General features: G+C 40.1%; 1 protein-coding gene across 2 annotated transcripts; it reads right to left on the bottom strand.

Moving 5' to 3' along the window:
- Positions 1-75,697: 75,697 nt before the first annotated feature.
- Positions 75,698-186,277, bottom strand: PAPSS1 (3'-phosphoadenosine 5'-phosphosulfate synthase 1). Of its 2 annotated transcripts, none has more exons than XM_065907159.1 (12): positions 186,123-186,277; positions 173,024-173,138; positions 167,578-167,813; positions 160,956-161,094; positions 153,058-153,176; positions 134,684-134,797; positions 132,029-132,140; positions 128,012-128,217; positions 126,306-126,441; positions 114,271-114,539; positions 94,810-95,039; positions 75,698-76,430 (listed from the first exon to the last, which is right to left on the bottom strand). In XM_065907159.1, the coding sequence occupies exons 1-12, from the start codon at positions 186,180-186,182 to the stop codon at positions 76,292-76,294; spliced, it is 1,875 nt and encodes a 624-aa protein (XP_065763231.1). In that variant the 5' UTR covers positions 186,183-186,277; the 3' UTR covers positions 75,698-76,291. The 2 variants fall into 2 exon arrangements, with proteins under 2 accessions (XP_065763231.1, XP_065763232.1); XM_065907160.1 differs by lacking the exon at positions 186,123-186,277 and adding an exon at positions 185,677-185,699.
- Positions 186,278-207,015: the final 20,738 nt, after the last annotated feature.

Genomic DNA, 207,015 nt, shown 5'->3' with positions numbered 1-207,015 from the left:
TCCCAAATACTAAGAGTGATGCAAGTGGGGCAATTTGTTTTCTGAAAGACTGCTGTCCACTTCCATGGAATTGGAATAGAAACATTTTTGTTCATTTAAAATAAGTAGTCTTGTGAATGATTTTTGGAAATGTTGAGACCAAGAAATGAAATAACCATAATCTAATTGTTTTGCTTTTACTACTTTGAATAATTACAGTTTAAAGGTCTCAATTGCTTTATTTAGTTAGGAGGAAAATATAATCGTAAGATTATGTTGTAAAATCAAAAACTGCTAAAGGCAGTTCTTATGTTTACTATGTACCAGGCATAACATTTTTTTTAGTTTTAAGATAGTTAATTATAATGTTCAAAAAATTAGTATAGTCAAAACTACTAATTGTTCCCTTCCTACATATTTCTCCTGAAGTAGAACTTGATACTTCATTGGCACTTTAACAACTTGAAATGGCACAACCAGTTTGAGAAACACCTAGAAGATCAGTTTTCATTTACCTGGTTGAGAAAGTATTTCACAGAGTACTACTTATTGAAAGAAAAAATCTTACGTTTTAGATACAAAAGACATTTTTCAGGATTTCAGGATTTCTTTAAACATTCCTCAAATGTCTAATAGTATACAGGCATCATTCAAAGGCAGAAAATTGTCTTAGTCTTCTGTTTCCACAAAAGACTTTGGGAAATTTTCCAGAAATAAAATAATTGCTTATAATCTACCTTGATGCTAATATCTGAAGGCTCTGCTTTTGAATTTTCCAGAATCTCAGAAGTATTCAAATTCATGATTTGTCTGTTTCCTGGCCAGTGGCCTTTGAAGTGGTTCTGGGATCCTTGATATTATTTGAAATGTCTGGCTGTCAGTAAATAGTTGCTATTTCTTTGATGTCAGTGAAGCTGCTCTCTTTCCTGTGACCTTTACTTATGGTACCTCTCTCACTGAGGTCACATATGCATGTACATGTCTGTGGACCCCAGTCCATACATACAGTCCTTGTTAGATGCTTTCATTGCTTAATCTTAATGAGAAAGAAAGCATATCCATGATATTGACTCTCAGCTGAATCTACATTTCTATTTTCTCTAAGGGTCAAGCTGTTTTATTTACTACATACTACATACAAAAGCTTGAATAGCATTCTCTCTTTAATGATGAGCAATGAAAATACACATGCCATCCATATGAAAAGCACATGATTCCTGCATCTCTGTGCTATTATTATTAAATACTTCAGAGATTAACAAAGATGATGCTGTGCATAGTGTTTTCTTCTGAGCAATCAGAGCCATGAACTTGAGATATGGCCAGACAAAGGGCTAGCCTGAGGGGAAGATTAGGAGAAAAGAAAGAAGAGAGCTGGGAGAATCTGCCTGGCACCTTCTCAAAAAAGAGAAGCAGTCATTTTCGCATAACAAACTTAGGCCAAAGGGGGAAAACTGATTGCTGGCAGAGTAAAAAAGATGTGGAACAGGAAGTAAAGCAAGAGCATTTTCCATTTTCTCTCCCTTTTCCAACTAGGCTTAAAAGGTAGAGGGGGAATATTCTTCTGAATCAGAAAACCAGAACTTCATCCGGAATTAACTGTGTGATCCTGGCCAAGTCAACTTCCCTGGGATTGAGCCTCCTTATACATAAAATGAAATAATAATTAGACAGTTATTAGATAATTCCAGGGATGGTTTGAAATTCTGAAAATCAAAAGCATATTCAAGGAGAGTTGGAGAAGGCTACTCAAGCACTGGACTTTCCAGGTGGCACTAGCGGTAAAGACCTCTCCTGCCAATGCAAGAGACATAAGAAATGCGGGTTTGATCCCTGGGTCAGGAAGATCCCCTAGAGGAGGGCACAGCAACCCACTCCAGTATTCTTCCTGGAGAATTCTGCAGACAAAGGAGCCTGGCAGGCCACAGTTCATAGAGCCGCAAAGAGTCAGATACTACTGAAGCGACTTCACACACACATGCACACATTCAAGGATTATTCAAGGTGACCGGGTTGAGTCACAAGTATAAGTCACTAGTCGCACACTTTTATCAGATATGAACACTTTTTAAGGAAACACTGTACAACCCTAACATAATCCAGTTGGCTGTCTGCACTCACAGACATGAAACCCACCAGCATGGAGGGCTGACTATACTATGCTATTTTACATAAGCAATTTGAGCATTCATGGATTTTGGTATATGTATGGGGTCTTGGAATAATTCTCTGCAACACTAAGGAATGACAGTAGTTTATTTACTTCACTTCTCTTAGGAATTGAGAAATGGGATGGGAAGGAAAGAGAAATAAAAGGAAGCAAAAGAACTAGCTCAGGATAGAAATAATTTGTTGCAAGAAAGAGAGGCAGAGAAACAGAGAGAGAAGGACAGAGAGACGCCAGCTAGACAACAGAGAGAAAAGGAAGGACAGCCAGTAAGAAGGAAGGCTTAGAGGCATATAAGTGTGGATTATCATGGTATATGCAGGTAGCAATAAGTTGTTTTGTTCTGATAAATCTAACACTTAAGGAGCTAGTGAGGAATACGTTCTCTGCTAAGGAAGATGGACTTGATTGGATTGCCAATGGGACTTATTTAGCAAAGTGCATGGCTTCTGAAGCCAGACTACTCAGACCTAATCCTGGCTCTGTCACTTGCTGAACTGGTCATTTGGAGGAGATACTTTTAACCATTATGTGTCTTAGTTTCCTCATCTGTAGAGAGGGGATAATGATAGCATCCATTTCATAGGGTTGTGGTGAAAATGTGTGAGTTACTGTACATGAAGTATTCAGAATAATGCTGGCACAAAGAAATCATTCAATAAATATTGGTTGTAACTATTAGAGGGGCTTCCCAGGTAGCGCTAGTAGTAAAGAACCTGCCTGCCAATCCAGGAGACCTAAGAGATGCGAGTTCGGTCCTGGGAAGATACCCTGGAGGAGAGCATGCCAACCCACTCCAGTATTCTTGCCTGGAGAATCCCATGGACAGAGAAGCCTGGCAGGCTACGGTCCATAGGGTCACAAAGAGTCAGACATGACTGAAGTGACAGCAGGCACGCACACACTACTGCCATCAGATTTTCAATTTAGCAAGGTAGTTCTATGGGACATTTCTTAAAGTTCTTTGCATAACTAATATGGAGGGATTGAGATGAAAATAGGTAATTTTGAGAATACTGACTAAGTTTGTGAATTTTCTATGGAGAATATATATTTTTTTCTCACCCTCAATGAATAAAACAAAGTCACCATGACCTGGTAAGAAAGAATAAGTATGTTTGGGGTTGAAAATATACAATGGATTGGGCTCCAAAACCACTGCAGATGGTGACTATAGCCATAAAATTAAAAGACGCTTGCTCCTTGGAAGAAAAGCTATAACAAACCAAGACTGCATATTAAAATACAGAGACATGACTTTACCAACAAAGGTCCATATAGTCAAAGCTATGGTTTTTCCAGTAGTCATGTATGGATGTGAGAGTTGGACCATAAAGAAAGCTGAGGCTCCAAAGAATTAACGCTTTTGAACTGTGGTGTTGGAGAAGACTCTTAAGAGTCTCTTGGACAGCAAGGAGATCCAACCAATCCATCCTAAAGGAAATCAGTCCTGAATATTCATTGGAAGGACTGATGCTGAAGCTGAAGCTTCAATACTTTGGCCACCTGATGCAAAGAACTGACTCAACGGAAAAGACCCTGATGCTGGGAAAGATTGAAGGCAGGAGGCGAACGGGATGACAGAGGATGAGATGGTTGGATGGCATCACTGACTCAATGGACATGAGTTTGAGCAAGCTGCAGGAGATGGTGATGGATAGGGAAGCCTGGCGGGCTGCAGTCCATGGGGTCGCAAAGAATTGGACACGACTGAGTGACTGAACTGAAAAATTATTTTACATCAACAAGACCTAGCCAGAGAAATGCTTTTTCTTATCATCCATCATTAAAGTTATCTCCCTATATGATTATCTTCTGATTCCTGTGGGTTCTGGAATAAATAGGCCAATGAAAAATGCCCAGCTTCAGAACAAATAACCCAATAAGAGACTAGTCCTGGACTCTTAGAATGGATCTAAACTGAGGGAGTCACCTGTAAGAACTGGGCCCTAGGAAGAGAAAAGGAACTCTGTGAAGGATACACTAGTAACCTGTTGGGGTGATGGTCCAGTGTGTTAGTCGCTCAGCTGTGCCTGACTTTTTGTGACCCCATGGACAATAGCCCACTGGGCTCCTCTGTCCACGGAATTCTCCAGGCAAGAATACTGGAAAGGACTGCCATTCCCTTCTCCATCAGATCTTCCCAACCCAGGGATCAAACCCCAGTTTCCTGCATTGCAGCCAGATTCTCAAAACCATTCCTCTTGTTTCCCCTGGTCAAGATATATGGGAACCTACCCAGGGAAGCCTTAGACTGGAAGGAAACTTTAAGCCCATCCTATCTATAAACAAGTCTGTAGGGAAGAAAGCACATACCCAAAAAGACTCCTAGCCTGAAATCACAAATGGAAGAATGGGGATGACTGAAGGAAGTGATGATTAATATCAATTCAATGTTTTCCCACGTATGTGTTTCTGAACCCAACAGATACATCTCTTTTTCATCTTCAAATGCCTGGAGTAAAGAGCACTAAACTTGGTCAAATCAGGCATGTGGGCCAAGGAAGATTGAAATCAGCTCTCAATTATTCATGTTACCCCCAAATAACTCTGATGGTACTAAGGCTAACCAATCTGGCAGAAGTTCTACTGAAGTCTGTTATGATTCATAACTGTATCCTCTAGTAATCATTTTTATTGACATGAAATACATTTCATTTTAAAACTGAAGAGAATGATCCATAATGTTGTGGATTCACTGGAGTCCAACTTTAGGTATTTAAACAATCAAAATGGACTTCAGTGGGAGTCATCAGCATGAACGATGACTAATAATGATGTCAAAGAAATCAAGAAAAAAAGTCAGAAAAGGGGGAGCAGTAATCAAATTATCAAATACTATGGGAGTCAAGTATTAATACATCGAGATTTAGAGACCTCCGTGGGATTTGGCAAGGCGAGAGCTGTTTCAGTGGAAAGGTGGAGGCAAGAATCAGATGGAACAGTTTAAAGCGTGGAAGGAGAAGAGGGGGGGTGGAGCCATGAAAAGTGCCAGAGGCTGAGGGCTCCTGTAACTTTCACAGGCAACAAGGTCATTCTTATCCAGCACATCTAAATCAGTACACTGCTCACGTCCTCTGCAACTACTGTTCTTCACTTACCCCTTATAAATCATCCCCTAGTTATTTTGGAAATCCATATGGTGCTAATGAATCTTACTCTATGTTGTATTACAAAAGTGGCTCCCACGGCCCTGGAATGACCCAATCAAGGCATTTCCAGTCCCCCGACAGTAACCGGTACCTGGGTAAGAGATGAGAACTACACTGGTCTGAACTCAGGAAAAATAAGAATTTTGCTAGGAATTCTAAGACATGGATGCCGGTCCTGCCACTGGTCACCACTCTGCAAGTCATATTATTCCTCTGTACCCATGGAGTGACGTGATATAGTGGCCTGACAGGCGTCCTCTCCTGCTCTGGAAAAATGCACAGTGAGGATATGAAGTCTCGAAGTGAGGTCACCTTGTTGTGACCATGAAGTAAAAGGATGAAGACAAAGCCAGTATGTGAAGAAAGCGAAGTGGCATGAGAACAAATCAGGAAATTGCAGAGAAACACAGCAAGGACCTGGACCAAGCTTCCCTGCAGCCTGTCCCACCTCTGGACTTTTTCAGTAGCTCAATTCAGTCGCTCAGTCTTGTCCGACTGTTTCCGACCCCATGGACTGCAGCACGCCAGGCTTCCCTGTCCATCACCAACTCCCGGAGCCTACTCAAACTCATGTCCATTGCATTGGTGATGCCAAAAAATCCATTTTATTCATTAACCTAGTTAGAGTTGTTTTCTTGTGTGCAAATCATCCTTATGACCCTTGTTTGTGCTTACTACAAACACTTCTCTACAAAGGCTGAGTTTTTGTTTTTTAAATAAATAAATAAATAAGGAAGCAAAACCATCTACATCTCCCAGAAGAAGAAAGTCAAAATTTAATGAGTAGGACCTCTCAGGAATTTACTGATGCCTGGGCCAAGAAGGAAGATAAGGCAAGGCTCTGAAGCCCAAATCTGACTTTACAACCAGAAGGGCCAGCAGGCACTGTGACCACTTCCTCCCTTCACATACTCAGTCCCCATGGAGATGCCCCACTGTGAGCATCCACGAACTCGTTCTCCATGTTGCCATCCGAGTAAGCTCTATCACGTGCCTCACGTAATGTATTTCCTAGCTTAGGAGAAACAAACTTTCTGCTTTCTCCTATATTTCTTTTACTTCTGTGTACTCTCTTACCCAGTCTAAGAAAGTGGAAAATCTAGGTTAATTCTGAAAACAGGCTTTTCGTCCAGTTTCTCTCCATTATGCTACCATACACAGAGCAGGGTCTTTTCCGCTGGACAAAACTCACTGAATGTCTCAGTTTGAAGAATTAAAAAGGAAGGAAAATATACGTTAAGCCCAAAGAATTTCAGAAAAAAAGGCAAGACTCAAACCCAACAAGTAAAACTCTATGCCACGTTCTGGAGGGCATTAGTGTAATCCTCTCTGCTCAACTCCTGCCTTTAATCATACTTTGTCTAATGTGAGTGCCTCCTCTCATGTGAAAGTTGTTAAGTACACACAAGGTAAAACCAGCCCATATTTTCTCCATCCTAATGCTTCCCAATAGTCCAATTTGCAGACACACAAGGCCATGTTCAACATGAAGTGCATATAATGGTTCCCTCCCCACTGAGAGGACAAAATTACTTCAAAGAATTGCTACTCCGAGGAGGAGGAAAAAATCAGAGAAGAGGGAAAACTTCAGCTTGATTTCTGGCTATATGGTCCTTTATATACACCACAGTCCACTCCAAAACACACACACACACCCCAACTAAATACTGAACATTAAGAAATCTTAATCTGGACCCAAGAAAAATAACACTTTAAAGATACAGGTGATAGAAGAAAATAGGGGAAATAATGTGTCATGCATGTATTAATATCCAGAAGAGATTCTACTACTGAATCTGTTCTGTCATTATGAGCTGAAGAAATTATATTCTATGGTCTTCAGAAATGCTGTTACCAGCTGCACTGCTAAGTAGTCTACTGGCAGGAGGGTAGGTCTCAGGAGGATGACCGAAAAAGAGAGAGAGAAAAATGTTCAAATTGCCGTTGTTGAAAAGACACAAAAATGATTAACTTGCTTGCACTTACTTCAGCATCACTTTCTAGATTTCAGATAACCCTTGGAGTATTAGAACTTCTGTTTTTGTCATACTACACAGATTGTTTTCATCATATATTTGGCTATTTGAGCACCAAAGTCCATTTTACAAAAGGTGCTCTCCTAAAGAAATCTCAAATACCATACAAATCAAGTCTGTTTCATTTAGCATGTGATGCTAGACCTCTTAATACTCCGATTTCTATAAAATAAATTGATTCAATATTAGCAATGAAATGTAGAAAATATATTTTATGTTTTAAAAATCATTGTCAAGGAGCATATAGTCTTGCCCAGTGGGATATCAATTTTCAACTCCAACTCAAAATGAAAGGATTTTTTTCTCTCTGGAAAGACTGGAATGTAAAATACATGTTCAATTACTCAACGTGGAGAACACTGGAAACAATCTGGAAATCAGAGAGCTCAGGTAAATGATTCCCTCAGTTTAAAAAAAAAATTTATACATACACACACACATATACACATATACTGAGAACTTAAACTATGTGCGCACCAGAGCTTCAGTACAAAAAGAAAAATAGCCATTAGTTTGGATAATTTTCTCTTATTATCCAGGACAATATATTTGATTTGTCTGATTTACGAATACACCCCTGAGTTAAGACCAAACTCTTTAAAAGCTTTTAAAATATTATCTATTCTCTATTTGTGATAACATGGGGAACTCACTAACCTTTATAATACTAAGAGCCACAAAAAATTATACATACTTTAGAAAAATAAACCAATGGAGAGCTGACTAAGTTGTTCAAAAGAACTCTTCATTATCCATTAAATTTAACATAAGCTGCTGGTTGATGACTTTCTTTTTCTCACAACAATTACATATAACCTATTCATCTAAGGAAATTATGATATGATATGACTCAAACATGAAATTCTACTGATTTGTATCAAAGACATTTTCTATTCCTTGACATCCAGGAAAACCCATTTGAAAATCTTTTTTAATAACTAATAATCTCTAAAATATTAAGTAACTTGCTATTCATGGTGTTGATGGAAAGAAACCAGTTTTATTACATCCATGAGGTGTGACTGGGCATCTCCACACTCATGAAGAGGCAGTTCAATCATCTGACGTTCAGTTTAATAGCCAATCACTGAATGCATTTCATTCTACTTGGAAACCCAGGAAGTCAGAATTTTCTAAGTTACATTTCTTATGTACAATTTTTGGCTATTAGCTGACAATCCTAAAAATCAGTATTTGCCTGTTTGAGCTTGCAATGACAACTGAGTCTCTGCAGGAGAACTCGAGTGCATCCCTAAAAAGATAAAAGCTAAGGTTGGTACTTTGTGAAAACTATCAGCCAACAAATTATGCTGCTATATGTTGTCTTAGTTGGCCTTGCTTGTTTTAGACTAGCTGAAAGATTTCCAGTTCTGTAGAAAAATAATTAACTGTTCCTTTTATAATAGCTTGAAATCAGGGAGCATGATACATCCAGTCTTTTTTCCTCCAGGTTGTTTTGGCTTTTTTTTTTCTTTTTTGCCACAACATGCAATTTGCAGAAACCTAGTTTCCTGCCCAGGGGTTGAACCTGAACTCCCAGCAGTGAAACCACGGAGTCCTAACCACTGGACTGCCAGGGAATTCCCATCAGTGTTTTATAGCTTTCAGAGTATAGGTCTTTTACCTCCTTGTAGCCAAATAACATCATGTTACTGACATAAAAACACATACACAGATCAATGGAACAGAACAGACTGCCCAGAAAGACACCCTCACACTTATGGTCAAATATCCTACAACAAAAGAGGCGTGAATACAAAAGCAAACACATATAATCTCTTCAGTAAGTGATGCTTGGAAAAGCGGACAGCTACATGTAAAAGAATGAAATTAGAACATTTTCTTACACCATATACAAAAATAAATTCGAAGTGGACTAAAGAACTCAATGTAAGACCAGAAATCATAAAACTCCAAGAATAAAACATACGCAGAATATTCTTTGACATAAATCATAGCAGTATTTTTTCTGAATCTGTCTCCTAAGACAAAGGAAACAGAGACAAAAATAAGCAAATGGGACATAATTACATTTAAAAGTTTTTGCACAAAGGAAATAATCAACAAAAGGAAAAGACAATCTGCTAAATGAAAATGTTTGCAAATAAGACTAATAAGAGGCTAACACCCAAAATACTCATAACAACAAATACTCAAAACATAAACAACTCATACAACTCAATATAAAATAAATAATCCAATTTTTAAAATGAGCAGAAGACCTAAATAGGCATTTTTTTCAAAAAAGATACACAGATGACGAACAGCCCAAGAAAAGATGCTCAACATTATTTAACCAGAGAAATGAATGCAAATCAAACCACAATGAAATGTCAAATGGCTATCATCAAGAAGATCACAAGTAACAAATGTTGGTGAGGATGTAGAGAAAGGAGAACCCTAGTACCTAGCAGGAATTGAGGGGGATATAAATTGGTGCTGCCACTATGGAAAACAGTATGCAGAGTCCTCAAAAAACTACAACCAGAACTACCATATGATCCAGCAATCCCACTCCTGGATATGGACCTGAAGAAAACAAAAGCACTAAATTTGAAAAAATACATGTTCCTCAATGTTCAATGAAGCATTATTTACAACAGTGAACATATAGCAACAACTCAACAAATGAATGGATAAAGAAGGTGTAATACACACATACACAGGAGTATTACTCAGCCATAGAAACATGAAATCTTGCCATCTGCAACAATATGAGTAGATCGGTAGGGTATTATGCTTAGCGAAGTAAGTCAGACAGAGGAAGACAAATACCATATATTTTCACTTAGATAGGGAGTCTAAAAAAAAAAGCGAATGAATATAATAAAATAGAAACAAACTTACTGATACAGAAAACTGTTGGTTAGCAGTGGGGAGAGGGAAGCAGGGAAATGTAAGATGTAGGAAATTATGAGGCACAAACTACTACATGTAAAATAAGCTATAAGAATATATTGTACAACATAAGAAATACAGCCAGTATTTTATAATAACTTTAAATGAAGCATAATGTATAAAAATATTAAATCACTATATTGTAAATCTGAAACTAATACTGTTAAGCAATTATATTTCAATTAAATAGATAAGAAAATGCAGTATATACATAAATGGAATATTAGCTGACTCGTAAGTGACAACATGATGGGACTTTTGATAAATGAAACAAGCCAAGCACAAAAGGACAGGTTGCACTCATACATGACACTTGAATCAAACTCATAGAATCAAGGTAAAATTGTGGCTGCCAGGGACTGGGGGAAAGTGGGGAGTGAGCAGCTGTTGTTTAATGGGTATAGAGCGTCATCCACGCAAGTTGAAAACGCTCTAGCAATCTGTCACACAACAATGTGCATACAGTCAATACTACTATACTACACACGTGAAAACAGCTGATGGTAAATTTTTTCTGTTCTGTGGTTTTTTCCACATTTTTAAAAAAATGCCACCTTCTGACCCTTTGAAGAAAGTTCCCAAGTGTTCTCTCTCCGTCTCTCTTTCACTTGTTAAAGATAGTTTGGTTGCCTTTTTTTTTTTTTAGCTGCTCAGTAGTGTCCAACTCTTTTTTACCCCACAGACTGTAGCCCACCAGGCTCCTCTGTCCACGGAATTCTCCAGGCAAGAATACTGGAGTGGGTAGCCCTTCCCTTCTCCAGCGGATCTTCCCCGCCCAGGAATGAAACCTGGTCTCCCGCACTGCGGGGCACATTATCATCTGAACCACCAGGGAAGCCCCATACCACACACTTAAAAATTGTTAAAATGGTAAATTTATGTCGTGTGGGTTTTGCCACATTTTAAAAATGCTAGCTAGCTACTGACCCACTGAGGAAAATTCCCAAGTTTTTTTCCATTTCTCTCTCCCACTCTCTTTCAGGTGTTAAAGGGAGTTTTGCTCTCACATTCCTGAATTTTATTATCAACCAAGAATGCACTGTAGAAAAATAGATTTGGATTAAATTGGTTAAAGCCATACTTCAAACAATAAAATTATAAGATTCTGTTTTCTTTCAATGATACCTATTCCAAAAACAGCAAACTTAGGGTTAAAAGTAAAGGGCCTTGAAGAAAGAGGCTCCTAGTAAGTCTTTAATGAACTAAGTGGAAGAGAGAGTTTTGCCAGTTTATATAAATTACAGGCTTAGCCCAAGCACCTTAATCCTAATCTAGACCAGCAGTTCTAAAACTTCACCTAAATATCAGAATCACCTGGGAGCTTTAAAACTTGCTCCTGAAGCCATGACTTGGACCAATTAAATTAGAATCTCTAACATTTAAACCCAGGTATCCAGTGTTTTTGGTTTGTTTTTTTTTTAAAGCTCCCCAGTGGGCAGTCAAAGCTGAGAACATTGACATAGGCTCATGTGATGTACAAACCATGAAAAATGAGAAAATTTATTCAACTGAAGTAATTCATCAATTTTATATATCAAACAATAACTATTCATCTTCAGGTTGATCTTGCACTGAGTTAGGTACCAGTCAAAAGTTCCAAAAGTTTAATATGGAATAAATGTGCTGTAAAGATTTCCAAGTGTAAAGAGCAAGCAAGCAAATGTTTCATTTTTCTGTGCACAAAATGAAATAACTCCCTTCATAGGCTATGCCTTAGTTGAAAATAAATACAGTTGATCATGATAAAGATACAGAATTTGTAAAGGACATCCAGTCTTTTTGCCTTTCTCTAAACCAATTCAAATACTACCTTCCTACCTGACTCTGCCCCAGCCCCCTTTGCTAAGTTGACCATCTCAAGGAAACAGACAGAATTTGGAATTTTGTTATCAATCTGTATCTAATTCACAATAACATGTTACCTAAACTGCATTTTAAGCTCTTGTTTGTAATTGTCGTTAAGGCTCTCTACCCACAGACTTGCAAATGGAACCTAGGTTTGGTGTCAAGATTAATAGAGCATTGTGTTAGTGGGACTCGGTTTCTGCCTCCAGCAAAGCCTCAAGTCAGATCTTTTTAGGGGGGTTGGGGAAATGCCTGGAAGAGGGCGAGCTGAAGTGATGGTCTGAGTTCCCCAGAGTTAAGGGAGGGTGTGTGTTCGCAGTTCGATGCTCCCCAATGGTCCTCTATCACTGAGGACAAGGAACATGGAATATCCTGAGCCTCGCTTTTAATCTACCCAAGATACTCCCCTTTGGCAATCATACCACTCTAAGATACACCAGGGACAAATACTGAGAGCTACTGAACATGGGAAAGGTACAGAAGAAGTCTCAACTCAGGCAGTGAAGGAGAGAGGCAGGGCCTCAGGGACCCTCCAGGCTGGTGAATTAGGTGGCTTCCTGGGTGGATTATTTACCATGGACTAAGCGCTTTATGCTGCAGGAGACACGGTTTCTATCCCTGGGTCAGGAAGATCCCGTAGAGAAGGGAATGGCAACCCACTCCCGTATTCTTGCCTGGAGAATCCCATGGACAGAGGAGCCTGGCAGGGTTCTTGTTGAACCAGCTTAGCACACATGCATGCAAGCGCTTTACATACATATCAGGTTCAATCCTCCCCACAGTGCTGGGCTGCAAATATTATTTTCACTTTGAAGGTGAGAAGCTTGACCCTAAGAAAGGTTACGTGACTCCTCCAACGTATCTCAATCAGTAAGTGTTCGTGGGGCTTTGTGGACATTCAAAAATTTAGAAGTAATATTAAACCTAACTTCCAAGTTTTATCACAAGTATCTATATAATGGCCAAGACTAATCTTCAAAAAATTCAGTATGCAACCATTGTTTCACCTGATTTCTTTCACTCGCTTCAGTTTTAAAATATAAGATTTAAAATGCAGTGCCCTCATTTCCATTTTATAATGTAAAATATTAAAAGAAAAGCAACAGAAATTCATCATTCTGCCAATGGTAGGGGAAATTCTTGAATTTGTGATTATGTCCAAAATAAAAACTATTTTTTGCTCTGGCATATTCCATTGCTCTCTGATCTCCTAAACTCAATGGGATTCTCTTTTAAGGCAAAGCTCATTCTTTTCAGATCCGCATGCTATGTCACTTCAGTCATGTCTTGACTCTTTGCGACCCCATGGACTGTAGACTACCAGGCTCCTCTGTCCATGGGAATCTCCAGGCAAGAATACTGGCACAGGTTGCCCTGCCCTCCTTCAGGGGGTCTTCCTGACCCAGGGATCGAACCCACATCTCTTACGCCTCCTGCAATGGCAGGCGGGTTCTTGACACTAGCACCACCTGGGAAGCACCAGTAGTCGCATACTACATTCTAAATATAAACCCAGAAACACACTTGGATATCCCAAGTGGATGGAGTCCCAGAAAGTGATAATATGATTTAATTTGAACAGTAATATATCAAGTGTGCATCAGATTTTTATCCTTATATTTTAGGAATTTGTTTACCAGGTATATGCTATAAAATATACATTGCTATATGCCTTTTGAGAAAAGAAACACATTGAGAAGTATGATCTGTCTGAAATAGTTTAGAAAAAATATGTGTATATATGACATTTCTGACAAGGAGGTTTTTAACAGCTGTGTACTAACACAGATGTTTCCATGCAGAGGATTTTTAAATATAGCCCCCAAAACAGACCATTAGACTTTCAGCTGTTTTTGTGAACAAGTAATGTGTGAAACAGACATATTCTTTCCATTCTATTATAAAATCTCTCCACAGCCTTGATCCTCATCCTGTTGTAGATACCCAGCCCTGGGGTAATAAACAGGGATCACATGGGGTCTGGATTACGTGGGGTCAGAGACGGGTTGAAGATGAGGGATGGAGTGGCATTAGGCATGGTCTGGCAGACAACCTCTAGGTGACCAGAAGTTACATGTTTACTACACTTACTCATCTCAGAGTGGGCCAGACATCATTCTTAGCAAAGTGCTTGCTTATTCTCTGAGTATTCATTTATATCTTAAACATCTGCTAAATTGACAGTGGGCATACTCTCTTACGGGCTTCCTAGGTGGTCCTAGTGGTTAAAAAAAAAAAAAGCTGCCTATAAATGCAGGAGGCATAAAGGAAGTAGGTTCGATCCCTGGGTCAGGAAGATCCCCTGCAGGAAGGCATGGCAACCCACTCCAGCATTCTTGCCTGGAGAATTCCTGTGGATAGAGGATCCTCGTGGGCTACAGTCTATAGGGTCGCAAAGAGCCAGACACAACTGAAGCAACTTAGCATACGCTTACATTCATGAATACACAGACAGGTCTGTGTAAACATGCTACTTCATCTATGTTACATTTAAACATTTAGAGAACTCAGTTGTGGATACCTTTTCGAGTTTGGGTGTTTCCTAGTCACACAAACTCGATTCAATTGGAGATGTATATACACTGCACACTGGAAGAAAGGAGGATATTTGAACTATGATATTTTCCTGCACAGAAAATGTTTCATCTATTTTCTAGCAGTTCCCTCAAATCTTAGTACTTTTTTCTATTTACCAAAGTAATGCATAAAGAATTTCCAGGATTAAATAAAAGTAAAAATGAGGACGGCATCAGAGATGACAGGGAGTATCTGTGGTATATATTACATTGAAACAAGTCATCTAACCTTCTTAAGAGAGAAAGGTTACTACCACCATGTCAGAGTCCATGAGTCCAAAGGATGATCTGAAATCCTTTATTCTGGAGAAGATGCATCATGTCTGATTTGGAGAAATGCCTACACATGGTCAGACCTAAATCCTCTACTTCAAAATAGTGAAGACATTCTTCCTCTCTTGTATCCCCTTTTGCATTTTTTATTCAATTGCTTTATTGATGTCTCTAATGGAGAGGAATCAATAAATTATGACCTTGCTCCAAGAAATGTTCTGATGACTGACTTCAGTTATGTTACTACAAAGAAATATATACATACAAGTAGTCTACTATGTTACAAAAGGAACTACTTATCAAATTAGGACTACTTTGTTCAGTGGTATATATTAAGAAGATAGTCCTAACTCAACTAATCGCCTAAGTGAAAACACTGCTAGTGCATGAGGGATTCCTACAGAAAAATTTATCTTTGAGCTACTATACAATCCAATAAGTATATCCATTGTTTGGAATGGAAAAAATTTCTTCTGAATGAAGGATTTAGTGTCTTACCTTTAGGGAGTTCTTTGTGTATCAACTAGTTTTTGATTTCTTCTTGGGCTTCATGCCCCAGGGAGTGTATGTATGCATTTGTGTTTTACTCAAAGCATTAGTATCTGTTATGTCTGATTCTTTGCGACGCCATGGACTGCAGCCTACCAGGCTGCTCTGTCCATGAAGTTCTCCAGGCAAGAATACTAGAGTGAGTACTCCCTTCTCCGGGGAGTCTTACCCACCCAGGGATTGAACCTGGGTGTCCTGCATTACAGGCAGATTCTTCACTGTCTGAGCCATCAGGGAAGCACATACATAATTTATCCAAACATACCACTGAGGATTCACATATGTATGAATATGCATCACATCATTTCAAAGTAAAGTTGCTACATTAAAGTACATACAAGAGAGATAGGAGATGAAATCTCAATACTTTGGCTACCTGATGTGAAGAACTGACTCCTTGGAAAATACCCTGATGCTGGGAAAGGTTGAAGGCAGGAGGAGAAGGGGATGGCAGAGGATGAGACGGTTGGATGGCATCACCAACTCGAAGGACATGAGTTTGAGCAAGCTCCAGGAGTTGATGATGGATAAGAAAGCCTGGTGTGCTGCAGTCATGTCCATGGAGTCTCAAAGAGTTGGACATGACTGAGTGACTGAACTGAACTGAAACCTTAAGAGACAATGTACAAGGTCATAAAATCAAGACTGAGATCACAAATCCCATATACCAGGCCTAAAGAACTCACTATAGAACTAACAAAATGAAAATCAGAAAATTGAGAAAATGGTGAATCTGCATAAAATACAAAGCACTGTCACTTCACACAGAGCTTCTTAACACATAAATGTATTACTTTATATTACTGAGCTCTTCTGAAATGCCAGTCACTGTTCTGGTCATTAGGGATAGAGTGATGCATAAGATAAACCAAGTCCCTGCTCTAAAGAGGTTAACAGGCAAGCAGCACAGACAGATGAAATGGGTAAACAAATAACTATGTAATTTCAGATAATGGTAATTTCTTTAAAGAAAAATAAAGCAGAGTGAGAGAATTCAGACTGACCCTGGGGTAGGAGAGAGAGTAATGCTATCTGAGCAGAGATCTCAACGAAATTAGTTAACCATGCAGATGTATGAGGGGAGAGCATATGAGGAGGGGAGGAAAGCAAATGCAGATGCTTTAAGGCAGGAAAAGCACGATGCGTTCAAGAAACATCAATGCCAGTGTGGCTGGAAGAGAGTGAGAGGAAGAGAGAAAAGTAAAGAGATCAGAGAATCAGGCAGAAACTGGATGGTATCCTCTTGGAAAGAAGAGGAGAAGGAAGCATCAGGAAAGTAGAAGAGTGTGCCAGCATGGGAGCCAAGAGAAAAAACAGTTTCCAGTAGGAGGAACCAACACACTGTGTCAAATGATGGTGCGAGACTTAGTGAAATGAAGCATGGGATTTAGCAAATGGATTTGTTTCAGTGAAAAACAAAGCCTTTCCAAGAGTTTTTCCAGCAGAGAAATGGAGTACTGACTGCAGAAGAACAATCCCCTCATTCATGAGGTAGAGATAATAATATTCAGCTCACGGGGATGCTGTAAGGAATAAACCAGTTTAAAAAATGTATAGAAAGTACCTGGCATAAAGACAATGTGCTCAATAAATGGTAGCAATGATTTTTTTATTGCCGTATCTACTAATGCTGTGTTAATGTCTGCTCTACAGCAGAGTGATTCAGTTTATTTATAAATTCTTATATACACACATTATTTTATATATTCTTTGCCATTATGGCTTATCACAGAATATAGAATACAATTTCATGTGTTCTACAGTAGGGCCTTATGGTTTATCCATTCAACATATAACAGTTCACATCTGCTAACCCCAAATTCACATCCCATCCTCTCCTATCCGCCTTCCTCTTCACAGTCACAACTCTGTTCTCTATATCTGTGAGTCTGTTTGTTTCATAAAAGTTCCTTTGTATCATATTTTAGAGTCCTTATACAAGTAATATTATATGATATTTGTCTTTCTCGGACTTGCTTCACTTAGTATGAATAATCTTTAAGTCCCTCCGTATTGCTACAAATGGCATTATTTTATTTGTTTTTCAGCTCAGTCGTTTTCCATAGCGTATATGTACTACATCTTTTTGGTTCATTCATCTGTCAATGGACGTTTAGACTGCTTCCATGTCTTACCGACTGTGAACAGTGCTACTAAAGGGTGACTGTATCTTTTTGAATTAGAGATTTCTCCAGATACATGCCCAGGAGTGGGACGACTGAATCATATGGCATCTCTATTTTTAGTTTAAGGAACCTCTGTACTGTTCTCTATAGTGACTGTACCAATTTACATTCCCACAAATAGCATAGGAGGGTTCCCCTTTCTCCAGCACCCTCCCCAGCATCTATTATTTGTAGCATTTATTACTTATTATTTTTAACTATGGACATTCTGACCAGTATGAAACGGTACCTCATTGTAGTTTTGATTTGCATTTCTGTAATAATTAACAATGCTGAACCTCTTTTCATGTCCCTGTTAACCATCTGTATGTCTTCTTTGGAGAAATATCTATTTAGGTCTTCTTCCAATTTTTCAGTTGCATTCTTTGCTTTTTGTTGTTGTTGAACTGTATGAGCTGTTGGCATACTTTTGAAAGTAACCCCTTGTCATTCACATCATCTGCAAATATTTTCTCCTCAGTCTGTAGGTTTTTTCTTTTTGTTTATAGTTTCCTTTGCTGTGCAAAAGCTTATAAGTTTGATTAGGTCCCATCTGTTTATTTTCTATTGCCATGGGAGACTGATTTAAGAAAACATTGGAATGACTTATGTCAGAAAATGTTTTGCCTATGTTCTCTTCTAGGAAGTGGCTTAAAGACAAATTTGAGACATGCCACCATAAAATTTCTAGAAAAGAACATAAGCATCAGATTTTAATAATAATTAGGTATGTGTTTTGATTTATATTACCACAAATTGTCTGCTCTTTATCAATATTCTCTCATTACACAGAAGCACAATGATATAAGGTATTCAATCCTTAGGAACTGGTTTCCCCAAGCTGACAGATCATAAGAAAGCTATTATCTCTTGGGTAACAGCTAATTATTCCTTCAAAGAGGCAGGAAAAACAAATATGCACATTAACCTTTCTACTAGAATGAAAATCTGGGAAATGACTATATAGGCTATTTATCCTTTTAAAGACTTGAAAGGCTCCCAAATGGTAGTTTTCACACTAGTTCTCAGATGGAGGAGGTCCTCAATGGTGTCTTAATGGCCACATGGAGGGCAGGATGGGAGAGATGATGATTGGTGATTGTGGGGATCACTCTGCTTGGATCAGAGCAGTTCCACTTTTGTCTGTGCTTACCCTGGACTCTACATTAGATTTCATTTGAAGAAACACTCTTAGCTGAAAGGAAATTTGAAATTCTTGCCCTAAATGAACAGTAAGAGTCTACAGTGATGCTCTCACTACTCACTGAAATCTTTTCACTATAACTCTACAAGCCACCAAATTTGATTTAAATAATCACTAAAATCAGACAGAAAATTCAAGTATAAGCAATGCATAACTCAAGTTAGAAATAAGGCTTAAAATTAAATGAGCAGCCCTGAATGTTGATATCTCCAGTTGTTTATCCACGACATACCATATCACTGAAGACACGGGTACCCACTTGCTTCGTTTGATTTCATGTACTTTATCCCATACCGTAAAAGGATTTTCTCCTCTTCAATAGCCCCCAGTGTAGTGATGAGTTGGAAAATTAACTCCAAATTTCCTCTTTTCAAATGCTCATAACTCATCTGACTCTTGAGCAAGAAATGCTCACACACTTTCTCAGGGTGAGGGCCATGTGATTCCCATTGTCTTAATGGAAATCGCACTTAGACCCGACAGAAGGGCTTTAGCCATTTAGGTATTCCCATTTCCACAGCCAAGGCTGTTGCTTTTCATTTCCTCTGGGTTTTATTTTCTTCCATTAAAACTGTTATAAGATAATTATGATGCATATCCATGAACAAGACACTGCATAAGTGTCCTTTTCCTCCTTCCACTGTCTCTCTCCATAGCACTATAGTTTCTTCAAATAATCTTCTCCTTGGTACAAGAGAAGTGTACTAGTAAATTCATGTATTATAGGCATAGTCTTACTAATCGTAGAGGCTCATGAACTCATGTGATTTGTTACATCCAGAATATTTTAAGTGTGAAAGCCCTTTTAACTTCAAAATTTCTCATGAGCTTTTACTTAAGAGTAAGTGTACTTTTGGTTTCTGAATAGAGAGAAGACGTAATGACAAGAAGACACTATGAATTATAGAGTCCTATTAATTAAACTATAGTTTTTTAATTATAAGAGTCGTTTCATGTATGTTAATCACAGCATACTCTAAAAACAGAACATTCATGTGTGAAATACATGATACGTTTAATTTACAGACAGGCTTAACACAGCCATGGATTTTTAAAGCCTTTGTATTAATACTAATTCTGGGCCTTGCAGAAATCCTTTCCCTACATGTTGCAAATTCCTAGTAGAAGAGAAAAGACATGGTCTCCAGAATCAGAAAAACCTTCATAAACTTATCCTATTTGATTCCTAGCTTCCTTATCAAGTTTAGAGTCAAGGCTATGTATTTTAAAATATATGTGGTACTTGATATGCAATAGTAATAATGGCTAATATTTACTACATGTTTACTGTGGACTGTAAGTTGGGCTTACACAGCTTGTATATCTGTACATCTTAAGACATAAGCTTGTAATAAACAACAACCCCATGAAGTATATTGTGGTGGTCAACAGAATCCACATCAGAGTCCAAGCACTTGGGTTCAAACCTAGGCTCTGGGCTCTAAGATCTACTAGCAACATGACCAAAGACAAATTATTTAATTTCTGAAGTATTTTCTTCCTCATCTATAAAAAGCAATAACAGTAATCCTTATTTTATAGTAATAATATTTGACAAGTGCTTCAATGTCTGGAACAGAGTATTAGATTTTATTATCATTTTACAGGTGAGGCAATTGATTTTGATAAATTAACTTGCCCAAGGTCACACAGATGCACAACTGGGGCTCTAATCGGATTTCTTTCTCTAAGGCACATTTTATAGGTGTTGGCTTCTTTCAAACAGATACTTGCTCCTCTTCCCACTGCTCCTATTTAGGTTCATCCTTCCTGGGTAACGTAAGGAAAAGGCAACTCAATTGAAGCAGTAGACAGCTGTAATCACTTCAATCACACACTAATTTACACAGACAACCAGGAGAATGAACTATTTTCCCACATGAAGCCCCTTTCAGGGAACGATGAAGGGCAAATGAGACAACTTCTTAGACTTGCAAACCCTTGATTTATCGTATCGGTTGCAACTCAGCAGCAGGTGAGATAAGCAGCAAGTAGAGTATCCAGAAGCACTTGGGCACACAGGGTCATCAGTCCTTGAACACACAGCCAGGTCTACCCTCTAAGATTCCTCATCTTCCTCTGCTACAACAAATATGTGACTTGCTTCTGCTAAGTTTTTCTCAAGATGGAGCTAACCTAATCAGGTATTCACATCTTTCCTAAATGTTGTTGATTTACCTAAGACTTGCCTCTTTATAACATGATTAACATGAAGAAAATGCCCTCCTACCAAGTCAAGGCAGAGTAAGTCATACAGGCACACTTAAGTCCTTGCAGGTGTCTGTACCCACCTTGATTGAGCCCTGAGTATCCATACACCCCATCCCCAGGGTACAAATATCCAGCAACAGAGCAGAATCCTTCCTGCATCTCATTGTCCAGATTTATCTTAATGCTAAAGATATTTCCACTCAATCCTCAGCCCAATATCATTTATTTTTATTAATTCAACATGAACTAAATTAAGAACTCAACTCCCAATGTCTTTTATAAGATCTTCTATCATATCCCAGTGACTTATAATCCTTAAACTGGACTTCTATTTTAATGCATCCCAGTTATACCAACTAGTCTTAATAATCTCTCCTCTCCAACACAATGGTATTCACTTTTCATCAGTACTTAAATGGGAGTTTCTATTTGAACTTGACATCAGAAGTTATCATGAAAAATTACAAGGCATTGATTATAGCAGGCTCAAAGGAACTCCAAGAAGTGCTCATTGTCAGTGAACTTTTATACATCTATATTATGCAAGGAATAAACTTTGATCCTATGACCTCAAATCTCTCTGCAAACCCGTTTCACTCATGTGAAAGTCTCTTAGTTGTGTCTCTTTGCAAACCCATGGACTATACAGTCCATGGAATTCTCCAGGCCAGAATACTGGAGTGGGTAGCCTTTCCCTTCTCCAGGGGATCTTTCCAACTCAGGGATCAAACCCAAGTCTCATTGCAGGCAGATTCTCTACCAGCTGAGCCACAAGGGAAGACCCTCTGCAAACCCCTAGATGTTATTTTAAATTTGAGACATTCCCTCTCCAAGTCACTCAAAGATTCAAATTTGGCCTCAAGCTTACACATATTCCCAGAGAGTCCACATTCTTAGCAATAATTTAATAGACCATGCTTTCTGATCAGTACCACAAGCCTTCCACGATGTTTGTATTAGAAAAAACTGTCACTTAAATACTAGCAAAGTGAATTGGCATGTCCTCAGCAAATAACACATGAACAATGAACTGAAAGTGAGGTCTCCATTACCACTGGGGTTGTCAGTATAGTCTTTTGACAAATTATAATTAAGGACTACCCTGGTAGCTCAGTGGTAAAGAAACTACCTGCCCATGCAGGAGACATGGGTTTGATCCCTCATCTGAGACGATCCCACATGCCGTGGAGCAACTAGGCTCATGTGTCACATGAGCCTGTGCTCTGGAGCCTGGGAATGGCAGCTAACTGAGCCCACGCGCCACAACTACTGAAGCCCGCACGCCTAGAGCCTGTCCCCTGAAACAGAAGCCACTGCAGTGAGAAACACGCACGGCAACTAAAGAGTAGCCCCAGCTCTCAAACTAGAGAAAAGCCTGCACACCAATGAAGAGCCAAAAATTTTTTTTAATTTAATTATAATTAAAATTTCCATTAGAAACACCCAAAGCCTTCTGTGCCAAAGTGAAAAGGACAAAACTGGTACAAAGAGAATTTCCAAGTTTTTGAAAGGTCTCATTATGAAACAATAGGATGTAAAAAAAAAAAAAATTTTTTTTTAATGTGGCATTACCCCCTTGAAACAAGTTGAAAGGCAGAAAAAGTGAAAATGGGACGCCTATAACCAGGGTGCTCAGTCAGTCAGTTCCTTACCAAAATAGTCCTAGAATCACAACTCTGTTGCATTCCTCTCGCCTTTCACGTCTGAAGAGTTCTCCTTTGATTAACTCCCTTGCAGTGTGGGACTCCACAGTATTCTGAAGGCGAGCTTGGAACTCAAGACTACTGATGATGGGGCAGTTTCCCACAGGCAGACCTTCAGGAAGAGGTGGACAGACTAGCCCAATTTTGGGCTTTATTCTCCAGGAGCCTCAGGATCTAACAATCCCAAAAGATGAGCTAAAAGGCAACAGAAGAATCTGGAAGACACTCAGTCAAAGCTATTTTCTTCTCCCAACATAAACTCAAAACAGGTGTATCACTTATTTTTTGACTCTGATAAACTTTGAACTTTCTGCTTCTATACACTGACTAAATTTCACCACTAACTCAACAAAATGGTTGACAAGTCCATCACTGTTGATTGAGTGTGTAATAATCATAGAGGAGTTTAAAACCTGGAGCCCAAAAGAAGCCTTATAGGTGTCTGTAGGGAAGCTGAGGGAAAGAATTGTTTGTAATCTTGTAAGGAATCAGGTCTCCAGGCAGCTCCTTTTGTAAACACACACTCAGCTGAACAACTGGCCTGCCAGTCTCATGGATACCCTTTCTCAGATGATAAGGAAACAAGAGTATGAGGAGTGAGAATTTATTTCAGGAGCTATGCCACGCACCGCTCAGTTAAAATAGAAGCATGAACCTGGGCCTAAAGGAGGGATGAGTAAAAGGGCTTCCTGACAAGTTCCTTTCTAACAAAAGCTTGTTTCTCTAAGTACTGAGCAATCTGCACCATTACCCAACCCACACACATTTTCTCAAGTCATCAGCTAGCCTATTTTACCAAATAATAATCAGTATCATATTTTGAGCACCAGGCTAAATTCCAAATTGTATCTCATGTATATCACTCCCCAGAAGGTAAATATTTTCCCCTTATTTTCATAAATGAGGGACACGGAAACCGACTTTTAGAGACCGTCTGTAAATCGCCCCAGTTTGCACAAATTGCAAAGGTGAGATCTGCACCAGGCGCATGCTGGCTCCAAAGTCACCTCTAAGCACAGTTAGGTGTAATATAAAGAACAAATATCCAGCCAAACCTTACAACATTGTGCCTCGCTTTTATAATTTCTCATCATCTTAACATTTCATCATCGGGGGCGGGGAGGTATTAGCCAGAAAACAGCATTATTTTAAAACGTTCAAAATTGACACCACCACAAATTAGCACCCAGAAACCATGACTTATGGATCCTAATTTGACACAAAAGCTTATTGCTCATGACTTCTTGATCAAAGAAGCTGCAAGGATGTTTCTGATTTTTAGGAAGAGATATCATTTCAAGTGGCTGAGTTTCAGACGCAGCAGAAACGTTATCTGTATTTTGGGGCTGCGTACTATGCAAGCCTGCACTGCAAGCCCTGTAACTCACCCAGCTTCAATACTGAAGAAAGAGCCTGGGGTCCGTGACAGAGACATCAATAGCTTAACGGATAAGAGGACCTTAAGGTCTGAAGCAAGGTCCCCGGGGCAGCACCGCCCCAGCCACTGCGCTCCGACCTCCCGCACGGAGATGGCGGAGGGCGAGCAGGACAAAGCCGCCTGCGCCACTCCTGGGGGAAAGGGGGCGGTTACTAATTAAAGGGAAATTGACAGCAGGTTGGCTCATCAGTTGCCAGGGCAACCAGCAGAGGGGGCACACCCCTCACCACCCTCTTGATAAGCTATCATAGAGGAGACGTGTGTGTGCGTGCTCAGTCATGGCCTACTCTGCGACCCCGTGGACTGTAACCCGCCACACTCTTCTGTCCATGGAATTTTCCAGCAAGGGTACTGGAGTGGGCTACCGTTTCCCCACCCAGGGATCGAACTCCCGTCTCTTGCACTGGCAAGCAGATTCTTTACCACTGCATCACCTGGGAAACCCATAATGGAGATGTTCTGATTTAAAGCTAGAACAATGATCAGCTGGGGCCTGGAATAAGTATGTAGGACATGTAGGGCATAGGTGAAGCAGGCATTGGTTGAATAAGGGATGTTCAGAGCCATCTTGATGGCCTGATCATACATATATCCTAGAAGCAAGGAGGAAAGGGAGGCAGGAAAGAAAGCAGGGAGGAAGAAAGGGAGGGAGGTATCTAAATCACCTGGAGAACTTATTCAACAGACTTCTCTGCTTTGTCCGCATTACCGATTCAGTACCTCAGCTATAGGACCAAAGAATGTGCATTTCTAGAAAGTTTCAAGATGTTGCTGGTCTCGAGACTGCCCATTCAGCTGCTGTAGAACAATTGAGGCAGAAGTTCTTAACAGAAGCTGCTCAAATAGTAGCTAAATAGATTTTGAAATAGTAATTTGAAAAATACTATCTCATCTCAAAACACTTCACGCTTCACCAGGAGTTAAAGGGAGATGGGAGACGACTCATTTAGTCAAGAATGGAAAAGAATTAAAATTCAGAAGCTTGGATTTCTCTGGGCAAGGAGTGTGTTTTTGGTTGTGCTGTGTTTACTCTTGGAAAAATGTGGCATCCCGCTTTTATTCTCAAAGGGCTTGAAATGCTAATTAAAAATGTTCTTTGAAATCAAATAGCTCTTTAAAGGCTGTATTTTGATGATTTGATTGTAAACGAATGAAAAGCATATGGATTAAGTCACACATGGTTTTAAAGAACTACAGGCAAAAGGGTCTAATGAGACACATTGAAAGTTTACCAAATTGAAGTGTTTGAAAGAAAAAGTCACTGGATAGAGGAAAACAAGCTGATTTTACTCGAATTGGGATGCTAACATAACTACGTGTGTGTGTATGTATGTATATATATATGTGTGTGTAATTTATGTTAAGAATGTGAACATCCCCTTTAGGTATCTGTATTTATCATTTCTGCCAAGGGTCTAATATATTCCCTTATTGTATTGAAGCTAACCACTCAAATACATAATTATAAAAAATAAATTTGATTCTGAAATAGGAGTTTCAGACGAATAATTAATAAGATAGATAATATTTGCCTTCTGACTAAGGCTGAGCGTCAGCACCTAAGACGGTTTTTGTATTGTCATTAGTGAATGATCTACATGTATAAAACACAAGTGGTAAAGAATATATTTTAAAAAAATAAAAATAAATTTAAAAATTTTTAAAAAGAATATATTTAGACTTAACTAAGGTTTGCTTTCTTGAATTTTTTTTACTTCCCAAAGCACATTTCAGAACAATGCTTTCCTGTGTTTGTTGCAGAGAGAGGGGAAAAGGCACAGTAGAAGAGATTCAAAGGAGGATCTACTTTGGCTTTGTGTTTCAAAAACAATAAATTTAGAATGAAGAGAAGAAAAAAAATGGTTTGAGGGTTGGAGTTTGGGAAGATGTGGGTTTCTACAGCTGTGGGGAAGGAAATGGGAGATAATACGAATACGAATAGTGAGGAGAGTGGCCAGGCGAAGAGGCTGAAGCCAGAAGGTCCCGAGACAGAAATGCAGGACCTACTTTGAAAGCAGAGTCAGCAGGCGGGCTGCACGAGAGAGACTCCTAGACGTGACCTCTGCTGCGTAACCACGGCAGCGCTCCTTCCTGTATAGCAGTTGGAGCCCTCTTGTTGGTGTTCTCACATGATTGATATATTCCTTCTGTTTGTTTCTCATGGTTGGTCCTTTCAGAAATTTGTCTTTGTAATTAAAATTATGATGTTATTAAAGTTTTCACACAAAGTTTTCAGAGAACCAGATTTCAGGTTTAATGATCATCTCTGTTGGTTTTTCTTTGTTCGCTTGCTTACTTTTTATGTCTTTATTATTGCTTTTCCTCTATCATTTTTGTGCTTCTTCTGTATTCTTTTGCTAGCTTCGTGAGTTAAACGCTAAATATGTTTATGTTAATTTTTAAAAGAAATACATGTTAGGCTATAAATCTTCTGATGCTGCTATAGCTGCATCTCACAATTTTCACTCTCATGTGTTTCAAAATTCCAGTTTGTTTCCTGTTTGATCCTGAGTTTACTTAGAATTATGTTTCTAGCTTCCAAAGGTACAACAATACCTTTTTTAAAATCTCCTTATTGACTTATAGTCTATGGTGTTTTGGACAGGGACCATGGAATCAATTAGCTGGGGAATTATCAATGTTCCATGTTGTTCTTGGGTGGAAAAAAATTGTGTGTTCTCTAATCTCTGAGCTTAATCATATCTAAATCAACTTGTTAAGCATGTCATTAAAATTTTCTATATAGTTATTAAGTTTTGCCTTGCTGCTCTATTATTTATGACACTCCTCATACACTTTCTGTTGTTGTTGTTATTCAGTCACCAAGTCATGTCCAACTCTTCATGACCCCATGAACTATAGCACACCAGGCTTCCCTATCCATCATCATATGTAAGCAATTTATTAGTTTCTGCCTTGTCTGTTTATATTTTTTTTGAAAACACAAGAAGATACATATATTTTTTTATTTCCCCTTTCTCTTACACAATTGATTATGTATAATTTTTGTACTTTGCTTTTTTAATTTAGCAATATATCCTAAAAAGCACTATGAGTTCAAAGGTTTGCTCTTTATCTTTTCTTACCACTGTATGTACTCTATTGTATAAATATACCATAATTTAGTCATGCAGTTTCTAACATATGGACAAGTTACAATTAACATTTTAAAGCATAATTCTGTATGTATATATTTTCAATTTGGGGAGGTATATCTTTAGGATAAATTCCTAGAAGTGGGTTCCTAAATCAAAGAGGAAATGCATATGTAGTTTTGTTATATATTGCCAAATTCTTCTGCATAGAGGATGCCCAATTTTTGCATTCCCGTCTGCAATAAATCAGAGTGATTGTTTCCTCACAGCCTGGCTAACCAAAAGTGATGTTAAGCTTTTAAACTTTTGTCAACCAGGTAGGTGAGAAATGTTATCTCAGCATACTTTTGATCTGCATTTCTCTTATTATGAATAAAACTGAACGTATTTTCATATGTTTAAGAGCCATTTATGTCATTTTTGTGAATGTCAGTTCATGTCTCTTGATTATTTTTCAATTGAATGTTTTGCCTTTTCCTCAAATAGTATTTTTAAATATATTAGAGGTTCAACACTTTATCTGTAATACATATTGCAGATTTTTTTTTCATGATTTGTTATTTATCTTTTGATTTGTTAATGTTTTTCCCCTGGAAAGGGTCTTTTATAATTTTATAAAATTTATCAGTCTTTTATTCCATCAAGATTTTAAGTCATACTTAGAAAACCCTTTCCTATACATGAAGCCCCCAGTGGCACTAGTGATAAAGAATCTGCCTACTGATGCAGGAAACATAAGAGACACAGACAGGTTCTATCCCTGGGTTGGGAAGATACCCTGAAGGAGTGCATGGCAGCCCGCTCTAGTATTCTTGCCTGGAAATCTCATGGACAGAGGAGCTTGGCAGGCTACAGTCCATGAAGTCACAAAGAGTCAGACATGACTGAGCATACACACACACACACATGGGTTATAGACAAACTCACCGATGTTTTCTTCTAGCTTCATCTTTTGTTTAGATCTATGATCCATTGATGTTTATTCTTTTGTATGGTATGAAGAATAGATCTACCATTTTTTCCCAATGACGATCCAGTTGCCTCAATACCATTTCTTTATCAGTTCATCCCTGCCGCAGCAATTTTTAATACCCTTTATTCTATGATAAATTTCTGTAGGTACTTGGGTCTATTTTGAACTTCCTATTCTATTTCACTGATCTGAATTTTTATGCACCAGTACTTCAGTATTTTATTGATGATTACCTTAATTATTGTTGATTATCTTAACTTTTTTATAGAGAGCCCTTATAGTCCCTCCCCTGTCAATCCATAGCAGTTTCTTTTCATTGTTTATTGGCTATGATTATGTTTCTTTTTTCATATATATTTTAGTATCAACTTGATTACCTCCAGGTAAAAGGCTTGGTGGTATGTTTGTTGGGAATCACCAATGTATAAATTAACTTAAGGAGAATGATCCTGAGATATCTTATCCAAGGCTAAGAATGTTCCGTTTATATTATTTAGGGGTACTCTCTAATTTTCACATAAGTTTTGCACATTTCTTAAGTCAATCCTAAGCATTTTTGTCTTTGGCAGGGAGAGGATAAATGGGTCCTCTCTTCCATTATAATTCCTAAATAATGCTATCTGTGTATATGAAAGCTATTGCTTTTTAGCTTGTTAATTTTATATCTTGCTACCTTGTTAAATTCTTTCAATGCTCAAGTTAGTTTTATCCTTGATTCTGTTAAGTTTCTTAAGTGAAATTTATTGTTTGTGGCTGCTGCTATGAACTAAGCCCCAGATCTTAGTTTGACATTTTAACCCTCAATATCAGACATTTTTTGATGGAAATTTTTTTTTAAATCTATGCTACAACTATGTACTTCATGCTCCTCTGTCTCATTTTGCATACCTACAGACTAGCAATAGCAGTGGGAACTCCTTTGGCAGCTCTTCATGAACTAATATATCTGTTTATATGTAATTTGAAGTTCGTGATATTCCCTGTCTTCTAGAAATACCATAGGCATGGGTCATTTATGTCTACTTTATGTTCCATTTTTGTTATGAGGGTTTGCAAAGAGGTCTGGGTTTGGGTGGTCATCACTATCCTAGTGTCAGTCACTTAGTCATGTCTGACTCTTTGTGACCCCATGGACTATAACCTACCAGGCTCCTTGGTCCATGGGATTCTCCAGGCAAGAATACTGGAGCAAGTTTACATTTCCTTCTCCAGGGGATCTTCCCAATCCAGGGATCGAACTATCCTAGAGCCAACCAAAACTCCCTTATCTCTTTAAACATTTATTCCCTCTTATTTCTCTTCTCTTCTTTCAGAACCCATATTATACATGTATTGGACTCTCTCATTCTACCATCCATGTCTCTTAATTTTCCATTTGTGTTTGCATAATTTTTACATAATTTTTAAATTTTATTTTCTGTCTCTCTGTTTCTGCTGTATACTATTCTCATATATATCTTCTAATTAATTAATTCTAACTTCAACTATATTTAACTCTCCCATGTATATTTCTTTCCCAAATTATTCTTTCATGACTTCTGGATCTCTAAGATAATAATAGTATGTACTTAATATTTCAGAGGTATATACTTAAGAGTATTATGAGTTTTAAGACATATAGATCAGTGGAATACAAGAGAGAGCCCAGAAATAAACCCACACACCTACAGTCAATTAATCTTCAACAAAAGAGGCAAAAATATACAATGGAGAAGAAACAATTACTTCAGAAATTGGTACTGGGAAAGCAGAACAGATGCATATAAGTCAATGAAGCTAGAACACTCTCTCACACCATACACAAAAATAAATGCTAAATAGCGTAAAACTGAAATATAAGATGTGACACCATTAAATCCTAGAAGAGAATATAGGGAAAATATTCTCAGACATAAATTTCAATAATATTTTCTGGGCTCCTCTGGTGGTCTAGTGATAAAGAATCTGCCTGCCAATGAAGGGGACATAGATTTGATCCCTGATCCAGGAAGATCCCACATGCCTCAGAGCAACTAAGCCCATGTGTCAAAAATACTGAGCCTGTGGTCTAGAACCTGGAAGTCGCAACCACTGAGCCCATGTGCTTCAACTGTTGAAGCCCGTGTACCTAGAGCCCATGCTCTGCAACAAGAAAGCCACAGTAATGAGAAGCCTGCCTATCCCAACTAGAACGTAGCCTCCACTAGCTGCAACTGGAGAAAAAGCCTACACAACAATGAAGACCCAGCACAGTTGAAAATAAATAAATAGTTTTTTAAATAACAATAATATTTTCTTAGTTAGTTCTCCCAAGGCAAAAGAAATAAAAACAAAAATAAAATGGGACCTCATCAAACAAAATGTTTTACACAGCAAAGAAAATAATAAATAAAACAAAAAGACAGCCTATACAGTGGGAGAAATTATTGTAAATGATGTGAATAACATGGGATTGATTTCCAAAATATACAGGTAGCTCGTGCAACTCAAGGGTTTTCCTTGTGGCTCAGATGGTAAAGAATCCGCCTGCAATGTGGGAGACCTGGTTCATCCTCTGGATTGGGAAGATCCCCTGGAGGAGGGCATGGCAACCCACTCCAGTATTCTTGCCTGAAGAATCCCCATGGACAGGGGAGCCTGGTGGGCTACAGTTCATGGGGTTGCAAAGAGCCGGACACGACTGAGTGACTAAACACAGCATGCAACTCAAACAAACAAACAAATAACCCAATCAAAAAATGAGCAGAAGAGCTAAATAGACATTTTTCTAAAGAACACAAGCAGATGGCAATAGGCACATGAAAAATGTTCAACATCACAGATTATTAGAGAAATGCAAGCCAAAACTACAATGACTCAGAATACTATAAGATATTGATGAAATAAAAAATGACACAACACATGGAGAAATACAGCATGTTCTTGGATTGGTAACATCAATATTAGAAGAATCAATCAAAGCAATCTACAGATTAAATGCAATCTCTATCAAATTACCAAGGCATTTTTCACAGAATTAGAACAAAAAATTTTATGATTTGTATGGAAATACAAAAGACCCTGAAGAGCTAAAGCATCTTGAGAAAGAAGAAAAAAACTGGAGGAATCAGGCTCCCTGACTTCATATTACACTACAAAGCTACAATAATTAAGAGAGTATGCTACTGGCACAAAAAGAGAAGTATAGCTCAATGGACAGGATAAAAAATCCAGAGGCAAAACTATGCACCTATGGTGACTCAGTCTATGACAAAGGAAGTGACGTGAAGTGAAGTCGCTCAGTCGTGTCCGATTCTTTGTGACCCCATGAACCGTAGCCTACAAGGCTCCTCTGTCCATGGAGTTTCCCAGGCCAGAGTACTGGAGTGGGTTGCCATTTCCTTCTCCAGGGGATCTTCCAGGCCCAGGATCAAACCCAGGTCTCCCTCACTGCAGGCAGATGCTTTACCATCTGCGCCACCAGTGAAGCCCATGACAAAGAAGGAAAGACTATAACGTGGAGAAAAGGCAGTCTCTTCAATAAGTCGTGCTGGGAAAGCCAGACAGTTACATGTAAAATAATTAAATTTGAATACTACCTAACACCATGGCTTCCCTAGTAGCTGAGACTGTAAAGAATCTGTCTCCAATGAGGGAGACCTGGGGTATGATCCCAGGGTTGGGAAAATCCCCTGGAGGAGGTCACAGCACCCACTCCAGTACTCTTGCCTGGAGAATCCCCATGGATAGAGAAGCCTGGAGGGCTACAGTCCATGGAATAGTAAAGAGTTGGTCACAACTAAGCGACTAACACAGCACACACACACCTAATACCATACACAAAAATAAACTCAAAATGAATTAAACACCTAAATGCAAGACGACACCATTAAACTCTTAGAGGAAAACATAGGCAGAAGACTCTCTGACATAAATTGCAACGTCTTTTTTGACCTACCACCTAGAGTAACAAAAATAAAAACAAAAATAAATGAGGCCTCCTTATTGCCAAATTCAGACTTAAACTGAAGAAAGTAGGGAAAACCACTAGACCATTCAGGTATGACCTAAATCAAATCCCTTATGACTATATAGTGGAAGTGAGAAATAGATTTAAGGGACTAGATCTGATAGAGTGCCTGATGAACTATGGACGGAGATTCATGACACTGTACAGGAGACAGGAATCAAGACCATCCCCATGGAAAAGAAATGCAAAAAGGCAAAGTGGTTGTCTGAGGAGGCCTTACAAATAGCTGTGAAAAGAAGAGAAGCGAAAAGCAAAGGAGAAAAGGAAAGATATTCCCATTTGAATGCAGAGTTCCAAAGAATAGCAAGGAGAAATAAGAAAGCCTTCCTCAGCGATCAATGCAAAGAAATAGAGGAAAGCAACAGAATGAGAATTTTCTAAAGAAAATTAGAGATACCAAGGGAACATTTCATGCAAAGATGGGTTCAATAAAGGACAGAAATGGTATGGACTTAAAGGAAGCAGAAGATATTAAGAAGAGGTGGCAAGAATACACAGAAGAACTGTATAAAAAAGATCTTCACGATCCAGATAATCACGATGGTGTGAGCACTCACCTAGAGCCAGACATCCTGGAAAGTGAGGTCTAGTGGGCCTTAGAAAGCAACTCTATGAACAAAGCTAGTGGCGGTGAAGGAATTCCAACTGAGCTATTTCAAATCCTAAAAGATGATACTGTGAAAGTGCTGCACGCAATATGCCAGCAAATTTGGAAAACTCAGCAGTGGCCACAGGACTGGAAAAGTCAGTTTTCATTCCAATCACAAAGAAAGGCAATCCCAAAGAATGCTCATACTACCACACAATTGCACTCATCTCACACGCTAGTAAAGTAATGCTCAAAATTCTCCAAGCCAGGCTTCAGCAATACATGAACCGTGAACTTACAGATGTTCAAGCTGGTTTTAGAAAAGGCAGAGGAACCAGAGATCAAATTGCCAACATTTGCTGGATCATCGAAAAAGCAAGAGAGTTCCAGAAAAAAATGTGTGTTTCTGCTTTATTGACTATGCCAAAGTCTTTGACTGTGTGGATCACAATAAATTGTGGAAAATTCTGAAAGAGATGGGAATACCAGACCATCTGACCTGCCTCTTGAGAAACCTGTATGCAGGTCAGGAAGCAACAGTTAGAACTGGACATGGAACAACAGACTGGTTCCAAATAGGAAAAGGAGTATGTCAGGGTTGTATATTGTCACCCTGCTTATTTAACTTATATGCAGAGTACATCATGAGAAACGCTGGGCTAGATGAAGCACAAGCTGGAATCAAGATTGCCGGGAGAAATATCAATAACCTCAGGTATGCAGATGACACCACCCTTATGGCAGAAAGTGAAGAGGAACTAAAGAGTCTCTTGATGAAAGTGAAAGAGGAGAGTGAAAAAATTGGCTTAAAACTCAACATTCAGAAAACTAAAATCATGGCATCTGGTCCCATCACTTCATGAGAAATAAATGGGGAAACAGTGGAAACAGTGTCAGACTTTACTTTCTTGGGTTCCAAAATCACTGCAGATGGTGATTGCAGCCATGAAATTAAAAGATGCTTACTCCTTGGAAGGAAAGTTATGATCAACCTAGATAGCATATTAAAAAGCAGAGACATTACTTTGCCAACAAAAGTCCATCTAGTCAAGGCTATGGTTTTTCCAGTAGTCATGTATGGATGTGAGAGTTGGACTGTGAAGAAAGCTGAGCACCGATGCTTTTGAACTGTGGTGTTGAAGACTCTTGAGAGTCCCTTGAACCGCAAAGAGATCCAACCAGTCCTTCCTAAGGCAGATCAATCCTGGGTGCTCTCTGGAAGGACTGATGTGGAAGCTGAAACTCCAATACTTTGGCCACCTGATGCAAAGAGTTGACTCACTGGAAAAGACTCTGATGCTGGGAGGGATTGGGGGCAGGAGGAGAAGGGGACAACAGAGGATGAGATGACTGGATGGCATCACCAACTCGATGGACATGAGTTTGAGTAAACTCTGGGAGTTGGTGATGGACAGGGAGGCCTGGCGTGCTGTGATTCATGGGGTCAAAAATAGTTGGACACAACAGTGTGACTGAACTGAATTGAACTGACTGAATTAAACTATAAAGTTTTTGCACAGAAAAGGAAACCATAAGTAAGACAAAAAGACAACTCTCAGAATGGGAGAAAATATTTGCAAAAGAAGCAACTGATAAGGGCTTAATCTCCAAAATGTATCAATAGCTCATTCAGCTCAATATTAAAAAAAAATCAAAAATGGGCAGAAGACCTAAATAGACATTTTGCCAAAGAAGACATACAGATGGCCAACAAACCCATAAAAAGATGCTCCACACCACTAATTATCAAAGAAATGCAAATCAATCAAAACTACAATGAGGTGTCACCTCACAATGGTCAGAATGGCCATTGTCAAAAATCCACAAACAGTAAATGCTGGAGAGGGTGTGGAGAAAAGGGAACCCTCTTACACTGTTGGTGGGCATGTAAGTTGATATAGCCACTATAGATAACAGTATGGAGTTTCCTTTAAAAACTAAAAATAGAGCTACCACATGACCCTGCAACTCCTCGGCAAATATCCAGAGAAAAACATGATCTAAAAGGATATATGCACCACAGTCTTAACTGCAGCACTGTTTACAATAGCCAAGACATATAAGCAATCTAAATGTCCACCAAGGGAAGAATGGAGAAAGAAGCTGTGGTACGTATATACAATATAGTGTTAATTAGCCATAAAAAAGAATGAAGTTGTGCAATTTGCAGAGACATGGATAGACCTAGAGACTGTCATATGGAGTGAAGTTAAGTCAGAAAGAAAAAAATAAATATTGTATAATATTACTTATATGTGGAATATAAAAAATGGTACCTATGAACTTATCTACAAGGCAGAAATAGAGACACAAATGTAGAGAACAGATGTATGGATACCAAGGAATGAAGATGGGGTGGGATGAATTGGGAGAACAGAATTGGCATATATACACTACTTTGTATAAAAATGGATAACTAATGAGAACCTATTGTACAGCACAGGAAAGTCTGCTCAAGCTCTGTGGTGATCTAAATGGGAAGGAAACCCCCCAAAAAAGGGAATATATGTATACATATAGCTGATTCATTTTTCTGTACAGCAGAAACTAACACAATATTGTAAAACAACTATATGCCAATAAAAATTAATTTAAAAAGTACAGTGAAGTATCACTTTATACCAGTCAGAATGGCCATCATCAAAAATTCTATAAATAGTGCTTGAGAGGGTGTAGAGAAAAGGGAATCCTCCTCCACTATGAGTGAGAATGTAAATTGGTACAGCCTCTATGGAAAAAAATCAGGAGGTTCCTTAAAAAACTAAAACTAGAGTAATGACATGATCCAGTGATCCCATTCCTAGGCATATATCCTGAAAAGAAAAAGGCTAATTTGAAAACGTACAAGCACTCCAACATTTACAACAGCACTATTTACAATTCCCAATCTCAAAAATGGCAGATGATCTCTGTTCATTTCCAAGGCTAACCATTCAATATCACAGTAATCCAAGTCTATGCCCCGACCAGTAATGCTGAAGCTGCTGAAGTTGAACAGTTCTATGAAGACTTACAAGACCTTCTAGAACTAACACCCAAAAAAGATGTCCTTTTCATAATAGGGGACTGGAATGCAAAAGTAGGAAGTCAAGAAACACCTTGAGTAACAGGCACATTTGGCCTTGGAGTACAGAATGAAGCAGGGCAAAGGCTAATAGAGTTTTGCCAAGAGAACACACGGGTCATAGCAAACATTTCCAACAACACAAGAGAAGACTCTACACATGGACATCACCAGATGGTCAATACCAACATCAGACTGATTGTATTATTTGCAGCCAAAGATGGAGAAGCTCTATACAGTCAGCAAAAACAAGACCAGGAGCTGACTGTGGCTCAGATCATGAACTCCTTATTGCCAAATTCAGGTTTAAATTGAAGAAAGTAGGGAAAACCACTAGACCATTCAGTTATGACCTAAATCAAATCCCTAACGATTGTACAATGGAAGTGACAAATAGATTTAAGGGACTAGATCTGATAGACAGAGTGCCTGAAGAACTATGGACAAAGGTTTGTGACATTGTACAGGAGGCAGTGATCAAGACCATGCCTAAGAAAAAGAAATGCAAAAAGGAAAATGGTTGTCTGAGGAGGCCTTGCAAATGGCTGAGAAAAGAAGAGAAGCTAAAGGCAAAGGAGAAGAGGAAAGATATACCCATTTGAATGCAGAGTTCCAAAGAATAGCAAGGAGAGATAAGAAAGCCTTCCTCAGTGATCAATGCATAGAAATAGAGGAAAACAACAGAATGGGAAAGACTAGAGGTCTCTTCAAGAAAATTAGAGATACCAAGGGAACACTTCATGCAAAGATGGGCTCAATAAAGGACAGAAATGGTAGGGACCTAACAGAAGCAGAAGATATTAAGAAGCGAATACACAGAAGAGCAATACACAGAAGAACTATACAGAAAAGATCTTCACGACGCAGATAATCACGATGTTGTGATCACTCACCTAGAGCCAGACATCCTGGAATGGGAAGTCAAGTGGGTCTTAGGAAGCATCACGGCCAACAAAGCTAATGGAGGTGATGGAATTCCAGTTGAGCTATTTCAAATCCTAAAAGATGATGCTGTGAACATGCTGCACTTGATATGCCAGCAATTTTGGAAAACTCAGCAGTGGCCACAGGACTGGAAAAGGTCAGTTTTCATTCCAGTCCCAAAGAAAGGCAATGCCAAAGAATGCTCAAACAACTGCATAATTGCACTCATCTCACATGCTAGTAAAATAATACTCAAAATTCTCCAAGCCAGGCTTTAACAATACCTGAACCGTGAACTTCGAGATGTTCAAGCTGGTTTTAGAAAAGGCAGAGGAACCAGACATCAAATTGTTAACATCCTCTGGATCACTGAGAAAGCAAGAGAGTTCCAGCAAAACATCTACTTCTGCTTTATTGACTATGCCAAAGCCTTTGACTGTGTGGATCACAATAAACGGTGGAAAATTCTTAAAGAGATGGAAATACCAGACCACCTGACCTGCCTCTTGAGAAATCTGTATGCAGGTCAGGAAGCAATGGTTAGAACTAGACATGAAACAACAGACTGGTTCCAAATAGGAAAAGAAGTATGTCAGGGCTGTATATTGTCACCCTGCTTATTTAACTTATATGCAGAGTACATCATGAGAAACGCTGGGCTGGATGAAGCCCAAGCTAGAATCAAGATTGCTGGGAGAAATATCAATAACCTCAGATATGCAGATGACACCACCCTTATGGCAGAAAGCAAAGAAGAACTAAAGAACCTCTTGATGAAAGTGAAAGAGGAGAGTGAAAAAGTTGGCTTAAAGCTCAACATTCAGAAAACTAAGATCATGGTATCCGGTCCCATCACTTCATGGCAAATAGATGGGGAAACAGTGCTAGACTTTATTTTGGGGGTTCCAAAATCACTGCAGATGGTGATTGCAGCCATGAAATTAAAAGACACCTACTCCTTGGAAGAAAATGTATGTCCAACCTAGATAGCATGTTAAAAAGCAGAGACATTACTTTGCCAACAGAAGTCCATCTATTCAAGGCTATGGTTTTTCCCATAGTCATGTATGGATATGAGAGTTGGACTGTGAAGAAAGTTAGCACCAAAGAATTGATGCTTTTGAGCTGTGGTATTGGAGAAGACTCTTGAGAGTCCCTTGGACTGCAAGGAGATCCAACCAGTCCATCCTAAAGGAAATCGGTTCTGAATATTCATTGGAGGGATTGATGTTGAAGCTGATACTCCAACACTTTGGCCAGCTGATGCAAAGAACTGACTCACTTGAAAAGACCCTGATGCGGGGAGGGATTGGGGGCAGAAGGAGAAGGGGACAACAGAGGTTGAGATGGCTGGATGGCATCACCAACTCAATGGACATGAGTTTGAGTAAACTCCGGGAGTGGTGATGGACAGGGAGGCCTGGCGTGCTGCAGTTCATGGGGTCACAAAGAGTCAGACACAACTGAGCAACTGAACTGAACTGAACTGAACTGATTTACAATAGCCAAGATATGCAAGCAATCTGAAAGTACATCAACAGACAAATGAATAAAGATGAATAAAGGAATATAATGGAGTATTACTCAGCCATAAAATGAAATAGCACCATTTGCAGCAACATACATGGACTGAGCAATTTTTATACTGAGTCTGACAGAGAAAAACAAATATTATATGATACCGCATATCACTCCTATGTGGAATCTAAAAAACTAATACAAATGAAATTATTTACAAAACAGAAACAACCCACAGATGTGGAAAACAAACCTATGGTTACCAAAGGGAAAAGGGGAGGGGGAATGATAAATTAGAAGTATGAGATTAGCACATATATACCACTATATATAAAACAGACAAACAAGAATTCACTGTATAGTATATGGAACTGAATTCAACATTCTTTTAACCTATAATGAAAAAGAATCTGAAGCAATACTCCTCAAATTAACACAATATGGTAAGTCAATTGTAGTTTAATAAATTAAATAATTTTGAGGTATTAAGAGTTTTAAAAGTTAAAAGGTTTCAAATATTTCCCGCTATCTAGTAAGTACTCATAAATGTTGGCTATTGTTATTATATATTGAAGATACTCAACTCTAGCTCTCATTCTAATAGAGCCTTCAATATAGCCTTCTCTTCCACTGCAAACATCAAAATCCTAGGCACCAGCCATTGAGACCTGTATCTACTTTCCATAAATCCATCATCCAGTTTGATTTCACCTTCCACATACCCCTCTTTCTGGAACCTCTTTGGGTTCTGGCTTGGTGTGCGTCCAAAAATTCCTTTGTTGAATTTTATATAACAGTAATAATAAAATCTGAAACATTTATAGCACTTTTTATAGCCTCACTTCAAAAGTCAAGATAAGTGTTCTTTCCATCCACATCTGATAAGAAGTCCCTCCAGCAACATCCCGAACCTAGGTTGAAAACTGCCCAGTGGAATTTATATCTGTGCAAATTCTGAGAATTTTGGAAACAGTTTTAGCAATATCCTAGAACAGTCTAAGTTTCAAAGAAAAAGGTGAAACTGTTGACAGCTAGGTGTATGGAAGGACTAGGGGAACACTCACACACCCGTGTGTGTGTGTAGAATCAGCATAAGTAGTTTGACTTTAATTGCTTTAGACTACAACTATACAAAAAGCAAAGAGTCAGACACAACTGAGTGACTGAACTGAACTGAACTGATACAAAACGAACTATATTAAGAAGGAAAGGCTTGACACTCAAATTCCCTTTAGGGAATTTATTATTTCTAAAACCTGAGTCAAATCCTCCAAACCAAATAATTTTTTTTTAAATTGTCAGCAAATAAGAGATAAGGAAAAATGAGAAGGAAGGAAAAGAAGAGACACCAGCTTGAACATACTTGAGCGTACAGATTAGTGAAAATTTTATCATGTTTTTGTTTGTCAACAATATTTGCTGTAAAAACTCTTTTTTAAGCTTAGTGGGTCAAAGTCAGCAAGGTTTCCTTCTAAAAAAAAGGACCCTGCTGTGAATAAAACAGAGGAGGAAAAGAGGAGTTGGAGGGACTGGGGGCAGAGCCTAGGCAAAGGATGAAGGAGAAGATGGAGCTGGAGGAAGGGCTCTGGAAGAAACACTTTAGTCTACTAATCCGGTGGTTGCAAAGGGAAATACACAAAAATATGAAAACTACCAAAAACTACACTTGGATTTTTTTTGTGGAACCTGGTGAAAGGATGGGGTTTTGCATCAAAGTGTGTTTGAAGCTGGAAAGGATCCCATGCAGACAGGGGGCTAATTCCTACATCTGGGTTATGGTAGGAATTGGGTCTCTTAAAAGGTTATAGTAGGAACTGTGTCCCAACATCATAAAAATTTTAATGTATATAGTGGGAGGAAATATGTTTACTGTAAGAAAAGATGGAAAATCTAGAGAAACGATCTTACAGAATGTTTTTGTTGTTGAACCAGGGTGTCTCTTCATAACTACCCTGGTGGCTTCAGTTAGAGACACTGCCTCTGAAATACTTCTGATAAGTATCAGAGGTATTAGTCCCCAGGACCACCATCAGTAGGAATAGAATTAATACTTGCTAATCAGCCCAGCACTGTATTGCCTTAAGCAGTTCAGGTTGCCAAATATAGATGAGATGCAGAAATCACACATCCCTTCTATTCCTGTGTGTTCTTGCCTAGCAGTCTGTAGTTCTCCTGGCTATAAACTGTTCCCTCCTAGCAACAACATACAATGATTTCACTGGTTCTTCTTATTCATTAATACCAGCTGCTTAGCAATGCCTGAAGGTATCTGAAGAAATATGTGTAGATGTTTTTACCATATGGTTTTTTAAAAGCTGATGAAGCCCTTTCATATAAATCTGGGGCTGGCCAGGCACATCGTGCACATAGCAAAGTCCAACAAAGTGAAATGAGGATCAAACCTTCCTACAAAAGAATTCATTTCTCTGTCACTTTTGACTAATGACCTTCTTTGTACCTGGTTAACTAAGATGATCTAAAAATATCTCAGGCAGTGTCACCACTGTGAATTTATTAAACTATATTTCAAAGATTACTCCTTATTACAAGCATTGAACTCAAAGACAGGGACCATGATAACCCTTTTGATAAAAATGAAATCTCTTCTACAGAGTTGTTTCAGGTTGATAGTTACTTGCATTATAATTTCTTATTGAAGAGTCATGCTCAACAATAGGTTTTTATCTGAGATGTTTCTTTGATGTGGAATTTAGTCAACTTTTCAGTAATTATTACTCTGGTTCTGGTACTGTATTATGTTCTGAGGATAGGATGGTGAATAAGTTAGACATGATCTCTACCTGCAAGAGCTTCTAGGAGAAAACAAAAGCAGAATCAATGGTGTGAGTGTACTAAGTGTGATGAAGAAAAGGGAGTGTGTAACAGATGGGTCTAATCTAGTCCATGGAGCCAGAGAAGATGATATCCTGGAGAAAGTGATATTTCAACTAAGACTTACCAGGGACAGAAGTGTTGGAGTTAGTTAGAAGGGTAGGGAGAAGAGTGTTACTCGAAGAAGAACTGTGTACAGGGGGAAAAAGCCCTGAGTAGCAAAGAGGATTTGAGTTTAAGTCACTTGCAAGTCTTTGGTGTGGCTGGAGCTGAGTGAGTGTGTGTGATTGCTGATCACCTAGATTGCTGATAACTCAGACACGTAGACCCAGGTCATCATGTAGTGTCATGTGAACATTATTGATTAATGCTGAATGGCAAGATGAAATTACTAACAGCAGTCCTGGAATACAGTCAACTTTTAAGGAGAGACGCAATGTTCACCTGAACATAATATTCTTGGACAAGACAGGTGGAAGCTGGCTGACAACAGGATATCCATGCACATGTTTTCAAGTTGATATTAAACTGAAGACACATTTTTGAATGCATAATGAATCACAAATCAAATGAGCAAACATATTTATAGAGCAGCATGAGAAATCCAAAGATAGACCAAGTTTATCCAGAGAAGCAAAGTGTTTGTTACTTTGAGATTATTAATCTTTTTAAAGAAAAGATGCTGAATGTAGCAAAAAGAAAAAAGATTTAATAAATAGACAACCTTAGCCACTGAAGCTGCAATAACAAAGCAAAAAATTAAAACAATCATTACATAGGTGCAGATTAAAAACAGTACTTACATGCATGAAGTGTGAAAAGGACTTTTCGCCAGAATTTGGTGTTCACAGTCATTTTAGAACCATAGAAACTACCTAAGCTGATGGTGTTTGCTCCTCTCATGAAATTGAGTCCTGAGTTAAAATAAAATCACTAAGTTTCAAGACTTCCCAGGTGGTCCAGGGGCTAAGACTCCACACTTCCAATGCAGGAGACCCAGGTTTGATCCCTGGTCAGAACTAGATCCCACATGCCACAACTAAGAAAATCCCCCATGCTACAAGACCTTGCATGCCACATCTAAGACCTGGCACAGATAGATTAGATAATAGATAGATAGATAGATAAAATCACAAAGTTTCTCCTCTTATCTGAGATCCCCAGTTCAGTTTAGACATCATCAAAAGCACACATTCTTTGTTCTTGTCATTTCTTGACCTCAAAATAGACTATTGAAGCTATATTATTGGTCAGGTAGAGAAGGAAAATAGATGCATCTGTCTTCACATTTACTGCTGTTTGAGCTTGGGAGAATTTGCCACTTTACAAAATAGCTATGAAGAACTAAAAACAGCCATAATTTTTTACCTCCTTCCCATCCAGAGGTGGGATCTAGGATAACATCTCTTAAAAGTTGGCAGACTCTGGGATTGCTCTGACCAATAGATCATGGAAAAGGTAATTGTGGGCCAGTTTCCATGCTGGAAGAACATGGCAGCACCTACTTCTTATCTCTTCAAACACTACTCTGGGGGACGCCGGGCCGTGTGTAATGAGTTCAATGTCCTGAGACCACCTTACTCAGGAAGACCCACGCTTGTCACTTGGAGCAGTTCCATGGAGAGAAAGATGCCTGAGCAGACTCCAGCCATTCCAAACCATTCCAGGCACCCAGGCATAGAGTGGGGAGCTATATCAGACATTAGTCCAGTTGGACCTTCAAATGACTCCAGCCTCATCGACATCCGACTGAACCCACATGAGGAACCCTGAGTGAGAACTGTCCCACTGACTAGTCAACCCATTGAATCATGATAGGTTATAACCAATGGTTACTATAAAGCTTCAAGTTTGGGGTGGTTTGTTATAGGAACAGCATTTTGAGAAAATCTCAGTGTAATTTTCAAGAACTAAGTTATATGGACATGTGTTTTAAGAGTAGGCCCTAACCACAGGAATAATTTTTACTTGAATAAATTAAACTTTATGAATATTTAAAATTCAGTTTCTCAATCACACTAGGAACATTTCCAATGTTCAACAGCCACAAGTGATCAATGGTTACCATACTGAAGCATAGAGAAGATTATAGAATATGTCTATTTTCACAGAAATTTAATCAGATAGCAGTACATGCTAAGTCACTTCAGTCGTGTTCAACTCTTTGTGACCCAATGGACAAAACCCACCAGGCTCCTCTGTCCATGAGATTCTCCAGGCAAGAATATTGGAGTGAGTTTCCATGCCCTCCTCCAGGGATCTTCCCAACCAGGTATCAAACCCGCATCTCTTACATCTCTTGCTTTGCAGGTGGGTTCTTTACCACTAGCGCCACCTGGGAAGCCCCAGATAGCACTATTACAGAACAGCACAGAGCTCTATCCATGCTTCCGCACAGAAGGAAAAAAGCTAAGAAGAAATATTTTGACAATGCATTCTATTTACACTTAAAACTAATTCAAATCATAGTTCTAAGACCTGTATCTAACTGAACTGAGGAAAGAAATGAAAAGATAACTTCAAATATAAAACAAAGTTGGTGAAACGTGTCCAGGTTTCATTTTTATAAACATGAGTCTTTAAAAAAAAAAAAAGCAGTTTTGTTAATCACAATTCTCCCGCAGTAACTGGTCTCATTTTGTCCCTGAATATGGGTAGATTCTTAGAGGAAAAAAGATCATCTCAAGCTTAGCCTTGCAAAGCTGAGGCAAGCATGCAGCCATAATTGAATAGGACATTATGCAGAATTCATAAAGGCTTGTGCCTGACAGAGAATCATTAAGATAAATCAACTGGAAAAGAACAAGGATCCGGTACCTTGGCATGGATCCATTAAAAAATGTTGTTTTTCATTATAAGATTCCCTTTGTTCCTTGTGGAAAATTCTGAATCTACACGGATGTATGTGTCTACATGGGAGAGCCTCAGAGAGAGAATAGACAGTTTAGGCATGTAAAGAAGTTATGCAAATATGCACACAGGGGTATGTCTTCAGAAAGAGGATACGTAAGATGTCATATTTTTAAATGCGTTTGGGGCCACTGAATGTTATTTTAGGTAAAGATCAAGCTACACAATTTCAAAAGTGATGACTTTCTAACAACATTTAAGATAAGAATAAAGTTTAAATCAAGTATAAGGTGAAGATTCAAGACACATGAGAATGTAGATTTCAGGGTATTTCATTTTCTCTCGTGTGGACCAAAAAGGAATTCCTAACTGTGCTCCCCTTCATTTTTTTTTCCTCAAGAATGCTGTTAATCCCCATATACCAATAAGCCTCAACCACCAAAGACCTCTGTGAGGGTCACATACTTATTTTTGGATGAGGGCAGAGGGTGAACTTATAGCTACATTTAAATAATGTCTGCAGAACATTTCCAAGTTTGGCAATGCAACTATCAGAACTGAAACCAAACAGATATCTTTTTCACTATAAACACCTTAAAAGGCTATAATCCTTCATAGTTTCTCATGAGAGATAATTTTTAATTTCCTAAATAACATATTTGTTACATGGAACAGAGGTAAAAGACACAACAGAGGCCTGAATTCCCATCCCAAGGGCCTCAGAAGCAAACAATTGTATTCCCTGACGATTCAGCAGGGAAAGAATCCACCTGCAAGGCAGGAGACACTTGTTTGATCCCTGGGTCAGGAAGATCCCCTGGAGGAGGAAACAGCAATCCATTCCAGTATTCTTGCCTGGATAATCCCATGGACAGAGGAGCGTGGCAGGCTATGTAGTCCATGAGGCCGCAAAGAGTCAGAAATGACTAAGCATGCATGCATCAGTGATAATGCATCACGATTATCAGCTAAGCTTACATATTTAAATGCCAAGGGAATCAAATCTCTAAGAATCTTTTTAGCTATTGTTACCATGTGGAAGAAAGTCCTGCAGTGACAAAGGCATGCCAGATATCAGCGAATCCCCTCCAATTTTTTTAAGAAATGAGCTGAGTGAAATGATCTTAGGTCTAGGCTATAAAGGCCTTTTTATGGTTCTAGCTGAACATATAAATGCCATACCCATAACACTCAAATCTTTCCTTTTTGCTTTTTTTTTTCTTGCCTACATTGAAATTAGAAGAGGTATATATGATAACCAAAGGAATCGCTCTGCAACTTAAAAAAAAATTTTTTTTTAATAGCTTTGAGCTTAAACCAGGCATGGAAAATTTCAACCCAAAATATTAAATTTGAAGAAAGTTACTAGCAGATGAGGACTAAAGTTATAATGGAAACCACATTGCAATTGCAGACACTATTACATATGAGTCATTATAAAAATGCTGCTTTATACATATAGTAAGCTACGTATAGATATATACAGTATGCTACAAATTTATTGAAATCAGATCTAAGCATTAACTTGAAAATGTCCACTAACATTTGCAAAGCATTTTAACCTCCCTAAAAGAAAGATACAAAAGAAAGGTCCTTTCCCGCAGAGGGCATTCAATGCAAATTTGTGGCATTGAATTAAATTGGACTTCATTATTTTAGATTTTGTGATAACCTCAGCAGTGCTAGAATTAAGATTAACTTTTCTAACTACAATACAAAGAAAAGATCTGATTTCCTTAAGTAATGCCAGCAAGATGACAGAGATGAAAGTGAGCACATTTAATTTGAAACCAATTTTATAAACTGAATAATTTGTTTGTGTACAAATACATGTTGCTGATAACAAATAACTCTAAATTACCAAAACAGAGTAACATTCATAGAATTAGCCCGCAATTGTGTGTGCTTTGAAACTTAAATCTTCTTCCCCCATCTTCAATAAGGGAGTAGGGCACAGAAGGGAGGGAGAATGGGTTAGACTGAAGTTAAGACTGGTCATCAAAAGGTTTCTCATCTAGTTGGTGTAACCCACTCTAAATAAGAAAGAGCCATTTACGTCTAATATAGACACTCTGTTAAAATAAGCAAACAAGGAAGGAGTCATAATGCTCCATAGCATATAAGTGACATGAGCACAGGGATTTTTATCCATTTATTCACTGCTATGTCCTCAGTAACTATAGTTTCTAGCACATAACTGGTGCTTAGTAAATATTCAATAAATATTTACTAAATTCTTCCAAGGATAAATAAATAACACAAGTTTTATCATTTCACAAGGGACAGGGTTGAAATTACCCTGAGGAATTTCCTTTCCAATATGTGTGTGGAAGGGTTAGTCATGATCTTAGAGACATGTTTGGCCCTTGGTAACTAGTGAGGGAGCAGCAACAACTCCAGTTGCTGGGGAAGCTGTACTGGAATCAGAACCCACATTCGAGGTAGGACCTTCCTTAATATTTGTAGGACCTAGAATGACAGTGCTCCTTGGAAGAAAAGTTATGACAAGCCTAGAAAGGGTACTAAAAAGCAGAGACATTACTTTGCTGACAAAGGTCCGTCAAGTCAAAGCTATGGTTTTTCCAATAGTTATGTATGGATGTGAGAGTTTGGTCATAAAAATGGCTGAACAATTGATGCTTTCGAACAGCAATACTGGAGAAGACTCTTGAGGGTCTTGGACTCTTACGACTCTCCTTGGACTGCAAGGAGATCAAACCAGTCAAACCTAAAGGAAATCAACCTTGAATATTCACTGGAAGGACAGATGCTGAAACTGAAGCTCCAATACTTTGGCCACCTGATGCAAAGAGCCAGCTCATTGAAAAAGACCTTGATGCTGGGAAAGATTGAGAGCAGGAGGAGAAAGGGGAGGCAGAGGATGAAATGGTTGGATAGCATCATTAACTCAATGGACATGAGTTTGAGAAACTCAGAGATGGTGAAGGACAGGGAAGCCTGGCAAGCTGCAGTCCATGGGTTGCAAAGAGTAGGACACGACTTAGCAACAGAACAACCAGAAAAATAGCACTGGCAAAGCCCTCCAATCAAAGACCACCAAGAAGGCCTCTATAGTGTGTTGGGATTATTGATTATAACGTTCATTATAGGAAATACAGTCTTTCTTATTAAGAAGGTATGAGAAGGGACTTACAGGATTTGGGCTGGTTAAGTAATTTTGAGTACTGTTTAGAGAAGTAGGATATTGCCTAGGATTGGGTGCTGTCAGGAAACAGATGTAATTTTGTGTTTGGGGATTTTAGTAATTCTTATCTGGAAAATAAGAAGAGAGTTAAAATTAAGTTGTATCCATACATAAAGAAGTAGTAGTCTCTCATAAAAACTAGGAGAGAGGGAGGCTTGGAAATGTTTTGGTTTGGAAATGCTCTTGTACTCAGAACATGATTCTCAAGTGGTCCTGTTTTCATCTTGCTCCATCATGATCACAGACTGACCTTGTCTGATGATGGTGTTCTGTGAAATCGCCCATATATTACATCTAGCCTTACATACATAAAATGAGATTGATAGCGATTACACTGTTGAAAAGTTATCTTAAGCAACCATGTGCAAACTGTTGGAAATATCCTGCTAATTTATAAGCATCTCTAGATCCACAAACTGAAGTATAAGGAGGGAAAATGGATTCTCAGCACTGTTGGGAAACCCACACTTCATCATGCAAGAAGTTTTGCATGTATGCTGTCTGAATGGCTAATTTTGAGGAGGAAGAGTTTGATGAATTTATTACTCTTTTCTTTTGCCTAAGTGTTTTGGCCATTCAAATCCTTCCTGCAAGCTAAAGTACTTTGTATCTCTGAACATGATAGTAGCACCACCCACGTAGCATGTAATCCTATCTCTCTTGTTCAGAGGACAGAGAGCAAGAGATGCAGAGCTTTTCACTGGCCCTAGGTCATGCTGTAATAATAGTGAGCTCCAAATTTAAGGGACAGAGATGCAGTGGTTCTTTAATAATCTACTTTGTGTGTGTGTCTATATTTGCAATAAACAGTCTTTCAAAGCAGGGGGCTTAGTCCAGGGCCTCCTTTACTCGTGTCTCCTGTTTCTTCCTCTTCTCTTTCAAATCGGCCAATGTGAACCAAAGGAAAGTATCCGTGAGCGCCTACCCAAAATCAAAGACACAGGAGTTTGCAAAACCTTGTGAAGACTGGAAGAAGTTTCCCAGAGGAAAGAAAATGTATCAGATGTGAGGGCTGAAGCCACATGTGATTTCACGTGGCTCTAGGGTGCCTGCGGCCTGTGATGGCTTGAAGCAGAATCTCAGGGATTGAGCCTAGACCGTGGTGGTGAGAATCCTAGCCATTAGACCGCTAGGGTCACTGCCAACTGACAAGGCCCCGGCTCATCTGCTTCGGAGAAAGGAATTTCAGCAAAGAGACGGAAAGTAGTGAAACAAGTGAAGTGTGTATTAGAAGGAAACGAGTATGGGCAGATAGACACACAGGCGAGCCCAGAGAAAGAGTTGTACCTCTTCCGAGTAGTTTAAGTCACTTACACTGGGGGCAGTTCTTCCATGTTTCCTCTGACCAACCATCTTGCTTTGCCTCGCTCTGAGTAGATATTTGCTCTGACTCAGGGTCCTCCTCCAATACTTTGTCCACCTGACACAAACAGCCGACTCATTGGGAAAGACCCCGATGCTGGGAAAGACTGAAGGCAGAAGGACGAGATGGTTGGATAGCTTCACTGATTCAATAGACATGAACTTGGGTGAACTCCGGGTGATAGTGACGGACAGGGAGGCCTGGTGTGCTGCAGCCCGTGGGGTCACAAAGAGTCAGACACTGAAAAACCACAACAAAACAAGGGCCCTCCTCTGTGTGGCTCACACATCTTTTAGCCAAGGAGGACTGCAGGGCACGTGTCTCTGGCCAGTTGACAGAACATATTATGGTCTGGTGCCCCTCCCTTCTTTGATCCCTGAGGAAATTTCTGCTCACGTGTAGTTTGGGAGGTTTCCTTGACCTCAAGAATAAAGAAATATGTGGTCTCTAATCTTTTATCTGAGCATGACTCAGCTTCTCCTTGCTCCTGCCATTATCTTTATTTTGGAGTATCTGGCCACAAGGAGAAGGTTCCAGCCCAGGGCTCATCTATCTCCTGCCTCACAAGTTTGTAGAAAGAGGAACAGGGATGAGAAAGTGAGAGAGCAAGAGAGAGAGAAGGAGAGAAAGAAAGAGGTCACAAAGTCAGTCTTCTTTTGAATGCCTAAATCTATACAGTCTTGTGTAGCACAGGGGCCGTCAATGAGGTACAGGCTTGGTTCTCTCTTCACTGAACTTCTATTTTTGAGGTACAGTTGATCCCTTAGTAAAAAAAAATAATTTCTTAGTATCTTCCTTATTGCCCATAGGATGTTTGATATGGGGAAAACTAGCAAGTCAGAAGGTACAGGGGGAGAAAAGGTTAATGAGCCCATTCAAGGGAGGCTCTGATGAGGATTAAGGACCACTGTTGTAGATGAAGGGCATTGCTCCCCCGCTGTGTACAACCAGGCAGAGTGTTTACTAGTCTAGCAGCAGCAAAGGGACCGCAGACACAGACTCAATTTCCTGAGTTCCGTTCCCATCACCATCTACTGGGAGGGAGCTTCATATGTGACAGAAACAAGAGCTGGGAATTCTTCCTAACTAATCTTGAAGGTGGGCTTCCCTTGTGGCTCAGCTGGTAAAGAATCTGCCTGCAACTCGGGAGACCTGGGTTTGATCCCTGGGTTGGGGAGATCCCCTGAAGAAGGGAAAAGCTACCCACTCCAGTATTCTGGCCTAGAGAATTCCATGGACTGTATAGTCCATGGGGTTACAAAGAGTTCGACACAGCTGAGCTGAGCGATTTTCACTTTCACTTTCAATCTTGAAGGCAAAAAAAAATCATGTCTTGTATAATTCTATAATGCCAACTTTTCATAATTCAGAACTCCCCCACCATTCCACTCCTTGCAAATATACATTTTACTACAGCAGTCCCATTCCTGGGGAACATAATTTTGACTCGAAGAGCCAGGCTTTCACTTGGAGGCAGCTACATCTACTGCAGATAAAATGAGATTCAAGATCTATCATACATCGTTGGTCTCTACTCCCGCTGTGTGTTAGTCGCTCAGTCGTGTCTGACTCTCTGCAACCCATGGACTATAGCCTGCCAGGTTCCTCTGTCCATGAAATCCTCCAGGCAAGAATACTGGAATGCATTGCCATTTCCTTCTCTAGGGGATCTTCCCGACCCAGGCATCGGACCCGGGTCTCCTGAATTGCAGGCAGATGCTTTATCATCTGAGCTACTAGGGAAGCCCTCCACTAGATCTTCTAGACCCCCTAGATCTTCTTTTATTAATTTTTGAAAAATATAGGAGATGGAATCTATGCAATAGGCCTTGTCATCAGCTGCTGAAGTTACAAAGATATTATGACACTCTTCAGCCCCAGTGAGTTCAGCAGAGTTTATAAAGAAATGTGAATTTCTTCTGTTTTAAAAGTATCCATTCTTAAAAACTACAGAGTCATTCAGATCTCTGACCTTATGGAAAATATTATTGTCTGCTGTAATCCGAAGAAAAATTTTCCTTAAGTGGAAGGAGATCTATTGTAACTCATCTTAGTGTTAATTTAATGGTTTATGAACTTGTGGAATTTATTTTTGCTTAATGTTATTTTGTACTCAAACTGATGAGTATTTGTTGATATTAGCTGGCAGATTTATGTCACAGACATGTAGATGCTAACCTCAAATAACTCCCATATTTGAGCCCTTAGTTTTGTATGGGTCTATATATTAGTCAAGGAAGGCACGGCAACCCACTCCAGTGTTCTTGCCTAGAGAATCCAATGGACCGAGGAGCCTGGTGGGCTACAGCCCTTGGGGGTCACAAAGAGTCAGACACAACTGACGTGACTTAACACACACACACGTATTAGTCAGAAAAACAGAACCAATAGGATGTATATATAAAGAGATTTATTATAAGTAACTGGCTCATGCAACTATGGAAACTGACAAGTTTAAATCTGTAGTGTGGGCTGGCAAGCTAGAGACCTACTAGAGCCAATGATGCAGGTAAGGTCCAAAGGCAGGCTATGGAGAATTCACTCTTGCTTGGGGAGACTTGTCTCTTTGTTCTATTCAGGGCTTTGACTGACTGGATGAAGCCCATCTACATTATGGAGAACATTCTGCTTACTCCAAATTCACTGATTTCAGTGTTGATCTCATCAAAAGCACACTCCAAGTTGACACACAGAATGAATTATCACAGTCCATTTTGGGATAAGTTTTAGAGATTTTAAAATTTTTACTGTGTCCAATCTCCCAAAGCATAAGAAATAAAAGCAAAAATAAACAAATGGGGCCTAATCAAACTTATAAGTTTTTGCATAGCAAAGGAAATCATCAGCAAAACAAAAAGACAGCCTATGGACTGGGAGAAAATATTCGCAAATGAAGTGACTGATAAGGGCTTAATTTCCAAATTATACAAACAGCTCATACAGCTCAACAACAAAAAAATAAACAACTCATTAAAAAATGGGCAGAACACCTAAATAGACATTTTTCCAAAGAAGACATACTGATGGCCAACAGGCAAGTGAAAACACACTCAGCATCACTCATTATTAGAGAATGTAAATCAACACTACAATAAGATATCACCTCACTCTGATCAGAATAGCCATCATCAAACTGTCTACAAATAATAATTACTGGAAAGGGTGTGGCAAGAAAAGAACTCTCTTACACTGCTTGTGGGAATGTCAATTGGTGCAGCCACTATGAAAAACAGTCTGGATATTCCTTGTACCATGTTGCACTTGGTCTCTCTGTTGTGTCTGACTCTTTGTGACCCCATGGACTGTAGCCCACCAGACCCCTCTGTCCATGAGGACTCTCCAGGCAAGAATACTGGAGTGAGTTGCCATGCCCTCTTCCAAGGGATCTTCCCAACCCAGGGATCACATCCAGGTCTCCCGCATTGCAGGTGGATTCTTTACCAGCTGAGCTACCAGAGAAACCCAGAGATTCCTTAAGAAACTAAAAAAAGAGTTACCATATGATCCATCATATATCCAGAACAGATGAAAACTCTAATTCAAAAAGATACATGCACCCTGATGTTGATAACAGCATTATTTACAAGAGCCAAGACATGGATACAACCTGAAGGTCCATCAACAGATGAATGTATAAAAATGATGTGAGACAGATATAGATGCGTACAGTGTAGTGAAATATTACTCAGCCATAAAAAAGAATGAAATCATGCCATTTGCAGCAACATGGACCTAGAGATTACCATAGTAACTAAGTCAGACAGAAAAAGACAAATATATGATATCACTTATATGTAGAATCTAAAAAAGTACAAAAATAATACAAATCATCTTTTATAAAGCATAAACAGACTCAAAGACATAGAAAACAAACTATGTGTACCAAAGGGGAAGGGGTGGAGAGAATAATAAATTAGAACTATGGGATTAACAATATACACTACTATAAATAAAATAAACAACAAGGATTTACTATATAACACTGGGAACTATATTCAATATCTTATGATAATCTAATGGAATTCTTCTAAAAAATAAGTGTATGTATATATATACATGAATTACTTTGTGAATCAACTATACTTTAATAAAAAAAAACTATAAAATGTCACTATGTCATTTAATCCTTATCACAACCCTCTGAAGTAAGCATACTATCCATTTAATAGATGAAGAAAATGAATCTTAAAGGTTTAGTAACTTGTTGAAGTTCACACAGGTAAGTGGAGGAAACTGGGATTTGAAACCAGATCTGTTTGGCTTCAAAAACCATGTTTTTCTAATCTACCCACATTGGGAAATGTTGATGTTTGCTCCACTAGCATCAGTTGAATAGAAGTTTGCTCCTGAAAACTTGTGAGAAATGTCAGTGGCAGTAGCTGGTCCCATCCTTCCTCCTTATAATTATGTGCTCAACTTTTCCCACATACCCACATATCTAAAAGTAGCAAAATCTCAAGATGCACTATTTCTTTTTTTTTATCGTTATCTGTCTTTTATTCTTTTTTTATTTTATTTTATTTTATTAGTTGGAGGCTAATTACTTCACAACATTTCAGTGGGTTTTGTCATACATTGACATGAATCAGCCATAGAGTTACACGTATTCCCCATCCCGATCCCCCCTCCCACCTCCCTCTCCACCCAACTCCTCTGGGTCCTCCCAGTGTACCAGGCCCGAGCACTTGTCTCATGCATTTCACCTGGGCTAGTGAGCTGTTTCACCATAGATAATAGACATGTTGTTCTTTCGAAACATCCCACCCTCACCTTCTCCCACAGAGTTCAAAAGTCTGTTCTGTACTTCTGTGTCTCTTTTTCTGTTTTGCATATAGGGTTATCGTTACCATCTTTCTAAATTCCATATATATGTGTTAGTATACTGTAATGTTCTTTATCTTTCTGGCTTACTTCACTCTGTATAATGGGCTCCAGTTTCATCCATCTCATTAGAACTGATTCAAATGAATTCTTTTTAACGGCTGAGTAATATTCCATGGTGTATATGTACCACAGCTTCCTTATCCATTCATCTGCTGATGGGCATCTAGGTTGCTTCCATGTCCTGGCTATTATAAACAGTGCTGCGATGAACATTGGGGTGCACGTGTCTCTTTCAGATCTGGATTCCTCAGTGTGTATGCCCAGGAGTGGGGTTGCTGGGTCACATGGCAGTTCTATTTCCAGTTTTTTAAGAAATCTCCACACTGTTTTCCACAGTGGCTGTACTAGTTTGCATTCCCACCAACAGTGTAAGAGGGTTCCCTTTTCTCCACACCCTCTCCAGCATTTATTGCTTGTAGACTTTTGGATAGCAGCCATCCTGACTGGCGTGTAATGGTACCTCATTGTGGTTTGGATTTGCATTTCTCTAATAATGAGTGATGTTGAGCATCTTTTCATGTGTTTGTTAGCCATCAAGATGCGCTATTTCTATCCTGTGGATAGGATAGAGGACTCAGGAGATTAGGGAGAAGAGAAATAGAAAATAAACTAACTCTTATTACGAAACTCAACCTGTTTGTCAGCCATAGAAAATGGCTGTCCCTACAGAATACTCAACGATTGTAAACATTTGGATATCAGAACCACATCCATTAATGACTGTGCAATTAAAATAGCCTTGTACAGTCACACCCCAAAGAACATCTCCCTGGCTAATGTTTTATGGCAGAACATCTTATGATTTTCAGTACCCAAACTTTATGGAACATATCTATCTTTCAGCACAACTTATTTTGGCTGAAGTTTACATAGAAAGGATCTATATTTATATTCTGAAAAGTTGTTGTATTAATAGGATTCTCCCAAGAAGCAGAATTAATAGGATATGTAATAGGGAAGAACAAATCTGACTCCATGTTGGATCTGTTTCTTTTACTTTAAACTTTGTGCTCAGTTGCCTATTCTCCGCACCTTTTGTAAAAGAATGTTGCCTATAGCCTGAAATACACAGGATAGCCCATTCTCAAGGCTCTGAACTTTAAAAGTATAACACTCTTCCATTCAGATAGGAATAAATTTTTTAAAAGTTGAAGAACAGAGAACATTTGTTACAGGAAAATCATGACCTAACCTACTCAAGAACAAAGGATTCTGACACCAAGAAGTTTGCAACAAGCAACCACACACCACCACCACCACCACCACCCCCACTTTAATTATAAAACATATCCCCAGGTGGCTCAGTGGTAAAGAATCTGACTGCAATGCAGGAGACACAGGCTAGATCCCTGGGTCAGGAAGATCCCCTAGAGGAGGAAACGGCAACCTACTCCAGTATTGTTGCCTGGAAAATCCCATGGACAGAGAAGCCTGGCAGGCTACCATCCATGGGACCACAAAGAGTCAAACACAGCTAAGTACCCGAGCACACACATAGTCTAAATTCTACCTGGGGTAGGATCATTCTGTAAGACACTAGTCTGCCATCTTCTCAGTTGGCTGACTTTCCTTACCCCAATAACTCATCTCCCAACTTATTGGCCTATTGTGTGGCAAGCTGATCAAGCCTGGACTCAGTAGCAGATATATACAGATATATATAAGAGGAGATTTATTAGCAGAATTAGCTCACGTGATTATGAAAACCAGGAAGTCCCATGATCTGCTGTCTGCAAACTGGAGACCCAGAAAGTCTGGTGGTACTCAGTCTGAATATGAAGGTCTGATAACCAGGAAAGATAGTGGCATAAGTCCAAGTCCAAACACTTGAGAATCAGGGAACTGATGGCATAAACCCTAGTTCAAGTCCAAAGTCCAGAGTTTTCTTGCCTGGGAAATCCCATGAACAGATGCACCTGGTGGGCTACAGTCCATGGGGTCTCATATTGCTCAGAAATGACTGAGCAACAAACAACAGCCTCAGGTACAAAGACCAGAGAATCAGCAATGCTGATGGCAGAGGGCAGGAAAGGATGAATGTTTCAGCTCAAACAGAGCAAATTCACCTTTCCTCTGCCTTTCTGTTCAGCTGAGGTTGTCAGATTAGATGATGCCTACTTGCATTGGTGCAGTGATCATCTTTATTCAGTCTACCAATTCAAATGTTAATCTCTTCCAGAAACACATTCACAGACACGCCCAGAAATCGTGTTTAGTCCAGTGAAGCTGACAGATAAAATTAACCATCATACTCATTACAACATATTAAACAAAATGGCATGACGTATAGGAAAATTCTACAATTTCAAATGCAGTTGCTAAAATGTCACTCTATGCAGACTTTTTTAAAAGCTGAGGAGTGCTAACAGAGAGGAAATGCAATGTGTTACAGCATGCAAAACACTATTTATAGCCACTATTTTTACTATGTAGGGATCAGGAAGCAATATTGTAAGCATTTTATAATTATTACTAATGTATTTCAGTTACATGCATAATAACTGTTTTGGTTGTATGTAAGGAAATTGGTGGTGAGGGAGTTGGTATATCATACTTATATTTAAAGTAATGGAGAATGAGCTGAAAGCCAGCATTTGTTGCACGGAACATCTGAGTTTCAGAAGTGAATTTCTGATATTAAGAAGGCCATGTGTGGGGACTTCCCTGGTGGCCCAGTGGCTAAGACTCCATACTCCCATTGCAGGGGGCCTGGGTTCGATCCCCCATCAGGAAACTAGATCCCACTTGCCTCAACTAAGAGTTCACAGGCCGCGGCTAAAGATTTCACATTTTGTAACTAAAGATTCCCACATGCCATACCAAAGACTGAAGATCCTGAGTGCTGCAACTAAGGCCTGGCACAGCCAAATACAATAAATAAATATTTTTTTTTAAAAAGAATGTTATGTGTAATTTTATTTCAGTAACTTAGGTGGCAGTAAGGCACTGATCACTCTTATCTTAAAAGAAAAAGTATCCATTTCGTTTCTTACACCTTAGACATCAGGAAGCTTTCATTGCTCCCCCATCTTGGGACTTAATTCCACAGAAATCATGAGCATCCATGGAGTAACAAAGTAAGAAAATTGCTCAGTTCCCCCTCCAGGTCAGCAATCACTGCAGTGGCAAGAAAGCTTTTTGGTGGCAGGAAGGTCTTTGTGATGTTGCCAAACTTCTGGCGAAGTTTGTGGGGGTTGTAACAAATACTGTTTGTACAGATACCAGCTGCTGGGATTCAGTAGCCTAGAACAACTTCCACATATTACTGAGTGATCACTCTGTACTAGGATTGTGCGGGTTGTTTAAATACAGGTAATAAGCAGAAAGCCCTGACTCGTCTTCCCGTGGATCAGATCTGGACACACGAAGTAGGACATTCATTAAGACAACTTTACAGAAGTGGATGAAGTGCCCAGTGCAGAGTCCAGGAGACCTTTGTATGTTCCCCTCTGTGAATAAAGAAGTTCACTTCTGTGAACTCTGAGCATGGAAAAGTACTCAAAGTTGCTGGGACTTTGTTTAAGGACACTCCTAATTTAGACCTCGATGCTATCAAAGGTTCAAAAAGATCCTTTCTCATAGATAAAAGAGAATGATGGGGGAGGTGCTGCAATTTCCTAAAATCCATCATATCTCCATTCGCAAGCATTTGAGCTAAAGATAGTGTCTATTTTTAAATAGATCAGTACATAAAGATGAATCTATTTAAGACTTGTAGAGGATAAAGAAGGCTTCTGCTTCAAAATCTCTGCACTTTATAAAAGTGAAAGTTTTGCGTTTCTTTTTAAATCAAGTATATACAATTTAGTGGATTTTATTAAAAATCCTATCTTTTATCTCTGTTTTTGGAGAGGAAAGATTACAGCTATTAGTCGAAGTTTGTAACAATGCAAAGTAAGCCTCTGCTTGTTCTATCAACATTGTTATCTAGATATAGAAACATTCACCACACTTTAAAAGGAAGCTGACAATTGGAACATATACATTACCATATATAAAATATATAGCCAGAGAGAGTTTGTTGTATGATGCAGGGAACCCAAAGCCAGTGCTCTGTGACAACCTAGAGGGGTGGGATGGAGAGGAAGGTGGGAAGGAGGTTCAAGAGGGAAGAGACATATGTATACCTACGGCCAATTCATGTTGCTATATGGTAGAAACCATCACAGTATTGTAATTATCCTCTAATTAAAACTAAAAATAAATATATATATATATTTAATTTTTTTAAGAGAAAAGAGGGGAGCTGACAATCTATTTTCTGAAAGAAATTTTTTTTTTCTGTCCATGGGAACAAAGGAGTTTTCATATGTAAGCAAACACGCACACATACCTGTATGACTTGCATTTTCAAGCTAAGGAGCAATGATTTAGAACACAAATTATCTTCCATATGTTATATATTAATTATTTCTCTTATCGAACATTCCACATGTAAATACTGAAACACACACAAACATGTTTGCTTTCTTCTTCCAAAACTATTCAGATTTGTGATGTCTAACTAAGGTAGATGTTCCAATGCTTGTTTCTTTCCTTTCTGTATAAAGAAATATAAGAATGTAAAATCCTTTCAGATGCTGTAATGTGATGAGGGCAGATCACAGCTCATAATTATTACCTAGATTGGGAGACTTTATGGCAGAGAAAATGAACAATTTATCAGTTGTATCTAACAATAAGACTGACTCTCACAAACATTAAACTCCAGACAAAGAATGCAAACTGCATGACAGCATATATTCAAGTTTTAAAAGCAGGCAAAACCAAGCTTTGATATTTAGAGATGTATGCTTCAATGATAAAACTATAAATAAAAGCAAAGAAACAACTTCCCCAAAAGACTGTGTTTTCCTTGGTGGAGAAAGTAAGAAATAATGACTGAGAAGAGTGTGAAGGGTATTTCTGGACAATATAAGTAAACCAGTATTTGCTTTGCAATAAATAGATGAGAAATAAACTGTTTATGGGAATATGCACTTTTCCATAAATACATTTTATTGCATAACATAAAGTTAGAAAAATATGTAATTTGTGAGTCAATTATAGTTCAAGATACTTTTAAGACAAGACAAGTACTTTCTGGCCCTCGAATTCCACCTTTGGAAATCTACTTTATAGACCTAACCTCTTTAAAATGTCTTTTACATGATATTCACTGAAAAAAATTATTACTATTTTGGAAAGTAATATAACTTAAAATCCAACAAAAAGGAAAATGGCTTAAATTGTATTTATAAATGATCTGATCTAATTATAAATGTAGTATACTATATTTAAAAAAAAATTCTATCCATGGAAATAAGACTTGAAAGACATGGTAAAATGATAAAAGCAAGTTCGGATAGTAGGTTATAGCTGATTTCTTCTTTGTGTTTGGAGAGACCTTTTACACAACCGTGACTTAATAAGACATATTCATTTTTAACTATACAACATTTTGGAGGTTCAAATGTCATACTTCTTCAAAGCCTCTTAGGAATCTTATAAAGAAGGATTAGCATTCCTTGGTCAGCTAAAGAAATACACACACAGAGCTTAAGTAACTTGGCCTAAGTCACACAATCAGGAAGCAGGAGTGCCAGAATTTGAACCCATTCTTCTTAATTCAAAATTCTGAAATTAAATTATACTATACATATATGTAGGGTTACACAAACACAGTTAGTTACAAATAAGAAAAATAGCAACTGCTTCTCTTACAAAATACTTCTCTAAATCTTCTGTAAAAAATATAGCAGCAATACCCAATAGTGAGATTCAGATTTACCAGGTAGATATGTTAACCAGTGAGTCTCAGCATTTTGGGGGAAGATGTTGATGCCTTTGAGAATCTGCTGAAAGCCAGAAAAAAGCATATACACACATATGTGCAGGGTTTTTTTTTTTTCTATTTATTTAATAAAATCCATGAAGTCTATCCATATACCCCTGGTTTTATATTGCCTGCATGAACAGGAACTCTAGACAGCAGCAGGCTAGTATTATAAAGTATCTATAAACAGCTGGATAAGGGACATTCCTGGAAGTCCAGTGTCTAAGACTCCATGCTCCCAATGCAGGTTCAATCCCTGGGAACTAGATCCCACGTGCCACAACTAAGACCCAGTGCATCAAAATAAATACATTTTTGAAAATTAAAATAATAATAATTTTTCAGCAAATGTTATTTGTAAAAATAAATAAATATATTCTTTAAAATAAATAAAATTTTAAATTTTTATTTAAAAAAATAAACACAGCATAACTATGCAGAAAGAAGTGTTTAGGACAAACATTTTTCTTCCTCAAGCATCACCAAAATCCCACAGCAAAGGACAACGACAGTAGAACCAGCACCACTGGTTATCCACTGTGAAGTTTTCAAAACAGACCTTATCCTTCCCTTCCCACACCCAGAAAGGTGAAATGATTGGCCAGTGATAAATCCGTGCTGCCCCTGTATACTGAATACAAGAGAAACTGAAGGTTTTCTTTGCAGTTACTTCTTCCCAGTACCTAGTCCTGGACGCAGATGGATGAAAATGGAAATAGAGTAATACAGAGCTGATAAGACAGCTCCAGGCATGAGACCAACCTCTCTTGCTCAGATCTTCCCTGGCAAGTGGATCTGAGATACTTAGAGAACAGAAGAGACCCTCAGGGCCCTGACCTGCTTTATGCTGCACCTGCCAGGAAGCTCCCAGCACATCACACTGGGCCAGGTCATCATTCATTCAAACGTGTTTGGCCATATTCTCTCATCCCACCTCCATACCGCCAGACATACTCACTGGATTATGACTATAAGTCTATTTATGTTGCCCCTCACCCCGTCATTCTTTCCTCTTTCGACTCCACAAGACTAAAAAACTGAATTCAAACTTGGTTATAAATCTCACACGTTACAGAACAAGCTGATTACCATCTGCTACAGCACAGAGTCAGAGGGCCAGGTTGTAATCCTTAACCTGATGTTTGTTCCCTCTGCACCATGGTCTATGTCCTTCTCGCCTGCTCAAGTGCCACATCAGATGGAGATGCAGGTCTGACTAAAAAATACAGGACAATGACAATAAAATTCGAATGAAATTTATGAAACCCTTACTATGTGCCAGGAAATTTGAGTTAGCTGCTTTCAAATATTTTAACCTTACCAAACCCCAAATCTCTGTGAGATCCTTGTTTTACAGGCAAGAAAACGCTGAGAGGGTCAGAGACATAAAATAACTTTCCCCGTATCACACTTGCCCTTGACCCTTATCAGAGAAATAGAACATGTGGCTCAGTGTGTGTTAGTCTGTCAGTCGGGTCAGACTCTGTGACCCCATGGACTGTAGCCTACCAGGCTCCTCTGTCCTTGGAATTTTCCAGGCAAGAATGCTGCCATTGGTTGCTGTATCCTCCTCCAGGGGATCTTCCCAACGCAGGGATTGAATGCAAGTCCCTTGCCTTACACGCAGATTCTTTACTATCTGAACCACCAGGGAAGCCATGTCTCTCACAGAGTCGTATTGAAACAGGGCTTCCCAGGTGGCGCTAGTGGTAAAGAACCTGCCTGCCAATTCAGGAGACATAAGAGAGACAAGTTCGATTCCTGGGTTGGGAAGATCCCCTGGAGAAGGGCATAGCAACCCACTCCAGTATTCTTGCCTAGAGAATCCACGGACAGAGGAGCCTGGCAGGCTACAGCCCATGGGGTCAAAAAGAGTCGGTTGTGACTGAAGCGACTTAACATACACACACACACACACACACACACACACACACACACACAGGTGGCTCAGTGGTGGCAAATCTCCCTGCCAAGCAGGAGAGGCAGGTTTGATCCTTGCCTCAGAAGATCACCTGGACAAGGAAATGAAAACCTACTCTAGTACTCTTGCCTGGAAAATCCCATGGACAGAGGAGCCTGGCAGGCTACAGTCCATGAGGTCACAGAAGAGTTGGACACAACTTAGCAACTAGACAACAACAACTCCATATTGAAATAAGCTTTCTAACCATAACCAAGCATGACACACAGTCAAGAACATCGTTTGTGAGCTCAAACTCAGGATCCATGAACACAGCTTTGCTAAGGGAGCCCTCCCAGACCCATTCTCCATCTGCCTTGGGAATGTAAGCATTATGACAATTGCTCACATGACAATCTTAGCTAAGTTTTCTATGCTTCTGTTTTTTATAGAGTGGGGAAGGTGATATCAGACTGTTTCCTACTTCTTACGCTTACATCAAGTGCAAAAATAAGTCATGTGGATGAGGCTAATTAAACAAACAATTTCCATTTGGATGTCTTGCTTGACTCAGGCACAGCCGAAACTGTTTTGGTGTATGAATTCTGAGCTGTCACAATGAGGAAAGGAATAGCAATCATGGTTGCATGATATGTAAGGAAAGGGTTTCAAGCTCATAAAACATAAACGCTTAGTACAAAATATCTCACTTTCATTTTCTAATTGTCCTCATTCAAGTGTTACGTTACCATGTTTTCTCATCTGAATCTTCAGAGTATAGCTTAAATCTTTTGGGGAAAAAAAAATCAAGAAAAAATTTTAATTGTGACAGAGACTAGCTAAATGCTCAATAATTCCTTTAATGCTTCCTGAGAATTCAAGAAGATTACATTTCTCAGAGTTCCACAAAGTTGGCTTGCAGTCACGTGACCAATCCTGATCAATGGAATGAAGAGATCACGAGATAAAGGCCATTTTCAAGGTCTGGTCCTGAAGCCCTTGCAGGATTGTATCTGCTCACTGTTCTTCCACGGTGATCAAGGAAGCCGTAGATTGAAAGTAACCATGTCAGAAAATGGAATGATCTATATCTACCTAAAGACTGTGATAGGCATGAGAAAAAAAACTGTATTTGTATTAAGCTATTGAGATCTAGATATTATTTTATAGCAGTCAGCTTTGCTTATCCTGATTACACAGTAAGAAAATTTATATTATGGTATCTTTTAAGATTGGAAACAAAAGTAGAAAAAAAAGTTTTGAAATCCTAGCAAATAATACAAATTTATAAGTCATTAAGCCCAAGGGTATGTTTCTCTTTCTGGGCAGAATTGCCAACACTGGTGCCCAAATATCTGAGTCTTTATTTTTAATTCTTTTGGGTGTATAACTAAAAGCTGAATGCTGGATCTTATGGCAGTATACGTTTAACTTTTTTGAGAAACCAACATACTATTTTCTGTAGCTGTTGCACCACTTTGCACTCCCAAAAGCAATGCACTAAGCTTGTGATTTTTCTGCATCCTCACCAACACTTACTGTTTTTTATTTTTATGATAGCCAACTTAAAGTATGTGATTTTATTTTTACACATGTGTCCACTGTAATTAGTCCTAGTTATGAAAGATAAAAACAGAAAATTAAAATTGAAAAAGATAATATAATCTATATTTTTAAATAAATTTAAATTTTTATTAATGGTCCTCAGAACATTGTTTTATATGAAAAATTTAACACCAACTTTAATGATTTTCATGAGCAGAAAGCGATTAAATATACCTGTCACAGGCAGAGCCCACTAACAACTCCCAGGAGGAAAAAAAAAAATTCTGGATAATAAATTAAAGTCTAAACCTTTTTTTCCTCTGGCTTGGTCTAGTTTCACTTGCTCTCGGGGTGCCGCTCACCGGGAACTCCAGACCAGAGTCCCTCTGATAACAGGGGAGCCCCACTCTTCAGCTCTGTGGTGGTCCTGCAGAAATGCCATGAACCCCACTGACTTAAGATGACGGCCCCAGGCGTGGGCAGAGCTGCTGCAGCTGGTAGTCAGGAGCCTGAGCACAGGCTGGTAAGCATGTGGCAGACCTGAACCCGCCAGAACTCGGCCCCTGCCCCTTGCCGAGATGCCTGGGAGGCAGCCCTTCCCATGGCCTGTAGAGTTGTGAAGATTAGAGGAGTTCAAGTATGTCAAACCCTTCACCCAATGCCTCGTACGTTGGAACCCACAGTAAATCTTACCTATTAGCATTATTTCCTCAGGACTCTTTCTCCTACATCCTGAAATTCTGACTAGGAAAAGACATCTGCAGTTTTCCAAGAAACAATCTAGAAATTCAATGGTGAATTGGTAGCATCACAGGTGTTCTTAGTATACAGAAGGCGTGTCCTGTAATGGGACGGTCCTGCTGGAGCTGTTAGGGAGAGGCCGCCAGGAGGAGGGAGAAGAAAGACCCCCAGAGGCTTTCCTGAGACACAGACCTTAAAAGCAGGCACATCTGGTATGTGGAGCGGTCACAACAGAAATAAATTTGAGCTCCAATTGTCACAAGCTCACCCACTAGTGAACCAAAGACATTAAAGCCTTTGTGGTCACCAGAGACCAGGTCAGAGTTCTGAGCGCCAGGACCTATTTGGGAAGATGGCAAAGGTGCCCTCCCTTCCCCATCGCTTCTCTTAACACCTATGGAGGGCCCCTCCTCACCATCCCTCTGAAAAAATATGACCTCTTTCAGTGAATCCTCTGCAGTTCTCCTCTCCGCTCAGCACGCCATGGCCAGTTATTTACCTGAAACTCTGCTTGCTTCAAGTCACACTCCTGGCTGAGCCTGCCGGGGCCAATGTAAATGCTTCCTTCTTACTCCAGTCAACTTCACCCCTCCTCACGCGTGAACTTCTGCTCTTTAATAACATCAGCGGGCTTCCCTGGTGGTTCAGTGGCTAAAAAAAAAAAAAAAAAATCTGCCTGCCAGTGCAGGAGACACAGGTTCCATCCCCGCTCCCGGAGGAGCCCGCATGCTGCGCCTGTGGGTCATCACACCCGAGCCTCTGCTCGAGAGCCCAGGAGCCACAACTACTGAAGCTCATGCCTTCGAGCCCGAGCTCCAGAGCAAGAGAAGCCACTGCAATGAGCAGCCCACGCATGCAGCTGGATGGCAAACCCCACTTTCCGCAGCTAGAGAAAAGCCCAGGCAGCAACGAAGACCCAGCACAGACAAAATAAAATGAACAAAAGGACATCAGTAATCCTCCAAGTGCTGGAGGGAGGGCAGAACAATGCTCTCCCGAACACTCTGGAGAGTCACAGGTCTCCTGTCTCAGGGCCCAGTCACAGGTCTTGGAGGCATCGAAACTCCCCCAGGCTCTCACACCTCACAACTCATTTCAGTGCATCCTAGCCAGAATAAAACAAGACATTTTAATTTGCATTAACAAGAAATCTAATAATGGGGATGAAATGTACAGTGTGGGAGTATAGTCAGTAATTATGTAATATCTTTGTATGGTAGCAGATGGAAACTAGACTTGTGTTGATCATCTTGAAATGTATAGAAATATCAAATCAGTATGTTGTGTAGCAGAAACTAATACAGTGTTGTAGGGCATTTACACTTAAAAAAAAATTCATAGAAAAAGAGATCAGACTTGTGGTTACCAGAGGCAGGGATTAGGGAAGAGTGGGAATGGATGAATGTGGTCAAGAAGTGCAAACATCCAGTTATAAAATAAGTACTAAGGATATCATATACAACCTGATAAATATAATTAACACCACTGTAAGTTATAGATGAAAGCTGTTAAGAGTAAATTCTGAGTTCTCAGCACAAGAAAAAACCACCTTTTTCTACTTCTTTTATATCTATATGAGATGATGCTGTTCACTAAACATACTATGGGAATCATTTCATGATGAAAGTCAAATCATTATGCTGTATACCTTAAATTTATACAGTTCTGATTGTCAATTATATCTCAATAAAACTCCAAAGAAAAAAATTGTAAAGAAAAAGAAAACACTAAAGCCTTTAGGAAGCAGTTTTAAAAAATCTAGTGTAGCTGGAAATTTTCCCATTTTTGTAGTTTTCCACTGGTTATATTTTATTCCTATTCTTTTGTGAAGAAGATTTTCTCTAACACTTTTTTCAATTGATTTCATTTTTAAGTAAGTTCCAGGAACTGGAAGCCCTGGTTATCATAAAAAGTCACTTGCTTGGACAGAGTCTGAGAGTCTCCTATAATTGCGTCCCATAATCAAGTCCTTTCATAACCCTGTCCTGTGGTGACTTCAGGATTGGAGGAGGGTGGGAACCTTTCACAAGGGATTGCTGGCCACCAAAGCAGCAGTGAGATGTCTCTCAAGGGAAGGGGATGCTCAGACTGTAGGAGGTGTGGGAGAACTGCCTTGTGTTCCTCAGAGCATTAAGAAAACTTAAAAAAAAAAAAAAAAAAAAAAAACTCAAAACTGTAAATATTGAAGAGCTTGACTAGAGGACTTTGATGCTAAGCATCTTTCTGAGACTGAAGTGTTCTTTTTCCTCATATTAAAAAACCTCTCTAGTGTAGCAGGATCGCCATGAAGAAAGAGAGGTGGAAATAGAATGTGAGGACGGCTTGACTCTAAAGAGAAAAATGTCTGTATTGAGTTTCCAGAAGTGTTAGTCGCTCAGTCATGTCTGACTCTTTGTGACTCCATGGACTGTAGCCCACCAGGCTTCTCTGTCCGTGGAATTTTCCAGGCAAGAATACTGGAGTGGGCTACCTTTCTCTTCTCCAGGGGATCTTTCTGAACCAGGGATCGAACCCAGGTATCCGGCATCGCAGGCACATTCTTTACGGTCTGAGACACCAGGGAAGCCCCAAGTTCCTGAAACCTCAGCTGAAAGGACAACAGGAAGCTTTACACCTTGCAGGTTATATCAGCTTATTTCCCTAGTTTGGAGGGTCTTCTAAGGCAGGGCTGACTTTGGAGAAATCTAGTGATGTCGAGAGGTACTTCACATCCCTGTTAACTTTTCCTTTTGAAAAGTTAAAACCCCATTGAATTGATGATAAGGCTTTCAAGGAGCCTGGGCTATCTAGAGGGTGTTCATCATTTGCTGGATGCATTCTTGAACCAAGCAAACTGCAAAAGGTAATCTAGGATCAAGAAAAAAAAAAAGAAACACATTAAAAATGTCCTGTTGTTAGTTGTAGTCTTGCTCTGTTCCTTAAAAAGATTACGTCGGCTGTTAGTGTTTCAGGAATCCTTGAGAATTATTTATGGGAGAGCAGATAAGTTTCAACCATTTAGCAAAGGAGGAAGAACTTACCAAAGCCCGAGTTCAGGTGAGGACCATCCTTGATCCACGTCTGTCTCTAGCTGCAAATTCTCAGCATATTTCTCAAAATGTTCAAGGGATCAGGGCTTTCCTAAGTGGTTCTTGACAATAACTTCTCCATAAACCTCACTTTCCATAGCTGATAATCAAGTCCAAAGCTTATCAAAGTCTTTAATTGGAATATAGATACAAATCAAAACATAACTTTTAAACAAACATACAAACTCTGTTCAAATACAACAGAAATTGCTAAATACCATGTACCATATCTCATTACAGAGCTTGCCGAGGAAGCATTCTGAGGTCTGCCTACCACGCAGAAAAAAAAGAAATATCATGTGTCACCTCTTTTCTAAGAAAAGCAAAAGAAAGTGAAAGTCACTCAGTCATATCTGACTCTTTGTGACCTCCATGGACTCTACAGTCCATGGAATTCTCCAGGCCAGAATACTGGAGTGGGTAGCCTTTCCCTTCTCCAGGGGATCTTCCCAACCCAAGGATCAACCTGAACAAAATCCCTCTTATGTCTCCTTGGCCCAAATTGGTCCCATGGCCAATGATAGCTACAAGAGAGTACAGGAAACACAGTGTCTCCCTCGAAAGGGGAGGAAGCAGACATATGTTGAATACCTACTATATGGAAAGATCTGGAAAAGTACTTTCATATTTTTAAAAATCTCACTTACTATAATACCCCAAAGTCCCTTGCTTTTACCCTATCACCTGTGCTCTTTTTCAGCGTTTAGCATGGTGGACGATGTCATCACCCCAGTTCCTTTTCTAAAAAGACGGCCTTTTAAATTCGTATATTTTAATCACTTAAAATTGAGTTTCCAAGTTTGTCTCTAAGCTGTACTACATTTTCTTTTCTTGATTGAGGTCCTTTATTCTCTTTCATTTATTTCTGGCAGTAAAAGAAAAACTTTTATGCAAATTTTGAGCACAATACTTTTAATCCATTAGAGATATGAATAAAAGTAACCATACACCTTCCCTGTGTTCCAAAGATTTAAAAATATAAAAAACTCAAGTCCCTCAAAGCATCTATTATGTGGTATATGGTGACTGTCCTTAGGGATTGAGATATTAAATTTTTTCTTTTGTTCTCATTTTTTTAAAGGAAGCTAAATGCAAAGAAAAATGTTAACACAATGCACAGGATACGAGTTTAAAAATGGAAGTCAGGAAATGCAAAGGTGAACGTTCTCAGAGGAATCTTAGCTTATATGCCCTGAACACATACATGATGATCTGTCAGCATTACGTATTTGGTGTTTCTGCTGATAAACCTGATGTTCTGTCACCAGTCATTTTGAACCTGTAATTGCTTAGACAATGACTGAATGCATAAAAGTGAAAGAACTACTATTGAAACCACTGCTTAATAAAATTTATATTTGTTTTTATTTTTTGCCTTGTATATACTTTTAAAACATAGTTATTTGGATTCATACATTATTTTTGGCTTTTTTATTTATTGTTGATTTTTTAAAAAAACCTTTTTATGTGCCAATGGTAAAGAGCCCGCCTGTCAAAAATGCAGGAGACATAAGAGATGCGGGTTTGATCCCCAGGTCTGGAAGATTCCCTGGAGGAGGGTATGGCAACCCACTTCAGTCTTCTTGCCTAAAGAATCCCCATGGACAGAGGAGCCTGGTGGGCTACAGTCCATAGGGTTGCAAAGAGTCAGACTTGACAAGCAAATTAGCATGCATATAGCCAATTAAAAATGTGACAGTTTCAGATGGATAGCAAATGGACTCAGCCATACATACACATGTATCCATCCTCCCCCAAACTCCCCTCCCACCCAGACTGCCAGATAACATTGAGCAGAGTTCCCTGTGCTACAAAATAGGACCCTGTTGGTTAAGGACTCACACATTGTATGTGAAATGCTGCTGCATCAACATAATGCTAAAAACTGTCCTATTCAGTAAACAATTCAATTGATATAGCTCCAAATCGAGTCAGACAGCATGCCTGACACTTAATCAAATTATTTGGACATGTTACTGTCATTAAGCTCCCAATCTCACTTCCACGATAGGAGGCAGTTGAGCACGTACCACTCTGACTTCACAAGGTTACATCTGCTGAGGATCTGAGCCTCTCCCCCGTTGCCATCTCATTCCCATCCAACGTGAAGAAGGGAATAGAAGGGTGAGATATACAGACTAAATATCATGTATATTTCTCCCTTCCCTCAGCCTGTCCTCTCCTGTTAGTAGGAACTTAGCCATGGGAATGCCATGCTATAGGAGTAATTATCAGCCTGGAGCAGGGGTCGGCAATTTCTTCCTGTAAAGGGCCAGATGATAAGCATTTTCAGCTTTTCAGGCTATAGGGTCTCTGTCTCAACTACTCAGCTCTGTTGCTGCTGCTAAATCACTTCAGTCGTGTCCGACTCTGTGCGACCTCATAGACGGCAAACCACCAGGCTCCCCCGTCCCTGGGATTCTCCAGGTAAGATCACTGGAGTAGGTTGCCATTTCCTTCTCCAATGCATGAAAGTGAAGTCGCTCAGTCGTGTCTGACTCTTAGCCACCCCATGCACTGCAGGCTCCTCCATCTATGGGATTTGCCAGGCAAGAGTACTGGAGTGGGTTGCCATTGCCTCCTCCATCAGCTCTGCTACTAGGGCACAAAAGCAATCACAGAGAATACTTAAATGTGTGTAGCTATGCTCCAATATAACTGTTTACAAAAAAGACAGCAAGCCAGGTCATAGTTTGCCAACTCCTGTGCTTATCTATTTATCAAGGATATATTCTATTTTTTAGCTCTGTAACTGAACAGTCTTTTATATATATATATATATGTGTGTGTGTGTGTGTGTGTATACATTGTTGTCTAGTTCTGTTTTCTATCTTGCTACTATTTTAATTGATTCTATCATTTATTCTTCTAATCATAAAGCTTCTAGGTCCTACTCCACTTTGCTTTTTTTTTACCTTTACCATAACTCAAATTTCCCCAGCCCTGTCCTCAGGTGAGTACAACTGAGTTAGGATACATGAGCTGTAAGGCCTGTCTTAATCAGTTATTGCTGTATAACAAAGCACCCCAAAACTCAGCAGCTTAAAGCAACTCCCCACACTTTTCCTGAGTCTTTGAGTCAGTAGGTAAGTTGTCTCCTCTTACCTCTTACAATTATCTTGCCTTTTTGGTATTTGTTATTCCTAATGAACTGATAAAATTTTATCTAATTCCTCTCCCTAAAAAATTCATTGAGGTTTTAATTGCCTTAAAATCATAAATTCTGGAAGACGGACATTTTTATATTTTTTCACCTAGGACCATGGTAAACGGTTCCACTTTTTTAGATCTTGCTTTTATGACTTTTCATAAAATTGCAGTTTTACTCAAGTAGTCCCTGTTTCTTTTCTTCTTAATTTTGTTCCTAAATATTTTACAGGTTGTTTGACTGTCATTATTGGGACATGGTTGGTTCACAAACTCAAGAATTTCCCAGGTGAAATGTGAAAACAGCTCCTGAACATAGAGGGTGGGGAAAGAGGAGTGAGGCCGCCGCTCCCAATTACTAGGCGCCAGTCCTATTAAGCAACAGGACTTAACTTGGGAGACTTGCCTCCAATGCTCTGCAATGAGCACAGCTCCACACCTTCCCATTAGAACCTTGTCAGCATCCTTGACAGGGTACTGTTCAGTACTGCCCAGATGGTCTCAAGAACACGTTCCCTCTCAAGGCTGCATCCTTGAAATGGCTCTGGCTGCAGGAATGGTAAGGCGAATGTACATTCCAAGGATGAATAGAGATGAAGCATCTCTGATTTTCCGCATCCAGCTCACAGGTCACCTGGCAGTCATGTCCTCTTGATGACCTCTCCATCAGACATTTTCATTTGTAGTCAATTATTGTTAATACAGAGAATTTTATTTTTTCACATTTATGTGGTTTTGGTTTTTGCACATTTATGTTATACTCGACCTCTTTATCAAAGTTAACTTTTAATGTCAATTTCTCTAACAAAACTTTACTATACTGTTAATTTTTAATTCTTTGAAAAAATTTTCTTCACCTTTCTTAACATGTAAAAGTCTTAGCACAGTGTCTGGCAAATAAGAGTAAGCACTTAGCAAATGTTAGCAACTATTATGATTTTCATTGTTTACTCAAGATATACTTAAATTTTGCTATTTATTCATTATCCTACTCTTAGCTATGAGATCTTTTGACTATACAAATAGGAAAAAAAATTCCTGGGAATTTATCTGGGAAATGGTATACAATCTCATACTTCATATTCCTAATACCTTTATTCCTGTTATATCTACAGAAGATGTAAAAAAATTCTCTAGTATATGAAATACCACTTATAGTTCAATTCTAAAAGTTAAATATATTTAAGATTTTATGCTTTATCAGACATATCAATAAACTGAACTTTTAAATGAAAATGTTAACACTTGTAAAATGCAGCTTTAATGTTAAGTAATGACCGAGTTAATTAAAGTAGATCTTCTATATTGAGAATAAACTGATCTTTATTAATTAATTAACTGACCTTTCTAATCTTGATCTTTCTCTGGATGATGCTTTCCCAATGTACTATCAGTTTTTCATAGGATTGGTCTATGCTTACTTTAAGCAAATGTATGTATTTTCCTGATTTTTCTCTGTGCAAAAATGTACTTGTTTTCTTAATCTAGGAAACAGGAGAAGCTGAACACAGAGGAAAAGTGATGGGAAAGTGTGGCTAAAACAGGGATACTGTTTTGACTGTCTTTAGATTTGTATCTAACATAGTGTATTTAGTCACTTTGCTCAGTGGTCTAGCGAATGGCATTACAAAGCAAAGATTACAAGGTCTAGTCTCATAAATATTGGTATCACTGTGTTGCTTGGCCAACAAACACCATTAAATAATAACAAAGAGCAGTGCTTGTACAGTCTTTTTTAAAATTTCCTTCCCATCGAGGTCGCCACCGAGCACCCAGTAGAGTTCCCTGCGCTAGGCAGCAGGTTCTCACTTGTTATCCATTTTATAAACAGTAGCGTGTATATGTCAGCACCAGTCTCCTAATTCACCCCACCCTCCTCTTCCCTCCTTGGCAACTCTAAGTTTGTTCTCTACATCTGTGACTGCGCTTCCGCTTTGAAAAAGAGTTCACCTCTACCGTTTTTCTAGATTTCACATATAAGTAGTATTACATGATATTTTTCTCTGACTTACTTTACTCTGACATTCTCTATCCATCCATGTCTCTGCAAATGGCACTACTTCACTCCTTATGGCTGAGTAATATTCCATTTTATATGTGTATCACATCTTCTTTATCCATTCCTCTATCAATGGACATTTAGGTTGCTTCCATATCCTGGCTATTGTAAATAGTGCTGCGGTAGACATCGGGGTGCATACCTTTCGAATTATGGTTTTCTCTAGATAAATGCCCAGCAGTGGGATTGCTGGGTCATACATCCTGTGTGCTTAGTCACTCAGTCGTGTCCGACTCTTTGCGACCCCATGGACTGTAGCCCACCAGGCTCCTCTGTCCATGGTATTCTCCAGGCAAGAATACTGGAGTGGGTTGTCATGCCCTCCTCCAGGGGATCTTCCCAACCCAGGGATCAAACTCAGGTCTTTCACATTGCAGGTAGATTCTTTACCATCTGAGCCACCAGGGAAGCCAGCTGGTAGCTCTATTTTTTTAGCTTTTTAAGGAACTTCCCCACTGTTCTCCATACAGCTTGAATTCTTAACCACAAAACTACAGTTCCTTTTAAACTTGTGTCTCTGCTTAAGTCTGCACATCTCCTAAATAACTTTAACTTGCCTTTCACTCAAAACTCTCTTAATGGCTGCGTAGCCCAAGTGTGTTGCCCACTGGAATTGCCCACAACTTATCAAAAGTCAAATTTGCTACAACTGCAAACCTAAGTAGAATATACAGATGTGCCTCTACATCACACAAAATAGCACTAGCCACATACTGAGGTTCAAAGTCATTCGGGGCAGACTCTGGGCAGTCAAGGGGTGAAGAAGTCACAGGTCAGACAGAACTCTCTCTCCTTCATTTGGCTTTTTCCTTGAGGATCCAAACTGTGAAGCAAGGCTCCAGTTTACTTTTTAACAGATACTTTCCCTTGGGCAATAGAGGAGGTTATATGCTCAGACAGAAAACTTAAAGAGGACAAGTTAGAGCTCTTGGAAACAAAGCAGAGAGCAAGTCGGTGTTCAATTCATTTCAGGGGACACGTTTTCTTTTATAAATTGACGCATAGTAGATTTACAATATTTCAGTTCAGTTCAGTTGCTCCGTCTTGTCCAACTCTTTGTGACCCCATGGGCGGCAGCATGCCAGGCCTCCCTGTCCATCGCCAACTCCCAGAGTTTACTCAGACTCGTGTCCATTGAGTCGGTGATGCCATCCAACCATCTCATCCTCTGTCGTCTCCTTCTCCTCCTGCCCTCAATCTTTCCCAGCATCAGGGTCTTTTCAAATGAGTCAGTTCTGTGCATCAGGTGGCCAAAGTATTGGAGTTTCAACTTCAACATCAGTCCTTCCAATGAACACCCAGGACTGATCTCCTTTAGGATGGACTGGTTGGATCTCCTTGCAGTCCAAGGGACTCTCTCAAGAGTCTTCTCCAACACCACAGTTCAAAAGCATCAATTCTTCGGCACTCAGCTTTCTTTATAGTCCAACTCTCACAGTGATTCAGGTGTAGAGCAAACTGATTTATACACATGTATATGTCTATATGGGTTTTTCCCAGATTCTTTTCTGTCATAGGTTATAAGACATTGAATACAGTTCCCTATAGTAATGTGTATCTGTTAATCCCCGATCCCCAATTTATTCCCTCCCCCCGCCCCCCCACCACCTTCCCTTTTCAGGTAGCCATGATTTTTTAACAGAGGCAGGTCATTACAGATGTTCAGTGCTGGTGCGGGTCTGGGAGATAAAGGTCCATGATGAGCTTTTCCCTGTTTCCAATTTCAGCTCCTCGAATCCAGGCCTTAAACTCCAGTGCCATTTTCCTAAGAATCTGATAAAATGGGAAATTAGGAAAAAAATGTTCCAATCTCAACACACCCCTACTCAATTATAGTCCTCAAGTACTTACCTTTAGGAAGCCCAGTTTTTACCTCAGACCAGAAAGACTGACTGAGTTAGGTGGGCAGAATGTGTTTGGCACAACTTACACATAGTTATATCCAGGACAAGACTGTGTGGAGGAGGAAATGGAATCCACAGAAATACAATGACGCTTACAGACCCTCTAAGTAATATAGTCCACACATAAAAGAAGCCCAGTGGGCAAATACTTCCTTACTTCATGAGCCAACTCAGCCCTGGATACATATGTGCTAATAAAAATATACCATATGTGGAAAGCATGACTTCTGAATTTTTCCTGATAAAAGCATTCAAATGCTAACTTCCAAGAGATGCACATAATTGTTTTCCTCTTGGATGGAAATGAAATGCAAATCCATGGTCTTGATTATCAGAGTGGAATAGAGAATTGACAGATTTAAAACATTATACTTCTGCCAAGATGACTGCACTTTCTTTTACTTCCTTCAAGGAAAAAAAAAATAATTATTTTTCCATTCACTTTTCCAGCTGATGGATAGATAAAAATGGCATTGAGATTTCCAAGACCACTTGGCAGGAGAGGCTTGGTGTAAGGGCTGAAGCTTTTAAAGACTGGTTTGGGCTCATTTTTATGAACTGGAAAGGAAAAAATAAAATTTCTACATATATCATAACTGTAGATTAAAGACACACATACCGACCTGTGGACTTGTAGAAATCACTGGGTACTTTTATTTTCTTCTCCATCTTTCCAGAACACACAGGTGGCTGGCCAATTCCAAGAACACTGGGTCCTAGAATCACGTTTTCATCATGTGCCTCTCTGGGGGGATGAGGGCAAATTCCACAATGGGACGAACTCAGAAATGACATGTTCTATATGATAGAACATGACTAACTTGGGAACAACAATAGAACACAAAGCTGCTTTTTCAACCACATTTTACCTTAATGCCATTGGTTTCTGTTCTTCATGTTCTCATCTTGACTTTACAAGTATACTTTTGTAATTTTAAAAGGGTAAGTGTTCTGAGTGCCAAGAACTAAAATTCCTTCCTCTGTATTTACACTTTTAAAATATGTTAACAGTAGGGTTTCCCTGGCAGTCCAGGGGTGAGGTATCCTCCTGCCAATGCCAGGGACATGGGTTTGATCCCACATGCTGCAGAGAAACGAAGCCCGAGTGCCTAGAGAACTTCAAGCCTCAGCCACTGAGCCCTCGAGCTGTAACTACTGAAGCTCATACATTCTAGAGCCTGTGCTCCACAAGAGAGGCCACCACAATGAGAAACTTGAGCACTGCAACTCCAAGGAGCCCTCGCTCACTGCAACTAGAGAAGGCCCATGCACAGCAATGAAAACCCAGCACAGTCAGAAATAAAATAAAGCAATAAATCTTTAAAAAAAAAAAATGTTAACAGTAAAAATCAGCTTCAAATTAGCACTATCAAGATTTTAATGTGAAAGGCACATTTTTTTCCACTTGCCACCTGTTATGACCAGGGCTCTTGGTAAACAGAAACTCCAGATAATTTAAGCAACAAAGGAATATGTAGGAAAACTGCTGGGTATCTTACAGAACTGATGGAAAAGGCAAGAGAAAAAGGCTTAGAAAATGATCAGAAATGAGAAGTTAGAGGCAGAGGACTCAGCCAAAGTCATTCCACTGGAATATTTGAGATAGGATAATACTGCCCAGGAGATCCCAATACCATGGGTGCCATCACCACTGCATGAATCTTGACTCCATCACTGCCACCATGAAATCATGACTCGAGTATTCAGGATATTCTACAAAAGCAAACTTGACATGTTGTCCCCCACTCCAGATAAACTGACTGGCAAACCCTAACATCCATCCATCATGTCTCTACTACTAGTACCACCATCTGAGGTATTTAAGAATATTAGAGAGAGATTTGGGAAAAGGGACTGAGGTTTTGGATGGATTGAGAATGCATCATTATTTTCCCACTTAAAAACTCACTATGAAACAGTACTTGGAACTGATTATTCAATTCTACTAATTATTAGATTCCTTTCTCCACCAGAAACTTTTTCACATGAAGGGTAAGTATGTGTAAACATAACAATATTTTTTAAAAATCACATAAATAAGAAGCCAAAAAGTTTAATTTTATTGAATCAAGAAAGTTCATTCAGAGTTTACATAGATATTAATATACTTTAGATTATAACAGTTAAGAGATCAATAGCTGAGGGGAAAGAAGAAAGCAGTTTATATTTTCACTGTCGGAAAAAAAAAATCTAATTTCTACAGATGTCTTGTAAAATTCCCAAAACAAGACCTAGCCAAGTTTATTGTTTAGTGGATCTGTTTTTCTTTTTTCAAGACATGAAAAGTGAGATTCAATGTGTATACTATTGGTTACAACTGATATACGAGCTTGAAAAAATGATAAGACAGAAGCATAAATATAATACCAAAAGACACGGTTTTAAAACTGGACTGTAGGAATATAACTACAATAAGTTGGAAAAGATACATTAAAACCAGGAGTGTGTTACACTAGTTCAGAACAGAACTCATAAGGCAGACCAAACGATGCTGCTAATACTTAAGGAAAGGGGTCTGTTTGGGGGATGCATGTCTGCACAGATACCACCACAAAGAAATGCCAACAGTAACTACGTGGTCCCCTCCTGTTATTCGGCGTGCGTCAAAGGTGAACTGGCTGGGTGGACAGCTTAAGCCTTCTCCAGAGATTTGTAGTACTCCGTCAGCACACCCCAGGCCTTGGGAGCCATGAAACCTTCAGGAGGTCTCTGGCCTTCTCGGGCAAGTTTGCGCATTCGTGTTCCTGAAATAAATTCAAAGTCTTCATGGCTGAAAGGGAGAGAAGAAAGAAAATTATTTCACATTTTAAAAAACTTTGCAAATAGTGAAATTTAAAAAAAAGTTTGTATCTTCTGTTCATGGTAGAGAAGCTTAACGAAAAGATCTAGATGAAATGTAATACTTATAAATGTCAACCTGATTTCAGGTTTGTCACAGAGCAAGAAACATCAGAGTATCAAAAATCACAAAATAAAACGATGATTGCTTGGATTGCCCCTTTATTGTTGGTTTAGTCGCTAAGTCACGTCCAATGCGTGTGATCCCATGGACTGTACTCTGCCAGGCTCCACTGTCCTTGGGATTTCCCAGGCAAGAATACTGGAGTGGGCTGCCATCTCCTTCTCCAAGGGATGTTCCCGACCCAGGACTTGAACCTGGGCTCCTGCATTGCAGGCAGATTCTTTACCGACTGAGCTACGAGGGAAGCCCTTTTATAACCACACACATTTCCTTCCCTCCTCCCCAATTCTTGGCAACTAAAAATTTAGAAATAGGGATTTTTTTTTTTTAAAAACATCTAATTTAACTAGCACCTGTTGAAAAATTTTTAGACAATCTGAATCTGAAAGGCTAAATGCATTTTGGAACAGTAAGAGAAAAATTGGAACTTGAAAAATAATAAGTAAGTAGCAATGATTATTATTCCATTGGTAAGGTATTACACAAAGGCAGTGTTAGTTCTTTTCAGCTTCATACCTTCAGAACACACAAAAACCCTTAGACCATTGAGTACAGAGCACCTATGGCTAAGACACACAGTGTCTACTGGTAATTTCAACCTTTTCCCTCAAACAAGGGGACTGACTAGGCAGCAGATAAGAACCCAGAGAGAGTTCTAGGTCATTCAACTCACCAGATCACAACCCCTGTTTACTCCTCATCAGTGGCTGTACGTTTGTTCCTTCCCCACTTTGCTATCTGCAGAGTTAACTTGGAAATCAAATGAAATAATAAACTGTCAAGTGGTCCTTGCTTCTACAGGTATGCCAGGTATGTTTTAACTAATAATTAGATTTCTAGGGATCTATCTGAAAAATTGATGCTTTTGAAGTGTGGTGTTGGAGAAGACTCTTGAGAGTCCCTTGGACTAAAAGGAGATCCAACCCAGTCCATCCTAAAGGAGATCAATCCTGGGTGTTCATTGGAAGGACTGATGATGAAGGTGAAACTCCAGTACTTTGGCCACCTGATGCAAAGAGTTGACTCACTGGAAAAGACCCTGATGCTGGGAGGGATTGGGGTCAGGAGAAGAAGGGGACAACAGAAGATGAGATGGCTGGATGGCATCACCGACTCGATGGGCATGAGTTTGAGTAAACTCCAGGAATTGGTGATGGACAGGGAGGCCTGGCGTGCTGTGATTCATGGGGTCGCAAAGAGTCGGACACGACTGAGCGACTTAACTGAACTGAACTGATGTAAAGCAAATAACTGGAGAGGCCTGCAAACATTATGCATAAAGATAGTTATTTAAAGTTGTTTTATGTAAAAATGTTGTAAATGATGACAGTTGAAGGTTTAAGTAAACTACGTACATCCTTGAGTACAGTTACACAGTCGTTATAGAGTATACTGAAGAACAGTAAAAAATGTAAGTGATGACTCATGAAAAAAGTAAAATTTCTGTTAAGGCCACAGAAGGGCTAAGGAAGATGACCACGACAGAGGGAAATCGATTGGATAAATGAATCAAAATTTAAACTGTCTTTAATCAACAGTTTCAGTGGTATCACTGACTCAATGGACATGAGTTTGAGCAAACTCCAGAAGATAGTGAAGGACAGGGAAGCCTGGCGTGCTGCAACCCATAGGGTAGCAAAGATTTGGACACAACTGAGCAACTGAGCAACCAAGTGGATGATGCAGGAAAGAGATGAAGTGGTAAAGCAGCAGAGATACAGAGTGGAGAAAAGATTTTTTTTTTTAAAGGAAAGGGGAGGTCTTACCATGTATGTAGGCAGAAGAAAATAAGTGGCAAGAATGAGAAAAGGGAGGAGAATGAAAGCCAGGAGAGAGAAACAGCTACAAAATGAAAGCTGGAGAAGATAAAGTCTGGGATGAACAAAGAGAAAGAAGTTCTGATAGTGAAGAATGAAGAAAAGAAATAAGTGATGATCTATAGTTAGCAAGAGATGAGGTGGTTAATGCAAGATGGTCTCAACCTTCTCAGTAAAGATGTAAGATCATCTTCTGAGAGGAACCCAGAACCTGTGTGGTAGGAACTGATCATAAGATCCATCAATGCAATTAAGTGACTTTATCTCCAAGCCGGAGAGGTTATCCCTCCAGGCAGAACTTAGCAAAGCAGCACCTGGAAAGGAAGTCAAGGGCCTGCAAGGGTCCAGATCTCTCCAATTGTGTTCAAAAACACTCATTCCAACCCAATGTACAACTGATTAGTTTGACTAACAATCATTTGACAAAAGGTGATTGAACGTTTCTGTTCCTCAGGAGGTTCACTTAACAATTCCTTCCATAAACCTCATTAAGGAAAATTATGACCCTAGATCTTTCTGGCCACGTCAATTTAAACTTTTGATTTCAAAAAAGGAAACCCCCTGTCTGTGTAGAAAGTGCCTGTTCCTGATGGGCAATGAGAAAGAAAATGAGGGAGCAGCTTACAGAATGACTCTGTTCTGACTTTGTGATTAAAGGAAAAAGCCAGACCAATTAAAGTCCTTTCTTTCCTCAGAATGCCAAAGAGTCTGAAATCCAGAAGTCAGCTTGCATTCCTTCTGAAATTGCACTTTAAAACCACAGTCCCTGGGTACCTCTTTTCCTGACCCTATTTCACACTCCATCTGTCCCGCATGCCACAAGCATTTCTTCATCACATGAAATGGGAGTTTCTGCTTCCACAAGCTGGAGGTTCCACTCCACCCTGGCTCCGGAAAACACATTTATTTCCCTCTGCCTCATACTTGTACTTCTATCCATCACATGAGGATTGTATTTTTTTTTTATCAGAAGTCAGATGCAAGGACTTGACACAAGAGTCACTATCTGTAATCTAATCACAGTTTTCACAATCACAGCTTTGAATGGATAGCTTTCCACAGGAAAAAATAAACCAAGTAAAAACTGAGCTCTTCCGGGAATGACTTAAAAACTAGCTATGAACCCTACCTGTGAGTAATCGGGCATCTACCAGAAGCAGGTCAGGCTACTAAACAAAGGACCTAAGGCTTTCACTGGGCTTCCCTCATAGCTCAGCTGGTAAAGAATCTGCCTGCAATGCAGGAGACCTGGGTTCGATCCCTGGGTTTGGGAAGAGCCCCTGGAGGAGGGCAAGGCAATCCACTCCAGTATTCCTATCTGGAGAATCCCCTATGGACAGAGGAGCCTGGTGGGCTGCAGTCCCTGGGGTCACAAAGAGTCAGACACGATGGGGCAAGTAAGTATAGCACAGGCTTTCACTGCAAAGCAATTCCAGTTAGCCCATCTGACTGCACTGGGTAACCGACATCCATGCACCTGAAAAAAGAAATGCAGGTCTGGTTTTTTTCCCGTTTCAAAACCACTTGGTCACAGATTCTTACAATCCACAGCTGAAAGAATGCCTCCTCTAAAACACACACACACACACACACACACTCTCTCTCTCTCTCTCTCTCCCCCCAAAAAACAATAAAACACATAACCTAAAAAACAACCGAAGGGGAAGAGGTCTTAGGACTCAGGGATGGAAAAGGCACAGCAGCCATCAGACTGTGGGAGTCTGGGGCACAGCATCTTGTCCCATGTACGACCACTCACTAGATATGGCCAGCATCTTGACCGACTCCGAAGTACAACTCGTGGCCATGCGCTGAAGATTTTAAATCTTTACAACCATCTGCTGTCTCTCACATATGTGACCAGCAGAGCCACCAGCACAAGTTGTTCAGATAGACAAGAGGCTGGGGTCGGGGTGGGGGTGGGGGGGGCCTTCACATTTATCTTTCAAAAGTTCAATTCAATTGGCTTTTTTAAAAAAATGCTAATTAGATGATAAGCAATCAGAGACACAAAGAGAAACTTCTCTGACAGAACTGAAGATGAGGGTAGTAACTTATAAGTGAGTTTAATTAACTCTTTGGGAGCTAATTAACTTTCATCTAACCCGAAAGAAACTCATACATAATACAGTGTACCTCAAAACACTAAGAATTCTCCTCAAATACAAATAATTTATTCAAAATCAGATAATTAGCTGTTTATGGCTTTCTTTCCAGGAATCAAAAAGCATTGGTTGGCATCATATGTGACAAATTTAATAATTTTTTATTTCCAAACCAAAGACCAATCAAAACACATGAAAAATTTAATTATCTCAAACTAATTTACCAAAATCTTAATTCATCATGTTTTCCTCCCCTCAAAACTCTTTAAAAAAAAGCTAGAGCACAGCTCCTATCAGATATTCAGTCAAATAAGAAGTTTCCAGGGAATGCCTACTTGTCTTTCTTCCAGTCTCCACGTTGCAAGCCGCCCACACCACCATCTCAGTAACTGTCGCCTGCACCAGAGCACACCTCCACACTGACCTCCCTCCCACCCTTCTCTCTTCTATACTGCAAGGTCATGTCTGTACTTTCAAGGGCCAAGCAGCAGTCCCAAACGTGTCTGTGTTTAATAAACACTGCAAGTATAGTTACTCTGTAATTCACGTCTGATAATTCTGGTATGGAGTCTTTGCAAACCTGCTTGTGCTGAAGGCAGTTTCCTTTTTTTTTTTCTTTTGTTGGTGCTGTTTCCTTGTATGTTTTATCATTTTTGACTTAAACTGTCTATTAAGCCTGTATACTTATTTGTGGGACTAAGCTGAGGTTGAAGACAAGGAAGTAACAATCCAGTGAGAGTATACATTCGCTTCTGCTGAATATTTAAGAGGAATGCCCAGTTAAGAACCACCAAAAACTGATTTCACGGCTTGAGAGTTTTTGGGTTGCTGATTTTTTCTAACATAATCCAGGCAATATGAGGGCTTCCCTGGTGGTTCAGTGGTAAAGAACCCACCTGCCAATTGAGGAGACAGGGCTTTGATACCTGACCCCCTGGAGAAGGAAATGGCAACCCACTCCAGTATTCTTGCCTGGGAAATCCCAGGGAGAGGGGAACCTGGTGGGCCACAGTCCATGTTACAAAACAGTCAGACAAGACTAAGTGCCTAAACAACAGCAACAACAAGGCAATCTGAGTTTGGCCCATTTGAGCAGGTCTGAGCTTCTGAGCCTAAAGCTCAGGGCTCCGCTCAGACTCTCAGGGAAGAGGAATGAGTGGGGTTCACTTCTGGTTCTCTCTAAACACCTAAGGTGGGAGGGAGCACCAGCTTCAGGGGAGTGTCTCCTGTATGACTCCCCACCCTGGTCAGGATCATGGAAATCAACACTCAAGTCAGCTAGGTTCATCAGGGCAAAAGCAACTTCAACAATTAAGTTAACAGAAGTTCTAACTTTCACTTAATAGTTTACAGTTCTTATCATCTTATCAGTGCCATAATACTTCTCTGAAAACATTTTCCTTTATCCAGAATTTTTAGTTAATTTCTTAGGAGAATCAGTCAGTATAATCCAATTTACCTAATTACCAAAAACTTGACCTTCCCAGTATCTAATGTACACTGTAACAACACTATCTTTTAAAAATCTATTCCAGTTTGTACCTTTCAGAGAACTGCTTTATCTAGTCCCCATCTCATCCTGCTCCTTTCACTCCCTTTTCCTATCCACCCTGCCCTTCTTCCCAAGCCCTCTGGGTCTTCTCAGCACCTTTGCAAGTGCTTATCTCTTTGTCCAGAATGCTATTCAGTTTAGTTCAGTTCAGCCACTCAGTTGTGTCCGACTCTTTGCGACCACATGAACTGCATCACGCCAGGCCTCCCTGTCCATCACCAACTCCGGGAGTCCACCCAAACTCATGTCCATTGAGTCGGTGATGCCAACCAACCATCTCATCTTCTGTTGTCCCCTTCTCCTCCTGCCCCCAATCCCTCCCAGCATCAGGGTCTTTTCCAATGAGTCAACTCTTCACATCAGGTGGCCAAAGTATTGGAGTTTCAGCTTCAGCATCAGTCCTTCCAATGAACACTCAGGACTGATGTCCTTTAGGATGGACTGGGTTGGATCTCCTTGCAGTTCAAGGGACTCTCAAGAGTCTTCTCCAACACCACAGTTCAAAAGCATCAATTCTTCGGCACTCAGCTTTCTTTATGGTCCAACTCTCACATCCATACTGACCACTGGAAAAACCACAGCCTTGACTAGGTGGACCTTTGTTGGCAAAGTAATGTCTCTGGTTTTTAATATGCTGTCTAGATTGGTCATAACTTTCCTTCCAAGGAGTAAGAATCTTTTAATTTCATGGCTGCAGTCACTATCTGCAGTAATTTTGGAGCCCCCAAAAATAAAGTCAGCCACTGTTTCCACTGTTTCCCCATCTATTTGCCATGAAGTGATGGGACCGGATGCCATGATCTTAGTTTTCTGAATGTTGAGCTTTAAGCCAACTTTTTCACTCTCTTCTTTCACTTTCATCAAGAGGCTCTTTAGTTCTTCTTCACTTTCTGCCATAAGGGTGGTGTCATCTGCATATCTGAGGTTATTGATATTTCTCCCGACAATCTTGATTCCAGCTTGTGCTTCCTCCAGCCCAGCATTTCTCATGATATACTCTGCATATAAGTTAAATAAGCAGGGTGACAATATACAGCCTTGACGAACTTCTTTTCCTATTTGGAACCAGTCTGTTGTTCCATGTCCAGTTCTAACTGTTGCTTCCTGACCTGCATACAGGTTTCTCAAGAGGCAGGTCAGGTGGTCTGGTGTTCCCATCTCTTGAAGAATTTTCCACAGTTTATTGTGATCCACATAGTCAAAGGCTTTGGCATAGTCTACTACCTCCATCTTTATCAAGGGTATGAATGCCTAGTCATCTTTTGGAACTCAGCCTAAATGTCACCTACTCCAGGAACCCATCCCTGATAACCTAGACTTAGTCAGATAAGTGTTAGCTGAGCTTGCCACAAGTCTTCTGCAAAGCACATGCGACCCTTAGTTAACTGTGTCATTAATGGTTTATTGTCTGTCTTCTCCAGAATGGAAGTCCTATATCTATTAAGGCAACAAATCAAGCTTGTTTCCAACCACAGTGCCCACACTTAGCAAGGGTATATATGTAGTAAAGATCAATACGTAGTTAATAAATAAAAAGAATAGCAAATTTGGAAAGTTTATCCTAATTTCAATGTAAATGTTGACTTTAAAACAAAATACAGCATATATAAAATATATAATTTGACTTTCAAAAATATATATAGTACTGTCATTAATTATGATTCAAAGGTATAGTAATATTTTAAATGAGACCTTATCTGTTAATGATTATGCAATAACCCCCTATGTAATAAATATATTTATTATCTAATAATTATTATCTATGCAATAAAAAAAACCTTTTGCCATAAAGTATGTGAAAAATCTGCAAGCACAGGACAAGATTCATTGGCAAATTCATGCAATTACTGTCAGACTTCCACAAGTTTTCACAAGAAACATCAAAATCAATAAAAACATTTCATGAATTAACGACAGACAGTTCTCCAGTACTTTAACAGAAATCTTTATGTGTGGCAAAGACTACATAGCAAGAAAGAAAACAGAATTCACACAAGAAATATTTTAGGGGTCAAGATGACAAGATGTAAAGAGTGAGGTGAAAGAATAAAGGACTTCAAGATTATACATAATGAGAAGAACAAGCAACTAAGGAATTTAGGATTTGGAGATATATGAAGGGAAAGGTAAAGCTGCTTCTGGACATTTTAAATAACGTCATGAAATCTAAGCAGAAACGCCCATTAGTGTGTAGATAGGATTCTAAGATGGCCTTCATGACCTTCACCCCATGAAGGTGTCACTACCGTGATATGTCCTTATATGGCAAAAGGAATTTTGCAGAAGCAATTGAAGTTACTAATCAATTGACCTAAAACAGTGAAACTATGTGAGTAGGCCTAACTAATTAATTAGAGGCCTAATCACTCAAGCCCTCTAAAAGCAAAGACTGTTCTCAGATGACACAGTACTCAGAGATTTGAGCCTCAGGGATTTGACCTGAGGGAGGGCCTAACACTGAGATCAAGAGGCCCACAAGGAAAAACCCCAATGTGGCTCTGAGCTGCAGAGAACGATCCCCCTATTAACCAGTAAGAAGATGGGGACCCTCAGTCCTGTAACCGTAAGGAACTGAATTTTTCCAACAAGGGCATCTTGGAAGTTGATTCTTTCCAGAGCCTTCAGATAAGAGCCTTGGCGGGCCAGAGAGTCTGGCTTAGCCACTCCAGGCTTCTGACCTAAGGAACTGTGAGGTTATAAATGGGTAATGTTTTAAGCCACTAAATTTGTGTTAATTTGTTACAGGGCAATAGAAAGTAAACATAATTAGCAACTTGGAAACACTGAGGAATAGCTTTGAGTGTCACCACACAGAAACCACTAGAGCAGGTGAGCTCTCCTGTGAAAAGTATATAAAAGAGTGAAGAATACATGAGAAAAACCTTGAAGGATGTCTATAAGTAAAGTGCTTTAAAAAAAAAAAAAAAAGACAGTAAGTAGTAGTAGTACATGATTTAAGGTATACTTCAGAATTAAAATCCCTGGAGAAGGAAATGGCAATCCACTCCAATACTCTTGCCTGGAAGATCCCATGGACGGAGAAACCTGGTAGGCTACAATCCATGGGGTCGCAAAGAGTCGGACATGACTGAGCAACTTCACTTTATTCAGAATTAAAAATATGAAAGAAATACTCTACTGATAACATGGAAATAACCAAAAGCAAACATTTATGTCTACCTGTTCCCTCATTGATCCATTTCCACCAGGCACTCTGACTCACGTGCACTCTCTTTTTGGTGAGCTGCTATTTCAAAAATATGAACCAAAAATTTGCATTAACCTATCCAAATACAAAGAATTATTGCTAAAGGGGAAAAAAATTGCAAATAGCTGAATTATCTCTAAAAGTTTGTAATAGCTGAAAGAATGGGCTTTAATCTTAAACTAAATTTCCTTGAGTCATTATTACAGCTAATATGAACCTACTTAACTTCCTAAGTATAAACAGATGATTTTTATCATAATTCTTATCAATAATATCTCACCTGTAATCTTCATGGTTTTTTAATCCCTAAGCCTTGTCTTACACTGGTATTTAGTCAAATCAAAGCTATAAAATCATTAATTACATAAAAGCTGGCATTGAATAATATCCATTAATCAAACATAAGACAACCTCATATGTGCATAATTAATAACTGTGTTTTCTCACTACATCAAAGACTATCGCCTTTCCACAAAATTTTAATCACTTTCCAACATATTCCCATCAACTTAATTACACTTGAACAGGAATATAAAAAATTAGAAAACTAAGGCAGTTTTAAAGCGTCCCAAGTTACAATTTATTAAGATTCAGTAACTCAAAAAAAATTCGAAGAAAGTGAGCCAGTCATGCAACTAATATAGAATTCATCACTGGAAAATTTTATGAGAACTGATGTAATTATTTAGCTTTTGAATGATTAAAAGAGAGACTTAAAGCAATCTTACACAGACTTAACAAAACATGAAAGTTATCAAGGGCTTCCCAGCACATCATTCAACTACATACAGATGGACTCTACGGTCCTGTGTGTGATTAAATCAACTGATCATGCAAGGAAACCACAGTAACAAAACACATCCGCACAAGAAGTGTAAAAGCTCAACTCTAGTTTTGCTTCCTTAACTCATCAAAATGCAAACTCATCTAAGTTTTAAGTAGTTGGCCACGTGCAGAACAATTCTACTTCTCACCTCTAACTCTGTAAGTGACTAACTGTTACTTTCAGAACGAGGTTTCACTCATAACATTTGTACATGAACCACACAAATAAACTGCATGCTGGGTGAGAAGCGAAGGGTTGCCCCGCCCAGCATTCCACCCCTAGCACTATACATTCTATTGATTTGTAGGAAACCAAGCCTACCCTCAGTGGGGGTTCTCAATGTCAGGAGGAGCTTTCAAAAGAATTGCCAATAGGTAATCCTCTCCAGATTAAGAAAATTAAAATCTCTGATGGTGACCCTACATGTTTTGAACCACAAAAAGACATATTTGAAGCTTTTTTGTTTTCCTTAATATTTAATTTATATTTTTCACTTCAATCACCTATATACTAACATAGTTCAAAGTTTACTCTAATTGCTTTTTCTTTAAAAAAATTTTCTTTAACCTTCTAAGGCATCTCTTTGGTAGAAAAAGACCCTTTAAAACTCATCACATTGCTTTTATAGCTGCACTTTTTTTCAGACAGTGAAATTGTAGTATGTGTGTATGCATGTATACAAATATATATACATATGCATACATATACATATATAAATACACACAGAGACACATACATCTATTTTTAAGCCAAAACAAAACACGCCATGATTTAGAACAATTTCCAGTTACTGGCAAACCCTAATTTTGTACAAGGGTAAAAATGGTACATTTCTGATTTATTGCAAATTCTTCTCATGGTGAGGTTCTGCAGTATACTATAACCTGGGCCACAACTCAGATCTTCAGAAAATAATGGCCTAGCAGGGCACCCAAAGCCCATGCTCTGGAACAACCCAAAGGGCTAGGGTGGGGAAGGGTGTGGGAGGGGAGGTTAAGGATGAGGGAGACACATGTATACCTGTGGCTGATTCATGTTGATATATGGCAAAAAAATATATCAACATATTGTCATTTTCCTGCAATTAAAATACATAAATAAGTTGTTTAAAAAAAGAAAATAATGGTCTAGAGTGGGTCTTGCCTTGAATCCCACACCAAGGCCGTTGAGCACAGTCACAAATGCTTTCACATTTCCCCAAATCAGTTACACAATAAGCCTTTTCTGTTCGTTGACTCGTGGGGTTTTCCTGTGATTTTCTAGAGTCCATTACTCAGAAAAGTCGGCTATCATCTAAGATTGTGCATTTTCTCCAGAATTATTTGTCATTAAATGAGAAGCCAACAAATCCCTCAAGTCCCACTGTTATCAATAGTATTTATTTTTGCAGGTAACTTATTTTATTAAATGACATCAGAATTTATGTCCCTTTCAGAAACAAAAGAATTTTTTTTTTAATTTCTTTTTCCTTCTTGTCTGAACCATTACAAAACAGGCCACATTAAATGAGGGTACGTGGTTAGGATCAGCATTATTCCTGAACACAGAGTGAACTGTACAGTATCATGGAAAAAAGGATGAGTTCTTTCATATGAGAAGTTATAAGACTTAAGTTTCAGTCAGCACCCATTAGTAGAGATGAACTGAGAAAACAAAAATTAAAAAATAGAGCTGGCCCTCCATATCCTTGGTTTCTACATCCAAGGATTCAAACAACCTCTGACTGAAAATATTCAGGGACTGAGAAGAGAATTCCATAAAGTCCCCAAAATGTAACTTGTAAAACCAAGAGTGGGTTTTCTGAAAGGGTAAACAAAATCAATAAACCTCTGGCCAAGCTCATCAAGAGGAAAGGAGAAAGGATCCAAATAAACAAAATATAAAATGAAAGAAGATAGATAACAACTGACACTGCAAAAACAAAAATTTATCATGAGCAGGCAACAATATATGTAATTTCCGTAGCATTTATATCATATTTACATAGCATTTATATTGTATTAGGTATTAAAAATAATCTAGAGGTAATTTAAAGTACACAGGAGGATGTGTGTAAGCCATATACAAATACTACATCATTTTATATAAGAGACTTGAGCATCTGCAGACTTTGGTATCTGTGCAGGGGTCCTGGAACCAATCCTCACTGAAACTAAGAGGCAACCACTTGCTCAACCTGAAGTGTAATTTATACTAAAAAAGCAAGAGTACTAAATAAGCAGGTACAATTTGCATGAAGTAAGTATTAATCAACAAAACATGAAGCTCCTACTAACGGAAAATAGCTAGGAGCTACAGATTCTGGAAAGAACTACAGATTTTGAGCTAGAAGGAAATCAGCTCATCCACTGCCACCATTCTGGAGATAAAGAAACAAGGCCAGAGATGACACAGGAATCTCAAGTCACTCAGGCATGGGGCTAGCACTCCTAACTTCTGCTCCTAGAGCCTCACATGGCCACTCTAAACCTACAGGGAGTACTGCCTACAGGCTTCCCTCATTTACTGCACTTCACTTTGCTATATCCTTCACAAGTTGAAGGTGTGTGGTAACCATGCCTTGAGAAAGTCTGTTGGCACCATTTTTCCAACATTTTGCTCATTTTGTGTTTGTGCGTCACATTTTGATAATCCTCACAATTGTTCATACTTTTTCATTATATATACATTACATATATGATAACAATATACACACTTCTAGTACTTACTAGGTTCCAGGTAACACTGCTTGCAAATGACATATATGAACTGATTTGGTCCTCAACCACTCTATGAAGATACATACATAGCATGATCACTATTCCCCATTCTGAAGCTGAGGAAAGTAGGGCAGAAAGAGGAAAGTGATTTATCTGAGGTCACATAGCTACAGGGGTGGTGGGGCAAGAATGTGATTCCATTCCCTTGGGCTTCAAGGTCTGTGCTCTTTTGCTATTCTGACTCTAGCATAACAAAACAGAGACATTTCTAGGGGAAACTGTTCTAGATCCAATTCTGAACAGAAAGAAACTGATCAGTAAAGGGAAAGTATCAAAAATCGTGGAAGAAAAAAAACATCATTCTGGCAGAATGAAGAGAGGGAGGACAGAAAAGAGACTTGAATTTGCGTGTGTAGGATCAACACTAGTAACAGAATTAAAATCAAGGAAAAGAGATTATAAGAGAGTAATCCCTAGACACATTCAATAGTTTTGTTTTCTGAGCTTAAAGAATCCAATCCTACAATAATAATAATTAAAAAAAATATTTAATCTATCACTGTTATCACTCCCCCAAAATCAGAGACTCAACCTAGCAAACTAAATCATCTCTTTGTAGACATGATAAAAATGGGAGCTGGAAACTAATATAATTTTGAGGATTTGTATTTAATTGAATAATACTATGTTTAATGGAAGCTGAATTGTATATCATAAGGTTACTAGTGAGTTTTGTCCTCTATGAAGTCTAGTTTAATAATTCTATTATAAAGACTTGAATAATAACCTTGAAGGTCATGTTATCTAAAAATTTAATTAGCATATAGCAAGTATTACAGAATCAGCAATTAAAAGACCTGAAAAGTCTTTAGATCAAATTAAACAAGATGTTAAAATAAAAATAAACTTAAAATTTTCTAATTGGGATCTAAATAAACAATAAGAAAAATAGAGGGCTAGAGAAACAGTGTTTAGTTGAGAAGAAGACTTAATTAATGCAATCTTTGCTGAATTTATTCAGTTTCTCTATTGATAAAACTAATGGTTTGTCTAAAGGATATCTAAGGTCTATTCCATCTCAAAATTCTATGAAATATTTAATGTTTATTATTTTTCTTAAAGTCCTGTATTTTGCAATCAGTTCTACCTTTTTGGATTACTTATTTCTTAAAATCGGAGAAGGAAATGGCAACCCACTCCAGTATTCTTGCCTGGAGAATCCCATGGACAGAGGAGCCTGGGGGGCTACAGTTCATGGGGTCGCCAAGAGTCAGACACGACTAAGCGACTAACACACACCACACACACACACACACACACACACACACATTTTCATTATTATTATATTTGGTGATCTGTGATCTTGGAGGTTACTACTGTAACTGTTTTAGAGCCCCAGAACCATGCCCATATAATGATGGTGAACTTAATAAATGTATGTGTTCTGACTGCTCCACTAAACTAGCCGTTCCCCCATCTCTCTCCCTCTTTGCAGGCCTCCCTATTCCCTGAGACACAACAATATTGAAACCAGGTCAATTAATAACCTATAATGCCTCTAAGTTTTCAAGTCAAAAGTGCACATGTCTCTCACTTTAAATCAAAAGCTAGAAATGATTATGCTTTATTAGCGAGGAAGGCATGTTGAAAACTGAGATGGGCTAGGCCTCCTGTGCCAAGCAGCCAAGTTGTAAATGCAAAGAAAAAGTTATTGAAGTAAATTAAAAGTGTTACTTCATTGAACACATGAATGACAAGCAAGCCCAACAAGCCTTATTGCTCATATGGAGAAAGTATTAGTGGTCTGGATAGATGATCAAACCAGCTACAATAATCCTTTCAGCCAAAGCCTAATTCAGAGCAAGGCCCCAACTCTCTTCAATTCTGTGAAGACTAAGAGAGGTGAGGAGGTTTAAAAAGAAAAGTCTGAAGCATACAGAGGTGGGTTTAAGGGTTTCATAAGGTTTAAGGAAAGAAGTCATCTCCATAACATAAAAGTTCAAGGTGAAGCAGCAAGTGCTGATATAGAAGCTGCAGCAAGTTATCCAGAAGATCCAGCTAAGATCATTAATGAAGCTGGCTACACTAAACAATGGGCTTCCCTGGTGGCTTAGATGGCAAAGAATCTGTCTGCAATGCAGGAGGCCTGGGTTCAATCCCTGGAGAGCCCCTGAAGAAGGGAATGGCAAACACACTCCAGTATTCTTGCCTGTAGAAATCCATGGACAGAGGAGCCTGGTGTGCGACAGTCCACGGAGTCACAGAGTCAGACGCAACTGAGCAACTAACACTTTCACACTAAACAACAGGTTTTCCATGGAGATGAAACAGCCTTCTCTTGGAAGATGATGCCATTCATAGCTAGAGAGGAGAATTCAATGCCTAGCTTCAAAGGACAGGCTGACTCTTGTTAGAGGTTACTGCAGCTGATGACTTTAAATTGAAGTCAATGTTCACTGACCATTCCAAACATCCTAGTGTCTTTAAGAACGATGCTAAAACTACTCTGCCTGCGCTGTATAAATGGAACAACAAAGTCTGAAAGATGGCACATCTGTTTACAACATGGTTTTATAGAGTATCTTAAGCCTATTGTTAAGAACTTCTGCTCAAGAAGAAAAGATTCTTTACAGAATATTGGCACTGCTCAATGACAATGCACTTCGTCACCCAAGAGCTCTGATGGAGGTGTGCAATGAATTTAATGTTATTTTCATGCCTGCTAATGTTGTGGATAAAGGACTAATTTCCACTTTCAAGTCTTCTTATTTAAGAAATATATTTTATAAAGTTATAGTTGCCACAGATAGCAATTCCTCTGATGAATCTGGGCAAAGTCAATTGAAAACCTTCTAAAAAAGATTCACTATTCCAGATGCCATTAAGAATATCTGTGATTCCTGGGGAGAGGTCAAAATGCCAGCATTCACAGGAGTTTGGAAGCTAATTCCAAACACAGAAGAACTAGACAAAAAAGATCTTCATGACCCAGATAATCACAATGGTGTGATCACTCACCTAGAGCCAGACATCCTGGAATGTGAAATCAAGTGGGTCTTAGGAAGCATCACTACGAACAAAGCTGGTGGAGGTGACGGAATTCCAGTTGAGCTATTTCAAATCCTGAAAGATGATGCTGTGAAAGTGTTGCACTCAACATGCCAACAAATTTGGAAAACTCAGCAGTGGCCACAGGACTGGAAAAGTCAGTTTTCATTCCAATCCCAAAGAAAGGCAATTCCAAAGAATGCTCAAACTATTGCACAATTGCACTCATCTCACACGCTAGCAAAGTAATGCTTAAAATTCTCCAAGCCAGGCTTCAGCAATATGTGAACCGTGAACTTCCCATATGTTCAGCTGGTTTTAGAAAAGGCAGAGGAACCAGAGACCAAATTGCCAACATCAGCTGGATCATCGAAAAGGCAAGAGAGTTCCAAAAAAACATCTATTTCTGCTTTATTGACTATGCCAAAGCCTTTGACTGTGTGGATCACAATAAACTGTGGAAAATTCTTCAAGAGATGGGAATACCAGACCACCTGACCTGCCTCTTGAGAAACCTGTATGCAGGTCAGGAAGCAACAGCTAGAACTGGACATGGAACAACAGACTGGTTCCAAATAGAAAAAGGAGTACCTCAAGGCTGTATATTGTCACCATGCTTATTTAACTTATATGCAGAGTACATCATGAGAAACGTTGGGCTGGAGGAAGCACAAGCTGGAATAAAGATTGCCGGGAGAAATATCAATAACCTCGGATATGCAGATGACACCACCCTTATGGCAGAAAGTGAAGAGGAACTAAAGAGCCTCTTGATGAAAGTGAAAGAAGAGAGTGAAAAAGTTGGCTTAAAGCTCAACATTCAGAAAACTATGATCATGGCATCTGGTCCAATCACTTCGTGGCAATTAGATGCAGAAACAGTGGAAACAGTGACTGACTTTATTTTTTGGGCTCCAAAATCACTGCAGATGGCGATTGCAGCCATGAAATTAAAAGATGCTTACTCCTTGGAAGGAAAGTTATGACCAATCTAGACAGCATATTAAAAAACAGAGACATTACTTTGCCAACAAAGGTTCACCTAGTCAAGGCTATGGTTTTTCCAGTAGTCATGTACAGATGTGAGAGTTGGACTATAAAGAAAGCTGAGCACCGAAGAATTGATGCTTTTGAACTGTGGTGTTGGAGAAGACTCTTGAGAGTCCCTTGGACTGCAAGAAGATCCAACCAGTCTATCCTAAAGGAGATCAGTCCTGGGTGTTCATTGGAAGGACTGATGCTGAAGCTGAAACTCCAATACTTTGGCCACCTGATGCGAAGAGCTGACTCACTGGAAAAGACCCTGATGCTGGGAGGGATTGGTGGCAGGAGGAGAAGGGGACAACAGAGCATGAGATGGTTGGATGGCATCACCAACTCGATGGACATGAGTTTGGGTAGACTCCGGGAGTTGGTGATGGACAGGGAGGCCTGGCATGCTGCACTCGTGGGGTCGCAAAGACTCGGACACGACTGAGCAACTGAACTGAACTGAATTCCAAACCTCATGGGTGACCTGAGGGGTTCGAGGCTTCAGTGGAGGAAAGAACTGCAGATGTGGTAGAAATAGCAAGAGAACTAGAATTAGAAGTGGTGTATGAAGATTTGACTGAATTGCTTCAATCTCACGATAAAACTTAAATGGCTAAACACTTGCTTCTAATAAGCAAAGAAAGTGGTTACTTGAGATGGAATCTACTCCTGGTAAGATGCTGTACAGAGTTTTAAATGACAACAAAGAATTTATAATATTATATAAACTTTAGCTGATAAAACAGCAGCAGGGTTTGCAAGGACTGAGTCCAATTTTGAAAGAAGCTCTATTAAACAGCACTGTGTATTACAGAGAGCTCATTAGTGAAAGAGTTAATGGATGTGGCAAACTTCACTGTTGTCTTATTTTAAGATACTACCACAGCCCAACCTTCAGCAACCACCACCCTAATCAGTCAGCAGCCAGACCCTCCACCAGCAAAAACATCACAACTCACTGAAGGCTCAGAGAATGGTTAACATTTTTATCAATAAAGTTTTTTAAATTAAGGTGTGTAAATTGCTTTTTAGAAATACTGTTACTTCGTGCTTAACATACTATAGTATATATAAACATAACTTTTATCTGTACTAGGAAACAAAAAAATTTTATGTGACTTGCTTTATTGGGATTACTCACTTTAATTTCAGTGGTTTGGAACTGAACCCACACTATCTTGAGGTATGTCTGTATGGATATTATCTATACATAGCAACTAATAAAATTTTGCCAGTCAAAAGATAGATATATACATGTTCAATATTATCAGTAATTTGCACAAAAAAGTTGTTCATTTTTGCTCCTTCTAAGATCTTTGAAGAATGAAGTTGCACTCTTCGTGGTCAGCATACCCAGTGAGCTGCCAATTCACTGTATCTGTGACATTACAAGAATATTTGAACTTTGTATGCCTCATCTTACTGCTAATCTACAAGATGGGGATAACTGCACCTACTTCACAGGATTAGTATAGGGCATTAATTACAAGTATTAACTTAATACCTATACTGCAATGAGGACAGTGCCTGTCACACGATGACTGCACAAATATTAGTCAAACTCTCTTATTACATAGGTCCCTTGTGCTTACTAGCAAAATCATCGCTGAGTCCTTGGACTACTTGTATAAGGCAGACAGAAATGTCATCACTGCCTTAAACACTTCCCAACAAAATTCCTAAGATCATGACCCATGAAACCAGATTCAATTTTTGTTTCTACTTCTAACTTCTAAAGTATTGAGAAATTAGTTTCTTTGGTTTGCCCGTCTCTGAAATTGGTACAACGAAGCCTGCCACTGGTAAGCTGTTGTAAAGATGAGGCAATGCATTGAAACCCTAGGAGCAGCTCAGAACACACGGTGTTTCACAGCCTTATGCACAGAAATGTAAAGCTTACTGCTCAGAGTCATAGTAGTCCATCCGCTTCTGTTTCTTGTTGTAAGCGGCAACTCGAAAGGGCACGATCTCCAAGGTGATCAGGCCCGGGGCCATGGTCAGCACTTTGGCGCCATGAGTCGGCTCATAGAGATCCTTCCCTGTTTCTGGGTGGGGCATGCCAGCAGGGTCTCGTCCAACAATGTAGAAGTTGGCTCCGGCAACCATCCGTGCTCTGCAATGCCACTGGACCTAGAATAGAAATGGTCACATTAGATAACCGTGATTTCATGACCAGCGCTTAGAAGTAGGAAGAGGATAATAAATGCATGCACTTCTTATATAATCAATATTTATCAGTAGGAAATGTCAACAAATTAAAATCATCATCTTGGGAAGCCAGGAAAAAAAAAAAAAAATGGCAACCCCTCCCCTTCCAAAAAAATCTACAAGTATATATGTATATGGAGCTGGGAAGCATAAAACAAGGAGTTGGCTGTGACTTAACAGCCAGATGCTTTCAAAGGTAGCTCTGTAGGCTATACCGTCACACTGACTTACTGTTTAGAAACAAAAATTACTTGGTCTAACACCTAGAACTATAGCAATCTAGAAGTTAGAGTAACTGGAAGAGAGCATCATTCTCATTAAATCAAGAAGGAAGCGAATCCTCAAAGGTTAAGTGACTCGGACAACAGTCTGTAGGACAAACCCAGGTCCACACATTTGGTCTGAGTTCCCTCTCAGTGTATGGCTCCATTATTTAGTGATTTATAAAACCATCTCAGTTCCATGTGAATAGCCATATAAATGATGACCACTTCATATCATTTCATCTCTCTTGATAGCATCTCTTCTAACAAGTACTTTATATCAACATAGTTCATAAAGTGCAAGAATGTGAAGGCAAGCCCATAGCCTGTATTTGAACAGGTTACCCTGAGGATTTTCAACTTTTCTAGTTGTTTCTACTGATATTGACCTCTATATTTCTAAACAGTATGTGCATACAGTTGTAACTTGACTGTTAATTTTAGATATTATATGCTGTCATCCCTCAGTATGTGTGGATGCTCAAGTCCCAGAGTCACCCCACTGTATTCAAGGTTCTGCATCCATGGAGTCAACCAAGCACAAATCATGTAGTACTGTACATATTTACTGGATAAAAACCTGCATATAAGTGGACCTGCACAGTTCAAATTTGTCATGTTCAAAATTATAATAGAGGCATTATTTCCACATTATTATTTCCTACTAAAAAAGAAGATATTTGGCTCTTACTCCACTATCTTCATTCCCTATCCCATTTATTCAATAAACACTGTGGTATCAATACTTTGGTGAAATAACCACTTATGCGTAAAATGGGGATTACAATTGTATTTACTGGATAGAATTTCTAGTAAAATTAACATGTGAAAAAACTGAGGACTTAGAATAGTACCTGGCACAGAGTAAGTACACAATAAATGTTGGCTGTTATCATCTTCATTTTACTCCTCTCCTTGTACAACTGTTTTTCCTAGAGTTAATAATTGCCTTGTTTTCTGCTTGCTTAGGTTTCCATATATTTGTGTTTCTAGATACCTTGTACTATCTTTCTTCCTAAACACACAGTTTAATACAATTCTCAGTCTCCCTACAACTGAGTTTTGACCAAAGAAATGACAGCCAAAGTGATGTGTGCCACTTGCAGACGTGGCTCATTAAAAAGCCTCCTGAGCTCGAGCCTAGTTTGCTTTCCTCATGAACCAGCTAAAGAGGAAGGACCCCAAGGCCCTATAACAACCTCTTTTTCCACTACAGTATTACTTCTGCTTGCAGTGAGCTGCAGTAGTTTTGTTTGCACCAGATGGCAAAGCACGAAGCTAGAAGACCTCTGTTCTCCACATACACCACCTCTTCCTCCATCCACCCCAGATTCAGCTCTTCATGAAATATCTGCTCATCTCCCTCTGCCCCTCCACAGCAGACACACAGAAGAATTCCACTTGTTCAGACTCAATTTGTATCAAGGGGTCAGTCAGAATCAAATCATCAATTAAGTACTCTGCAACTCCACTTAAACGTAAAATCTTTTCTGCCTCATGAAAAATAGCTACTGCTTACAGAGTTAAATTAAAAGGGCAATCTAAGTTTTCTGAACTTAGGTGAACTTACTTTGCTCATTATATATTTATGTCTGGATGCTTAAATCATTCAAGTGCCAACTGGTCAATAAATCAGGAATATATTTCAAAAGGATGATGGTGATGTGGACCAGTTTTAACTCTGCCTTGTAAAACTGTCAAAAATTTAATTGCTTCTCTGACTTCATTAGAAGTTATATGAGTAAATTAAACATAAACACAACAAACATGGAGTCAGCTTTCTCCTGCAGGTGACCTAAACGGTTTCAATGTATATTTTAATGAATGGTTTCCTTATGAGAAAACTTTATGATTTTTAACAGCCATGAGTAAGCAAATCAAATGTCAGTCTTCCAAGAAAGCCTAGTGTGAGTCAACTTATAACCTACTGAACAGGTAGTATGTTTTAACGAAGAGAATGCAAGTCAGCCATGGCTACTGGTATCTGGTTAAGAACACAAGCTTTCAAATCAGGCTATCTTAGATTTGAATCCTAGCTTTGCCCCTCACTGATGGAAGGATCTTAAGTGATTTCCTTATACAAGCCTCAGTTTCCTAATTTATAAAAATGAGAATGATAACACTTAATGCATAAGATTGTTGGAAGTTTTGGAAGTACTCAGGATACTACCTGGTCTTCAATAAAGAAAAGTTGTTATTACTGCCACTATTACTATTACTCTGTTGCCGGGGTCCAGCCTCGGCAAGATCCAGGGGTACCCTCAGGATGAACGGCGTCGGGGAGAGAAAGAGAGAGACAGAGAGAGAGAGAGAGTGACCAGATTGGGGGTGCAGCAGAGTCTGGCAAATCTTTATTTTTTACCGTAGCTTTTATATTCTAAGTTAGGACATTTTTAAGGGGAAGATAGTTTAATATTACATCAGCTTATCCTTCATGAAACCAGGGTGTTTTCTGCATACTTCTTTGTGAGAGTCTTGTACATTATCTTCTGGCCATGGGGCCTATTGACATTTTATGACCTAGGTAAATGCAAAGCTGTTTTCCGTAATCTATTCTTTAATGAACACAAAGGTCAGTCCTTTTGCAGAAGTTATCAGTTAAATTTATCTAAAAGGTTTACCACACAAAGACTCTGCAGTTCCGGTGAGGCAGTCCCTGTTTAGCATTCCTGGTTAAAATGAACAATTCTGAACTCTTATTTTTCTAAATCTTTAACTCTAACCACTTTTAGAATAATTTTTTTGTGTTCTCTAATAGGGGTTCCTCACCCCGGAAGGGCTCTGTGCCTATTAGGGCCTTTTGTGTGATCAGGTTTTTTATGCTGTTTATGATTAAGGTGTTGTGAGCAGCCATGTGCATTAGTATGCATTTGCCAAGCAGGCTAGAATGTCAGCAAAGGGGTCTAAATTGAAACACCCCTTTCATTCTGGATAATTTTATAGGATCCCACCCTCCGGGGGATATATTGATTAAAGTTTTAAGTTGATTCTGTTTGGAGAGAGATTGGGGAAGGCCTTCTACCTGTGTCACAGAAATTAGGGAGTAGTCTAATATAGCAAGCATCAGAAAGACAGAGATCATCTTTAAGGTTAGCGCCGGGGCAGCTTTTTGAAATCCCCGAAGTTCTGATCTGCCTTGCTTGTCAGGTCTTCTCCTCACAACCTTGTCACCGGTGGGATCTCGTGTGCCGGCTCCCGGCACTCTGTGAAGTATTTCCTGACAATCACAGCTGAATTAATTGCTTCCTGACCAGAATTCCTAAAGAAAATCCCTTTCCTCTCTGAAGAAAATGACACGCTGCCCAGAAAATGGTTGTTAAAACCCAGAAAGAGCTGTCTGTCTATCCGGCAGACTGAGGTCAAGATGTATTCCTTACCTTTTTATGCCACTGGCTAGCATGATTCCCAGGAAACTGTATACTGAAGGAAGACTACAATATATGCCTAAAAGTTTACTATGAACCCCTATAAGAATCTGTAAATGGCCAACTTAACAACAAATGAATTATTTTCTGCTTTACTTTCATCTGTGTAGCAAAGACCAAATAGCTTTGTCATTTTTTTCTGATTATAAGAGTAATTTAATTCACATGTGGCAAACACTGCTCGTTGCCTCCACAACAACTGACTTCTCTTTGTCCTGATCTCCCTATTCCTTGATGACAGAAACCTTCCCCTAAAGGACGAAAAGGCTACGTCCTTGCTTTCCGAGCAATGCAGCATGGGTGCCTGAGCAAATAACAATCTCTTGGGAAGTTGTCTAGAGGATTCCTGAAAAACTTTTCTTCCTCATTAATAAAACTTTCAACTGCCACTTACCTGAAATGTCTTCACTTCATCTTTAAATTTGCTTGTCTATAGAATTCTAGATTAATAGACATGTTTCTACTTTTTTTTCTCTCTTAAAAATGCTACTCCATTGCTTCTAGCTCATAATGCTCTTGAGAAGCCAGCCATCACTCTTATTACTCCCCTATTGTTCCCTCTTCCTCTCCCCATCTCTCTGCTTTTAAGTTTCCTCTCTATCATAAGTTTTCAGCAGGTTGGCTACTCTGTGCCTAACTGTGGTTTTCTTTGGATTTATTTATCCTTTCTTATATTTATTGGGCTGCTTGAATTTGTAGGCTGATGTTTTCCATCAATGGCAGAAAACTTTCAACCCTTTTTCTGCCAAAACTTTTTGTGCCACATTCTCTCTCTCTTCTTTCAGAACTTCGCTTATACACGTTAGATAGCTTGAGGTTGTCCACAAGCTACTGAGGCTTTGCTTCTTTTCTCCCATTTATTTTCCTTTTTCAAAAAATTCCTACTGACCTTTTAAACTCACTGACCTTTCTCTTCTGCCAACTCCAGTCAGCTTTTAAGTTTATCCACTAAATGTTTCTCTTTCAGATACTACACTTTTTTAGCCCTTGGTTTTCCACTTGATTTTTTTTCAGCTTCCACTTCTCTGAGAGTCCTCACCCATAAGACAATATTTTTGTTTAAGAAACTTCAATGTTCTTATTGGCTAATTCCAACATCAGTATCATCTAAAGGCACGCTTCTAGTGAAAGTTTTTATTCTGGATTATAAATCACAGTTCCTTGCTTATTTCCAATAATTTGTTGCTGTATGCTGGACTTGTGAATGATTGGTTTTAAGGAGCCTGAATAATGCTGTTTTCCTTTAGAATGTTAAGAGCCTGATTCCAGCAGGCAGGTAATTTACTGGCACCTCTTCTTATCTTTTTGAGGCTCAATTTTAAGCTCTCTTGGGCAGGTTCAATCCAGTTTTTTGGACCAATTACCAACCTACTGCCTTTCAACTCCAAATTCACCCTTAGTATTTGCTGAGAAAATGGATTGAAAACTAAGCATTTCTCCTTCACAGCGAGCACAATGTTAAATTAGCAGAGGACATTAGAGGGACACTGTAGAAGGAAGGATGTGTAGTGGTACCTGAATATGGGGCTATTTGGTGGCACAGGGGTCCGGCAGCAAACCCAAAGCGCACACTCCTTCAACAACCTCAAAGCCCTAGCCTGAGTCCAGTGATCACCTCGCTACAGTCCTCCTAATGCAAACTCCAGTGCACTCCAAGCCTCCCACCAGCAGCTCCCTGAGGCCTTCTGCTTACTCATGTATCCCGCTGTGCTCAACTGGGCCACAGAGGGTTGCTTCCTGCATTAATTGCAACACGGGTATCCCATACTGTGCACCAATCTGGCAGCAAGCCAGCTCCCAATGAATGCCCTGACACCCACTGAGCTCACCAGTCTTTAGCCTCAGCTAGCCTGTGAACCAGAGAGAGGGTAGTTTCCTGTTATCGGGCATCTGTGAACCAGTGTGGTCCAGAGAGTCCACTCAACTTCACCATCCAGTGGGATGAAACCATACCTTTTCCAATGAGATCTGAAGCCCAGTCTTGGGGAGAGGATCCCTTTTCCAATTCTACCCTTCCTTTGGTAATCTCCCTCAGCCCTAGGGTACCCTTTAGAGTTCACTCTGCATTTTTTAGTTACTTCTCTACTAAAGTTTAATAATTCTTTAAACTTCCCCTGTCTAATTCTGTGTGATTTCCCACTTCCTGGCTGTAAACAAATTGATATCATGCTTTCTGTACAATGTGGCCTATTTTCTAAAAGCATGTGTTTCTGGTGTCTCAGTTGCATACCTAAGATGTTAACAAGATTTCTCTACTTTAGCTATGCTGGAATGTCATCTTTCAACAGTGAATAACCTCTAGTACCTTCAATCCACACTCAAACTGTAGCCACTCTATACCAGGCCTCAGAGTCTTGCCCTGCACAAATGCAGTCCAAGAAACCCTGGGGAACACCCTCACATCTTCTGTTGCCCTGAAACTGAAAGCGTTAGTCACTCAGTTATGTCCGACCCTTTGTGACCCCATGGACTGTAGCCCACCAGGCTCCTCTGTCCACGGAATTCTCCAGGCAAAAATACTGGAGTGGGTTGCCATTCCCTTTCCAGGGGATCTTCCTGACCCAGGGACTGAACGCAGGTCTCCCGTATTGCAGGCAGATTCTTTACTAACTGAGCCCCAGGGAAGCCCTGCCTTGGTTCTGTGCTGCAAGTCTTGTTGCTTCAGCAGCCCCGAAACCCAATCTCTGCCTTCTTAGCTCAACAGGTGTATTTATGTAATGGAATACTACTCAGCCACAAGAAAGAATGAAATCCTGACATTTACAACATGAATGTATCCAGAGATTATCATACTACCTGAAGTAAATCAGAGAAAGACATTTATAAGATATCACCCATATGTGGAATCTTAAAATATTGGTACAAATGAACTTACTTAGAAAACAGAAAGAGACTCACAGACATAGAAAACAAAGTTATGGTTGCCAGAGAGGACGGGGAGAGGGGAATAAACTAGGACTATGGGATTAACAGATACACATGGCTGTATATAAAATAAACAAGGATTTACGGTAGAGCAGTACAGCATATTCTGTATTGTTACTATATTCATTATCTGGTAATAACCTATAACGGAAGAGAATCTGAAGCTGTACACCTGAAACTAACACAATATTGTAAATCAAATAAAATCTAAAGGATGGGAGAACAACAACAACTCACCATCGGCAACTGTCACTGAAAAAAATCAGCATTTGTTTCAGAATTTCCTCCCCAAGTACATTTTTGCAGCTAATGTTTTTTGGCTCTACATAACTTACTTCCACAATGTAAGCAATACAAGTAAGAATTAAGTTTTGCTACCCAATAGTGCTAAAAGGGAAGTATTCACAATTCAAATTATAATCAGTTCTCAAATAAGACTGATCTATGCAAATCCTGTAATGGTTCTCCCTGCCATCCATCACAGATTAACATATTGTGCAACTAACAAACCAAAAATCAGTGACATATAGGAACCTAAATTACTTATCTCCATACACAGAATATTTACAATGTAAACACTTTAGAATTAGAATAGTTCTTGAATCATCACAATATGATGTTTAATCCACGCCCCTTTTTATAAACATAAAAGTCATTTGCTCCCTGACTCCATTAGAAAATAGTTATCTATCATCTACCAAAATCAGATTGACTATATTCTTTGCAGTCAAAGATGGAAAAACTTTATAGAGTCAGCAAAAACAAGACCGGGAGCTGGCTGTGGCTCAGATCATGAACTCCTTATTGCCATTCAGACTTAAATTGAAGAAAGGAGGGAAAACCACTCGACCAAGCAGGTATGACCTAAATCAAATCCTTTATGATTATACAGTGGAGGAGAGAATAGATTTAAGGGACTAGATCTGATAGACAGAGTGCCTGATGAACTATGGAGGGAGGTTCGTGACATTGTATAGGAGACAGGAATCAAGACCATCCCCAAGAAAAAGAAATGCAAAAAAGCAAAATGGCTGTCTAAGGAGGCCTTACAAGTGGCTGTGAAAAGAAGAGAAGTGAAAAACAAAGGGGAAAAGGAAAGATATACTCATTTGAATGCAGAGTTCCAAAGAATAACAAGGAGAGATAAGAAAGCCTTCATCAGTGATCAGTGCAAAGAAATAGAGGAAAGCAACAGAATGGGAAAGACTAGAGATCTCTTCAAGAAAATTAGAGATACCAAGGGAATATTTCATACAAAGATGGGCACAATAAAGAACAGAAATGGTATGGACCTAACAGAAGCAGAAGATATTAAGAAGAGGCGGCAGGAATACACAGAAGAACTAGACAAAAAGATCTTCATGACCCAGATAATCACGATGGTGTGATCACTCACCTAGAGCCAGAAATCCTGGAATGTGAAGTCAAGTGGGTCTTAGGAAGCATCACTATGAACAAAGCTAGTGGAGTGATGGAATTCCAGTTGAGCTATTACAAATCCTAAAAGATGATGCTGTGAAAGTGTTGCACTCAACATGCCAGCAAATTTGGAAAACTCAGCAGAAGCCACAGGACTGGAAAAGTCAGTTTTCATTCCAATCCCAAAGAAAGGCAATGCCAAAGAATGCTCAAACTACCACACATTTACAGCCATCCATACGCTAGTAAAGTAATGCTCAAAATTCTCCAAGCCAGGCTTCAACAATACATGAATCATGGACTTCCAGATGTTCAAGCTGGTTTTAGAAAAGCCAGAGGAACCAGAGATCAAATTGCCAATATCCTCTGGATCATTGAGAAAGCAAGAGAGTTCCAGCAAAACATCTACTTCTGCTTTATTGACTATGCCAAAGCCTTTGACTACGTGGATCACAATAAACTGTGGGAAATTCTTCCAAGAGATGGGAACACCAGACCACCTGACCTGCCTCTTGAGAAATCTGTATGCAGGTCAGGAAGCAACAGTTAAAACTGGACATGGAACAACAGACTGGTTCCAAATAGTGAAAGGAGTACATCAAGGCTGTAAATTGTCATCCTGCTTATTTAACTTATATGCAGAGTACATCATGAGAAATGCTGGGCTGGAAGAAGCACAAGCTGGGATCAAGATTGTCGGGAGAAATATCAATAACCTCAGATATGCAGATGACACCACCCTTATGGCAGAAAGTGAAGAAGAACTAAAGAGCCTCTTGATGAAAGTAAAAGAGGAGAGTGAAAAAGTTGGCTTAAAGCTCATCATTCAGAAAACTAAGATCATGGCATCTGGACCCATCAGTTCATGGCAATTAGATGCAGAAACAGTGGAAACAGTGACAGACTTTATTTTTTGGGCTCCAAAATCACTGCAGATGGTGATGGCAGCCATGAAATTAAAAGACGCTTACTCCTTGGAAGGAAAGTTATGACCAACCTAGACTGCATATTAAAAAGCAGAGACATTACTTTGCCAACAAAGGTCCGTCTAGTCAAGGCTATGGTTTTTCCAGTGGTCATGTATGGATGTGAGAGTTGGGACTATAAAGAAAGCTGAGCACCGAAGAATTGATGTTTTTGAACTGTGGTGTTGGAGAAGACTCTTGAGAGTCTCTACAAGGAGATCCAACCAGTCCATCCTAAAGGAGATCAGTCCTGGGTGTTCATTGGAAGGACTGATGCTGAAGCTGAAACTCTTTAATACTTTGGCCACCTGATGCGAAGAGCTAACTCAGTTGAAAAGATCCTGATGCTGGGAGGATTGGGGGCAGGAGGAGAAGGGGATGACAGAGGATGACATGGCTGGATGGCTCCACCAACTCAATGGACGAGTTTGAGTAAACTCCAGGAGATGGTGATGGACAGGGAGGCCTGGCGTGCTGTGGTCCATAGGGTTACAAAGAGTTGGACACGACTGAGTGACTGAACTGTACTATACTGTATCTATCTCTCTTAAACCAACCAAAAATTTTGGTAAACTTAATATTCAGTGGCGTCTGAGAGAAAAATAACTTATTTTTCAAATTTAAAATTACATCATAAAATTACAAAACTGGACTATACCACATGACATATAACACCACTAGTACTATATCATCTTCTTCCTACCCCACAGTGGAGTAATTCCACTGTCCTAGAAATCTGGCAGATTAAGCATATAATATTTTCAATTTTGTTTAATTAAAAATACTGAAGATAACAAATAGAACAGTTATTTAAGTCCATACTTAAATCACCTATTTCCTTATAGATTTCACATCAAAATTTTCTTTAACTGTAATGAAGTCTCTTAAAGTAACCACATCAAAAAGCCAAATTCATATATTCAACTGATTTGTGAAAGAACTTCAGACAGAGAAGCTGGTTTTGTAATACAAATTTTCTCTTCCCAAATTGCCAAAAATGTACTTGTCTTAATGCTACAAAAATTCTTTAAAGTCAAACCAATTAACTATTTTTGTCGGGTAAAAACATCCGTATTTTTATTCATCTCTTGAATTTCATGTTAAAATACCTCCACATCTTGGTTATACATTATCACAACACTTTAGTATTAATCTATTTTCTTGAAATTCCCAGATCTTAATGGTTTGCCTCTTGATTTCTCAATGGCAAGAACAATTTTAAACTCTTCAAGCTGGCTGGGAAAACCTAGAGAGGCAAATGAAAGACAAGGTTTATCCTTCCCATCATGTAGATCCTGGGTACTTATCATTTCCAGTCTCTGCACAACTACACATTCTAAGCACTTCTACCAATTCCCATAGCTCTGCACAGACATGGAACAATATTCAGTCATCGTGAAAGTCATATTTTTGATTTGTAATGCAAAAATTATGAGATCTACTTACACATTCCATTCTCCAACTTGTAGAAGAGAATTAGACATACCGTATAATTACTCCTATCACACAATTTTAAGAGTTGAAAAGGAATGTTTAGATTGTGGAATCCAAACCCTTCATTCTGAACATCAAGAATCAAGGCCTGATACACAAAATACAGACTTGCCCAAAGATTTCCTTTATCTTCAAGGATAAACCTCAGTTCTCTCAGGGTTCAAAATAACATAAATCAAATATAAAAGAAGGATTTGTTCAGAACCATCAGCAACAAACTATTTTTGTAAATTACTTTGCCCTGGTTGAGCCCAGGCCACTGGCAGGTGTGAAGAGGGTCATGGGAGAGAGAGAGAATCCACAGTCCTCCTCCCCCTTCATCCTCCCAAGCCCAGGGACCCCAAAATTTGTTTTTGGTAAACACCAAAAGTCTTTGACTCTTTTCTGTCTCTCCACCCCCTCACTGATTATTATTTTAAGGGACCACAGGAAGGCAACATGATGGTATGTCATTGGAAAACATCTCATGAGTTCCTTCACAGGGGAGAGTGAAGAAAAAAACAGGCACTAGTTATTAAGTTCTTCCTAATATGAAAACAAAGTGTTTTATGAATATTTCATTTAATGTTCAGAGTAAATCAATAAGATAGTCAATGTTTCTGTTTTACCAATAAGAAAACTTTCAATAACACATTCAAAGTTGCAAAATGAACAACTAAGAGAAGGAGTATTTGAAATTGGGTCTCTCCAATGCCAAAGTCCATGCATACCTATTCACATGCAGCTACTTACACTGTGTCATGCCCTCCAAGATAGGACTCAGAGCAGGAGAGAAAATACAAGCTAGTACTACATTTAGGGAAGAAACAGTATAGATTACAACTGCAGGAAAAAGTGAAAGGCCAAACTAAAAGATGATATTTGATCTTGATGTTGCCAGAGTAAGAAACAGACAAAAACAGATTCTGAGCTGGAAGTCTAAGGAAAAGTCAGGAGGAAAACAGGGTATATTCCTCCTTCCCTGTGAAAAGCATCTAATACACCTATAAAATCTAATGTCTCTGAATTAAATTAGCGATTTCACTTTTCAAGATACATATAAGCTAAAAGCACATAAAACAGACGCCGCTGCTCAGTCAGTCAGTCGTGTCTGACTCAGCGATCTCATGGACTGGAGCCCGCCAGGCTCCCCTGTCCATGGGATTTTCCAGGCAAGAATACTGGAGTGGGTTGCCATTTCCTTTTCCAGGGATGGAACCCATGACTCCTGCACTGGCAGGTGGATTCCTTACCACTGTGCCACCAGGGAAGCCCAAAATTATTTTTTAAATAAATCAACAGACTCTAAATGTTTTTGTGATAAAGATCCACAAGTGCCTACCCAAAAATCTGAAGTTCATTTTTTTCCAGCTTTAACAAGATGTAATTGACATACAACATCATGTAAGTTTTTTTTTTTTTTTTTTTAAATATTATTTTATTAGTTGGAGGCCAATCACTTTACAACATTTCAGTGGGTTTTGTCATACATTGACATGAATCAGCCATATAGTTACACGTATTCCCCATCCCGATTCCCCCTCCCACCTCCCTCCCCACCCGACTAAGTTTAAAGTATTCAACATGATGATGTAATACATGTACATACTACCAAATGGATGTATTAAGTAATCTTAGGGTAACCATCTGAAATCCAAAAACCATTTTTTTAAACTAACATTAGCAAAACCTGATCAAAACTGACACAGTTTATCTGTAGACTTTGCTGATCCCAATTAATGTGAAAAAACATTCACTTTGTTAAGAAATACTAATGTGTTTTATGCCCCAGGCCCATAAGCAGGATTAAGTAATACATGACCCCAAGTACTTCAGATAAGAGATTGTGAATTAGTGTTGCACTCTTCCAGAAACATTAATAAAATAAATGACCAGAAGACAAAATGATCAAAGAGCTCAAAGAGAGTCAAAGGTTATAAATAAAACGTGGGGGTTTATGGCTCCTATAATTAGGCTCAGATCCTAAGAGCTGTCCCTTTAGTTGTTAAAGGCTTGGAAGTGTTTATGGGGAGGAACAGGGTTTAAACCCTAATAGACATCCTATTTACTGCTCCAGATAGCGGTGTAAAGCATGGACTAATTAAACAAACATACTGCATCATGTGGCAGTATGTTCCTACTGTCCCTGATTAAGAGCATTTGCTAAGTTAAATACAATCAGTTGCTACTAAGGAGTCATTTACTAACTGCACCGATAACTTTCATGGCAGCTTATAGTGCTATATTTTCTCCAGAATTCAACCGGTAATTTTCATTCAAATGCCTTAAAGACCAGGAGAAAACTTGCTATACATATCTACATTTCAAGATATATCTTACTTTCGGCACGTTCATGTAACACGTCTTAAAAAGCATTACTTGTCCTTTATATAAATGGATTACAGCATTTAGTGAGATGGGACAACTTTTTAGCACTAGAGAAGTGGCTCTCCCACCACATGCTGCCCTGCCCCCACCTACCCAACTCCTAAAATGGAATTTAGGAATCAAGCCATCAACTCTTTTACAGACTGGAAAATCAGGGACCTCCTGTTGATAACCAGATAGGCTAACAGCTGCTCATCATTCTGAGAAGCATGTGTGCTGGAGAAACAAATCTGGTACCAATGCCTTCTAAAGGACCTACAGAAAATGATTAAAGGAAGAATCATTGTTTTTATTTTATTATTATTAGTTGGCAAATGAGCATTACTGGCAGACTTTGTCCTGATGTCACTGGGAAAGCTACAAAAAGGAGTGTTGTGTGTTTTTTTTTTTAAACTATAAAAAAATTCTTCATTTGAGGCTGTGAATAAGCCAAATAAGTCAAGCACACAAGTGAGGCATTTGAGAAAAAGAAATGGATAGTTTTCAAAAGCCACTCAATATAACGGTTTAAATCCTGCCAGGTCATAAAAACTATTAAAATATTTAATAGTTTAAAATATGGAGGTGTTTATCAGAATTCCTTAAGTTTGTTCTGTAAAAGTTCAGAAGTTAAAAATTGCCTTTGCTTGGGTACCAGATGAGGGGCTCTCTGACAAGAGCCACAGCTCTTAGCATGTAATTGACACTCCAGAGATTTACAGGCAGAAATTGCTCTAATATGCCTTTGTTCCCTTCTAGGAAACCTGGGAGCTCTGTGTACACACAGGGCATCTTTAACCTCTTTCCCCTCCTACCGACCGCTACGGCCCCTCACAGGGTTCCAGGCAGCAAGGAGCCTGATGAAAAGACACAAGTTTTGGAGCCAGAAAACCTCAAGTTTCAGGTCCAGTTGCGCATCTTGCTGGTTTTAAGATATGCCCAAGATTCCCTCCTTGACCTAACTTTCATCAGGTTCCTCCAAGTTCTCTATGCCCCGACCTTCAGAATCCATCTTGTAGGGCTTGTACTACCAATTGTGGCAAAAATCTTGCTGAATCACTCTGCAGCCCCTCCATCCTCCATACATGATCAAATTCTTCATCCCTACCACCTCCAAATGATATGTAAACAGGCTGTCCTGCCGTTAGCAAGGATCCCGCTAGGTCAATTTAACCAGAACCATCCCACGCCCTTTGTTTCTGATGTTTCCTCCTAGTAATTTTCCAGCCACTGACCACCACTCTGCTCCTTGGCTATAAACCCCCACTTGACCACGATGTATTCAACTGAGCCCATTAGGTCTCTTTTCCCCATGTTGTAATAGTTCCTGAGTAAAAATCTGTTTCTACTGCTTTAATTACTATCCAGCTTCAGTTTTCTTGTACAGACCACAGTTACATTACTTGGTCTCTCTGAGCTTCAGTAACCTCAGCTATAAAATGGAAGTAACAGCTATCTCCCTGAGCTGTTGTGGGGATGAGGTTATACAACATGCACAAAGAATCTGTTTATATGATAGACACATATACAGACATTCAAGAAGTGGTTATTTTTCATTTGCCTTCATATTCTTTATTTGAGCTTTATATTATACTATCAACCAGCAAACGATATTCCAAATCAGAGGATCCATGCTCTGACGTGGAGTCTGCTAGAAAAGTTGGGCATCCCAGGCTCTCTGCCATAATCAAAACTCTACAACTTGATACAGATGGATGAGCAGCCTTGAGATGTATGCAGCTCCCCTGATGCAGGGACAGAATCCCAGGGATGTTAAGAACTTGCAGCAACAGTTTGTTACTGTTTTTTAAGGCAGTTGATATTAATTACCATGTATTGTCACAAGCTAGGCAATGTGTTACTGATTTATATTTATTCTATTTACTTCTCACAACAACAGTTAAAAAAAAATAGGCAGATGTGACTACGACCATGAGGCAGGACGAGATGGCTGGATGGCACCACCAACCCAACGGACACGAGTTTGATCAAACTCCAGGTGACAGTGAAGGACAGGGAAGCCTGGACGGCTGCAGTGCATGGAACTGCGAAGAGTCTGACACGACGCAGCGACTGAACAGCAATGAGGCAGGTATCAGAAGAACACAGAGTAAGGGAATTTCCTGGTGGCCCAGTGGTTAGGACTCCAAGGGGCACAGGTTTGATCACTGGTTGGGAACTAAGATCCAACATGTTACACGATGTGTCCAAAAAAAAAAAAAAGAGTTAAGAACACAGATTAAACAAGGGCTTCGCAAGCAGCACTAGTGGTAAAAAACCCGCCTGTCAATGCAGGAGACAAGAGAGAGGTGGGTTTGAGCCCTGGGTCAGGAAGATCCCCTGGAGGGGGGCATGGCAGCCCACTCCAGTATTCTTGCCTGGAGAATCCCACGGACAGAGGAGCCTGGACAGCTCCAGTCCATGGGTCAAAGAGTCGGACACAACTGAAGCGAATGAGCACGCACACACAGATTAAACAAAGATGATCACAACACACAACTCTGGTTTGTGACAAATGAAAGGTAAGTTTGAAAGGCTCTGTACCAAAGATTCTACCTCTCATAAATGTCAGCCAAGGCCATCCTAATTCACTGTTTGGGAACTCCTACAGGATATTTTAAGAATTTATTTCCAGTCTGTTTTCTAAAAATCTGTGGCCACATATTTTAATTTTACCTGATAAGATAAAAGAAAAACATTCTGTGGCAGTTAGAGCCCACGGCTCTGGAATGATCTGGAACAAGCATGTTAACCCCTCCACCTCAGTTTCCTCATCTCTGAACTGAGAATAATAATAATCTACCTGCTCTTAGTGTCGCTCTAAGGATGAAGTTAGCTGATACATGTAAAGCACTTGGAACATTTGCCTGCTGGAAGAGCTCAATAAAAATAGGCTATTCTTATATTCTCAATCATGGTATATACATACAATTCATTTACTTCTCCATTTCCTCTTCAGTGAAACTGGTTCAATGAAAACATTTTAGAGGTTGGTTAAGAAATAATAAAAGTATATACAGGACACTTGGTTACATACAGCCAGAGGACCAAAAGGGCGCAAATGAAAAAAGTAACCAAGTTTAGCTGAAGAAATACACTGTGGATGAGAATGTATCAATAAAATGGTACAACCACATTAGAAAATTGGTTGGCAATATCTACTAAAGCTGAACAAAAGCTCACCCCTAGAATATCTAGAATTCTAGGTATTCAACCAACAGAAATGCCCATGAAAAATCATGCACTAAAATCTTCACGCCAGTGCTATTCTTCATAGCAAACAACTGGAAACTGGAACGCCCATCAACAGTACTGGGTGCAGTCACAGGATAGGACATTCCACGATACAGAGAGTGACCAAGTACAACTAACTACACAACACAGTAAGGCGAGTCTCACCAACGTACGCAAAGGGAAAAGAAGCCAAATGCCAGAGTGTGCACGGTATGATCTCAGCTATAAAAGCACGAGGAAAGGCTGGACTCGGTGCCGAGATGCGATGCCCAGGTGCCCCAGGGGAAGCAGGGTTGCCTCCCCATTTTGAGGAGTGCTGCCAGCACACAGCCCGCAGGCCGTCAGCCCTCTTTAGAAACTGCCCCCACAGAAAGCAGCAGCAGCGGCCAAAGGCAGGCCCCCTCCCTGGGCAGCCAAGCGCTGGTCAACACAGAGGTTTAAGTGACTGTTTTTTGTGCAACTGAAAGCCTCTTTGAAGGGCCTTTCCAGAAGCCCACAAAGGATCAGCTCAGGCTTCCACTAAGACCGAACTGCACCTCAGCTTCTCCTCCAGTCCAACTCTGCTCGCTGCCTTTCTCCTTCTTCCACAAGTGCTGCTTCCAAGAGCTCTCCCTAACACACCTCCTGAATGCTCATCTCAGAGCCTGCTTCCCAGAGTTTCCAATGAGCTCATCACATCTACACTGTGAGAAGTGAGGACGGTGATGACTACTACGGGGAGGACGGGATGGATAGGAGAGGGCAGGATGCAGATCTGCAAGGGTGCTGTAACAGTCTCTTCACCTGTCTGGGTGCTAGTCACACGACCGTTCAAATGGGAAAAATTCATTTAATTGTATACCTGGGAAATGTGCACTTTCTCCAATGTATATTACAGTTCAATATGAAGTTAAAAGCAAATAAGACAAGTAAGAAAATAAGGAGAATGAGACAACCTTAAAGAATATTTAGTCCCACCTCCCTGTGCATGCCTTAAATGACCCTTTTCTAAGCACTTAAAACATAGCTCAGAGAAGTCGGACCTAAGATTAGGTGGCAAACCAGGCCAAGAATGGTCCAAGAGCCTACACTGTTTTAACCAGACCATGCTCTTGGGTGTAGCAACAGGAGTCAAATCTGAGGCTGGGGGAGGGCTTGCTGCAGCCAGCTCACCTCGTCAGCTTTGCCTTGGAAAAAGGAAGACTCTGAGGAAAGCCAAAATGCAGGCACCCAAGGGCACCTTTAGGCACCTTGATCTCTGAATTTTCCTCAAGAGACACACCCGGCTCTGAAACGACAGGCCTTAAAAAACCCTTTGAACGCAGACACGACAGCATGTTTCACCCTGTGTGGTGTTCGCTATTTTTCCATCCCCTCGCTGCCTTTTCAAAAGCAGTTTTTAGTTTATTTAGGTAATAAAATGTCACACCTTCCCTTTTAGACAGGAATTGGAAACACAAATGGGACAAAATATGTCCTCGTAGGCCAAGATAAATTCTTTCGTTTTCCTCACCGGCTCTTGGATGATGTTACTGATAAACTCAGCCCTGACCCCTAAATTCATCTGCATCATTCCCACATTGAAAGCCGCTCAGCTGGTTAATTCTGGAGAACTTCATTCCAAATGATTCCCTTAAAATGATGATGATGAAGACAGCACCAAAAAAGAAGTTGAGAAACTACTGGGACAAAACTGTGACTTTATTTCCAAAATAACTCAGGAGGGAGGGGAGGTGCATGTATCTGTGACTGATACATGTTGCTGTTTGGCAGAAACCAACACAGTATTGTAAGGCAATTATCCTCCAGTTGAAAATAAACTATAAAAATAAATAATATCTTAAAAAAATGGATGCAAAAAACATAAATAAAATATTAACAAATAGAGGGAAAAAAAGATGTAAGAACTTAAGACACGGTGGTCTCTGGGAAAATAAAATGGCTTTCAGCACCCAATTCTTATGAATATTTCATACCAACAAAGAGAGAAGATTATGAGGAATTCTACCTCATGTCTTCTAATATGTTATTCAGGCTGATCCAAGAGAAGAATCAAATACCCTGTAAACTTTTAGCCTGCTGTTACTGTAATTTTCTGTCAGTATTTCTTAGATAAAGAATATACAACCCCACAACTAAGCTCCAATAAAAATTTGTTAGGTTTGATCCCAAGGAACAGCCAAACATCTTTTATTTCCTTTAAAAAACATTTTTTAAGGAAACTATCACAGAGTATCTACAACTAAACTGTTCTTTTCCTTCTAAAAGGGTTTGCCTCCCAAATATATCTAGTAAGTAAATTCATCTCCCTTCAAGGTGGGAACAAAAAAGAGTGCAATAATAATGTGCATTCCATTATTTATCTTAAACTCTCAACAAGAAGCTGGCTAGGAATTTTTCACACAGTTTTTCAGGACATTCACTGATTTATCCATTTATTCAAAAATTTTTTTTGAAAGCCATCTCTACCTTGAAGCAAAAACCTAAGTCTTCTCCCCTATATATATATATGGTTATAAAAAGATCTCAAAACTTTCCTTTTGACTGCTAAGTAGAACTCTAGAACTCTACTCCACCCAAAATCAAGAAGCAATTTTATTTCCTGACTCTATTAGTCCTTCAATAGAAAACAGATGAAGAATGTTTTCTTTAAAGATACCATCTTTTTCTTCCCACTCAAATACCAGAAGCAAAAATCAGACCGATTCTGTCCCCTGGGAAGAGTGACTTAGAACTTTGTCAAAGGAATAAGATGCATGCTGTCAGACCTGTGTAACGAGGGCCAGACAAGAGCCTGTGTCACACAGGCTCAAGGCTGCCCAGCCCTCTGTCTGCAAGAAACTTTCCCTCCTTCACAACTGGGACCACAAACCACAATAAGAGCAAGAGAACCCCTCCCTGCCTTCCCAGTCCTAACAAGACTGCCTCCTGGGGGCCACCTCTAGAGCGCATCCCCAACAGAGCAGGTGAGTACTCCAGCCTCATGCTCAGAACAGATCTATGATCAGGGGAAACATCCTAAGATAAGTCTGCTGTGGCTACCTGCTGCATTAGTAAGAGTGGTTTCAACACTGCTGCAGAGCAAATCTTAACAGCTATCTACCTCAGTTGGTCCAGCATACATCATGGGAGACGGGAAGATGGCCACCACCGTGGTCTCAGGATTCAGGACTCCTTCCTCCAGCACTGCAGCGTGCTGCTTCATCCGCCACATCAGAGGGACATCGTCATCCTTTGTCCAGCCACCAAGGGGGTGAAGGAGCAGGACGGGGCGCCGGTAGCCTCTCTCCAGAAGCTGCCTGTGGGTGTCCTGCATTAACAGAGCGTGGCCATTGTGCACTGGGTTGCGGAGTTGAAAGGCAAAGACAGCATCTGGAAGAGAATTTCAGCGTTAAGAGCAGCACATTTCTAATGCTGCCTCCCAAAAGATAAGCAATTCTTCTTGAAGCCTGATGCTCAGGACTAAGCAAATCTGCATGCACAGAATCAGAAACTGGGGGAAAGCATGTATTGCTCTGACCACTTAACTTCAAGGCAAGCTGGTACAGTAATTATTACTTTACAAATCTTACAAGCCTGAGGCTGTGTCACATAATAGTATTGGACTTACAACAATTACTTCCTGCATTCACGGGCAATCTGAGGATGAAAATCAAGGCTGTCTGGCTCGAACCCATCTCAATTCAATAGCCTGCAATGCATATAAATTCTCGGTCTATGCCTTAATAACCCATCAGGTCAATCCCGTCATCAGATCTAAGATAGTCCTTTATTAAAGAAAGACAGAGAAATGTAGGGGTTAGAAAATTTACTTACTATCTAAATAAGCTAATTTATACTGATTACTCTAATTGACTGGAATGCTATCCAGTTGTTTTGTGATGCCAGGTCTAGATTTTGGATTACAGTTTGTGTGCTAAGTCGCTCAGTCATGTCTGACTCTTTGTGACCCCGTAAACTGTAGCCCGCCAGGCTCCTCTGTCCATGGGATTCTCCAGGTCAGAATACCGGAGTGGGTTGCTATGCCCTCCTCCAGGGGATCTTCCCAACCCAGGGACCGAACCCAGGTCTCCCGCAATGCAGGTGGATTCTTTATCATCTGAGCCATGCAACAACAATATCCCTTACAAGGACCATTGCTATTACTCAAATTTTGAAAAGTGCTGAATAAATTAAAGTGGTTAACTACGTATCTTCTGCTTACAACCCTGTCTTCACTCCTACATGGGGCTCTTGCTATCAGGAGACCTTTCTCAGAAGGCATGGCTCCTTGGGGTCATAGAGTAATTTTACAGAACACAGTAACAACCCAGTAAGAGGAGCTCTGTATTTGTTGCCCTCATAATATCTGATAAATCATCATGCAATGTCAATCTAATCTAGACTCAAAAAAGAATATCTTCCCCTTCCCTAAAATTTTAAGCTGAATTGTATAATATCCCCAGTCTATTCTCAATTCTAACCCTCTTCTATCACAGCAACAAAAGGCACAGGAAGAAAACGATGGCACCTATTTGACCAGGAGATTTTTGGGGACACATTCTGTGACATTCCAAGATTGAGAGCATCATCACTATGCTACGAAGTCCTCAAGTTACCTTTTATAAATGAACAAGGTGGGTTTACACCAAAGAAATAGCAGGACATAAGGTACAAAAAAGAAGTCTTGATAAAATATGTGAGAATCTAAAGTTAATGGGCTTCCCTGGTGACTCAGACGGTAAAGCATCTGCCTGCAATGCTGGAGACCTGGGTTTGATTCCTGGGTCAGGAAGATCCCCTGGAGAAGGAAATGGCAACCCACTCCAGTACTCTTGCCTGGAGAATCCCATGGACAGAGGAGCATGATAGGCTACTGTCCATGGGATCACAAAGAGTCGGACACGACTGAACGACTTTACTTACTTACTTATCTAAGATTATCCTGTTTTAAAGAAATAGGAGCAGAGGTGGTATCACAGTTTTTCTGTCCTTCTGAAAACACTCCAAATTATAGATATCAAAAGATTTCAAAACATCCCTTTTAGCCATTATATCGAACTCCCCTTGCCCAAGACCAAGAATGAATCTTACCTCCTAATTATCATACTCCAGTCTTTCCAAAAAACAACAAAGAATGTCTCCTGACACACGCACTACCACTGTTCCATTTAACCTGCACTCTGATTCTGGCCTCGATCTCATCAGTAAGTTTAGTTCTCTCCCCTCTCTCCCCTTCCCTTTACCCATTCTTTGTAAACAGCCTTGAAGAACAACAGAGACACTTACTAAGCACTCAGGAATCCTACTCCTGGGCTGATGCGTTACTGCACTGATGGGGAGGCCGGGGGCAAGTAGCTGAGGCTTGGACCACGGAGGGGAAAGAGGCGAAGAGCAGTCTGGGCCAGCACAGGCCTGCAGCGCCCGGGCCAAGGAGGTGCCTGCCTGAGTGGGGTCGGGGGGCCAGGGCTGCGGAGCCGGCTCGTCTGACTGGGAGACTGCATACACACATGGGAGGACAGCAAGTGAGTCAATTCATTGACGATATGGGCGCCAGTATTCTGACTGCAGGAGCGGAAAGGCCAAAATACCCAAAAGAAGAAAGGCTAGGAAAGACCACGTGGTATTGGATTAGGGTTGAAAATATCAGGATGACCTGCCTCATGGTTTTCAGCTGTATGGATAGATGTATTCAGGGATATATATGAATTTGTGTGAGTATACATGCTTACCTTCTGGTTCTGACCACTGAAAGGTCCTACAAGCAGTGACCACCCAGTGGCAAAGAGCAAAACTAAAGCCCAAATTTTGCAACCTAAATACTACCCCCTATTTAAATAAACCAGGGTTCCTTGGCAGAAACGGCCAATTCTGGTGCAGGCATGGAAAGTATAACATGAGACGGATCGTCTTTTGTACCATAAAGAAGGAAGTGCTCAGAAAAAGATGAGGACACGTCAAAGGATACAGCAACCAGGACGTGTCAAGGGACACAGCCCCAGAAGCCAACGAAGGACAAGCTAAACAGCAAAGTAAATCATAACTAATGGTTTGAAAACCACTGAGCAAAAGAGAAGCCTATGAATCCAGACAGAATAAAATAAATGAAAAAACCAGTGAAGAAGTGGAAACTCTAACTCACAGTATAGAAAGTCAACTAATAAAAGTAACCAGAATGACAGAATTACAAAAATCACCGTATTTGCAGCGTGCTAAAACTAACAGATAAAAATTTGATAACAACGGGATATTCACTGAGTCTCAAAATCTCTCCTCCAAAACACTTGTTAGTATGTACAAAATAACTTGTTAACTTTACAGTAAGGAAAAACCTGATAAAGATAACCTTTAACGTGAAAAGTTAACTTTTAAAAAAGTTGAACTCATCTGTAAGAGGACAAATCAAAATCGTGAGCCACAAAATATGATGTGCCAATGATTCAGCCTTGCTTCCTATGGGATTCCTGAGAAAAGGTGTAACCAGAACCTAATCATGAGAAAACAGCAGATAGACCAAAACTGAGAGACAGTCGAGAAAGTAAAGAGTAGGTACTCTTCAGAGATACCGAGTCTGTGAAAGACATGACAAAGAGTAAGTGACTGCCCTGAATGAGGCAGACTAAAGACACGACTGGCATCCTGAAGTGGGAATGAAAGGTGGCAAAGAGAAGATTTCCGCGGTCATCGTCGGTTCTGTGATAAAGAACCAACCGAACGATGGCGTGATGTGAGGGCAGGACACAGATTAGACTGTCTCACATCAGTGTATTTTTCTGTGTTTGATGAGCACAGAGGTTAGGCAGGAGACTGTCCTTACTTTCAGCAAATACACGTGGAAATAACTAAGGAGTAATGGGGCATTGTGTCTGCAACTTTCAAAGAAAGTGAGAATGAAAAGGCAAATAAACATAATGTCAATTATGGGATCTGGATACAATATATAGGAGCTCTTGGTACTATTATAATTTTTCTGTAGATTTTAAAAATTATTTCAAAACAAAAGGTTAAAAGAACCAAGTAAAAAATTATGATGGGAAACATATGAACTGACTACAGTGTGTGAATTTTACTTACATCCTAATTCAAACTATAAAAACAAGAAACGTGACTACTATGAAATTATTAGAAATATGATCACTGACTAGATATTTGATAGTATTGTGTGTGTGCTCAGTCACTCAGTTGTGTCCGATTCTGTGTGACCCCACAGGCTTTAGCCCACCAGGTTCTTCTGTCCATGGGATTTTCCAGGCAAGAATACTGGAGGGGGTTGCCATGCCCTCCTCCAGGGGATCCAACCGACCCAGGGATCAAACCTGAGTCTCGTGCACCTCCTGCATTGCAGGCAGATTCTTTACTGCTGAGCCATTAGGGAAGCCTATTTGATAGTATTAATAAACTATTATTATTTAGGTGCAATAGTGATATCATGGCTCTATTTTTAAAGTCCTAATTCTTAAATACTTTCTGAAATATTTAGATGGAAATGACATGAGGTCCGAGATGTGCTTCAGAATAACATGCAGGAATGCAGTGGGGTAGGCAGCAGAACAAGTGAAACAAGATTAGTCAAGAGTTGGTACAACTGAATTTGGGCTGGAGGTAAATGGGGACTCATTCTTACTGTTACAAAAGTAAAGGAAAATGTTACTTTAAAGTGTTAAAGTGTTTACTTTAAAGTAAAGGCGAGGGTGGGATGATCTGAGAGAACATCATCGAAACATGTATGTTATCAAGTGTGAAACAGATCACTAGTCCAGGCTGGATGCATGAGACAAGTGCTCGGGGCTGGTGCACTGGGAAGACCCAGACGGATGGGATGGGGAGGGAGGTGGGAGGGGGGTTCAGGATGGGGAACACATGTAAATCCATGGCTGATTCATGTCAATGTATGGCAAAAACCATTACAATACTGTAAAGTAATTAGCCTCCAACTAATAAAAATAATTGGGAAAAAAATAAAATAAACTGTTAAAGTGTTACTTCAGATTCTTACCATCTGAGCCACCAAGGAAGCCTAATGTATCTACTTACAAATATAAGTAGCATATATTTGAAATTTTCTCTAAAAATTTTTAAGAGTAAAGGTACACACAGAAGCAGCATTGTTTTGGGATAGGATATTTAGTTTCAAATCACAAGTCTACTAGTTTTTAACCATGGACTGTGGTCTTTAAGGTCTTAATTTCACTTCTGACATCTTCCTGGTGGGGTGATACTAAAGTTACTGTTATGAAGATAATATACAGTACCCAGCACGGTGAGATGCACACTGCAGTCACTTAATAAATCTAAGTTCCATAAGACAATTCATTCTTTAAAAAGCAAACAGAAAAGCACCACATCTAAAAGTTCCTGGCAGGAAAACTGAACCCACTGTTCTACTGGTGGCTCCAGGTCTACTCCAGGACGAACACTCCAGTGAGTGTTAAAGACGAGGGTGCATTAGCTCTGTGCTGGGACACGCAGCCTTCGATGTCCTTAATGAGGAACAGGTGCCTAACCGTGAACAGGACCCCTGGGTAATACATCTCAGGTGTGTGATGACCACATTCCTAGACTTCAGGCAGGGCAAATCTCATTCTGTAAGAGCGCCATTTAGCAAGATTATTTATACGACAGGATGTGCAAAAGGAAACATAAAAAATAAATTCTGTCTCAAATACACATATTTCACAGGTTCTAATAATTCACCTACCTAGGCTTCCTTTCCAAAAAGAATTAATCTAGCTCCACATGGACATTTAACAGATAAAGTTAAGATGAATGACTTCTTAAAAGTTTACATTAGCAGCATATAAAGGATTTTACTGCCAAAATTTCTTCCAGGTAGAATTATTTCCTTATTATCAGGTCCATTCAGAAATGCAGTGATCATTTGCTCTGCCCATTTTTTCCTTCCCAGTATTACCAGGCTTTTCCTAAACTTCCAGCCTTTTCAATCCCTTATAACTATTTATCAATGAATTACCCAAATGGCTTTAACTGTCTGTAGCTGCAGACTGCATTTTCATCCCTACCATCTGGTTTCTCCACTAGAGAACTTACATGGATCAACAATGTAACAGGAGTAACTGATCCATTGGAAGCTTACACTCCCAAGGTATTGTCCCAACTAACATAACCCAACATGCATCACTATTAAATTTTCCTCCATCAATTTTCCATCAAGGATGGAAAAAGAATAATGGGCTACTATGGACCTCAACCCACTGATACTTATAGCAACTTTCAATAATTTTTCACATTCTCATCCCCATTTCCTAAAGGACAATGCATTCCCTATTGTCACACCATAACTGGTATAAAATATTTACCTTTTCACTTATAACTCCTTATGGCTTAGTTTAAGACTGAATGCTTTACCAAAGATCAGAGTTTCAACTGTGTTTGAAAATGGGACATTACCTACAAAATGACTGAAACTTACTATTAACACTTAATGATTTCCATTTCTTTCTAGCCCTCTGTCCTCATTCCTGGGATGCCTGTGCGTGCATGTGTTAGTTGCTGAGTCACGTCCAACTCTCTGTGACCCCATGGACTGTAGCCTGCCAGGCTCCTCTGTTCATGGTATTCTCCAGGCAAGAATACTATGATTTCCATCTCTTTCTAGTCCTCTGTCTTCATTTCTGGGAAAGGACCAGTAATTCTATTATTTTGACTTATAGAAAGTACACTGTGAAGCTGCCGAGGAAAAGCAAACTTTTTCCTTCAAGAGCTGGAGTGAATATTTTATGCTTTTCAGGCTATAGGGTTTCTGCTGCAACTACTCACCCCTGCACAAATAGTGCAGAAACAGTCACAGACGATGCATAAACGAGTGAGTGTGGATATTTCCCAATAAAACTTTATTTACAAGAACCAGCAATAGGCCAGATCTGGCCTGCAGGCTGTAATTTACTGCCCTCTCAAAGACAAATGAAATTTGGGTGATAGAAGTAAAAGCACTGTAGCCAAGCCACCTGGTGAGATCAAAAGTGTGGAAGCAGGAAGGCAGATGTGTCCGAGGACATGAATCATCCATTTTGTCAAAGATGGATACGAAGCCTAGCATGTGATATCATGTAGCATTCTGGAACACAGGTTAGGAAGGATACTGCATTCCAAACAGAGGTTGTGCATTTATCAGCCATATCTCACAGAGAACTGGCCTAGTAGACTGTGCAGGACTGATGTGGGTAAGAGTCAGGGGGTGGAGTGGGAGACAGCAAAACCAGAAGGCTGCTGCAGAGAAACATGTGCCCCACATTTTCCATATAAAATAAACCATCCTCCAGCCTTCCATTGTCTCTGCTCACTCAATCTATTCCTCTCCCAGCATACAGTCAGGCTCCTGTGACTGATCACAGCCTACACACTGTGAGTGGGGGTCACATACCCTAACACAGGTGCTACCCTCGAAACATGGGAGACCTGGGTTCAATCCCTGGGTCAGAAAGATCCCCTAGAAAAGGGAATGGTTACCCACTCCAGTATTCGTGCCTGGAGAATTTCATGAACAGAGGAGCCTGGCAGGCTACAGTCCATGGGGTCACAGAGTCAGACACAAATGACTAACACATACATACAAATGAAATACTGAAGAAAATTTGGAGAGGAAAAAACCAACTGAAACGCATGATCTTAATATAATTGGTTTTGGTTTTTTGCAGAGTCTCCTAGTTTTTCTCCTTATGCATACATTTTTACACAGATGTGATCAAATGCGTATGACATTTTATACTCTGCTTGGCCCATTTTAGTCTAATCACCTGTTTCTGACATCTTGTAGTCCTCTCAGAACCATAAGGTTCACTGCTGGGTCCTATGACATTCTTTCTTTACAGGCTCATTCAGGAAACTTACCCCTCTGCCTGGATTCAATTACCATGTGCATACAGATGGCTTCTGTTAGCTGCATCTCTAAGTCCTGACCTTCCAACTCATCAGTTACAGAGACTTATTACTCAAAACGTTTCAATAGATATTGCTCATTACTGCTCCCACCCCCTCAGTTCCTCCACCTTCACTATAACCCGAATATTTCAAACCAAAAGAGGGCCCAGCTCCCCGGGCTTCTATATTTCATGCCTAAGTAAGGAAGAATCCCACAGTACAGCTTCTCTCCCTCTCCTCTGCATTCAATACCATCCAGGAGCCAACACATCATGTTAAGTATAGTCTGATCCCTTCCCTGCAGCAGGTGGAAGGGGAAGAAGACAGTGGGGAAGGTTCTTCTGAGGATGCATGGACATGTGATGGGGAAGGATGGCACCAGGAGTGCTTTCTGGTGGTGGAAGGAGAGCGGACCCCGACCCCCTGGATACAGGCAGGACCCAGGCTGCCTGACTGAGCATCACGGCCCTGGAACATAACGCGGCATGCTGAAAACACCTGAGCTGGGCCCCTGTGCTGCAGTTTCTCAGCAAAGGGCCCAGGGATGGCAGCAGGTTCGCAGCAGAGCTGCTGTGAGCAACGAATGGACTGGTCAGCAGGGGAGTGCTCCAAACTCTTTCCCCCAGATTTCTCAGAACTGCACTTCGCTGCCCAGCCCACAGGCAGAGTCCTGGACTGCATCCCAACCACTAAACCCCGAATTACAACATCTTCCTGCTTCCTTCCTTTCAACTTCTCTGAAAACTGTCCTACATACAGCACTAATTAATCACCCGTCTCTCCAGTCCTAGGCAAGCTCTATTATCTGCCATTTTACCCCAAAACTGTAAGAACAGGCATTTCTGAGTTTCCTCAAATTAATGTAGCAGCTGAACAAGAGAGTCCTGACAATAGTGCCACAGCTGGAGGGGGAGGCGGAAAGGTGAGGGCACACTATGTTTGTTTTTGTGGGAGATTTTTTAAGAGAGTTGGAAACAACAACAACAACAAAATGAGTTTGATCCCCCTCCTCCCTCAGGCCAGTCATAAATCACCAGTTTTTCTTTTACTTAAACTGCTCATGAGGGAATTAAAAAAAATCCACAAGACAAAGATAGGCCACTTGAGTAAATATGAATAGACTAGAATTTTTCACAAACAGGGACTCTCATACCCGAAACATGGCCATAAGTTGTTTTCTCTCTTGAGACTAAAAGTGCTTTCAAATTAACGTGAAAAGTAACGTTGAATATAAAGCTTTTTGCGAAACAGACTCTGCACTGTCTGCTCTGCGTTCACCTTCCCCTCTAGTCCATGTCTCTGGTGTGTGTGCGCGTGTGCAGGTGTGTGTGCGTGTACACGTGTGTGTGCCCACATGTGTGTCCAGGGGCAGGGGGAGGGCTGTACTCCTACATCCCCAGGGCAGACACCAACAGGCAAGCAGAGGACGGAGGAGAAAACATGTGCCCAGTAGCATCCTGCCCCAGCATGGTGACCACAGCCGTGCCCACACCCCCGACAACCATCTCCTGCCTGCTGCCCCTCCCCGCAGCGCCAGTCTTCTCCTACCCCACTTAAGAAACAATGTCAGGAATGGTAATACTACCCCAAACTGCTAGTCCCCAGATGCCTCGTCATTCCCTGGCAGCTGCCTTAACCTTGACCACTCATCTTTAAATACTCACTTTGTCAGACAACGCTCACAGCTTCATCTGAGTGTCCCCTGACCCGGTTGACAGAGGCTCCACCACCCAACCTCAGATCGTAGCATCTCCTGCTCCTTGCCTTGTGGCAGCTCCTTCAGAGGCAGACGATCTGCCTCTGCCTCAGCTTCCTCATGTATCTATCATTCCCAACTTTGCCCAAGATATATTTCTGCTGTTTTTATCAATTCATTTAAAATATGGTCTGGTTCAATAAGCTCTACAAGGCTTTTTCAGATTTATTCAGCACTGTGCTAGCACACACTAGCTTGAAAGAAATTATGTCAATGTTTCCCTTTGTAACCCACCAGGACTCCACTGTGTATAACAAACGCTAACTTGGCTCTTCATTGGCTTACGTGAAATTCATTCTTTCCAGGATACTGGTCAGTCATCAGTGGTTCAAAGAACCTGCCCCCTGGAACCATGACACCTTGCAGTCACTGATGTGGGTGTCAGTGATTTCCCAATCCCTCCAGCTACAGAATGGTTTAGAAACACCAAAACTGACCATATCAATGTGCACAGGACAATAGCCCACACAGGGTAATCAGAGTTCTTCTACTAGATGACCGGGGGAAGAGGATGAGGAGGTTAAAAAGGAATCCGGGAAGAGGATGAGGAGGTTAAAAAGGAATCCTAAGTAAAAGAAAAAAAAGAATTTCCTCTTTTCTCTCCCTTGAATTATGATTTGTACCCACAAGTAGATGACTTGTTACTGGCTTCCGGAAAGAGTGAATAAGAACTATAAAGGAAGATGCTCAATCTGTTGTTTATTTGCTTTAGTCTAAAATGGAAAAGTAAACAAAATAACACCCCACCATCCTTTTTGCTTGATTTAAGGCTAATAACTGGCTCCCAGCTACTTTAAACAAAAGTTGCAATCTCTCATTATGCAACAAATTATCTAAATGATTTAAAATGTTTGGCCCCACAAGGAAGAATGCAAAACAGATGTAACATAAAGTCTCTGATTATGAATGATAATTTCATGATAAGACCCTTCAACAGTGCCAAAAAATTATTTATTAACATGAGCTCCTGATATAAATTATTTTGGGAAAAAAAATAAACGAGCAGGTCTCAGCAAGTCCTCAGTTAAACATGTTCTTATTTATCAGAAAAAAAGAGGTCTATACATGTTAAATTATCAGATGCTTCTGGTCGCAAACAAGATAAGACTCAACTAGAAGTGTCTTCCATAACTCAAACATGCATTAGGTCTTTGAGTAAGAAATGTGGAGAGAGAGGACTCGAGGTTGATCAGAAACCAAACAATATACGATTCTCACAGATTCTCATAGTTACAAAATGGCTGCCAGAGCTCCAAACACTGAACCCTTACATGACCACATCCGAAGCAAGAGGAAAAGGAAGGATGGAAAAAGGTAACTTTCTGTCCTAAGCCTGATTCTCTTTAGAAAGGAAAACCTTTCCCAGAAGCCCCTCTTCCTTACACCTCAAAGGCCAAAACAGACTTACCGTGGACCTTTAAGTCACAGGCTGACAAAAGGGAATGAGGCAGCATCACTGACTTAGAGCAGTCATGATGCAGTCCCTACGACTGTGCCCGAAACATGTCAGCAGACGAGAAGAAAACAAGCTGCTATACAAGCAAGCAGCGAGTGTCACAGAGAAATCTCTGCACAAGAGGCTCAGGCCAAACATGCGCTTCAAATTCAGAGGTGAGGGATAAAACTCAGAAACAGACATGTGGTCCTACACTATCAAATACTCTGAGGTGTCTAAGCAGGAAATGTGAGTGAATGAGGCAGGCCGCTGAGGCCCGTGGAGAACTGAAGGGGTGTGTCCAGATTACATCTCCAGTTCCTGATCCATTTCATGTCATATCGAATATCAGCAAACTAAAATAGAGCTATCTCCTCAATTTCTACACAGAAGTTATTTCAAAAAGTAGCACCCATGCTTAGGGATTAACCATTTCTGGAGTGAGAATTCATAAGTAGTATGATTATAAGAGGCTCCAAATTCTTCAGACCTTAAAAAAGCCTCCCAAAATCTACAGCAAACACTGTGGCACTGTCGGTACCAGTATAAACACATTATTTACCTACCTTTGTGTAAAAGACCTGCTAATCACAGATGTCTAATATAAAAATCCCTGTCCTGGGATACTTTCTAAGGCAGCATTATAAAGAAGAGTTCCTACAGACTCTCTACTTCCACAGCTCCACTTCATCCTAATTCAGAAATCTGAAATCACTGTTAAGCTACTCTTCAATAACTTTTTCTGTTATTTTCTGACTGTCTCTCTCTAATACACCATAAACTCCTGTTGACTTATGAATACTCAGTACTTGGCACTCCAGCACATACAACATGTGAACAACGAACACTTGATGAATGAACAGTGAATGTGTTATTGCTGTTCTATTGTTTCCTGCAGAATAGGAGTGAACTACACAGGTGGATTCAGACTGATTATAATAGCTTTCCTTACATATTCCATTGCTAACTACCCTTATCTTTACTCCTCAATCTGACATTTTAGTAAGTATTAGAAAAAATCCTTATGAACTTCCCCATCAAGCAGAGACTCCAAGTAGTCCCATGTGAGATAATCAGATCCATGTCTTACCTGCATTCATATCTTTAAACTTCTGCTTTAGCTCAGTAGGAGTAAAACGATACTGATCAAGACCATCATTCCAATAAATTCGGTCCAAGACCTGAAGATCTCCTCCAATCAGCCAATCTCCTTGTTCCATAACCATCTAATGGCAAGAGAAAGAAAATAACTTTTTAAACAGGAATCAAGATCGAAATAAGTAAGAACATTTCTCTCACACGAGTTATATATACCTATAAATTATCCTCATCTTAAGGTTAATGGTTGGATAAGGAAATGGCAACCCACTCCAGTATTCTTGCCTGGAAAATCCCATGGATGGAGGAACCTGGTAGGCTACAGTCCATGGGGTCACAAAGAGTCGGACACGACTGAGTGACATCATTTGCTTTAAGGTTAATGGTAAATCTGTTTGGCTTATCAACTGAACTGGGAATGAGAGATGCTGTAGAATCAGAATACATTTTATAATTCACAAAGGATTTGTGATACAGCTAACATATTTGCATATGAAATGCAGACAAACTCGAAATGAATAATTGTAACTTTTTAAGTAACAAAAACATTCTTTTAATTGTTGCTGCATGTTGATTAACAGAAAAATGGGTCACTCTGCCCTCTTGGTGTTTTCCAATCCTAAACTTTTGAGCAATTAAAGTAATGATCATGAGAAAAGACAGGAGAAACCAGAGGAATACCAGCCAGTGATAAATGTTACAGAGAAAACAAACAGGGCACTGGAACACAGTGTCCAGGGAATAGAGTGAATGGCATTTAAGGACAAAGGAGTCAGTATACCTCAGGTCCCCTACCAACGACTTAGCTCCCCTACCAACAATCAGACTGAATGTGAGCTCCCTGGAGTGGAAGTGTGGCACCTTAAACACTGGACTGCCAGCAAAGTCCCACATCTGCCCATTTTTAAAATTTAGTTGCTCTTTTTTGTCCTACAGAAGATAATGAAATAAAATTTAGCACACTCCCATGATTTAAACAGACACTATATAAATTTTCTAGATATACAGAGCTACTAAAATTTCACTTAGGCCTTTTTTTTTTTTGGTTGCACCATAAAGCTTGTAGGATCTTTGTTCCCTGATCAGGGATGGAACCCAGGCCCAGCAGTGAAAGCGCCGAGTCCAAACCTCGGGACTGCCGGGGAAACTCCCTCACTTAGCTCCTTACAGTTCAAAGTCTACTTTAAAACAAAGGGCAGAAATGTGACTTCAGTGATAATATTTCACATACAATACATGAAATAACATGAGACCCTTTGAGGAGACTAAAATTTCACTGTTTGCATACCAGAAACACAATGTCCAGCTTAGATAAAATCGCCCTGCTGTGGGCTCCCATAGATAGCATCCTGCCCTCACATCCGACCTATAAAAACAAGATCGGTATCTGCTCCACCACCAGATAGCACATACCAAGCAGAAAAGGACTGTGCCTGCCATGCACCTCAGCCCTATGTTCCCAGCCCTGGGACCTAGCTCAGGGCTGGTGTACAGGAGGTGTTTAAACAATATTTGCTGGAATCTGTCTGCACCAAAATGACAAGCCCGCATGCTCATCACACGAATATAAGTTCCAGCCTTGATTCTGCAAAATATTAACCGTTCCTATGGCACAGATGATATACAGGTAACGCCTCACATTTCAGCACAAGCCTCATTGGTAAATCAAGACAAAACGCGGCAAGGTTTACTCAGGACCTTGATATAGGGGTGGTTCTTGCATGTTGTTCCCCACTGCCGGGCACAGCGCTCCTCCTTCCTGTGCTCAAAAAACTCTGGATTTCGAAGAATGGCCACCCGGCGGCCCTCATACATCAGAGCAAAGGCCGTGCAGCCGTCCAGCCTGTCTTTGTCTTCCTGAGTAGCTGTCAGGACTATAGGTACTGACAGGTTAATGACACCCCCTGCAGGGCACAAAAGAAGATAAAGCGCACAGCTTATGTTACTCAACAGGTCTCGTATCTACCTTTCACACTTCAGCAGACACTCTTCAAACAATAAAAGGTTTACTACTCCAGTGATATGTTCTATTGGCACCTGGCACAGAAAATCAGACAGAACAAGCAACAAATCCAGAGTTAAAATAAAAAAGAAAAACAGCAAAAATTAAGAACATCAATTGTTTGTAGCAATACTCTTCACAACCATTCATGAAACTGTCTTTAGGGGGAATAATCACAGATGTAACAAGGAAGAGCAGCTAGTTAAACCTAAATCACCAAAAATGTACGAGTAAGATCAGGAATTGTGCTTCAGGGCCCTTTCAGGACAAATACGAACCCTTGCTGATAACTACATTTCGAATGGCAAGTTACTTGAAGACACTTGCTAGACCTCGGTCTCGATCCTTGAGAAAGGAAGACAAAAACATTCAAAATGCTTTTTTAGTTTTTGATCAGAATGGAACTCCTGTCATCTGTCGCTGGTGAAGAAACAAAGGTAGTAACTAATCAGCGTCTCCATTTACACCATAATACGCTGCTGGTGAGACTGAAGGCCATTCTCGGTTCCCAACTGTTCAAGCGCTAAAAGTGTTTTCTTCTTTTCCCACTCATCATGTACACGTTAGGAAAATAAATGCATTCTCAAATTCATATGTGGATATTATTTACATATCAAAGAGAAACTTTTTTTTTTTAAATCATGGCATGCCTTCTTGGGGCAAAAGATGTTAACAAAATCAGTGATAACTGCTTAACTATTTTAAAATTACCACCACAAGGTAGAGTTCAAAATGGAAAATTAATAGACAGATTTGTACCACATCCAAGACTGAATCATTACTAAGGAGGCAGTCCACAGTAACTTTTACCATTATTTCCAAAGGAGAAAATCAAAAGGTAAAATTCAATCCTTATGTTCTTGTGATAAAGTTTCTTGAGAACAAGGATTAGGAATTACATTTTCTGGTATCTATTTTACTTCCTCAGTCAAAAGAAGTCATAACACAGAAGAATATGGTTGCAATTTTGTAAGGTTCTATGACTTCTTTTTAAATGGAAGTATTGTAGCTGACATACAATATTATGTTAGCCTCAGATGTACAACACTGTGACCCAACATTTAAATACAACATTTAAATATTTAAATTCAATATTTAAATCATCATGAAATGATCACCATAAGTCTAGTAATCATTTGTCACCATATAAAGTTATTACAGTATTATATTTATGCTAATTAGTATATGCCTGTGACTTATTTATTTTATAGCTGGAAGTTAACAATTCTTAATCCCCTTCACCTTAGCCTACTCCCACCCCCTTCCCTTCTAGCAACCATGAGTTTCTTCTCTGTATCTATGAGTCTATTTCTGTTTTGTTTGTTCTTTTGTATTTTAAATTTCACATAAGTGAAATCACTTGGAAATTTGTCTTTCTCAGTTCGACTTATTTCACTTCAACATAATAACCTCCAGGTTCATCCATGTTGCAACAAATGGCAAAGTTCTTTCTTTTTTTACAGCTGAGTAATATTCGTGTGTGTGTGTGTTTGTGTGTGTGTGTGTGTGTGTGTGACTGTGTGTGTGTGTGTGTATCTTCTTTATTCATTCACCAACTGATGGGTACTTGGGTTGATTCCATGTCCTAGTGATCATAAATAACGCTGCAGTGAACATATGGGTGCATATATCTTTGGTGGTTAGTGTTTTTGTTTTCTTCAGATAAATACCCAGAAGTGGAACTGCCAGATCAAGTGGCACTAGAGTTCTTTACTATTTAGTAATATCTCCTTTACTGTAGTAAATTAATGCTACCAACAGTATACAAAGTTTAAGGTAGCTAGAATGTAATGACAATATCCTAAATATAGATTTCTTTGGCAATTGCTTCAGTGTTTTAAAATAAAAAGAACCATCCTTTCAACCACCTAATTCAGAATTTCTAAACTTGGACACCCTGATTCCTTGTTAGAACACCTGGCTTAATAAGCAAGCATGGGCTTCAGTTCAGCACAATTCAGTGCCTGTACACATTTCAAATCCTGAAAGATGATGCTGTGAAAGTGCTGCACTCAATATGCCAGCAAATTTGGAAAACTCAGCAGTGGCCACAGGACTGGAAAAGGTCAGTTTTCATTCCAATCCCTAAGAAAGGCAATGTCAAAGAATGCTCAAACTACCACACAATTGCACTAATCTCACATGCTAGTAAAGTAATGCTCAAAATTCTCCAAGCCAGACTTCAGCAATACATGAACCGTGAACTTCCAGATGTTCAAGCTGGTTTTAGAAAAGGCAGAGGAACCAGAGATCAAATTGCCAACATCCTTTGGATCACTGAAAAAGCAAGAGAGTTCCAGAAAAACATCTATTTCTGATTTACTGACTATGCCAAAGCCTTTGACTGTGTGAATCACAATAAACTGTAGAAAATTCTAAAAGAGATGGGAATATCTGACCACCTGACCTGCCTCTTGAGAAACCTGTATGCAGGTCAGGAAGCAAGTTAGAATTGGACATGGAACAACAGACTGGTTCCAAATAGGAAAAGGAGTACGTCAAGGCTGTATATTGTCACCTTGCTTATTTAATTTATATGCAGAGTACATCATGAGAAACGCTGGGCTGGAAAAAGCACAAGCTGGAACCAAGGTTGCCAGGAGAAATATCAATAACCTCAGATATGCAGATGACACCACCCTTATGGCAGAAAGTGAAGAAGAACTAAAAAGCCTCTTGATGAAAATGAAAGAGGAGAGTGAAAAAGTTGGCTTAAAGCTTAACAGTAAGAAAACTAAGATCATGGCATCTGGTCCCACCACTTCATGGCAAATAGATTGGGAAACAGTAGAAACAGTGGCTGACTTTATTTTTGGGGGGCTCCAAAATCACTGCAGATGGTGATTGCAGCCATGAAATTAAAAGACGCTTACTCCTTGGAAGGAAAGTTATGACCAACCTAGATAGCATGTTAAAAAGCAGAGACATTACTTTGCCAACACAGATCCATCTAGTCAAGGCTATGGTTTTTCCAGTAGTCATGTATGGATGTGAGAGGTGGACTATACAGAAAGCTGAGCGTCAAAGAATTGATGCTTGAACTGTGGTTTTGGAGAAGACTCTTGAGAGTCCCTTGGAGTGCAAGGAGATCCAACCGGTCTATCCTAAAGGAGATCAGTCCTGGGTGTTCATTGGAAGGACTGATGCTAAAGCTGAAACTCCAATACTTTGGCCACCTCATGCAAAGAGTTGACTCACTGGAAAAGACCCTGATGCTGGGAGGGATTGGGGGCAGGAGGAGAAGGAGATGACAGAGAATGAGATGGCTGGATGGCATCACCGACTCGATGGACATGAGTTTGCATAAACTCCAGGAGTTGGTGATGGACAGGGAGGCCTGGTGTGCTGCGATTCACGGGGTCGCAAAGAGTTGGACAAGACTGAGCGACTGAACTGAACTGAACCGCTTCGGAAGAGGCTTTCTACCGTGACCAGGTAGATATGGAATAGGGAAAACTGTATTCGTTTTTTAAATCCATTTTCAGCCCTAACCCCCAGGTTGTCCTTCCCCCCTACAATAAATCACAATCAGGAAAACTAAAACTGTAAAGACGATCTCAGGATATACTTAAAATATTCAGTACTGATATAATTTAGTCTTAAAGTACTATCTCCAATTAGGACGTTACCAGTACTTTCTCTAAACAGTGATCAATCCCTGCAAGTATGTGCCTTCTTTTCCACACTCAATGCACCTAAATGTCCAGTCTTACCATCCAGAAGGCAATCGAAATGAAGACACTGCAAGTACTCCCTCTCTCTCATAAAGCCATTCAGTGGGGTTGCCCAGCCTTCTGCCAAAACCTGCACCCACTGCATATCCACCTGTGAAGGAGACAGTAAAGAACAATGCTCTGTCTCATGTACTCACGAACAAAAGCAGCAATGGTTTTCTGCAGTTTCGTTTTGAAAGTAACGGTAACAAACTTGTCAAGAATGAATTAGGTTATACAAATCTAATAAACAACAAGGGCACTAAGAAAACACACGTTTTCCTTAATAAATTTAAATAACATTTCTAGTAAGAATAGCATCTCCCAAACCAGCATTCCTCAAACTTTAATACATGTAAGAAACCTCTGGAAGACTTGTTAAGTGAAGATGGCTCCACACCAGTTTCTGATTTAGCTGGTTTCTTATGGGGGACAAAGATTTGTATTTTTAACAGGTACCCAGAAAATGTTAACAATAATGTTCTAGCAACTACACTCTGACAACCACTGTTTTAAGGTAAAACGAACTTTAGATAAAAATACTTACCAAAAGTGTCCCTCACCAATGACATTCATTTTACAAACAGTGTATTATTTCTTGAACTTTAAGATTTCTAGTGTATCCGATCAGAATATTAAAGACTTGATAAATTAACGATGAATTAATGTAAGCTGCGGGGGGGGGAGGGCTTCCCCAGTGGCTCAGTGGTAAAGAATCCACCTGCATTTCAGGAGATGCGAGTTCAATCCTTGGGTTAGGAAGATCCCCTGGAGAAGAAAACAGCAAGCCACTCCAGTATTCTTGTCTGGGAAATCCCATGGACAGAGGAGCTTAGAGGTCTACAGTCCATGGGGTCGCAAAACAGTCAAACATGACTTAGCGACAAAACAACAACTATGTAAGCTGAATGTGCTCACTTTTAACTTGGTATATATATGTATATATATAGCCATGATTCTCAAAAGAGAAAAGATAAAGCACCTGACCAAGAGGTGTGTAGTAAGATGTGGCTTACCATGTATTCCCAAAGTATGCTGGCCAGCATGTTCCACTAAAAAATCAAATATGGGCAAAGTATACCCCTCCTTCAATTCACAGGAAAAAATTATATTCATGCACCAAACTGTTTCATTTTCAAGTTCTCCTCTTATTCATTTTTCCTAAACCTCTGACATGACCCCTATTTGTCTCTACTGGAATCTAATTCTAGATGGTATCTACTATAAACTGAATGTTTATATCCCCCCAAATATGTTGAAGCCCCCAATGTGAATTGGAGATAGGGCCCTAAGGAGGTGATAAAGCTTAAATGAGGTCATAAGGCTGGGTCCTAATCTAATAGTCTGGTGCCCTCATAAGAGAAGGAAGACACACCAGAGCTCAGCTCTCACCCTGAGCACACGGTGAGAAGGTGTCTGAGAGCAGGTCAGGAGGGGGCCTTGTCCGGGACCAAGTCAGCCAGCACCGAGGTCTTGGCCTTTCTTTCTTACAGAACCGTGAGAAAAGAAATGTCTGTTGTTTATGCTATCCAGGCTACAGTTTCTGTTGTGGCAGCCTGAGCTAAAACATGATGTAGCCTACGGTTTTTTAATTAATTATTTTTCATACTGCTACGCAAAGAACAAACCACTGTATTGAAAAAAAGGCTTACATTTGAAAAAGCTATCATCTTTTTGGGTTACAGAGTCTGACTCACCTGGATTCAAATTCATTCATTCTCAGTTTCTTTCTTCTCTCTCTCTCCCTACCCCTCTATGTGTGTGTGTGTTTATTCAATTGACACTAAGTCTGTTAGGACAAAATCTGTTGTTCCTCAGTAAAGTCAGCTTTGAGCGACTCTGCTCCCCAACTCATCCTTCTCCGTGCTCCCTGCAACGTGTCTTAGCTTCTGGTTAGAAACCAAATCACACAAACCACCTAGACAAGGTACTCCTATCAGGAATCTGAGTAAGTCTTTGCAGAGTCTTTCTCCAGCCTCAGCCTCCTTTTCTCTTTCTCCTTACTTTCAGATGTGGCACCTCCCTGGGTGTCTGGGATTTTTACTACACTAGAAGAAAGGCTGGGAAATTCTATTCCTAGTTTAAGTTCTTATTTCTAACCTATTTTTAAAGTATATCTGAATGATACAATTTAAAATTCTCTAAGATTTGAAAGTGATAAATTACAGTCTCCACTGTCATCATATCTAGTTTAAGCAGTTTCTTATTGGGAAAAACACTTAATGATATGATTAGAGCTACAATACACAACAGAATTATTCCTCACAATAGAAGAAAGGGAAAATCAGGGTCTTGGCAAGGGATTAGGAAACATGTTTAAGGAAAAAAAAGTTCATTTTAATTATTAAATTATTAAAGGTTTTTTACTTTTTAGAATCCATTCCTCCTGATAAACCTAAAATCCTATATAACCTCTATTCTTTGGTATTTCAAAATAAATATTATGAGTGAAATAAAATCAAAAGCCATGGTAATTTGGGAATATGGTTTTATATGTTAAACATATTTCCCATCCCTGGAAATGGTGATATATACAACGATGACCACCAGCACCACTCATGCCCTCAAACACATCAATAAAATCACAAATTCTACAGACCAACAACTATCTATAGGATTAAAGTACTCGATATGAGAAAAGGACGAAGCACTTACTTTATTAATTTTCAAGGCTGGTAGCGTTTCTGCATCTGTTTTTGCCAAATGAAGTTTATTTTCTGGCACATATAGCTCTTTCACTTCGTAAGAGGCATCCACAGGTACAATATCCTGCATATTAACAAAAGCAAAATTAAATGTTTGAGCCAACAATTTAGAGTTCGCCAAAGGGTACGTTAATGAAGGAAATTAATGTTTCAAAAAGAGACTCTAAAAAAACATATGAGAGGGATTTAATCAATTTTCCTAACGACGGTTGGTCTACTCCCAAGCAAATAATATCCCACATGCAAGAAATCATTACACGTAATTTCCCACTCCTGAGTGCGAAAGAAATTCCCACAGCGTACCATGTATGTCAAAATCAGGCAACTGCAAAGAGGTGACCTCAAGTAGGGAATGATGATTAAAAGGATTTAGAAACAAAGAAAAAAAGCACTCTAAACGTTATCACCATTATCTGTAACATATTATAAAACCATTTTATTCCAGCTTCCGTACAGATCTTTATCACCAGTGTGACTAACACCACCTTATTAGTCATGTAATACAGTACTCCAGAGCACATCAGCTCTATTCCCACCACTGCGGTTTGAAAAAGAGCACTCTCTAACCTCTTATGCAGTGCATGCTGGAAATTTTATCCAAACTCCAAGCACTCATTTATATCATACTGGGACAAAGCTTTTCCTCATTTATCCCACAAGTATCTATTTGTGATGACCACAAACGTACACACTGCTCATCAAGTGACCATCACGAGGCCTGTTCACACCTGCCATACTCCTAGGAATAATTATCAAATGTGTTTAATTACTCTAAATTTTTAAAGTCAAATCGATCAAGTGATCTCCATAAGCATATAAAACTGGCACTGATAAGTTTTTCATATATGTCTAAGCAATGTCTCATTTAAAATACATTAATTCTCAAGAGAATGGTAAGACAAGCCATAGACTGAGAAAAAATATCTGCAAAAGGCATATCTGAAAAAGGACTGTTATCCAAAACAGAGAGAGAACTCTTAGTAAGAAAAGAACCCTATTAGAAAATGGGTCAGAGGCCTGAACAGACACCTCACCAAAGAAGTTATACAGATGACAAATAAGTATATGAAACAATATCCTACATGATATATCACCAGAAAAATGCAATTCAAAACCACAGTGAGATAACCCTGTTAGAATATACTTATCAGAACGGTCGAAATCCAAAACACGGAGCACATGCTGACAAGGAGGCAGAGCAGCAGGAACTCTCTCTCACTGCTGGTGGGAAAGGAAAATGGCATAGCTGCTTTAGAAGACAATCTGTTTCGAGCAAGCTCTGAGAGTTGGTGATGGACAAGGAAGCCTGGCGTGCTGCGGTCCACGGGGTCACAGAGAGTCAGGCACGACTGAACAAGCGAACTGCACTGAACAGAACCATACTCTCGCCATGCAACCGGGTCGTCGTGCTCCTTGGTATTTACCCAGATGAGCTGAAAACTTATGTCCACACAAACACCTGCACACAGATGTTCACAACAGCCTTGCTCAAGACTGCCCATGAAAACAACCAAGAAGTCCTTCAATAGATGAACGAATAAACGGCAGCACATTCAGACGATGGAATATTAGTTATTCAGTTCTAAGAAGAAATGAGCTATCAAACCATGAAAAGACATGAGGGAAACTTAAAGGCAGGTTATTAAACCAAAGAAACCCACTGAAAAAGGTTACATACTGTATGGCTCCAACTATAGGACATTCTGAAAAGGCAAAACCATGGACACAGTAAAAACATCAGTGGCTGCCCAGGGTTAGAGTGGAGGGGAGAAGGGAAGAATAGGAAGAACACATGGGACTTTCTAGGACAGTAAAGCTATTCTGTATAATACTACAATGGTGTGTAAATGTCATTACACAGTGGCTATAACCCACAGAATGTTCAGCCCTAAGGTAAACTATGAACTATGGATGATAACAATGCATCAACGCTGTTGTTTAGTCGCTCAGTCGTGTCCGGCTCTGTGACCCCATGGACTGCAGCAGAGCAGGCTTCCCTGTCCTTCACCATCTCCCAGAGTTTGCTCGAACTCATGTCCACTGAGTCAGTGAGCCCATCCAACCCTTTCTCATCCCCTGTCATCCCCTTCTCCTCCTGCCTTCAATCTTTCCCAGCATCGGGATCTTCTCCAATGAGTCTAATGAACCTACATATCAATGTAGGTTCACCAATTATAACAAAGCCACCACTCTGGTGAGGGATGCGGACAGCCGGATAACCCACGTGTGGCAGGGAGGGGAGTCCTAGGAATTCACTCTCTATACTTCCCACTCAAGTTTTGCTGTGAACCTGAAACATCTCTAAAAAATAAAGTCTATTTTTTAAAATGTATAACAACAACAAAAAAAAGGTAATTCGAAATAAATATTAATGGAAAAACCAAGTATTTAAAGACACTACCTACTACTTTTCCTGAGGAAAAAGTTTGGGAAGAAACTTCAACTTATATTCGGACTTATATTACTATCTTCAGCAGAGGGAAAAAGCAGAGTCAGACATGTGTCTCAAAGCTGGATGACCTCATGAAAGCCTGAATGCTACCACTCAAGCAGCCATTATGGGTCCTGTGAATCTAGAAAGTTATTCTCCTCCATTTCTCTGATATTCTGTTCCTTCAAAGATGGAACACATGTGAAAAGTCACTTCAGTTGTATCCAACTCTGTGACTCCATGGACTGTAGCCCGCCAGGCTCCGCTGTCCACGTGATTCTCTGGAGAAGAATACTGGAGTGGGTTGCCATGTCCTCCTCCAGGGGATCTTCCCGACCCAGGGGTCATATCCGCATCTCCTGCACTGGCAGGCGGATTCCTTACCACTAGCACCACCTTGGAAGCCCATAAAGATGGAACCGCACTGGCTAAGTCATGTACCAAAACCAAGTTCCTCCTACCAGTAAATTCAAGGCCTCTAATCTTTCTCGGGAGAAACTCAAGAATGAATGAGAAGAGTAAATATGAAAGAAAGAAAAAAAAGAAATAATAAAATTAAAAGACATAAATAAAGGAGTACTGCTTGCTACCATAGCATGTTCAGCCAGCTCGCTGGGGGCCCTTTGTCCTTCGAGCATCCCACTGCTCAGGGGAAAGCAGAAAGTGTGTGTTAAACACAAACCTTGCACAGCAGAGAGCTTCCTAAACCTTCCACACCTCCTTCTGCAATTAAGCCTGCAGCAGGTACCCACAGCAGAAGACTACTTACTGTATTTACTAACAGTAAACACTACATGAGGGCCTCAAAGAATAATGGTGAAGGAAGAGAGACAGCTTCCATCAGCTGCTTCCATTTTCTCTTTATAGATATTAATACATTACAAAGTAAAGTCTCTTTTTAAAATCTAGCAAGAGAAACAGCTTAAGGTAGTCCATTCTGTACTTCTAACTCCAGGAGTTATTTTTAACACATTTGTTTGAAATAATAAATTAATTATTTAATTATTTTTATAAAGAATAACATAATAATTTTATAAAGAATTAAATTAAATAAATAGTAGTAAAGAAAATGTGGAAATGAGAAAAACCCGTCACCCTTATATATGATTATCAACATCATTTTTGTATATTTCCCTCCAAGTGTTCTTCACCCATAAGTGTATTCTAGAACAACTGGTATTTTGAGCAGTTTGCACAAAGTCTGTTACTCCATCAACCAGAAAATAAAAATTCAGAATCCATGTTTTCCAGAATATAACGTGCATTAAGGGAACTACACATGCACCCTATATGTTCAATTAACTTCTTGAGTATGTGTAAAGCTCGCAAAGGTGCCTTGAGAAACACACATTTTTGCACAATAAAGAATTCAAGTCTTCCATAACAAATCCTAAAATTAAAAGTTACACAGTCAGACATTCACTAAGGCTTTTGAGAGAAAGAATATGATAAAATTTCACAAAGCACACTTGAAATTAAATATTTATATGAATCGCAAAGCCATCAGAGGAACATCATCTTCAAAACCAATAAGATCCAATAAAGCAACAGAGGTCTATAGGTCACTTATTTCTGATTTGGCTACTTAAGGCCTGAGATCAAATTCTAACTGTGCAATCTTGAACAGGTTATCTACATTTCTCAACTTGTTTCTTTCTCAACTGTTTAACAACAACAAGGGTATGAGTGTGTGTGTATATAATATATGTATGTGTGAGTATATGTATATACATATATACAGTTACATGGCTGTGTGAAAAATGACTTAAAGTATGTAATCTGTGGGGGCTCACATTTACTGGATGCTAACAACAAAAACAGCAATGCCTTAAGGGCATCACATGCATTAATTCATTTAATTTTCATGCAGTCCTACCTATGAAAGTAAAAGAAACTGTTGCTATCCTTCTTTTACAGATGAGGAAATTGAGGCTCAGAAGAGGTTAATAACTTACCCCAAATCCCTGCTACACTGTCTTCCAGTGTGCTTAACACATGATAAATACTCAATAAATAATAATTACAGTATGCTTGCTACATGCCAGGAACTGTTCTAAGCACTCTACATTTATTAATAGAATTCTCAGAACAATTCTGAGACAGGTACTATTTTTATTTCCCATTTCACAGATGAGAGGATCGAAGCCAAAGAAATTAGGTTATTTTTTCCAAGGTCATATAGTTAATTGATAAGTGTTGGAACTGGGACTCCAACTCAGGTCCCAACACTGTTCTCTTCCAAATAAAAAAATAAATTAAAAAAATTTTTAATAAAAATAAAACTTTACTGTTTTTCCCATAAAACTAAGTTATGAAACATTTTGTCACACAAAGTGTTCTGAGTTTATTTTCATGATTTTATTAAACATTTACAATTCCCAGGGTTTCAGCATGTGATCTTTCTGTGTTAATAAAGATCTAGACAAAAAGTATTCAACATTTCAGTTACACCTAAACATTTCTCTTAATAACAAGTGAATGATTTTCAACAAACTTTCTTGAGCCCCATCACTGTAAATAAATCGAACACCTCCATTCTCACCACTCTGGATCCCTTAAAAATTTAAAAAACAGAATCCACAGTCTGGAAACAAATGGCATAGCAACTCCAGGGAAGAGAAGGTTTCACTGATACAAACAACTCTACATAAAGCTTTCTTTGGCATCTCTGAAGCCTATACTACTTTGCAAGGATGGGATGCCTCCCTCATGATGGGTATTGATGACTCTCCTCCACCCTCACCCCTGCTTTACCACTAACAGTTGTCAACAGTCCTGGAGGGTCAGAGGAGTGCATGCAACAGACTAAATCTTTTGATCTCTGTTGGATACAACAGGGCATTTTGAGCTGGCTTCCTCAGCCAGCATCACTAGCGTCAGCCCACACACAGTAGTGAGGAGCAGCACTGCGCACTGCCCACTGCGATGCCCCCAGCACAGGGTCTGTCTGCACCTTGCCTCGGACCTGGAACCCCCTTCTGCATCACATATCACACTGGACTATCCACTCCAGTATGTGAATCTTCCTCCTCCAAGGACAGTTTGTTCAAAGTAAGAGCTGAGAATCAACACATGTTTCTATACATCGTGTCCGTTTCCTTCCAACCACACCCTAAGTGAAAAACCAAAAGGTACAAACAGCTGGTGAGCAAATACAAGAGAACTTGTTTGAATGTGAAAAAGCAGTATCTATATTATAAGCCTGGCCAAATTATTTTTTTTAGTGTTTCGTATACTAATAATGCCATAGCTTTAGGATGATTGCATTTTTACTAACAAGCCATTTTATCTGCATGAACATAGAGGCTACGATCATTTTTTTTTTTTTTTAATTTTTATCAGCCACGTCACATGGCTTACAGGATCTTAGTTCCCCAACCAGGGATGGAACCTGGAACCCCTGCAGTGGAAGCTCTGAGTCCTAACCACTGGATGGCCAGGGAATTCCCCTACAATCACTTTCTTTTCAAGAGGGAATTTAGAACTTCTCTGGTGGTCCAGTGGTTAAGACTCCAAGAGAGAAGTCATTTTTTTCCCCTTTTATCAAGAAAATAATTTTAAATTATATAAAATTTTAATGTTTGTCATTAAAACTTTATTAAAATTTTAAGTATTAATTTTTTTCATTACAAGCATGTCACAAAATTCTTTTTCAAAATTCACACTCAGTAATTATTTTAAGGTGAATTTTAGCCTCATAACTTAAATATAAAATTCTTCTGATGACTAACCAATGGTAAAATAAAGGTTTGAGAAGTTACCACTGTTTTTCTCTTCAAAAAGGTACATAAAGAAAGTATTTTTGGAATTAACACAAATACAGCAGGGATCAACAGGAACATGGAACACATGTTTGGAGGAAGCAAGTTCTCTGTAGACTGAACATGTAGAGAGAAGAGAACCATCAGGAAGACAAACTGTTTTTAAAATGTGGACACGGCCAGTTTCTATCACATTCTACCGAAATGTTTTTAGTTTCCAAAACCACGATTAAACATCAAAAAAGATCAAAACCACCTCAAAGTAAGACAAGATATCTGGATAACAGAACATGAAGTCTCTGCCACATGAGTTAGTCATTTTATTTGGGATTCATTAGGATTCCCAGAGATACAGCTATCAGAAAATAATGTGTTCTTCTGCAACCTGTACATATAAAACCCTTTACATCAGGAAGCATCCGTTAAAACAAACATAGATCACAAGCCAGGTCAGGAACAGATGTTTATGCACCTAAACCCTTACAACTGATCTTAACAGCTCCACAGTCACCATTTAAGGGTAAAGAGGAAACAGGAGTGCTCCTAGGAGTTCTCATGAATAGGAGATTAGTTAACAATTTGCTAGGGCCTCCCTAGTGGCTCAGATGGTAAAGAATCCGCCTGCAACACAGGAGACCTGGGTTCGATCCCTGGGTTGGGAAGATCCCCTGGAGAAGCAAATGGCAATCCACTCCAGTATTCTTGCCTGGAAAATTCCATGGGCAGAGGAACCTGGCAGGTTACAGTCCATGGGGTTGCAAAGAGTCAGACAGCACTGAGAGACTAGTTGGCTGACTAACGATTTACATGTTACCATTAGTGAGGTAGGTCTAGAAATATTCAAATATCAATTTAAATTTAATATGTAACATAGATACACAAAACTTTTTTATTTGACTGACTAAATACAGTCTAAGACCTAATGTGTTGTATTCACATCTTTGTTCAGAGACAATTGTTCGTTTTTTTCCTGGAAACTGGCTGGTAGAACATTCACTACCTGGAAATAGTAGTCTTTCTTTTTAGTAGTCTTCTCTTTTTAATCTTCCTAACTGTGAACAAGTTAATAAACAGAGTGACTTCACATTTTAAATTTTTCCTTTAAGTATATTCTGAACTTTTTCTTAAGCCAAGTCTGCTCAACAGATTTGAACACTAGAGCTCAATCATTTTTTTATGCAACTATTAAATTTCTATTATCTAAACTACATGCATCCCAAGCATGAACACCAAATGACATTCTGGCATCACTTGAAAACGGAGCTGCAAAGCCTGGTTTTATGTACAGTATAAAATCCATTTAGAGCACTAAACCACCATTTCATAAAAAGACAAACCTTTAAATAATTTATAGCACTACTAAATCTAGAGTTCCTAGTAGATTTAAAAACAGTATTTAAAATATCACATTAGATTAAAACCATCAGCAAGAAGCCTACTTCCTTATGTCATAACCCGTCAAGTGAAAATGCAATACCAGCAGGCCATCTAGTGACCATTCAAGGGTTAGGAAAAAACTTCAATGAATTTAAAAACCTTCAATATTTTCCAGTGTCTTCTATCTTCTTAAATAAAAATGTGTGCACCAAAGCACATTGGGAAAATAAAGATGCTCTGACAAAATACTGAAAAATTAAATATATAAATGACTACACTGTGTATTCCAATTTTACTACATAAGCCAGATCAAAAGAGAAATAAGACAATCCAGAGATGCCAGAACCAAAATACTCTTCATCCTAAAATACCCACTGTAGAGCACCCTAAAAATATTTTTTTTCTCAGTGAAAATCAATTCCATATATTAGCAATGATAAAATAAAAATCTGTATTACAAAGCATCCACCTGCAACACAGGAGACCTGGGTTCGATCCCTGGGTTGGGAAGATCCTCTGGAGAAGGGCATGGCAACTTACTCCAGTATTCCTGTCTGGAAAAACCCATGGATAGAAAAGCCTGGCAGGCTACGGTCCATGAGGTCACAAAGAGTCAACACAACTGAAGTGACTTCACACATTTGACTCCAATAAAAATTTTCCATTTCTTTCTTAGATGGACTGATTAATTTTTTGTTGGTAGTAGAGAATGCTAAAGAAACAATACCTAGTAGAATTCATTTTGTTAAGTCTCTCCAATACCATGCAGCAGATAGAAAAAATTTCCACCCATCACCAGGGGAGGCAGCACTTCTCAATCTTGGGACAAATAACTTCACCTTCCTGAATTTGTTTTCTCATCAGTAAAATGAGGAAAATTACAACTACTTCTCAGGGTCTTACAAATTCAATGCAATAAGGCTACTGAAGTGACTACCAAAGGCTTCTGCACAGGGTAAGAGTCCAGCTCACAGGAGTTCTTGTTGCAGGTTTCCACCTCTGTCCATCATCCTCTTCCACTCACAATTACATTCTTACACATAATGTCGGTCAACACAGACCCACTAATAAATCTTCACATTCCCACTCACACACACTATAAACCTATGAAGATTTGGTTACTATTCTCTGCTTTAAAATACCACCGTATTCAACATATTCATGCTTTCCACTCCCAATCTATATTTGTGACATTTGGTCACCTGATGCAAAGAGTTAACTCATTGGAAAAGGCCCTGATGCTGAGAAAGACTGAGGGCAGGAAGAGAAGGGGATGACAGAGGATGAGATGGTTGGATTGCATCACAGACTCAATGAACATGAGTTTGAGCAAGCTCCAGGAGATGGTGAAGGGACAGGGAAGCCTGGAGTGCTACAGTCCATGGGGTCACAAAGAGTCAAACACAACTGAGTGACTGAGCAACAACCCACCTTTGGAAACCCTAACAAATGTCTTTGTGGTGACAATGAGGTTCAACTGCGTTGGCTACTCCTGGATCATCATGTAGAAAGTTTGTTAGAAAGAGTGCACATTACAGTAAGTCACCTCATGACCAGGGTACCGCAGGCAAGCAAACTCCTTGTATCACCATAAACTTTGAGCTGAATGTCAGGTATTCACAAGGGGGTGAATACCCCCATGTGCCCTAATGCTCATTTGAGATTCAACTTTGTGAGAAAGTCAATCAACAGAGAATAAACATCAGAATAGAAGTAGCTATGTCTGTGTGTGAATTTCTTTCTTGAATTTTTTAAAAAATTCTATCTCATCTTAGAAAAGAATTTATACAGTCATTCTAGCTTCTAATTACAAATAACGGCTGTAAGAACCAAATATCCAAAAGTAAAGGTTGTAAGGAACAAAGCTAGTGGAGGTGATGGAATTCTAGCTGAGCTATTTCAAATCCTAAAAGATGATGCTGTTAAAGTGCTATAGTCTATATGCCGGCAAATATGGAAAACTCGGCAGTGGCCACAAGACTGGAAAAGGTCCGTTTTCACTCCAATCCCAAAGAAGGGCAATGCCAAAGAATGTTCAAACTACCACACAATTGTACTCATTTCACATACTAGCAAGGTAACACTCAAAAGTCTCCAAGTTAGGCTTCAACAGTACCTAAACCAAGAACTTCTAGATGTTCAAGCTGGATTTAGAAAACCCAGAGGAACCAGAGAGCAAATCGCCAACATCCCTTGGATCACAGATAAAGCTAGAGAATTCCAGAAAAACATCTACTTCTGCTTCACTGCCTATGCTAAAGCCTTTGACTGTGTGGTGGTGGTTTACAAGCTAAGTCGTGTCCAATTCTTGAGACCCCATAGACTGTAGCCTGACAGGCTCCTCTGTCCATGGGATTCTCCAGGCAAGAATATTGGAGTGGGTTGCCATTTCCTTGGACTGTGTGGATCACAACAAACTGTAGAAAATTCTTCAAGAGATGGGAATACTGGACCATCTTACCTGTCTCCTGAGAAACCTGTATGCAGTCCAAGAAGCAACAGGTAGAACTAGACATGAAACAACGGACTGGTTCCAAATTGGGAAAGGAGTACGTCAAGGCTGTGTATTGTCACCCTGCTTATTTAACTTATATGCAGAGTACATCATGTGAAATGCCAGGCTGGATGAATCACAAGCTGGAATCAAGACTGCAAGGAGAAATATCAATAACTTCAGATATGCAGATGACACCACACTTATGGCAGAAAGTGAAGAGGAATTAAAGAGCCTGTAGATGAAGGTGAAAGAGGAGAGTGAAAAAACTGGCTTAAAACTCAACATTCAGAAAATGAAGATCATGGCATCCTGTCCCACCACTTCATGGCAAATAGATGGGGAAAAAATGGAAACAGTGACAGATTTTATTTTCTTGGGCTCCAAAATCACTGTGGACAGTGATTGCAGCCATGAAATTAAAAGACGCTTGCTCCCTGGAAGAAGGACAAACCTAGACAGTGTATTAAAAACCAGAGACATTACTTTGCCAACAACAGTCAAAGCTATGGTTTTTCCAGCGGCTGGATGTGAGAGGTGGACCATAAAAAAGGCTGAACATCGAAGAATTGGTCCTTTTGAACTATGGTGTTGGAGAAGACTCTTGAGAATCTCTTGGACTGCAAGGAGATCAAACCTAAAGGAAATCAATCCTGAATATTCACTGGAAGAATTTATGCTGAAGCTGATACTCCAATACTTTGGTCACCTAATGTGAAGAGCCAACTAACTAGAAATGACCCTGATGATGGGAAAGATTGAAGGCAGGAGGAGAAGGGGACGACAGAGAAAGAGATCGCTAGGTGGCATCATCGACTAATGGACATGAGTTTGAGGAGCTCTGGGAGATGGTGAAGGACAGGGGAGCCTGGCATGCTGCGGTCCACAAGGGTCTCAAAGAGTAGGACACAACTGAGCAACTGAACAACAAACGACCAAAAATTAAGGTTCATGAGGCAGGAATCTGTACTGCCTAATTCACTGCCACATCCACAGTGGTTTGCAACAGTGCCTAGTATGTATAGCACCAAGTATTTGCTAAATTAATTTACAGGATCAATCAGTATAAACAGAAAAACATACTTTCAATGTGAAGTGAAATAATTTCCTGAGAAAAGCATATAATTGAAATCTTTCCCCAAAAGAGGGTGGTACCTGAAAAAGCAACTGAATTAAGGAAGCGTTTACATTTCCTTTGTCAGCACCCAAATGAGTAATTTTTCAAAAGAAAATTTCTGTCTTAAACTAGAATATTGTCAGAATATCCTTCTGCTGTAAAATTATTTATATTGTACTTGAGGTGTAATGAGGACACTTGAAAGTAAAAGCCAGAGGCACGTGGAAATGAGTTCTAGGAATTCATGTACCTGGAGTACTAGATACAGAATTCAATATATTCATGAGCAAGTTAGCACAGATCTCTGAAATACTCATAGGTTAACTGTGTGAATACAATTAGACAACATATACACTCAGTGCAAAGACCAAGTGGGAAACCACTATAGTAATTCAAGGTAGAACTGGTTAGAAGCTAAAGCAGAAGAAAGACCACTTTCCCCCAGTTCTAACCACCAAAGCAAATATTTTAAAAAACAAAGCCCCACATACATGTCCCTTACAACAAGCATTTACTAGACATTAGTTCCTTATCTATTCCTTTCTTCAAAACCTTAAATGAAACTGTCCAATTATGAGACTGTCTAGCAAGCATAATGTAGACTAATAAAAGGAAGAATAGACCATAACACAGACCATATAAAAGGAAGAATAATAGGTACAATCATTAATTAGGAACAAACAAATTAGGAGCAAGGCAATAATTACGGCCACAGAGACTAAGGCAAGTAACAGCAGCAATAAAAGGGGGAAAAAAATAGGTAAACACTGTAGTGAAAGACATAAGAAAAAATGCAGCTTCAAACCAAACTATGGAGAACCTTGAACACAAATCACCTTAATCCTATAAACACTGGGAAAAATCAATACTCATTTTAGAGTAAATGACAGAAAGGATTACACTACATTTTAAAAAGATGATTCTGCCAACAACATAAAATGGAATAAAAGGCACATAGAACTGGAGGTGCGGTGACCACTTAGGGAATATCGAGTAGCGTGAGCCTAAAATTACAGTGACAGTTAATCCTGCATTTTTTACCACTGGGTTTCGGGGGAAGCAAAATCCTGGGTGTAACAGACATCATGTGAGCCTGTAGTTTCACTTTACAGAATCATGGTTAAAAGTAAGTCAATACAGTGAAGAATCTTGGATTGAATCAGAGAACAGGAAAGGACATTAGTAGAAAAACTGGTGAAATCCAAATAAGCTTGTGCTTTAGTACCAAGGTTAATTATTCAGTTCTGAGAAACGATCTATGATTATGCAAGTTATTAACCTAAGAGGAAGCTAATGAAGAATATATGAGAAATCTGTCCTACTTTTAGACTCACAGAAGAGTCACGAAATTTTATCAAGATAAATTAAAAAAAAAATCATCTGACCACTACTACCAAAAAAAGTAGCCTCTATGTACTAAAGGGTCAAATTCAAATGATGCTATTCTGAGCAGGGCCTCCAAGAAGAGTTTAGGAATTGAAGGAAAGAAAGAAAGGAAGGAGAATAACCATCACATATTAACTAATCCCTTTTAAGTGTCTGAACAATCTGGAATTATCTAAAGCCCATAAAATGGTCTCAGAAAGTCATGAACCAAAATTTTACAACAGTATCTATGTACATTTTTCTGAAGTTTCATAAAACACATAAGAATCACTAATGAGATGTAAAAAATAGATAATTCAAACTAACAGAAAATAGAACCATGTATAACTTTCTAACATTGATATGACAAGTCTTTAGTTAAAAAAGAAAATACAGGTTCAATACACAAAACATACAAACAAAATTATATCAAAATACAAAGAAAGGAACCTCCCTGGTTGTCCAGTGGTTAAGAGTCCACCTGTCAATGCAGGAGACATGGGTTCGATCCCTGGTTCGGGAAGATCCCACATGCCACGGAGCAACTAAGGCCCTGTGCCACCACTATGCAGCCCACACACCTTGCCTACTGAGCTCACGACCTCACCTACTGAAGCCTGCACACCACCCCAAGAGAAGTCAAGGCAATGAGAAGATTGTGCACTGCGATGAGGACTAGCCTCAGCTTGCTGCAACTAGAGAAAGCCTGCATACAGCAATAAAGACACAGCACAGCCAAAAATAAATTTAAAAAGAAAGAAATAAAAAATATTGAAAACACAGCTCAACGAAAATGACATAGAATACTTACTGTGCATGCATGCTACATTGCTTCAGTTGTGTCTGACTCTCAGCAACCCCACGGTCTGTAGCCCTCTCGGTTCCTCTTGTCCATGGGATTCTCCAGACAAGGATATTGGAGTGGGTTGCCATTTCCATCTCCAGGGGATCTTCCCCAACCCAGGGACTGAACTTGCATCTCTTAATTGGCAGGCAAGTTTTTTACCACTAGTTCCACCTTACTAATGTCATATAAATTTATAAGAAAACTATAAACAACCCCATAAAGTAGAGTAAGGATAGACAGTACACTGAAAACGGAACAGATTTCACAACTGACCACCATCTAACAAGGAGAAAGACCAGCTAATCTATAAAATCAAACCTTCCCAAGCCCATCACAGAGCTGAGGTCCTAATGCAGTAACATGAACTGCTTCCAAACCCACCAGAAAGAGTCAAGACACATGAATTATCTCCCTATAGTAGAGGCTGGGAAGAAGCGATGGCTGTAGTAAAGACAGAAAGAAGAAAACAGCTTTAAAGATTTTAAAACTCTAATGGCTGAGTATGGACTTGTGTGGCAGGTTGTTATCACTGGGAACCCAGACACTAGGAGTTCTGCACTCACCTTAAGCGGACCTCTAACAGGTTTGCAGTAGGAAGATGAGGAGCAGGTCTGGGGACCAGAGAGTGAGCCCCCTCAGTGGTACAGGCACAAGGCTCTGCCTGCCCCCCGCAACACTGTCTCATCCAACACAAAAGCCTTAAGCTGATGGCAGATGGCAAGGACCCCTCACTCCGCCCAGGGCCCACTATTTTGGGGGAGGTCTGTAGAAGCAAGTAGTCATGTACAGACATGAGAGTTGGATCATAAAGAAAGCTGAGCACTGAAGAATTGATGCTTTTGAATTGTGGTGCTGGAGAAGACTCTTGAGAGTCCCTTCGACTGCAGGGAGATCAAACCAGTCAATCCCAAAGGAAATCAACCCTGAATATTCACTGGAAGGACTAAAGCTGAATGAAGCTGAAGCTCCAATACTTTGGTCAGCTGATGCCAAGAGTCAACTCACTTGAAAAGACCCTTATGCTGGGAAAAATTAAAGGCAAAAGGAGAAGGGGCCAGCAGAGGATAAGATGGTTAGATAGCATCACTGATTCAATGGACATGAATTTGAGCAGACTTTCGGAGACAGTGGAGGACAGAGGAACCTGGCGTGCTTTAGTCCATGGGGTCACAAAGATTGGAACACAACTTAGTGACTGAACAACAGCAACAACAGAACCACGTACGGTCCACCGAAAGGAGGCAGAAGAAACTGTCTGGGCCCAAGACCCTGAACCGATACAAACCAGGGATCTACACGTGAGGAGCACAAGACTCATCCTCCAAGACCTCCCGGGTTCAAAGAGAGGCTAGCTACCATGCAGGGAGGGGAAGAGACGTTGAGAAAGAACCCCCTCAAGCCTTAGGGATGTAGGTCCTGCTTAAGACTGAAGCTGGGACTCCCCTGGTGGGAGAGTGGATAAGAACCTGCCTGCCAAGGCAGCAGAGACATGTTTCATCCCTGCTCTAGGAAGATTCCACATGCCACAGAGCAGCTAAGCCTGTGTGCCACAGCTACTGAGCCCATATGCCGAGAGCCTGCGCTCCGCAGCAGAAAAAGCAACCGCAGTGAGAAGCCCGTGCACCACAATGAAGAGCAGCCCCTGCTCGCCACAACTAGAGAAAAGCCCATGCAAAGCAATGAAGACCCAGCACAGTCAAAAAATAAAAAGAAAGAAGTTAATTAATTTAAAAAATATTGCCCCTCCTTTATTAAAAAAAGAAAAAAGACTGAAGCTAGAACTTCAGTAGAACTAGGAACCATCACCACTTCCCCATCATGAGCCCAGTTGCTGCTGCTGCTGCTAAGTCGCTTCAGTCATGTCCAACTCTGTGCAACCCCATAGACGGAAGCCCACCAGGCTCCCCCATCCCTGGGATTCTCCAGGCAGGAATACTGGAGTGGGTTGCCATTTCATCCTCCAATGCATGAAAGTGAAAAGTGAAAGTGAAGTCGCTCAGTCGTGTCCGACTCATAGCGACCCCATCGACTGCAGTCTACCAGGCTCCTCCGTCCATGGGATTTTCCAGGCAAGAGTACTGGAGTGGGGTGCCACTGCCTTCTCCGATGAGCCCAGCTAGCACTAGGTAATGAGTGGCAATAAGTGTGGTAATAAGCCACAGTAGTTTACTGCTGAGAGAGGAGCAAGAAGACTAGTACAGGCATCAGGTGAATGCTAAAAGCTGCAGGTAAAGCACAAACACCGGGGAAAGTTCTCTGCAGGCCAGATCCCACACTAAGGACGAGGTGGAACTGCTCACCACTGGAGAAACCTGTTAGTACATTAAGAGTAACCATAGAATATGGAAACTCAACACAGAAAATCATAGAGAATCTGCAAGAGACTACCCAAAACTACTAGAGTTAATCAACGAATTCGGTAAAGTTGCAGGTTACAAAATTAATACACAGAAATCTGTTGCATTTCTATACACTAACAATGAGCTATCAGAAAGAGATCTTAAGAAAATTCCATTTACAATCACATCAAAAAGAATAAGATAGGAGTAAATCTAGCTAAGCAAGTAAAAGACTTGTTATCAGAAAACTATAAGACACTAATGAAAGAAAATGAAGATGACACATGGAAAGATATACCTTGGCCACAGACTGGAAGAATTAATACAGTTAAAATGAGCACACTATTCAAGGCAATCTACAACTTCAATACAATCCCTAACAAATTACTAATGGCATTTTTTATAGTAGTGGAACAAATAATCTTAAATTTTGTATGGAAACACAAGATTGCAAACAGCCAAAACAATCTTGAGAAAGAACAAAGCTGGAGGTATCATGCTCCCTAAAAGTGTCAAACTACACTATAAAGCTACAGTCATAAAAAAAAATTAAGGTACAAAAACAGACACATAGATCAAACAAACAGAATAAAGAGCCCAGAAATGAACCCACACTTATATGGGCAATTAATCTACAACAAGGGGGCCAAGAATACACAAAAGGAAAAAGACAGCCTCTTCAATAAGCAATTTTAGGAAAACTGGATGGCTACATGCAAAAGAATCAAACTGGCCCACTTTCTCATACCATATTAAAAAAATAAATTCAAAATGGATTAAAGTCTTAAGTATAAGACCTGAAACCATAAAACTTCTACAAGAAAAGACACACAGTATGCTCTCTGGCCTTAATAACATTTTTGGGGGGTTATGTCTCCTCAGCAATGGAAACACCATCAAAAATAAACATATGGGACTACAACTAAAAGCATTTGCACAGCAAAGGAAATTAACAACAAAACAAAAAGGTCACCTACTGAATGGGAGAAGATATTTTTCAAATGATACATCTGATAAGGTTAAAATCCAAAATATACAAAGAACTCATACAACTAACATTAAAAAAAAATTTAAAAATGGGCAGAAAAAAAAAAATAACAAAATAAAAAATGGGCAGAGGCTCTGAGAAGCTGAACAGACATTTTCACAAAGAAAACAGGCAACTGATAAACAGGTACATGAAAAAATGCTCAACATCACTGACCATCAGGGAAATACAAATCAAAACCTTAATGAGATATCACCTCACACCTGTCAGAATGGCTATTATCAAAAACACAATAAGTTATAACAAGCATTGTCAAGAATGTGTAGAAAAGGGAACCCTCATACTCTACTGGTGGAATATGTATTAGTGTAGCCACTATGGAAAACAGTATGGACAGTCCTCAAAAGTTAAAAATAGAACTATCATATGATCCAGTATTAACTCTCCTAGGTATTTGTCCAAAGAAAATAAAAACACTAATTAGAAAAAATATACACACCCCTATGTAACATTATTTACACATTCAAGATATGGATGCACCCCAAGTACCCATCAAGAGATGAATGGATAAAGTTGTGGTAGATGTATACTGTGAAATATGAGCCATAAAAGAGAATGGAATCTTGCCACTTATGACAATATAGATGACCCAGAGGATATGATTAAGTCAGACAGAGAAAAATAAACACTGTATGATTTCACTTATATGTGGAATCTAAAAAAACAAATGAACAAGCTTAACAAAACAGAGACAGAGTTATTGACACAGAGAACAAAAAGGTGTTTACCAGAAGAGAGGGAACTGGGGAGAAGGAAAGAAATAGGTGAGGTTGATTCAGAGGGACAAACTTACAGCTCCAAGAGAAATATACAATGTGGTAAATATAGATAATAACTAAGTAATATTTTTGTGGTGACATATAATAACTAGATTTATTGGGGTGATCATTTTGAAATGTATAAAAACACAATTCTCTTATGTGACAGAAACCAACCCAGGGTTCTAGGTCAATTATGCTTTAAAAACACACAAACATACAAACAAACTCACAAAAAAAGAGATCAGACTTGCAGTTACCAGAGGAAGGGGTGGGGAGGAGCGGGACCTGGAGGAAAGCAGTCAAGAGGCACAGTCTCCAGTGATGGGTGAGTGAGTCCTGGGGATGTCATGTCCAACATTACAAGTGCCATTAGCACCGCTGTATGCCATATACTAAAGTTCCTAAGAGAGCAAATCCTAAGTCATTAGCCCTGATGTCTGTTATATACTAAAGTTCCTGAGAGAGCAAATCCTAAGAGTTATGACACACACACACACACACACACACACAAATATTTCTATTTCTTTAATTTTGGGTCTATGTGAGATGATGGATGTTCACTAAACTTACTGTGATAGTCACTTCATGATGTAAGTCAAATCATTATGCTGTACACTATAAACATACAATGCTGTATGTCAATTATGTCTCAATAAAATTGGAAAGAAAAAAGACTTAAAATATACATGCTACTCCATATTACCACCACCCTTTATTCGGAGAGGGAATGTTATAAAATGGACATAGTCATTCTCTGGGAATTCGCTCTTTGACGTTCTCTTACCCGTTCCTGTAGGAGCTCCACCACCTGCTGGACACAGTCATTTACATCGCAGGAGTCTGTTTTCAGCACTAATTCAGGGGCCTCTGGTTTTTCATATTCAGAATCAATCCCAGTGAAACCTATAAAAGGTAACAGATGATAGACAGGGTGGAAATTAAAATAGGTTTCTTCCTTCAGTGCAAGTCTCTGCTATGCTGAAGTGCATTTTTACACTCTCCCTTTGAGGTTACGGGGTTATATTACTGAAACTTCTTTCTGCGGAGAAGATTTCTAATTAAACTTTTGTTCCTTCTCCGAACATAAACAGTCGTTCCTCCTTATTCGCAGTGATCGTGTTCAATGAAGTTGCCACAAATATGGAAGTAGTGAATACTAAACCACGCCTCCACGGAGAAACACGGAAGTAGTGAATACTAAACCACGCCTCCACGGAGAAACACGGAAGTAGTGAATACTAAACCACGCCTCCACGGAGAAACAAGGAAGTAGTGAATACTAAACCACGCCTCCACGGAGAAACACGGAAGTAGTGAATACTAAACCACGCCTCCACGGAGAAACAAGGAAGTAGTGAATACTAAACCACGCCTCCACGGAGAAACAAGGAAGTAGTGAATACTAAACCACGCCTCCACGGAGAAACACGGAAGTAGTGAATACTAAACCACGCCTCCACGGAGAAACACGGAAGTAGTGAATACTAAACCACGCCTCCACGGAGAAACAAGGAAGTAGTGAATACTAAACCACGCCTCCACGGAGAAACACAGAAGCAGTGAATACTAAACCACACCTCCACGGAGAAACACGGAAGTAGTGAATACTAAACCACGCCTCCACGGAGAAACAAGGAAGTAGTGAATACTAAACCACACCTCCACGGAGAAACAAGGAAGTAGTGAATACTAAACCACGCCTCCACGGAGAAACACAGAAGCAGTGAATACTAAACCACACCTCCACGGAGAAACAAGGAAGTAGTGAATACTAAACCACGCCTCCACGGAGAAACACAGAAGCAGTGAATACTAAACCACGCCTCCACGGAGAAACACGGAAGTAGTGAATACTAAACCACGCCTCCACGGAGAAACAAGGAAGTAGTGAATACTAAACCACGCCTCCACGGAGAAACACGGAAGTAGTGAATACTAAACCACGCCTCCAAGGAGAAACATGCAGGTGGGCTCCTGTGAGGCTCTTGTCACCAAATTTTTATCAACCAATTAATATATAACTTTTTATGAGTATTTCTTTATATGTATATATAGTTGATTCATTAACACCAAAATATTGACTACGAGCACTAGAATTCACATCTGAACAAAGCTTATCTAACATGTGTCATCTCCACAAGGCAGGTCAGTCTTCCTGCAGTTCAAACAACTGGACAACACTTCAGCACTATGCCAGGGTAGAGGAGTGCATTTTAAAAAGCAAAATCACCAACAAAAAGTTAAAAAATAAAAGACACGGCACTAAATAGGCCACGTAAAGGACACTCCTTCACAGCATGAGAGCTGACACACAAAGGCGTTGTTCAAACTTGAGCTGGGAGTGTGCGCTCTGGGTGACTGAAGTGTTGCTGCTCTGAATGTGTTTATAAGTCAAAGCACTGTGGGTACACTGACGTGGGGGTTACAAATAAATGTGAACGAGTAGGCACATGTGCAGATCTGGAATCTTCAGATAATGAGGATAGACAATACTTCTATCACCTTTCCTTTTCTCTGTTAAGTAAGTGCCTTGTATGAAAAAACAGGAATGAATACCAAGTGACTCAGAGCAGCCAATTTCTCCACAGGGACACAGGAGATAGTGCCTAAGCCCTGGGCATAAAACCAACCTCATCTAGGTTTTTTTTCCTCTCAGTGCAAAAACTGATGCCAAGTCAATCTGTCCATTATACTCACTAGGATTATCTGCAGCCAAATTAAAGCTCTGCAGGCTTCATCTGCCATCACATTAAGTGTTCAAGATCATATTAAGTTAATCAAGATCGATTAACTACTATTAGCTCAAGCAAAACGTAGGTGAGGAATCCTGTTATATCATCAAATACGTTCCACAATCAAATGCAATCAATTTAGGTATTAACCACTATTTAGATTTTCCCTATCATATATGTGCTACTGTGTAACTGCTAGAAGAGAAAGAATACATGTTGCTACCACAGAATGGGCTGGCTGAGTTAAAGTATGCTATTCCTGTCTTTCACATTATTCCATACCTAAGTCATTCAGGGCCTGTTTGCCCTGAAACATCAATTCCTGGGTTAGAATAGTAAATATGAAATTAAAATCACTACTACTAAGAGGCATAGGCATCAAATGAACCGACTTACAAAACAGAAAGAGACTCACAGAATTAGAGAACGAACTTAATGATTGCAAGAAGATAAGGGGAAGGGACAATTAGGGAATTTGGAATGGACATGTACACTCTGCTATATTTAAAATGGATAACCAAAAGGACCCACTGTATAGCACAGGGAACTCTGCTCAAAATTATGTGGCGGCCTCGATGGGAGGGGAGTTTGGGGAAGAAAGGATACATGTATTATTTATGGCTGAGTCCCTTTGCTATTCACCTGAAACTATCACATTGTTCACTGACTATTTTCCAATATAAAATTCAAAGTTTTTTTCCTTAAAAAGAGGCATAGGTATCAAAGAAGCCTTAAGATGAACACTACCTATTTCATTCTTTTTCTATCTCATATTCCTAAATATCACATTAAGTCCCAAGCCTAAGAAGAAATTTTTGCATTACTGATACTTCCAACAGTATTACTGGTGAGTCATAGTAGCATAGGTAGGGAACAAACAAATCTGATCATTTAAAACTTTAGTTCATAAGTTCTAATTCTCAAATGTAGCTACAACTTGGGAATAACCAGGTCCTACCCTCAAGAGATTCGAATTTCATCGGTCTGCGGTTCAGCCTCGGCACTAAATTTTTTAAGTTCTCCTAGGTGATCCTTGTGTGCAGCAAAGCTTGAAGATCACTGTGTTAGGAGGTTTGGTTTAACATTTTTTAAAAGAAACTTCCAGGAAGTTTCTTCCTAATTAATTTATCCCATTAGTGATTATAATAAATGTACATTGTGAGGAAAACATTTATGTAAGTAGGTTATAACTACTTAAGCATTAATCATGAAAATAATCTAGGTATTAAAGTATCTGACATAGGCATACACTTAGAGTTTAGTAGTGCCATATAAAAGCCTGAGGTCCACTGAATGGATGTAATACCACCTGTTCTTGAATGTTTACCATCAAGGTTCATTGCTAGGAAACTCTCTAAGCACCATTCTAACGATGAATAAATGATTTCTAAAAACTACCCATGGCTACTACTCATGGCTAACCTAAAATAAATAAATGTGGGTACACTTATGCACACGGGTATACATTAATCTAAGGAACGTTTTATCAATGCCTAATCAGAGTTATTAAGAAATACTTGGCAAACAAGCAACACGTAGAAAACTGAATACAAACATACTCCCAGATACAGAATGCAAACTGCAAGTGACTTAAGGTATTCTGGCTTTGGTCTTATTATTCAACTTTACATCCCTAGCACCAAATACCAACTTTGCAAAAAGACAGTGGAGACCAATGTGCTGAACACATGATTTCTACTCCACCTTCCATACCATCCAACAAGCATTTACTGTGTATGTACTAAGTATTATGCTTTGGGCCATTTGTTGTTGTTCAGTCGCTCAGTCGTGTCCGACTTTTTGTGACCCCATGGACTAGAGCACACCAGGCTTCCCTGTCATTCACCATCTCCCAGTATTTGCTCAAACTCATGTCCATAGAGTTGGTGATGCCATCAAACCATCTCATCCTCTGTTGTCCCATTCTCCTGCCTTCAGTCCTTCCCGGTAGCAGGACCTTTTCCAATCAGTAGGCACATTAGGCAGCCAAAGGACTGGAGCTTCAGCTTCAGCATCAGTTCTTCCAATGTATATTCAGGGTTGATTTCCTTTAGTTTATGACTGGTTTGACCTCCTTGCTGTCCAAGAGACTCTCAAGAGTGTTCACCAGCCCAAAGTTCAAACGAATCAATTCTTCGGCACTCAGCCTTTTTTACTGTCCAGCTCTCACATCCATATACGACTAGTAGAAAAACCATAGCTTTGACTATACAGACTTTTGCTGGCAAAGTAACATCTCTGCTTTTTATTATGCTGTCTAGGTTTGTCATTGCTTTTCTTCCAAGGAGCAAGTGTCTTTCAATTTCATGGCTGCAGTCACTGTCTGCAGTGATTCTGGAGCCCAAGGAACTTAAGTCTGTCACTGTTTCCACTGTTTCCCCATCTATTTGCCATGAAGTAATGGGACCGGATGCTACGATCTTTGTTTTCTGAATGCTGAGTTTTAAGCCAGCTTTTTCACTCTCCTCTTTCATGTTCATCAAGAGGCTCTTTAATTCCTCTTTGCCTTCTTCCATAAGAATGGTGATATCTGCATATCTGAGGTTATTGATATTTCTCCCTGAAATCTTAATTCCAGCTTGTGTTTCATCCAGCCTGGCATTTTGCATGATGAACTCTGTATATAAGTTAAATAAACAGGGTGACAATATACCATTTGATGTACTCCTTTCCCAATCTGGAACCAGACTATTGTTTCATGTCCAGTTCTACCTGTTGCTTCTTGACCTGCATATAGATTTCTCAGGAGGCAGGTAAGGTGGTCTGGTATTACCATCTCTTGAAGAATTTTCCACAGGTTGCTATGATCCACACAGTCAAAGGCTTTGGTATAGTCAATGAAGCAGAAGTAGATGTTTTTTTCTGGGATTCTCTAGCTTTTTCTATGATCCAACGGATGCTGGCAATTTGATCTCTGGTTCCTCTGCCTTTTCTAAATCCAGCTTGTACATCTGGAAGTTCCCGGTTCACATACTGTTGAAGCCTCACTTGGAGACTTTTTTAAATTTATTTATTTATTTTAATTGGAGAATAATTACTTTACTATATTACAGTGGTTTCTGTCATACACTGACATGAATCAGCCGTGGGTATATATGTGTTCCCCATTCTGAACCCCTCTCCCACCTTCGCTTGGAGAATTTTGAGAATTACTTTGCCAGTACATGAAATGAGGACAATTGTGCAGTAGTCTGAACATTCTTTGGCATTGCCCTTCTTTGGGATTAGAATGAAAACTGACCTTTTCCAGTCTTGTGGCCACTGCTCAGTTTTCCATATTTGCTGGCATATTGAGTGTAGCACTTTCACAGCATCATCTTTTAGGATCCGAAATAGCTTAGCTGGAATTCCATCACTTCCACTAGCTTTGTTCACAGTGATGCTTCCTAAGACCCACTTGACTACACACAACAGGATGTCTGGCTCTAGGTGAGTGATCACATCATCGTGGTTATCCAGGTCATTATGATCTTTTTTGTACAGTTCTTCTGTGTATTCTTGCCACCTCTTCTTAATATCTTCTGCTTCAATTAGGTCCATACCGTTTCTGTCCTTTATTGTGTCCATCTCTGCATGAAATGTTCCCTTGGTATCTCTAATTTTCTTGAAGAGATCTCTAGTCTTTCCCATTCTATTGCTTTCCTCTATTTCTTTGCACTGATCACTTATAAAGGCTTTCTTATCTCTCCTTGCTGTTCTCTGGAACTTTACATTCAGATGGGTATATCTTTCCTTTCCTCCTCTGCCTTTCATTTCTCTTTTCTCAGCTATTTGTAAGGCCTCCTCAGACAACCATTTTGCCTTTCTGCATTTCTTTTTCTTTAGGATGGTTTTGATCACCGCTTCCTGTATAATGTCATGAACCTCCATCCATAGTTCTTTAGGAACTCTGCCTATCGGATCTAATCCCTTGAATATATTTGTCATTTCCCCTGAATGGTCCAGTGGTTTTCCCTACTTTCTTCAATTTAAGTCTGAATTTTGCAATAAGGAGTTCATGATCTGAGTCATAGTCAGCTCCCTGTCTTGTTTTTACTGTCTGTATAGATCTTTTCCATCTTCAGCTACAAAGAATATAATCAATATAATCAATCTGATTTTCATATTGACTATGTGGTGGTTTTAATGTGTACAGTCATCTCATGTTGCTGGAAGAAGGTGTTTGCTATGACTAGTGTGTTCTCTTAGCAAAATTCTGTTAGACTTTGCCCTGCTTCATTTTGTACTCCAAGGCCAAGCCTGCTGTTACTCCAGGTATCTCTTGACTTTCTACTTCTGGGCCATGCTTTGTGCTAAATTCTAGTAACACAAAAAATGGTAAAGAGGGTGCTTATTCCAGGTGAGCAGACAAATCCCTCACCAATCCATCCTTGCAAAAACAACAAAACCAACTATAGTTAAAGTAAGTAAAAGATTCAGACATCGGGAACCTGGACACATCCTTCAGCTTCTCTTTGCAAATCTCTATGACGAACAAATAGAAGTGAACAATGATCGTCAACAGAGACAGCTGTGTGCTATTCACTCAGTCATGTCTGACTCTTTGCAACCCCATGGGCTGTAGCCCGCCAGGCTCCTCTGTCAATGGAATTCTCCAGGCAGAATACCGGAGTGGGTTGCCATGCCCTCCTCCAGGGATCTTCCCAACCCAGGAATCGAACCCAGGTCTCCTTCATTGCAGGCAGATTCTTTACCGTCTGAGCCACCAGGGAAGTCCACGAATACTGGAGTGGGTAGCCTATCCCTTCTCCAAGGGATATTCCCGACCCAGGAATTGAATCGGGGTCTCCTGCATTGTAGATGGATTCTTTACAGCTGAGCTACCAGGTAAGCCTGAGAGTGACCGAGAAATTAAATGGATAAACTGGTTCCCTTCCTGTTGTCATCATATTCAGGACTATTCTCCCTGAGTCAAGAAAGTACAGGCTTAATGGGTGAAAGTGAGCTTCCAAGGTGGCAAGACTAGACACGAGCCTGCCCAAGGAACCAAATTCACCACCAGATTCAGCGGAACTCGCCCCAAGTGCTCATGCGTTCCCAGGTCCAGACAAAAGAGCCCAGCATAACAAGCATTTTCCTTCCTCTTCCACCCTTTCCTTTTCAGGGTCAGAAGCTGGTGCCAAAATCTATACTTCATAGAGCTCCTGGGAGCTTCTGATAGCCCCAGGTTATTACATTCCCTGCTGGGAAGGCAAATAAAAGTTACCAGCATGAATTGATTCCAAACAATGTAAACTAAATATCTATCTTTGATGCTTTTTTCATGTTGGCATGCTCTCTCTTACTTTTAATAATAATAACAGAACAGGACTAATGTCAAAGGATGTCTAAAAGATAAATAGAACGATTGGTATCAAAGACCACAGAGGAACAAGTTCTAAATGTCTCTATGCCAAATTTTCATCAGAGTTGAAACTCGGGGAGCAGACTATAAAACTGAAAATACAAGCTGCGTGTACTTTGATATGTTAATTCAATCTAATACAACAATCATACATAGAATGAATTCCTGATCACTCCAAGCAACATGATATACACAAGAATGAGACATTTTCCTTGCTTGCTCTCAAGATGCTTATGATTTAGGCATTTTCCCCATTCACTATGGGATTTCTTACATTTTCACTAGAACAAAGACCACAGAAGTGCTAGGCACCAAATTACACCAAATAGGTTTCCACCAGCACCCAAAGTCCAAGTCCTCTAAAACTTATCTTGTGGGTAGGATTTCAAGCTGATGGGTGATACTGAGTGTAAACAGTACTACTACCAACAGGTACTACTGGTTAGGCCTGAGAGATACAACTGTGTAGTAAGACCCACTGACTTTTCTCAAGGAGCTTCAGGTTGTTCGAATACTTTCATCTCTTAGAAAAGATTATCAGTCTCAGATACGGTTAAGATGAAATATTGAAGGAAAGACAAACTGGGGAAAAAGCATATTACTTACCTTTAATTTCTCCAGCCCGGGCTTTTTTGTAGAGTCCTTTGACATCCCTCTGCTCACAAACATGCAGGGGAGCATCAACAAATACTTCGAAGAAAGGTAAACTTGCACCCTCATGAATCTGCCTTGCATTGTTGCGATCCTTAGAAAAAAGACACATGCAGAAACGTAACAAAAAATGCTCATACTGTATTAATAACAAGGACAAGTAAAAGAGCTTTTCGGTTGAGTTAGAGCAAAATGTATTTGTCAAAGTTTAATTTGTATTTTAAAATATAAACTGAAAATAAAAACCCAAGAAATTAGGTTAACAAGCCCATTCTGCATTAAGAATTTTAAAAGGGTTGCTATTCTGAAAATCGGATATACTGGGAAGTTCCATGAGGGAGAACAATAAATGCCCCACGAATGCTTTCACCTAAACTTTATGAGGAACTTGAGCCAAAGGTCAGCTCGAATGCAAATGCCATCAGGCCTCTCTTAACAACTCACTCAACCTCAGCCTGTGCTGGCCTGAAAGTAACTTCACCAGAAATCCATTCAGAACCAAGGCTAGTTTATTCTCTTGCCACATACAAACCCCTGCAGGCACTGCACATGTCTAACATGCCCCAAACTTCATTTTTCTGCGTGACTCCTAACCCCCAACTCATAATTACTTCAGCGCCCAGCCTACAATCTCTCCACCCTGTCTTCCGGAATACTCCGCCCTTTTAAGGGAACTACTTCTTCTTTCTGGTCTTAACTAAAACCAAGTCCTCCCTGACGGCTTCACTGCCTTGCGTGTTCTCAAAGTCAGGCTCCACATTCACTCTATATATTCAAGGCGGTGCCACCATTTTTGTTGTCATTTACCACCATTCTCACAGTCCCTCCACTCAAGCCTACTTCCACTCTTACCAATGGCCACACCTCTAACTTTAAAAAGAAAATCCCCAGACATGAATGTTCTCCATCTCCCCTCTGCCATATAAATATGCCTACATCCCCCACCTTGACCTCATTCCCTCCTGCCACTCCTGCTTTCACAGACTCAAAATGCCCTACCCTACAATGGAATACTACTCAGCCATATAAAAGAATGAGGTTTTGCCATCTGTCGCAACATGGATGGGCCTGGAGGGCATTATGCTGATGAAACAAGTTTGACAGAGAAAGGCTAATATGGTATGGTATCACTTACACATGGAATCTTAAAAAATACAACCAACTAGTGAATATGACAAAAAAGAAGCAAACTCACAGAGAGAAAAAAAAATCAGTGACTCCCAATGGGGAGAGGAGGGAAGGGGCAATACAGGGGTTGGGGAGAGAGATATACAAACTACTGGGTGCAAGACAGGCTCCAGGATACACTGTACGACACAGGGAATGGAGCCAATATTTTGTAATAACTGTAAATGGAAAGTAACCTTTAAAGTTATACGTTTAAAAAAAATCTCCTTCTAGATAGTCGGGGGATTGGGGATGGACATGGACACATTGCTATGATTAAAATGGATAGCGGACAAGGATCCACTGTATAGCACATAGAATTCTGTTCAATGCTGTGTGGCGGCCTGGATGGGAGGCGAGTTGGGGGGAGAATGGATACATGTGTATGTATGGCTGAGTCCCTCTGCTGTTCGCCTGAAACTGTCACAACATTGTTAACTGGCTATATCCCAATACAAAATAAAAAGTTAAAAAAAAAAAAAAAAAAATCCCTTCCCTCTAATGAAACTTGCTCAGTCCAGGAGTCCTGCTTCATCCGGAATCTTCAACCTTCTCTTTCTTCACTGGCAACAAACAAGTAAAAGTCACTCCTTTCTATTAAAAACCGGTGAACAAACAAATGATACAAAAATCCCCATCATCATGGGCACTTGCCAGGCCGTTCTGCCCACATTTCACACTACTGAGCGTACATATCCCAATAATGCTACTCCCTGGGGAATCCCACGCAGGCTGCCTGGGGCCTCCTTCGACTTCACCCCTCACTGCAGCACTGGTGTTGCCCACGCCTGATCAGGAGCCTACTGCTCACCCCACACAGTCCCAGAGCACTCTTCTCAACTGCTTTCACAGCGGAAACTACAACATACACACCAACTCTCCAGCATGAACTCTGTCCGTTTCTGAAATTAAACACCCTTTTCTAACTTCCTCCTAAATATACCCTCCTGGACATCCCCCATGTACCTTGAACATGTCCAAACACCAAATGCCTTCTTTTTTCTCCCAGGCTCTCCTTCCCACCCATACTGCTCAAATCAAGGGATATTAACACTATTAACCTGGAATCCCCAGTTTTCCTGGTTCCTTTGCCGTCCCATCTTGTGCATTTTGTCACAAAGTCGTTCAGATTTTACCTCCAGACATTACACTAACCCACTTCTTGCCTAACTCCTGGTTCCACTTTATTTCTCTTGCCGACAAGTGAGTCACCCTTTTAATCAGTCTATTGGCTTCCAGCTTTGATCTTCTCAAAGGCACACTCTGCACTGTACCCAGGATGATAAGATGATGCAAATAAGATGATGCAAATTCAACCACATCACTAAACTCTTCAGAGACCGCCCCCATCGCCATCAGGGTAAAACCGAAGCATCCCAGAGTGACATGACAGGTCTTCACCTGGGCCAACATTCTCAAGTCTTGCATCCGACATTCTATCGATAATTAATACCAATCTTTCTACCAGGTTGCTTGGATCTTATGCCTTTGGCATACCCCCTGCAAACACACTCACCCCTCTCCTGTGGCTAGAGCAGTGTGCTCCCTCAGAGTAAGCTCCATGCTCAGTCCTCAAGAACCCTGCCCCACATGTCCAGGCTGGCTGAGGGCCTCGCTTCCTCTGAGTTCTCAGCGCTCGGTCACTCAGTCGTGTCTGACTCTTTGTGACTCCATGGACTGCAGCCCACCAGGCTCCTCTGTCCATGGGATCTTCCAGGCAAGAAAACTGGAGTGGGTTGCCATTTCCAACTGCAGGGGATCTTCCGGACCCAGGGATCAAACCCGCGTCTTTTGCGTCTCCTGTACTGGCAGGTCGATTCTTTACCACTGTGCCATCTGGGAAAGTACCCACCATGTACCTCTGTCACAGATCCTAATGTACTGAAATAATTTCACTAGCTTTATAACCTTAGTTTCTGGCACAGCAGTTCAGTGGTGATCCTACTATTACAACTGTCCTTTCAAATGAAGGTGTTCCCAAGTTTCCACCTATCACTCTCTTCTCATTCTTTATACTCTTTTGATTTCTCAGCTTCATCCAGGTTTCAACTAATTGAGTTAACGACCTCCAAAACTATATCTCAATTCTATACAACATTCCTGAGCTCCAGAACACATTTCCAAATAACCCAGAGGTCATCTTCACCTAGTACACCACCGACACTTCAAATCTAACCCATCTAAAATGACACAGTCTTCTCCTCCCTTCCTACTCTACATCTTCTAACTCAATCAGATCATCTTCTCCTCAGAAAGCACCCTCCTTCATGTTCACCCCAAATTCAGCAATCAATCCAGGCACAACATCCCACTGATGCTACATGCTCAAGAGCTCTCATATATGCCCCATCTTTTCTATTCCCACGACCGGTGACTGAATTCACCCCCAAAAGCCTCCTAACTAGTCTCCTACCTCTAGACCATTCTCATTTCAGGCTTTACGGTGACCTCACTAAAATACACACCCAGAGACACCATTCCCCAGCACAATCTCAGCTCTCCACCACCCCTGGGGCAAAGTCTTCAGCAGTCTGGAGTTTGCCGTGAGACTGCTACAAATGGCTCGAGCTTCATCTTTCCTCATGTTTATCCTGCAGAGCAGTCAAAATAAACTACCTACAGTCCCTCAAGTGCAATTCCCTCACATTTCCATGCTGTTGTAACTACTGCAGCATCTCTGCTGTCTGAAATAGTTTCCTCCCTCCGGTCTAACTGGTACACTGAGTCACCCTTCATGACTCATCTCAAGCAGCACCACCTCTTTGGATCTTCCACAGCAGTTTTCATACACGTACCCAATCGCTTGCCTTAAGATCACATCTCTATGCTCCCACCAGATCACCTACCAACTCCTTAAGGATAAGAATTATCAGGCTTATTTTTACAACCAAGATGCCCAAGTTCAGGGGTGACAGAAGAATACACATATCCTATATGACTTGGTACAAATATTATTGTGGATTTTGACATGCTCTAAGCATAATCTAAACCTCATTTCCATTCTCAGTGCTTTTAGGCATGAGATCAACAAAAGTTTTGTTCCATGCTAAGGAAACAACAGGGCCAAAAAACGCATATTAGCATATACTTTTAGATACCCAGGTCTCAGCTGCTTAGCTCTCCAAAGGTTTCACTGACTTCTTCTTTTTCTAAGAACTGCAAAAACTCCCAGAAGGTGCAAGAATATCACCATTATTATATCACTCTGAAAACTGTTTATATCCAAGAATTGAGGAACTCTAACAACTCTCATTCTCTTACACATTTCATTATCTAGGATACTTTAAGCTGATGTATTGACACTGATCCCAATGCTTCAGGAAAATGAAAAGTAGCTAGTCCTCAAAGAACCTTTTACAACTCCTGCCACAGTTCAACTAAGTGAATCTCTGTGATTAACACTCAATCTCACACTTAATCTATAATTTTTACAGCTCAAATTTTTTTAAAAGTCTAAGTAACCCATCCAGATTTATGTTACAATAATAGAATTGTGCTATTACTTATTATGCCTACTGAATACTTACTACACATCAGGCACTGTGCTGAGAGCAGTCAATGCATGATTTACCTAATTCTCAGAGCAACTCTAGCCTGGAAAATTCCATGGGCAGAGGAGCCTGGTGGGGCCACAAAGAGACACAGCTGATAGACTGAGCACACACGTGCACACACACATGTGTGTGCATGCGTGTGCATGCACACACATGTGTGTGCAAACACATGTGCACGCATACACACACCCACGCACAAACACATGTGTGTGTGCGCGCACACACATGTGCGCACATACACACACACACACACAAAGCAACCCTACAAGGTAGGCATTACCTGAGCTTCGAAGGTTAAGTAAATTGGCCAAGGACCTAACAGTAACTGGGAGAGCCGAGATTTCAGTCTCTTATTTCTGGTTTCTAAGCTGCTATCTTTAACCACTAAGATATCTCACCTGTTTTTACATATCTGGGCTCCCTAAGAGGCTATGCTATCATTTAACAAATATCTACTGTGTTCTAAATATCTACTGTGTTCCCGGATCTGGGCTTAGTGTCAAGATTAGAAAGACAAATCAGACAGAACCCCAGCCTCAAGGAGCCAGTGGGGTTTAGAGGCAGCAAAGCACAGTGGGCAAGAGCATGGATCCCAGTGGCACGGTCTGGGAGCAAACCCTTGCTCCTCCATGCAGTGAGTGAGCCTGGGTGATTTACATCTCTGTTTCCTCACCTCCACCCTCCTTATTGAGTGATGAAAGCTAAGGGAGCTAATTTGACAGCACTTTAAAACTGTTATCAGTACACAGTAAGTGTTCAGTAAGTGCTAGCTGCTATTATTACCATCATCACTGTTATTATTACTGCTGCTGCTGCTACTAGCATCATCAACCAAAAAACTGGTATTTATAATAAAACAATGCGACCTCCCTCGTGGTACCGTGGACAAGAATCCATCCGCCAATGTAGGGGACACAGGTTTGATTCCTGGTCCGGAAAGAATCCACGTGGCAAGAAGCAACTAAGTCTGTATGCCAAAACTACTAAGACTACACTCTAGGGCCCACAAGCCACACCTAGTGAAACCCATGCACCCCAAAACCCATATGCCGCTACTACTGAGCCCACGTACTGAACTGCTAAAGCCCATCATCCACCTAGAGCCTGAGCTCCACGACTACAGAAGCCACCACAAGAGAAACCTGCATCCCACAATGAAGAGGAGTCCCCGCTCACCGCAAACAGAGAAAGCCCGCACAAAGCAACGAAGAGCCAGCACAGCCAAAGATTAATTAATTTTCTTTTAAATGTGTCATGGTACACTACCAAGAGCAACCAAGACAGATACCCAGCAAAGTCTGAGAGGAGGAGATACCCAGCCTGAGACTCAGAGCATGAACAGGGGTCAACTGATGCTGAGGTGAGGCTAGGAGGAAGGAGATGAGCGCCTTCTAGGCAGAGGGAAGCAGAATTCTCATGAGGAAAAGCAACACGACTTTTCTCAAAGCAATACAAAAAAGTGAATCAGTGCTGCTATGGTCTCTATGGAAAAATGGGATGAAAGATGAGCCTCAGGAATTGTGAGCAAAAGAATCCCAACAGGACACATGGTGTTTAATGCATGTTGAGTCTTTATAATAGGTTTAGTGAACTGAAAAGTCAAACTTGAAATAATTTGGCCATTGACTTGGTCAACAACTTTGGTCATACTTGGTAGGGGCCAGGGGATGAGTGGGTCACAGCAATGCTTTTCAAAAATGAACTTACTTAGAAAGTTGCAGCACAGAAATGCTGTAGGTTAACTGTTTTAATTTGGATTTAGCCTCAAAGTACATATCAATGTTTAGATTATTTTTTTCTGACACCATGTTCTCAATATACGTAATCAGAACCACAATGGTGCAAAAGCCACATACCTGAGTATAAGGTGATATAAAACTTGTGATGCATACTAAGCCAGCATCTGCAAACAGCTTAGCTACTTCCGCGATGCGTCGAACGTTCTCTTCCCTGTCTTCAGGACTAAAGCCAAGATTTTTATTGAGACCTTGACGAATGTTGTCACCATCCAAAGTGTAGCAAGGAATACCATGGCAAACCAGGTATTCCTCCAAAGCCATGCTTACTGTGGTCTTTCCTGCTCCAGATAAGCCTAAAAGTGAACAGTCCACAGATTTCAGATAGAAAATTGAGAGGATAATTACTTACTAATAAAGAATTTTAATCACAGGCTTAATTATATTCATTATGCAAAGCAATCTCTTAGTAACGTTCTTATACAATATTTCTCTGTAAGATATTACTATGTTTTAGCTAGAAAAACATCTATAATTTAAATATAATAAGCATTTATGTCTTAGTAATTTCTGTCTAAATCCAAAGGTATCCCAGAAATTACTGAGTTACAAAGGCTTAACCAATCTAAATATTATATTTGGTTGAGTACAGATATTCACCATGTCCTCGTTACCACTATTCTAAAACTGCATGCCAATTCTAAAACAAAGTTATATGCCCAAATTACTTCTGATGAGGGGAGAAAAAGAAAAGACGAAAGTCAGTGAAATAAATATTAGAAAGTTACCTCTAGTTCCCAGGATCAACACTTCCCAAAGGCTCTCATGATAAAAGTAACTGAGAATCTAACTTATAATTAATCTAGAAAGAAAAGAATATCCTCATTTCACCTTCCTCTACTAGTGATGTTTAGTGACTAAATGATGAGAAGTGAAGGAAAAGAAAAAAGTATATTTATGCACTAAGATGTGCTATCTTAGGGAGTATGTTATTACAGAATTCACAACTAAGACAATTGCGAGAGACGAGATAAAACACGGAAACCTCATGTACTGAAACTCTCGACGTGTCAATATAGAAGGCAAACTGAAAAATAAATTTTAAAAAGGATGATATGTTAAAGGATCAATATAGCATTAGATGCTTTCTACATTAAAAACGAATATTAACAAGCACAGCAGGTAGTATATTTTCCAGCAATGGCCTAAAAGCTTTTTTACAACAGGACACTGCCACTGTCCCATTCACAGGCAAAGTCTATTATATTTCCCAGCCCTTGAATCTGGGCTGGACTTAAGACTCACCTATAACCAAAAGAATACAGTGAAAATGATGATGCATGACTTCCAAGACCAGGTCTGAAAAAGCTGTTCAGCTTCTCTTTGGATATTTAATTTGAGAGAAGCCAGCTGTTACACAGGGCTTTCCTGGTGGCTCAGCTATAAAGAATCCACCTGCCAATGCAGAAGGCTCCAGTTCGATCCCTCGGTCAAGAAGCTCCCCTGGACAAAGAAATGGTCACCCACTCCAGTATTCTTGTCTGGAGAATCCCCTGGACAGAGGAGCCTGCCAGGCTACAGTCCACAGGGTCGGAAAGAGTCAGACTCGACTTAGCAACCACGCATCAGCTGTTAAATACTCTGAGACCACATCCTGGAGAAATGAGAAGTAGGTGTTGTAGTTGATAACCCTAGCCAGCTAAGATCCCGGCTGACACGCAGCACCTACTGTGGAGTTCCTGCGGACACCCGACCAGCTGTGGCTTTACGTGACTGGAGCCCAAGCCAGCAAGACTGCAACCAAGCAAGATCCAGAGGCAAACCCAGCAGAGCCCTCCTGACCTCCTTACCCACAAAATGGTGAGCGAATTAAAACGGCTGTTCCGCACCACTAGGTTTTGGGTAACTTGTTACGTATCAACAATGAGTGAACACAGGCTGGGGAGACTGGGTTTTTCTGTCCTTTGCTTATTGTTGTTTTAAACAGGGTCTCTGTGCATGTAATGACTTAAACCAAAATGAGGTCACACAGGACTAGGATGGGCATTAAATCCAGGGACTGGTGTTTTTATAATGAGCCCATGTGAAGGCGAAAACAGACACTGGAGTGGTATGCCTACAAGCCAGGGAACGCTGAGGACCGCCAGATGCACCAGACGCCAGGAGAGGGGATGGAATAGCCTGTCCCCAGAGCAGACAGAAGGAAGCCACCTTGATTTCAGGCTTCTGGCCGCTTCCTAAAACTGTGAGAGAGTAAACTTTGGTTGTCTGAAGCCACTCAGTTTGCAGCAATTTGTTACAGTGGCCCTGGTAAAATAATATACAAATCAACACAAAGATACAGAAAGCTGATCTGAAACACAATCTGAGAAGTGTTTCAAGAAAATGGTGTATAAACCTGGACAGATCTGGTTAAGCTACTGAAAGGAAAGAAAAAGAAAGAAGTCATGAATTCTGTATCCAACAATATTGTCAAAAAAAAAAGCCCAAAACACACAATTAACAAGCCTGGTTTGGTGAATGTATATAGAATATTGCCCACATCAGAGGAATACATTTTCTTTTCAAATAGACAATTCTGAAATTGATTACATCCTAGACCTGAATGAAGGTAAGTACCAAAAAAAAAAAATCTGATAAACAGAATTTATAAACATCATTAGTGGTAAAATAAAGGGAACATACAAGTTTCAAGAAAAGAAGTACTCAATTTTTTAAAGATCAATCTACCCCAAATTGATCTTTAGATACAATGTAACCCCAAACCAAATCTCAACAAGATTTTTGGAGGAATTGGTTAAACAGATTACAAAATTCATACACTACAAAGAGGAACAAAAAAAAAAACAAAAAAAACCTCAAGATATTTCCAATGAAGAAGGTAAGAAGACTTACTCCACTGAATTTCAGGACTTTACAAACACATAGTAATTAAAACAGCATGGTAATAAGAGAGGAATCGACAAGTGAAGTATACCAGTGGAATCGATGCGAGTTCCCAGAAACCCACACATAAGTGGAAACCTGATCTATGACAGCTGGCCCAGCAGATCAGAGAGAAAAAGGATACCCTCATCAATACATTCTCTTGGGAAAACTGATTATCTACATGGAAAAAAAGAAAATGGATCCCTCCCTCGCACTATATACAAAAACCAACTGCAGGAAGATAAAGAGCCTAAAAAGGCAGATACAGGACTTTGCTGGCAAAGGTCCTCTAGTCAAGGCTATGGTTTTTCCAGTAGTCATGTACAGATATGAGAGCTGGACAATAAAGAAGGCTGAGCCCCGAAGAACTGATGCTTTCGAACTGTGCTGCTGGAGAAGACTCTTAGGGTCCCTTGAACTGCAAGGAGATCAAATCAGTCAATCCTAAAGGCAATCAGTCGTGAATATTCATTGGAAGGCCTGATGCTGAAGCTGAAGCTCCAATACTTCAGTCACCTGATGCAAAGAACTGATTCATTGGAAAAGACCATGATGCTGGGAAAGATTGAGGGCAGGAGAAGGGGCAACAGAAGATGAGATGGTTGGATGGCATCATCACCTCAATGGAGATGAGTCTGAGCAAACTCCAGGAGATAGTGAAGGACAAGGAAGCCTGTTGTGCTGCAGTCCATGGGGTCGCAGTCAGACATGACTGAATGGCTGAACAACAACAAAGAGCCTAAATGAGAAAAGCAAAACTTCTGAAAGAAATTACAGGAAAAGTAATAATTCTTCACGAATGCAGGTTAAAAAAAAGCTTGTAAGAAGCAGAAAAAAGTCACAACATTTAATAGAAGAAAATGGAGTAATGTTTTAAGAATTCTAAGACAAAGAAAGTAGGAACCAAATATATATTTTACCCAACCAACCTGTCATAAAAGACGGGTAGACATTCTCAAACATAACAACTCAGGGAATTCAGAATCTAACAGAAAACCATCTTACAAAAACCACTTCAAAAATATAGACCATAGAAACGTGACTCAAAGAAAGAGCTCATGAGCAGACATGCTGTAATAAAAGAACTGATGATTAGGTGGTAAGGGTGAATCACTTTACTTATAGAACTCAAATACAAACAGCTATGTATATTTAAGATTTGGAACAGAATATGTTACAAGCATGCTCAGTCGAGTCTGACTCTTTGTGACTCCACAGACTGTAGCCCTCTAGGCGCCTTTGTCCATGGGATTCTCCAGATAAGAACACTGGAGTGGGTAGCCATTTCCTTCTCCAGGTGATCTTCCCAACCCAGGGATCAAACCCACATCTCTTGCATCTCCTGCACTGATAGCCAGATTCTTTACCACTGCACCACCTAGAAAGCCCATTATAAGTCTAGACAATGTCAACATAACAATTTAACATCAATCTCAACTTAAGAATGAGGAAAGGGGAAGAACATAAAAGTGCCACATACAGAAACATATCACCTATCTACAACTGAAACTTTTAATTTATAAAAACAAAAATGGGAATGCTGCTTTTTGGCAATCAGCAAAAATTTTAAGGATGAGTAATATCCATGTTGACAAGACACTGGAAGATGGACCCTTGTCCATATTAGGAAAATAAACAGGTCCAAATTTTAGCAGGTTGTGTGGCTGTTAGCATAAGTGATGCCATCTTGGGCCAGTACAGTTCCTCCTGTCCTTCCACTGACCCCACCCAGGCCTGTACTTCACTTCTCTGTCATGAAGAATTTGCAGTTAATAGATACTGTTTAAAGATCATTAGGTCCAGGATGCCTCTATGCTCTGTTAATCCTCAACAATGAAGACCTTAGCTAATGTACTCCTTGTACCCAGAAGACTAGTTACCCATTCATAAATATTGACTTAAGAATGCACTTCCTATGTCCAAGCACGTACTCCCATGCCCTAGGTTAACTATCAAATTGTCCCAGGGGGCCCTCGGCAGTGCAGAGTGCAGCTGCGAATGCTTCCAGATCACTGCCAGATCCCACCCAGTGAGTAGGTTACCCTATAATAAACTGATCCATTGATTATATGGAACTGCCTGCCTTGTTACTCAGTCTCAAGATACCTTCTCAATTCAGTAAGCACTCTTCTGTCCTCCAACATGGGTAAACTGGCAAGATGCACCAAAATTTTAAATCAAACTCCTAGAAGTGAAAAGATCCATCATTTTTAAAACTACCTCCAAAACCTGGATCAATTTACCCTCTCCAAGGCAGACTCTAGAAAAATCAACACAAGAATCAATCAGAGGCCAAAGCAAAGGAAGAGTGATAGAAAATGTGAAATTCTCCACCACTCATTCTTTCTCCTCATATGGTCTATATTATTAGCATCTTGAAGGCAGAATCCAGTTCGTATTTGCATGCTGAAGTTAACAGAATGTAAAGTGATTTTAAGATGCATTCTGATTTTTCCCCTTTAACAGCAATTTTATAAAGAACAAGAGGAATTACTAAAAGAAAATGTTATTACTGAGTAGCTCTAAATTGATGCTCCAGATACAACAGGACTCAAAATTGAAATATGCTTATTCCCAGGTCAAGGCTCTCTACAATAAACACTGCTTTAGAAAAACTGGTTAGCTCTCTGGACCGTACCTGTCAGCCAAACTGTACAGCCACGAAAGCCGCCTCTGGTCCCCACCACTTGTCCTCTCTTGTTTCTGCTGACATGGTGGGCTTGATAGGTGACATTAGTTGCTCTCTGCATCCCCTGGGGAAAAAGGGGGAAAAAAAGAAAGAATTTTCGTCTACCTGAGTCTCTTAAAAGGTAAACATATATTCCTTGCAAACATACAGTAATGCCCTATGTAACATGACAAAAGCAAGGAAGAGAGATGAATACTCACAGCTTTTCCTTCCTTTAGAGAACCTGGCACAGTGTCCAGTTCTTTACATACACCAACTGATTTAGTCTGCACAGCTCCCCAAAGATGCACAAAGTCCTACTACTATGGTTTTCCAGATTAAGGTGAAAAGTTAAACTTGCCCCAGTTCCCATAACTTGTGAATGGTGGACTCCAGAGCCCAGTCTTCTCACTCATTCATTCATTTAATCACTCATTCAGCCAGTGATTCTCGGGGCCATACTTGTACACCAAGTGAACAAAACAGGTCCCCTACCCTCATTGAGCTAACATTCCACTGGGAGACAGACTAATAAAACTTAATTATTAAATCAGAGAGTGACAAGTGCTCTCTGAAAATAAAACAGGGTAAAACTGGAAAGAGAGATAGGGGGTGAGTGCCTCTTTAAACAGGATGATCAGGAAAAGCCTCTTGAGTAGGTAGCATCTGAGCAGATTCCTGAATGAGGTATGGAAGGGGTGTCTGCAGGTATCATGAAATGGGTAACAGAAGGGAAAAAAAGGAATGCAGCTGTTGTTCTCCCAAAATTTTTTCTTCTTAAACAAAAAGGGTATACAATTACATAGGCTTCAAAGGATCTTAATAGACATTTCTCCAAAGAACAAATACAAATGGCAAATAAGCACGTTAAAAGATCCTCGACCACATTAGCCATCCAAGAAATGAACATCAAAACCACCATGAGATACCACTGCACACCCACCAGGATGGCTATAATCAAAAAGACAGGCAAGGGGGCTTCCCTGGTGGCTCAGTGGTAAAGAATCCACCTCCCAATGCAGGAGTCACATGTTAGATCCCTGGTCCAGGAAGATCCCACATGCTGCAGAGCAACTAAGCCTGCACGCCACAAATACTGCAGCCTGTGTGCCTTACAGCCAGTGCTCAGCAACAAGAGAAGTCACGGCAATGAGAAGCCCACGCCCTGCAGTGAGGAATAGACCCAGTTCGCCACAACTAGAAAAAAGCCCGAACAGCAACAAAGACGCAGCACAGTCAAAAATAACTAAGTAAAACAAAATTATTTTTAAAAAGACAGGCAATAACAAGTGGTAGTGAAGATATGGGCAAACTAAAATCCACATATGTTCGCTGATGGAAACGTACAGCCACTTTGGAGAGAGCAGTTCTACAGAACATCAAATATAATTACCAAGTGATCCCCACTCCTAGATTTACACTCACAAGAAGTGAAAACAAGTCCTCACGAAACTTGTACACATATGCTCTAACAGTTGATTCACAAAAGCCAATAGGTCAAACAACCCAACTGTGCATCACAATAATTAAACAAAATGCTTTTTTTTTTTTAATTGTATGGTATATCCGTACGAGGAAATACCATTTGGTAATAAAAAGGAATGAAGTACCAATACATCCTATAATATGGACAAACCTCAAAAGCATTATACTAAGTGAAAGATGCTGGTAACAAAAGCCACACATTGCACAATTCCATTTGTTAATATGTGAACCATCCAGAACAGGAAAATTTAGAGGGATAGAAAGTAGATCAGTGACTGCCTCAAACTGGATGTTAAGTGCCTTCTAATGGGAACAGGATTCTTTTCTAGGGTGATTAAAATGCTCTAAAATTGACTGCCGATGGTTGCACAACTCTGTAAATATACTAAACAATGTGTATTTACAAATCATATATTTTAAGTGGGTAAACTGAATGGTAGGCAAATTTATCTCAATAAAGTTGTTTTCTAAAATTGAAAATATGAATCATGTAGGTTCTATTTTGCCCTCCCATGGAGCAAAAACATAATTATAGGGCCTTTCCAATGAGTTATGCCTTTATAAAATAAGTGTCAGCAGTCTTTTAATTGGGTGTTTGCATCTGATTCTTCGTATAGCTCTTCTTTTTCAACACAATTTTTTATTCATCATTCATTCAAAGATATTTACTAAATGCACACTACATGCCTGATGTTCTTCTAGGTTCTGATGAAAATGTCAATAAAATCACTGTCCTTCTGAGGCCTTTCTAATCCTCCCTGCCAAGGCAGGAGTTCTCAAAGCCTGGTCCCTAACCAGCAGCTTTGGCATCTCCTAGGAAATGGTGGTAAAGAAACCACCTGCCAAGGCAGGAGACACAAGTTCAATCCTGAGGTCTGGAATATCCCCTGGAGGAGGAAATGGCAACTCACTCCAGCCTTCTAGCCTGGAAAATTCCATGGACAGTGGAGTCTGACAGGCTACAGTCCATGGGATCACACAGAGTCGGACCCCACTGAGTGACTGAGCAAGCACGTGTGGGAAATGCCAGAAATGCAAATTATCAGAACCGATCCCAAGCAAACTAAGTCAGAAACTTTGGGATGAAGCCCAACAATCTGCATGTTAAAGCCTCCGAGTGACTCCAATGCCAATTTAAGTTTGAGAACCTACTGGGAAAACAGAGGAAAGAAAATACACCAAGATAAATACATTGGAAATTATGTAAACTAGAAATAAGCATCAAACAGGAGGGGAATGTAAATAAAGCCAAAAATGAGAAGTATCAGAGGAAGGGTGATGTTTAGACAGGGTGGCCAGGGAAGGCTTCAGCCAGAATAAGGCACTGAAGGTCTCTGAGGACCTCTGAGGGAAGCCCCTTCCAGACTGGAAACAGCAAGTGCAGAGAAGTAACCAGGGAGATCCAGAATGACTGCTGGGCGGCTGGAACAAGGCATCTGAAGGCCCCAATCATTCATTTAAAGCCAGAGCGGTGGCCATGACTGTGTGCTTCCACAGCCACACGAGTGGCTCAGGCTGACGCATGAAAGTCAGAGATGGATTCAGTCTTGACCCAGAGGCCATCAAGACGGGGAACAAACACCCTCACAGGTATACACACACGGACTTTGAAAAGGGACTATTTTTCCATCGAGATCTTCAACTTCCAGATATATTCTTATCTCAAACTGGCTAGCCTAAAGAAGTGCCTGAGGTTTAGAATCTTTCCTCATCTCCCTGCACAATCACCGGGGTATGCAGGAGAAAGTATCTCTGTCCATCTGCCTCTTACTGTCTATCGTTCATTGCCTTTGGGAGTTGGGGGGATTTTCAGGAGCCAAGAGGACCTCTCCCCCACTAACCATCTCATTAACGGATATACTTCCAATAATCATGAAGAATGCTAATAGGGGTCTCCCATTTCATTTCCATTAAACTGATGCAGCAGACATAACTTTCCGGCTCTGCATTTCCAGGATTTTAAACAAAACACGGGGTATCAGACACAGACATCTGCATCTCTTGGCAAGCAATGTCACCTCTTTCCTGAAGTGTCCAGTTTCAGCTCCCAGTCAGGCAGCCTGGGAGGAGACAGAAGCTGAGTCTGCTGAAAGGGGACACGACAGGAATGGGGGGACTAGGAGGGTGCTACACACGTTAGCTGTCTATACTTGCAAAACCTGTTCCACTTGGTCATTTGGTTTGGCAATGTTTTTCCAAGTTACTTTGCTTTAGGGCAAGAAGAAACATGTATCTAATGAATTTTAATTCATTTTGGCACCATAAAATACCTTCTGCTTTCCTTTTTAAATTGAGTAGAATGTTTAAAAAAAAAAACTGAGAAGCTATAAACTGTAGAGGATGTGACTGACAGAAGATATAGGATAAGACTGTTTTAATCACTAGGAAAGTATGCTCCCTCCAGGCCTCTTTCCGCCTACGTTTAAAAAAAATTCTGGCAGCCAAAATGGCAGTCTGGGTACAAGGAGGCTTACTGTTTATGGGTGTTTGATAATTTTCATATTAAAAAACAAACTTTCAAAAAGATTTGCCACAATCTCCTAATCCCCAGCTTTTCAGAATAAACCAAAGAACATTTTTAAAATCTATTACAATTGCAAGATGGTAGGTATATGCCTGAATTTTACTAAAAATCTAAAGGCCATTTCTGTATGTAATCTAGGGCCTCTTCCCTTCTTTTCCTTTTCCATCCCACTCTAGCCAAATCCTGCCTATAATTCTGCTGGGAAAACTTGACATTAGTGACTAAGGGCCAGGAGTGAGTTATTTCCTTCCGACACTCCACTCCTGTTCTCAGAGTCTTCAATGGCCTAGGTTCTAGCCACAGAGCAGCAAAGTCAGGCTTATTCCTTCCTAATAGTATGGATGGTTTGAAGTAATATTTGGCGTGGTGCAAATACAGCCAGGGAGTCACTATAACATTTCTGCCCATAGGATTCGTTTGTTGTTTTATACTTTTAGGAGTCTCTTTGTATATAGTTTTTACTTTCTTGGGAGAGTTGGTCAAGCACTATGAGTTAGATTCTTTGTGTTTTTCACAACCTCCAACCTCTTTTCTTGAGCCTAGTCTGAGCTCAGTAGAAGTCAGATATAAGGCATTTAAAGCGTGATTTGTGTTCTCTGTATAACTTGCAAATGAACTGACAACTGACACTCACAAATTTTAAGAACAGCAAAACTGGGACAATCCATTTCCAGAGAATTCCTTCTCTTTCTCTGATTGGGACTAAAAGACTCGACTAGAACTAAATGACTACCAGTCCTATTCCCAGGCTAAAGTCAGGTGGCTTCTCGTATTTGCGGCGTACATTTTCTACACCTTCTGCTGCTGTCCTCAACATCCACACAAGTGGCCCTGTGCCCCTTTGTTGACCCTCCTTAATTTGCCATGGACAGAAAGGCCTGGCAGAGCTACAGTCCACGACACAGGAGAAGAATTTTAGCAAGTAAAACAACAACAAAGCAGCAACTTCCACACGGGATGCTTTGTTATTCTATCCACTTCCCGAAGGAACAAGCTTAACTTCTTCCATGATGATATTTAGAGAATTTCAAGGTCTGTGAGTTTATTCTGATTTTATGAAGATCTCTGCATTTTTAAGTCGAATTTGCAAAGACACAAAGCATATAGCAAATAACAAGAGTAATTCTAGACTTCAACATCCATCACACATCCCACTATCCACCTTAAACTGACTGCCAAACTGTGTATTCCTCAAGAGGGAATACCTCAAATGGTCACAGGTATGTTTGTTTTACATCCAAATTTACAGTGAGTAAACTGGAGAGATGGTAGAGTACCACGTGGGCAAACTGAAGAGTACCATGAGGAAAAAGCTCTAGTTCACAGTTACTGATGACTGAAATTCATCTTTTGAACATTAACAAACCAAACACAACCAGCAAAAGTGAAGCTCAGACGTTCCTGGAGGTTAAGAAAACAACTTGTAAAGGCTACACTGAAAACCTTGCTGCCTCAAAGCATGGTGCAGAGCAAAACTGGCAGTGAGCTGGCTGCTCGTCAGAAAGTGAATCTCTGGTCATATCCCAGATCTCCTGAATCAGAGCTAAGAAACTGGCATGCTTATTTGATCACTGACTGTCACGCATGCACTCTGCATGTACATTATGGCTCGCCAACTATTCTGTTTTACAGATTAAAGAACATTTGAATATTGACTTAATGGATATTTTTTAATGCAATGGCCCTTGCTGCTGCTGCTAAGTCACTTCAGTCGTGTCTGACTCTGTGCGACCCCATAGACGGCAGCTCACCAGGCTCCCCTGTCCCTGGGATTCTCCAGGCAAGGACACTGGAGTGGGTTGCCATTTCCTTCTCCAATGTGTGAAAGTGAAAAGTGAAAGTGAAGTCGCTCAGTCGTGTCTGACTCTTCATGACCCCATGGACTGCAGCCCACCAGGCTCCTCCGTCCATGGGATTTTCCAGGCAAGAGTACTGGAATGGGGTGCCATTGTCTTCTCTGGATTTCTATATAGTGTCCGATATTTCCACTACTTTTATCCAGTTAAAAGATACTTAGTAGACAACTGTGTCCTTGGGAAAGGAAATTTCATAGAAAAAATTACCACTTAGGTGACTGCCAAAAGCAGAAACAAAAACAAAAGATACAGCCTCTTCATGTGAACTAATTACTCAGTAATATGTTTCAAAACAATTCAGTGGTGGATTTTACGGTTTTGCTGTCATTATGCTACAGGTAATTGACTCATCTCAGAGCAAAAGACAGTAACATCCAGGCAGGTGGATGAAAACAATGCTGGTATCAACTGGACTTTGTTTTAAATGACTAGTTTTGCATTTCAGAGTTACATAATTTTCTTACTCAAAGCACATAATAGGGTTTCTCAACTTCAGCATTAACGACTTTTGGACCCTGCAACAGTGATAATTCTTTGTTACGGGGGCTATTCTGTGCACTGTAAAATTTTCTTAGCAGCATCTCTGGCCTCTGCCCAACATGTCAGAAGCAACTCTGTCCAGACAGACACATAAATGTAACAAAAAATGTCTCCAGATATTACCAAACACCCCCAGGGGGTGGCGAATCTTTACCTGGTTGAGAATCACTGAAGAAGAAAACTACTTCTTAAAGGTCAATATAACAGAGCTAAGCTGGGGAAGCTCATTTCACATCCCAACTTTAGAGAAGTCACTGTGTTAAGGGAAGGCTAACTGACAGCTGGGTACCCTGCTAAGCCAGAAGAGCAGAACTGCCCAAAACCATGATTCCAAAGTTGCCACCATCTCTCAAAATTTCCTTCCCCAAGGAAGAAAGTAAAAACGAATACATAAATACACAAATAAGTAGGAATAAAATTTCAATAGCCATCCCAGAGTCATTATCTAGACCTGCCCTATCCAACAGAACTTTCTGAGATGATAAAAATGTTCTGTACTGCATGGTCCAAAACAGTGGCCATGAGCTTCCTATGGAAATGTAGCACTTGAAACACAGAATTTTTCATTTTAACTAAATTCAAGTTGCCACAGGTGACTAGTGGCTACCGTATTGGACAATGCAGATTTGGTCCTGTCATTCTTCCTGTTCTTGTGATCAGTCAACAGTAGAGCACACTCGTGGCAGAAGTCCAGCTTGCCTTCTCCTTTAGGCAACTTTTCCAGCAGTGGCTCCCTAACTTCCGGCTCAATACCCGCCCCTGCCCTCAGCCAGGTCTGCGCTCTGAAGGAGGAATATATGGTTTTTCAGATGCCATGTTGTTCCACTTCTGCATGCTTGTTTCACTTTTGTTATCACCTGTCTTCCTTCAAATCCAGAATGAGCTGTTAGCCTCCTATGAAAGGCTTTGAACAGTATGAGGGACACACTGTTCAGAGAAGGAGAATTGATAAAAGGGAAAAGTATCTCATTCATTTATTTGCTTTTTCATTATTAACTCTCTCCCAGGTAGAATGCAATATCCATGAGAGCCAGGCCCTTTCTGCCTTTTTATGACTGCATCTCCAACACCTAGGACAAAGGCACATACAAACCAGGTGTTAAATATTTGATGACTTAATGAATAAGAACGCCTTAAATTTAACACCTTAAATAAATAAGAACGCCTATTTAAAGCACCAGCTATAGTGCTTTAAATATATTAACTGATTTAAACCTTGCTACGACCCTACAGGTATGCACTGTTAGCTCCACTACAAGGTATGTTTTATTATCCACATTGTTACATTTGAAGACATTGAGACACAGAGGAGTTAGGTAACATGCCCAAGATTACACAGGTAGTAAGTGGCAAAACTGTAATTTTAATCCTACCCCATATGGAGCTTACTCTCTTATTTAAGCTGTGCTAAATTACTAGTAAATTACCTAAGGCTTTTAATATCAGAAGTACCCTAGCTAACTCTGCACCCTAACCTTTATCCCCATCCTGTTATATCAGCAGAAGCTCAATGTACACACAAAACCTCTGTAATGAAATATGATTACATGGTAACAGCAGAGTGCAACGTAACACGGAGGTGAAGAAACAATTCATCCTACACACTAGAGTGTGTGGACACGGGAGGGCCACACTGTTGTGGTAAAGGCGTCTGAGGCTCTGAAGATTTCCACAAGTGATAAAGGTCAACAGGCATCAGGGCAGAAGGAAAAGCTTGTGTAAAACCCTGAGAATGTAAGGTATAGAAAGAAAACTGACGCTGGACATATGGAGTTATAGGAATCTGGGGAGTGGAGGAGAAAGGGGACTGGAACGGCAAACCAGAATGAGACTGCATGTGCTTCTGAACAGCGTGTAGATCTCAGACTCATCTGCGGGTAGCAAGTGTCTAACCCCACCGTAAAGCAGGTTCAAACAGGAGCTGGGCCAACATGAGTCTACAAAATGGGTGAGTGACACCTGGGTCTGAACCGAGAGCCAACTAACACACACTCTGAAGTGTTTTCCAAAGGCGGCTGAAAACCGGTCCCAGCGGAGAAAGGTTCAAACAGATGGAGAATGATATTCATTACATCCAACATTTTGTCAGACTGAGATGAGAGGAGGCTAACAGGGCCCTCTGCATTCTTGATTTTCTTTACTATTCTTGCAGGTACATGAAAATACTGCAATTCTCTCTAAATTCTCTAACTCAAATTTAACCAGCAAATCTTTATTTCCAACCTTCACCTAACTCCATTCCTATTGGCTATCTACATGTTCCTATGGAGGTTTTAAAATGTGGTTAGTCTGAACTGAGATGTGTGCTAAGTGTAAAATATACACTTATGCATATTTCTTAATTTTATATTGATTATGACAGTACTGAACCCATTTTTATACTGAGATGACAGTACTTTAGCTATAGGCTTCCCCGATGGCTCAGTGGTAAAGAACCTGTCTGCCAATGAAGGAGAAGCACATTCAATCCCTGGGTCAGGAAGATTCCCTGGAGAAAGAAATGTCAACCCACTCCAGTATTCTTGCCAGGAAAATCCCATGGACAGAGGAACCTGGCAGGTTACAGTCCGTGTGGCTGCAAAAGAGACAGACATGACTAATAGACTAAACAACAACAATTTTAACTATACTGGGTTAAATAAATATTAAAATTTTTTTCAATCTGTTCCTTCTTACTTTTTTTTTAAATTTGACCTCTGGAAAATTTTAAATTATGTTATATGGCTTACATTTTATTTTTATTAGACAGTCTTGTTCTACAGGCTTCTCCAGTGGGTGATTAAGAATTCACATGCAATGCAAGAGACACAGGAGGTGCAGGTTCGATCCCTGGGTCAGAAAGACCCCTGGAGAAGGAAATGACAACCTGCTCCAATATTCTTGCCGGGAAAATCCCAAGGACAGAGGGTCTTGGAGGGTCACAGTCCACAGGGTCACAAAGAATTGGACAAGACGGAGCAACTGAGCACACACATAGCTTTGTTCTACAGACTATCTCTACTAAGAATGTCTGTCCCTTACATGCAGCATGCTTAATACTGGGCCCACCTCTTACAACCTCTATGATAGCTCTGTGCCTCAGCTTCTCAATAAAATGGAGACACTAACTGGTATTTTCTTGGGCTCCAAAATCAATGCAGATGGTGACTGCAGCCATGAAATTAAGACATCTGCTTCTTGGAAGAAAAGCTATGACAAAGCTAGACAGCATATTAAAAAGCAGAGACAAGACTTTGCCAACAAAGGTCCATATAGTCAAAGTTATGGTTTTTCTAGGAGTCATGTACAGATGTGAGAGTTGGACCATAAAGAAGGCTGAGCACTGAAGAATTGATGCTTTTGAACTAAGGTGTTGGAGAAAACTCTTGAGGGTCCTTTGGACTCAGCAAGGAGATCAAACCAGTCAATCCTAAAGGAAATCAACACTGAATGTTAATTGGAAGGACCAATGCTGAAGCTCCAATACTTTGGCCACCCGATGCGAAGAGCCTACTCATTGGAAAAGACCCTGATGCTGGGAATGATTGAAGGCAAAAGGAGAAGGTGACGGCAGAGGATGAGATGGTTGAATGGCATCACTGAGTCAATGGGCACCAATGAGTCTGAGCAAACTCCAGGAGACGGTAACGGACAGGGAAGCGTGGAGTGCCGCAGTCCACGGCGTCGCAGAGTCAGACACGACTGAGTGACTGAACAACAACTGGCGCAAAGAGGATAACTGCAACAACAAGGGCTAACAGACACATAACAATTATGCCAGACACTGTCCTAAGCATTTTTCATACATTAACTCCTTTCATTTTCACAACATCCCTGTGAGACTATCACTCCCACTTTATAGGTGAGCAAAGTGGAGGCACAGAAAGTAAGTGCCTAGCCACAGGTTACACAATGAGTAAACAGTGAAACCCAGGATCAAGTCCAGGCAGTCAGTTCCAGGATCCTTGCTTTAAACCACTGTCTCTCATGATACTCACCTCAAAAATGTTACAAAAAATCAGTAAGTTAATTTACCAAATAATGTGAAACTGTCCCCAGCAAACAGTAAACTTTCCTTAGTGTTTATCATCACCGTCACTCCAACCCTCAATCTATTTTCCAAATTCCCTGCATGCCACAACTACTCTCCCCAACTCCCAGGGCTAAATCCTCTTTGAACACCTCGCCCTCTCATTCCCTAACTCTAGTCAGGTCCCTCGTAACTCCTCCTAGAGAGCTGTTAATGCAGCTATTCTGTTTCCCATTACCACATTAGACCAGTTGCAGTTGCACCCTCACGACTGGATGACTTAATAGCAATAACAAGAAAAACACCTGAACCGATGCACAGGCATGCTTCAAATCTATTAATTCATTTAAACCTCACTCTAACCCTGTCTGTTCACCAGGACTTCTACATGTGGGCTCTAAGAGCGTCTACTTTCTTCAGCAGACCAGTCCCTCTGGAATACCAATTTCATCACATGTTGGGAACTTGAAAGGTGTGTGCATTCTCTACACATGTGGCTATCAGCTGATGTATATGAGAGGCAAAGATGACGGGTGTTCCCTATTGGGGCAAAGAAAGATTTACAAGGCCCTTAAAATTAAAAATTCTAGCTTCATCAAAAATCTCCCACAGGATCCCGTCTCAACTCAGCAGCCAAACATTAACAACTATATACCCTAGCCCCAGACTGCTTATTCAATCTTATCTTCAGTCAACAAAAGCCCTCCAGAACAGATAAACAGGTCTCTTCACTGTTTCTGGAGTAACTAACAATTATTATTATTATTTATGGTAGTTATAATAATATTATAATAAATAATATAAATTATTTTTGTTCCTAGACCTTATTCATACAGCTTCCCTCTACCTCAAAAACCTAAGCACACTTCTCCACAAAAGTGAAAGTTGCTCAGTCGTGTCCAACTCTTTGCAACCCCATGGACTGTAGTCTGCCGGCTCCTGTGTCCATGAAATTCTTGAGGCCAGAATACTGGAGAGGGTAGTTGTTCCCTTCTCCAGGGATCTTCCCAACCCAGGTCTCCCTCATTGCAGGCAGATTACCGTCTGAGCCACCAGGGAAAGCCTCTCTTCCATAAATCCTCTCCAAAACATCCAGACTAAACTAATCTCTCCTCTAAATTGTGATAAAATAACTGGGCCTGTAATGATATATTCATCATCCAGCAAATGCCAATTATAATCCCAACCAGGCCATGACCAGCTGGAAGGCAAGCACCGATTCCCTCATTTCTCATCTTCTCTGAGGGCTTCTACAAAGCATATGCACTTTTTGGCAAGTGGAACAGTAAATGAGTTACAGACGGTGTAGCTGAAATGATCTGTAAATACTCTAATTTAACCAAGCCTATGTCCCTAACCAGGTAATACCTCAGAGTAACAGGAGCAATATCAACAATTGCATAGCAGTGGTATCACTGACCTTTCCAAATCATTACTTTCTTTACTGCTCAAAACTGTCTAGAGAAGTACAGGCTATTATATCTTTAAGTCAGCTGAGGTTTAAAGAAGTCGAGTGTTTTCACTCAGGATCAAACAACTACTAAATGACAAAGTTGGAACCAGAGACCAGACTGGTAGTCCAGGGCTCCTTCTCAATGTTCTAATTCACCTTTTATCTCCTCTCCCTCCTCATCACCTAAAGGAACGGAGAAGTTACTTAAAAGGAGAAAGGAATTGGGTGAGAATCCTTGGTAACCTCAGAAACGGTAAATTAATGACTTAAAATGAACACTTGTCTGAAATGTTTTTTTTTCTTCTTCGATTCACCAAGGGTAATGATGACTTACAAGGCTGCATTTAAACCTTATGATCTTGCTGTACTGTGAAAAAAATTTTCCATCCAGACTTAAAACCAAGGCCTTTCCGGCCTTCAGAGTTGGACACCACCTCCCCCACCCCCCTCCCACCTCACTTACAAAACCTTAGCTTAAGGCAGTTTCTTAGCAAGAATAATTAAGGAAGGAAGCAACCCTCTGAGGAAAGAACACTTCACCATCAAAGCCAACTGGCAGTCCTTGCTAAACGTTATAAACCATTAGTTTCCCTCTACATTTTAGTTTCCATGTTATTTGTTAAATAGTCCAATTTAACACCGAGTCACAAAGAACCTCAGTTCAAGGCAGTCTCAACTCATGAATGGCGACATTGTTGGGTACTCTCCCTTCATGTTGTAAGTCAGAAATGGAAAGACATGGAGACGGACCCAAACCTGGGCTAACTGCACTGGCAGAGCCAAGAAAAACCAGGAATGCACCAAAGGCGCCTGCCTCCGCTTCCTCTGCAGACCTTCAGGCCACTGGAAGGGATGCGGGCAGCTTCCCCTCGCGGGAGAAGGTTTCAGCAGCCGCCAGCTCACTCCCGAAAGATAGTCCTCGAGGTCTCATCCGAGCCGTGGAGCTGGAGAAGCAGACGTTCTTCCCACGGACCGTGGATCCGACTGCCTGCAGAGCCCAGCCAGAGACCCCCGCCCCCGCCACGCCACGCCACGCCACGCCACCCGGTACCACCCACCGTCCCTGCTGGAAGGCGCCGCGGCCTCGGGTACCATCCCCGATTCTCCAAGCATGATGCATGCAGAAGGAGCGGGCAGCGGCTCCGAATGGATCTGCAGCCGGAGCCTCTCAGAGCCTCCTCCACACATCTGCTTCGACTCACCCAGTTCTGCGCGTTATTGCTCAGTTTGACTTTCTTGCACAGGCTACCGGGGACCTCCATGGCTTACAGAGCGCGCGCGGGTGCCGGGATTCTCAGCGCCTTGAGCGAAGTCAGAGGACCTGAGGCCGGCGGGGGCGGGGCGGGAAGGCGGGGCCTCCTCGCGACCGGGCTGGCCGGCGCTGTCGTAGGCACGCGCTCGTGCTCGTGGCTCTGAGTGCGCGCCGCGTCGGCCGCGCCTCCGAAATGGGTCCGGGGCAGAGGTGTGTGGGGTGGAGCGACCAGAGGCAGGAGTTAAGGGCGGGCCTCAGGGCGCGCACCGACGCGAGCGCGCACGACGCTCCTCCCCCTGATTCTGAGGAAGGGGCGGAGCCTGAGAAGGTAGTCGTGGAACTTCCCCCGTCCCTGACTGGCACCTTGAGCTGCGCCTGCGTGGAGGCTGGACCCGGGTCCCAAGCCCAGACCTAGAGACAGGGAATATACCAGGCTCCCAGCTCCGCTGCTGTTTACTAGAAAGAAGACGTTGACGTGGTCTCCCGCCCCTGTCTTTTCCTCCATAAGCTCGGTCACCAGTTTCCTATCTTCCAAATCTGTGCTCATCTCGGCTTGGGCACATATAAAAAGGAATTTTCCAGCATCTCACAGAGAAGATTTAACAGCTTATTGTCCACACATTCCGCTTCGTGTTGAAATTCTGCCCAACAATTAAAAAACAAAAAAAGTCAATACACCATCAGTAGTTAACATCTCTTCTGGTGTTAGCGGTTATCTGCCAGGTGCCTCCGTCCCCACTGGAAGACATCTCTTGAGGAGATTTCTGTCAGGTACTTCTCACCGGCTAAGTCAAAAAGGGGCATGTATTTTATTAGCTTGTCGTGAAATCCTTAGAGGAATGAAATCCAGGCTGAGGTTGGTTACCACTGAGTGGAATGCCCATCTGTAGAGGACATTTTCAAACTCACCTGAGAACTCCGTGGCTACTTCACCTGAGGATGGGCTGGGGGTGGAGGGAGCTTCCTCTGAGTTACCTCCCTTTCCACCTCCGTGGACAGAGGAGCCTGCGGGCTACAGTCCCTGGGGTCGCAAGAGTCGGACTCGACTTAGCGACTAAACCACCACTCTCAGGGCTTTTCCGTAGCGTGTCCCTAGGACCAAAATAGTTGTTTGCAGCGCTTCCCCATAACCCAGTGCCCTCCCCTACACACGCACACCACTCACTAAGACCTGACCTTACTGACTCTTCGTTGGAGGACAAAAGGAAATGAAAAATGCCCACCAAACTGAGAAGGTATTTTGCAGCTGAAAAAAAACGAGACAGGCAGCTCTATGTAGTCAGTGAAACTGAAAGTCGCTCAGTCGTGTCCGACTCTTTGCAACCCCATGAACTGTGGCCCACCAGGCTCTTCTGTCCATGGAATTCTCCAGGCAAGAATACTGGAGTGGGTTGCCATGCCCTCCTCCAGGGGATCTTCCAGACCCAGGGATGGAACTCGGGTTTCCAGCTCTGCAGACAGATTCTTTACAGTCTGAGTCACCAGGGAAGTCCATGTAATCAACAGATTTGTTTCTTATTCAGTAACTTACAGGATGGGATCAGAAGCACTATGATCCAGAGGCATTTGCAGTTGCACTGCATACACTGCTGAGGGGCCACTGGGGCAGTTTTATAGTTAGCCAAGGGAATGGGAGTGGTGCTTAGAAACAGTAAGTGCATTCCTAAGTCAAGATTTATAGATGGCTAACTAGTCTCCTGGGCTCTGGGAATATGTCAGAGAAGATCTTCATCATTGTTCAAGGACTAAGATAGCATAGAGGCCACTGGGTCCTAAAGTGAAAGTGTTAGCCGCTCAGTCATGTCCGACTCTTTGGAACCCCATGGGCTGCAGCCCACTAGGCTCCTCTGTCCATGGGATTCTCCAAGCAAGAATACTGGAGTGGATTGCCACTCCCTTCTCTAGGGGATCTTCCTGACCCAAGATCGAACCCGGGTCTTCTGCACTGCAGGCTGTCTCTTTGCTGACGGAGCCACCCGGGGAGACACTGGATCCTAATGATTATTAAATAGTATCTAGTAACTACACAGCTCTTGATGACAGTAAAATGATTTACTGCAGTGTACTGTTCTGGGTAGGATCAGTGGGAGGATAGGAACTTGTACATGCCCAAGTTGGCATCAGTTATGCTGACAGTCATACATTCTTAGTAGTTAGCAGACCAGTCCCCTGTTTATTTACCCTACTGCTACTGTCTTAGTGTTAGGCCTTCCCCATATCCAGGAAGAATCACAACTGATCTCTCTATAGGCATCTTGTGCTTCTACTGCCCACACACTCCATTCTTGTCATTGCTGTCAGAGTAGTGTCTCTAAAAATTTGATCCTCAAGTTGTCAATGGTTCCTTATAGCCTTTTCTTTGGGGATTTTTCATTTACAATCTGTACATAGAACTTAGACTCTGCCTATAACAGACTGAGTTTGGAAGAGGATCCCAAACTTCAGATGAAAACACAACACCACATCTGGAATCAGCCATTTCTCTTAGGAGACCCAGGATTCCTGGTTTTCAGAAGCAAATGTTTTTTAGGTATCACAGTCTAGGCTTCCAGGAGTGTTTAATGCTTCTGAGTTAGTCAGTATTTATGGACTTTTTCAGGTAAAATGTATCATAAGTTTACAGTGATACTATCAATTCAAATTTATTGCTTCAGGCATCATGCAAATGAGTCTGAAACAACTTGTCAAATCCAAAACAAGGAATTGTCAAAAAAAACAAAACAAAACAGTATGATTATGTAAAAAGGACTCAGAAGCCAAACGGAAGAAGCTTTCCTCTGTCAAAATTACACAATTAGGGACTTCCCTGGTGGTCCAGTGGTGAAGAATCTGCCTCCAATGCAGGGACACAGGTTCGATCCCTGGTCCAGAAAGATTACATATGCCTCAGGGCAACTAAGCCTGTGCACCACATCCACTAAAGCCCAGACACCTAGAGCCCATGTTTCACAACAAAAGAAGCCACCACAACAAGGAGCCTTTGCACTACAACTGGAAAGTAGCTGCCACTCACTGCAACTAAAGAAAGCCCTTGCAAAACAACAAAGACCCCACACAGCCAAAAATAAATAATTAAAAATAAAATTACACCATTAGAGGACAAAAGGGGGTAAAATCTACTAGGTATTGAAACAAATCAAACACGTTTAAATCTAGGTGTTCATAATGATGACAATTTAAAAAGAACTCTTTGTAATCCTTGGAAGATGCTAATAAACCTACTCATCATTTTGAAAACTGACAAAAGGAAAATATTAAGCATTTGCTAATTGTACCATGCACTAACTGTAACTCAGGTAATGAAAAAGTTGATGAGAGCAATTTTTCCTTTGTAGACATACAGCTAATAAATTCAGAAAGAAATATAAGTTTATAATATTTTATACCATTAAATGAAATAATAAAGACAATGATCTTCAATGGCTGCTAAATCATGAAAATAAAGAACATTAGAACTTTTTTGCTTCCTGAAAGTATTAATGCCCCCCAAAAAAGTCAAATCTGATTCTAATAAAGTCTTCAGGTGACAGCATTTTATAGTTAATGCAGAGGAAGAGGAAGATGTAAAATCAGCATAAATACAATCAGTTGAGTCCAAACTGTGTAAAACTCTACATCATTAATGACCTGACTATTCAGTAACTCAATGGTTGGAAAAAAAAAACAAGGAAGAACTAAACATTAAAAGATAACATGAAAAATAAGCAATTGAAATACATAAACTTATTTGAACACTGGGGCTTCAAACAAAAAAATCTTTTTTAACACAGGAAATTTAAAGAGTCCCTAGACTTTTGATATTAAAGACTTAACTTTTTTCTGTTGTGATAAAAGCATTGTTATTATTAAAGGAGTAATTTTAGAGGTACATATTGAAAGATTTACCAATGAAATGGCAATGCCCGAAAGTATTCAGGAAACAAAATTGGGCTCCTGGAAATCAAAAACAAGATAGTAGGAGTGGAAGAAAGGTGTCGATGTCTTCCAGATGCAGAGCAAAAAACCCGAAAGATGAGAAATATTAAAAGAACAGTCTAGAAAATTTAAGATTCAAATATTAGGAGTTCCAGAAAGAAAAAGCTCACCAGAGGAAATAACCAAGAAAATTATTCAACAAAATTTCCTGTCACTGAAGGACTTCAGACCTTCCCTGAATGTCCAACTAAACAGATAAATATCAAGCACACAAAACACTGTGAAATTTCCAAATGCTGTTCCCCAGCGCTCTGAAATTGTTTGGAAATCCTACAAGCTTCCAAGGAGAAGGAGAGTTCACAAAGAAAGAATGAGGAGTGAAAATGGACTGAAGCTGGCTCTCACCACAGTGAATGGCTGGGGTGCCATACTCAGCCCTGCAGCTGAGTATGAACCCACCCCACCTCTGCTGTCTCCCTCATACACTTAGCAGTTGATAAAAAGCAGACTCCACAGTCCTTTAATGCAGAATTTTTTCTCTCAAGATGAAAAAAATAGGAACTGAAGCTATCAAGAAAAACATCAAGAGCTAGAAAACAAATGCTCTAAAACAAAAAGTATTTCCATGAAAAAAAAGAAGAAAAGAAAAATGCTTCCAAACTAGAATTTGAAATTATCATACACTCTCTCTTAAAGAAACCTGGGGGATATGCTTCACTTAAATATAACGAGGAAAGACAGCACTCAGAGAATAGGAGCTCCCACACAGGAAACAGCTGGAGGGAATTCTAATGAAGGGAGATCCCAGGATGACTGCTGTGGATCAGGTCTAGAGGATAATCATCCAGAAGCTTCTTCATGAAGTCAGAAAATCCTTGGAGAGCTCAGTTTAGGAAGATGAAATTGATAGAGCATCCGATGGGAGTGACATACTGAAAATAATTTAGACAGCTGACATAGTTTGGGATTAAATTAGTGATAACTCCTTAGAAAACCAAGTCATCAGAAAAGATACATTTATTGCATTCTTTCTGTACAAACTATATTTCAGAGTAATAAAATAATTGATAAGGAAGGGAAAGTTCGTATGGATAGAATTTCAGGTAATAAATGCAGAAGGAATACTGGCATTTTTTTAAAAATCGCCATTTTAAACATCTGAGCAGGTAAATGATATGACCAGGCAGTAACCATTAGTAACTGATAAAAGTATTAGGAGAAAGATAATGTGATGGCTAATTTTGTGTCAACTTGGCTGGGCTGAGGGGTGCCCATATACTTGGTTAAACATTATTCTGGGTGTGTCTGTGTTTCTGGGAGATATTAACATTTGAATCACTAAACATTTGAATCACACTAAAACATTTGAATCACACTAAACTAGGTTGCCCTCCCTAATGTGGGTGATCCTCATCCAGTCAGCTGAAGGCCTGAATAGAACAAAATGATGTCTGTTCCACATAAAAGGTAACTCCTCCTGACTTACTTCCTTGAGTTGAGACATTGGTCTTTTTCCTGTCTTCAGAATTGAACTGAAACATTGGCTCTTGGGTCTCCAGCTTGCTATTTTTCATGCTGGAATATACACCATCAGCTCTCCTCCTTCTCAGACATTTGGACTTGGTTTGGAACTGCACCATCTGCTGTCCTGGGTCTCCAGCTTACTGACCTCAGATCTTAGGACTTCTAACCATCCATGATCAGGTGAGGCAATTCCTTATGATAAATATCTATCTGTCTATCCTATCAGTTCTGTTTCTCTGGAGAACCCTGACTAATACAGGCAGGCAAGGGAACTTTATAATGGAGAAATGAGGCTGTTACCACCTGCAGCCTCCTATCAGTCTTAGCATCTCTAAAATTGAGAAACAGCAGATAACATGTACCCTAAAAAATGATGTAACAGGAAATACCCGGCACTATAGTGTTAGTTTGTACTTTTCAGGAGGCAGGCGTGGAAAGACAGATTCAAGTACAAGTCATTTATTTGGGAGGTTATCCCAGGAAACACCATTAGTGGAGTGATACAGAAACAAGAAGGTAGTCAAGTCAATAAAGAGTGTGCTATCAAGCGGTCATTGTGGGAGACTAGAGTTTATTTTCGGGTAGGGAACTTGAACTTGAACTTCAGAGTTCTGAACTTTGAACTTGTCCTTCAGAGTATATCACCTGAGAGAGCTAGGACAATTATACAACTCCCTTCAGTCATTACTCAAGGACTACTCCCAGGGAGTAGTCATTCTTTGGTACGTTTGGATTGCAGTGCACCTCAATAGAGAGGACACTAGTCCTAAAGAAAACTCTTATGAAAAGAGATGGCAGTGTATTCACAGGTGGAAGTCAAAATAGCCTGCTCCACAGTAGTAAGGGCTGAACAGATGTTGGTGGGCACCAGGAGTGTCTGCTAGAGCCACTTATGAAGTATTCTTTTTTAAAAAAGCATATTTCTACACTATCTCTTTTTTTATGTGAGAATTCTTCTTTTTAAAAAGACAGAAAACAATTTTTCAAAGAAAACCACACACGCCCACTTAAAAAAAAGAATAGAAAATGAACTACCCAAAGCAATCTATAGATTCAGTGCAATCCCTATCAAGCTACCAACAGTATTTTTCACAGAACTAGAACAAATAATTTCACAATTTGTATGGAAATACAAAAAACCTCAAATAGCCAAAGTAATCTTGAGAAAGAAGAATGGAACTGGAGGAATCAACCTGCCTGACTTCAGACTATACTACAAAGCCACAGTCATCAAGACAGTATGGTACTGGCACAAAGACAGAAATATAGATCAATGGAACAGAATAGAAAGCCCAGAGATGAATCCACAAACCTATGGACACCTTATCTTCAACAAAGGAGTCAAGGATATACAATGGAAAAAAGACAACCTCTTTAACAAGTGGTGCTGGGAAAACTGGTCAACCACTTGTAAAAGAATGAAACTAGAACACTTTCTAACACCATACACAAAAATAAACTCAAAATGGATTAAAGATCTAAATGTAAGACCAGGAACTATAAAACTCCTAGAGGAGAACATAGGCAAAACACTCTCCGACATAAATCACAGCAGGATCCTCTATGACCCACATTCCAGAATATTAGAAACAAAAGCAAAAATAAACAAATGGGACCTAATGAAACTTAAAAGCTTTTGCACAACAAAGGAAACTATAAGTAAGGTGAAAAGACAGCCCTCAGATTGGGAGAAAATAATAGCAAACAAAGCAACAGACAAAGGATTAATCTCAAAAATATACAAGCAACTCCTGCGGCTCAACTCCAGAAAAATAAATGACCCAATCAAAAAATGGGCCAAAGAACTAAACAGACATTTCTCCAAAGAAGACATACAGATGACTGACAAACACATGAAAAGATGTTCAACATCACTCATTATCAGAGAGATGCAAATCAAAACCACAATGAGGTACCATTACATGCCAGTCAGGATGGCTGCTAGCCAAAAGTCTACAAGCAATAAATGCTGGAGAGGGTGTGGAGAAAAGGGAACCCTCTTACACTGTTGGTGGGAATGCAAACTAGTACAGCTGTTATGGAGAACAGTCTGGAGATTCCTTAAAAAACTGGAAATAGAACTGCCATATGACCCAGCAATACCACTCCTGGGCATACACACCGAGGAAACCAGATCTGAAAGAGACACGTGCACCCCAATGTTCATCGCAGCACTGTTTATAATAGCCAGGACATGGAAGCAACCTAGATGCCCATCAGCAGACGAATGGATAAGGAAGCTGTGGTACATATACACCATGGAATATTACTCAGCCATTAAAAAGAATTCATTTGAATCAGTTCTAATGAGATGGATGAAACTGGAGCCCATTATACAGAGTGAAGTAAGCCAGAAAGATAAAGACCATTACAGTATACTAACATATATATATGGAATTTAGATAGATGGTAACAATAACTCTATACACAAAACAGAAAAAGAGACACAGATGTACAGAACAGACTTTTGGACTCTGTGGGAGAAGGCGAGGGTGGGATGTTTCAAGAGAACAGCATCGAAACATGTATATTATCTAGGGTGAAACAGATCACCAGCCCAGGTTGGATGCATGAGACAAGTGCTCGGGCCTGGTGCACTGGAAAAACCCAGAGGGAGCGGGTGGATAGGGAGGTGGGAGGGGGGATCGGGATGGGGAATACATGTAAATCCATGGCTAATTCAAGTCAATGTATGACAAAAACCACTACAATATTGTAAAGTAATTAGCCTCCAACTAATAAAAATAAATGAAAAAAAAAAAAGAAAATGAAAAAAAGAAAAACAAACTGTCTCTAGAAGAAAAATATCATGCTGGAAAGGAAGACTAATAATAGTTTTACTACATGGGTCAGCCCTAAATCACACAGAGACATAATAATGTAAATTGTGAACATAAATATTAACAAAATTGCACTATGACTAGCTGAAGAGGTTGAGGGGATAAAATTTGTGTGTGTGTGTGAGTGATGATGATAGAAGAGGAGAGATAAATCCTCATTTACCATAGTGAGAGAATAAGAGAGATTGTGTAAAACATAAAGACCAAGAATACTGGTGTACCTATTGTTTCAAGGGAATTCCAAGGAAGTTCACTAAAAGACTTGAGTAGTTGCCTCCAGGGAAGGAAATTGGGGGACAAGGGTAAGATGACTAAGGATTTGCTCTCTGTTTTAAAATTCCTTAAAAGATTATTTGACTCTATTAGGATATATCGTTTTGACACATGCATGCAAGAAACGTTTTTTGGAAAGACTGAATTAGAAGTCAAATGAAGTGAGCCTGTGAGAACAACCCTTAAGATGTTTGACTTGAAAAAAGGAGCAGAGACATGGGATATAGTTGAAGGATAATACAGAATCAAAATAAGATAATTTTTTTAAAAAAAGGAGAAATTAGAGTAAATTGTATGCTGATGAGAATGATCCAGTGGGGGGGGGGGGAGTAACTGATGGATGGAGGTCCTTGTGACTGTGAATGCAGAACATAAATAAAGCTGGGTCTTTGACAGACAGTAAGTCATTTCTGCAAAATAAGCTAAAAGGAGAAGAGGGGCAGAGATGCCAGTACATTTGTGTAGGTGGTGGGAAGATGAGGGGATTTCCACTGAAGGCTTTTATTTTCTCATTTAGTATGAAACAAGACTATTAGTGAGAAAGGACCATACTTTAAGAACTATTGCTCTAAGTAATGGGTGGGCATTCCTGAATATCTATCACTAAGTAATTAACTGAAGGCATTAGCTCTCTCTTGTAATTTAACTATGTATTTCAAATGTCATCAAAACTGAAAGAAAAAAATTAAATATTTCAAGCTAAACTGAGGAGGTATAAAAGTTAGGAAACCTGGAGCAAAGTATATTTTAACCCTTTGGGTACACAGGTTCTTTCAGTGAGAGAGTAATAGGTAAGTAAGCTTGGTAATATTGTTAAGTCAGTTACCCTGGTGATATCAGAGCATCAGTCTTAGGAGTTCTGGGAGAATTGAAAAGATGCTGCACAAGCCAGAGGTAAATGATCATTAGAATCTCAGTCACCCTCCACATTCCATTGTTAAATCCTTACCAGCTGAGAAACTGGTGTGGTGGTTTGGAAGCAGCCAGGAATGTTTGGTTTCCATCTGGAGGGAATCACCACAGATTCGGGAAAGTTCCTTTAGAGATTCTGGGACTTGTGAGAAGATTTCTAATTCATTTTTAGAGTGAACAAAATACTGTTTTGTTTGCCTCCAGTCAAAGCGTTCCATTTTCTCCATATTTTGTTTGTGGAGAAAATACATGAAGGTAAGTAAATGTCTTCTCCACCAGAGGGATTTTATTGAATAAAGAAACAAGACCGAAAGATACCTTGAATCATCACTTATCAATTTCATCTGAAGCATTTCCTTGTGGTTAACTTTATTTTTTCCTTAGGAAAAAGTCCCCAGATAGTGGATTTCATAAGACCAGTTGCTAAAAATTATGTTTTAAAATTGTGGCTTATTCATAATTCAGAGGAGATCTTCGGAGAGAGTGGAAATAACTTGCTAGACATCTAGGTTTTCTACTAAATATATGACTTTGGGTAAATCGTGCAAATTCTGGTGGGGTGGAGGAGCAGTTGGATATATTTATCTCAAAGGATTCTTCTCCTAAAATTATTGTAGGTTAATTTGTGTGTTATCTATACCTGTAAATAATAATTTAATCAAAACCACAAATTGTCTTTAAGTACCTTACATCCTGTAAAGCATTGTGTTAATAACTTCTGTATGTTAAAGTAGCTAAGTATGAGTAATAGAATACAGCAGCAAACACAGCACAGATTCTTTCCCTACATTCTTTCAACATAAATATTGAGATTCATTCATATTATTGTGTGTATCAGTAGTTCATTCCATTTTATTGATGGTTAGTACTTCATCGTATGTTGTTATGATTTGGTCAAACTGACATTTGTTAAGTGGAACATAGGGTACTGGATGAATTGTGGCTCAAGTAGAGACAAAAGAGATTGAAATAGAGAAGTTTATTACTCACAGGTCCTGAACAAAGTACACGGCACACCTTAAGGGGTCACACGGGGAGGTCAAGGCAGGATGGAGGCAGGGTGCGGCACGTGCCTTTATTAGGGTTTGCGGGTGAGTGTTTTGGGGTCAAGGCTGTATTGGTTGATTCAGTGAAATAAGTGAGGTTTTTGTAAGCGCTATGTGTATTTTGCCCAAATCCAAGGTTTTTTACTCTGGCTAGAGGGGACATGATTTCTTCTGGTGGAGTTCCAGGTATTTTTCTCTGTTCTGCATTAGTTTCCTGCTTGCCTGTGCTCAGATGGACTTCCTGCCGCCCCTGGAGCTTTCTCTGTGGTCACTCTCTCCTCTCTTGCGCTCCACTCCTTGGAGGCTGGATTCCCAGCGCCATTTCCTTAACTCAGGGGAACTCCTGGCCTCTGGGGCTCCCCCTGCCTGCACTGTAGCTTCAAAACTCTCTCCTAGTTAAGCCAAGGCAATTATAGGGCTTACCTTATTTATTTCCTCATCTCTCAGGAATCACTGCCCTGCATTTCCTGGTATCTACTGTCTGAAAATCATTGTTTCATATATTATCTTGTTGGTTTTTTTAAAACCTGTTTCGGGTGGGATAGTACATCCAGTCTCTAACAATTCATCTGCCCAGAAGGAGGAGTTGCTTTTGTATGGTTACTTCTATAGTCACAACTTCTTTGTTTTTTTCCTTTCACCATTTAAATGTACATCCCTGGATGGTGTAATTTAATATTACCAATTTCAAAAGTATGATACATCTTTAAGACTATTTTATTCTGTAAATTTACTTCTCCATCCTCTTCAATTCCTTACAGTGTCATTACAAGGAAGTGTGGTGCTGAACTGAGTAAATTTGGAAAAGAGTAGAATCTGTAAAACCAAAGGCAAAAGGAACTACACATAAGCACTGTATGCTAGTTGATAAAGCCATTCTGCATGAGTGTATGGGTTAATAATTCTGACGTTACTGTACATATACAGTGGAATTAAACAAGTAAATGGATGGCACGAAGTGGGAGTCAACTTTACATATAGATCATCATTTATAGATATGTGTACATGCATAAGTGATACGTGCATATATAGTTCTTTGCTTTGTCAAATGAAAAAGCTCTAAAGAAACAACACTCCGCTCATCATAACAAGTATACCTAATGCCCAGATCTTGGTTTCTTATGCCACTTGCAATAACAGTAACCAGAGTTCCTTGGCATAATAGCTGACCTAAAGACTAGCAGAGAAATACACAAGATGAGCCTGGAACATATAGTGACAGAAAGTGAGGGAGTACAAAAAGCAAAGCAAAACAAACACAACAAAATACCACATTCATGTCATTCTGTCAAAGGAGCACAAGAGCCAAGTGAAAGAGTTTCCATGGCCAAAGATGGAACAATTTGAGCAACAAAGCCAAGTAGTATTGGATTATCACAAGTATAAATTAAATATCTGTGAGTCCATATTGATAAATAAATTGGTTGAATAAATAAATAAGTGGGAGAAGAGATATCTCCCATGAAGAATTCCAAATAATTTACGTAGATACTCAAGTCTCAAGGTCAGGGACCATAAATCTTCACTCCTTAAATGTGAGCTATGCATACCTCCTTCCAGATGTACATTATGGAAATAGAGAGAAAAAAAAACTTTACAGCTAGTAAGCTTGACAAATGCTACCTCAGTCAGGTGATTAGGATTGACTTCAACCGTGATAAGTCATGTTGATGGTCGGTAGTCTTACTGTGATGTGATGTGATGTGATGTGATGTGATGTGATGTGATGTGATGAAAATGACACTTCACCTCTGTGATCTTCCTCCAAAGCCCATGGCTCCAGCTGAATCATGAGAAATACATCAGACAAATTCCAATAGAGGGATAACCTACAAAATGCCTGACCAGTACTCAAAACTGTCAAGATAATCAAAAACAAGGCAAGTCTGATGGCCAGCAAACACATAAAAAGATGCTTAACATCAATCACTATTAGAGAAGTAAAAATGAAAGCTACAGTGAGGTATCAACTCACACCAGTCAGAATGGCCATCATCAAAAAATCTACAAACAATAAATGTTGGAGATGGTGTGGAGCAGAGAGAACCCTTTTGTACCGTTGATAGGAATGTAACTTGATGCAGCCAGTATGGAGAAAAGTACGGAGGTAAAAAACTAAAAACTACCACATGACCCAGAAATCCCACTACAGGGCATATACCCTGAGAAAACCATAGTTCAAAAAGACACATGAACCCCAATGTTCACTGCATCACTATTTACAATAACCAGGACATGGAAACAGCCTAGATGTCCATCAACAGATGAACGGATAAAAAAGATACGGTTCACAGAGACAATGGAATATTACTCAGCCATAAAAAGAATGAAATGGTATCATTTGTCATTATGTGGATGAATGTAGAGTCTGTTATACAGAGCAAAGTAAGTCAGAAAGAGAAAAAGAAATATATATTAATGCATATATATGGAATCTAGCAAAATGATACAGATGAACCTTTTTGCGGGGCAGGAACAGAGATGCAGATATAGAGAACAAACACGTGGACACAGGGGAGGGAGTGGGAACGGGAGGGAAGGATGAATTGAGGGTAGCACTGACATGTACACCACCGTGTGTAAAATAGATTGCCAGTGGGAAGCTGCCACAGGCCACAGGGAGCTCAGCATGGAGCTCTATGCTGACCTAGACAGGTGAGATGGGGGCAAGGGAGGTTCAGCAGGGAGGAGACACATGTGTACTTATAACTGGTCCACGTTGTTTTACAGCAGAAACTAACACAGCATTTTAAAGCAATTATACGCCAATTAAAAAAAGAAGAAGAAGGAAAGTCTGAGACACTGTCACAGCCAAGGGGACCCGAAGGCGACATGACAGCTAAATGCAGTGTGATATCCTGGATGGGACCCTGGAGCATGGAAAGAAATTAGGCAAAAACTAAGGAAATCTGAGTAAACTGTGCACTACAGTTGATAATAGAATATCAGTATCTGTTCATTAGCTGTAACACCGTACCCTGTAAGTGTTAACAATAGGGAAAACTGGGTGTGCGGGTATTTGTGAACTCTCTGTACCATCTGCTTAATTTTTCTGTAAATACAAAACTGTTTTAATAAAATGAAAGAATCCTGACACCATAGAGCAAACATGCTCCTTTCTTGTGCTAAATTCCAAATATGGGACTTCCTTGACGGTCCAGTGGTTAAGAATCCACCTGCCAGTGCAGAAAACATGAGTTTGATCCCTGCTCCGGAAGATCCCACATGCCCCAGAGTATCTAAACCCGTGAGCCACAATTACTGAGCCCTCGATCAGAGAAGAGCCTTCCCAACGAGAGAAGCCACTGCAATGAGAAGCTAGCACCCCACAACTAGAGAATAGCCCCCTCTCGCTGCAATCTAGAGAAAGCCTGTGCACGGCAGCAAAGACCCAGCACAGCCAAATACATACATAAATAAATCTCTTTTAAAAAATCCTCAATGCTTACCATCCACTGAACCTGTTCAGACAGGAAGAGGCAAGTTCTGTGTATGCCTGGGTTCTGGCTTAAATTTCTTCTCCCTCATGTGGATTGCAGCCCTGCCCACTGATTGATTTGGTGTTCAAATGTCAATATTCTGTCTCTTCTCACTGACATTGTTGGCTTGGCATTTTTGTGGCCTTACACTGAATTTTCTGGGTGCTGTTCCCCACTCCCCCGTCCTCCTAATAAATACTGGAGTGGGTGGTTATATTCTGACTCTGCCTTAGACTAGTGGCCATCAGAACCTCTCTCCGGGCTTTCTGCTATTCCCTAGAACAGCTCTGCTTTAGTAGCCAACTAAATTTGGCACAACAGCCCCAGCTTCACTGGTGTCCATGTGCTTTCTCCTTCCACCTGTCACCTCCCTTCCATAATTAATTTCCTCATTCCTTTCTGGTAGTCAGTGGGGGAAAATAACATATCCTGAACAGACTTTTCAGCATGTATTTCTGAGACTCTTAATAGAAAAATTCTCAGTCACATCTGGTTTCTTCTGTATTTATTAACCAAAGAGTGCCCTACAACAGTTGAAAACATTTCCTGAGCAATTCATTTGCCAGCCTCCCCTACCATTCTGCTTATTGCTGGCACCACTAGTAGGAGTCATGCTTCTGGAGGGACATGTTATAGTGGCATTTCTCTCCTGAGAAGATGATTGAATAGAGTGTTTTCTTATCATAAGGCCTTGCTTCCTGACTTCATGTACTAGGCTCTTTCAGATAGTAAGACATAGAGACACACTTGGGCTACCTCAGTTAATGGGGTTTCATTTTAAATATGGGTGGAGAAAGGGAAATAGAAAGTGTTTTCAGCAGCCACACAACCAGGATAGTGAAGAAACAGCATCCTAGGGCTCCATGTAATGGAAACTCATTTGTTCTCTGCTTCTGCTTCTACTACTCCTACTCCTAACAATGAACTGACTGATTTTCCCACATTCGAACTATCCAAGGGACAGGATCTAACTTGGTCTGCCTATCACAACCCAATTTAGACTACTTTTGTAAAAGCTCTTATGCTAGGCTGCAGCACGGTGTTCTTGCTGGCCAGCCTGTGGATAACTGCCTTTGGGTCAGATGCCCACACAAGTCTACTCACCTGCAACCAGGAGATGGGGGCGTACAGACTAAAGTACAACAATTAATTCATTAGGAAGCAGCTAGATGGGGAGTTATAGGTCAGGAAGAAACTCAGAATCACATGCTCCTTTCTCACATAATAGCCTGTTTTTCACAGAGTTTCTTCCTTCAGAAACACCAGTTCTTAGTAATGTTCATGTACGTTTTGAACAAAAAAAGAAAACGGGGGGATGTCCCAGGGTAAATCTCATTCAACAGATATTTATAAGTGATTACTAAGTACCAGGCATGGTTCTATGCACTTAAATGCGTGGGAAATGCCAGGTTAAACAAAATCAATATTTTGTATATTGCAAAATCCTTACTGCTTTTAGGATTCCATTATAAACCCAAGAGAAGGGCTGTCATTTGCACTGTCACCTGAAAGGCGTTTCTTCAGCTGCAGATAACACAAAGGATGCATCCGGAGAAATACTCAGTTTTGCTCTTGAAGATCCAGGAAATGATATTGTCTAAGGACACATGGACTGATGTAGCTAAACTCCACAGGGTACCTCCACTCCCTTCTGAATCTTTCATCCTAGCATTCACTCCCTGTGTAGTCTCCCACACTGAATCCAGGCTGACCCTGTGATTTACTTTGGCTAATGGAATGTGGCCAAAGTGACTGTGTATCAGTTCAGGCTTACACCTGGCAACTTAAGGAGTCTGGCCATCTTGCTGGAAGAATTACACAGAGACGCACAAGGAGAAGACCAAGGAACCCAGCCAGCAGGGGGAACCAAAGCACCAAGTATCTGACCCTACGAGAGCCACTCCAGCCGATCAGTCCAACCTATCCAAGTCCAAGTGACTAATGTGAGTGAAGCAGGCATCCTGGATATTCCAGTCCAGTACTAGTGGTGAAATCAATAAGCCATAGACAAATCCCAGTCCACAAATTGTGCGTGCTCAGTCATGTCAGACTCTTTGTGACCCCATGGACTTTTGCCCGCCAGGCTTCTCTGTCCATAGGATTCTTCAGGCAAGTGGATTGCCATTTCCTTCTCAGGAATGTGAGGCATAACAAAACGGTGGTTGTCTTAAGCCAATAAGTTTTGAAGTAAAATTTAAAAAACAATAGATAAAAAAATATATTAAATGTTTTGGAAAAAGTATTGCATAATCTTAACATATTGTGCCTAAACTATATTTGTAAACAGATGTGTCTGCTTCAGAAATGACCTATTTTAGAGGAAATACATTATTTATTTATAAATATTTAAATAATTTCACTGTTTACTGAAGGAAAGTTACAGGGCTCAAAATAGCCTGGAGTTAAAACTCCCCTCTGGGTCCTCCCCACCATTCTATGCAAAACAAAGAACCCTCCTACCCGAAGAAAAAAAATGGACATTAAAGTTGATTACGCCCAGCTCCCAGCCAGTCCAGCCTCTGGCCGATCTCCAGAATTCCTTGCCCCAGCAGTTTGAGATAACTACTCCGAACAACCTTGGAGAAGAACAGGCCCCCTTAAGACGGTAGATTTCCACATATAAGCCTGTATGTATTTACTTTTTTCTTGGGTTACTGCAGCAGCTCACTAATCTGAGTGGTGCCCCTTCTCACCTCATTAAAGGTGATCTGTTTCTATAAAGTGCTGGTCTCATTCTTTTTCTGAACCTTGCCCTCTCTAACTCCCTTACCCTACATTTACTACAATTATTTGTCTTCACTTCCTTTTGAACGGGCTTCCCAGGTGGCGCTGGTGGTAAAAGAACCCACCAGCCAATGCGGGAGACATAAGAGATGCAGGTTCCATCCCTGAGTCAGGAAGATCCCCCAGGAGGAGGGCATGGCATCCAACTCCAGTATTCTTGCCTGGGAAATCCCATGGACAGAGGAGCCTGGTGGACTACACTACATGAGGTTGCAAAGAATCAGACATGACCAAAGTGACTTAGAACACATGCACTTTTGAAAATAACCACTTTATCAGTAAAAATCACAAGTCAAATACATAAAGGAAGATATAAAATATTTAATCAGAGAGAAGCCAATTTAATTGTGCATATTTCTTACAGAAAACAAAATTTAAAAACTTTCATACTATAAGGAATCAAGAAAATTGGATTGAACCTGAGACATCTATTAGTTTTTAATAGGCAAATCTAATTTAAAAGTGTGTGTGCTTATTTTAGGCTGCAACAAATATCAATAGCAATTAGGAAATTATAAATTCATAACATAAAACAAGGTCCTAATTTCAGAGATAGGACATTATCCTGTTATTTAGAAGCTTGGGGATACTCAGGATTTGCCCTAAGAATATAAAGTGCTAACCACAGTTAAACACAGTTCTCTTTCCTTCCTCTTCCTCCTCCTCCTCTCCCCTTTCCTTCTGCCCAGCCTTCCCTCATCCCTAATCCTTTTCTCCTCTGATGTCCAGAATACTAGGTAGGTCACATTGATCTGGGTTTTTGTAAGGTGATATTCTGAGAAACACATAAACTCATTCACATAAGATAGTCAGAAGACCAGATGCTGCATTGTGTGTATATGTGTGTATGTGTTAGTCACTCAATTATGTCCGACTCTTGCGACCCCATGGACTGTCAGGCTCCTCTGTCCATGGAATTTTCCGTGCAAGAATACTGGAGTGGTTTGCCATTTCCTTCTTCAGGAGATCTTCCTGACCCAGGGATTGAACCATTGAATGTGTCTCCTGCATCTTCTGTATTAACAGTGGAATTCTTTACCACTGCACCACCTGGGAAGCCCCTGAACTTTATCCTGCTGGTGCCTTAATCTTGGACTCACCAGCCTCCAGAACCGGGAGAGAGGAATGTCTGTTTATCAGCCACTCAGTCTGAGGCATTTTATTACAACCAACTGAACAGACCAAGATGGTACATATGTCTATAGTTTTTCCAGGGCACTCATTTATGTCTCATTTTGTAATTTATGCATCAAAACAACTCAAGAACTAGATTCTTACTATATCTAGGTACAGTACAGTACCTTTAACAAAATATTTCCCCCAAAGTACATTAGATTTAAATTAGTGATAATGATCTGTCTCCGTCAATACAACAGCTGCTCTTAAGTACAGTGGAAACTGGTTTATGATTAGAAGAAGGAGGACAGGTAAAACTAGGCGCTGAAAGCTAAAAGATGAAACAAAGTGAGGTACTATTGTTATTTGATAGTGCTCATAAATTCTTAGAGAAGACAGAGAGTTGCAAGTCAGCCTGAACTTACATTACTCCTCTATTAAACATGTATGTACACCCCAGCATTTAACCTGTAATAGTCAGATGTAGGGAAAAAAATGGAAAGGTCAAACCTGTAGAGACACATAGGTTAAAAAGAAACAAAATTAATCCAACTAACCCATATGCTGACCTCCAAACACCGGGATGTAAGAAACAGAAAAATATGTCTGCTGCATTCAAGAGTAAATCTAGATAAAGCAAAAAATACAGAAAAATACTTGCAAGTATGTTCTCTCTCATCAAATCATAAAAAGGTCATTTTATCTAAAGGGAAAGAAACCAAGAGGAATAAAACCTTTGATAGAGTTACTCCATTTTTCCCTCACCCAATGTGTGTTTGCTTGTGCATATACATATGTGGTATGTACACCCCTATGTTAAAACAAGCCCAAGTTTTTTTCATTTGGACATCGAATTAAGAGATACCATAAATATCTGTTAATCAGAATTATTAGAGAAAAATTTGTAGTAATGAACTATTTTATTTACCTAATAAAATGAGTCAAGAGTCTTGCTTGCAAGTAACTGAAGATACTCAAATGGATTTAAGCAGAAAGTGACCTCACTGGCATAAGGAACTGAAAAATCCAGAAGCAATGCAAGCTTCAAGCACAGCTGGTTCTCAGTGCTCACAGGATATTAGGACTCTGTTTATTTATCTCTTGCTCTGCTTTGCACTGTGTCAATTTTACAGGAAAGGTCTTATCAAAGAGTATCAGTTCAGTCAGCAGCAGCTCCAGGCTTGTGTCCTAGCCTAGCAACCACAGCAGAAAGAGAAGAGCCAGAAAAGGCGAGTGTATTATTCTAGGAAATATCCTTAGATGGAGTCTCATTGGTCCGTCCTGGACAATGCTGCTGCTTATTCTAGAGCTAATCACAGAGCTGGGGAGGAGGGATGGTATGTGCATGTTCTGCTTGGCAAAATTGAGCCTCAGTCTTCTAGAACTCGGGCAGGAGTGGCAGGCCAGGAAATGGTATTCTCACAGAAATCATAGAGAAAGACAGGAAGAAGGGATGATTCACTGAGGAAAATTGGGGATTCTTTTACCAGCATAAAGAAGAATGGATACTTGCAAAGCAGCATCTTCATATTAACTGCCTTAATTTCTTTCTGTCTTACAAAAGTAGACAACAAGCTGGGGTGAGAGATCCAGCTGTTTGTGCTTGATAGTCATGTGAATTCTAGACAAGGGAGAGTTTTACCTAATGAAAATAAAAATAAATTCAAGAAAAGTGTAAGGACTATAGAAATGACAACTAGGTCTCAGAGAAATGTACTAGCAGAGCAACTGGGCCAAGAATCATATTACTGAGATTTTACATTTGACTCCCTTTATGTGCTTTTTCTGGTTTTCCACTAGCACTCTTTCCATGTCTAGACAGTTTCCTGCCTTTTGATCCACCTCCATGTGGCAGAAGTCAGAAAACTCACTCCCTTGGCTCACTCACAACTAGGCTGCAGGCATGGAACCTAGGCTTCTCCAAGCACACGCAACCTCATGAGACATCAAACCATACATGAGCTATGTGGCAAGGCAGAGCTGCAGGAATTCCATTTTGAGGGGCAAAGGTAGCTGCTGAGATGTCATCTCCTGTGGTCAGAAGATGGAAGTCCTGGCATCTCAAGTCCACAGTGAGTGGTGCGCCCTGTAAGGTCTAGTTTCATTGAAGCCTTTACTGGTACAATGTGGTGATGTGGTTTGGGCATTGCTTCTGACTGTGTGGCCTCTCAACCTGGCTCTCTAGTCCTCCAAAGATTCTCTGAGCTATCTAATATTCCTTAGGAACTGTCTTTTTTTCTTCTTCTTAACCTAGCGAGAGCAGTTTGTTTGCTTTATAAACCAGGAGCCTGAGTAATGCACGCACTCCATTCCATTTGCTAGGGCTGCCATAACTGAGTACCCTAGACGGGGCGGCTTAAACAGCAGAAATGTATCTTCTCATATTTCTGGAAGCTAGAAGTTTGAGGTCAAATTTTACCAGGGATGGTTTCTTCTGAGGCTTCTCCCCTCGACTTTTAGCTGGCTGTGTTTTCCCTGTCTTCACACGGTCTGCCAGTAAGTGTTCACACCCAAATTTCCTTTTCTTGTTGGATTAGGGGCCCAATCCAATGACCTTCTATTAACTTAATTACCTCTTTGAAGACCTTATCTCTAAAGACAGCCACATTCTGAGGCACTGGGAGTGAAGACTTCAACATGTGAATGGGAAACGGGGTGGGGGTGACGCAACGCAACCCATACTAGTGACTACAGTTGTGCTGGTGACAGGAAGGAGGACCACCAGCTGAGAGAAGAAATGTACCACTACTGATGCTGCTGTACACACTCTACAAAAGAAAACACGGCGTTCTGATATTTTTATACCCAAGACACGCACGTACTAAACCTTAGCAAGAAAATAGCACAGGGGACTTCCCTGGTGGTCCAGTGGCCAAGAATCTGCCTTGGGATACAGAGGACTCAAGTTCAATCCCTGGACGGGGAACTAAGATCCCACATGCTCCGGGGCAAAT

This window comes from Muntiacus reevesi, chromosome 16 (genome assembly GCF_963930625.1).
Source record: "Muntiacus reevesi chromosome 16, mMunRee1.1, whole genome shotgun sequence".
NCBI classification, from domain to species: Eukaryota; Metazoa; Chordata; class Mammalia; order Artiodactyla; family Cervidae; genus Muntiacus; species Muntiacus reevesi.
The sequence above is the reverse complement of the archived record's forward strand: the minus strand, read 5'-3'. Positions and strand labels throughout refer to the sequence as shown.

Excerpts from the sequence above, each read along its gene's own strand:
- PAPSS1 (XM_065907159.1), bottom strand. The coding sequence starts at position 186,182 with ATGGAGGTCCCCGGTAGCCTGTGCAAGAAAGTCAAACTGAGCAATAAC. Across the intron at positions 167,814-173,023 it reads CTGTACAGTTTGGCTGACAG|GCTTATCTGGAGCAGGAAAG; the intron begins GTACGGTCCAGA and ends GTTCACTTTTAG. Across the intron at positions 95,040-114,270 it reads TGTATGCTGGACCAACTGAG|GTCCAGTGGCATTGCAGAGC; the intron begins GTAGATAGCTGT and ends TTTCTATTCTAG.